Source organism: Mus caroli, unplaced genomic scaffold, assembly GCF_978045245.1.
Source record: "Mus caroli unplaced genomic scaffold, Mus_caroli_1 scaffold_9, whole genome shotgun sequence".
NCBI classification, from domain to species: Eukaryota; Metazoa; Chordata; class Mammalia; order Rodentia; family Muridae; genus Mus; species Mus caroli.
In genome coordinates this window covers 89,079,411-89,367,768 of record NW_028227264.1, presented here as the reverse complement: position 1 = coordinate 89,367,768, position 288,358 = coordinate 89,079,411, and the positions used below count along the sequence as shown (strand labels likewise).

At 41.7% G+C, this 288,358-nt stretch overlaps 5 protein-coding genes and 1 non-coding gene across 21 annotated transcripts in view; 4 read left to right on the top strand and 2 right to left on the bottom strand.

The window, feature by feature from the left end:
- Positions 1-23,354, bottom strand: part of Anks1b (ankyrin repeat and sterile alpha motif domain containing 1B) — a 1,085,844-nt gene extending 1,062,490 nt beyond the window's left edge. For all 6 annotated transcript variants that reach the window (XM_085843084.1, XM_085843086.1, XM_085843085.1 and 3 more), the window contains exon 1: positions 22,923-23,354. In XM_085843084.1, coding sequence (XP_085699210.1) covers positions 22,923-23,056 — 134 coding nt within the window. In that variant the 5' untranslated portion in view covers positions 23,057-23,354. The remainder of the gene's footprint in view (positions 1-22,922) is intronic.
- On the top strand, positions 23,354-38,221 carry LOC147002712 (uncharacterized). 2 transcript variants are annotated; one of them, XR_015048452.1, is made up of 3 exons: positions 23,354-23,800; positions 24,121-24,262; positions 34,877-38,221. XR_015048452.1 is itself a non-coding variant. In XM_085843094.1 (2 exons), the coding sequence occupies exons 1-2, from the start codon at positions 23,448-23,450 to the stop codon at positions 24,125-24,127; spliced, it is 360 nt and encodes a 119-aa protein (XP_085699220.1). In that variant the 5' UTR covers positions 23,354-23,447; the 3' UTR covers positions 24,128-24,872. The 2 variants fall into 2 exon arrangements, 1 of the variants encoding a protein (XP_085699220.1); XM_085843094.1 differs by lacking the exon at positions 34,877-38,221 and having other exon boundaries at positions 24,121-24,872.
- Positions 38,222-78,603: 40,382 nt separating this feature from the next.
- LOC115032288 (U6 spliceosomal RNA) lies at positions 78,604-78,710 on the top strand. Its single transcript, XR_003837928.1, has one exon. It is a non-coding gene; the product is annotated as a U6 spliceosomal RNA (small nuclear RNA).
- Positions 78,711-80,397: 1,687 nt separating this feature from the next.
- Positions 80,398-156,980, bottom strand: Bltp3b (bridge-like lipid transfer protein family member 3B). 4 transcript variants are annotated; one of them, XM_029482446.2, is made up of 23 exons: positions 156,691-156,980; positions 145,254-145,387; positions 135,841-135,895; positions 128,372-128,534; positions 127,245-127,283; positions 125,366-125,457; positions 118,970-119,159; positions 117,747-117,887; positions 116,283-116,453; positions 113,211-113,391; positions 110,876-110,959; positions 108,019-108,201; positions 107,247-107,365; positions 104,098-104,239; positions 96,705-96,898; positions 93,676-95,177; positions 93,103-93,275; positions 91,232-91,374; positions 90,117-90,267; positions 87,837-88,090; positions 87,425-87,533; positions 84,071-84,264; positions 80,398-82,346 (listed from the first exon to the last, which is right to left on the bottom strand). In XM_029482446.2, the coding sequence occupies exons 4-23, from the start codon at positions 128,432-128,434 to the stop codon at positions 82,230-82,232; spliced, it is 4,242 nt and encodes a 1,413-aa protein (XP_029338306.1). In that variant the 5' UTR covers positions 128,435-128,534; positions 135,841-135,895; positions 145,254-145,387; positions 156,691-156,980; the 3' UTR covers positions 80,398-82,229. The 4 variants fall into 4 exon arrangements, 3 of the variants coding, with proteins under 3 accessions (XP_029338306.1, XP_029338305.1, XP_021029611.1); XM_029482445.2 differs by lacking the exon at positions 135,841-135,895; XM_021173952.3 differs by lacking the exons at positions 135,841-135,895; positions 145,254-145,387 and having other exon boundaries at positions 80,399-82,346.
- Positions 156,981-169,408: 12,428 nt separating this feature from the next.
- On the top strand, positions 169,409-188,789 carry Actr6 (actin related protein 6). Of its 4 annotated transcripts, none has more exons than XM_021174210.3 (11): positions 169,409-169,540; positions 173,171-173,288; positions 173,763-173,831; positions 175,247-175,370; positions 176,244-176,379; positions 176,489-176,545; positions 176,874-176,972; positions 177,065-177,143; positions 183,535-183,706; positions 185,757-185,895; positions 188,209-188,788. In XM_021174210.3, exons 1-11 carry the CDS (start codon positions 169,473-169,475, stop codon positions 188,336-188,338), a joined length of 1,191 nt encoding a protein of 396 aa, XP_021029869.1. In that variant the 5' UTR covers positions 169,409-169,472; the 3' UTR covers positions 188,339-188,788. The 4 variants fall into 4 exon arrangements, with proteins under 4 accessions (XP_021029869.1, XP_085699208.1, XP_085699209.1 ...); XM_085843082.1 differs by having other exon boundaries at positions 169,436-169,573; positions 188,209-188,789; XM_085843083.1 differs by having other exon boundaries at positions 169,522-169,540; positions 173,763-173,844; positions 188,209-188,789.
- Positions 188,790-214,723: 25,934 nt separating this feature from the next.
- On the top strand, positions 214,724-268,269 carry Scyl2 (SCY1 like pseudokinase 2). 4 transcript variants are annotated; one of them, XM_029482581.2, is made up of 19 exons: positions 214,724-214,972; positions 222,572-222,776; positions 230,829-230,986; positions 233,792-233,936; positions 238,564-238,713; positions 240,680-240,901; positions 241,802-241,918; positions 243,070-243,195; positions 244,295-244,471; positions 246,858-246,869; positions 246,978-247,100; positions 248,162-248,275; positions 251,043-251,175; positions 251,847-251,965; positions 255,058-255,158; positions 256,177-256,243; positions 256,366-256,458; positions 266,287-266,406; positions 267,260-268,269. In XM_029482581.2, the coding sequence occupies exons 2-19, from the start codon at positions 222,600-222,602 to the stop codon at positions 267,905-267,907; spliced, it is 2,802 nt and encodes a 933-aa protein (XP_029338441.1). In that variant the 5' UTR covers positions 214,724-214,972; positions 222,572-222,599; the 3' UTR covers positions 267,908-268,269. The 4 variants fall into 4 exon arrangements, with proteins under 4 accessions (XP_029338441.1, XP_029338439.1, XP_021029937.1 ...); XM_029482579.2 differs by having other exon boundaries at positions 256,363-256,458; XM_021174278.2 differs by lacking the exon at positions 246,858-246,869.
- Positions 268,270-288,358: the final 20,089 nt, after the last annotated feature.

Genomic DNA, 288,358 nt, shown 5'->3' with positions numbered 1-288,358 from the left:
TTTTGTGTGTCAACTTGACAGAGGCTAGAGTTATCACAGACAAAGGAGCTTCAGTTGGGGAAGTGCCTCCCTGAGGTCTAGCTGCAAGGCATTTTCTCAATTAGTGATCAAGGGGGAAAAGCCCCTTGTGGATGGGACCATCTCTGGACTGGTAGTCTTGGGTTCTATTAAGAGAGCAGGCTGAGCAAGCCAGGGGAAGTAAGCAAGACAGTAAAAAGCATCCCTCCATGGCCTCTGAATCAGCTCCTGCTTCCTGACCTGCTTGAGTTCCAGTCCTGACTTCCTTGGTGATGAACAGCAGTATGAAAGTGTAAGCTGAATAAACCCTTTCCTCCCCAACTTGCTTCTTGGTCATGATGTTTTGTGCAGGAATAGAAACCCTGACTAAGACAAGGACCTATGACCTCTAAGAGATTTAAGCAGTCATTAAAAGTCTCCCAAACAAACAAACAAACAGCCCAGGGCCAGGTGGTTTTAGCACAGTTTAGCCACAGGGTTCTAGCAGACCTTCAAAGAAGAGCAAACACAAATACTCCTCAAATTACTTCACAAAATAGAAACAGAAGGAACATTGCCAAATTTATTTTATGAGGCTACAGTCACCCTGATACCCAAACCACAAAAAGATTCAACATAGAAAGAATTTCAGACCAATTTCATTTATGAACAATGATACAAAAATATCAATAAAATACTCAAAACCTGAATCCAAGAATACATCAAAAACATCATCTACCATGATCAAGTAGGCTTCATCCCAAAGATGTAGGGATGGTTCAACATAGGAAAAAAAATCAGTTAATGTAATCCACCATATAAACAAACTGAAAGGAAAAGAACACATGATCATCAAATTAGATCCTGAAAAAGCCTTTGACAAAATCCAACACCCCTTCATAATAAAAGTCCTGGAGAGATCAGGGCTACAAGGGACGTCCTAAACATAATAAAGGCAGTTTTTTGGTAGCTATAGCCAAAATCGAACTAAACAGAGAGAAACTAAAAGCAATTACACTAAATTCAGAAACAAGACAAGGTTGTCCACTCTCCTGGTATCTATTCAATACAGAACTTGATTTTCTACTAGGAGCAATAAAACAACTGGAAGAGATCAAGGGGATACAGATTGAAAAGGAAGACATCAAAGTATCACAGATGATACAACAGTATACATAAGCAGCCCCAAAAACTCTACCAGGAAACTCAGAGAGATCCGAGAATGAGGGAGTACTGAGAGGCATTTGGGGAGCAACATGGAACCCTAGTGCAGTAGAAACTCTCTAGAATCTTCAAGAGTGACTCTATTGAAGACTCCTCGTATTGGGGAATACAGAGTCTAAACTGGTCCTCTTCTATAACCAGACAAGACTCCCAGCAGTGGAACTAAAACACCAACCCAGCCACAAAACCTTCAACCTACAATCCTTCCTGCCTCTAAGATGTTCTGGGGTAATGGTAGACTACAACTTATGAGAGTGATCAACCAATGACTGGTCCAATTTGAGGCCCATGGCTCAAGAGGGAGCCCACACCTAATACCACCTGGATGGCCAAGAACCAGAGGCTGGACAGCCCCAGGACCCAGGATAGAACTAAACATACTGAGGGAAAAAATTCAATGAAATAATTACTTACTAAAGATATTCTGATATACTCATAGATCAGTGCCTAGCCTAATTGTCATCACAGAGGTGTTATCCAGTAACTAATGGGAGCTGATGCAAAAACCCAGTCAAACACTAGGTGGGACCACAGACATCAGTGGGATAATCATACACCCTGTATGGCTCTGAGCTAGGTCCTCTGGATATATGTTATGGTTCTATGGCAGTGTTCTTGTGGGGCTGTAACAGTGGGGCTGTCTCTGACTCATTTGCCTCCTCCTGAGTTGCCTCATACAGCCTTGATATGAGGATTGTAACTTTTTAATGCCATGTTTGGTTGATCTCCTGGGAGGCCTGCTCTTTTCTGAAGGGAAAGAGTGGAAGAGTGGATCTGGGGTCGGGTGAGGAGCCTGGGAAGAGTGAAGAAAGGGGAAACTGTGGTCAAGATGCAATGTATGAGGGAAGAATAAAAGAAAAAAAGAAAAAATCATGATTGTAAAGACTACATAATCACACTGGAAACACATCATACACTATTGAAGGAAAAATCCAGAATCCAAAGTTGAATGGTTTACCAGATAAGTACATAGAACATGCTAGAGGGAAGATTCTTAGCAAAAAGATTGTGAGTAACTTCTAAGTTTTACTCAAAGTTTTCAAGCAGTCGTGCTATTTATAAGTGGATAACTGGACACATTACATAAGAAAACCAAAAAGAGAATACATATCCATGGCCTTCAAGATAAGTTCAAACTCCTTATGGAAACACCAGAAATTCTTCAATTTCTAGACTGACTTCTTGTCCATTAAACCAGACTGTTTACATTTCTGAACCACATTCTACATTTCCACAGACTGTTACTAGATGATATACTGCTCCTTCTGCCTAAAATATCTGTCTCCTAATCGTGTCAGTCCAGTAAACTTCTATTCATCCTACAAGATTGAAGTAGCACCTCCCATCTCAGGTTCCCTGCACACTCCTCCCATGCAGAATTTGAAATGTTTTAATTTTTTAAATCTTTCTTTGTGCCAGTGTTCAGGAGGTGCTATGTGGTACTTGCGCAGTAGCTTATACCTCAGTGTATTCTGACTCTATAAAACTATTCCATCTACTAGCACCGGGACTTGGAAGAGATTACCCCCTTCAAGGTTAGAATCCACAAAACCCCTTATGAATACCTGTTGAGATTAATGGTCTGTTCTATAAATCCCTGACTGAGTTGGTCAGTCAGATAGTATGTGTTTGGTTGAATAGAATAATTTTGGTCTATGTACATCCTAATACATAGCAGTCAAAAACATGTTTTAAGTTCTAAGCAACAGTTTAGCTGTCATTTTTAAGTTTTTACATTTTTCCTCTGATAGCGTCTGTCATGGTTTGAATATGCTTGGCCCAAGGAGTAGCACTATTTGGAGGTGTGGTCTTTTTGGAGTATTGTGTGGCTTTGTTAAAGTAGGTGTGTCACTGTGGGTATGGGCTTAAAGACCCTACTCCTAGCTGCCTGGAAGTCAGTCTTCCACTAGCAGCCTTCAGATGAAGATGCAGAACTCTCAGCTCCTCCTGCATCATGCCTGCCTAGATGCTGCCATGTTCCCGCCTTGATGATAATGGACTGAACCTCTGAACCTATTAGCTAGCCCCAATTAAATGTTGTCTGTCTTAGTCAGGGTTTCTATTCCTGCACAAACATCATGACCAAGAAGCAAGTTGGGGAGGAAAGGGTTTATTCGGCTTACACTTCCATACTGCTGTTCATCACCAAAGGAAGTCAGGACTGGAACTCAAGCAGGTCAGAAAGTAGGAGCTGAGCAGAGGCCATGGAGGGATGTTCCTTACTGGCTTGCTTCCCCTGGCTTGCTCAGCCTACTCTCTTATAGAACCCAAGACTACCAGCCCAGGGATGGTCCCACCCACAAGGGGCCTTTCCCCCTTGATCACTAATTGAGAAAATGCCTTACAGTTGGATCTCATGGAGGCATTTCCTCAACTGAAGCTCCTTTCTCTGTGATAACTCCAGCTGTGTCAAGTTGACACAAAAATAGCCAGTACATTGTCCTTATTGGAGTTGCCTTGGTCATGGTATCTGTTCACAGCAGTAAAACCCTAACTAAGACAGCGTCTTCAATATCTTCCAATCTTCAGAATGCCAGACTACCCCCAACAAGTTAACAATGCAGAACTCTGCTGACATTTTACCAGAACAAAGACTATCCTTACATAATCTGCCCTGCTCCCCCAAAACACACAGGTCTCCACACTAGCATCCATATGAAACAGACAATCCTGTAAGTAAATACAGCCATTCTCTGTGTTTTGAAACACTAAATAGTATAGTTAATATTTAATATTGATATGTGACACAGGTATTTCAAATGTAGATTTAGTAAGAAGAAGGACAGAGCATGAACCCTAAGTGGTTAAGAGTAATTTAGTAAGAGAGCGGCAGAGTAAACAAGGAATAAAGAGAGAGAGGGAGAAAGTGGGGGCAAGTTAGCAACACCAAAAAAAAAAAAAAAAAATGCTAACTGGAATCCCAGGCAAAAACTTCAAATGTACAACACTGTTTATACAATCCTATACAATGATGCTTATGGAGTCACGTGGATATTGAAATCAACTTGCAACATGAAATATTTTCAAGTAAAAATAAGTCTAGGACTAGTACCAGGGTAGCTAGGGCGCAGAGTCAGCTGACACCCGCCAGCTATCCAGGACACCCGCCACAGGATCTTAAGACTTCTGGTGAGTGGAACACAGCCTCTGCTCCAATCCAATCCCGCGAGACCTGAGACTGCATTAGTTAGGGAAGCAGAAAACCGGCCTGAGTAGGGGCACAAGCCCCTTCCGGTCCGACTAGCACCAGGGTAGCTAGGGTGCAGAGTCAGCTGACACCCGCCAGCTACCCAGGACACCTGCCTCGGGATCTTAAGACTTCTGGTGAGTGGAACACAGTGTCTGCTCCAATCTCTAAATAGAGACAACTATAACAACTAACTCCAGAGATTACCAGATGGCGAAAGGTAAACGTAATAACGTTCCTAACAGAAACCAAGACCACTCACCATCATCAGAAACCAGCACTCCCACTTCGCCCATTCCAGGGCAACCCAACACACCGGAAATGCTAGACCTGGATCTAAAAGCATATCTCATGATGATGGTAGAGGACTTCAAGAAGGACTTTAATAAAACACTTAAAGAAATACAGGAGAACACAGCTAAACAGGTAGAAGAAATTAAAGAGGAAGCACAAAAATCCCTTAAAGAATTGCAGGAAAACCAGACCAAACAGGTGATGAAATTGAATAAAACCATCCAAGACCTAAAAAGGGAAGTAGACACAATAAAGAAAACCCAAATTGAGGCAACACTGGAGATAGAAACCCTAGGAAAGAAATCTGGAACCATAGATGCGAGCATCAGCAACAGAATACAAGAGATGGAAGAGAGAATCTCAGGTGCAGAAGACTCCATAGAGAATATCAGCACAACAATCAAAGAAAATACAAAATCCAAAAAGATCCTAACTCAAAATATCCAGGAAATACAGGACACAATGAGAAGACCAAACCTACGGATAATAGGAGTAGATGAGAATGAAGATTTCCAACTCAAAGGACCGGCAAATATTTTCCACAAAATCAGAGAAGAAAACTTCCCAAACCTAAAGAAAGAGATGACCATGAACATACAAGAAGCCTACAGAACTCCAAATAGACTGGACCAGAAAAGAAATTCCGTCCAACACATAATAATCAGAACAACAAATGCACTAAATAAAGATAGAATACTAAAAGCAGTAAGGGAAAAAGGTCAAGTAACATATAAAGGCAAGCCTATCAGAATTACACCAGATTTTTCACCAGAGACTATGAAAGCCAGAAGGGCCTGGACAGACGTTATACAGAAACTAAGAGAACACAAATGCCAGCCCAGGCTACTATACCCAGCCAAACTCTCAATTACCATACATGGAGAATCCAAAGTATTCCACGACAAAACCAAATTCACACATTATCTTTCCACGAATCCAGCCCTTCAAAGGATAATAACAGGAAAAAACCAATACAAGGACGGAAACCACGTCCTAGAAAAAGCAAGAAGGTAATCCCTCAACAAACCTAAAAGAAGACTGCCACAGGAACAGAATGCCAACTCTAACAACAAAAATAAAAGGAAGCAACAATTGCTTCTCCCTAATATCTCTTAATATCAATGGACTCAACTCCCCAATAAAAAGACATAGACTAACAGACTGGCTACACAAACAGGACCCAACATTTTGTTGCTTACAGGAAACTCATCTCAGAGAAAAAGATAGACACTACCTCAGAATGAAAGGCTGGAAAACAATTTTCAAAGCAAATGGTAGGAAGAAACAAGCTGGAGTAGCCATCCTAATATCTAATAAAATCGACTTCCAACCCAAAGTCATCAAAAAAGACAAGGAAGGGCACTTCATACTCATCAAAGGTAAAATCCTCCAAGAGGAGCTATCAATTCTGAATATCTATGCTCCAAATACAAGGGCAGCCACATTCATTAAAGATACTTTAGTAAAGCTCAAAGCACACATTGCACCTCACACAATAATAGTGGGAGACTTCAACACACCACTTTCACCAATGGACAGATCATGGAAGCAGAAACTAAACAGAGACACAATGAAACTAACAGAGGTTATGAAACAAATGGATCTGACAGATATCTAAAGAACATTTTATCCTAAAACAAAGGGATATACCTTCTTCTCAGCACCTCACAGTACCTTCTCCAAAATTGACCACATAATTGGTCACAAAACAAGCCTCAACAGATACAAAAAATATTGAAATTGTCCCATGCATCCTATCAGATCACCATGGACTAAGGCTGATCTTCAATAACAAAATAAATAATAGAAAGCCAACACACACGTGGAAACTAAACAGCACTCTTCTCAGTGATACCTTGGTCAAGGAAGGAATAAAGAAAGAAATTAAGGACTTTTTGGAGTTTAATGAAAATGAAGCCACAACATACCCAAACTTATGGGACACAATGAAAGCATTTCTAAGAGGAAAACTCATAGCTCTGAGTGCCTCCAAAAAGAAACTAGAGAGAGCACACATTAGCAGCTTGACAACACACCTAAAAGCTCTAGAACGAAAGGAAGCAAATTCACCCAAGAGGAGTAGACGGCAGGAAATAATCAAACTCAGGGGTGAAATCAACCAAATGGAAACAAGAACTATTCAAAGAATCAACCAATCGAGGAGCTGGTTCTTTGAGAAAATCAACAAGATAGATAAACCCATAGCCAGACTCACTAGAGGGCATAGGGAAAGTATTCTAATTAACAAAATCAGAAATGAAAAGGGAGACATAACAACAGATCCTGAAGAAATCCAAAACACCATCAGATCCTTCTACAAAAGGCTATACTCAACAAAACTGGAGAACCTGGATGAAATGGAGAAGTTTCTAGACATATACCAGGTACCAAAGTTAAATCAAGATCAGGTTAATGATCTAAACAGTCCCATATCCCCTAAAGAAATAGAAGCAGTCATTAATAGTCTCCCAACCAAAAAAAGCCCAGGACCAGATGGGTTTAGTGCAGAGTTTTATCAGACCTTCAAAGAAGATCTAATCCCAGTTCTTCACAAACTATTCCACAAAATAGAAACAGAAGGTACTCTACCCAACTCATTCTATGAAGCCACAATTACTCTGATACCTAAGCCACAAAAAGACTCAACAAAGATCGAGAACTTCAGACCAATTTCCCTTATGAATATCAATGCAAAAATCCTCAATAAATTTCTCGCTAACCTAATCCAAGAACACATCAAAACAATCATCCATCCTGACCAAGTAGGTTTCATCCCAGGGATGCAAGGATGGTTCAATATACGGAAATCCATCAATGTAATCCAATATATAAACAAACTCAAAGACAAAAACCACATGATCATCTCGTTAGATGCGGAAAAATCATTTGACAAAATCCAACACCCTTTCATGATAAAAGTCTTGGAAAGATCAGGAATTCAAGGCCCATACCTAAACATGATAAAAGCAATCTACAGCAAACCAGTAGCCAACATCAAAGTAAATGGTGAGAAGCTGGAAGAAATCCCACTAAAATCAGGGACTAGACAAGGCTGTCCACTCTCTCCCTACCTATTCAACATTGTACTTGAAGTCCTAGCCAGAGCAATTAGACAACAAAAGACGATCAAGGGGATTCAAATTGGAAAAGAAGAAGTCAAAATATTACTCTTTGCAGATGATATGATAGTATACATAAGTGACCCTAAAAATTCCACCAGAGAATTCCTAAGCCTGATAAACAGCTTCAATGAAGTAGCTGGATATAAAATTAACTCAAGCAAGTCAATGGCCTTTCTGTACACAAAGGATAAACAGGCTGAGAAGGATATTAGAGAAACAACACCCTTCTCAATAGTCACAAATAATATAAAATACCTTGGCGTGACTCTAACTAAGGAAGTGAAAGATCTGTATGACAAGAACTTCAAGTCCTGAAGAAAGAAATTAAAAATCTCAGAAGATGGAAAGACCTCCCATGCTCATGGATTGGCAGGATCAACATTGTAAAAATGGCTATCTTACCAAAAGCAATCTACAGATTCAATGCAATCCCCATCAAAATTCCAACTCAATTCTTCAAGAAATTAGAAAGGGCAATCTGCAAATTCATCTGGAACAACAAAAAAACCTAGGATAGCAAAAACTCTTCTCAAGGATAAAAGATCCTCTGGTGGAATCACCAAGCCTGACCTAAAGCTGTACTACAGAGCAACTGTGATAAAAACTGCATGGTACTGGTATAATGACAGACAAGTAGACCAATGGAACAGAATTGAAGACCCTGAGATGAACCCACACACCTATGGTCACTTGATCTTTGACAAGGGAGCAAAAACCATCCAGTGGAAAAAAAGAGCATTTTCAACAAATGGTGCTGGCACAACTGGCGGTTATCATGTAGAAGAATGCAAATTGATCCATTCCTATCTCCTTGTACTAAGGTCAAATCTAAGTGGATTAAGGAACTCCACATAAAACCAGAGACACTGAAACTTATAGAGGAGAAAGTAGGGAAAAGCCTCGAAGATATGGGTACAGGGGAAAACTTCCTGAATAGAACAGCAAAGGCTTGTGCTGTAAGATCGAGAATCGATAAATGGGACCTCAAAAAGTTGCAAAGCTTCTGCAAGGCAACAGACACCGTCAATAAGACAAAAAGACCACCAACAGATTGGGAAAGGATCTTTACCTATCCTAAATCAGATAGGAGACTAATATCCAATATATATAAAGAACTCAAGAAGTGGACTCCAGAAAATCAAATAACCCCATTAAAAAATGGGGCTCAGAACTGAACAAAGAATTCTCACCTGAGGAATATTGAATGGCAGAGAAGCACCTGAAAAAATGTTCAACATCCTTAATCATCAGGGAAATGCAAATCAAAACAACCCTGAGATTCCACATCACACCAGTCAGAATGGCTAAGATCAAAAATTCAGGTGACAGCAGATGCTGGCGAGGATGTGGAGAAAGAGGAACACTCCTTCATTGTTGGTGGGATTGCAAGCTTGTACAACCACTCTGGAAATCAGTTTGGCGGTTCCTCAGAAAACTGGACATAATACTACCAGAGGATCCAGCAATACCTCTCCTGGGCATATATCCAGAAGATGTTCCAACCGGTAAGAAGGACACATGCTCCACTATGTTCATAGCAGCCTTATTTATAATAGCCAGAAGCTGGAAAGAACCCAGATGTCCCTCAACAGAGGAATGGATACAGAAAATGTGGTACATTTACACAATGGAGTACTACTCAGCTATTAAAAGGAATGAATTTATGAAATTCCTAGGCAAATGGATGGACCTGGAGGGCATCATCCTGAGTGAGGTAACACAATCACAAAGGATCTCACACAATATGTACTCACTGATAAGTGGATCTTAGCCCAAAAACTTAGGATACCCAAGATATAAGATACAATTTGTTAAACACATGAAACTCAAGAAGAACGAAGACCAAAGTGTGGACACTGTGCCCCTTCTTAGAATTGGGAACAAAACACCCATGGAAAGAGTTACAGAGATAAAGTTTGGAGCTGTGACGAAAGGATGGAACATCTAGAGACTGCCATATCCAGGGATCCATCCCATAATCAGCTTCCAAACGCTGACACCATTGCATACACTAGCAAGATTTTGCTGAAAGGACCCAGATATAGCTGTCTCTTGTGAGACAATGCCGGGGCCTAGCAAACACAGAAGTGGATGCTCACAGTCAGCTATTGAATGGATCACAGGGCCCCCAATGGAAGAGCTAGAGAAAGTACCCAAGGAGCTAAAGGGATATTCAACCCTATAGGTGGAACAACATTATGAACTAACCAGTACCCCAGAGTTCTTGACTCTAGCTGCATATGTATCAAAAGATGGCCTAGTAGGTCATCACTGGAAAGAGAGGCCCATAGGACTTGCAAACTTTATATGCCCCAGTACAGGGGAATGCCAGGGCCAAAATGTGGGAGTGGGTGGATAGGGGAGTGGGGGGGGAGTGTATTGGGGACTTTTTGGATAGCATTGGAAATGTAAATGAGTAAAATACCTAATAAAAAATTTATTCAAAAAAAATAAGTCTACTTAAAACATTTTGATTGGAATCTCAAACCACACTAGATATTAACACTGTTCCCTGATTCTACTGCATAGTCTTGCTACCTGTAACTATATAACAAATACATATAGCTATGGAATAACTTCTGGAAGCAAACAACAATACACTAGATGTTTATATCTGAATATTCATGCAATCAAAGTTTTAAGAGTGTATGTAGCTCAGTGATAAAGTGCACGTCTAGCATGCTCTATAGTTGAGCCCCAATACCACACACACACACACACACACACACACACACACACATAAAGTTCTAGGGAATTAACTAAAGTTTTTAAGAGCCTCTTCACCACCAGCCATGTCTCCAATAAATCTCTTCTGTCTTGTAAGAATAATGACTTCTTTATTTAACTCCTCTTATAAACCAAGCAAAGCCTATTCCATTCACTCTGCCACAAAGCTGCACAGCACAGCTATGCTATTTCTGCCTAAGGTTTTGTTGTCTCTTCCAATGGAAATAATAAAAGGGGTTTTCTTCCTAAAAGCTTCACCAATCAATCTCGATTCGGTATCACTTAACTGTCAGCTCCCCGGGGCAGTTTAGGGTGAAGGTAAAGATGAAGAAAGCACGGGGCACTGGCTCACTCATAGGTTAAAGGGGATGTTAACACCAAGATGGACAGGACAGCAAAGCTGCCCAAAGAACACTCCAGACTCCTCTAACTTTGGTGGCCAGGAGGCCAGGTAAGGTTTCAAGACAGGGTTCCTGGCAGTCCTGGAAATTACTCTATAGACCAGGTTGGCTTTGAACTCACAGAGAACTGCCTGCCTCTGCCTCCCCATGATTAAAGGCATGCACCACCACTGCCTGGCTAGACAGCTAATTTAAAGGTCCAATACTTGTTCTTAATCTATTTTCCACAACACAGCCCAGCATTACTGCTCACAAGATCAGCTTCCCGGATTCCCTTTCTCTTGTAACTAAACAGTTACAAGATTCCCTCTCCAATTTGTACTAGACAGTTCTTCATAAAGGGATGCCAGGCCGAGAACTCTAGGCCGACACAGATTACTGGCTTGCTCTCCATGGCTTTGTTCAGCTTGCTTTCTTATACAACCCAGAACCACCTGCGCAGGGGTGGCACCACTCACAGTGTGTTTGTGCTGGTCCCTTCCACACACTGATGAACCAAGGAAATGCACCGCAGACGTGCTCACAGGTGGTTCTAATTTACCCCAACTTGACAAAAGTCCAACCAGTTGCCCTCTGCCTCCCTTTAGGGAAGGGACAGTTGGAACAAAAGCTACAGCTGAAGTGAATCCACAGTAATTAGCAAAGTGTAGAAACCATTTCATCTTCTGGAAGATATGGGAATAAGGAAACATACAGGAAATGTGGAGTGAGAAAGACAAATACCGAGCAGGGTCTGAGGCTGCCTGTTTAGGCCCAAAGCCATCAACCACAACTTGATCTGTCCATTCTGATCAAATAGCGACCAGTGTGAGCAGACTGCCTCTGGTCCGGTAAGCAGCAGGAATTAGCCGTTTTAAAGATAAAGCTACTCTCTCACAGACTCCACACACCTACAGCATGAGTAAGTCAGTGTTCCATTTTATAGCTGGATTCATGCAGGCACTACCACTTAATAAGAAAGCAGTGCTCATAAGAAACAGGTTCGGAGACTAACACTCTTCCAGCACTGTAGTAGGGCAAACTGGAAAACACAAAATGTATCCTTCATCCAAACTTTTTTTTTCATTCTCCCTCAGAGAATCTATTTCAAAGTTTCACTTAACTTCACACACACACACACACACAAAAAAAAATTGACTTGTTATCCTACTGAAGTAAAAAAAGGAAGAAAACTTGGCTCTAGGAAGAGCTCCTAGAGATGAATTACGCAGGAGAGTCATTGGGTCTCGGTGGCATGGTGCCTCTGCCTGCCTATGGTATCGGAGTGGCCTGATCATCACAAACAGAAGGAAGAACACCATGCAGGTAAGCCTGCCTTTTCAAACGTAAGCTATTCTTTCACACCAACATATGAGAAATCAAAGTATCATATTTTAGCTGACTAAACAATTGTGCAATATGTTTAAACTGGAAACCAAATTCACTAAAATGTAATAAATATTTTCTAGGTAGATACATTGAAATTATATATTTTTTTCTACCCCTTCATTTACATTATGGTCTGCTTTAATACCTAAAATTTGTAGGCTCTTAGAAAGACTTTTCCCAAATTATCTCATCTGCAAAATAAACCGTTTGAGAATACCACTGAACTAATCAAATTGTGTCCTGTCACCTAAGAAGTAAGACTGCTAAAGTCAGGCGACACCGTGTTGAGCGTTGCTCGGTTCTTCTTGATGTCAGGGCAGAGTTGCTCCCAACCTCCCATGCTGGGTAAAAAAAAAAAACCACTGAGGTGCACATGCACTAGGAGCTGTACAATGCAAAACTAGCCAGAGCAGAGGGATATAGGTAAATGGCAGAACACTGTCTAGCATGTAGGACACCGTGGTTTTAATCCCTGTCATCACAAGAAAACAAAACAGAAAGACAAGACGACTAGCAGGCACTAGGTTAGCCGTGCTAGCTTCCCACCACCATAGCATCCCATCATTTTAAAGAGGAAGTGAAAAGCCCTGCTTCGTAGAGTTGAAGGTCATTGCCAAAGCTCCCCCCACCCCAGGCTTACTCCCATGATGCAGCTGGCACTGTTCACTCGGGCAGATGCCGCTCACTGAGCACAATGGTGCAATCACTGCTTCCAACATCATTACTATCTAAAATAGATAGCCCACTTGCAACGTGATTATTTTTATGGATATAACATCTTTAGGAGGTTTAACTGCTCTATTTATGATGTACCCCACTTTATAAATGCAGCGGCTCTGAATGAAAGTGTCTTCTATCAGATCCCCAATAGTCTAGCTGCCCAGATAGTTGTGGAAATTACAGGGATTTCTTTTTCTATTTCTAGTTGCCTCTCATTTCCTTCTACCTACCACCAAAAACTTCATGAGTTGAATCCTAAACTTGAGAAACTTATAAGGTAACTGGTTGATTTGTCTTTGGTGACCAGAAAACTGTTTCTCCCTCTTGCTTGCTATTAATTTACTTTTTCCCATGGGGACCTTAAGAAGTGGCTCATTAAAGTACCCAAGGAGCTAAAGGGAACTGCAACCCTATAGGTGGAACAACATTATGAACTAACCAGTACCCCAGAGCTCTTGACTCTAGCTGCATATGTATCAAAAGATGGCCTAGTCGGCCATCACTGGGAAGAGAGGCCCATTGGACTTGCAAACTTTATATGCCCCAGTACAGGGGAATGCCAGGGCCAAGGTATGGGAGTGGGTGGGTAGGGGAGTGGGGGGGAGTGTATTGGGGACTTTTTGGATAGCATTGGAAATGTAAATGAGGAAAATACCTAATAAAAATAAATAAATAAAAAAGAAGTGGCTCATTTATGTTCAACAGTAATTTATGAAAAGTACTACACATAACACTCAACTCTTTGGAGAATTGGGGCAGGAGGGAAGTAAGAAGAACATCTAGAGTATAGTTGAGGATTCTGCTGGTTATAGGTTCTTCTTCAAGAGGGATGATGTCACTCGCCCTGGGTTGCTCTCTAGCTTTCCAGTACCAGTACCAGGAATGATCTCCTTCTTATTAAATGGATCTTAAGTCCAATTAGAGAGCTGTTGGTTACTGCCCCGGTATGTGTGCTACTACTGCACCCTTAGGGTCAGTATTGTGGTTCACAGGTGTCACAGCTCAGTAGAATTGTTGGTTGCTCCCCTCCCTTGGAAGGTTGCATGGTATCTTCTGGTATTATGAAAGCTAGTTTGCAGGAAGGAGTCATTCATTTGGGTCAGTTCAAGCTCAGGGGCCTCTGGCTCCTGTACTTCAAGTGCATGGTGTCTCCAGCAGTAGGGACTTACTTTCCACCTCGGGGTGGGGGGAGGGGGTGGCGGGGGGGGGGTTGGCAGCAGACCAAAGGTAACAGCCATAGCCTATATATTTTGAGAGTCTCTTGAACACTGACCAACTCAAAAGATGGCTTCTCTGTTGTTGAAGGTTTTATAAGGTGATCTCTACTCTTAGAAAGAGCATTGTCAGCCCAAATGAGAAAAAAAAAATTAAACTATGTTATGTATATTTATATATAGAGACTTACATGTATTATACAGACTCACCAACTTGTCTGCCCAAACATGAGCTCAATAATAGACACGTCAAAGTACAAGGAAAAAGGCCTTAGCCCTACACATAAAACTATAGTCAACTAAAAAGTGCTGAAAGTGGGAGAAACTGTCTTCTCTAGGGAAGGGCACACCACTGCACAGGTTATATTTAGGATTGTATATATGCATGCATACGTCAACAATTAATGAAAAAGAGGCTATGAAGTTAGAAAACATCAAGGAACGCCAGGGCCAAGAAGTGGGAGTGGGTGGGTAGAGGAAGGGTATGGGGGACTTTTGGGATAGCATTTGAAATGTAAATGAAGAAAATACCTAATTAAAAAAAAAAAAAGAAAGAAAACATCAAGGAGGGTTTGGGGCAAGGGTGAGGTAGGGAGAAAATCAAGATGTACTTATATTCTCAAAAGAAATAGAAAACCAAATAAATCTAAAGTATTAGCAACTCTGTATTGCTTTATTAAAATACAAATAATTCTTAATTAATGTCAGTGGAAAATTAAAATGCATTATAAATGTGAATTACTTTTGCTTAGAATAAAAGAGTGTACCAGAAATACATTTTAAAGGTTTTGCAGCTGTTTAACGAACCGTGAAAGTTTTAGAATATGAAATTTTATGTATATCAGCTGAATTTAAAAAGGGGCTCAACCTGAGAACTCTGGTGAGTGCAGATTTCTCTAAAATGAAAGGGGATGATGAGAGAGGGAAAGAGAAGCGTTTCCAGAGAAAAGGCTAAATTTGAAGAGGAGAGTGTAAAAGTTCGCTAGCATCATCTTATGATCTGGCAGTGCAAACCTATAGATGGATTTAGACCATCAGAGTTCTTTGTTGTTTTTAACAATACCAAGTGTGGGAACTAAAAGGGGGCATGGGGGAGAGAGGGGGAGGGAAGATAGCCAGGGTCTGGCCAGAGTTCCACCTATGCTCTGGGCAGGTGGACACAGGAGGGCTGCCAGACACTTTCCACTCAGCCCTGGGTGGGCATCTAAGCCACTGACCACACTTGACAGAGGGGGGTGGAAAAGGGGCAGCCCCCAACCAGGGGCCCCAGGGTGACACTCTGTAGCCCCGGGGTTATGGGAGAGAGGGCAGAGGGAGAGAGGTTCCCACACAGGCAGGGCCTTGGTGAACAGAGTCAGTCTATGGTTTTAGAGCTTTATTGTAGAAAGGCAGGGGGAAAGAGAAAAGGTAGAAAGAGAGAGAGACCAGCCATGGCCAAGAGGAGAGAAGGGGTAAAGGGAGAGAGAGAAGAAAGGCTAAAGAGTAAGAGGGAGAGAGAGTAAGAGAGTGAGAAGACAGAGGAGAGGAGAGGGGAGGGGAGGAGGAGAGGAGAGGAGAGGGGAGTAAGAGGAGTAAGAGCAAGAGAGTGAGGAGTGAGAGAGTGAGGAGGGGCCAAACAGCCCCTCTTATGGTGTGCTGTTATCTTTACTGTTGCTAGGTAACTGGGGAGGAGTTTAGCCTGAAGGTCAGAAGCTTGGGACATTGTCTACATGATTACTAGCCATGCTTCTCCTGTGGGGGCTGTGGTGGCGGTAACTTTGACAGGAGCCAGAGTTCCAGGAAACATGAGAGAACTCTTTCCATCCCATGTAGATGAATTATCACCACCTGGGTCCCGGGGTTTAGACCTCAGCTCGACTGGAGACCAGACTGTCTGTATATAGCCCATTGCCCCACAGCCAAGCATTTGATTCTTCCTAATTTCTATTCTCTCCTACCTTCCCTGTTGAGGATCATTTTCAAGCTAAAGGAAATAACAGATAAAGAGATATAATAAAGTTGCGAACAGAGACCAATCGTAAGAGACACTAGGCTGTTTTTAAAAGGAGCAAGTGTGGGCTATTGATACAGCTAAGTGGAGGCTTGCCACCAAGCCTCAAGATCTGAGTTCAATTCCCCCACACCAGTGGTTCTCAACCTTCCTAATGTTGCAACCCTTTAATACACTTCAACGTGTCTTGGTGATTCCCAACCAAAAATTATTTTTGTTGCTACTTTCCTAACTGTAACTTTGCTACTGTTATGAATCACAGTGTAAATATCTAATGGGCAGGATATCTGATGTGTGGCCCCTGTGAAGGGTTGTTTGACACAACTAAAGGGGTTGAGACCGATAGGTTGAGACCATTAGACTCACAGGGTAGAAGGAAAGATGGAACTTCCTCAAGTTGTCCTTTGAGCCCATATGCACATCCCCATATACATATATGCACACTAGATAAATATAATTTAAACTTTTTAAAAGAAATAAGTGAGTGTTAGATATCCAGACCCAGAAGATTTAGATTCAGGTAGAAGGAATTGTCATCACATTAGGAATTGGGAAAGGCTCACTCCCAGAAACTAGCAAAATATACTGACTCTGTTGGAATTTATAGTCATACATCTAAAGGGATAACTCAAAGAAATGCCACAAGTAGACTACGGCATGAATTTAGAAAGGCAATAAATAAAATACTTCACAATACTATTACTAGTATAATGGACATAAACAGCTGACCAATCTAATGCAAGTAGCTCCAATGCAAGAAGAAATACCAAGCGTAAACTACCACCATAAACTACATACACTGAAAAGAAGTTCTTTGGGAATATCTTACAGTGTGTTGGTTTCCAGTTATAAAGTTTATCCACAGACGACAAAGAATGGGAAGTTAACATGCTGATAAGCAGACTCGGGAATCAAAAAAAGACATGCACAGGTTACAAATAGAGGGCAGAACAAGATGAAATGTAAAGGCATGCACAGGTTACAAATAGAGGGCAGAACTAGATGAAATGTAGTAAGAATAACTTGAGTTTAAGCAACACTTTCACAAGTACCAGATGTGGGAATTACGGCATCACAGATTGTTAAAAGAAAAGGTACTTGGAAGTTTTCATTGATAATATGAACCAATGCCAATTTCTTGGCTCAGAAAAGCTTGGCCTATAGCAAGGTCTTAGAGCAATAATATACTGGCCATCATTGAATTGGCTCATATTTTAATAGATGCAACACTGTCTCATTACATAATCCATGAAAGCACAATTAAAAAATAAATAAAAAATAGCCCACATTCCCGTCACTCAAAGATAAATACTATCTCCATTTTTGTGTCCCACAGCCAGACATATTGTTGTACATTGTCTTTGCAGTTACTTTTCTTATGAAAGTACAATCAAGCTATGAATGCTCTTTTATAATCAGTTGGTTTTTTATGCATCAGTATATCAACTCCCATGCCATTCTACACTGAGTGACACCTAATACAGACTATTCATTTCTTATGGTTTTTGCCATATTTCAATGGGGCATTTTGAAATTTGAGAACATTCAAAGGACTGAAAAGGGTGGTTTTAAGAAAAACACGAGATTTTGAGCTTTAACACATAAGCCTTATAGTCAGAGTGAAAGGCAACAGTAGTTCTCCCATGAACAAGAGTGGATTTATAAGAAAACACCACAGTTAAATGCATGCCCCTGCAGAACTGTCCTGGCAGATGAATTCAGCAACTTTCGGGTTGACCCATACAGCCAAGTCATTACCGGTTGTGAGAGTTACAGCAAAGTGGATTTCAGGTCAATAAATATAGAATGTTTTACGATCACAGATATGAAAAAGTAAATAGAATAGATGTCAGGTGCAGAGCAGCATGCCTGTAACCTAGCACTCAGGAGGCTGAGGCAGGAGGATGCTGAGTTCAAGATTGGCCTCAGGGAGATAACAAGATCCGGCCACAAAAACAGGGGTGTGTGTGCGCTGGGTTTAGTTATTGAGAGTGTGGATGGTGCTTGAGATAACTCACAATGTTAATAATGCTTGAGATAATTTGCAGAAGAAATTCCTCCACCATGTAAGAACTTGGACTAAAGGCCCCTTTCTATTTGAGGACTCCAATTCCAGTGAAAAACATGGTGTGGCAATTTCCTCTCAGTTTAAATAAGTCCTTAAGAAATCAAGTCTCCTATAGCAACCTATAGAAAGACCAGCAGTCTCAACTAACTTTGTTCGTTGTTCAGAGACTGAACCACCAACAAGGCAGCATAGACCAGCTGATATGAGGCCCCCAATACATACACAGCAGAAGACTGCCAGGTCTTGACTCAGTGAGATAAGATGCACCTAACCAATAAAGAGACTTGAGGCTCCAGGGAGTAGGGAGGTCTGGTGGAGTGGAGTGGAGTAGAGGGCTAGGGGGGCTGGGACATCCTCTTGAAAAGGGGGGTGGGGGGAAGTATGGGATGTGGAACAGTCAGAGGATGGACCAGGAGGGGGATAAAGACTGGACTGTAAAAAAAAAAAAAAAAAAAAGGATTGAAGAATTAAAAAAAAAAATCAAATCAAATAAATAAATAAATAAATCAAGTCTCACCATGTCTCCTGTGCTTCAGAGCCATGTGAGGACCCTAACTGTAACAATGAACACCTATGTAATCAATATTCTTCATTTATTACTTTTTATGTCATTTAATCCTCACAAAAACCATAGGAATAGAATTCTACTTCTACCTCACAATAGTTCACAGTGAGTATGGCTTTTGGAAGTAATTGAAGGGCATTCTTATGCCCACTAGAAACTGCAATGACACACAGGCAAACCTCCTCGTGACATAGCCACAGCTGGTGTCATACATCACAAGTGAACAGAAAGTATCCTCTGCAAAACTTTTATCAAATCAGGTCTCAAGCAAGCAGGCAAGGAATATTTTTTTTTCTTGGCAAAATGACTTTAAGTGTAATTATCATTTACAACTAAGAAAACATTCAGACTGTACTGCCTGAATTGACCATACACCTTAAACTTTGAAGACAAAATAGATTCTTGACTATGACTAAAGATTCAGTAAAGCAAATTTTAATCTCTGGATTTCAAATCCTCGGCATTACTAATTAAGTGACCTTGGACGCTCTAGTCTTTCATCTGTGAAATGAGTGTTGGCCTCCGGATGAGACATGCAAGCATCTACCCCAGAGTCTGACACCATTAGTATACTACACACACAATAAACCAAGTAGAAGAGACTGACTAACCTACTCCACAGTTCACTCCAAAATATTAAAATTATTTCCAAGTGCCACTATGTTTGCTGGAGATGAGCACACCTCCCGTCCATTACCCTGTAAGTTTCTGATGGCAAGCATTAACGAAATAAGGTGATAACCACATAAAATGTGTCTACTTAGAAATATTTTATTCAAAAAATCACCTGAATAGCATTCCAGTCGCAATTTTCTTCCAAGACATGTTATAGTGGTTAAGTCAGTGTGAGATAAGTAAATGCAAGCCTGAAAGGTACTGGTGATATCTGTGATTTTTGCAGCAGTTGACTCAAACTGCCCTCGTGAATACATCGTTTTCCATGTAGGCTCCTGTACAACTACCAGGGCCACCCAACACAGCCAGTAATAAAGAAACTCATTGCAGAAGAACACTGTGGCCCATGCTTTCATGGCTTAAATATTTACTAACATTAAATACTTGGTGTCTTTTCTTCTTCTTCTTCTTCTTCTTCTTCTTCTTCTTCTTCTTCTTCTTCTTCTTCTTCTTCTTCTTCTTCTTCTTCTTTTGGTTTTTTGAGACAGGGTTTCTCTGTATAGCCCCTGCTGGCCTCGAACTCAGAAATCCGCCTGCCTCTGTCTCCCAAGTGCTGGGATTAAAGGCGTGTGCCACCTTAACCCTAAATTCATTGATAAGTGGATATTAGCCCAAAACTTAGGATACCCAAGATATAAGATACAATTTGATAAACGCATGAAACTCAAGAAGAATGAAGACCAAAGTGTGGACACTGTGCACCTTCTTAGAATTGGGAACAAAACACCCAGGGAAGGAGTTACAGAGACAAAGTTCGTAGCTGTGATGAAAGGATGGACCATTTAGAGACTGCTGTATCCAGGGATCCGTCCCATAATCAGCTTCTAAACGCTGACACCATTGTATACACTAGCAAGATTTTGCTGAAAGGACCCAAATATAGCTGTCTCTTGTGAGACGATGCCGGGGCCTAGCAAACACAGGAGTGGATGTTCACAGTCAGCTATTGGATGTATCACAGGGCTCCCAATGGAGAAGCTAGAGAAAGTACCCAAGGAGCTAAAGGGATCTGCAACCCTATTGTTGGAACAACATGATGTACTAACCAGAACCCTGGAGCTCTTGTCTCTAGCTGCATATGTATCGAAAGATGGCCTAGTCGGCCATCAATGGAAAGAGAGGCCCATTGGACTTGCAAACTTTATATGCCCCAATATAGGGGAATGCCAGGGCCAAAAGAATGGGAATGGGTGGGTAGGGAAGTGGGGGGCGCTATGGGGGACTTTTGGGATAGTATTGGAAATGTAATTGAGGAAAATATGTAATAAAAATATAAAAAAAAAAAGAAAGAAAAAAAAAAACTTGTCAACTACTTCTGTTTCAAAGATAACACAACTGAGAAAGGCCTATCCAAAAAAAAGAAATCATTTGTCTCAATTTGTGTCAGTGATATTAACTAAACCTCTCATTGCTAATGAATTCTCTATTTTCCAAAATGATTAATCTTTAATCTTTGAGGAACTTGTTTTAGCATACATCCATCATCATTTTTATAATCATTGATACTGTTGCAAATACAACTAGTTCACTTCTAACTAAAAATTGCAACTAAACTTTTCTATAATCTACAGGTAAAAGCCAAAACTGCAGTCTAAAATACATGTATTATCTACTTGTGTTTGAAAATGGAAGACAGCACGCGGAAGAGTTGTATTTTCTAAGACCCACTGGGGGCAGAGCTTCTATACATAACCACTGTTCTGCAATGAAATATCATTCCAATAGTGTCACTGTCACCAAGTATATGTAATAGTACATGGCTCTTTAAATCTTGCCGGTTTTCAGGTATGTTCATTTCACTGTAATATAACCTTTTTCTTCCCCCCTAGAGCCAGTGTTGTAATTAACTGCACCATCTGATCACAACCTATGAGAACCTATGTCCATGCCACAATATTTTCATGCATAAGTTTGTATCAAACACATAAGGACATCAGCACAAGAGGTCCGAGCAGCAGTTCTCAACCCCAGGGCTTGCAATCTCTTTGAGGGTCAAAGGACCCTTTCATGGGGGTCACCTAAGACTACCAGGAAACACAGATATTTACCTTGCAATTCATAACAGTAGCAACATGACAGTTATAAAGTAGCAACAAAAATAATTTTGTGGTTGGGAGTCACCACAACATGAGGAACTGTATTAAAGGGTCGCAGCCTTGCACTAGTTGAGTGGATAAAGATGCTTGCTTGCTCTCAAACCTGAGAAATTGAGTACCACTTCCTGAATCTGCATGATAGGAGAAAACAGACTCTCACAAGTTGCCCTCTGCTTTCTGAATGGGGTAGATGGCATGCACACGCGCGTGCACACACACACACACCAAGTAAATGTAATTATTTTTATTTTTTATAAAAAGTAGTACAAAATATTTTTAAGCAAGAAAACTACTCCAGCTTTTAATTTTTTTACAAGTATCATTAAGTTGCCTAAGAGATGTTTTAAGATAGAGTTATGTATGATATGTCCTCCAAAAATACACAGGACACACTGAACAATCACGACTTGAGAACTAAAGAGCTTTCCTTGAATTTCATTGAGTGCTCTTCAGGCTTCCTGCCTCCTAAGAGATTTCAATACAACTTTTAATAGTTTCTCAAACATGCAGACAAACCCGCTCTCTCTAGCTTATGTATGGTGAATAAAGACCTTGACTTTTTTTTTAATGTCACCTTAGAAAGAACCTTTGAGAACTAATATTCGTCTCACCTGCAACATGTTAACATTAAAAGGCCTCTGCTGTATTTATTCCACACACGCTTTCCCAAGCCGGATGTTTCCCTCAGCTGTGTCTGGGAAACTGAAAGTAAACTAAAGCTGCCCAACCTGCCTCATCAAGTTTTACACACTCCTGATTGACATCTCAGAAGGTTCCCTGGCTTTGTTTTTGTGGGATCGCTACCCACTGCTGATGCTTTCTGCACGAGAAGGAAGCAGCAATCCAGGGAGTCGGTGGCTTTCGCAGGATAACTGCAAGCATCCAACAAGCTTCTCATTTGGCCCAGCCAAATAGTAGGGGTGGGCTTTCACAGCTGCAAACACAAACAGTACGGGGCATGCCGATTTCCTTCTAGCAACACCAGTACATGTACAAGTTCTGCACCACGGCTTAGAGAAAAGTAGCTGATTGACGCATTGATGGGAAAGCTATTTTAAAATTACTCCAAGAGTCTAAAGCATCGGTCTGACTGGGAGGCTCTTGCCTCCTCTTCACACACACGGTCTGTTTTCCTGTCTAATTTAAGAATGAATCGCTGACACCTCCAGGTGCAATATACCCTGAGGAGAGAACGTACCCATCACAATGCGAACGAGGGGTGTACATACCACCACCACCACCACCCCGAGCCCGCAGTGGGTGCCAGTTCTTACCTTAGCAGATTAGACAGGGGCAGAGGTCCGGATCCACCACCCAGGATCCCTCCTTTCCTGCCAGATAGGAGTTTCTCCACCAGAGCCACATTGCCAGTACGAGCAGCTTCCAGCAGCTCCTGGTCCTTCCCCATAGTCTCTCACCGAGTCCGCTACAGAGTCCTTTCCCTGCTCCAGGTCCACTCCCCAAAAGCCAGGGCCCTCCCCGCCCCACCCTAAAAGGATGCCCGGGCTTATTCCCTGCAGCCCCGCGCAGGGAGCAGCACGCCGTCCTCCTTCTCTCCGCGCAGCTTCTACAATGGGGAGCAGCCCGTGTTTGGGCAGAGGGGCTGGCCAAGCGGCGACGCGCCCCCACAGCCACTCCCCTGCATTCCCGAGGCCTCCTTCCCGCGGGTGGGGTGCGAGCGGGTGGGGACCGGGCCCGGGCGCTGCTGAGGAACGGAAGGAGGATGCTGAGCTCTGAGGAGGATGCTGAGCTCAGAGAACGCCGAGCCCTGAGCAGGATGCTCCGGCGCTGACAGGAGGATGCTGAGCACCGGGGAGGATGCTCCGGCACTGAGGAGCTCAAGGAGCGCTCTGAGGCTGATGAGGAGGGAGCGAGTCGAGCGCGTCCTCCCCAGAGCTAGAGGGTATCGAACCACGGCGGCGGCGGCTGCCCGTGCGTACGAACGCCCAGCCTGGATCCGCCTGGGTTCCGCGCCCGGCGGGCTCGGCGCATACACGGCGACGACGGCCGCGGCCCGCGCCTGGGGTGGCTGCGGCCCGCGCCGAGGCTGGGCTGTACGGGCGAGCCGCGGCGGGTGTGTGCGGAGGGCGGCGGCGGCGGCGGCGGCGGCGGCTCGGAGGCTCGGCGCGCGGGGGGCGTGTGCGCGCGGCAGGTGCGGCCCGGGGCCGACCGTGGAGCGGGCGGGGAGGGGGGGTTCGGGGGGGGGAGTGCGGTTCTGTGCCAGTGGGCGGGGTCCTCCTTGCTCCCTCCTCCGTGCTCCCTCTGCTCTCCTCCCTCCTTCCCCGCTCTTTGCTCCCTCTCCCTCCTCTCTCTTCTCCCCCCACCCCCCACCCCGCTTCTGCTCCCTTCTCCCGTCTCCTCTGAAGAGGTTTAACTGTGTGAGTACTGGAGATCACCCCGCTAGCTGCTGAGGCGCCTTCTCTGCCTGAAGCCCAGAGTCAGTAACCAGACTTGGGGAAAATCTTCCACTAGGAGGTGATGGAGAACGAGGTGCTGAGAAGAGGCGCTTTTGCTGCAGTTTCTGTCCCAGGCCGGGGGACTTGAAGGATATTTCATCCTTTTGCTTTACCTCTCTGGTGAGAGTCTGAGATGTCTGTCCTTGGAAGCTGAAGAGGTTTGTTTCTGAACCACTGAATGCCTTGTGACTTTGGCAGGTTTTTTAGGGTCTTTAATCAGCCTGAATTTTACTCGGGCTTTGGAGAGCTGCTGACTTGTGCAAATACCAGAAAAAGGGTTCTCATTGGAAATTCTTCCACATCCACCCTAGGAAAAAATATAAATGGGCATGGATGAGAGAGCTGCTTTGATTTGCATATATCATCAGCAGTTCATTGTGTATGGCTGCCTTGATTTTGTTGGATGTTTTCTTTGCTCGTGGCAGAGAACGCATGCTTATTTTCTTTTGAAACTTCCTGTGACAGCTTGTGGTCAGTTGATAGGAAAAGATGTGATTGTCGTTTTGCTTACAACAACCCAACGAACTGGATATTATTACTGTATATTACTTTAGAACTAAAGGAGAGGTTCAGAAAGGGACAAGATGCCACACAGTCGTTGGCTGACACACTGGACCTGGGAGCTAGTAAGATGGCTCAGCAGGTAAATGTGCTTATGCCCAAGCCCAAAGACCTGAGTTCAGTCTCCCCAGCCCTCATAGTAAAAAGGAGAAAAATAGCTCCCGCCAGTTGTCCTCTGGTCTCCATACACACACACACACACACACACACACACACACACACACACACCTGTGTGCTTCCATTAAATAAATAAATAAATAAATAAATAAATAAATAAATAGTCTGAGAGATAGTCCTACAGGTAAGAGTACTTCCTGCTCTTGCAGAGAATCAGTTCTGTTCCTAGCACCCATATCGAGTGGCTGACAACTTTGTGTAACTCCACCTGTAGAGAACCCAGATCGTCTGGCCTCCACAGGCCTGACAATTATGTGTACATACCCACATACACACACACACACACACACACACACACACACAGAATTAGAAATATATCTTTAAAATAAATCAATAATAAATGGAAAAAATTAACAGCTGGATCCTAGAACTGGCTTAATTCAGATCCCAACCTGAGACCCCATTGAATAGCAAATTACACAGAAATTAATTCTTACAAACATTTGATGAGCAGTTACCACATGCCAGAAGCCATACGTACTAAATGCTTTCTACATTTTTGTTTCAATACTCAACAAATTTTCTGTAGACTATGAGACTATCGTGTGTGCATTTCATTTTTCTGTGGAGTCAGAGGGACCTCTTTTATCCTTAGTGCGCATATGAGGAAACTGATGAGCTCAGTTACACCATTGGAAACTATGGCAAGACAAACCCAGGACTCCCTGCCACTTAGGCCAAAACTTTAGGTAAACAACAGGGAAACTCAAAAGACATTCAGATAGATAGATAGATGGATGGATGGATGGATGGATGGATGGATAGATGGATAGATAGATAGATAGATAGATAGATAGATAGATAGATAGATAGAGTAAATTAGAGTGTATTTCTGTAGCTCAGTTTTCTAAGATTTTATTTCAGTGGCTCAGAGCATCAGGTAAATTTGTAGCTTCTCCTTGCAGGATCCCCAGAGGGCATAGAGTTTGACTGTCTGACATTTTCTTTTTCCTTTTCATTTTAAAATCTATTTTAATGAGAAGATGATATATGCCCCCTGACATAACAGGCCTAGCCAAACAGTTCGTGAAACAAGAAATGAGTAGTCATGAATTCATTATGCACAAGAAAATCCCTTTCTTCCTTACTACTGTTTGTCTCCTGAACAAAACAAACTTTTCCCAGAATACCCTGTAAGTACTCAGATGAGCAAAGCTGAAATATCAACCAATATCGAATCATGGATCAGTTCATGATTGGGTACACCCGAGTCATCCTTATTAAAGTCATGCAACTTCCAGAGAGAAAACCATTAAAAATGATTTGCACTGAGGATCAGTTTCAAGTTCCAGGCACTCTGCTGACATATGATATTCAAATGCAACTTTTCTACTCTACACTTTTTATTTTAGATAGTTTCTAACTTCCTATTGAAGAGGAAAAAGGCTTCCACTGAATGAGAATAAGCTGGCAAATTAAAAGAGAAAACATTATTCGAAAAATCCAAAGAGGCTAGATAACTAGAATGTTTGTAAGTGTCCAGATTCATCAAACATTTTTGCATCTGTGAGTGGTAGAAAGAAACATTAAATCTTGGAAGCCAACTGGTCAATCTGGATCTCACTTTGTTACATAAAAGTTTGGAATTCATCTCTACTGGGCTTCCCCATCCTAACAATGTATTCTTGTGATGAAATACAGCGATTCTTATTTTATTCTGATTTTAGGGCTAGGAAGTAGATATAATTGTTTTAAAAAAAAATAATGCAGACCTTACTTCTTTTAAATTCCTTATTTTAAATTATGGTGTACACAAATGTAATTATAAATAATTTTAAGCAAGTTAAGAAGTGTGTGTGTGTGTGTGTGTGTGTGTGTGTGTTTAATGACACTCTTGTTGGGTCACTAAATGGAGCTGAAAATAAAAATGGGAAGAAAAACAAAGACAAAGTAGGTAGACATGTATTTATAAAATATAAATAAGTAAACCCTTTGAAAACATAAAGACAATGAAGGATCTCAAACCTAGATAACTCAGAGTGGTATCCCTTAGTCTGTTGGTCTGTTTGCAGTGAGGGAGAGAGAATGTCTTAAAATGTGGAGTTACCAAGTAAGGCTCAGGTTCTCGACTTTCCTGATGTTAGAATCCAAAGTTCAAAGTCTCTTATGAGATTCATCCAATAACTTAACTATAATCCCAAAAGCAAGACAGGAAACCAGCTGGGCAAACTCCAAACTCTGCATCTCCACGTCTGATGTAAAAGCAGTCTTCAGATCTCAAACTCCTTTGTCATCTTTGTTGACTGCAACAGACTTCTTTCTCCTGGGCTGGTTCCAATCCTTGTTAGCAGCTTTCCTCAGCAGATAGCCCATGGCTCTGGCATCTCAAACATCTTGGGGTCTCCAAGGCAACTTCAACATTACAGCTTCTTTTTTCACTGTCTGGGATTCACACATGATCTTCTGGGCTCCTCCAAAGAGCTGGTGTCACTTCTCCAGCTCTGCCCTCTGTAGCACTCTCAGCTCAGGTTCATCTACTCTACTGCTGCTACTGTTCTTGGTGATCCTCCCATGGTACTGGCATCTCCAATACACTGGGGTCTTCTGCTGAAACTAGGTTTCACCAGTAGCCTCTCATACGTATTATTAATGGTGACAAGCCTCCAATCCTTTGCATGACCCCTTCAGTGCCAAACCTCAGCTGCTCTTCATGACCCCTTCATGCCTTCAAAACCAATACCACCTGGGTGACTCTTACACATTACCAAGTCCAGCTGCAGCACGAGGTACAACCCTGGCTATCTCTAGAACACAACTTCTTTGTGCTCTCAGGAAACACTTCCCAGATTTCACCTCAGTGATGCTGGTCTCTTCTTAATCACCACTAACTTCTTAGCTCCAGCTAACCAGCATCAGTTGTCCCAGCAGTCCCTTCTATTCTGAACTCTAAAACCAGAGCCATGTGGCCAAAGCTGCCAAGTTCTGCTACTTGCTGGGACTAGAACATGACCCCTTGTTCTATTACATTATCACTAGTTTTCTGTTTTCAAACACCTTCACTGCCTAAGCATGGCTGTCCTGGAACTTGCTCTGTTCTAGACTGGCCTTGAACTCAGAGATCTGCTTCTTTGTCTCTAGGACATAGAAGGCTTGTACAACCATGCCTAAATCTAAACTAAGCTGGGTGGGATCTTGCCCCAAGGTTACTACTCCCTTAATTCAAGTTAATATCCTTGAATACAGGATTCAGCTCCATTTCACTTCCTGGTGCCCCTTGAATACTCTAACCGTGTATTTTATATTTTTCCTTTCTCATCTTGCTGTGTTTGCTTAAATTGCTCTTCATGAGACTTAACCAGAAACCAAAGTATATGGTGGATGTTTCTGACACTTACTCTGTCAATGCAATTAATTTGAGTCTCTTCACCTTACCTTAGGCAGACTCTTCAGACAAGGGCAAAAATCAAAATACCACAAAGTTCTTCTTCACTAAAAGCTCTCGAGCTAGGTTCTCACAATTCAAATCACTCTCGGTGACAAAGTCTTCCATATTCTTACTACGATGGCCCATTAAGTTCCATTTAAAGCATGCCATTGCTTTCCAAATCCAAAGTCCCAAAATCCACATACTTCCAAGCAAAAGCATGGCCAGACCTATCACAGCAATACCCCAGTCCCTGCTACCAACTTCTGTCTTAATTAGGGTTTTAATTCTGTAAACAGACACCATGACCAAGGCAATTCTTATAAAGACAACATTTAATTGGGGCTGGCTTACAGGTTCAGAGGTTCAGTCCATTATCATCAAGGCAAGAGTGTGGCAACATCCAGGCAGACATGATACAGGAGGAGATGAGAATTCTACATCTGAAGGCTGCTAGTGGAAGACTGACTTCCAGGCAGCTAGGAAGTGGGTCTTATAGTCCACCCCTACAGTGACACACCTTCTCCAACAGAGCCACACTTTCTAATAGTGCCACTCCCTGGGCCAAGCACATACAAACCATCACACCTACCTAAAACAATACTTCATTTGGCTCGAATGTTTAAATGTGGGGTTATAGGGAAGAGACAGAATAAATGGCTCCTTTAAGCCATCTCTCCCCACTGCTCAGCCTAGGCAGGTAGAAAGTCTCCCCATCAGTAAATACTAATTCCCAGCATCTTTTGTTGCAATTTTACTGTGCCTTTTTTAGACCTTCCTTGTGCCCACATTTGCCACATCTTGAAGCAAGCATCTTGAAGAAAGGGCCCAACCAAGCCATAACTAAACTTATGAAGAGACAGAGGGTCCCTGCTAATATCATTGACCAAAGAGAAGGGGCCCCACATGACTGAGATCCCAATCTCTTGAAAGTGGCTACCAGCTGGTTGATGCTGATGTCTTTGAGGAAAAGCAGTAATCATGAGTTACCTGTAGTTTCTGCAATAACCTCCTAATGCCAGGTTGAGGAAGCACAGTCCCCTCGAGCATCCTCTAGTGATGGATGAGAACCCGGGGTCAAAGCAGAGATGGGGTTTTGCAAAACTTTATAGTACACTCACACATCACATAACAATCCCCTTCGTGTACATAGGAAACAATGACTCCTGGCCACAGCAGGGGTCTCCTGAGCTCGTATTGCCAACTAACATAACTGCTGCACATTGTGTAGGCTTGTTACGTCACAGCAAAACTGCCTAACCATGCATCTCCCAGAATGCATCTCTGTCATTAAGCAGCACAGGACTATTTCTGAGAACGAGTATAAAGTTAAGGGATAGAGCATTACAATGGACGTCATCATGGATAGAAGTTTCAACTCTTCAGACCTTGACCTCTAATTTCACAGCCCCTGTTCTATCTTCAGCTTCCCAGTGTTGCTAACTCTCTATTTCCATTCCTAAGAGTCTTGGCCATCTGCTTTCACACCTGAAATTTCCAGCACTTTGGGATTCTACTTCCTTCTCTAGGGCAGAACCCTACCTATACTTTACTAGTGCCTATAAAAAAAAAAAAAAAAAAAAGTCTGATCACTTTCAATAACTTGGAGGGTTTCATTTTTTCTTACAGAATTTCACCAAATACCTGAAAAAAATTTATATTTCTCTTTATTTAGCACACTCTGATACTGCTCAGAGGGGCTCCTGGGCCCAGATGTTCAGCACTACCTAAAAGAGACCCTTGAAAATTGTGATCCAGTGATTTCATTGTAAGCCACCACATCCCACATGTTTTCCATGGGGGCATCCTTCTCCTTCTTACGAACTTTCTTCCTTCCTTCCTTCCTTTTTTTTTTTTAATCTTGGTTGATTTGTTTGTGACAAGATCTCAATGCACAGCTACCTCACACTCCCAGTGCTCCTGCCTCAGGCTCCCAAGTGCTAGAATTATAAGCTTACACCATTGTGCCTCAGTTTCTTCCTCCTGTAGTTGGATGGGTATGACTTTGGTTATTAACAGGCTGCAAATCCCAGCACTCCAGGTGGCAAAGGTAGGAAGACTGCCACAGGTTCAAGAACAGTATGGACTGAGCACTGTGAGACATCCCCACTGAGCCCATGGGGTAGACAGATGCACGCCAGGATGGGGAAGCTGGATGGCTCGTGGAAAATGACTCTGAATTCTCAAGAGCTAAAGTTAACACTTCCCATCATGCTGTGGCACTCAACATTGCTTTGTTTGATGGAACAATACAAATTCTCTTCATGCTATATTGGACTTACCTAACACACACACACACACACACACACACACAGAGAGAGAGAGAGAGAAAGAGAGAGACAGAGAGACAGAGAGAGGCAGAGAGAGAGACAGAGAGACAGAGAGAAAATTAGACAGATTTGAAACTAGAAAAAAAGTTAGCTTTTTTGTCTCACAATTCATGTGTCCTTTGTCCTTTGTCTGTATTTTATTCTTGTCATCTGATATTAGCTTTTCTTGATCTTTCCAGGTACATCATTGTACCTGAACTTACAGCTGTTTGTCTATAAACATGTCTATAACATGTTTAGAATCTGCATTTGAGGGAGAGATTGTGGGTTTTTTTTTCTTTCTGAGTTTGTGTGACCTCGCTTAATATTATACATCCTATGTCCACCCAGCTTCCTACGTCTTTACATAACCTTGCTTCCTCTTTTCTCTGCTTTTCTCCTTCCCAAACTATCACATGGGTGTGCTCGCTTGGCCGATGTGCTCTATAAATCCCTCAGGTTGTGTACACATCACTTCATTATTTCATTTACTCTCTCTCTCTTTCTCTTTTTTAGAATTATTTATTTATTTTAATGTATATGAATACACTGTAGCTTTCTTCAGACATATGAGAAGAGGTCATCAGATCCCATTACAGATGGCTGTGAGCCACCATGTGGTTGCTGGGAATTGAACTCGGGACCTTGGAAGAGCAGACAGTGTTGTTAACCACTGAGCCACCTCTCCAGCCCTCACTTGCTCTTTAAAGTTGGTACTTTCTAAAAATCTGTCTTCAAGTGCTCTTACTCATTTTCCTCCTGCCTGTAGCTGCTGAACATTTATGGTTTTTTTTAATCAATTTAGCTATTATATATTTTCTGTATCAGTACTTCTGTTTGTTTTTTAAAATAAGGTCTGCTTCTTTCTTGTTACTTATCATTTTCCTGGTTCCCTTTGTGAATATTTTCCTGTAGGTATTTGAGTATATTTAAGATGGTGTTTTAAACCTTTGTTTGATACTTATGTTTCTGCAGGGACATAGACTAAGAGATTTCCTTTCTTTAAATGCATTATATTTTCCTGTTTCTTTTTATGCCTTGTGTTTTGAGCATCAGACCTTTCTCTTCTCTCTCTCTCTCTTCTCTGTAGGTGTGTGTGTAGAATGTGTGTTACATTGTATGTTGTGTCTATATGTTTTGTGTGTGTATGTTTGTGTGTGGGGTGTGTGTGTGTGTGTGTGTGTGCACATGCATTCATACATGCATGCATGTGCATGTGTGCTCTTTCTGATTCCCCCAATGTAGACAACTGCTTTTAAATGTTTTGATTTTCTGGGTTTCTCCTTTGCTTATTATTGAAGCCCTAGCTGTTGTATTATATCCCTCAGTCGGTTATCCGTGGCCCCAGGAGTGCGTGAGCTGCAGCTTCTTACATTTCCATGAGCCCTTTGCACCGCTTCCTGTGTCTCTCAGCCTGCAAACCAAACTGTTCCACTTTTGACCATCTGAGCTCTGAATTAGGGGTAACAAAGAGACTAAGCAGGAATACTCTAGACAGGTTTGAACATTGCTTAATTGGTCCACTCTGCTATCTCCAGTTTGTAGAATGAGGTCCACAGTCATGTTTTCCTGAAATTTTTCTGAGCTATGCCATGCCAGGGGATAATTTAGAGCAAGTGAGTAGAATAAAAAGGAAGAAATGAAGGAAGGAAGGAAGGAGGGAGGGAAGGAAGGAAGGAAGGAAGGAAGGAAGGAAGGAAGGAAGGAAGGAAGGAAGGAAGGAAAGAGAGAGAGAGAGAAAGAAAGAAAGAAACAAAGAAAGAAAGAAAGAAAGAAAGAGAGAGAGAGAGAGAGAAAGGGAGAAAGAAAGAGAGAGAGAAAGGGAGAAAGAAAGGGAAAGGAAAAAGAAGAGAAAGGACTGTTTCTGCTGTCTGAATGTGCACTCACTCCAGGGTTCACACACTTCTTTGCTATACATCACTATTAATTTTTAGAGAACTCTGCGATGATTATTCTTGGCTGCCAACTTGGCTACATCTGGAATTAACTAAAACCCACATGGTTAGGTACACCTGTGAGAAATTTTCTTTCTTTATCAAATCATTTGAAGTGGGAAGACTCACTTTTAATCCAGATCTTTTGAAATGGAAAGATCCACTTTTAATCTGGATCATTTTCCTTTCTTTCTTTCTTTCTTTCTTTCTTTTTTTTTTTTTTTTTTTTTTTTTTTTTTTTTTTTTTTTGAGACAGGGTTTCTCTGTATAGCCCTGGCTGTCCTGGAACTCACTTTGTAGACCAGGGTAGCCTCAAACTCAGAAATCCACCTGCCTCTGCCTCCCGAGGGCTGTGCCACCTCGCCCGGCTTAATCTGGATCTTTTGAGGTGGGATGATTCACCTTTAATCTGGGCCACACTGGCTGATGACAGCCTATATAAAGGTCACAGGAGAAGGAAGCTTGCTCTCACTCTCCCTGGCATGTCCACTCCTTCCCACTTCTTTGGAGTGCCACAATATACTGAGGACCAACTGAGATATCCAGCTTTGTGGACTGAATAACTACTGGATTCTTGAACCTTCTGTTAGTAGACATTGTTGGTCTAGTTGGACCACAGCCTATAAGTCATTCTAATAAATCCCCTTTACACATATAATATACATATATAACATATAGAATGCATATATATGTATAAAATGCATATATACATATATGTATGTATATGTGTATACATATCATGCACACATACACACAAATATACATATATACATATATATATGTATGTATGTATGTATGTATGTATGTATATATATCATCCTTCAGAAATAGCTCTGTGTTTGAAAGTACAGGATACCGAAGACCTAAGGTCAATTTCTGGCACCCACATAAAGACTCATAACTGCCTATAACACCAGTTGCAGGGGATCTGTTGCCCTCTTCTGCCTTCTGAGGGAACCAGGGTGGGGGTGTGTGTGGTGCTCAGATAGACAGACAAAACAACCATATACAGAAAATAAAAATAATTTTTTTAAAAAGCACTTATCTGTGACATATATCTTCTTGTACTTACCTCAGATGGCAGAGTGTGGCTGTGGTTTCTTCTCATTCTTATGTCTACCTTTTTGTGAGATGTAGCCACATCCCCCATTTCCCCAAACTTCAAATCCAGGCCTGATTTCCCTTAGCAAATAGGTTAGATTGTGTGTGTGTGTGTGTGTGTGTTCGCTTCTTTTGTTTTTTGAGACAGGTATCCTCTGTGTAGCCCTGGCTGTCCTGGAACTCACCCCACAGACCTGGCAGGCCTTGAACTCACAAAGATCAGCCTGCCTCTGCCTCCCGAGTGCTGGGATTAGAGGTGTATGCTGCCACCACCCAGCAGCAAATAGGTTTTTAACAAAGATCATAGCAGCGGAGACCTTGGAATCGCTGGCCTGGGAGTTTGGCCTCTCTTATTTTGGGAATCCTGAGAGTTGAGGTAACTAATGCAGCCACTTTCAGTATCTGGTTCCATTTAACATGCCTTGGATTTTCTTCATGTCTTATTGGCAAAAGTGTCTGTTAAAACCGAGAAAGGTGAAGTTCAGATGGAGAGCTTCTAGAAAGTAATGAAGCTTTACTAAATATAGAAAGAAGTGGATTGCAAACTTAATTCTGATTTAAAGTATGTATGTATATGACTGTGGGTGCGTCTGTATGTGGCTGTGTGTCTGTGTGTATGTGTCTGTGTGTGTGCATGTATGTGTGTATGTGTGTATGTATGTGGCTGTGTGTGTGGCTATGTGAGTGTGACTGTGTGTCTCTGTCTATGTGTCTGTGTATGTCTGTGTGTGTGAGGCTGTGTGCGTGTGTATGTGTTTGTCTGTGTCTTTGTGTATGTCTGTGTGTGTGTCTGTGTGTGTATATGTGTATGTGTCTGTGTGTATGTGGCTGTGTGTGTGTATAGTATATGGGAAGGTGTGGTGTATGTGTATGTGTCTGTGTTCTGTGTGTGTATGTACATTTGATGTGTGCGTGTGTGGCTGTGTATGGTTGTGTGGCTGTATGTGGCTGTGTGTTCTCTGTGTGTATGCACATATGATGTATGTGTGTGTGTGTGTGCATATTCCTATAAGCATTGATATGCATCTGCCACAGCTCATGTGAAGGTCAGAGAACTCCTTAGTTTTCTCTCACCTTCCACCTTGTTTTGAGGCACTCTTTGTTGTTCACCACTGGATGTGCTGGGCTACCCAGCCTGTACCCCTGGCTATTTTTCTTTGCCCACCTCCTATCCCATTATAGGAACACGAGGGTTACAAACACGCCACCACGCCTGGCTTTTCCTTGGGTTCTGGGGCTTCAGACTCAGACCCTTGTGCTTGTGTATCAAGGGCTTTACCCACTGAGCCACCTCCCCAACCCTTTGGCTGAATTTTTGTTGATTAGACCCAACAGGCGGACTAAGATGTAACGATGCTGAACATTTTGGCAAGAGGAACTCTCTTTAGATGACCAGCCCATGAAGATCGCAGCCAGAGCCTGTTTAAAAACTTTGCCTGTAACTTAATGTGGACTGGTTCATTACAAGTTTTGGAGGTATGTACATGTACAGTGGCATCTAGAAACTTCTGTCCCCTTCCCCACTGCCACATGTCCACCAGCAAACAACCACCGGGAAGGGATACTGCGCTAGGCTTTCTAATGTGAGACTGCACATGTTATGCCTCTTGAAGATCAGCTTGTGATAGTGACATGCCATGCTTTTGCCTGTGGTGGTTTGGATGTGCTTGGCCCAGGAAGTGGTACTATTAGGAGGTGTGACCTTGTTGGAGGAAGTGTGTCACTGTGAGGGTGGGCTTTGAGACCCTCTTCCTAGCTGCCTGGAAGCCAATCTTCTCCTGTGTGCCTTCAGATGAAGATGTAGAACTCTCAGCTCTTTCATCACCATGCCTGCCTGGATGTTGCCATGCTTCCTGCCTTGATGATAATGGACTGAACCTCTGAATCTGTATGCCAGCCTCAATGAAATGGTGTCCTTATAAGAGTTGCCTTGGTCATGGTGTCTCTTCGCAGCAGTTGAAACCCTAAGACACTGTCGCATGCGTGAAGGCACAGAGGATCATGGAAGTCGGCTCCCCTTTCAGCAAGCATGTGAAGAAACACTTACATTGCCTTTAATGATGTAACAAGAGCATGGATTTCCCTGGGTATTCATTCAGCTCTTCCTGATACTTGCAGTGTACTAGGAAGTCTGCCAAGTGCTGGCATTTCAGCAGTGAACAAGCCAAATGTGATCACAAGCACACAGAAGCCACAGTCTATTGAGGCAAAGGGCTGTGGAACAGGGACCAATGAACTTGGTGAGTGTTAGGAAGAACATTCAAAGCCCCGGGACACAGAGCAGCAGATCCATCACCTAAGTCTGGGGTATGGGGAGTAAGCGGAAGATCTGTCTCTAAGAGAGGTATTGAATCTGGGACCTGGGAGATGAAGCAGAAGGACGAAGGTGGGGAGGAGCATCCCATGAACTGATATCTGACCCTTATGTCTCCCTCTCTCTTCACGTCTGCTTCTAGATTGCTGTATACCCTCACATCTTCCCACTGTGCCTATACGAGTCATTGAATTTTATTCTCATCATTGAATGCTCTTAATCTCAAAAACACATAAGGTATTATAAAAAAAAATGCTTTTTCTATAAGAGAAATAAAATTCCTTTTCCATTTGCGTATACCCCCGACATCATTTTAAAAGGTACTAGTGTGAAGAAGTCTCCCTGTGAAGGAAAACAAAATAAACCATGGCTCACACTTCACAGAGTGCCTGCGTATATGTTACAGACCAGCGAGTAGGGATGGGAACAGCTTCAACAGTCTGAAAAGAATGCTAAGCTAAATATAAAACCTGAATAGTTAATTCTAGCTATAATTGTCCGCCATACATATGCTTTTTAGTTCCCACGAGCTAACAAAGAAACATGTGCAACTGATTCTCTATTTATTTGCTGCAATACAAAGTCCTCCCACCTACCATGTTCATGGGCTGGCTCCTTCCTGTTACCCAGCTGAAGCCGAAACGTGCCAATATGGGGACCAAGCTGGACTCAATTGGCAGCCAAGAACAGAAGGGGAACCATTGTGAGATTTTTCTGGGCACAGTAGTTCTCATCAGACTAAATGTGTGTGCTTTATTTTATATTGTTACCAAATGCTACCCAAGGCATTTTCCATTCTCCTTCAAGTCACAGGGTATGGCATAATAAAGGGCTAGAACTGTGGGCAGAAAACCTGGGTTTGAGTCAGAACATCTGGAGTTCAACCCTGGTTGATCTTTCCTTAGTTTAGAGACCTTAGGGAGATATGGTGTCCACATGGGAATGTAATACACACATTACCCTCAGAGGTATATTATTGGCTTGCTGGGATTGCAGTAACAAAATACCACAGAGTAAATGAGTTAAAGAAGAGAAGTAGGTTTCCACATAACTCCAGAAGTTAGATGTTACAGGGTTAATATCTTCTGGCCTCTCTGGTTGGCTCAGCTTCCCTGTTGTCACAAGTCTTACTTCCCTGTGTCCTTATCCTGACTCTCTCCTTCTTACAGGGACAACACTCAAATTGGATTAGGCTTGTCTTAACTCATTTGTTTCCTTATAAAGACCTAGCCACCAAATAAGTCTCATGCAGATGTAACTGGGATTGGAATTTTGACATATGAACATGAACTTGGAAAGACACAGTTCAGCCCACAAGAACAGAATAACAGATTTACTGTTTTTCTCTCTGTCTGTCTGGTTGTGACATAGCCACATATATCCCAAGCTGGGTGATTTCCTATGTAACTGAGGCTAGCCTTGAACTCCTAATCCTCCTACCTTTACCTTCCTAATACAGGAATTATAGGCATGCAGAGCCCATCTGGCTAGTTAGCTGTCTTGAAAATCAGATTAATTAAGACTACTCAGTTCTTGGTAAGAAGGACACATGCTCCACTATATTCATAGCAGCCTTATTTATAATAGCCAGAAGCTGGAAAGAACCCAGATGCCTCTCAACAGAGGAATGAATAAAAAAATATGTGGTACATTTACACAATGGAGTACTACTCAGTTATTAAAAGGAATGAATTTATGAAATTCCTAGGCAAATGGTTGGACCTGGAGGGCATCATCCTGAGTGAGGTAACACAATCACAAAAGAACTCAAATGATATGTACTCACTGATAAGTGGATATTAGCCCAGAAACTTAATATACCCGAGATATAAGATACAATTTGCAAAACACATGAAACTGAAGAAGAATGAAGACCAAAGTGTGGACACTTTGCCCCTTCTTAGAATTGGGAACAATCACCCATAGAAGGAGTTACAGAGACAAAGTTTGGAGCTGAGACAAGAGAATGGACCATCTAGAGACTGCCATATTCAGGGATCCATCCCATAATCAGCCTCCAAACGATGACACCATTGCATACACTAGCAAGAGTTTGCTGAAAGGACCCAGATATAGCTGTCTCTTGTGAGACTAGGCCGGGGCCTAGCAAACACATAAGTGGATGCTCACAGTCAGCTATTGGATGGATCACAGGGCCCCCAATGGAGGAGCTAGAGAAAGTATCCAAGGAGCTAAAGAGATCTGCAACCCTGTAGGTGCAACAACATTATGAACTAACCAGTACCCCAGAGCTCTTGACTCTAGCTGCATATGTATCAAAAGATGGCCTGGTTGGCCATTACTGGAAAGAGAGGCCCATTGGACATGCAAACTTTATATGCCCCAGTACAGGGGAAGGCCAGGTCCAAAAAGTGGGAATGGGTGGGTAGGGTAGTGGGTGGGGGGAGGGTATGGGGGACTTTTGGGATAGCATTGGAAATGTAATTGAGGAAAATACGTAATAAAAAAATATTTTTTAAAAAAAGACTACTCAGTTCTAAGTCGATGTTCAATAAATGCTCATTAAATGTAAACAAGTAAAATTTAAAAGTTATTATTATTTCTAATGTTATCTATATCTCCATTTGGTGGCCAAATTGGTGGTGAAGGTAAATTTTAAATAACAAAACTATATTTTTACAGGGATACAGAGCTCCTATCTGTTGTTTAGAAATAATTTCAAGCTTGAATTAATTCCCTTTCTTCTTTTGAGATTTAGCATAGTCAGGGAGACATTTCAGTTTGAAATTCATAAGCTCATAATACTCATTGGAGTTGTAAGAATTTTCGTATTGTGAAAGTTCTGAGTATTTTCAAAATTTTAATAATTGGAGCTGACTTTTTCTCCAATTAAATTTTTTCAGTTTTTTTATTTAGTATTTGTGTGTGTGTGTGTGCATGCATGCATGCATGCATGTGTGTGTATGTGAGAGAGAGAGAGAGAGAGAAAGCTGGCTTATAGGTTTATAGGCGGAGGCCAGAGGACAGCTTCCCGAAATCACTTCTCTCCTGGAGACTCAATACAAGACCATCAGGCTTTTGTGACAAGCACTTTTAGACCATCTTACTGACCCCAAACTATAAATGTTTAAATTGATTGAGTAATTTGTTTGTTTGTTTGTTTGTTTGTTTTTTGTTTTTCGCGACAGGGTTTCTCTGTGTAGCCCTGGCTGTCCTGGCACTCACTTTGTAGACCAGGCTGGCCTCGAACTCAGAAATCCAACTGCCTCTGCCTCCCGAGTGCTGGGATTAAAGGCATGTGCCACCACGCCCAGCTGAGTAATTTTATCAACTCTATTATGTTAAAAATATACAAATATGAAAGATCTCACACCCAAATTAGCCACACCCAAAGTCTACACAACTCAATGAGCTTCTATATGATTTTCCTTACCTTTGGGATCGTAAGGAAAGAAAGTAATAAAAATATTCAAATTGCTAGGGTAAGTAGGGACTTGTTGAACTACTTATCTTTAATACTAGGAAGTATATATTAAAAATACACTCTACATAGAGTATTTAAGACTCATTCTAAATTAAGCATGTTAGCTCACGAGACCATAATCCTATAATCCCAGCACTCCGGAGGCCTTGGCTACATAATGAGTGTTCAGGCCAGTCTGAGTTACAAAGTGAGACCCTATTTTAAAAAGTCTCTCTGTCTTCTCTAGATATACATCACATATGTTTGTAAGATTGTAGAGAGGGAAACTTTAAAATCCTCCTTTTCCAGTCCCTGGGCATGAGATGGCTTAGCCTGTAACAGTGCTTACCACTATGCCTGATGACCTGAGTTAAATCTCTAAAATATACATTGTGGAAGGAGAGAACTGGTGTGATGGTTTGTATTTGCTTGGCCCAGGGAGTGGCACTATTTGGAGGTGTGGCCCTGTTGGAGTAGGTGTGTCACTGAGTGCGTGGGCTTTAAGACCCTACTCCTAGCTGCCTGGAAGCCAGTCTTCCACTAGCAGCTTTCAGATGAAGATGTAGAATTCTCAGCTCCTGAACCATGCCTGCCTGGATGCTGCCATGTTCCCATCTTGATGATGCTGGACTGAACTTCTGAACCTGTAAGCCAGCTCTAATTAAATGTTGTCCTTTATAAGAGTTGCCTTGGTCATGGTGTCTGTTCACAGCAGTAAAACCCTAACTAAGACAATCAGCTCCAACAAGTTCTCCTCTGATTACCATATGTGTGTTGTGGAATAGCATGTGTGGTAGGTTTGAGTATCACTGAGATGGGCTTTGAGGTTTCAGAAGCTCAAGCCATGCCCAGTGTCACTCTCTTTTCCTTCTGCCTGCTGATCCTGGGGTAGAACTCTCAGCTACCTCTCCAGCACCATGTCTGCCCGTGTGCCACCATACTTCCAGACATGACAATAATGAACCAAGCCTCTGAAGCTATAAGCCAGGCCCAATTAAAAGCTTTTCTTATTAAGAGTTGCTGTGGTGGGCTGGCAAGATGGCTCAGTAGGTAAGAGCACTGACTGCTCTTCCAAAGGTCCTGACTTCAACCCCCAGCAACCACATGGTGACTCATAACCACCCATAATGAGATCTGATGCCCTGTTCTGGTGTGTCTGAAGACAGCTACAGTGTACTTATGTATAACAATAAATAAATCTTAAAAAAAAAAAAAAAAAAAAAAAGAGTTGCTGTGGTCATGGTGTCTCTTCACAGCAAGCGAAACCCTAACGAAGCATGATCACCCAAACACACATAAATAAATGAAGTAAAAATTAAATACAATAAAAATATAGATAGGTGACACATAATACACGCAACATGAAGTTATAATGGTGACTATTTGGGTAGAGAAAGGAGGCCATGGGAGATGTGATGACAGGTTAATGACAAGAAGGTAAATCTGACCAAAGCACATAATATACTAAGCCAGGTGAAGTGGCACATGCCTATAATCCCAGCTCCTAAGATATGGTTCCAGATGAGTAAGGAGTTCAAGATCACCTTCAACTACATCCTGACTAAAGGCCAGCCTGGGGCACATGAGACCCTGTCTTTTCAAACTCTCCTAAAGTCTAGCACATACTAATATCTGGTACAATGAATAAATGCTCATAAAAAGAATCATAACGATGAGTATTAAGTTGGCAAGGTGAAATCTATCTGTGTTATAAAACACTTATACAGCATTGAGTACCATGACTGTGTTCTGAAAGCCACATCAAGCTAAAGGGAAAAAACAGCAAACCTGCAAATAGGTTTACATACCACAGGCGCGGGGCAGACCATGGCCTTGGCTTAGGAAGACAGAGAACATTAAGAGAGAGAGAGAGAGAATGATTGTATTGTTTATCTAGTCTTAAGTGTCTTCGTTTGGGTTTCTATTGCTGTGAAGAGACACCATGACTACAGCAGCTCTTATAAAAAGAAGAGGATTTAACTGGGGATTGCTTGCATGTTCAGAGGTTTAGTCTATTGTCATGGCAGGAAGCATGTTGTGGTGCTGGAAAGGGGCTGTGAATTCTGTGTCTGGATCCTCAGGCAGTAGGAAGGAAAAGTAAGCAACTGGGCCTCAGTTCTAAAACCTCAAAGCCAGTGACAGACTTTCTCCAACAAAGCTACACCTACTCCCACCTCCTAATAGTGTCACTCCCGGTTGACCAAGCATTCAAATCTTTGAGTTTATGGGGGCCATTCTTATTCAAACCACCATGTAGGCAAATGGGTTTTTAGACACCTCAAAATATTTGCTCTTCTTCACCTCGCACAGCAAAATCTGCACCTACAATTTAGTATTGTGTCAGTAATTCAGATAGGAGCTTTCCCATAAGTAAGCAAGGACCAAAGGACGACGAACATTTCAGAGGTAACATCAGGGATCAGATGCCCCGTTTTGTTAAGTCTCCAAAAGGTTAACCACTAGCTGAGGGTAGGTGGTGCTTGTCAAACTCAGAGAGGAAACTGAGTGGGAAGTATTTCTGAAATTGAAATTAGGGTGAATACTAGAAAACAAGGGAAAACTTCATTTCCACACCCAAGCTTGTGTCCTGAAATCTCTACTCACCTTCAAATAGTTTAGAAATAAAGATTTATATCACACAAATTGTATTCTTTAGAGACAGCCTCTAGGATGCTGTTGTGCTATTGACCAAGGTGTACTTAAAAGAAATACTGTGATGTAACAACCACTTGCTTTCACAGCATACCCTCTGTGGGACCAGGAGTTTTCAGCTAAGTCGGGCTGTAAGGGTTTATAATGTAAGTTTATTAAGATCCCAGCACTTGCTCGACAGAGTCAGGTGAATCTCTGTGAGTTCAAGGCTAGCTTCATCTACATAGGAAGCTCCAGGCCAGCCAAGGCTACTTAGTGAGACCCTGTATCAACATAAATATAAATAAAAAGTGTATTAAACCAAAAGTTAAAAACATGATCAGGAAAATATTTCTCTCTTTCCATTTTTTTAAAATGAAATCTTGCTACGTTGCCCAAAGTGACCTTGACCTCATGATTCTACTGCCTCCACCTCATGAGAGATGGAAATATAGGCATGCACAATACGCAGTTTGGCACATAGTCTTAAGGATTAAGCTTAGAGTTTGCCTTAATACAATAAGCTGTATTTACTAATTACATCAATCACTGTGTGTTAGCTACAATAACAAATTAATACAAGAAGACAACCTACCCAGTGTCTTTTCTTATAAGGACATGAATCCTATTGGTTTGGAGCCCCTTTTTTCACCTTACTTACCACTTAGACCTTATATGTTTAGATACAGTCACATAGGCATTTATATCCTTTGAAATCTAACTTTAAAGTCTTACTATATAGCCCAAGCTTATAGAGGAATTTTAATCTAGCAACATGGCTGCTCTGGCAAAAGATCACATCCAAAGATCTAGGTCTGTGTAATCCAACTGGAATGCAGACATGCTCTGGATTACAGTGTGCTCTGGCTACAATACAGACATGCCCTTAGTACACACCTTTAATCCCAAACAATGAAGGTAAAGTTAGTTTGTAGACAGAAACAGCCATGTTTGAAAATGATGTTTAATTGAGGGGCAGACAAAGTGACAAATCAAAGAAAGGTTTGACAGAAAGAGTCAGAGATAGGATATGCCCAACTTTCACAGGATCAAACAGGAAAGAGAGATAAGAGAGCAATGCAGAGAGACAGAGAGATAGGGGGAGGGAAGGAACGAGTTCAGTCAGTGTAGCTCATGCAGTCAATGCACATCAGCAGAGACAGAACAAGCAGAGAATGAGAAAGAGCCAGATTAGAGCAGACTGCCAGAGTTAGTTTGAGGCCAAGCAGAGCAATTCAATGAGAAGCCCAGAGAAGCCAGATTGAATCAGTCAGCTTGGAGAAGAATTGGCACCAGAACAGCTGAGTTGAACCAGCCAGCCAGAGTTCAGAAAGAGCTAGAAAGGGTGAGTTTATTCAACAATAAACCTCCCAGACAATGATTACATCTGGAGAAAAAAGCCAACATTTACACAAACTGGCCTTGAACTCAAAATCCTGCTAGTCTAAGTCTCATGAGTGTTGGGATTAACTATGGTTGTGTACCCATCTCCAAGTTAGGTCTTCAAGATGAATTTTTAAAAGAGCATAATTCCATTCTAGCATTTACACTTTAAAGGCCTTCAAGGAGTACCAATTGTATAGAACCAAATATACTTATGGCGTTTTCCATAACATATTTAGCTTGCTTTGCATTTTAATCCAATAGGCTTTCACAACAATATTCATAGTATTAATAAAAGATAAACTTAACTAAAAAAAGAAAGAAAAAGCCGGGCATGTTGGCACATGCCTTTGATCCCAGCACTCGGGAGGCAGAGGCAGGTGAATTTCTGAGTCTGAGGCCAGCCTGGTCTACACAGTGAGTTCCAGGACAGCCGGGGCTACACAGAGAAACCCTGTCTCGAAAAAAAAACAAAAAAAGAAAAAGAAAAAGAAAGGAAGGAAGGAATGAAGGAAGAAAACACCCTGTTCTACTTAGTTTAAGAAAGATGTATTTTTACATCTATCCTTGAAATTTATTTAAAATTGTAAGTGACTGCTACATTTCTTGCTAAATCATTACAATGAGAATACGCTACCGTTCTACAAAACACTTTGTGCAGTGCATTATTGATTGCTGGCATTTCACTCATTTCTTTGTTAACTGAAATACCACTGTTTTGGACTTCTGCTGCAGCCATATGATTACCATTGATCCGGAATCAAAAATGAATTTTTTTATTCTTTAAGAGTAGATGACAATGCAATAGTGGTGGCAAGGATGAAGAAAACATAACAGTCCAATATAGATTATTGACTTAGACATCATTACTCCTTTTGTACCTTTTATTCTGGGTACTAATATCTTACGTTGTTGACGGTGACTTAACATGATTAAAACATTAATGTACAGATAGTATAGTCTCACCATCAGTTCTCAATTATACTTTTTGGTTACTTCAACATTCCTAAATCTGTTACAGCCATATGAGCTTACAAAAGGATTGAACACCAAATAATGAAATTTTGCTAGAAACTATTATATTAATAACCCTATAATTCAATCTACACTGGTTATATAATAGCTATTATTAAAAATATGATTGTGTGTTTTTAATATTATAGCTGTTCTGGGGAAAGGCAGTTATGTTTCACAGAAAATGGATTTTTAGGTATTTAAATTGATATTCATCAAGTATATTTTATTGTGGGACTAGCAATATTTTAAAGAAAACTCGTGTTAGAATTCAAAATATGCCCCCTTAAAAGCATTCTTGAAATACCATTTATATATCATAGAGTTTATCTGTTTTAAGTGTAAAGTTGTATAACATGTAGAGTTGTACAAATACCACCAGATTCAAGATTCGAGTTTTAGGGAATTTAGGTCAACCAATCAATACTCTTGTGTTCCTGCAGTGAAGCCATCCTTGATTGTGACCTACAGCTTCTGGGCCAGCTACTTCTACCTCTTCCATAAATTTGTATTCATATTTCATCTCTACAACTGATTTCTTTTATGTTAAGGAATGAAGTATGCTCTTGCTATGGCACACTTAACTCCTAATGCTTATTTCTTTCTTTTTGAATTTTTTAACTTTTTATTGATTCTTTATGAATTTCACATCATGATCCCTGATCCCACTCTTCTCCACATCCCTTTATTTATTTATTTTTAATTTTATTCTAATTTACCTTCCCTTGGTTGTCCCCCCACCATGGTCCCCACCCCACAGTTCCTCATCCCATTCCTCCTCCCCCTTGCCTCTGAGAGGGTGCTCCCCTCCACCAAGCCTCCCCCTTCTCTGGGGCCTCAAGGCTCTCAAGTGCTACATCCACTCCAGTAGTGACAAGTGCGACAGGCCCCAAAAACCTGGGCACTGTTCAGAGGCGAAAAGTTCACGGAAACTTGGTCTCCTGGAATCGTGGCATCCTGTATTACAAATGCTCCAATGTCCCTGCTTTAGTTGGTAAACAGATCTGTGTGCTTTCCCTTAATATTGCTTTATTATTTTTTAATATTTTTTATTATGTATTTTCCTCAATTACATTTCCAATGCTATCCCAAAAGTCCCCCATACCCTCCCCCCCCCAACTTCCCTACCTACCCATTGCCACTTCTTGGCCCTGGCGTTCCCCTGTACTGGGGCATATAAAGTTTGCATGACCAATGGGCCTCTCTTTCCAGTGATGGCCGACTAGGCCATCTTTTGATACATATGCAGCTAGAGTCAAGAGCTCCAGGGTACTGGTTAGTTCATAATGTTGTTGCACCTACAGGGTTGCAGATCTCTTTAGCTCCTTGGGTACTTTCTCTAGCTCCTCCATTGGGGGCCCTGTGATCCATCCAATAGCTGACTGTGAGCATCCCCTTATGTGTTTGCTAGGGCCCGGCCTAGTCTCACAAGAGACAGCTATATCTGAGTCCTTTCAGCAAAATCTTGCTAGTATATGCAATGGTGTCAGCGTTTGGAGACTGATTATGGGATGGAACCCTGGATATGGCAGGCTCTAGATGGTCCATCCTTTTGACACAGCTCCAAACTTGTCTCTGTAACTCCTTCCATGGGTGATTGTTTCCAATTCTAAGAAGGGGCAAAGTGTCCACACTTTGGTCTTCGTTCTTCTTCAGTTTCATGTGTTTTGCAAATTGTATCTTATATCTCAGGTATACTAAGTTTCTGGGCTGATATCCACTTATCAGTGAGTACATACCATTTGCTTTATTATAAGTGCCTCTATTTGACATATAGCTAAGTTAGATTCCTCACCAGTCCTAGTCAGTCCTTGAGCCAACCCTGGGCATGGATAGCTAAAGTCACTGCCCTACACAGGAATTTACCATTATCTAGGAAGAAGGAAGTTTGTGATCTAAGGAGGAACCAGAGTAGATTCTTAGAACTATAGATAGCTGAGTTACACCCAAACATAAGAATTTACAATGGCCTAGGGGGAAGGTGGACTACACAATAGACTAGAATAGGAACTATGGCAAGGGCACAGAAGCCCTTGCCCCTGGCTTCTAAGATTAAGCTGACCTTAGGTGGGGCTGTTTTTTGATCCCAGCTGTTAACATTGAATTTTATCCCAGTTGGTTCCTGTCAGTCCTTCCTGTTTGCATTCCTCTGTTTTGTGTAAGAATCTGGTAATCTCTCATCGTACCTTGCCGGTGTCGGTGTGTCACCTAACTTCCCTATTTTGTTCTGTATAAAAAGTTTGATGCTCGAGTTGACAAATTACATTCAGATCCACACTCCCTTGTGTTGCGTCTGTTTGTCACCCCTCCATCTCGCCAACTCCTTTGCCCACCTACAACCAGAAACCAGTTCCTCACAAAGAGGAGACCCAGAAGGGGTAAATCTGTGGCACTCAGGGATTAGGTGCATCTTCTCCCACTGATCCAGACCAGGCAGTCCTCTACTGCGAATGCGCTGGGGCCTCCAACCAGCCTGTGTGTGCTACCTGGTTGGTAGCTCAGTCTCTGGGAGCTCCCTGGGGTCTGGGGTTAGTTGAAACTGCTGGTCTTCCTATGGGGTCACCCTCCCCTTCAGCTTCTTCAAACCTTCCCCTAATTCAACCATAGGGGTCCATGACTTCAGTCCAATGGTTGGGTGTAAGTATCTACATCTGACTCAGTCGGTTTCTGATAGGGCTCCTGGGGCTCTCAGAGGACAGCCATGCTAGGTCCCTGTCTGTAAGCACACCATAGCATCAGTAAGAGTGTCAGGCCTTGGTGCCTGCCCCCCATGAGATAGTGAAAGACCCCCGAAGGGAGACCCTCACTCAAGTCTCAGGACAGCCGCGAACCCAAGAAGACACTGAGACCGAACTCAAGATGTAGAGAGTAAGATTTAATAAAGCAACAACAAGAAAGCACATGAACCAGAGCTCTGGGGTCGAAACTCATACACCAAGCATGGTATAGAGGAGAATCGACGACGGCCCAAAATTTTCTCAGGCTTATATAGGAAAAAGCCAAGGGGGGAGCAGGGTAGGAAAAGTACAAGTTTACATAACTAAGGGGTTTTGCCAAGGGTTTTTCCAAGGGGCTTTCCGTAACCAAGGGGTCGTGTCCTATATTTGGCAATGTACCCGATCTATTGGAACATTCTGGGGTTGTTCCAGGAGGCCCTTATCTCAAAAATGTTCTTGGGGTTGTTCCAGGAAGCCTTTATCTAAAAAATGTTCCTGGAACAGTCCTCAGTTGGGAGGGGGTCGGACTCTGAGTTGAAGAGTTCAGGAATGTACTCTGGGGTGAAGAGTTCAGGAGTGTTCCGGGAACAATCTCCAGATGGGAGGGGTAGGACTCAGAGTTGAAAAGTTCAGGTGGCTAGTAATTTTCCACCTTCAATAGATCCCAAGTTGGGCCAGTCATTGAACAGCCTTTCCTTCAGACTCGTCTCCATTTTGGTCCCTGCAGTTCTTTTAGACAGGAACAAGTCTAGGTCAGAAATTTTGACTGTGGGTTGGTGACCCCCTGACTCCACTTGAGGCCCTGTTCATCTACTGAAGGTGGACTCTTCAAGTTCCCTCTCCTCATATTTGGGCATTTTGGCTAAGGTCACTCTCATTGAGTCCTGAGAGTCTCTTACCTCTCTGGTCTCTGGTGCTTTCTAGAGGTTCCCCACCTCCCACTCCCCAAAGGCTGCATATTTCTATTTGTTCTCCTGGCTCTCTGGGCTTCTCTCCTCTCCCCCTACCCCAATCCTATTCCCCCTTTCTACTCCCCCCAGGCTCCCCTCCCTCTGTCTCCTGTGATTATTTTCTTCCCCCTTTTAAGTGGATTGAGGCATCCTCACTTGGGCCTTTCTGTTTGTTGAACTTCTTATGGTATGTGAGTTGTATCCTAGGTATTCTGTACTTTTTGGCTAATATGTACTTATCATTGAGTACATACCATGCATGTCCTTTTGGATTTGGGTTACCACACTCAGGATATTTTCTAGTTCTATCCATTTGCCTGCAAAATTCATGATGTCCTCCCTCTTAATAGCTGAATAATATTCCACTGTGTAAATGAACCACATTTTCTACATCCATCCTGCAACTGAGGAACATCTGGGTTGTTTCCAGCTTCTGGTTTACAAATATGACTGCTCTGAACATAGTGTAGCATGTGTCCTTGTGGTATGGTGGGGCATCTTTTGGGTATATGCCCAAGAGTGAGATATCTGGGTCTTCAGATAGAACTATTTCCACTTTTCTGAGGAACCACCAGATTGATTTTCAGAGTGGTTGTACAAGCTTGCAATCCCACCAGCTATGGAGGAGTGTTCCTCTTTCTCCACATCTTCACCAGCATCTGCTGTCACCTGAGGTTTTTGGGGTTTTTTTTTTGTTTGTTTGTTTTTGTTTTCCCTGAGATAGGATTTCTCTGTATAGCCCTGGCTGAGTTTTTTATCTTGGCTATTCTGACTGGTGTGAGGTGGAATCTCAGGGTTGTTTTGATTCGCATTTCCCTGATGACTAAGGATGTTGAACATTTCTTTAAGTGCTTCTCTGCCATTTGAGATCTTCTTTTGTGAATTCTCTATTTAGCTCTATACCACCCTTTTTAATTGGGTTATTTGGTTTTTTTGAGTCTAACTTAAGTTCTTTATATAGTTTAGATATTGGCCTTCTCTCAGATGTGGGGTTAATGAAGATATTTTGCCAGTGTGTAGGATGACAATTTGTTCTGTTGACAGTGTCTTTGCCTTATAAAAGCTTACATGCTTTTACACCCTCTATACTCATATCCTTGGGGCTGTCTCACCTGTGCCCACAACACCAGAACCAACTTTACTGTGCTGCCCAGGTGATGTTTGGGCCACAATCCCATGTGCTGAAAGGGATGTGGTAGGGCCAGTTCTACCCAGCTGTTGGACATCAACATGGCCCAGACCAGAGATGTCCACATGGCCTTTAATGGAAACATGAGCCAAGAACATCAACCATGAACCTAGACATGACCCTCAGAGACAGGGAGTCAATGGCAGCACAGCCTGGGTCAGTACATCACCATGGCCTCAGGTGACAGCATAGGCTATTCCCATCAGGCTGTTCCTCACCAGCCTCGTGTCCCCAGTTACACCTCTTGTCATGGTGCACAAAGGGTTCCACTTCTCCTTTTCTCCCATCTCTTCACTACATACTCACTCATCGGAGAGACACCCACAGGTGTCCTCCACCTCTGGGTGGTGGTGGACGGGCCTCTCTTCCTTCTAAATTTTTAGATTTATTCATTTTCACTTTCTGTGTATGATTGTTCTACCTACAGGGTCTGTAGGTCTGCAAACCACCTGCATGCTTAGTGCCAATGGAGACCAGAGGAGTGCATCAGATCCCCTGGGGTGGGAGTTGGGGATGGTTGTGAGTCATGATAAAGATGCAGGAAACCAAAACTACAAGTGCTCTTAACTGCTAAGCCATCTATCGAGCTCCTTACTTGTCTTTCTAAAGTATGGAAATGCCTGAACACATCCATACAAGTAACATTAAACACACTGAGTAGAGGTATTTGGAGGGATTATATATGTATATAGCTATATTTATGTGTATGCAATAACAAACAGTAAAGCTGCAGTTGTATTCCTTCAAGCAGAATATTTCTCTCTACTATAATGCTTTTGAGAGTCATCATGTTATTCTGAATATCACTAGCTTCTACGTTATTTTCTGAATTATATTCTGCTGAACGTATTTGCCAAATTTTCTCCAGTCATTGACTGATAACTGGGGTGGTTTGAATACTTTGTTCCTAGCTTGTTGAACTGTTTGGGAAAGATCAAGGTGTGTGGCCTTGTTGGAGGAGGTTTGTCACTAGAGGTGGGCTTTGAGGTTTCAAAAGTTCACGTCATTTCCATCACTATCTCCCCCTTCCCTCTCCCCCTCCCTGTCTGTGTCTCTGTGTCTCTGTCTCTGTCTCTCTCTGTCTCTGTCTGTCTCTGTCTGTCTGTCTGTCTGTCTGTCTGTCTGTCTCTCTCTCTCTCTCTCTCTCTCTCTGTGTGTGTGTGTGTGTGTGTGTGTGTGTGTGTGTGTGTGTGTGTGTGTGTGTTTGTGTGTGTGCCTGGTTCTTGTGGATCAAGATGTAAGATCTCAGCTACTGCTCCAGTAACATGCCTGCCTGCCTGCCTGCCTGCCTGCCTGCCTGCTGCTAATGCTTCCTATCATGATGGTCACAGACTCACCCTCTGAAACTGTAAGCTCCCAATAAACTATTTATTCCATAAGTTGCTTTGGTCATGGTACTTCATACAGCAAGTAAAGTAGAGCAATAAAAACTTTAGTTACTTCTGTTGGCTGGTTATTAAAAAGTAATGGTGGTTTGGGAACATTTATGCAAAAAATGTTTTATGTGTAGATGTATTTTTTACTTCCCTGAGGTCAGCATCCAGGAGGAGACTTGATGGATCATGTGGAAGGCACAGTTTCCATTTTAAAGACTCACTCACACTACCTTACAGTAAATGCACCGCTTGACACTGCCACTAGCAATGTATGACATTCCAATGGTACCACATCTTCACCAACACTTGGAAGTTCGCTTGCTCAAAGATATTCAAATGGGAATGTGGTAGTATGGTGTAGATTTAACCTAAAGTCTCTAATAGCCAAAGAGCTTATGTTTCTTTCTGTTAACCATCTGTACAAATGTCCCGATTGGGCTTACTGTTGTTTGATTTGATTTATTTTTATCTTGGTATCAAGTTTTATATGTTCTCAATTAGATATGAAAACAAATGTTTAGTCAGGAAAAATGCTTAGCAAATATTTTCTCCCTCGTTGTGGCTTGTCTTTTCATTTTTTCTATTGATTTTACAAGCAAAGTATTTTTGAAATTTGTTTAACATTCTTTGGACATATTTCATATTTTCTGTGTCTTAACCCAAGGTTGCAAGGTTTTTCTTGTGTGTCTTGATATGTTGTGAATTAATTTTGATTTGATACAAATCAAAATTCGCTTTTCTTTCTTAATTTGCTTAAGTGTATCTGATGTCTGTGGGTGTCTTACCTGCATGCATGCCTGGACCCCACCTGCGTGTAATGCCTGCAGAGGCCAGAGGAAGGTGTCATATTCTCTGGAACTGGAATTCTAAATTGCTGTGAGCTGCCATGTAGATACTGGGAATCGAACCCAATGCCTCTGGAAGAGCATCAGCCAGTGCCCTTAACTGCTGAGCCATTGTGCCAACCCCCTCAATTTTCATTCAAATGAATATCTAGCTATTTCAAAATCACTTTCTGAAAACACTCTTCTTTACCCTTTGAAATTAATTGACCATTTAAGTATGGGTCACTTCTGGATTCTCAATTCTCTTCCACGGATCTATATGCTTCTCTTCATGAATTCTTCAAGTGTAATCACCCAGAACAGGATAATATTTAGAGAAAATGAGCATATTGATACTTTCCACTGAAGCATATAATGTATCAGAATTTAAATATAATAATGGTCAAAGAAAATTAATCTCTCTAAAAAACATAGCCTTACCCACACATTTTAAAACAAAAATAACAAGTCAATTTCAATAATTCTTACTGGGACCTAGAAAAAAAAAACTAGAAGAGAATACTGCTAGAAAGCATAAACTACTGTTAACAACTACTACATTGCTTATATTCATCTAGAAAAACAACACATTTAGAGAGGATAAATAAATGCTGTTATGAGACAATTGAGGCATAGCAAGAACATACCTTCAAAATTTGGGCCAAGTCTTTAGGTAGCAGCAATTAGTGGGTGTACAGGATAGCTGAGTGTTTACCTAGCATTCTGGAAACCCTGAGTCCCCATCCCCAGCAGTGCCTGTAATCCTAACACTGGGAAGGTAGAGGCAGATGGGTCAAAAGTTCATGGTCAGTCTCGGCTACATGGTGAGTTCAAGGACATCATGGGATATATGAGATGGTCTCTCAAAAAGAATAAGACTCACAGATAGAAGTAAACCATTGTCAGAAAATTTGAGCTTAGAGAAAGAGAAAGATCCAAGAGTTGCCACAGGCCTGGAGATGCTCAGATGTTTCTCAAAATATATGAACATGAATGCTAAGAAGCCATGTTATTAAAAGCTGCAGTCATGGGACAGATGAAGCATACAGTTTATCAATATATTTTTGGTAGAAGATAAAAAGCTTTTCTTCACTACACTAAATGATTGGACTTAATATGTGAAGATAGCAAACATAAGTCCTGAATTATTTAAAGGAGCCAGTATGTATGTCTTTATAAAACAAACTAACAAAACAAACAAAAAACAACCTCAGACCTATCTCTGGAAAAGTCATATAACAAAATGAAAACAGAGGTATAAAACCAAAAATGCAGAAAGATTTGAAAATTGATTTTTGCTATGCTTAGTTCTGCATTTGAAAGAATTGTAAGTCTTAATGGCATAGATCCATCTCAAGTCATTCAAAATGACCCTCTTCTTGTGACAGAGCTAATGATACAAAGTATCAACTGGGTAATACCCAAGTCCAGGTTAAATATATGAGTTTAGAGGTCACGGAGGAAGCCAGGGCTAGAAATATTAATTCCGGGATAGTCAATACACTCTTGCTATGTAACAGTAATTGCTAACTGTCAGCTCGACAGAGTCTAGAATCACCTATAAGCTGGGTCTCTGGGCATACCTCTGGGAGATTATCTTGACTGCAATAAATGAGCAGAGAAGATTGACCATGTGTGGAAATCAGTCTCTGGCTAATCCTGGATCAGATCCATGGAGAAAAGGCTGAGAAGGGCATCGTTCACCCTTCTCTTCCTTGCTTGTGGGTCTGATGTGACAAGCTACTTCAGGTTCCTGATGCCTTGGCTTGCCTTCCATGATGTACCTTGAACTGGGAGCTGTAATAACCCCCTTCTCACTTAGGTTGCCTTTGTCATACTATTTCATCATAGCATCAAGAAAGTAGCTAAGGCTATACTTAGTCAAGAGACCAGAATAGAGTTCCATTTTGAATAGGAATGAATAGTAGACTCTTTGGCATCCAGACTCTGGATGGCAGAGGTCAGATAGAAAAAGGGGAGGGTAGTCACTGGAGAAGCCTGTGATCCTACCTTGAACCCTGAAGGCCTTAATATCAGGCCTAAGGTGTTATTAGCCATGCAAGTAAGGAGGCAGTGAGTCAAGGCAGCTTCATGTCTGCAAGATAGGAGGACGCAGATTTTGTCTTGATTATTTTTTTCCACAGTAAAATATTGGTCGAGTGTTGGTTTTTGAATGAGATAAGCAAAAGAATATGGAAAGTCTGTACACACACACACACACACACACATTCACGGTATTAAATAGCTGATTGAGGAGTATTAAGGTCAAACTAGGCATCTCTGGTGGTTTATTAAACAGCACTTCACATTCATAAATTTCATTCAAGATTAGTAAACAAAGGAGTAAGAGAAGAGACAACAATTACTATGCGGAGGTTTGCCCCCTCCCTGACCAGCATAGCCATAGCCATTTTGTTCCATGCCTACCAACTATTTCATATTGTTGCTGTAGTATGTCTCCCAGTCATTGACACAGAGAAATAACTTGACTCAAAGCAAAGTCATGCTGATCTCACATTCTGTATGTACTGTATGAAGTTTGTTAATCTTAAGAAACTCCACAAAGCTTTGCATAAGATCCATCAAGTCAATAAAGAACTGTTATGTCTCAAGTGGCTTGGGTCAGAGCTGACCACTGGGCAGCACTTCCTGCATCTGCATGTGAGTTCATTATGGTTTCTGTATTTCTTGCCTTCATAAGCTGACAGAGGAAAATGTTTGTGGCCACAGCTCAGCTTCTGAATTCTGAGTTGTGGTCCTGATTGCTCGGTATTAGGGTGTGCATTCAATAAACCATCCTTTCTGACTGAGATTGGTGTTTGTGTTGTTTGTGGGGAGACTCCTGGGCCATTTAAAGAAAATGTTTAGTGCAAATGACAATAAAAACAGACAAATGGCTTAAAATGCTGTTGAAAACACTTGTGAATATTTTTAAAATACTGCTAGCAATAAGCCCATGAATACATGACATAGGGGTAGGAACATTAAAAGCATTGAAAATCAGTATCAGGAAACTTTTAGCCCTGAGAAACAGAAAATCCAATATAAGTAAATGCAAACCATAAGACAGACTTTTTACCGTGTGTTTGGATTTCTAACTTATTTCTTGAGTCTGGATGATCTATTGGCTTAAGAGCTCACAATATCAGGTCTGCCCTGGGTTATTCCTGCAACAGACCATGAGATGGTCCTTCTGTTCCTGGCATTGCATGTGGCCATGACAATATCAGCAACAGAAAAAAGAAGTTATCACAGGCTAGAGTTGAATTACAGGCCTAGTCTTGTCTTGTCTTGTCTTGTCTTGTCTTGTCTTGTCTTGTCTTGTCTTCTCTTTCCTCTCCTCTCCTCTCCTCTCCTCTCCTCTCCTCTCCTCTCCTCTCCTCTCCTCTCCTCTCCTCTCCTCTCCTCTCCTCTCCTCTCCTCTCTTTTCTCTGCTCCCCTCCCCTTTCTCCTTCCTTCCTTCCTTCCCTCCTTCCTTCACTTCCTTCACTTCCACTTCCTTACTTCCTTCACTTCCTTCTCTCTCTCTCTCCCTCTCTCTCTCTCTCTCTCTCTCTCTCTCTCTCTCTCTCTCTCTCTCTCTCTCTCTCTCTCTCTTTCTTTCCTTCTTTCCCTTTGAGATTATAATTTAATTACTGCTGTCCAGTGGTGGCACACACCTTTAATCTCAGCACTGGGAAGGCAGAGTCAGGTGGATCTCTGAGTTCAAAGCCAGCTTGGTCTACAGAATGAGTTCCAGGACACACAGAGATACACAGAAAAACTGTGTCTCAAATAACCCAAATAACTTCCTGGCTGGGACAAGCATAAAAGAGGTAAGATGAAGTGCAGATACTAGGGTCCCTGGTAGCTAGCTGGGGGTATAACCAATGCATGAGAGGAAAGAGGCTAATTGTGTAGCAGTGTAATACATAATACAGGTGTGCTCTTCCGTGGAGAAGGCAACCTCTCCTACTCCCAGCTTTCCTCTGTGACATACAGTTCTTTGTGTAAGGTTGAGACCTCATGGGCTCTTCTCCATCAAGTTTGGCTTGTTCACTGGTGTCATCCTTATTCGGCTCCTATTTGGGAAATCTTAAGCCAGCTATATTAGAAATAGAAATGGATTAGTAAGGGACACTCTGGGTAAATATGCAAGAGTTGCTTAAGCAAACCCAAAATTTTTCTTCTAAGAAAGAATTAACTATATAGCCAACCAGGTATCACCTCATTTATGAGGGGAAGTAAATATTCCATTCATATACCCTTTCTGAGAATTTTCTTTGTACCAACATAGTAGATTATGTGTGTGTGTGCGCGTGTGCGTGTGAAATAAACAGGGATTATTACATTAGCTTACACGGTAGTGGCTAAGGAGTCCAATCCAATAATGGCTGTCTTCCCTTGGTATCTACTCAAAGCTGGATGCCATAGCAATCCCTGGCCAGTGCTGGAGGCCTGGAGTATTTTGGAAAGCCACAAGTCTTTGGTTCATGTTGAAAGGCCAAGAAGCTAGAGGCTGGCAGCAGCAAAAGATGTTAGCTGCAGGCTGTACTCAGGGAGGAACCAGACAGCCACCTCTGCCTCGCCCCTAGGTCCCAAATTAATCCACCATATATTATTTCATCTTCACAGACACACTCTGAAGTATTCCCCGTATGTTGATTCTGAGTCCTTTCAGGTTGACAGTAAGCATTTTGAAGGGAAGGAATTGCATTGCTTTGACTAGAAAGGAATGTGAAAATGGAGAGGTGCTGATAAATGGCTCATTGGGACGTTTGGATTTCATGGGTCTAAGGATAAGAGCCAGGAGATCTCATATAACATAGAGGATCCAGAGTTCTGGCCGTGTAGCAGTGATAGTCAGACAAGATCACATAGGGAATGATTTCCTAACCTCGGACTGTGCTTGGTCTGGGTTATGAACACACTCCCTGTTCTTTTTTTTTTTTTTTTTTTTTTTTGGTTTTTCGAGACAGGGTTTCTCTGTATAGCCCTGGCTGTCCTGGAACTCACTTTGTAGACCAGGCTGGCCTCGAACTCAGAAATCCGCCTGCCTCTGCCTCCCGAGTGCTGGGATTAAAGGCGTGTGCCACCACGCCCGGCTCACACTCCCTGTTCTAACAGCACACTTGGCAGCCGAGTCTCCTCACCTGCTCATCCTGTGCACACATTCTTCTCCGATCAATGCACCTAGCAACCTCAGAATTCCCTGGGTCCCTGCTTGTGTCAAGAAACTCACACACCCCTCTGGGCAATAATGGAAGTTTCTCCCCTCCTAACAATCAAACCTAGACGGTTTTTTATCCAAATATATTCCCAATGTACGCAGTACAAAGAATGATAAGGCTGATCGGCAATGAACATGTTGGGGTTACATGTAAGCAGTAAGGCAAACTGTATCACTTAATTATTGCTTTTATTATTTGAGATTATTATACAATTACCCATTTCTCCCTTCCCTTTCCTCCTTCGCAACCCTCCCTTGTAACCCTCCTTATTCTCCTTCAAATTCATGGCCTATTTTTCATTGTTTTTACACACATATATATGTATGTGTGTGTATATATACACACATATATATACGAATACATATACATACATACATACACACTCACAAGTACAACCTACTCAGTCTATATAATGTTACTTGTATGTTTATATCCAAGGTGGGCCATTTGATATTATATTGGCGTGCTCTTCCCTGGGAAGGACTACTTCTCTTACTCTCAGCATTCCTTAGTTGTCTGTAGTTCTTCATAAAGGAGTCAAAGCCTTGTGGTCTTTCCTCTCTCCACTTCTGCATATCTACTGTTGTCCTTGTCCAGCTTTTGGTTGGGCAGTCACACTGGTAAACCTCTATTTCTAGGAAACACAACCTCACAGCAAATCCCTTGGTCCTCTGGCTCTAACAATCTTTCCACCCCCTCTTCCTCAATGATCTCTGAGTTACGTTGTAGATGTATACTCTGGGACTGGGCTCCACAACGGCATCTTGCTGGTTTTCTGTAATGCTCTCTGAGTCTGTTGCAAAGCACAGTTTCTCTGATTTAGGGCGGGGTGGAGGGTAGGGGAGTGAGTGGTGGTGGTAAGGATTACATTTATCTGTGGGTATAAGGACAAGCATTTAAAAATGTAGTTATGGATTATGCTGGTTTGCCAAAATGGTGGTTGTAGGTTCTCTTCCAAGGTCTATGAATTTGCCAGCCCTGGGCAGTTGGCTTGCCAGTACTAGAATTAAGCTCCACCAGCCAAGAGAAGTCTGGGATTACCAGGAGCTAGAAGAGGCAAGGAGAAACCACATTCAGAGAGCATGACCCTGCTGACCACTCTATGTTAATGTTCTGTTGCTGTGATAAAGCAAAGTAACCTGGGGAGGAAAGGATTTATTTTAATTTACAGTTGTGGTTCATCGGGAAGAGAAGTCAGGGCAGGAACCCAAGGCAGAGGGGTCTGGAGGCAGAAACTGAAGCAGAGGACATGGAAGAATGCTGCTGGCTGATAGACTTGCTCCCGTGGCTTGCTCCATTACCTTTGTTCTGCAACCCAGGACCATCTGCCCAGGGATGGCACTGCTCGGAGGGGGCTGGGCCATCCTACATCAATCATTAATCGAAGAAAATGACCCCAATGACCTGCACACAGGCCAGTGTGATAGAGGCACTTTCTCAACTGAGGTTCCCTTGTTCTAGATGACACAATGTGTGCCAAGTCTATAAAACACAATACAAAACAAAATCACACACGCCAACACACACTCCCATTTGACTTCTAGCTTCTAAAACTTTGAAATAATAAATTTCTATCACTGTAAGCCACCCAGTTTGTGGGGTTTTGTCATGGCCACCCTTGGAGATTAATATATGAAGAATATTAAGAGGATATTAGTCTCTATATGATCAAATCATGATGGAAATTATTAAATGGTCAAGTAAAACCCTTGCATAGACTCTGAATTCTCATGTTTTTTTTTTTTCTCTTGGACTTGCATACCAATAAAGCATCATTGAATCTGGCTTTAAACCCTTCCCATAATGACTCCCACCTGTGCAGTAAAACCAGCCTAGAGAAGTACACATGATTACACTGACCGGTTTTACTTAAAACACATGAGAAATTACAGATGGATTCTAATGCAAATTCTTCAATACCTACTCCTTCAATACCTACTCCTTAATTCCTGTAACAACCTGCCCCGAGAATACAAAATGTCATTTAGATATTTAGGCAAGCTCTCATAACAACAACAGCCCACCTACCTTTGTGTGTTTTCATATTCCATCGTCTACTTGTGCTCCTTGCAAAAACTGACCCTCTCAATTGTGCCCCATATACAGTGTGACCCTCTTGTGACAACATAAAGAAATTGCTCTGAAATTCCCCTTTGCTCGAAATCTCCCTTTGCTCCTCTAGTACAAAATGTCTCCTGGTTGAATCATTCTCATTATCCAATATTTGACATAAAAATACAAACTAATAATAATAATAATAATAATAGTAATAATTATATTATAATTACATACATATTATGTATAATAAAAATATATAATTATATAGAGTATATACAATAAAGATTATGTAATAAATATATAATACAATAAAATATATACAATTTATTATTATACTATTATTATATATTATTATAATTACATATATATATATATTAATATATTATTACTTCTTTTATCCTACTTCTCTTCCAATTACAGACATACCTCTTCCTTCCACAGGGTGACATTTACTCTAGTTTATACTTAATTAATTAACTCGTGGCTTAATTATTAATGGTGCCCTTTTCAAATGTTGCAGTTAGGACTGCAAACTTCTAAATGTAAAACATCTTCAAAGAGGTCTCTGATCACTCTCTCCCAGTTCCTCTCCTCTGATCCTCGAGGGATCCACTGCACATGGGACACACACACACACACACACACTACTGCCCCTTTGTGGCTGCTCTTTTCATGTCATCCACCTTGCCCACATTGTGAAAAGGAACTCTTGGTTTGGGCCTTTGGGCAGCTGATCATTCCCTTCCTCTCAATTCCTGCAGTTCAGTTGGCTGTCATGGCTATCCCTCATTCTCAGCTGTGACAAAGAAACAAGTGCTCCAGCTGGGAGCCAGGAGAAAGGAATAGGAAAGCACAGGCCCCTCCCTTTAAGGAATTGTCCCCACATCAACATAAAAGTTTTCTTTGTAAACATGGCCTTCACAGCTGCACCAAGAGGCCTGGAATTATATATACTTACATATATCATACACACACACACACATATATATGCAAATACATTTTCATGTGTGCACATGCTCCAGAAAAACCACCTAAGAACTTGGAATTCCAGTTCCAAAAGAACATACATGGTATGTACTCCCTTATAAAGCTATTAACCATAAAATACAGGTACTCCACAGACCCAAAGAAGCTAAACAAGAAGAAAGGCTCAAGCAAGGAAACTTGTATCTCACTTAGAAAGGGGAATAAAATGATCATAAGAGGCAGATGGAGGGAGGGAACTAGAAAGGAGGGGGTGGGAGAGGAATGGGGGTTCAGGATCAGGGATGGAGAAGAACAGGAGAGATGGCCGTGCAAATGAATGAGAATCTGCAGCTGATGGAGTGAGGAGGTGGGGGCATCTCCAGGAGGAGACAGAGACCTGGGATAAGGGAGTCGCCTAAGAACCAGTGGGAGTCACCTTAGCTGTGACTTACAACATTGGGAATATGGAACCTGAAGAGGCCACCTCTTGTAACCAGGCAGGAACCCAGTGGCAAGATAGAGACACCAACCTACCCACAAAACTTTCAACCCCAAATTTATCCTGTCTATAAGAAATGCAGGCCCAGTGGAGGGAGTAGACTGAGGGAACAGCCAACCAATAACTGGCCCAACTTGAGACCCATCCCATAGTCAAGCACCAGTCCCTGACACTATTAATGATATTGCTATGCTTGCAGACAGGAGCAAGGAGTGAGGCTCCATCCAGCAGCTGACCTCAGATGGATACAGACACAGCCAAACAGTGGATAGAGCTTGGGGACTCTATTGGAAGAATAGGAGAAAAGACTGCAGGTCCCTAAGGGGATGGGAACTCCACAGGAAGACCAACAGATTAACCTGGATCCTTGGGAGTCTGAACCACCAACCAAAGAACACACTCAGACTGGACCTGGGCCTTCCTGCTCATATGTAGCAGATGTGCACCTCGGTCTTCATGTGGGTCCAAACAACTGGAATGGGGGCTTTCCCAAAAGCTATTGCCTGTCTGCGGATATGTTCTTCTAGCTGGGCTGACTTGTCTGGCCTTAGTGGGAGAGCAAGTGCCTATCCTCACAGAGACTTGAAGTGCCAGGATGGGGGAATACCCAGGGGGCCCCACCTGCTCAGAAGAGATGGGGAGGAAAGGATGGGGGAAGGATTGGTGAGGAGGTGACCGAGATGGGGGCAGTGAGCGGGATGTAAAGAGAATAAATAAAAAATAAATTTTTTTCCGTTCCTTTTTTTTTAATTTTTAATATTTTTATTACATATTTTCCTCAATTACATTTCCAATGCTATCCCAAAAGTCCCCCATAGCGCCCCACACTTCCCTACCCACCCACTCCCATTCTTTTGGCCCTGGCATTCCCCTATATTGGGGCATATAAAGTTTGTAAGTCCAATGGGCCTCTCTTTCCATTGATGGCCAACTAGGCCATCTTTCGATACATATGCAGCTAGAGACAAGAGCTCCGGGGTTCTGGTTAGTACATCATGTTGTTCCAACAATAGGGTTGCAGATCCCTTCAGCTCCTTGGGTACTTTCTCTAGCTTCTCCATTGGGAGCCCTGTGATACATCCAATAGCTGACTGTGAACATCCACTCCTGTGTTTGCTAGGCCCCAGCATCGTCTCACAAGAGACAGCTATATTTGGGTCCTTTCAGCAAAATCTTGCTAGTGTATGCAATGGTGTCAGCGTTTAGAAGCTGCTTATGGGATGGATCCCTGGATACGGCAGTCTCTAAATGGTCCATCCTTTCATCACAGCTACGGACTTTGTCTCTGTAACTCCTTCCCTGGGTGTTTTGTTCCCAATTCTAAGAAGGGGCACAGTGTCCACACTTTGGTCTTCATTCTTCTTGAGTTTCATGCGTTTAGCAAATTGTATCTTATATCTCGGGTATCCTAAGTTTTGGGCTAATATCCACTTATCAGTGAATACATATTGTGTGAGTTCTTTTGTGATTGTGTTACTTCACTCAAGATGATGCCCTCCAGGTCCATCCATTTGCCTAGGAATTTCATAAATTCATTCTTTTTAATAGCTGAGTAGTACTCCATTGTGTAAATGTACCATATTTTCTGTATCCATTACTCTGTTGAGGGACATCTGGGTTCTTTCCAGCTTCTGGCTATTATAAATAGGGCTGCTATGAACATAGTGGAGCAAGTGTCTTTTTTACCGGTTGGGACATCTTCTGGATATATGCCCAGGAGAGGTATTGCTGGATCCTCCGGTAGTTCTACGTCCAATTTTCTGAGGAACCGCCAGACTGATTTCCAGAGTGGTTGTACAAGCTTGCAATCCCACCAACAATGAAGGAGTGTTCCTCTTTCTCCACATCCTAGCCAGCATCTGCTGTCACCTGAATTTTTGATCTTAGCCATTCTGACGGGTGTGAGGTGGAATCTCAGGGTTGTTTTGATTTGCATTTCCCTGATGATTAAGGATGTTGAACATTTTTTCAGGTGCTTCTCTGCCATTCGGTATTCCTCAGGTGAGAATTCTTTGTTCAGTTCTGAGCCCCATTTTTTAATGGGGTTATTTGACTTTCTGGAGTCCACCTTCTTGAGTTCTTTATATATATTGGATATTAGTCCCTTATCTGATTTAGGATAGGTGAAGATCCTTTCCCAATCTGTTGGTGGTTTTTTTTGTCTTATTGATGGTGTCTTTAGCCTTGCAGAAGCTTTGTAGTTTCATGAGGTCCCACTTGTCAATTCTCGATCTTACAGCACAAGCCATTACTGTTCTATTCAGGAATTTTTCCCCTGTGCCCATATCTTCAAGGCTTTTCCCCACTTTCTCCTCTATAAGTTTCAGTGTCTCTGGTTTTATGTGAAGTTCCTTGATCCACTTAGACTTGACCTTAGTACAAGGAGATAGGAATGGATCGATTCGCATTCTTCTACATGTTAACAACCAGTTGTGCCAGCACCATTTGTTGAAAATGCTGTCTTTCTTCCACTGGATGTTTTTAGCTCCCTTGTCGAAGATCAAGTGACCGTAGGTGTGTGGGTTCATTTCTGGGTCTTCAATTCTATTCCATTGGTCTATTTGTCTGTCACTATACCAGTACCATGCAGTTTTTATCACAATTGCTCTGTAGTAAAGCTTTAGGTCCGGCATGGTGATTCCACCAGAGGTTCTTTTATCCTTGAGAAGAGTTTTTGCTATCCTAGGTTTTTTGTTATTCCAGATGAATTTGCAGATTGCACTTTCTAATTCGTTGAAGAATTGATTTGGAATTTTGATGGGGATTGCATTGAATCTGTAGATTGCTTTTGGCAAGGTAGCCATTTTTACAATCCATGAGCATGGGAGATCTTTCCATCTTCTGAGATCTTCTATAATTTCTTTCTTCAGAGACTTGAAGTTTTTATTATACAGATCTTTCACTTCCTTAGTTAGAGTCACGCCAAGATATTTTATATTATTTGTGACTATTGAGAAGGGTGTTGTTTCCCTAATTTCTTTCTCAGCCTGTTTATTCTTTGTGTAGAGAAAGGCCATTGATTTGTTTGAGTTAATTTTATATCCAGCTACTTCACTGAAGCTGTTTATCAGGCTTAGGAGTTCTCTGGTGGAATTTTTAGGGTCACTTATATATACTATCATATCATCTGCAAAAAGTGATATTTTGACTTCATCTTTTCCAATTTGTATCCCTTTGATCTCCTTTTGTTGTCGAATTGCTCTGGCTAGGACTTCAAGTACAATGTTGAATAGGTATGGAGAAAGTGGACAGCCTTGTCTAGTCCCTGATTTTAGAGGGATTGCTTCAAGCTTCTCACCATTTACTTTGATGTTGGCTACTGGTTTGCTGTAGATTGCTTTTATCATGTTTAGGTATGGGCCTTGAATTCCTGATCTTTCCAAGACTTTTATCATGAATGGGTGTTGGATCTTGTCAAATGCTTTTTCCGCATCTAACGAGATGACCATGTGGTTTTTGTCTTTGAGTTTGTTTATATACTGGATTACGTTGATGGATTTCCGTATATTGAACCATCCCTGCATCCCTGGGATGAAACCTACTTGGTCAGGATGGATGATTGTTTTGATGTGTTCTTGGATTCGGTTAGCAAGAACTTTATTGAGGATTTTTGCATCAATATTCATAAGGGATATTGGTCTGAAGTTTTCTATCTTTGTTGGGTCTTTTTGTGGTTTAGGTATCAGAGTAATTGTGGCTTCATAGAATGAGTTGGGTAGAGTACCTTCTGTTTCTATTTTGTGGAATAGTTTGTGAAGAACTGGGATTAGATCTTCTTTGAAGGTCTGATAGAACTCTGCACTAAACCCATCTGGTCCTGGGCTTTTTTTAGTTGGGAGACTATTAATGACTGCTTCTATTTCTTTGGGGGATATAGGGCTGTTTATATCATTAACCTGATCTTGATTCAACTTTGGTACCTGGTATCTGTCTAGGAACTTCTCCATTTCATCCAGGTTCTCCAGTTTTGTTGAGTATAGCCTTTGGTAGAAGGATCTGATGGTGTTTTGGATGTCTTCAGGATCTGTTGTTATGTCTCCTTTTTCATTTCTGATTTTGTTAATTAGGATGCTTTCCCTGTGCCCTCTAGTGAGTCTGGCTAAGGGTTTATCTATCTTGTTGATTTTCTCAAAGAACCAGCTCCTTGATTGGTTGATTCTTTGAATAGTTCTTCTTGTTTCCACTTGGTTGATTTCACCCCTGAGTTTGATTATTTCCTGCCGTCTACTCCTCTTGGGTGAATTTGCTTCCTTTTGTTCTAGTGCTTTTAGGTATGTTGTCAAGCTGCTAATGTGTGCTCTCTCTAGTTTCCTTTTGGAGGCACTCAGAGCTATGAATTTTCCTCTTAGAAATGCTTTCATTGTGTCCCATAAGTTTGGGTATGTTGTGGCTTCATTTTCATTGAACTCTAAAAAGTCCTTAATTTCTTTCTTTATTCCTTCCTTGACCAAGGTATCATTGAGAAGAGTGTTGTTCAGTTTCCACGTGAAGGTTGGCTTTCTATTATCTATTTTGTTATTGAAGATCAGCCTTAGTCCATGGTGATCTGATAGGATGCATGGGACAATTTCAATATTTTTGTATCTGTTGAGGCCTGTTTTGTGACCAATTATGTGGTCAATTTTGGAGAAGGTACCATGAGGTGCTGAGAAGAAGGTATATCCTTTTGTTTTAGGATAGAATGTTCTGTAGATATCTGCCAGATCCATTTGATTCATAACTTCTGTTAGTTTCACTGTGTCCCTGTTTAGTTTCTGTTTCCATGATAAAAAATAAAATTTAAAGTTAAAAAAAAAAAAAACCTGGGGATTCAGTTATTATGGAAGAAGGGAAGAGAATATTGGAGACCAATTAGCACAGTAATTTTCAGGCTTACTATAGGATTTTTTTAAGGCTATGAAAAAGCAGCCATACTCTAAAGATATGATGATGAAAGGAGGTGATAAGGTTAATAGCAAAAATAATTCTGTTTCCCAAGCATCAAGGAGACAGATGTGAGGACCCAGATATAAGCTCATGTAAAGACAGTTACCTGCTGTTTTTACAAAGACATCTAAAGTATACACTGTAGAAAAGACAAGCCTCTTCAACAAATGGTGCTGGGGAAATGGAATTTCAATGTGCAGAGGAATGAAACTAGATCCTTAATATCTGATGTGTTATTAGTATGAATATATATATATATATATATATATATATATATATCTGCTAAATATATATATATATGAATATATATATATATATATCATATATATCATATATATATATTCATATATATATATATATTCATATATATATATATATGAATATATATATATATATATATATTTAGCAGATAAACCAAACAGTGAACCTGGCCAAGGCAATTCCATGTGAGAGTTTATTGTGCAGAGACAAAGGGGGGCAGTGAGGTGAGTAGAGGGGCAAAGAAGAAAGAGAGAGAGTGAGGAGGGGGTGATCTCCTAATTTATACAGAAAATGACATCACACCGTGAGGGTGGGAAGTGAGCCAAGTGGGTTGTGGGATTGAGGGTCGTTGGCTTGCCAACACAGGTCAAGGGTCACATTGTTAGGCCTGGGTTTGGAGTGTCCTGGTACTAACAATATCACCGTGCACAAAACTCAATTCTACATGGATCAAAGACCTTAGCACAAGACCCGGGACTTTTGGAGGAAAAAGCAAGAAGTATGCATCAGCTTCAGGCACCGGCAGCAACATTCCAAACCAGACTCCCATGGCTCTCAAAGGAAGACCAACAATCAACAAATGTGACGTCATGAGGCTGAGAACCATCTGTCCAGAAAGGAAGGTGTGATGAGAATAAACACGGCCCACATAATAGGAGAGAAACTCCCCAGCCACTCGCCTGACATTCTTGAGCTTTCTTAAAGAACTGGGAGACAAAACGTTAAGAAATTAAGCAGCCCAATTAAAAATTGAGCTATGGACTGAACAGAAAGTTCTCAAAAGAAAATGCATATTTCTACGAAACACTTTAAAAAGCGCTCAGCATACACAGGCTGGACCTAGCCTCCCACCCCCACCCCCAACATAGGGGTACATAGGTAGCAGATGTGCAGCTTTGTCTTCATGTGGGTCCCCAACACTTGCAGTGGGGGCTGTTCCTAAATCTGTTGCCTGCCTATGGATTCCATTCCCCTAACTGGGCCACCTTGTCTAGCCTCAGGGGGAGAGGATGAGCCTCATCCTACTGATGTATCTGTAGGGGTGTTCCCAGGGGAGGCTCCCTGTTCTCAAAGGAGAAGGAAAGGGGAAAGGGGGAGGGGCTGTGTGAGGGGGATAACCAGGAGGCGGGAGAGCTGTGATTGGGATGTAAAGTGAATAAAAAATAAATTAATGGAAAGAAAGTGTTCAGCATTCATAGGCACCAACTAAAACTACTTTAAGATTTATCTCACCTGGGTAAGACTGAGCATCTTCAGAAACACATGGATATGTGGTAAAAGTGTGATCACTTTGCCCCTTCTTAGAATTGGGAACAAAACACCCATGGAAGGAGTCACAGAGACAAAGTTTGGAGCTGAGATGAAAGGATGGACCATCTAGAGACTGCCATATCCGGGGATCCATCCCATAACCAGCCTCCAAACGCTGACACCATTGCATACACCAGCAAGATTTTGCTGAAAGGATCCTGATATAGCTGTCTCTTGTGAGGCTATGCTGGGGCCTAGCAAACACAGAAGTGGAAGCTCACAGTCAGCTATTGGATGGATCACAGGGCCCCCAATGGAGGAGCTAGAGAAAGTACCCAAGGAGCTAAAGGGGTCTGCAACCCTATAGGTGGAACAACAATATGAACTAACCAGTACCCCCAGAGCTCGTGTCTCTAGCTGCATATGTAGCAGAAGATGGCCTAGTCGGCCATCATTGGGAAGAGAGGCCCCTTGGTCTTGCAAACTTTATATGCCTCAGTACAGGGGAACGCCAGGGCCAAGAAGTGGGAGTGGGTGGGTAGGGGAGTGGGGGGAATATGGGGGGCTTTTGGGATAGCATTTGAAATGTAAAATAAGAAAATACCTAATTAAAAAAAACACATATACACACACACAGAGACAGATACACTGATGGTGGGAGTGAAAACAAGGGCAACCACTTCAGAAATCTAAAAAATAGAACTGTCACATGACACAGCTATACCACCCCAAGGACTTTAGTTACAACTACAGAGATATTTGGACACCTATGCTCACAGTTGCTCTATTCAAATAGTGAGGCTGTGGAATCCGTGTTATGTCCATCAAGAGGTCAGTGGTTATCTGGGTAGAGTGGCACACACCTTTAATCCTAGTACTTGGGAGGCAGAGGCATAAGGATCTCTGAGTTCAAGACCAGCTTCATTTACAGAGTGAGTTCCAGGACAGCCCGGGGCCACACAGAGAATTCTGTCTTGAAGAAACCAAAGAGGGGATGGGCAAGAAAAAAATGTGACATGTGTACATTATGTCATTTACTGAGCTATGAAGAAAAATGAAGTCGTGAAATTCACAGATGAAGAGATGGAACTGGAAAAACTGACAAATCCCAGAAAGACAGATGCGTGTTTGTTCTCCTATGCAGATCCTAGCTTCAGAACTTGGTTGGTATTTAACTTGGACTCAAGTAGAAACCGGGACACTGGAAAGGAGCTTTTTGGTGGCATGCTAAGGGACGGAATACAGTAGATTACAAAGAAAATGGAAGTAGAGATGTGGACTGTTGGGGTGGAAAGACTTGAGGAGGAATGGGGATATGTGAGAAAGTGGAGGGGGGAAGGGGGCTTACTCAGAGGAATATGGAAACCAACTATCTCACAATCGGAATTGAACACTAACCAGACAGGCCATAGGATACATGGAAGATGAACAAAGGGGAGTTCAGGGAGTCGGAATGGGGCAGTGGTGAGAAAGAGAGGGGCACTGGGTAGGGTAGCCAAAACTAAGGGTGTATGAAAAAACTTTATGGGAACCCACTAGTTAGTTACTATGATCATTTCAAAATTCAACTTAAAAGAGTAAAGGTTGAATTGGAATTACCCTGCACAAGTGGGTAATATAACTTTTAAAAGATAGTTTGTTACATGAAAATCGCAATTGAAGGCATAGTTACTGGTCAGGGGGATCCCAGAGTTCTCCCAAATAGCATACACGATTGTCATTGCCTTGCTACTCCCTGTAAGAATATGGTAAGATCCTGGTGCTGAATAAACCACACTTGGGCTGCAGGATACACACACACACAATCACACACAATCAAACCAGCCGGGCACTTCCTCCCTGCTTGCATTCACAGATGAGATAGATGGTCTCCAAGCTCCAGCCTTCACTGAGGAGCTACTAGTAGTTGCTAATTGCTGGGGGAGGGGCGATCACTCTTTAGATGTGCCATGGGAGGTTTCCCAGGTTCCAGTGGTTGGTCCCAAAGCCATGCACGTATGGGAAGCACTAACTGGGCTTATTAAAAACAAACAAACCACCCTTCAGTGTTGTCTTCTTTCTCCCCTCCTCCTCCTCCTCCTTTTATCTTTATCGCCATTGTTGCCATCATCACCATCATCATCATTCATCATCTTGGTTTGGGCTTTTTTTTTTTAGGTATTTTCCTCATTTACATTTCCAATGCTATCCCAAAAGTCCCCCACACCCACCCACCCCCACTCCCCTACCCACCCACTCCCCCTTTTTGGCCCTGGCGTTCCCTTGTACTGGGGCATAAAAAGTTTGCAAGTCGGCCTCTCTTTCCAGTGATGGCCGACTATGCATATACAGCATATGCAGTCAAGAGCTCCAGGGTCCTGGTTAGTTCATATTGTTGTTCCACCTATAGAGTTGCAGTTCCCTTTAGTTCCTTGGGTGCTTTCTCTTTCCCATTGGGGGCCCTGTGATCCATTCAATAGCTGACTGTGAGCATCCATGGTTTGGGCTTTTCAAGACAGGACTTTTCTGTGTAGCCCTGGCTGTCCTGGAGCTCACTCTATAGAGCAGGCTGACCCAAGCTCATAGAAATCATCCTGCCTCTGCCTCCTGAGTGCTGGGATCAAAGGTGTGCACCAACACTGCTTGGCTCTTCGGTTTCATTATTTGACAGACTTCCCTTTTGCTTTTCCTTCAGTGAAATTTAAATGCATCAAATATGTATGGTAGCAAATGTGCAGGTGGCACGCCTAGTAAAAGTGATGGTATGTCTACTGCATAGATGCAGAGTTAAGACAACTGAGAGGCAAAATACATAGATCCACAAACTCTGTCTCAATCTGATGCTCAGTAGAAATAAACATAAGGAACAAGTTGAAGAGTTGGCTACGATTTTACTCCTTGCTTTTTATGTGGCTTCCAGCTGTTCTTCCCATTTCTGAAGACAAGCTTTGTGAACCTTCTGGAGAGAGACCCCTATCTTAGGACAATATGGCTGGATGCAGTTATGATACAGTTGAGGATAGATCCGAAGAAGTAAATGCAACGTACACTCTTTTGGTACAAATATTCTCACTCAATTACAGAGTTGTGCACACTAGTGTGTACAAAATCACCAGGTAACACCTACACAATTAATAATAATAAAGGGACTGATAAGTTTTATTCTACTCCATGAAGTATCATAAAATAGTTACAAAGAGCTCAGTCATTGGAAAATGTTCGTAAGAAAAAAGATATTTCATGGTTGAATAAATGCAAGTGCTAAGTAATCAATGTAATTAGGGAATAAGAAAATTAAAAATCCTTAATATGCTGAAAAATATATATTAAAGTGCAATTTCCAGTACAAGTGGAGAACCAAGCACTTGGGACATGCTCCAAGGAGATGAGGCCAGAAGACTCAAAGAGAAAAGAATGTGTCCTGCTACTGCCTTGAACAGAGAGGGCTGAGAGCTGAGGCATGCCCGTGCTCTCTACAAGCTGGGGACACTTTCCACAGCTCTGTCCTGAAGCTAAAAGAGAAGAACTGAGTTTAATCAACCATCTGAACGGGCTTGGAAGTGCATTCACCTTGGGACCCTGGAAAGCAATGCAGCCTTGCCTGTCACCTTGATTTCAGCCTTCGTAATGAGGAGATGGATCCAGCTGAGCCACACTGCGCAGGAAGATGGTATTGTAAAGTACATTTCTGGTATAATTTAATATAGCAACAATAGAAATGAATAAAGAGGGAAATACTGAGGCTGTTTAATAGATAGATGCCTGTGGTCCATGCAAGGAATGCCTTTCAACTTAAAAGAGTATGGACGTGTGGTAGATATAACCTGCAAGAAAATTTAGTATTGGGGCTTATACACAGGCTGGACTGGAAAGGGCGAAACACCATCAAGAGCCTGGAATCACTCTGTTATATAATGTAAAGTCGCCCCACAAAAGCCTTACCTGTGCTTACGTGTTTTACGAGGCTAATAAACTGATTAGAACATACGTGATTGTGGCTATTTGAAATGTTGCAGGTTCAGAGCCAAATTATCCTACACTATCTTTTTAAAACTATATCATATCGTGTGTGTGTGTGTGTGTGTGTGTGTGTATGTACGCACATGAACATGAACGCAGGTGCCCGTGGAGGAGAGAAAAGAGTGTCAGATCCCCAGGAGCTGGAGTTAGAGGCAGTTGTGAGCCACCACATGGATGCTGAAAATCAAGCGGGCATCCTTTACAAGAGCAGGGAGCACTTTTAATCTCTGCATCATTTCTCCAAGCCTTGAGCTATTTTAGTCCCTTTAATCGGCATGCGCTGCCCATCTCTGTTTGACCTAACATAATTGTGACCATTACGTAAGCTCTTTCCAAATGGACTAACAAACCAACAGTTTCCATCGACCCAAAGGCAACCTAGTAGTGTCACCAGATAGCATCCAAGACCCAGAGCTGAAATCTCTCCACTTTTCTAGAACCTGTGTATATGAGGTCTCCAGCCACGTATTTGGAAAGTGCCCCAAGTGAGGACTTTTTGTCCTTTTGCTATAAAAACTTCAGTCCCCATGTTGGAACACAGCATTTGGGGCAACTTGAATCTGTGTTCCCAGGCCATAGTTGCTCTAATTTGGCTCCAGAACAAACTCTTATTTCCTTGGAGGTGAGAGCTGTGTTTTCATTGGGCTACTGTAATATGATCATCAAGGGGACAAGTGTATGCAGATCCATGGTGAATTTGCGTAGATCTCAGGCACGTAGAAATACAGCTCTGACTAGGCAGGTCAGTGCTTCTCAACCTGTGGGTCTTGACCCCTTTGAGAGCCAAAGGACTTTCATAGGGGCTGCATATCAATTATTTACATTATGATTCATAACAGTAGCAAACTTAGTTATAAAGTAGAAATTAAAAGTCTTATGGTTGGGGTCATCACAACATGAAGAACTATACACATTAGAACTCACAGTGTTAGGAATGATAAGAACCACTAGGCTAGGTCAATAAGCTAACAAAATCATGTATTTATAGATCATTGCCTCAGTCCATCTCTGGCCACGGCCTTCATATAAAGGATCGGTAGGGATGATGGGAAAACTGACTTTCCTAGTTCTGGGTGTAGTCCCCCTAGGACTGGAAAAGCATGTTTCCAGCGTGGTAGATGATGCCTTCTGCCTATCTGTAGTTAGTTTTATGCAACACAGTATAGCCACTCATTTACGTGTTGCTGATAGCTGACTTCAATATTATGGCAGAGATGGGTGCCTGCAACAGAGACCACAAAATACATACCCTTACCCTTTGCAGAAAAAAAAATGTGCTGACTTCTGTCCTAATTACCATAATTACTGAACACCCCCCAAGTGAAATAAATTATAGTAAACTTTAAAAAAAAAAAACCTACAAATGTACATTTATACACCATACATATGTATATTTAGGAAACTTGACTCAGTAGAAATGACGTTGAGTGGTTATAAATCACACAAATTATACATGGAGAACATTTGAAACCCAAGTAAAAATACTCGTTGAAGACCCTAAAAGAATTATCTGGACATCACTGCAGCTCCTGGATCCAGCCACATAGCCTGTCTCTTAGTTCTGCCTCACAGCTCCCGGCCTGCAGGTGGCGCTTTCCAGACTTCAGGTCCAGTGTCATCTTCTAAGAGGTCTTTAGTCTCCAAGACTGGATTACACAGATTTACTTTCTCGGAACATACTGAAGTTATCCATTTGTCCCTCCTCTACATTGAATCCACACAGGGAGAGAGAGCTGGCGCTCCTCAGACCCTGCCTGCCACACAGATGTTAGAAACGTGTGTAGAGTACTGAGAGCGTCACATCCCACGACAGTCCTCATCCTCATCAATAGGACCATTTTAAATGGTCTGGATGTTTAGCAGACTGTGCTTCCTCCCCTGACTTTCTGGTTGGCAGCCTAAGGCTTTCGTTCTGGTTTACATTCATTTGGAGTGGGTAAGGGGAAAGCAGCCATGCTGCACAGGCTTCTCAAGGCAGAATTGTGTCAACTCCTGGGACTTGTTCCCCTCTGTTATATAGACACTTCTTCCTAGATTGAAACACTCCATCCACCAAGGAAGATCTTTAAGACAGGTAACCAGGTTAAAATAGTTTCAGGAAGTCCCTGAAGCTGACAAGATTCACGCAGAGCCACCTCAGTGGCCGCATAGGTGCTAATTTCAATGTTTCAACATTTATACGGATTGCCCTATACATCATGGTAATTCATTAGACTGCATCTAATAGTTTCTAAAAAACCATCGTGCTTCCATTTTATATCATGTTAACTTTGGACTGCTCAAGAACCAAACAAAATATATCAAATATAATTCAATATGATGGTTTAAAAACATTACTTAGTATTTGAAAAGAAACATTAAAATGTTAAAACAGAATCTAGAAAAGTGGCTCAGTAGTTAAGAGCACATACTGGTCTTCTAGAACCAGAGCTTAACTCCCAGCACTCACGTTAGGTGGCTCCCAATCAGCTCTCACTCCAGCTTCAGGAGGACCGGATGCTTGCGGCTTCTGTAGGCACCTACACTCACATGCACATATCCACACACAGACACACATAACTGCAAATACGAATTTGTTAAACTTACCTGTTGGGCTAGGGAGATGGCTCAGTTGATAAAGTATTTGCCATAATGGCATGGGAAGCTGAGTTTGGGGCTCTAGCACCCAGGTCAAAAAAGCCAGGCATGGCTCACAGACTAGATTGGCAAGTGCGAAGTTTGCATGGGTCTACATACTAGGTCCTCTGCATGTATGTTCCGGTTGTTGGCTTGGTGTTTGGGAGACTCCTGACTATGGGAATTGGGTGTCTCTGACTCTTTTGCCTGATTTGGGGGCCCTTTTCCTCCTGCTACTGGGTTGCCTTGCCCAGCCTTGATGTGAGGGTTTGTGCCTGGTGCTATGGCATCTCATGCTGTGCTCAGATGATGTCTCTGGGAGGCTTGCTCTTTTCTGGGGGGGGGGGGGGGGGGGATGGGAAAAGGGAAGGGAGAACTGGGAGGAGTGGAAGCTGTGCTTGGGATGTGTTGTAAAGAAGAATAAATAAAAACAATATTTTAAAGGCCAGGAATGATGTCACAAGTATGTAATCACATGTATGAAACCATAGTGCTAGGAAAACAGGTGGGTCTCTGGAGCTCAGTGGCCAGCCTAGACAAACCAATTCAGTTGGAGTCTCTATCTCAAAAACTAAGGTGGGGGGGGTAATCCGAGAGGGCAGCCAACATCAATCTCCAGCTTTGATACATGCATAAACATAAGTACATGTACACACACACACAGAGAGAGAGAGAGAGAGAGAGAGAGAGAGAGAGAGAGAGAGAGAGAGAGAGAGAACATAGCGCCTCTAAGGATAAGCTAAAAGAAAAGATTGATTGTGCTTTAAGGAATTAGGCACAACTGAAATTTGGAGTGTCAGCCACTTTTCCCAGAGAGAAAGCATTTCAGACGCTGCTCCCTGGACTATTTGCACTCTGTTTAGCAAATGGGATTGGCAGCTCTCAACAGCTGTACCACCATATGTCACCACAGACGTCAGATGACACTCTGAGTAGCAGAGGAATGTTCTGGTTTTCCACCTTGTGACAAGTCAGCCAGAAACTCAAATACTCTACAAACTGAGGGCAATGTGGCCCACATTCCCACAATGCAGTGCCACACTTTTGCCACTGTGGACAAAAAGCCCTCACATCCACCTCTAATAACTAACCACCCTTCTGTCCATGTCCCATGTCCCCGACATCCAGCCAAGCCCCTCCTCACATCTCACTTAATGTGCGATGGCCAGCACTGTACAAGGCCCAAGAAATGCAAAGTTTAATAACAATGACAAAACCCTCCTGTCCTCATGCAGTTTACCATCTAGTAGGTCAGACGCTAACCAGACAGGCATGTCTAAAATCACAGAGGCTACAGCAGCAGAGATTTGCGATCAAGTGAGAAGGTAGAACAGCTGGTCTTAAGGAATCATGGAATGTTTCCCTTAAGAAAGGATGGAGGGGCTAAGATCTGAGAGACAAACAGGAACTAGCCAGGCAACGAGAAAGGACATATATTTCAAACCCCTGAAACATGTGTCAACCAAGTTTTCATTTCATGCTTAGAACAGGGTAATGAGGACAGAGGAAAAAGTAAAACATGCTTTAAAAAAAAAAGGCTCACTAGTAACAATAAGTGCTAATCTCTACTTTAGGTGTGTTTTTAAGAGGTGTGTGTGCTCAAAAAAACAACAAAAAAGAGAGGTGTGTGTGTGTGTGTGTGTGTGTGTGTGTGTGTGTGTGTGTGTACCAGATTTAACCCTTTGCGTGCTGAGAATCAACTTACTGGACAACTTACTTACACATGAGCTAGACTTCTCACAACAGCAATGAAGTTACTAAAGGATTTGTATTCTAGGGACTAGAACAGCTTGGATTAAAGTTGCTTACAAGGCCGCACATGGCATCTAGTTGGCTATTATTAGATTTATACATGCTCTAGCCAGACAGAACTCCAGCATGGAAGAGTGAAGTGGCACCATTGTCCCACCCCAAGCTGACAAGCTATGACGACAAGGCATTTGATTGGCTATAGGAAAGTCAGGTCTGTTTAACGATGTGGCCCTGGGATACTGACCACATCCAGGAGCAGCTGGCCAACACAAACTGGATTTGATGGGTGGAGATCATAAAGTTGGTTGGGTAGAGTGGTGGGGAAAGAACTGGGAGTTGGGGAGGGGATGTGTATTATCAAAGTACATAGTATTAAGTTACCAAAGAATTAATAAAAACATCAGCTGGTGGAGAAAGCTCTGTTTAAAGACCAGGAGTCCAGGGAGAATCAGAATCACTATAACCAGGCCAGTTAGGAGACAACTGTAGCAATGCAGAATAAAGTTGGTGATGGCCGCTCAGGTGAGAAACGAAGCAGTCAAAGTTGTTTACAAAGTGAAACCTAAGGACTCGGTGAGGGAAACAGTACATGTGTGTCCTGGTAGAATCTAGGTGAGTGTCTCTGGACCAGGATTAGACATACACTACACAGATGGAACCAGGATTGAACAGACACTACACAGATGGGAATAGGACTAGACACACATGGACACAGATGGGACCAGGGCTGGACACACACTGCACATATGGGACCATGACTGGACACAGATGGGACCAGAGATGGACACACATGGACACAGATGGGACCAGGACTGGACACACATGGACACAGATGGGACCACGGATGAACACATACTACACAGATAGAACCAGGATCAGACACACACTACACAGATAGGACCAGAATTGGACACACACTACACAGATAGGACCAGGCCTGAACACAGACTGACTGATGCCTTGGATATCACAGTGTGTTGATGAGAATACTCAAAGGCTCAGATGTTTGGACATTTGGTCTCCAGTTGGTGGTGCTGTTTGGCTAGGTTTAGGAAGCATGGCCTTGCTGAAGGAAATGTCACTAAAGATAAGCTTTGAAGTTTCAGAGCCAAGCACCATTCATAGTTTGCTCTCTCTCAGATTCCTGCTGAGTTCAGATTGTGAGCTTTGAGCTGTCAGAGGCACCATGACTGCTGCCTGCCTCTGCTCTGCCACCATGGATTTTTAACTTTCTGGAACGCTAAGCCCAAGCAAACCCTTCTTTCTATAAGGTGCCTTGGCCACGATGTTTTATCACAGGAATAAAAAGGGAACGAGTACAGGGGTAGATGTAGGGGGATTAGGTGGAGTGGGCAATAAATATCATTAAAATCCACTGCATGCATGTATGAAATTCTCAAAGAATAAAAAATATTATATTAAAAAAGAAGTTAATCCCTTGATTAGACAAAATATAACTTTCATACTAACAATACTACTCTCCTACAAGTAATATCAAATGATAGTATTTAAAATTTCTAAGATATGAGAAAAGAATAAATGTAATATACCAAAAAACATTTTGACATATGTTAACTTAAAAAGCAAAGCATAGCCCGCCCACACACAGAGAGAGTGAGGTAGTGGCAAAAGGAAAAAGATACAAATTCAAATATGAATGAAAAAATAGGAAGCCTGCAAATAAACCTATGAATTTATAACCAACAATTTTTGACCAAAATGCTAAGAATATAATGGAAAAAAGACAGCCTCTTTAATAAACTGTGCTGGAAAAAAACAGAGGCAGAAGAGTGAAATCGGACCATCACATACACTAAATGCAAACATCAACTCAAAATAGATACAATACTTAAACCAAAAACTCAGTTGTCAGGGGCTTGGAGAAATGGCCGAGTGGCTAAGAGCACTGGCTGCTCTCCCAGAGGTCACAAGTTCAATCCCCTGTAACCAAATGGTGGCTCACAACTATCTATAATGGGATCCAATACTCTTTTTGTTGTGCAGTTGTGCATGAAGACAGAGCATATAAATAAACAAATCTTTTTTAAAAAAATCAACATCAATGTACTGGAGGGGGTGGTAAACACAGAGGAAAAGTTCTAGGGCATTAGCCTTCAAAAGAAAAGTTTAGAATACAATCCCTGAAATACATGTAAGAAGAGCAAAAGCAGGCAGACGGGATAAACACAGACTGAGAAGCCTCTGCCCAGAGGGCTGTGAAGAGATGAGCTACAGAATGAAGGCACCCACGTTGCAGCTATGTATCGAGTGGGGATACACAGCCAGGACACATGTAAAGAATCCAAACAGCTCAGGAACAAGAAGGAGCCTTTTTCAAAATACTCATGTGGCCTAGAGAGAGAGTTCTGACAAACAGCAAATGTCAAAGAGGACATGGGAAATGCTCAGGATCCCTAGTCATGGGAGAGTCCACAAATTCTAATAAAGAAGATGTGGTGGTTTGAGTATGCATAGCCCAGGGAGTGGCACTATTTAGAGGTGTGACCTTGTTGGAGTAGATGTGTCACTGTGGCCATGAGCTTTACGACCCTCATCCAGGCTGCCTGGTAGTCAGTCTCCTAGCAGCCTTCAGATGAAGATGGAGAACTCTCAGCTCCTTCTGCACCATGTCTTCCTGGATGCTGCCATGCTCCTGCCTTGATGACAATGGACTGAACCTCTGAACCTGTAAGCCAGCTCCAATTAAATGTTATCTTTATAAGACTTGCCTTGGTCATGGTGTCTCTTCACAGCAGTAAAATCCCAACTAAGACAGAAGCCAAACAATAACAAGCTTTGGTGAGGACGTGGAGAGACGTAAACCCATGTGTACTGTTGGTAAAAATACAGATTAGTACGGCTACTGTGAAAAACAGTACAAAGTAAAACACAACAACCAGTGACCTCACACCCGGACAGATAGCCAAAGAACAGCAAATCAGTGTCCTCAGAGAAAGGCAATGCTATGCCCACCACAGCAACCTTCCTAAGGGGCCACTAATAAATGGAGAATGTGATTTACAGAAACACATTCGGTGCTTGGAAGAGTCCCGTCACTGATGACACCCTGGCTGAGTCTGGAGGACACAATGCCAAGGGAGGTAAAGCAGAGACACAGACACACTGCACGAGCTGTACTCACCGTACAAGAGTCACACTCATGAGGCCAGGCACCAGGCGTTAGGGTGCCTGAGGAAGTGGGGAGATGTCCATTGATAGGTATAAATTTCCAGTAGGAGAAATAAATTCAAGAAATCTATATCATGATAACTACAACTTATGCTATATACTGTTAGCTAGTGAGAGAATAGATTTCATGTATTTCAGGGATTGTATTTTAAACCACACAATGTACATGATATAATGTATATGTTAAATAACTTAACTATTCCATAATGTGTGTGTATGTATGTATATATGTATACATATATATACATACATATATATGTATACATATATACATACATATACACACACATATATATATATACATACACACACATATATATAAACACACATGACTTTTAACTTATCAATTTAAATTTCTAAAAGTTCCCCAAACAAAAACAAAAAATAACTACCACTTTCCACTTCTGACCATTCATATATATCTACTAGAGATTTACCCAAAATAAAATTCAATATATGACAACTTTATTTCCAATTAATAGTAATGTTAAAAATCGTGCTATGGTGCTCGCTTCGGCAGCACATATACTAAAATTGGAACAATACAGAGAAGATTAGCATGGCCCCTATGCAAGGATGACACCCAAATTTGTGAAGCGTTCCATATTCTTTTATGAATTTCCCAGGCAAATGGTTGGACCTGGAGGGCATCATCCTGAGTGAGGTAACCCAATCACAAAAGAACTCAAATGAGCGCCGGGCGTGGTGGCGCACGCCTTTAATCCCAGCACTCGGGAGGCAGAGGCAGGCGGATTTCTGAGTTCGAGGCCAGCCTGGTCTACAAAGTGAGTTCCAGGACAGCCAGGGCTATACAGAGAAACCCTGTCTCGAAAAACCGAAAAACCAAAAAAAAAAAAAAAAAAAAAAAAAAAGAACTCAAATGATATGTTCTCACTGATAAGTGGATATTAGCCCAGAAACTTAGAATACCCAAGATATAAGATACAATTTGCAAAACACATGAAACTCAAGAAGCATGAAGACCAAAGTGTGGACACTTTGCCCCTTCTTAGAATTGGGAACAAAACACCCATGGAAGGAGTTACAGAGACAAAGTTTGGAGCTGAGACAAAAGGATGGACAATCTAGAGACTGCCATATCCAGGGATCCATCCCATAATCAGCCTCCAAACGCTGACACCATTGCATACACTAGCAAGAGTTTGCTGAAAGGACCCTGATATAGCTGTCTCTTGTGAGACAATGCTGGGGCCTAGCAAACACAGAAGTGGATGCTCACAGTCAGCTATTGGATGGATCACAGGGCCCCCAATGGAGGAGCTAGAGAAAGTATCCAAGGAGCTAAAGAGATCTGCAACCCTGTAGGTGCAACAACATTATGAACTAACCAGTACCCCGGAGCTCTTGACTCTAACTAACCAGTACCCCGGAGCTCTTGACTCTAGCTGCATATGTATCAAAAGATGGCCTAGTCGGCCATCACTGGGAAGAGAGGTCTATTGGTCATGCAAACTTTATATGCCCAGTACAGGGGAACATCAGGGACAAAAAGTGGAAGTGGGTGGGTAGGGGAGTGGGGGGGAGGGTATGGGGGACTTTTGGGATAGCATAGGAAATGTAAATGAGGAAAATACCTAATAAAAATATTTAAAAAGAAAAAAAAGGTTAAAAAAATTGTGCTATGTTTACTGTAGGTGTATTTCTTTTTTTTTTCTTATTCTACTAAATAGTATGAGATTAATTTAATGAAACAAAAACTGTCCCAGTATCTTTCAATTAGTGTGTATAATACACAATGACACCTACATCAACACACACACGTGTACACACACGCGTACACACACATGAGCTGAGTCAGTCGGGAAGAGCGTGTACTGCTTTTCCAGAAGATTCAGTCCCCAGTGCCATCAGGAAGCTGACAATTTCCTGCTAACTCCAGCCCCTTCTGGCTTCCACAGGCACAAACGCACACTCACATATACACAATCAAAAGTAAAAATGAAATCTTTCAAAATAAAAAGTCCTCTTTAAAGAAAAACAGGGAAGACAGTGACTCGTCCCTTTACCACTACCTTGACAAAGTCTGCAAACGGATGACTGTGCTGAGATAAAAACCTATAATCGTGCACTTTAAATCAAAGCCACATCACTAATTGTGGCTCTAGCCAACTTATTTTGAGCATCAAAGGTCTCTTTCCTCTCAAATTCCTAGCACCCCCATCACACCCACCTTCTGTGTTTGTGGGGGAATACGCGGGAATATTTTGGGAGATGTTTCCTTAATCGTAAACCACTATCAAAACAGTACTTTTATGAAGAAAAAAGAAAAAAAAAAACAATCGGACAAAGTATATGGAATGCTCAGCATATTATCATCTCTGTTGTTTATACGATTTCATGGGAAGGCCAAATACATCTTAAAGGAATAAGGAAAACATTCAGTGTCTAGTAACATTAAACAGTTTAACATTGTTCCATAGAAAGCTTGTATGTTTATGTAGAACAGGTCAGTCCTGAGAAACAGCGTCAGCTCAGAAGTTCATGTCCCATCGTCCTCCTCTGTGAGACTGCTCTTGCTGAATCCATACCAGACACCAACGGTTAGCAAGGTGTACATCCTGAAACTCTAATTAGACCTCCATACTTCATCTAAGGCTACATACAGCTTAGAGTAACAAAGTTTTCACATGGTGTTGAAAATACTCTGAGGTAATATAGTAACGATTTAATTTGTTCTTGGCTGTATGTTGGCTCCCAAACAGTTCCTGTTTTTTTCAAATGATGTCACCCGAAAAGAATGATGTGAAGAGGAGGGAGGCAAATACTGTTCACAATAAAATTTAAATCACTCCAACATGTGATGTAATGAAGGATGTGATTTCTGCCAAGTCCTCAGATACAGGGATGGCTGTAATTCCGGCCAACATGCAAAGCACCATGAGTGTCATAGCAAGGGCCAGGGTTCCCAAGTACCTTAAAGAAAGAACAGTCCAGCTGTCTCATGGCCTATCTGGATATAGTTCTATTGAGGAATGTGAAGTTTAAAATAGACACCACTTACTTTAATTCTATCAGAAATATACTGTCTTCAAAAACCTGTTTCTTAAAATACTCATGTACTTTATTTCATAATTAAGATTCTCTCATGGTGTTTTCAACCTTACCCCATAGAAAATAGATTTCAAAATTTACCAATGACTCATATATAAGACTGTGTGTATATGTGTGTGCACACACACATATATACACACATAGACACACATCACAGAAATCTAATCAAAACTGGCTTTATATATTCATATGAGCAAACACGTGTGTAATACGATGCTACAGGAATGGTATGAAATTGTTCTGCATGTGTGAAAAACAAATTCTCTGAAAACATTCTCCTTAAAGAGGAAAGATAAAGAATTATTAAAATAGTATTAATTAAAATTTTTATAGTTACAAATACTGCCAAATATCGCAAGATAACTTGCCTTTTTACTTCTAATGACACACATTTAATGGAATGTACAAGGAATGCTTTAAGTCACTTGCCCAGTGCCCTATATTTGTGCTTTGATTTTACACGAGTGCCTTACTGAAGCCTCCCCATCACTTAAGGTGACTTTCCTTTCACATTTTCAAGTTGCTTCATAAGTTCGATAGGGTCAAGAGTTTTCCATTTGTAAACTCAGTAATTATATAATTTATTAATCTGATTGGACTTTTTACAACAATTAAATAATTATAGATTAAGTACATAATTTTAATAACATCTAAAATGTAAGCCTACTTTTCTTTTACATTAGCCCTAAAAGTATCTTTTTTTTTTTGTAAATAATAGTAAATTATTAACAGAGAGAAATAAATTCAGCAATCTGCATGAGCACAACAGGTCTTCGTTTTTCTTGTAAAAAATGCTTTTGATGAGACACTGAAGTTAGGAACTGACATTTCTCATTAGGCATGTAACTGTGTTACAGTGTGCGCAGCCTTCACGGGGCCACCCAGCTGACTGTACCGCTTGCGCCCAAGGTTTCCTCGACAGGGTTTGGAACAGCTGCCACTTCACCACTCGCTTTATTTCATGTAAAGGAAAACTTCCCACTAACTGGTTACATCCTTCTGTTAAACCTAGCCGTCCTTCTCCAGCGCTCTAGCCCCCATTCTCACGGCTGCGGCAGCTACAGGCCCATCCTCTTCATTTGATGGAGAAGCTCATCTCTGGCCGAGTGAGCCTCCGCAAGCTCCATTTTAGCTTGAGCCAGTCTCTGCCTGAGACATTCGTTTTCCTCCATGAGCTGAAATGACATTTGTAAAACAAGAGGTTTTAATCACTTCCCGAAAATGCAACTATTTTATGTAGCATCACTTGGGATGGTAAACCACCCAGTGCTGGTGAGGGTCCACTTGAGCTGAAAACTGGGAAGCAATTACTATGAAAGTAACCGTGTTCCTACATTTTGACCCAGTAATTGAAAATACTAATTAACTTCTCAGTTCCAAATTTAACGTGATACTGTGTCACCGTACTACACTGGGGCCTCTGTGTCTTCAGATGCGCTGACCTTCCTTCTCTGTCATAAGCCTCCATCTTTCTGCCTATACCAGCCAGTTCTTTCAACTTGCCACCTCCCCACCCACTCCTCTTTCACCCCTCCTGGGACCCCTTCAGTTTTCAAATTTTATTAGATCTCACAGTCTCCCACTTTCTCTTTTACCTAAGTCACTCTCGTAGGTGACCTTTACTAGTCCCATGATACAACTAGCTCATAGACAAGAGACAGCCTGGCCCAGAACAACCCTCTCTTCGTCTTCAGACTCACGCTGTGAATACTCCAATGGGCATTTTCTTTCAGACAGTCAAAACTAGCTGGGCGTGGTGTCGCACGCCTTTAATCCTAGCACTCGGGAGTCAGAGGCAAGCAGATTTCTGATTTCGAGGCCAGCCTGGTCTACAAAGTGAGTTCCAGGATAGCCAGGGCTATACAGAGAAACCCTGTCTCAGAAAACAAAAAACAAAACAAAACAAAAAACCAAAAAACAAACAAATAAGCAAAAAAAAAAAAAACCCAGATGGTCAAAACTTTCTAAGACTTAATGCAGGTATTTTGCCATCTCAGAGCTACTGCATATGAGGATACAATAAAAACTAAGGGCAGTCTATATTTACAGAGATCAATTAGAGTGTTCAGTTTCTGTACCCAGTCAGAGTTGTCATCCAGCAAACCCTTCAACAGATCAATGAGTTCCTTCTACCACCCTACCACAGAGAATTAAAACTTGGCAGAACATTTTTTATCTATAATTTCAAATAATCAGAAGCAATTTGAATGTTAAAAAATGTCAAACAGGGCCAGTGCAGTCCCAGCACTTGGGAGGCAGAGGCAGGCAGATTTCTGAGTTCGAGGGCAGCCTGGTCTACAAAGTGAGTTCCAGGACAGCCAGGGATATACAGAGAAACCCTGTCTCGAAAAACAAACAAACAAAAACAAAAAACAACAACAAAAAAAGGAATGTCAAACAGAATGGTCAGAAATGCTAATACATCCACATCACATCATTCAGCCATTAAAATAAGCTTAAAGTAAATGTAATGATATGAAAAACACACAAGATAATGTTAAGCTAAACATAGTAAACTTTTTTTTTTTTTTTTTTTGGTCGTTCAGAGACAGGGTTTCTCTGTATAGCCCTGGCTGTCCTGGAACTCACTCTGTAGACCAGGTTGGCCTTGAACTCAGAAATCCGCCTGCCTCTGCCTCCCAAGTGCTGGGAGTAAAGGCATGCGCCACCACGGCCTGGCTGTAGTGAACATGATAAGGAATTGTTTAAGAATGAGTAAGGTTCTGGAAGGACAAAAACACTGAGAGAACTTCAAGAAAACAGAAGGAAATTGTTTTCTTATCTTGCTCCACATTAATAACTCTAGCATCTACGGCTTACACACGGCAAGGCTTTACTGACATACATTAGAGGTATTTAACTGTTAGTGTTTTAGAATTCAACCTACGTTTCCCCTTACCTGTTCCCTTGTAATGTCAACCGAGCACTCTAGAAAGGTGGCTGACTGTGAAGGCAAAGAAACCTCTGGGCTCGTCTGGGTGGCTTGGGTGACAGTGCTGTGCGTCCTCACGTCACACATCCCTCGGGTCCGCACTACTGAATCGCTGCTGGCACTGTCTTTGAAATCAGTCCCAGTGTTAAACAGGTGAGAATCTGAACAAACAAATAAAATGCTCAGATAACAACAATTCCAAGTCATCTGACCAATCTTTAGAGTTCTATTATGAAAAAGTAATTTTAAAATGAGAATGTAACTGTTAGTGTGAGGACAGGGGTTTGTGATAGAGAAATAGGGGAGACAAACACAGTAAAACCAAAAGCTTACTCTTTCAAAAGATCCCACAACAAGAACAACAACATGCCAAGAAATTGAAAAATAACATCAAGATGCTTGCAAACAGAGACATAACTAACCGTCCTGTCCAAAATATCAGTAAAGTGAATATACAGACCAACAGATAAAATATAAACTGCTCCCAGGCAAGTAGTATGAAATGCAGGATGTCTTACATTAAAAAATAAAAAGGAGAAATAATTGTCTATATCTACAGAGTAATAAGAGCCTTAGGCTAACTGCAAAGCTGTAGAAAAGGCACTTGAGGACTGGGCATGGTGGCACATGTCCTTATCCAGCACTTGGGAGGCAGAGGTGGATTGCCTCCACCTTGGGAAGGTGGGTGTCTGAGAGTTCTAGGACAGCCTGGTCTACATGTGAGTTCAAGGACAGTCAGGGATATATAGACTGCCTGGAAAAAAACAAAAAAGTACAAAGAAAAGAAGGCACTTGAAAAATCCTACACCTTACCATAATGAAAGTATAGAGACATTAGGAACAGGATGGGAACTCTCTCGGGTGGTAAAGGGTATAGGGAGACACCCCACACTTGTGTACTTAATGGTATCTTTTCCTCTTTGCCAAAATAACGAACAGGACAAGGATGTCTGTTCTCACAACCTCAATACTGCCCTAGAAGGTCTAAGCCATTGCAACTGGGCAGGGAAAGGAAATCAAGAGACCTCAGCTGAAGGGAAGGAGTGAGGCACTTACAGGTGATAGGATCACAAGAAAAGAGAAGGAATTAGAAAAAAGCAATTGAACGGCTGGAGAGGAGGCTCAGCAGTTCAGAGCACTATTACTCCTCCATAGGTCCTTGGTTCAATCCCCAGAATCCACACAGTACCTCACAACTGTCTATGGGATCTGATGCCCTCTTCTGGTGTGCAGATGCCCACGCAAACAAAACCTTGGTTTACATAAAATAAATACATCTAAGTAAATAAAGAAAGAAAGAATTGGAACTAGTAACTGTTCAGCAAAGGTGTAGAATTAAAAACAAATAGTAAGCCCGGCATGGTGGCGCACGCCTTTAATCCCAGCACTTGGGAGGCAGAGGTAGGCGGATCTCTGACCAGCCTGGTCTACAGAGTGAGTTCCAGAACAGCCAGGGCTATACAGAGAAATCCTGTCTTGTAAAACCAAAACCAAACCAAACCAAACCAAAAAAAAAAAAAAAAAAAAAAAACAACAAACCAAAACAGTAGCATGAAAAATAAACAATATTAATGTATCACTATATGGAAAGCCTTAAAATGAAATTTAGAAAACAAACCCATTTAAATGTTTTCAAAATTAGCACAAGCCCTGTGTTCATCTCCCCAGAACCACCAAACATATTTTTAGAGAAAAGAATACTTCAATTTAGAAAGATTGTAGCACATATTTTGAGCCAGGTGCAACCATAGCATGTCTGTAACCCAACCTTAGAGAGGCAGATGGGAGATTCCAAGTCCCAGGCTAGCCTGGGTTACAGAAGAATACAGGTAAAGCAGACTTCATAAAAATCAGATATGGCTGTGTTTAAACCTATGTAAGTTTTTAAGATTTGTTGTATTCTTATTTTATACATGAGTGTTTTGCCTGTGGAAGTCAGAAGAGGACATTAAGCCCTGTAGAGCTAGAGTGGGCTTACCCCTAGGGCCATGTTCTCTCTAGTCTCAGGTTCTTCGCCTCATTAACAGTACCAGGTATAGGCTCCAACTCATGCAATAGGCTTTAAATCCAATTAAATATTTGCTGGTTACTGCCATATCATTAATGCTACTACTATAACAAGGGGCATATCTTCTGAGAACGTCATTATTGTAATTCACAGGGTTTGCAGCTGGGTGAGACAGATATGTGTCCAGCACTCAGGTCATGTGTCCAGCACTCCAGCACTATGGATGCCACTAGGAGGGCTGAAGCTTTCAGTTGAGGACCAGTTCAAATTCTCCACTGTCTATGCCACAAATATGCAGTGTCTTCAGCAACAGATCTAACCTTCAAATTGTGGAAAGTAACCAAGCTGGTTATACTGTATGGGCAATATGCTGTATTATTTAGGTGGACAGTGGAACCCCATTGGCAAGAACTCAAGATGTAACCCATTTTGGGGATTTTATTTGGTAACACATTATGCCTAGCTGGGATACTGTCTTTCTCATCCTATGGTGACTATATGTAAACTCTTCACCTGTCTTTCAAGAAGCCTTTAGTATATGCTATCTCCACCCCAGACCCCTCCTCTAGCTTGACCTCCCATCCCCATTAACCCTCCCATCTAAGTTCTCCTTTATCCCTTCATAGCCTGGGAAGAACCACTCCTTCCCTTAGTCCCTGACCAGCTACCTAACTTCTGTGTGATTCTCAAACAAACCTTTGTATCCAGGGCATAAAAACTAGCATCCACATTCAGAAGATGCACGCAGGCTTCGTCTCCCTGGGCCTCCGTTACCTCACACAGGGTGTTTGTTTCTATCTCCATCCAATTCCCTGTGTATTTCATACTTTTATTTTTCTTAACAGCTAAACAGTTGTGTACTCCAAGTGTTCCTATGGGGGGGTGGAAGGCAAAGACAGAGAATTCTTGCCTTGCAGGCCAGGCAGCCTGAAGTACAATGTGATAAGGGACAGAGGCTCTGCCACAAACAAGATGGAAAGTGAGAATGATCCACTATCTGAGGTTTCCCTCTGACATTCACATGCTCACTACGGCATGAAGTATAGACACACACACACAGAGACAGAGACACAGAAACAGAGACAGAGGGAGAGACACATTTCATTCCAGACACATCTGCAGCACAGGTATGAAGCTAATTACTGCTGAATCACTGCAGAGTTTACACACAGATTCTGTAGACTAACATGGCAAAAGCATTCCTCAATCGTCCCTACTGAAAAGCCCCATACAGTACAATGAGACAAAAACAGCAGCACGTGACTGTGCCGCGCCGGCATGCCGGGTGCTCACTGGCGTCATTTTCAGGGTACCTCTGATGTGGAAAGACCCATCATCACTCCTCTCCACCACGAGATGATCAATATGCACAGTCACAGGGCTCGGCTGCAGGGACACTGTGCTGCCCCGGGGACTGTCATCCTACAGGGAAAGAGAAAATACTGTCATGTTCTTATAGAATTAAGTGAAAATACTGAAACAGTCAACTTGAAAGAACATGATGTTATAGATTTATATAAATACCTTTAGTTATTATGTCAGAAAAATTGTCTGTACTATTTTCCCTTTCTAAAAAGGATCTCTGTAGCATTCACTGTCAGTATTAGTCACTCCATTTCATAAAATCTGACAGACGACACAGTTTAGGAATACCATGATTTAGACACAAATCGAAGTGCAGAGAAGGTAATGTGAACATTTATGAAAAGTTAATTGCTAACGTACTTTCAAGTTTATCTTTGTGTTAGAAACTTGTATTTTCATTGGCATTACTGTTGCAACAGTTTCATCCTCCAGAAAGTGTTGAATATTCAAAAGGGAAGAGGTGAGGAACTCAGTAGTAAAGTTCTCAATGTGGCATTGGAGAAATCCATTTTTTTCTGCAAGCAGAGAGTGCACGACAGCACCTGGCCCACTTTCAAATCTCAAAGAAATCTCAGGCGAGGATTTAGGATGAATTATAGCTTTCTGGTCAGAACCTGAGAAACAAACATAAAAAATTGTAATTTTGTAACTAACACTACCAAAAAAGGATATTGCCACATATTATAGCAAAAAATTATTTCCATTATATATGGCATTATATGCCATTATATTATGTAAAAAATATCAAAGATACTGCATATTAAAGAAATCTATGAAACAGCTTTAATATTTACTAATTTAAATGACTACATTATAAACAAAATAAATCAAAAACACTATAATTTCACTTTTTCTCTGCAATTTTTAAATACACTACTGGCAACTTTTCTATATTTTCTACTTTTTCATAATAGGAGTATATTCATGATGAACTCTGATAGGATACACACTTCAGATTCAAATCCACGTGAGTACCTGGCCATGTCTATAAGAAGACAGCTAAGTGTGATGAAGTGAGCCTTACAAAGACTTTGCATCTCCCTCAGTAAATTAGGGTGTTAAACAATGTGAAAGTCTAAAGAAGACACATCATTGAAACATTCCCGAAGAATACTTAAAACTGAAATTACAGTAAAGAATATGTAATTCATATATAATTACATCTAATTATGGGTTGACCTTGTTCCAAGAAAGAATTTGAGTTGGTTGAGAATGGAGATAAACACCAACATAAAAAATAAATTTTTAAACTTCAACAGTCTTATACTATATCCAATGTAAAAGGATACTAGTAAAAGAAAACTGATAGCAATTATGTAGGAATAGAAACTAGTGGAATATTTTACTTCTTTATTTTATGCCAACTAATGTCACAATAAACAGAAGAAAACAAGTACACAGCACAGCAAGGAGACCCCACATCAGAAGGGCGAGACCGTAAAGACAAACTCTAGCGCCTTCTGTTTTCAGTCAGTCAAGACAAAGTATTTTGGTTACAAAGGCTAAAAAAGGCCTGGAGTCTTTTTTCAAATTTTCACTTACTCTTCTCTCACGAATACATCCTGACTGCAGTGCCCCCATTCTTCTCCTCCTCCCAGTTCCCCTCTCCACCTCCCCTTCCCCCAGATCCACTGCTCCTCCATTCTCCTTCAGAAAAGAGTCAGCCATCCTGAGGCTATCAACTGAACATGGCATGACAAGATACAGTAAGACTAGGCAAGGGGCTGGAGAGATGGCTCAGCTGTTAAGAGCACCAAGTGCTCTTCCAGACGTCCTGAGTTCAAATCTCAGCAACCACATGGTGGCTCACAACCATCCATAACGAGATCTGATGCCCTCTTCTGTAGTGTCTGAAGAGAGCTACAGGGTACTCACCACATACATAAAATAATTTAATAAAATCTTTAAAAAAGAACAACAATGGTTTGACTTTGATTCTAGTCTCTAGATGAGAGTTACAAAGTAGAGTGAAAAAAGAAGAAAAAGGGAAAGGAAAGACGACTACCCAGGTATTAAAAAAAAAAAAAGACTAGGCGCAACCCCTCATATCAAGGCTGGGTGAGGTACCCAGTAGGAAGAGTCAAAGACACCCCCACTCCCACTGTTAGGGTTCCCACAAAACCCCCAACTAAACAACCACTGCAAGTATGCAGCGGGCCTAGGACAGGCCCATGCAGGCTGTGATGGCCACACCCGTCTGTGTGAGCCCCTGTGAGCCCTGCTTGTTATGTTTCCTTCCACCTCCCAGGATAAGAAGTGACAGCGTAGCTGGGTGGTGGTGGCACGTGCCTTTAATCCCAGCACTTGGGAGGCAGAGGCAGGTGGATTTCTGAGTTCAAGGCCAGTCTGGTCTACAGAGTGAGTTCCAGGACAGCCAGAGCTATACAGAAAAACCCTGTCTCGAAAAAAACAAAAAAGAAAAAAAAAAAAAAAGAAGTGACAGCGTGCTTTCTGGTACTATGCCAAACTGTATTAATTTCTATATATTATCTATCATATAGAATTCTATACACACAGCAACAAAAAAAAATCACTGACATCTTATTCAATATGGTCTCCCTCCAGCTGAGTCATAATGACAAGGACAAGACTATTAGTGAGCCACGTATAGAACACAATCTGTGTGAAACATAACCTTACCAACTGGACGGTTACCAAGGTAATGCCGCAGACTGACGTTGCCTAACTGACTTGGCGTCACCTGGTTCACCTGCAGACAGACTTCTGTGTCTTCCCCTCGGATGTCAATTTCTCCATTAACACCAGTGATTCTAAACACCACGACTGACATCTGTCAATGGTGTATAAATACAGTTAATACTCCATGGAATTCCGAAAACAATTAAGGAAATAATTAGCAAATATTAACCTCAGCAAATACAGTTCTCACTTATCAGTCAAGCCACCCTTGGGGCCCGCAGAGCCTGGCTATTGCATTCTATAGCTTGAGCGTCTCTAGTTCAAAATTAGAAATGGACTACTTTCCACGGGTCAGGGCAATGCCATGAGTAAGAACCTCCATAGCCCCGAGTGGTTTCCCGAGACTCTCGGAACCTGTACAACGTTACCTAGAGGCTGTGTGCAAGCAAGCTAGGAAACATAATCCACTTTACGTTTAGAATCAAGTTCCATGTCCAAGATAACACACATGGACAATTCCCAAATCCACCAAATTCTTAAGTCCAAAACTACGTCTAGACTCAAGGATTTTGGACAAAGGATGTTCCGCCTTTGTAGCCGAGCTCCAGAGGCTTCTGTCCTCTGTCAATAAAGAGAAAGTATCTGCTTACAAAGACTAATACTGTGACATGTCCTTATGAAGGGATGGTCACTAAAAGGAGGATGTGTCTACATTTTTTTCATAAAGCTTCACTGTGTCGGCAAGGGTTAAAAGAAACCAGCATCCTGTCTATCTTGTCTGTAGGAGGACTCTTACTGTGAGGACTGGATGCCTTCTGAGCTGACAAACTTTAAAAAGTTTACATGAAAATAACTAAAATATCGGTCAAGATATAAATGGGAGAGGAGACAGAAAAAATGCACAGAACACTCCCCTCCTTTCTTCAATACAAACAGAACAGACTTCAACTGAAAAGCACAGGAATAGCTAAGCGGAAGGAACTGTCCACAGCAGAAGCCGCGCGCAGACCGTACAGCACATGAGTGGCCATCGTATAGATGGAGCTCCTCAGACATGCTTGCACGAAGCATAAGGGACAGGCGGCCTTTCTTCCCACAGAACCCTGGGCCGGTACCAGATCGTCGTGGTTCTCCTGCGTGCCCTCTGAGTTGGTGCTGACAGCGTCTGGAGAGGCTTCCCCACAAGTCTGCGTATTTGCACTTGTGTTCACACTCTCTGCTGGGCTCTGGCAACTTGTATTTGAGTTCCTTTTCATTGCTGAAATAACACACAGGTAAATTAATAAACGAAGATCTGTTTATACATGTTCCAGCAATGTTTATATTTATTGAAAAATGGACTAATGCTTTCAAGCAAAGCCTTGTTTAAATACCTCTAAGCAAACAGAGTCAAATTACGGTCTCTCAGCAAATGAGAAATGATTTCCTATAGTTAAATGCCAAAAATACTGTGCTGACTAGATTTATGTCAACTTGACACAAATTATAGTCATGTGAGAGGAGAAAAACCTCCCTCAGATCTGGCTGGGGACCAACCTATAGCTAATAGGAGGGGGCCCACGGCATTGTGGGTCATGCCACCCCTGGGCTGGTGGTCCTGGGTCCTGTATGAAAGCAGGTTGAGCAAGTCCTAAGAAACAAGCCAGTAAGCAGCACCATTCCATGGCCTCTGCATCAGCTCCTGCCTCCAGGTTCCTGCCTTGTGTGAGTTCCTGCCCTGACTTCCTCCAGGGGTGGTCTACAATCTGGACATGTGAGCCAGACCAACCCTTAGTCACCAACCTGCTCTTGGTCATGATGTTTCTTTACAGCAACAGAAACCCTAACTAAGTCAGATATTAAAGCCCTAATTGTAGTGAACTAACAGTGACAGTGATAATCAGAATGAATTGACAGGTAAACCTCCTCCTGCTGGGGGACACTGCTGTAATGCGGAAGTCCTGTCAGCCTCACATCTCCCCTCTCCACACACTGCACAGATCCAGTCTGAGTCCCTCTCTCTTCTCCCCACCCTACAGCAGCCCCAGTCACCTCTCACATGAACTGAATACCATGTGACTACTCTCCTCCCTCAAGCTATCTATGAGAAAAAGAATAAGGTCATTAAGTTTTGTATCTATCACAGATTAATATTGTAAAATGCCATAAAAGAACTAAAACTCGAATGAAGTCCAAGACACAAAAACTATACCCCCAACTCAGCTCCTCCTTTACTGCCATGTAACCAGCTGGCTTCTACCCCACGCCCCGCAGTGTGGGACGTTCTGTAAGTGGTTATCCCACCAGATATGGAGACAGAGAAGTGTATGTGGCGCCTGTTAACAGAACATTTCAGTCTTTCTCACAGTCCAGGGATAAGATGTCTATGATTTTTGCTAAACTGTACAGAAATAAAACAGCTCTCCAGGCCCAGAAGAAGCACTGTGAAACAGAGAAGCATTCACCACAGTGAAGAAAGTGAGACCTGGGAACAGCAAGGTGGCTCCGTGGGTAAAGGCCACCATGCCTGACAACTTGAGTTTGACACTCGGTGGAGGAAGAGGAACAACTCCTACAGGTTGCCCTCTGACCTCTACTCATGCCGTGGAACATGTGTGCTACCCTGCCCCCCACACACTCCCCTATAGACAGATGAATGTAATTTCTTGAAGAAGAACTAAAGGAGGGAAAAACGACATGTAGAAAAAGTAAACTGAGGTCAAATCATAAAGAGCATCTTCAAAACGGATCAAGTTTCTAAATTTTGCAGCCTTGACGCAATGAAGATTCCTGAGATTAAACTGGAAAATGACACGGTCAAATTCCAAGGGGTGACTCGCGGAGCCCTGCTAGCAAAAGGACAGCCACTAGCAAGTCACAGCTAGGAGGACGGGGCCGGACGTTGAGAACTGAGTCATTCTGTCTGTCCATTCGATGTCATTAATAAGCGTGGGGTACAACTTTAAGTACTTACATAGTACTTCTTGTAAGCAGTCCGTTCACTTACCCTTCCCCAGCAACACGTGGCTGTCGCTTCCATCGCTCTCTGCCTGCTCTTCCAATACCATGCTGTCCAGGGAAAGGGTATCCAGGGAGACCTGGGAGGCACTCCTTTTCATGTTCTTGTAGGAAACAGAGAGTGGAGCTGGGGAGGGTGGGCAACGTTCCTTAGATTTAGCACTGTCAGCAAACAAAATTAATGGAAAATTACCCCCGGTATAGAAAGGACTTCACCTTCCACTCTTAATAGCGCTGGGGAGAGGGAGGGCCCCTGGAATCCCAGAACTGCAGAGGCGGAGGCAAAAGGAGCACTGGAGTCCTAGCCCAGCCGGACCACAGCAAGACACGGGCTCGGCAAGGAAGCCAGCGTGTAGTAAAGGTAGCATCACATAGCATCCCCAAGCTAAGAAGTATACCAAGACATACAGGTAAGGGCTATCTCAGATTCTGAACACAGACTCTTAGTCCTGACAATGCCACACTTTGTCGTGAGGTTTTCTACTCCCAAACAAAACTAACAAATAAACAAGCCAAAGAAACAACAGAACTAAAACCACTTCCATTGCAACTGCACCATTACCTTAAAGACGTCTGGGATTTAGGTGCTCTGGCTGGGGGCGCCTCCTCTTTACTGCTCTCCGGGTTCTCAGAGAGGGAAGCTGCTTCAGGGAGGAAGTCTTCAGCTCTGAAGATGGAGTGTATGGTGTCAATTCCCTTACCAGTTACAGGGTTTGAAGGTGGGTTATGGTTGCCGTCATCATCCAGGGAAAGCCTAGTTGAGCCATGTCTGTAGTTTAAGACACTATCTGAGTCTGTGGAAGCCACATCCTTTGTGTGACTCCCTTCTGAGGTCATTTCTCCTGAGCCACTCTTGTGAGCAAGTCCACTACTTTCATCTTCACTTATTTTCCCTAAATGTTTATCTGATAAGTAGTCTAGAAAAGAAGTGCCTTTTTGCAGGTTTGTGTCACTGGCTGATTTGAAAAGCAACGGATCCTTTAAAGGGGCGTGGCTGAGGTCAACACTCATTGACCTGTTGTCTGACATGTGATTGAGAGTAGCATTTCTAATTCGATGTATACCAGTACTACCTTGTTTTCTCTTTGAAGACAAAAAACCCCCATTTTCTGCCGGCAGGAAGTCAGGAAGCAATGGGCTCCCACTTTCCGAAGCAGGAGAGCGCAGAGCACTCGTGGGATTCACTGGATGAAGCAGCAGGGCGAGCTCCGCACTGCGAAGTAAAACCCCAACGCAAACAGAAGTCTGGGAAGCAGGGCTTCCAGTCACAGCTTCCACATCCTTCCGCAAGGTATCCGAAAGCAGAACAAGAGACTCGTGCATGAAAAGCAGCAGCAGATATTGGTAGTGATTGATCTGCATACTGACATGTTTATGAACACGGACCAAGACATGAACATCCGCATCTGAAGAGGAAGAGGAAAACCTTAAAAATGTGTCTGACGAAGGTCTCTGGCCGCCATTTGTCAGAGGCTCAGACTCTGTACTGTAATACTCCTTCAGGAGTTTCTTCCTCTTCATTCGGCCAGCCAGATCACTGGACTCACTTTGTGAGGTATTAAGCGTCACTTGATCACAAGTCTGGAACTCCTTCTGTAGCTCTGCGTATCTTGTTGGCTGGCAAATCCAGATAGACAGAGGGAAAGCATCTACAAAGCTTACTGGCCGCCCCTTCCCGCTTTTCATCCCTTCATAGTCTATCCAAAACTGGGAGAAGTACACCGCCCACACATCGGTGGCAGCAGACGTTTTAAGAGTGTTTTTATTCAATTTGGGGAAAATATTCCCTTTATAAACCTCATGCATTTTGGTATCTTGTTCGTGGGCATGTCTCTGGAAGATGGGATGTAGAAGATTAAAACTGTCACAGGATTTGGGGAATCTAGTATAAGTTTTGCTAAAAAAGTCACACTCTTTAAAGTCTTGACACAAAGCTTCGAGATCAGAATGGCGGCAGTTCGGACAGTGCCTCGTGTTGGTGGCTATCATTTCAGAGCTCTGAATAGACATCGTGTGAGGCTGATCTTGATGGCAGCCTGCCTTCACTTCAGAAGGAATGACAAACTGGAAAGGGGAAAAATTGAGTTCAGTTTACAAATCCCTACATCATGAAAAATACAAAAGACTTGGTATTATTTTTATTGTTTTAAAGATTTATTTATTATATGTGAGTACACTGTCACTGTCTTCAGAACACACCAGAAGAGGGCATCAGATCCCACTACAGATGGTTGTGAGCCACCGTGTAGTTGCTGGGATTTGAACTCAGGACCCCTGGAAGAGCAGTCAGTGCTCTTAACCACTGAGCCATCTCTTACTTACTAAATGTTTGAGTACACAAAAGAAAAGCACTAAGTGTGAAGAAGCGATATCTGATAGTTTTGTTAAGCTATTTTTAAGCCCAAGTGTTCTAGGAGACTGAAAGAATGACAGCAACTGCACAGACAGATGTCACCCTACTTGGTGTTCCAGGCTGCATGAGAGCACACAGCTGTATCGTAGCACTCTGGAGAACAGGCAGGGTATGCTGAGACAGTGAGACTAAGGCAGACTTACTGACATAGTTCTCAAGAGGGAACTGAATATACTCTGTCAGTGTTCCTAGCAAAGAGTCCAAAGTGGTTTCTGGGTACTGCTCATGCCCAGAAAATATAATGATCATTGTTTAGTTCTGTCTCAAGCACTATTAAACAACATGTTCCTTTATGCTAAGTTGAGAAGATTTTTTCCTTATATGCTAGGAAATGTGGAATATTAGCTGCACAATGTTTTATAAAAGAGGCTACAACACATAATCTATCAACAACGGACCCTTCAGTAAATTGTCTGTTATGTCCACATCTTATTCTTTTTAGTGTGTTGTCCTTTAATCTTTCCCCTTTAAAAACCTAAGATTGTATACAGATTAGATTAGTGACTACTTACTTACAAAGCAAGTTTTGTTAACTTTAGACACTAATAATTGAATAATATGAACAAATGCAACTCATACACTTTAAAAACTTTGCTGTACACTTAACCTTTTCTAGAAGAAAAAAAAATGTATAAACCCTATAACAGGAACAAAAAGGACTAAAGAGTTTTAAAACCTGCTTATGTGACAGTGACTTGTTTATTATTTGCTGTCACAGGAAGTTTGTGGAAGTCAGAGGACAACTTGCAGGAGTCAGTTTTCCTCCCATAATGTGGGACCTGGGGACTAAGGTCAGGTAATCAGGCTGACAAGCCCCTTTTTACCCGCTGCACCATCTCACTAAAGATTTACATTTTACTGCTATCTCTTACTTTCAAAGGAATAGAAGTCAGAAAAAAATTAAAATCATAAATACACAAAAGTAGAGGAAACACTCTCTTAGATTTCCTATAGCTGAGAATCAAAATTCAATCTTAAATTTCACCATGAAATTAAGATTATAATTAAGCTTACTCACGTCTGAACAGCATGTTATATCCCGGGATTATAACAATTAGTCAGTTTTATATCTATAAAAAATGGCTTTGCTCTCAGCTGGGTGTGGTGGACATGTCTTTAAACCCAGGAGGCAGAGGCACAATACCTTTAGCATGAAGCCCCACTTGTTTCCACAATACCTTTAGCATTAAGCCGTCAACTCGGATGTCAACATGCTCATCGGATTTTGAGCTGTCATTCAACTTGTACACAGCCATGAACTGATTAAGACTTTGTTTTAAATCCAGCAGAAACTGGTTTAACCACAGAATGCTCCTTTCATCTACAGTAAACTGTAGAGCATTCAGCTGGCTATATAGGTTGGGAGATGGAACTGTGGAGAAAAAAAAGAAAAGTGTTAAGCTCCCTCAGTGAACAGACAGCTATGTTTCCATAGAAAAGATAGCCTTAACAAGTAATATTTCTCCTTAATCAATATCACACATGAAGCTACATATGTGACTAACAGCAAATATAGACATAAGACATTTTTCTATGCTTCACTAACTGAAAAAAACATAATGTAAATAAAATGCATAAACAGGGAGTCCTGTTAGATTCACAGTGAAGCAGAGTAATAAAACATCACCCTCTTAAAGCACGGTGTCGAAATCATGGCCTGCCTGTAAAGCCTATCTGCCTGTCTATCTATCTATCTATCTATCTACCTACCTACCTATCTACCTACCTACCTATCTACCTACCTACCTATCTACCTACCTACCTATCTACCTATCTGCATCACACTCTGTGTCCTATAAAGAGGTATGCTGGGCAGAAAGCCCAAGAGGAGAGAGCATACACAGCCCACTCTCCTCTTTAACAAAGGCCTAGAACAGAGCTTTCAAGTACAGCAGTAACTGAAATGTCTCAGATAATCCATTATTATACACTCGGTTTCCTCCCACTAAACTAATGCTGATAATTACAAGTTGTGTCTCTTCTGAAACCGCAAGTATATTAATCATAAAAACTACAGGGTTCAGAACAGCTTGATGAGGTCTTTATTCTACAAGACTAAGAATCCTGAGAAAGGACCCCAATTTTCCAGTAATACTTGATACACCAAGTGAAGCGTCCTACAGTTTCTGATAACTATGGATATTTTTTCAGTGTATTGGTACTGCCTCCTACAGAACCAACTCATGTTTTTAATTGAATACATATAGGCTTGGTTTTTTTTCTCCTTAAGCCCCTTTTTTTCTAGAAATGAGGTCTTCTCTACCATGCCTCTCCACCATGATGTTCTGCACTCCCAAAGCCTAAGGCCAACGCAGTAGGCAGAGGACGGATGGGCTGAAACCTCTGCTACTGCCCCTAAGTCATCCCCGTCCGGAGCTGAAGGCCCTGTGGCTAGAAGAACTTGAAAGACAGAAGGAGTAGACAGTGAGATGATTCACTGGGGCCTTGAGGATGATAAAGACAGGACACAGGTGGACAGGCATGGTTACTGGTCCAAGGATAAACCATAAGAACAGAACGTACTGCATGAAAGTAAAATGTGGGCTGAGCGAGCAAGTTTCTTCTTCAGTCCAACTGAAATTTAGTAGGAATGGAATAAGCCGTTCTGGGGGGGTGGGGGTGGATGGCCAGTGCACATCATTGTTAACAAAATAGCAAAAGTGACAGAGCATTAAGTTTAGATGCAGTAACTAAGACATCCCAAAGAAAACCCAAAGCTTCTACAGCCACCAGCACAGGCATACTTCATTTTAATGATCTAAACTTGTCTAAGATCAACAACCTTCTATGCATATAAAAATGTCTTGATTATTAGGTAAACATGCCTAGGACATTTGTAAGGACACAGTAACTATACGCATATGTTTTCAGGTGCTAAGAGGGAACACTGTACAGTGCTTCCCTGTTATGAAGGCCTTGAACACTAACCTGAAGTACATGAAACTACATTCAGGTTCACAGAATGAAAACAAGGCAAGCAGTGTAAAGAGATAAAAACTCTGAATGTTTCTGAAAAGTATAGTCTTAAGAAGTTGAGACAAAGATGCTGTGCTTTCTCCATCCTGGAGCTTCAGTGAAACTTTCTAAAGCAGCGGGCACAGTGAACACTGCCATGGGCTATGTTAGGTCTTCAAGTGTTATGGATGCTGACCACTAGAAGCAGTAAAAATAGGCTGAAGATCATTTTGGAGTCTGTATTAAAAGTAAAACATCTGGACCATTGTTTTACTTTTTACACGCTTTTAATCCCAGCACTGGGGGCAGAAGCAGGAGGATCTCTGTGAGTTCAAAGGCCAGCCTGGTCTATAGAGTGAGTTCCAGAACACCAGGAATACACAGATGCTATATCCAAAAAATAAAAATAAAAATAAGTAAGTAAAGCAAGAAAATAGGTGTATGAGGTGCATGGATATATAATTTTGAGATTAGAGTCAATATTGACAATGTTATTAAAAAAGAATATATACATAGAATTTCAGATCAAATTAGGAAAAAGAAATCCCAAAATATAGAAAACCAGAATATTGCACAGGATGATCTACGTTTGACTTTGGGTACCTGCACCCATCTCTTCATTCCATTCATAAAAGCAAAAAAGCTTACTATGTCAAATGGGCTACGGAGATGAGTGAGCTGCTCTTTCAGAGGACCTGGACTTGACTCCAAGTCCCCATGTGACAGCTCACAACCATCTGTAACTCCAGTTCCAGGGCATCTGATACCCTCTTCTGGCTTCACTGCATACTATATGCAGGTGGGGCACAGACATACATGCAGACAAAACATTCATATATATAAAATTATTATTTTTAAATAAGTAAATCAGCATTAAAGAAAACAGGCAAAGTCTTGCAAACATGAAGACTTGAGTTCTTAGAATTCTGTAACAAAAGCTAGGTATGCCACCTATAATCCCAGAATAGGGAGGTAGACAGAGGCAGGATTCCCTGCGATAGACCAGTCAGCCAGCCTGCGTAACATACTTAGTAAGCTGGAAACATCTTGTCTCAAAAAACAAACTGTCAAGCATGGTGGCACATGCCCTTAGTCACAGCATTTAGGCAACAGAGATAGGTAGATCTCAGAGTTCAAGGCCAGCTTGGTCTACACAGAAAGTGTCAGGCTAGACTGGTCTACAAAGTAAGAGTACCAGGATAGGCCAGACTAAATAGTAAGACCCTATCTAAAAAAGGCCAAAGCAAAAACAAAGCAGACAGACAAACAAAACACTCAAAGTGGACAGTTCATAAAGAATGACATTGGAGCTGGGCATGGTGGTGGACGCCTTTAATCCCAGGGCTTGGGAGGCAGAGACAGGTGGATTTCTGAGTTCGAGGCCAGCCTGGTCTACAGAGTGAGTTCCAGGACAGTCAGGGCAATACAGACAAACCCTGTCTCAAAAAACCAAAAAAAAAAAAAAAGAAAAAAAAGAAAAAGAAAAAAAAGAATGACTTCAGAGGGGACACAAACTCTACAGATAGCCCCATTAATACCCAGAGGCAGCTCTACTCCCAGGCGCTCCAACATGCCCAGGATAAGAGGTGAGGAGGACACAATATCTGTCCCCAACACCAGGAGTAAGTGGGACAGGTGGGCCCCAGGCATGAATGAACTCTGCCAGACCAGTGGCACAAGTTCCTTCTGGTCTGTCTGGGTCGGCGCCCTGAGCAGACCTAGGGCACAAACTCTGCAGCCAGCCCCACAACACCCAGAGGCAGCTCCACTCCCAGGCTCTCTAACATGCCCAGGATCAGAGGATCCCAGGATCCCAGGATCTTGATCTCACCAGGATCTCAAGGTCCCAAAGGCAGCTTGACTCCCAGGAGCTGGAACACACCCAGGATCTCAGGATCACAGGATCCCAGAATCATAGGATCAGAGAAAAAGCTTGACTCTGAGGAGTTCTGACACAACCAAGATCACAGGAAGGACAGGCTCCAGTCAGACATAGCCAGGGCAGGTAGCACTAGAGATAACCAGATGGTGGGAGGCAAGCATAAGAACATAAGCAACAGAAACCAACATTACTTGGCATCAGAACCCAATTATCCCACCATAGCAAGTTCTGGATACCCCAACACACAAAAAGCAAGATTCAGACCTAAAATCACTTCTCATGATGATGATAGCGAACATTAAGAAGGACATAAATAATTTCCTTAAAGAAATACAGGAGAACATAGGTAAAGAGCTAGAAGTCCTTAAAGAGGAAACACAAAAATCCCTTAAAGAGTTATAGGAAAAGAATCAAACAGGCGAAGGAAAGGAACAAAACCATCCAGGATCTAAAACTGGAACTAGAAACAATAAAGAAATCACAAAGGGAGACAACCCTGGAGATAGAAAACCTAGGAAAGAGATCAGGAGTCATAGATGCAAGCATCACCAACAGAATACAAGAGATAGAAGAGAAAATCTCAGGTGCAGAAGATACCATAAATACACTGACACAGCAGTGAAAGAAAATGTGAAAAGCAAAAAACTCCTAACCTAAAACATCCAGGAAATCCAGGACACAATGAGAAGACCAAACCTAAGGATAATAGTTATAGAAGAGAGTGAAGATTTCCAACTTAGAGGGCCAGTAAATATCTTCAACAAAATTATAGAAGAAAACTTCCCTAACCTAAAGAAAGAGATGCCCATGAACATATAAGAAGCCTACAGAACTCCAAATAGACTCAACCAGAAAAGAAATTACTCCTGTCACATAATAATCAAAACACCAAATGCACTAGACAAAGGAAGAATTTTAAAAGCAGTAACGGAAAAAGGTCAAGTAACATATAAAGGCGGGCCTATCAGAATTACAGCAGACTTCTCACCAGAAACTGTGAAAGCCAGAAGATCCTGGGCAGATGTCATACAGACCCTAAGAGAACACAAATGACAACCCGGGCTACTATACCCAGCCAAACTCTCAATCACCATAGACAGAGAAAACAAGATATTCCATGACAAAACCAAATTTACACAATATCTTTCCACCAATCTAGCCCTACGGAGGATAATAGATGGGAAACACCAACACAAGGAGTGAAACTACACCCTAGAAGAAGCAAGAAAATCATCTTTCCACAAACCCACACAAACATAATTCCACCTCTAACAAGAAAATTAACAGGAAGTAACAATTACTTTTCCTTAATATCTATTAATATGAAAATTAATATTACCAACATACCCTTATCTATTGAAATTCAAAAATATGAGGAATTAGAAATTTGTCAGCTGTCATCCCATGGTCTCTCTAATTTGGTAATGGGAGAAATACTGTACAATCCATATACACTTTCTGCTTGTTTGTACATGACAGTGTCTTGCTGTGTACCACATAATGGTCTTGAAATCATGCTTCTCCTATCTCAGCCTCTATTAGTAGGATTGTTTATTTGATGTTTTTACACTATACTATGGTTTTCAGAGCAGCTTACATACTTCAAAATTATTTATACAACCAAAAGAAATGTAGACAATTAATTTGAGTGGTGGCTTGTAAGAGAACAGCAAAGAGTGAGACTGAAGACTTTGCTTGACACTTATAATTATTGTATCAATTTTGAAGAAGAGGACTTTATACGTTACTCTTATTCTGAGATGAATGCTTTTCAATATCATCACAGTCAATGAACCAGAATCTTACCCTCACCTAACTTCTGTGCCACCCTCCAAGCAGAACCATTCTTCATTGAAACAGTTGATGAATGACTTCAGGGGTAGACCATCTTAATACACACATCATTTCTTAAATGAATGTACCCTGTTCCCTGTGGGCTGAGAATGATGACAATCACTCAAGTCAAATAGCTTTGACCATAGCAGGAAATCTGTATCCAAAAACCGTGCTTACAATTCATTCCTTAGCATAGCAGAACTGTTAACTCTTAGCTTATCTACTATGGAGGTAAAATCCTTTGGTGGGGGCTGGTGTGATGGCTCAGTGGTTAAGAGAACTGACTGCTCTTCCGAAGGTCCTGAGTTCAAATCCCACAACCACATGGTGGCTCACAACCACGTGTAATGAGATCTGATGTCCTCTTTTGGTGTGTCTGAAAACAGCTACAGTGTACTTACATATAAATAGTAAATAAATCTTTTAAAAAAAAAAGATTAAAAGAAAATCCATTAGTGATGTGAGGGACATTCAAGTACAGCCTTATTACAGTGAACAGCAATGTCCAAAAACTGTTCTTATTTTGTGTCTGTACCACAGTAAGAGCCAAAATTTTAAGCACTACTAAAAACAAAGCAAACAAACAGAAGACTTTATCTTATTTATGATCATTTAAAAAAAACCTAATAGTGATATATTATTTTAAAATATCATAAGCTAATATATTTAGAGTTGTTTAAAATTTATATTGAGAAAATGTATTTTCAGTATTGCTGTAGACAAGTATCTACATAAGACCATTCAATTGATTGTTGTTTTATATCAAACAACTTTTATAATACTCATTTTTATTATTACAATATTTTACAAATTTTAAAGAATATGATAAAAAATGAAAGGTATTACAGGTTTTTGGGGGGGCTCACAGGGAGGAGTTGGGGTATAAAAGGGAAGGAAGAATGTAAGAATGTGATATAAGTCTATTTAATCAAAATATGTTTTTAAATGTTAACAAATTCAGATAAATTGCAATTATGTTTTTTTTCTCACCATAATGCAATAAAACTTAAATCAAAGGAAAAAAAATAAAAACAAAAAAAAGAATGACGTCAACTTGAAGTTGGTCTCTGACCTCCATTCACACTAACATCTGTGACCTGCATGTGTGCACACGCGCACACACACAAAAACACACATATGCATGCATGAGCACATATGAAGATTACAATATAAAGGAAGACTTCATTTCAAATAAAATAAAACAAAGGGGCATAATTTTAATATTCAAAGAAACAAATGTACAATCATTTTAACTTTAAGAAGCCAAAATAGCCTATAATAGTCAAGAAAAATTCTTTATAGCTAAAAGAAGCTTCAATTATTCCATTTTTAATAAAATGGATTTTTATATATCTGACTTTGCCAATGGAATTTTATAAAAGAAAATGACCACTCTCTACATAACATTCATTCATACTTCATTTAACAAATAGCTAGTAAGCACAAAAAAAGCAGGATAAAAGCATAAACTGCAAATATAAAATCAATCACAAATGCCACAAGATTCCTGCCATCAAAGATGCCACAGTGGAAGGAAGAAGGAGGTACAAACAACTATTAACAATGTGCACAAGTGTAAGGAACAAAGGTGTGCATAGGAAATGGGTGTCATAAACACAGCGATAAGAGTACACTTTCTGGCCGGGCAGTGGTGGCACCTGCCTTTAATCCCAGCATTTGGGAAACAGAGGCAGGCGGATTTCTGAGTTCGAGGCCAGCCTGGTCTACAGAGTGAGTTCCAGGACAGCCAGGGCTACACAGAGAAATCCTGTCTTGGGAAAAAAAAAAAAAAAAAGAAAGAAAAGAAAAGAACATTTTCCTACATAAATTAATAATACCTAAAATATTCATCAAAAAATCCAATACTGAACAAACAATGACAAAGTGAACTCTCTTACTTGGAAAATCCTTCCCATCTGGATAGTAATATTCTGTGAATTCTATATAGATAGCTGACATTTCTTGTGGAAGATACAGAGATTTTTTGTTGCAGGAAATCATACTTTTAGGGGAAGATCGACATTGTTCTGCTGTAGAGACCTGAGAAAACAAGTTTGCTTAAATACCGAAAAAAAAACTTGCCAAAGAATTTCTGCAACCTACATAGCCATCACTTCCAAGCTCTTACAATCACCTCTGGGCCAGCAAGAGGGCCGTGTGGGTAAACGTACTTGCTGCCAGGCCTGCTGGCCTGAGTTCAGCGCTGAAAGTCACATGGGGAATGAAGAAGACTGTCTCCTACAAGCTGTCCTCCGACTTCTACATAAATGCTGTGTTGTGGGCAGGGGTGTGGGTGTCAGTGACACACTAAATATATAAATAAATGTATAAAAAGAATACCCAAAATGAAATATCCATGAGCCATTCAGAAAACTCTATAGCCAACTGGATCTTTATCAACTAAAAACTCAACTTTTACACTACTTCAGTAAACTTGCTATCTTGAGTCTTTAAAATGGCAGGGAAACAGTAATAAGTGTCTACTTTTAGTTAGTGTAGATAAGTAAGTGGTAGAGTCAGGACACAGATTGGAATCAAAGTCAGACTGTTTCTCAGTCTCTACTTTATAATTCTCTATTAATATGAAAGAGATGTAGAGTGTGTGATACAGAAAAGAACTGCCAGAGAGATGGTGGTGGCAGTCACACACTGTGAATGTATCTAATGTCAACAAATAGTAATTTTAAAGTAATTATAATGGAAAATTGTGTCAATTTTATAGAAACAATTGATGTAAAACATAGTATAATATAAATAGTTCACTCAAAGTCATTTGATCTCTTAATTGTTTTCCATGAAGACTATTATTTTTAAGGTCCTGGTTTTATTTAGATGTATACATAAAATATAAATATATTTTAAGCTATTTTTGTCAAATGGCTCATTTGTAATTAAGTTAGAGTAATGTATGCATACTGGGCTGGGGATGTAACTCAGTTGGCAGAGCGCTCACTTAGCATATACAGACCTCTGAGTTCAATCTCCAGCTGGTTACTGCACAACCCAGGCATGGTGGCACAGGCCTGCCATCCAGGATTTTAAAGATTGAGGCAGGAGAAAAGGAAGTTCAAGGTCAAGCAGAGCTACAAGGCTTACACACCTGAGAGCCACTATAGCAAAAAGAGTGCACTACTTCTCAACTAGGGAAGCTTTATCAATGTAAGTTAGTAGGGTTAGAAATTGCTTTAACTGTCTCTTTGTTCAACAAATGTCTATATTCCCTTTCTACTATTATTATTCCTCTGTGTGTGTGTGTGTGTGTGTGTGTGTGTGTGTGTGTGTGTGTAGCTGTGCAAGCCATGGTACACATACATGTGGCAGTTAGAGGACACTTTCTAGAGTCAGTTCTCTCATTCTGTCATGTGGGTCCCATGGATCAAACTGAGGCTTAGAAACAGACACCTTAACCCGCTCAGCCATCGTGCAGACTCCACATGTATCTATTTCTTGTATGAAGCATTAGTAGAATATTTTTTCTTTTGATAACGTTTCTTCTTGAAATAATCGTTTTCTGGTTACTTGTACAAAAAGATTTAAGGGAATTTACATTGGATAATTTAAAACCCCTCTGCACATTAAAGGAACAAATCCTTCTTAATATTGTCAGCTTAATAAACAAAAGCATATTCATATTTTTAATTGTTAAAGTTATTAAAATTATGATGAGAATATCACTACTTTCTGTCATTTTTTACTTTTGTGGCTTTTCAAGTGTTTCTAATAAAGAGTTTCTTCAGCACTCTATGAAGAATAATTTGAAAGAATGAGTAACTGCCCTCCACCACTTCCCTATGGATTTCCTTAAATGTTACAATTTAAAGTCTACTTTAAAGCTAAGTATGTGGTGCATGCCTATAACCCCAGCTCACCGGAGGTAGAGGCAGGAGTAAACACAGCTCAGGCTAGCCTCAGCTACATAGGAGATTCAAGGCTAGCCTATGCTACGTGACAGTCTGTCACAAAGAAAAATAAAGCAAACAGCAAGTAAATGAGCTGCATTATATAAACAATTTGTTAAAAAAAAAAAAGCTATTGTACAATAAGAAAATAATCAGGGCTTTACATGTACGTAAATGAAAGTTTTCAGTAAGACCACAATAAATGCTAACACTGTATAAATGATTATAGGAATCTAAATGTTTTTAGTTTTAAAGACAGGTCAAATATAAGAAATTGTTCCTGAAGATGGAACTATCAGGCTATGTTGTGTATTACCGTGATGACTGAATAAAGCATGACCACAGTATGACTGAGTGAAACAGGACATGTGAGGCAGAGCCCATCACAGGGACGTCCGTTCACAGCAGTTAATCTACAAGGGTTGAGCACAGCAAGAAAGGTGCTTCAGCTTCTTCCACACACACCACTGTGCTCTAAGAAATTTGGTCTCCAAGTGCTCTGGGCTTTGCTCCTGCTCCCTAGAGATAACCAGAAACCATAATTTCCTATTCACAATGTCGACTGATAGAGTTACGAAAACCAGAAGACTGTGGTTTGAGCTGGTGACACCGGATAATCCTCTTAGTGGTTAGAGGTTGGGAAAAACGATGGGTCATCTGCCATCAGACAACTCCAGGATGGTTCAGCCACAAAGGCAGCAGCACTCCAAGTACACAGCACACAGCTGCACTGAGGTGCCAGGGAACCCAGGGCCTTGTGAATGCTAAGGAAGCTCTACCACTGAGCTACACTGACAGCCTAAAGGGCTCTCTAGGTTCCCAGACTGCATCCTGTGCATTGTCTCTACGACACATTCTACTTTGTATTCTTTTTCTTTACAATCAAAATGAACATAACAGATTTCAGAGAGACCTGTGAGGCTCTAAGCGCAGCACTAAGCTGAGTGTAGTTTTAGGTAACCCCAAGACTGTATGGTGAAGAAGCCCCAGCACCACTCAGCTTGTGTCAGTCAAGGTAAGAAAAATCAGCAAACTGATAGTTTCTACCCCATATAATTAGGTTTCATAAAATCAGTCTAGATCTTTAAAGATAAATGGTGGTATTAGTTAACTGGGTTGCTTATACAATGAAAAGATTTAATACATACCTGATATATATTGAAATCTGCAAGTCTAACAACAACAGAGCTAGACATGAGCTTAGCTTTTGACGGTTGAGGTAATGCTGAAGGTGTTTTAGAAGTCCCTTTCAGAGTTGAGTCTTTCTCTGTGAGAAACAAAAACTCCTTTTAGTTTATTAAGAAATTACTTTTCATAGGTAATCTGCTTAGAGAAAGCTACTAGAAACAGATGAAAGCTAAATTTCTCAAACAAGGTAATATACATGGATACAAGAATGCAGGCTTTTATAATGATTTTTTTAAAACAAGAATCATATTTTTAATTACATTTTAAGCCACTCTCTCAGAATGTTAAAGTGAAAGATTAACAAGCCACTTAAGAATATAAATATTCTAAGTGGTTATCACTATTATTAGTTATATTAATCTTAAAAGTAGAGAGCTGACTCAGCATAGTTGAGCTGACTCAGCATATGACTCAGCATAAAAGCCCATAGTTCTCTTACAGTTTGGTTCCCAGTACCCATGTTAGGCAGCTCAGAGCTGCCTACAACTTCAATTCCAGGGGATCTCATGCCCTCCCTAACTCCACAGGCATTGCACTCATGTGCACAAACCCATACATAAACATACACACATGCACATTATTAAAAATAATGTGCCTATACAACTATTAAAATTTTAAAATAATGCTTAGAAATAATATTTATAAAAATATATCCTCACCCTCCCTTCCTCTCCCCCATCCCACCCCACGCACCCCGTTTGAATATCGGGGGCATGTCATTAGGTGAGATACCTGTTTGCGTGTGCTGGGGAGAGGCATGTGTCGGGGATTTAGGAGGTGAACCTAAATTATGGTCCTTCATGGCCTGCTTAAGCATTTCCACGTTGCATTCGAATTCATGTAACAACTCGTTAGCCCATCCGTTTTTTGTTTTAGTTGCATCACTGAAATACATCCAGTGACTGCAACTATCTCCTGCAAAGTGAATACGAGGACCTTTACTGCACGCATGACTTCTATCCTGTTACAGCAATGCTTTTTATAAAACAGTCACTTTTCTCAAGAGTCAGCTTTCTTTTCTTTTGAGACATGGCCTTGATTACAGGAGAGCTCACCATCCCAGGCTTAAGTCATATAAACATATGTGGTATAAATATATATATATGATATGTACACATATATTTATATAAACATATGTGGTATAAATATATATATGATATGTACATATATATTTATATAAACATATGTGGTATAAATATATATATATGATCTGTACATATATATTTATATAAACATATGTGGTATAAATATATATATGATATGTACATATATATTTATATAAACATATGTGGTATAAATATATATATGATATGTACATATATATTTATATAAACATATGTGGTATAAATATATATATGATCTGTACATATATATTTATATAAACATATGTGGTATAAACATATATATGATCTGTACATATATATTTATATAAACATATATGGTATAAATATATATATGATATGTACATATATATTTATACCATGTATATGTATACTTTAAAAAAAAAAAAAACAAGAGCAAGACAAGAAAAGAGCATCAAAAGCACAGAGTCTAGAGCCCACACTTGGGGAGAGGATGCTCAACTCAAAGCCAAAGGATAGGGCAAGTTTCATTAGATGCTCAAGTAACTGTCAATCATCTACTATTAACCATCTTAGAAAAATACCAAGGGAAAAAACCTCCCAAAGACTCCGTAAGTGACTAGCCATAATCTAGTACATGAAGCTGATAAGCTGATGGTTATCAAAACATTTAAGGAAAAAAACAAAACTTCACAATACAATTATCAATCATAAATAGTTACACATTTTGAGGGGACAAAACAAAAATCAAGATTAGGTTTCTTTGTAACAACTTAGAAAAGTTTTAGGTACACACAAAAGTTAAGAAAATCTGCTCTATGACTAGTCTTGTCCTCTGAAATAAAAACAATCTCTGGGCTGGAGAGATGGCTCAGCGGTTAAAAGCACGGTCTGCTCTTCCAGAGGTCCTGAGTTCAAATCCCAGCAAACACATGGTGGTTCACAACCATCCGTGATGAGATCTGATGCCCTCTTCTGGGGTGTCTGAAGACAGCTACAGTGTACTTATTGCATATAATAAATGAATAAATCTTTTTAAAAAAAGCAAAAAACAATCTCCACAGTTAGAAGACCTTTGAGATAATGCTTCCTGGTATGACTGATGCTTCTCAGCTGTTATCCTTCTGCCTCGCCACTGTGCTGGAACTATAGGCCTGTGACAGCGCAGCATCCAGCTGACAGCTTCTGTAAACCCTACCCATGAGGACAGGACCAGAAACACAGCCCTTCATTAGAAACCAAGACAAGCAGTGGAAGGAGTTCCTAAATCTGTCTGTGTTGCTACAGAGATGGCAGGCACTGACAGGGAAAGCCTGAACACAACACTGGGGCTGCTTTTTAAAGTCCTGTAATAGTTTGAGGTTTTTTTCTTTTCTGTTTTTTTTTTTTCTTTTTTCTTTAAGATTATTTATTATATACAGTACACTGTAGCTGTCTTCAGACACACCAGAATAAGGCATCAGAACCCATTACAGATGGTTGTGAGCCACCATGTGGTTGCTGGGATTTGCACGCAGAACCTCTGGAGGAGCAGTCAGTGCTCTTAACCCCTGAGCCATCTCTCCAGCCCCTGGGCTTTTTTTTTTTTCTTTTTCTTATTTGTGTAAATTACAAAACAAAAAATAATATACTACCAAAATTTAAAAGATTGGTATGATGGTCAAATTAATTTGGAAATAAATCATCCTATTTTAATAGTTTTGGATATTTGGGAGAAAAGAATATATACATATTTGGTGATTAAAGAGCCTATAAAATCTTACTGATGAATTTAGAAAATACAGAAAAGTGGAAAAAAGTTCCAATATCATTTAAAAATTCAAACTATTGACTAATGATTTGATTTGTCACAAATAACAAAATAATACAAATGAATGTTACTATATTCTAAATTGTTATAATCTGTAAAAAATGTACTTATGCTGGGTGTTACAGCAGATGCCTTTAATCCCAGCACTCGGCAGGCATATGCTCTGTGAGTTCGAGGATAGCCTGGTCTACAAAACTAGTTCCATGACAGCCAGGACTGCAGAGAAACCTCCTCACAAAACAAAACAAACAAAAATGTGTTAATTATTTATTTAAATAATTTTATTTATTTCTCCCCCTCAACTCATGTGTGTGGGGGGGGGGAAGAGGGAGAGAGGGGGAGAGAGGGAGAGGGGGGAGAGGGGGGAGAGAGGTGGGGAGAGAGAGAGAGAGATGCTGTGGATCAAACCCATAACCCAAACACACTATTCAAATTCAAATTCTCAACCATTTAGTGATACCTTAACCCAAACCAGTCAGTTCCTAACAGCTGCAGTTTCTAATAATCTACACTTCAATATATTTCTAAGGCAATTCTATACTCTTGATAAAAGCTGCCAGAAGAAAAATAATAACATCTTGATCTCTTTTCTTTTTAATAAGTTAAAACATACAAACAATTAAATTTGAAAAAAAATAATTGGCTATGTCATTTGAAAAGCGAGATTTGCATATTTTAAATAAATTATTATACACACCTGCTTTATGATAAGGATAATAGTCTATGGTCAGCTGTGTGAAAGAGAGTTGCATAGCACCTCCACTAACGCGTCTATTTGACTCTGGGAAGAGAAAAGAAGGAGAAGCACAAAGCCAGTATTAGAAACACTGAATTTACCATTAAAAACGCATCAGGAAAACCAGAGTCCAAGTAGCACTAGCAAGTATACAAAGCCAACGTCATCTGTTAGCCCAGTTTCCACCCATCACTACAACGGGGCAAAGCTCCCTGTTCTCATCTGCACCTCTGAAGCAGTCAGTGAAGTAGGTGGCTGGGCAGGTAAGAACACTTGCCATGCAGCCTGATGGCCAGAGCTCAACCCCCGACTCAGGGTAGAAAGACTCCCAGACGCTGACCGCTGACCGCTGACCTCTGACCTCGATGTGTTCAGAGTTGTTTCAGAACTCAAAATGTTTTCTGTTTTGGTTATATGAACGTGATATGATATGTACATAGCATATTCAGTAGTTTCTGAAGTAGTGCTCAGTAATAAAAAGTATTCTACAGCAAAACCTGCCAAACAGGTAAAATAAGTGAGGTAATAGATACGTCTTGGTTAGATTTTACCACAGACAAGTTTTCTGCAAACTGATAAATGTTTCAGAGTATTTAGACTTTCACAACAGCAGAAGTAGTAACGTGGCAGGGGTAGAGAGCAAGGAGAAGATCTGGGGTCTGTAAAGGAATCTGTGGTCATTTTCTGTCTACTTTGTGACATTTGGTTTATAGTTGTCATTTTCTGCTGCAGACTTTAAAGCACAGTAACAAAGTGTGATGTTAAAGCCAAGTGGTTTTTGCTCAGTACTTTCTGGGCTCTGTCATTGCTGCTATTAATTACTCCCTCCAAACTCTACCGGATGATGTCTTCTACACTTCTGCTTTGTCTGATAACTAGAATAATTCTAAGTACGCAGGCCTTAATAGTTTCTTAGCTTTAAAACCAGTAAAATCCAAAGGATATTCTGGTATAGGCCTGAAGAACCCAGGTCAAATACCTCAATTTTAAGGAGATCTCCAGCTTGGTTCTAAACCCTGGCCCTGAGTTAAGCTTGCCTGAACTCTCCCAGTCAGTGGGCCACTGACACTGTAACAGACAAACAGAAACATCAAGCACTGTGTAGGACCTGGGTTTTCTGCCTGCCCTGTTACCCAAGTCTCCTTAGTAAGGATAAAAACAAGGGACGTGGACTCACAGGAATCTGCTTCCGTATGAACTGCTGGGAAGAAGGGGCAGGGGACACAATGTTAAAGACAAAGACACAGTTGTCTTTATGTGGATAAAGAACATGGACTCAGGGCTGGATTGATGGCTCAGAGGTTAGGAGCACTTACTATTCTCTTCCAGGTGGGTTCAATTCCCAGTTCCCACACAGCAGCTCACAACCATCTATAACTCTAGTTCCATGGGATCTGACATCCTCCTCTGGCTTTCAGAGGGACCACACACACACACCAGTGCACAGACACATTTGTAGGCAAAATACCAATAGAATTTAGGTTTATGATAGTAGTTATCACAATGCTCAAGGCATGTAAATACTCATGAAGGAGAGGATGACATTTATAGATAATTTCAGAAGATAATTGTAAGTTATTCAAGGATGTCATGTATTAAATCTTTGTTGTTTTCAGACAGGGTTTCATTATGTAGTTGTAGCAGGCTGACCTGGAATTTAGACCTCTGCTTGCCTCTGCCTCTCCAGGGCTGGGAATAAAGATGTGTGCCACCACATTGGCCAATCTTAGTTTTTTAAACCTAATTTTACTGTTAGCATTGATAGCCAACAGTTAGTTAACATTAAGTATTAGGGCTGGGAGATGTCTCAGCAGTTAAGAGCACTGACTGCTCTTCAAAAAGTCCTGAGTTCAACTCCCAGCAACCACATGGTGGCTCACAGCCATCTGTAATGAGATCTGCTGCCCTCTTCTAGTGTTCTGAAGACAGCTACAGTGTATTCACATACATTAAATAAATAATTAAATCTTTAAAAAAAAAAACGATTAAGTATTAACTTTTTTTTTTTTTTTTTTTTTGGTTTTTCGAGACAGGGTTTTTCTGTATAGCCCTGGCTGTCCTGGAACTCACTTTGTAGACCAGGCTGGTCTCGAACTCAGAAATCCGCCTGCCTCTGCCTCCCGAGTGCTGGGATTAAAGGCATGCGCCACCATGCCCGGCTAAGTGCCAAATAAAACTTCATATCAATAAAATATTTCAAGTAATGTTTCATATTCTACAATATATACTCCATGTAATAAACAATAGTTTCATACTTGATCTGTACAAAAGCCAAAATAGTCTGGTGTGAGATTACCTTTTTCTTTTGCATGGATATCATCACAGATGTGTAGATCTAGGTGGGAAATCACTAGATGATGGGAGGTTTCCTTCACATCAAAGTCATTGAACAGTTTCACAATTGCATCGCTCAGGTCGGGAGCATTGGCAGCCTGTGGGGTCTTGACGTGCTGTGCAGATGAAGTGACTGTAGAGCTCTAAAGAGTTCAAACCATACTATCACTGCCCACTCGCTCCTCAGAATGTCACAGACAAGCAAACCTGGATGTTTCCAGCAATAAACTCATGGACAATGAGCATGTACCAGTTCAGCTGCTGGTACAAAAAGCCCAATAAATTTCAGTACACATCTGTACATACTTACATTCCTAGTTTTCTTTATCCTTGCCTCTTCAGTCAAAGCTGCTTTCTCCTCTGTATTTCTTTTGATGGCTAACAAAACAATACACTATCATTCTAAAACCCTCAGGTCCTTATCTGTAACTTTTGGAAGACATAGGTATTGCTTTCCAATCTGGCTTGATATTTCTTTCAAGCTATTTTCAAAAATCCATGTACACACTTCTGGACTAGCCCTGCCCTCTTGCTCTAACCCATCCTAAAACAAAAGAATATACCTTCTTCTCAGCACCTCATGGTATCTGCTCCAAAATTGACCACGTAATCAAATACAAAACAAGCCTCAACAGATACAAGAAAATTGAAATAGTCCCACACATCATCACCATGGACTAAAGCTGATCTTCAACAACAAAATCAACAGAAAGCACACATACACGTGGAAGCTGAACAACTCTACTCAATGATAACTTGGTCAGGAAAGAAATAGTGAAAAAAAAAATTAAAGACTTTTTAGAATTTAATGAAAATGAAGGTACAACATACCCAAACTTATGGAACACAATGAAAGCAGTGCTAAGAGGAAAACTCATAGCTCTGAGTGCCTCCAGAAAGAAACTGGAGGGACTGGGGAGATGGCTCAGCAGTTAAGAGCACTGACTGCTCTTCTGAAGGTCCTCAGTTCAAATCTCAGCAACCAGATGGTGGCTCACAACCATCTGTAATGAAACCTGACGCCCTCTTCTGGTGTGTCTAAAGACAGCTACAGTGTACTTATTTATAATAATAAATAAAATCTTAAAAAAAAAATTTATTTCACAAACAGGAAAGAAAGAAAGAAAGAAAGAAAGAAAGAAAGAAAGAAAGAAAGAAAGAAAGAAAGAAAGAAGAAAGGAAGGAAGAAAGACTTGCCTTACTTACATTCTCGCAAACTGAATCCAAGAGTATATCAAAATGATCATTCACCATGATCAAGTAGGCTTCATCCCAGGGATGCAGAGATGTTTCAATATATGAGGAATTCATTTTTAAAATGGAGTTTGGCACTTTAAACTCCAAGTTACATGCTAGGATTCATAATGTGCTCACCATATTATATTACTTGCAATAACCCAATCCTTCTAGTTCCTCCTGAGACATATTAGCTCCTCCTCCAAATGGATTCAAAACAAAGTAATGGAAGTCATTTGTCACTTAGTCAAGGGAATCATTCATTTCTGACAGCAAGTAGCTCAAATTTCCCGTCTTGTTCCCAGAAGTACTTGTTCTTTCTGGACAAGTCCATCACAGACTGAAGATTGGTAAGAGTGCCTTTCATTTCTTACGTAGGATCATTGTGATCATGGCACTGGCACCAGAGAACTCGTGTAACATCTAAAACAAGCACATTCTCAGGCCATCGGAAGAAATAGAGAGAACATATGGTGTGGAACTCAGTTTCCGTAAAATTCAAGTCTCAGAAACGGAGTTGGGGGGTGTGCTGTGTAGGCCTCTGCACACTGGCCCAGGAGCCCCACTCCTTGTCTCCCACAGAAACGTGGGACTAGAGGCGATTACATTACATCTGGCCTTCCGTGGGTGCTGCGGGTCCAAACTTGGATCCCAACAATGGCTCAGCAAGTCCTTTTTCCATGGAGCCATCTCCCTAGCTTGGCGCCTCACTTTTTAAGACATGGTCTTATGACAGTCCTTATAAAACATCTCCAATCCTACAACTCAGGCAGGACTCTATGCTCCTTTCACGTCTCCAGCCTGCCCTCGTGTGCTTCTTCCCTCTGAAGCAGGGTTGATTTTATAATATCTTACAAAAATTTTACAAGTTATGAAATTTTTCTACTTTAAATAAAATAATCAAAGATACTACACACTGGAATTTTCTTCATCCCTTCTACAAAGATGTTTATGTATTAGTAATTAGAATTTAACACTGGGAAAAACTGAAAAATTAGTTTTCTTCACATAAATTGACATTTCTTATACCCAGTCCACCCACCACTGGCCATCAGAAAATCCTAACAGATGCTCTGCTTTCAACATCAGTGTCTCCGGACAGCTATCTGTGCTGTCAGCCTTCAGTGCCTTCTCTTAAAATATCCAGGCCTGATTTCTATTTCCCTTGATTTTTTGTTGTTGTTGTTGTTGTTGTTTTGTTTTGTTTTGTTTTTTGAGACAGGGTTTCTCTGTGTAGCCCTGGGTGTCCTGGAGCTCACTTTGTAGACCAGGCTGGCCTTGAACTCAGAAATCTGCCTGCCTCTACCTCCTGAGTGCTGGGATTAAAGGCATGCGCCACCATGCCCGGCTCCCTTGATGGTTTTTAACTTCCTAAAAGGCATTATTGGGCTAGAAGATGGCTCAGTGCATAAAAACAGTGACTGTACAACCACAAAGACTTGAGTTCAAGTCCCCAGCCCTCATGTAAACAGTGGGGTGCTGCCAACTCTCACCCTAGCACTGTGAGACATAGAGCCAGGATGACTGGGGCTGCTTGCCATTCCATTTGCAAGCTCAGGGAGAGAGACTCTGCCCCAAGGATACAGGTACAGCTGATGAAGCAGTGACTCAACAGACTCCTATGTCCTCTATGCACAGTGCCATCAAACACTCTACACTGCAGATAACATTGTCCTGCATCAGATTTAGATAAAGGAGATAATTTCAATGTCACAATATCACAAAAAGAAAACAGCAGCTCACCCATTGAATTGGTTAAGGAGTCACACAGGCGTTATGCTGTGAATCTGTAGCGTACCTGAGTAGGTTCAGGAGCCATGCTTTTCCTTTGCTCCGTTGATTTCTCTATTGCTTCACTAAGAGATTTTGCATATTGCACCATAGCCTTCAACTGGGAATCCGTTAAAACCCATAACAAATCATCCAGGATTAGAACTAACTTTGTTGCAATGACATTGCAGTCTTTTAACTGTAAGAAAAATGATTTAGACAATTAATCCAAGAACAGAACTTATAACACATTTACATTTTTTTAAAAGCATAAAGTTTTGGTTGGATTAAATGTGAATTTGGATATTGCCTTTATTTAATAAGTATTTAAGCCATCAAGCTGGCTCAGCAGGCAAAATCACTTGCCACCAAGTCTGATGACCTGAGATCAATCCTCAGGACCCACATAGTGGAAGGACTATCCCCAAACACCCCCAAAACATCCTCTGACCTTCACACACAGAATGGCATGGGTATCACTTCCACAAGATAAATGATAAACAAGGATAAAAATGTAACAAATATTTATTGAGTTCCTACATAATAGAATATTTCTCAAAGCTAGAAATCATGTTACAAGAAAGACTGACAAGTTTCTGAAGTACAGATTATATAACATGTATATCATTTCTATGTCCAGTGTCACAGATCATAATCACTTCTATTAACTGAACTCATCCTACCTGAGAAAGAGGAATTAACAATTCATCAAATACCTGACGGCTATTTCACCCACACGTCCCATTTCAGGGAATCTCTCTCTGTTCAACTCACAGAAAGCCTCCTTCAGCGGAGCTTACCACAGATCCGCACGTTGCTGTGCAGCAAGCGACACCGAGCACAGAGCATGCTAAAAGAATCCTCTCCTCCTCTTCGTCTCATCCCCAGCCCCAGGGGACTCTCACGCCCTCATCCTCTTATCGCTGATTTCTTCATTTGTCTAAGTTGCCAGCAAAGTCTTTTTTGGTTTGAGACAGGGCCTTTCTATGTAACTGGAACTGGAACTCTGCCTTGCAAGTGGTGGCTAAAGGTGTGTACCATGACGTCTGCCCCCAACCCCAGAAAAATCTTAAAAACTTACTGACCTTTTGGCTACTGATAGTAAAGACCACTGTTGAGAAGTTTCTTCTTTCTCTGCCTCAACTTCTTCATCTTTTTTTTTTTCCTAGCTGCATCTGAGGACTGAACTCAGAGCCTGACTGATGCTAAGCTAACATCCTACCACAAGCTATACTCCCAGCCTGTGACATGAGACTCTAACACAGGAAACATCCAGCAAACATGTGAATCTAAAAGAATCTATTCACTCACCTATTCCCAGAGCAAGAGTGCTGTATCTGCGCTAGCTTTCTACAAGCACAGGCGACGGGTGCCACCGCATCCCCCTTCACCTGCCAACACTGTCTGAACAGGGCACACAGTGTCAGAGCACCCCTGACTCTCCTGCTTACTCTATCAGCTATCACAGCAGCCAAAAGACCATCTTACTTACTCTTCTTTTAAGGGTGACTCGGATTTTTGACTGATTAGTTATTAATCGAACAGGAGCACACATAATTTCAAGATGTGAACTTTGGGTAGCATCTGCCTCAATTCGAATCATCTGCCAATTTATTTCTTTAAATGTCAAAACCTAAGGAGAAAACAGAGATTAGCTGTTTCTCATGCAAAATAAGACAAGTGTACATTTATGAAAACAAATAAAACATGCACATTCCCAACTAATTTGTGTGATATTCTAAAAATATTTGGGCTATTTTTATATGCTTCATCAAACTCAATAACACACATTCAGAATCGTCCTCATCTGTAAGAGTCCTGGTAATTTCATTTAGAAAACAGCATCACCAACAAGTAGCACCAAAATCATCCTAAAACAGTGGTGGAGTAAAACGCAAAGGAGCTAACGGCACTCTCTGGGATTGGCCGACCTCAGCTTGACCCCTGGAACCCACACAAATATGGAAGAAGAACTGACTCCACAAAGTCATTCTCTGACCTCCACATGCCATGGTGAGCACACATGTCTGCACGTGCACCAACACACGAGCACACATATATACAGAAACAGACACACACATGCAGATACAAATAAGTACACAGTCACACAGAGACACATGCAGATACACACATGCACACACACACAAAGTAGGAATCATTATTTTCATAAGGTCAAAGATTTATATAGTAAAACATTAAAATTCAATAATTTAGGTTAATATCAAAGGATACTTGTAAGTCCAGAAGAAAAACAATCCACTAGAATATGATTCCTGGCAACCATAGATGCACATGATTAAGCGTATGTAAGGGTACCATGTGTGCATGAGCCTGTAGACGCCAGAAAAGAGTCAGATCACCCTGGCGCTGGAGTTCCAGGTGTCTGTGAGCCTCAGAGTGTAGGTCCTGGGAACCACATGCAGGGCTTCTGCAATAGAACCATGTATTCCAACTTCAAGGCACCCCTCCAGGTGCTCTACTAATTGTGTGCATGCATGGATATGTGTACATATGTGTGGGCATCCACGTGCCTTCGGGGGTCGTTAGTTCTCTCCTCCCACCACATGGGTTCCAGGGATGTATCAGGTCATCATTTGACAGCAAGTGCCCTCACCACTGAGCCATCTTCACAGGTCCCAGATGTAATTTGAAACTGTCTCTGTTTATTTATCACTGACTAAAATGGGTTTTATAGTAAGACAAGAAGCCTCTTACCTCTCCTCTCTGCGGATCCTGAATCCGAGTAAATCTCAGGTCTCCGTGCTCCCACTGTGCATTGACACTGTAGATACGGAGCTGAGAAAGCTCAAAGGAGGCATTGAAAGCTTTCGCTCCAATTCTGATGACGATAGAGTTGACAGAAACAGTAATTCCCTCAACAACCTTTTCAGCAAAGCCGTACTCACTGGAAAACAAGGCAAACAAAACACAATGCACGAGAGGAAGAATAAAGCCAGTAAAAGGTACTGGCTAGTGATGGCATGCAAGTCCACATATAAAATGCTTAATATCCAACTCACACTTCCCAACATGAGAACGGCAAGGCAATCAGTCTTACTACACAGTTCCCCTTCAACAATCTTACACGGGTCTCTACCTTTTCTCCAATTCTTTCAGACAAGCCAGTCTAAAAACAAACCACTCTACCCAACACGAAATTTTAGTCCATACTATAAAGTAAGTTTCGATATAATGGAGAAATTATAGAATTGACATGAAAGCCATTTTCCCTGTCACTGTTGCATGTGGTCCAAAGCTAAGCTCCACAGCCAATAAGCACAGCTCTTTTAGGCATCGCGGCACACTTTATACATTATACCAACACACGGCAAGTTAGGATTAGTCTGAGCTGCTCCTCTCCTTCCACAGAGTGCAACCCTGTGGCCCTCACCTGATCAGCCATCTTACCAATCTTACCAGTCTTTTTTTTTTTTTAAGATTTATTTTTATCTTATACGTATGAGTATTTTGCCTTCGAGTATGTAAGTACACAGAGACCAGAAGAAGATGCTGGATAAGGCTACAACAGAAGTTTGAGAAGGTTGTGACCAGCCATGTGGGTGCTGACACCCAAACCTGGATCCTCTGCGAGAGCATCAAATGCCCCTAACTCCGGAGTCATCTCTCCGACCTCTTAAATAAGTAACTCTTCTGTTTTTAATCTCTTTTTTATTAGATATTTTCTTTTTTACATTTCAAATGCTATCCCCTTTCCTAGTTTCCCCTCCGAAAATCCCCTATCCTCTCCCCCCTCCCCCTGCTCACCAATCCACCCACTCCTGCTTCCTGGCCCTGGCATTCCCCTATTCTGGGGCATAGAACCTTCACTGATAACCGACTAGGCCATCCTCTGCTACATATGCAGCTAGAGCCATGAGTTCCACCATGCTCCGCCATGTTTTCTTTGATTGGTGGTTTAGTCCCAGGGAACTCTGGATATTGGCCCTGAAGCTCAGAATACCCAAGATACAATTTGCAAAACACATGAAACTCAAGAAGAAGGAAGACCAAAGTGTAGATACTTCGATCCTTCTTAGAAGGGAGAACAAAATACCTATGGAAGGAGTTACAGAGACAAAGTCCGGAGCAGAGACTGAAGGAAGGACCATCCAGAGACTGCCCCACCTGGGGATCCATCCCATGAACAAGTAATTCTTAAAAATCTATTTCAACTTTTCAGTACTGCTGGGGGCTTCCCAGGATCAAATTCCCTAGGAAGGCAGCAGAGGGACAAGCCAAAGGCTTCAGCAATTTACCTCCTGCTGAGAGCAGCAGGGGATTAAGGAAAAAAAAAAAAAGACTTAGTTACCTGGGCTCTTTTCTCTGTAGCCCCTCACTGGCCAGCTGGCCAGGTGAGAGGCTCAGAGCTAACTCTTCCTGAGCCAAAAAGAAAAAAAAGGAAGAACAAAGTCAGGCGCACATACACAAACACACACAAACACACATATACACACACATATATACACACACAGACATAGTAAATATATGCATTTGGTGGGTGGGGCAGAACCCCAAAAGCCACACTGTATTTCTTTTCTCTAGCAATTTATACCTTCTAGACAAAAGTTCTTTATAAAATTAACTCATAAATAAAACATTACACAAAAGGAGAGTTACAGAAGGATGTGAATAGTAAATCAAATCCGTGTTTAATTCTGTAAGCTCATTATAAGTTCAAAGCAACAGTTTCACATGGCCTGACCTTATCACAGCACACACCAGTGGCTTCATCCTTGGACCCGACCTAGTAAGAATCTCTTTCCTTGATCACAAATGTGTCCCAAGTGTATTCTCTTCTTAGTATAATTTATGAAAGCTCATTGCATTCTTTTGCTTACTACTCTATGAGAAGGGGCACATTCCAGTCTTGATTCTATTACATCTTTCTGGCAGAGCAACTAAAACCAGCTCCTTCAACTTTCCTCTTAAAATTATTTGAATCAAATCAGGAATGTAATACAGTAATTGATTCATCTAGCATTAATTCATGATAGTTCATCTTCATGTTGATCAGCAGGAAATCTGCCTAATAGGGTGGGCCGATGCCCAGGCATAATTAGGCTATGTAATACTGGCAGGAAAGGCATATCAGCACAGAGAAGCAATCTGGGACGAAGTCTCTCGGACTGTGCCTCTCCAGAGTGCACCCATCTCAGCCATGCAAAACAGTGGGCCATCCCCAGGAAACTCACTTACTTGCCGTAGCCTTTCCTAGATGGCTTCTGTCACCAGAAAGCTTTATAAAATAGTCCACAGGACACTATCTTACTAGCATCTGATTTTATCAATCCAAATTTAACTTGTGGAATGTGACGGTTTTTGAAACTGATTATTTTATACTTCTATAATTTACAAAGACATCAGTTAACTTTTAAGAATGACAGAAGTGGGGGCTGGAGAGATGGCTCAGCAGTTAAAGAGAACTGACTGCTCTTCTGAAGGTCCTGAATTCAAATCCCAACAACCACATGGTGGCTCACAACCATCCCTAAAGAGATCTCACGCCTTCTTCTGGTGTGTCTGAAGACAGCTACAGTGTACTTACATATAATAAATAAATAAATCTTAAAAAAATAAAATATTAAAAATAGAAAAGAATGACCGAAGTTCATTAATGCCTAGGAAATGAGATGCAGAGAAATATTAATGCTCCAAGACTCGAGGGTCGCCTGAAATCATAGATTCTACCGAACTGTATAATACTATTTTTCCTTCATACATATACCTATAATGGAGTTTAATTGATAAGTTAGACACAAGAGGCAGCAGTAAGTAATAATAAAAGAGCAAGTATAACTACACATTGTGGGGAAAAAAGGTTATGAGATATGGACGTTCTTAAGATATTTTTGGTTTTGAAACAGGATCTCAAATAGGTAGCCAAAGGTGACCCTGAACTCTTTATCCTTCTGCCTCTACTTCCTGAGGGCTGGGATTCCAGTCATATCTCACACATTTGTTTCTGAGTAGTACTGCATAAATCCAGGGCTTCGAACATGCAAAGTTAAATAATCCATCAACTGAGTTACATCCCCAGATCAAAATAGCTTAGGCAAAACATACCCTTCTTGTAATAATATAAGAAGATATAGGCCCAGATGATAGATTAAATAAACAGCATATACAGCTATGTAAAAGTTACTTGAACACAAAACACTGTGATCCTGACAAATGATCAAAGACCCAGGCAGCGGCTGCCTGAGCATCCAGCAGCAGCCTACACAGAGTGAATACAGTGGACAAATGAATGAGTTGCATATCCAGTTAAGTTTCAGTCTTTTGATATGATAATATACATAAGTGACCCTAAAAATTCCACCAGAGAACTCCTAAGCCTGATAAATAGCTTCGGTGAAGTAGCTGGATATAAAATTAACTCAAGCAAGTCAATGGCCTTTCTCTACACAAAGGATAAACAAGGCAGAGAAGGAAATTAGGGAAACAACACCCTTCTCAATAGTCACAAACAATATAAAATACCTTGGCGTGACTCTAACTAAGGAAGTGAAAGATCTGTATGACAAGAACTTCAAGTCCCTGAAGAAAGAAATTAAAGAATATCTCAGAAGATGGAAAAACCTCCCATGCTCATGGATTGGCAGGATCAACATTGTAAAAATGGCTATCTTGCCAAAAGCAATCTACAGATTCAATGCAATCTCCATCAAAATTCCAACTCAATTCTTCAACGAATTGGAAAGGGCAATCTGCAAATTCATCTGGAACAACAAAAAAACCTAGGATAGCAAAAACTCTTCTCAAGGATAAAAGAACCTCTGGAGGAATCACCATGCCTGACCTAAAGCTGTACTACAGAGCAATTGTGATAAAAACTGCATGGTACTGGTATAGTGACAGACAAGTAGACCAATGGAACAGAATTGAAGACCCTGAGATCAACCCACATACCTATGGTCACTTGATCTTTGACAAGGGAGCAAAAACCATCCAGTGGAAAAAAGACAGCATTTTCAACAAATGGTGCTGGCACAACTGGCGGTTATCATGTAGAAGAATGCGAATTGATCCATTCCTATCTCCTTGTACCAAGGTCAAATCTAAGTGGATTAAGGAACTCCACATAAAACCAGAGACACTGAAACTTATAGAGGAGAAAGTAGGGAAAAGCCTTGAAGATATGGGTACAGGGGAAAAATTCCTGAATAGAACAGCAAAGGCTTGCGCTGTAAGATCGAGAATCGATAAATGGGACCTCATAAAGTTGCAAAGCTTCTGCAAGGCAAAAGACACCGTCAATAAGACAAAAAGACCACCAACAGATTGGGAAAGGATCTTTACCTATCCTAAATCAGATAGGGGACTAATATCCAATATATATAAGGAACTCAAGAAGGTGGACTCCAGAAAATCAAATAACCCCATTAAAAACTGGGGCTCAGAACTGAACAAAGAATTCTCACCTGAGGAATACCGAATGGCAGAGAAGCACCTGAAAAAATGTTCAACATCCTTAATCATCAGGGAAATGCAAATCAAAACAACCCTGAGATTCCACCTCACACCAGTCAGAATGGCTAAGATCAAAAATTCAGGTGACAGCAGATGCTGGCGAGGATGTGGAGGAAGAGGAACACTCCTTCATTGTTGGTGGGATTGCAAGCTGGTACAACCACTCTGGAAATCAGTTTGGCGGTTCCTCAGAAAATTGGACATAATACTACCAGAGGATCCAGCAATACCTCTCCTGGGCATATACCCAGAAGATGTTCCAACCGGTAAGAAGAACACATGCTCCACTATGTTTATAGCAGCCTTATTTATAATAGCCAGAAGCTGGAAAGAACCCAGATGCCCCTCAACAGAGGAATGGATACAGAAAATGTGGTACATTTACACAATGGAGTACTACTCAGCTATTAAAAGGAATGAATTTATGAAATTCCTAGGCAAATGGATGGATCTGGAGGGCATCATTCTGAGTGAGATAACATATTCACAAAGGAACTCACACAATATGTACTCACTGATAAGTGGATATTAGCCCAAAAACTTTGGATACCCAAGATATAAGATACAATTTGTTAAACGCATGAAACTCAAGAAGAACGAAGACCAAAGTGTGGACACTGTGCCCCTTCTTGGAATTGGGAACAAAACACCCAGGGAAGGAGTTACAGAGATAAAGTTTGGAGCTGTGAAGAAAGGATGGACCATCTAAAGACTGCCATATCCAGGGATCCATCCCATAATCAGCTTCCAAACGCTGACACCATTGCATACACTAGCAAGATTTTGCTGAAAGGACCCAGATATAGCTGTCTCTTGTGAGACAATGCCGGGGCCTAGCAAACACAGAAGTGGATACTCACAGTCAGCTATTGGATGGATCACAGGGCCCCCAATGGAGGAGCTAGAGAAAGTACCCAAGGAGCTAAAGGGAACTGCAACCCCATAGTTGGATCATTATTATGAACTAACCAGTACCCCAGAGCTCTTGTCTCTAGCTGCATTTGTATCAAAAGATGGCCTAGTAGGCCATCACTGGAAAGAGAGGCCCATTGGACTTGCTAACTTTATATGCCCCAGTACAGGGGAATGCCAGGGCCAAGGGGTGGGGGTGGGTGGGTGGGGGACTGGGGGGGGGGAGTGTATTGGGGACTTTTTGGATAGTATTGGAAATGTAATTGAGGAAATTACCTAATTAAAAAAAATAAATAAATTTCAGTCTTTCATGACATTCATAATAGCATAGATTTTCAAATTTTATTAATTATTTCCAGAACTTTCCATCTAGTATGTTTAGACTGCCTCTAGTCACAGTTAACTGAAGACATAGAAAATGAAAGCACAGACAGCTGCTGTAATGAAAAATTAAGAGAGGGTCTGATTTACAGAATGCCTACGCTCTTCTGCACTGCTCTTGCCTACTCATTACTATTTAACAATTCGATAATCAAGAGGAAAGGAACTTAGAATTAATCAGCCACTCACAGAATGTGAAGACTGTCTATTGCAGGGGTGGCCTCAGTAGAGGGTATGTGAGGGTAAAGGGTTTTATATCTTCCTATCCTGTTGCTGCAGATGAGAGAGCCTACTACAGAGCAGAGCAGTCTATAACAGCCACATAGAGCCACACACGCCGCGGCTTACCTCTGTCCTGAGGCAGTTGCAATCGGTGACGGACCGTTAGGGGCTCGTGGCTCTTCACATGTACTCATCTCCATTATCACCTTATCTAGAGACTAATAATAAAGTCAATAATTAGAGATGTATGTGAACTGTCAAAGGATGAAGGGTACTTTGTCTTTTGCTTATGTAGGACGGAAGCTAACAATGATAAAAACCCTGAAAGAGAAAACAAAGCATTCAGTCCTGCACAGAGACACTGATCTACTAGTGGGAAAAATTACATACACAATCTATGAGTGGGGGAGAGAATACAGAAGCAGCCATTAACTGATTAGGCCACTGGATTTAATGAAGCACTATCTCTAATCCCATATTATTGCATTACTGATAAGTTATATATTAATTAATGGAACGGAACTACATCTAAAAGTCTTATCTTGGATATGAGACATAGCAGTGAGCACACTATGGAATAAGAGAGGGAAGCACTCCATAGGAGGAAAAGTTCTTCTCTAGATAGCTTTTTCTTGAAGATAGATCTAATGTCTGTGACAGTGACTGTATCCACAAATTCACGACTTTAAGTACAGCATTTATCATTATCTAAAGTCATCTTATTTGATTGTGTGTTCAATCAACCTCTGTTAAAATATAAATTTCTTAAGATCAAAAAACAGGTAATTTTAGTCAAGTTGACAGTTAATATAACCCATTACAGGAAACTAACCAGATTTCTGATTTATAAAAATATTTACTAATAATTATGCTTTCATTTCAGAGGAGAAAAGAGAACGGAGGCAGGAAGGACACTGAGAAGGTAGTGGCACTGTTTCAGGCGAGAGATGAGGAAGCCAGATCAATCATAGATTCAAGAGATTAATTGAAGTTTCTAGCTTGGAGCACGGGGTGGAGCTTGGTGGCACAGCACTGACTGCAATGAGTACAGCGGGTGGGACAAGGGGTTATGGAAAAGTAATATGCAGTGTTACATATCCTGTGTATAAGGCTTTCTCAGGATGTGGGGTGGAAATAATTAATATAGGAATTTCTGATTTAGAAATTATCTTAGTCAACAATAACTAAAGTCAAAAACAAGAATAATCTTGGCTGGGCAGTGGTGACACCACTAGAGGCAGGCAGATCTCTTATGGTTTGAGGCCAGCCTGGTCTAAGGAATTCCAGAACAGAGGCTACACACAGAGAAAGCTTGTCTTGAAAACCCAAAAAGAAAACACGTGATTTTATAAGGAATACTTATGGAATGAGGCTAAACCCGGTAGAAACTAACACGCTCAGGGACGCGGACTCAGTTTAGAACAGCACGCCCAGGACTACGGAATGCGTGAACAACAAGGCATTAGGAATCCAGGGCTGGGAAAAGAGCTCAGGAAAAGTGCGTGCTGCAAAGCCTAAACCTAAACCTAAGACCCAGCTGGAACACAGGGTAACGCGGTAGGCAGGCAGAACCAACTCCTGCAAGGTGCTTTTAACTTCCACATGCCTGCCATCTCTCTCTCTCTCTCTCTCTCTCTCTCTCTCTCTCTCTCACACACACACACACACACAACCACATCACACACACAATATAAAGCAAAGGGTTCACTGATTCATTTTATCCCATTGTCTTTAAAAAGTGAAGTTCATTACAGAAATATGTACTAAACCTGATAAACCAATAAAAGCAAAAACACAGGAAGTGGTTTATTAAATTTAAATTAAAAGATAAATTTCTTATATTTTAAAGTTCAAGTTTCGCACATAATGGCTTTAAAGAAACTAAATCCAATAAAAATAAAGTGGAAACAAACAGATGGAAAATCTAAGAAACAAAATAGTAATGGTTACAGAACAGTTCATTTACACATCTAAATGCCTATTTTTAAAGAGGTTCAGTACTCACCAAACAGATAGGCTGTGTTTTCAGTTTTGTCCATGGAATCTACAAATAAATTTATTTCTTTAAAATGAATTATTAAAACTTTATATGAAATAGTAATCAACAGATATCTTTGCATTTAAAAGATAGCAACTTATACTTTATACTATACATCTCTCTCAGATTGTGAAATAATAAATTGAGGAAATTATTAACACTATTGAAATCAAAGTATCTATGTTATATCATAAAATAGAATTTCAAGTTCTATTAGTTACATGTTTTTAACCTGTCCTTAAAAATACATTTTATTTTCATAATTTAAGAATTATCAGCAAAGCATAATCACTTTTCTGTTGATTAGTTTTTTAACTTTAGAATTCCAACCATCATATTTTTAGCTCCATAAAAGCAAATTCAAAATAAACCCACTGATGGCAAATTTCAGATACATCGCAGAGACAATGTTCGTATACAAGTCTTTGGTGATATTTGAGTCACAGACACAAATTAAAGTATGATGAACACCAAAGGATACAGTAGCCTTTTCCAAAGGAAGCCCAAAGCCTATCTCTATATAGAACATTAACATGCACTGTCTCTCCCATGCAACCGCTCACCTAAACCTGGTCTTTAGCAGTAAGAAGTTATAAGATGTAAAAACTGACATAAGATTGAAACAAAAATCAGTAAAATAATAATAATAAATACAGTAGTGAAGTAAATAGATATCCCTAACCGTCTCAAAACAGCAAAGGGGTAAATGAAAGGCATAAAACTCTAAAATAGCCTAATGTCTACAATAACAAATGACAATTCTAATATACGTCTTTAAAATAAAGTATTAAAAATTTAAAACATTTCATTTGACAATAAAACTTGGGGCGGGCTATCACTGAATATATGCCAAAATAAAGCAATTAATTTATAATAAATTAATTTTATTAAACTATCAATAAAGGTGTTTTAAACAAAATGTAAATGTAAGTTGTTAGTATGTTACTTCAGTTATACACATAAGGGATGAAAACCATTCATGCAGCTATTTTCTGGGTAAATACTAGGAACACAGTGTTTCTTTATAACCAGATCTGAAGCCGAGTATCTCTTCTGAGAGCAGGCAGCCTCCGCAGGCAGCCACCAAAGCTTACCCTGATAGAGGCTTTATTGCAGAACACCTTGCTGATGGCCAGCCAGGTGGGCAGGTCCAGCATGTTCTGCAGCACCTCCTCGTCCAGCTCCAGGCTCTTCAGTTCCCCCTCTCCTTTAAGGGTGCTGAGGTTTATTTTGTCAGGAGATAAGTTTTTGGTGAATCTGAAAGAGACCACACTTACATGACTTTAGTGTCAGCTAATGACCCTACAGACAACCTAGCAAATACAGAGTACTAGAAACACATCAGCAGACTAAACTCCACCACAGAGATGAGTTTATTTTAACCCGTGTCCGGTGTTTGTCACTGCTGTTCTCGGCTCTCCTGGCCACAACTCTCTAATAGTGAGTCTAGAGTTTGGGGGCCCCGATGTGACATCATTCCTGTAAACAGCTGAAGTCTGGTCCTTACTCCCTCAAATGGATGAAAACTGTGTATCTACCACTGCTTTCCAGGCACAATGCAAGCCCAGTCCCTACCACCTTTTGTTCACTGTAGACCCTATCAGAGAGAAGAGACAATGCTATGCTATTAACCAAGCACACAAAGGTAGGGGAATTGAGAGGACCCTCTAACAGCAGCTCACATGGCACAGATGTCAGTCACCATGCAAAGAACAAGGGTCAGAGGTCATACTACTCCTCTGAGGATCACCTGCTACTCCCAGCATTAGAAACCAACCCAAAACACTTCAGAAATAAATTCTGACGTATAGAGTGTTTTTAAATTTTCTGAGGAAGGAAATTACACAATCCCATTTAGAAGCTGATTTTGATATTCTCTGGGTAACTTTTTAAAACTCTGACTTAACTCTAGAAGCACCACATGTTCCTCCTACAGGTTTGCCTACAGGAAGTCAGAAAAATACTTACTGAAAGTGCAAGAAATCATGACAGAATAAACGCTGAACTATAATGAAGACTATGATCTCTTTTTCTAAAAAGCATTTTTCCTAAGGTTTGGAAGTATTAAGGACAGGACACAGCACAGCTCAGAGGTCAAGCTTGCCTACCACCTGTCTGATTTGTTCCCATGGCTTGCAATCCAGTTTCTGTAATGAAGCATCTCTTAGGGGATATTTGTGGAAGACCTTTCCTATTCTCATTTTAAATTTCATCTCTGCTTTTCAACATGTTGCTTCAGACATTTAATTGGTATTTTTAAAGTTAAAACAAGTTGATATAACACTGAATTCCTTATAAGAGTACACACAAGAGCTGAGTGGAGGGAGAGATGGCTCAGTGACTGAGAGCACTTGCTGCTCTGTCAGAAAGCCTGAAGTTCAGATCCCAGTACCTACAATGCAGCCCACCAACAGCTGCAGCTCTAACTCCAAGAAATCCAGCATGCATTCACATAACACACTTCACATTTACACAAGTACGAACATAAATAAAGCATAAATAAATAATAGAGTGTGTGGGGGGGTGTGTGTGCGCGCGCCTGCAGAGCCCACAAGAGGGAGGTATCAGATCCCTCTAGCTGGAGTTACAGACAGTTGGGAGCTGCCTGATGTGGGTGCTAGAAACTGAACTAGTATCCTCAGAAAGAGCAACAGTGCTCTTAGCAGTGAAGCCATTTCTCTAGACCCCTAAAATAAAATCCTTTAAAAAAATATTTTACCCTGTGTGCCAGACAGAACATGAAACCTGAACTTCTATGCTTGGTATTACAAGCAATAATGATAATAATAAACTGCAAACCTATTTTTCAATACTTTTAGAGATATTTCTGAAACCTGAAAACAATCCCTTCTCCCAAACAAAAATTTCTAATTTTACCCACCTACTCTTCAAAAAGTAATTGCTGAGCTGGGTGGCAGTGCCACAGGCCTTTAATCCCAGCACCTGGGAAGCAGAGGCAGGAGGATCTCCAGGATAGAGGCCAGCCTGGTCTCCAGAGTGAGTTCCAGAACAGCCAAAACTATGCAGAGAAACCATGTCTCAGGGAAAAAAAGGGGGTGTGGTGGAGGGGTCTACAAGAGGTTTCAGCAGGTAAGACACTTACCACAGCCTTGTGACCTGAGCTCAATGCCTGGATCCTCCAAAAGTGGTGAGAGAAGTCACAGCACTGTCCTCTGATGTTCACACACGCACAGTGGCATGAGTGTGCCTCATAACCATGCATACACAATAATTATAATAAAGAAATGCTTTTAAAGCCCCGTGATTGTGGAGAACTGGAATGTTACAATTGGGAGCCAAACCAGCTTGGGCTCTCTAAGTCCCCTAAATATTCCCTCACTGCCCACCTGTTTCACTTAACACCCCTAACTATTAAGTAAGTCCACCGGAATGTACAGAGACCATCCGATTTTACCAACCCGGAGACTAAGATATCAGACAACATCTGGAGCCTACAGAAGAGACTTTGTCCACTTTGCTGTAATCCCCCTATCGAGTTCCCACCAATGTATCTGATGTGTCTTGATTTATGATGTTCTTTGCTGTTTTACCATAAAGGCTTCATGAACTGTTACCACACTGGAACATGGTATTTGATGTACACTAAATCTATGTTCCTGGGCCATGGTCCTGACAGCTGTGTTTTCTGTGCCAGCACTAGGAAAGTCAAAGTTCAGGGAGACCAAAATCACCAATCACTGTCATAAAGATGCTATACTTCATGTTAAGAATTTAACACAACCTCAGGAATCGCCACAAACCAATGAATAATCACTAAGGAAGAAAACCTGCTTGCTGTACACATAAGCACATCTCATCCTGTAGAGCAGCTTTGCCAGACTGACCAACACAGCTACTGCTGAGAACAATCTTCTTTTTTTTCTTTTTTTTTGATTTATTTATTATTATATGTAAGTACACTGTAGCTGTCTTCAGACACTCCAGAAGAGGGCGCCAGATCTCATTACGGATGGTTGTGAGCCACCATGTGGTTGCTGGGATTTGAACTCTGGACCTCTGGAAGAGCAGTCGGGTGCTCTTACCCACTGAGCCATCTCACCAGCCCGAGAACAATCTTCTTCCCATCTCCTCCAGCCCAAAGCCCCAGAATGCCTAGCTCTTCCTCCACCAACCAAATTCCTACTTCCCTTTTATGGTCTAGTATTGTAGTCTAGACGATGGATGTTCCCCCAAAGAACCCTGTGCATAAAGGATTGCTTGGTCCCCAAGATAGTATGATACTGAGACAGTAAAGAGGTGAGACCTAAGCCAGGTGGTGGTGGCGGCGCACGCCTTTAATCCCGGCACGCAGGAGGCAGAGGCAGCTGGATCTCTGAGTTTGAGGACAGCCTGGTCTACGGAGAGAGGTTCAAGGCAGACAGGGTTACACACACACACAGAGAGAGAGAGAGAGAGAGAGAGAGAGAGAGAGAGAGAGAGAGAGAATAGGTATATCTCTCCCCCCACCTCCGCTCAACCTTCCCTCACACCTCCCTCCCCCTTCTTCCCTTTCCACTCCCCTAACTCCCCAACCCCAGCAAATGTCACAATGGATAGCTAAAAACAGGAAAAACCCTGGGCTTTCATTTTGCATCTGTTCTCTTCCAAATTTCAGCTGAGATTCCTGCTCAAATCTGCACACAGGCAAGTTAATCATTTAAGAAGCGTCTGCATAGAAACTGGTAATTCAAGGTTGGTTAGCCCTAAATATACCTATTCTATCTCAGCTCCCTTCCGGACTAAAGGCACCAAGATAAAGGTGAAGTATTTTCAAGATTTGCAAGGACATTCAAAGGTCAGTTTTTACATCAGGTTCTGCGTTCCCTGCAGCAGCAGCATCTAGAAAGTTCTGGTCTTTGTCACGAACTTGCAGTCACCTTAGATAGAATTCAGGAAGAGATTCTCTGTGGCGAGGATGCCTCTCTCCCCCTATTCCTATCCCCACCACCCAACCCTCACAAAATGGAGGTGAGGGATAACTCTTCTAGAACCTGGAAAATCCAGAACTGAAACTGAGATAAGGACAATCAGATCACAGCATGACAGATTCCTTACTTAATGCTTCTTCCCCCTCATCCCTGAGCTAATGCTACCTGCTGTAGATCTCCCGTCTTTATCCAATGGCCGAGCTGATCCCATTCCTTCCCCACCTTCCCACTACTCCCAAGAGGGTGATGATGGTTGAGTCAGGCCTCTGTCCTATGACTCCTGTGACAGGTTCTTAGGTCCTTTAGGATGTCAGGACTCCGGCCTCTTTAGCTTGTTCTCACTCCCACTCACTCCTGCTCCTGATTCAAGATATCACCACTTGTTTGCTCCCAATACATTCTCCTGCCATTGCTCTCTCCCATTTGCCACCTGGTGATGCAGCCAAGGATAAATCCGGAGCCACTTGGACCTTGAGCCTTCAACTGTGAGCTAAACACTTGCTACGTAGCCTGTGTCAGATACTCTGATACAGACTGGCAACTAACCTATGCAGGTCAAATGGAACTAAGAAATACTCTCTGATGTCTGCAAGTAGACAGACATTCTTTTCTGTGTGTTTCCAGACTTGTTACACAATGGCTGCTGTTTATCAGCTACATTTCTGAAGTGCTTTATAGACTTTATTTTGGCTTATAACTTTCTAAAGTATGTATAATTATACCCTTCATCCTAAAAGTGGAGAAACTGGGCTGGCGAGATAGCTTAGAATTTGTGAGAACCTGAGTTCCATTTCTGGAACCCACATGGTGGAAGATGAGAATCAAATTCTGTACATTGTGCCCTCACCTCCATGCTCACTCTATAGCACACAGACATGCATGCACACAATAAACAAACGTAATCTTAAAAATTTAAGTGATGAAACTGAGTCATTAAGATATTAAATAATTTAGCCAGTCATGGTGGTGCACACCTTTAATCCCAGCACTCAGGAGGCCAAGGCAGGCAAATCTCTGAGAGTTTGAGGCCAGCCTTGTCTACAAAGCTGTTTCCAGGTGAGCTAGCGTTGTTACACAGAGAAACCCTGCCTCAAAAGAACAAAAAATAAACAAACAAACAAACAAAAAGCAAAACAAACACACACACACACCAAAGATACTAAATAATGGGCTGGAGAGATGGCTTGATGCTGCTCTTCTCGAGTACCCTTGTTCAATTCCCAGCATCCACATGGCAATTCACAATCACCTGCACCTCCAGTTCCAGGAGATCTAACGGTCTCTTCTGACCTCCCTGGGCACCAGGTGTGCACAAGGTGTACACCCCCCCCCACACACACACACAGGCAAAAACCTCATACATATAAAATTAATTTTTAAAAATTTACAAATATTAAATAACATGCTCACTGACATACAAAGGACTAGGGCCAGGAACTGAACACAGGTGGTCTGGTTTCTCAAGCTTTAACAATGATAATAAAGAAATGTAAATGAAGAAAATATCTAATAAAAAAAGAAATACTATGCTGTTAAAAAAATAAAATTTGAGTCAAAAACCTAAAAAAAAAAAAAAAAAAAAAAAAGATGATAGATAATAAAGAAGCCAGAAATACACACTGGAAATCAAACAAAAAGTGCTGGTCAAACTGGATGCCTGATGTAGAAGAATATAAATAGACCCATACTTATCACAAACAACTCCAAAGGGATCAAAGACCTCATCCTAAAACCAATACACTGAGCCTGTTACTAGCTCTCTGAGTTGAGTTTATGAAGTTGGGTGAGGAAATGTCAGTGGACCAGAAAGTCCATCCAATGCTCGGCATCCTAGTCACAATCAGAAACAACACTTCCCTACGTGAATAGGTGGGATTTTTTTCCACTTTGGAACACAAAAATGTTCCCCCTTATACATTAAGAGCAAATGTACCAAGTATATGCAGATGCCTGGAAAAGTTATAGCTGGTTGTGAGCCTCTGATGCGGGTGCTGGAACTGAACCTGAGTCCTTTATAAGAACAGTATACCACCACTCCCCACACACAACTTCTTCTTTTATGAAGACAGTCTCTCCATATGGCTCTGGCTGGCCTGGAACTCACTATGTAGATCAGACTGGTCTCAGACTCACAGAGATCCACCTGCCTCTGCCTCCTGTGCTGGGATTAAATGTGTGCGTCAGCATGCCCAGCTTATGTGCCCCTCAGGAAATAATGTCAACCCTTCAAGCCTGCCTTGTATTAGAAACTGCTAACTTCAACTACACTTCTACCTATAAGACCAAGTGAAGAATGTACATCAAAAATATGCTTCAGTAACTAATTCCTTGAAGATGACCCTGTACCATGTAGAAAGGGAATGATTTCTGGCCAGATGTCTATCTTCTTCAGGGCACATGGACCATATCTTTTTGAAGAACTAGAAGAAAATGTAATAAACTCAGAGCTCTTCCTGATTCCCTTTTAATTGCTTACAAGGCACTCGGGGGTATCAGTGTTCCTTTTTTCTCTTGCTTTGATTTAATTTTTGCAGTCGGCCTATCCTCAAACTTACTATGTAGCCAAATATGGCCTTGGACTTCTGATCCCTGTTTCCTCCTCCCATGCACTGGGATGGCAGGTGTGTACTACCACACCAGGCTTATGCAACACAACAAGCACTTTATTGTCTAAACCTGAAGTCCCAGCACTCTCAGACTGGGCCATGAGTTTGAGGCCAGCCTGAGCTACTTAGTGATATCCTGCTTCAACATTTTATTTTTTAAATAAAGTAAGAAGAGGGAAAAACCTAAGTTGAAATAAATTGAAATAAATTAATTTATTTTAAAATGCTGTAACCACACTGAAAGCAAAGTGAGAAAAGAAGACTGGGAGGAGGGAGGAGGAGGAGGGACGAGGAGCAAAGAGGGGGAGGGCACAGACCCAGACTAACCAGAACAACTCATAGCACACACATGAAAGCTGACAACTCGGACTTGCAGGGAGAGGGAGGCTTAGGACTTAGTTCTTCGCTTTCCGTAAGGAGTGTTTATAACTTCCGTGCAGATGAAACAACCAAGTACAAAAAGAAAAGTCTAGCAAAAAGTGAAGATGGCAAGGCTCAAATCATATGTAATTCACAGCATACTGGTTTCAGTTTATAACAAAGGGTGAAATTCTGCAAGGAGCCTGGCCTGATAATGAGACACAAACAGGTCTGAACCAGTTCAGCCACACACATCTCTCTGATGCTCAACTGGCTCATCCGTAGAACAGAAAATAAACACATTAACTGATCTTCAGTGTGGCTTGAAGCTAGGTGCTAGGTAAATCATCCAGAGCCTCTCACGCCCACCTCTCTACTGTCTATTCAACTACAAATGCTACCACTAGTCTGCTGATCAGAGGACTATCAGAAGTTTCTACTTTCCCAAGAGGACTTGAAAACTGCTGAGCGATGAAGCTAAGCCTGTAAATACTAATACTGCTCTTCATTCAGCTATTCTGGGTAGTTTATAGTAGATGGACACACACAGGTGACTATCACATTCACAGTTACACAGCAGCTGGTTTCTTACTAAGTATCGTATAGTCTAAGCTATACATTTTCTATTGGTTTATTTTACATATATTTCACTTACATACAAATGCTTACCAATCACGTAATATCATGCTTCAGGAAGTGATTTTTCAGCCATATTTCTGTGAGACTAAAAGAGGAATGCAGACTTTGGTTAAGTGTATATTGTGTGTTTCCCAGTCTGCATGAGCAGAAGACTACAATGAAGTCTTACAGCATGGAAGAACGAGTGCTGCTGTGGGAGTCTCCTTCCTAAGGTTCCATTTGCAGTTCCCAGATAGGACAGTAATTCTCATGAACAGTAACAAGGAAAGGGTCATAGTACTGAACTTGACTCAAAATAGAACACATCATAATCTGAAATCAAGTAAATTATTTTAGCTTACTGAATAATCACTAAATATTTAAAACTAAAGTGTAAAGGGGGGGAGCATGATAACTACCATGATAACTTAAACTTGTGAATATTTATTTGGAAGGCAGATAAAAGAGAAGAAGGGAACCATAAAAACCTAAGAAAGAAAGTGTGTTAACAGGAACGCAGATGATCATAAAGAAGAAAACTGGCCCAAATATGTCGAAGTTGAAACAGCTGCGCAGACGGGAGTCACAGGATGTGCTAAAGATAAAGGCAGCACAACTCTTACTCATTTCCTTTTCTTTTCTCTTTTTTTCAATGTTGAGACTATAACCCAGTCCCTCGCCTATGCTCGACGAGTGTTTGAACCACTAGCTTCAGCCCCAATAATTACTTAGAGAACTCAAATTACAGACTAAAATTTCAATATTATGTCAACATTATGGCAAGCACAGTGGCTTATTATAAAACTATATGGGCGGGCTGAAGAGATGGCTGAGTGGTTAAGAGCACTGGCTGCTCTTACTGACAGCCTAGGTTCAGTCTCCACATGACAGTTCAAACTAACTATCTCTAACTGCAGCTCTGGGAGATCAAAAACCCTCTCCTGGCTTCCACGAGTGCCAGGTACATTTGTGGATATGCCGTACCCAGATATACATACCTGCAAAACAGCCATGCACAAAAAATAAAGTTAGAAAAAATAGAAGTATATGGCCGGTGAAATAGCTCGGCAGGTAAAAGTACTTGCCACCAAGCCTGACAGCCTGAGTTTATCACCTGAAACCCACTTGTGGACGGAGAGAACCAACTCCCACAAGTTGTCCTCTAACCTCAACACACACACACATCCACTCTCCACAATAAGTGTTTTTAAAAGTATACATGAATCATGTTTCTACCACTATAACAAACAAATGTTAAGATGAATGTACATTATTAGCTATCATATTTCTTAAAGGTTTGTTTATTTTCTATGTGCATGAGTGTTTTGCCAACATGAATGTCTGTGTACCACATGAGTGCCTGTGCCTGTTAAGTCAGAATGGGGTACTGCGTCCCCTGGAACTTTGCAGATGCAGACAGCATGAGCTAATACACGCATGGGTACAGGGAACTGAATCTGGGTCCCCTGTAAGAGTAAAAATAGCTTCTATTTTAACAAGCATCTCCTTTTTTGTTTGTTTGTTTGTTTGTTTGTTTGTTTGTTTTTTCGAGACAGGGTTTCTCTGTATATCCCTAAGCTGTCCTGGAACTCACTCTGAAGACCAGGCTGGCCTCAAACTCAGAAATCTGCCTGCCTCTGCCTCTGCCTCCCAAGTACTGAGATAAAAAGGGTGTGCCACAACTGCCCGGCAACAAGCATTTCCTTTAATCACACATAATATATGAAAACAAATTTACTAGCTTCTTAGTATAGCAAAAATGTCCAAACTTCAGCACTAAAATTTACAAGCAAATGTGTCTTATTTAAATCACACATTTTACAATCAACGCATAATTACTAGAGTCTAAATTATGTCTACAACACTGCATTAAGTAATGGTTTAGGGAAAACAAAGGAAAGTGCTGCATAGTGGAAGATGACCTTAATCTCATTTGCCCAGAGAGCGCATCATAACCACAGGCCAAGTAAACGCGTGCACGCCTCCGTTTCCTTACGTGCAAAGGGAGGTAACAGAAGCTCCTTGGTAGAGTAAGTCTGAGGATGTCCAAGTTAGCACATGTGACATGCTAGAATGAGCCCCAACACACAGTAACTGGGTGAGTGTCAGCACGATCAATACTGCCATAAGGTTTGAAGAACATGAACACTGCACAAATTACATCGCAATTTACCCTAATTTTCTTTACAAATGTTTTGGGCTTCATGAAACTACATGGAATACACCTTAACTTAGAAGACATACATTTTTACATCTGATATTACATACTATAAATCTTAATTATATTTATATCCATTTTCATCAAATTGGTTTTGCAGTCTCATCACAAAAACAAAGGTCTCCAGGGCGGTGCATGCCTGTAACCCAGCACTAGAGAGGCTAAGGTGAAGGATGAAGAATTCAACAATGGCCTAGACAGGGGGACTTAATCAGAAAACATGAAACATGGGCTGGTGAGGGCTCGGTAGGTAAAGCCCCTGACCCTACACTTGAAGACTGGAATTCCATCCCTGGAACCTCAAAGTGAAAGAAGAAAACTGACTCCCACAAGCTGTGCTCTGACCTCCATGTGCACACACACGCCCCAATACAAAAACAAGTAAACTGAATAAAATATAATAAAAATTTAAAATGAGAACATAAACCCTCCAAATATCACATAGTTATTTATTTGCCAAAGCAACAGAAGGTAGCTATTTGTTAAGTGAACCACATAAGTTAAATAGAGTGTGTGAAGGACAATGTAAAATTCTATGGCTAAAGAGAATACTGGAAAGTTTGCCCTAGTGGGTTATGCCTGTAACTCTTAGGAGATGGAGGCAGAAGGGTCAGAAGTGCAAGGCTAGCCTGGGCTACATGGTTAGTTTGAGGTCAGTCTCTAAAAGGAAAACCAAGCACAAAGCAGAGCAGGAACCTCAGAACGTACATAAGCTTATCCTACCCTCAGAACATCCACACACTTATCCTACGCCTCTGCAGGAACCTCAGGACATACACTTATCCTAACCCCTCTGACGGCTTGCCTCCCTTCCTCCGAGCCACCCCCTCCCATCCACATACCTCCCTCCATGACACCAGTCTAAGATCACCAATAAATGTGCATTTCTCAATATCCTAACTACTCAGAAGGCATCTTTCTGACTGCTGTGCTCACGTGTTCATGCCCTGCACTATTCTTACAAAGAGCTCATCCTGGATCTTGAAAATATGTTGTCAAATAGCAAATGTTATAGAATATCTAGTAGTAACTAGAAACAAGAATTTCTGTGTGATTGTATTCACGATATAGCATGAAAGTCTAGATTTTACAGAGAATTTAACAATACATGTTAAACAGTTTAATTTTTTTCTAGTAGTTATTCAAACTGTAGTTCTTAAGTAGGGTCCATATTTTAGCAAACTGTTAGGTGTTTTAAACACAGAAAAGGCAAAATATCACTGCATTGAAAACTGATTAAGTTTAGCCATACAGGAAATAAATTGGGACTGGTGTGGTGGTGCATGCCTTTAATCCCAGCACTTGGTAGGCAGAGATAGGCAGATCTTTGAGTCACAGCCAGCCTGATCTACAAAATAAGTTATAGATCGCAAGGACTACATAGTGAGACCCTCTCTCTAAAAATTTAAATAAAATCACTTCAATTTCGTTATTTTATTTTTGTTAAATTTTTTAAAATTAATATTTATAAGCAAATACTTTTTTAAGATTTGTTTGTTTTATGTACATGAGTAGAGTTTAGCTGTCTTCAGACACACCAGGAGAGGGCCTCGGCTCCCATTACAGATGGTTGTGAGCCACCATGTGGTCTGGGAATTGAACTCAGGACCTCTGAAAGAGCAGCTCGTGCTCTTAACCACTGAGTCATCTCTCCAGCCCAAGCAAATACTTCTTGAGTGACTGCCCAGCACACGTTACTAGGAAACACCACAACATGGAAAGTAACACGTAAAACACTTTGAAATGCGTCTTTAATTACACTTAGTTCGTGTAGAGGTTGACTACACAGCCTCGGGGAGGCAACATTAAATTCTTAGTCTACAGCTAATTACTGATAACAGCTGTGACTGAGAAAGAACCAAATCAACATTTTAGAGCAGGAGCCTCCCAAAGGACTCTTCTCAGTACTGTTCTCAGTTCACCCAAGCTGGACACACACCGACCACAACAGGAGCTCACACTGAGTAGGGAAGTGGAATCCCTACACGGACTCTCAAGACTGTCTGTCTGTCTTTATAAGGATCAAAGCCAACATGGAGCTGAGCGTGTACCTCAGTGGCAGAGCTCTTGTGTGACAAGTTAAGTCCTGAGTCTGGTTCTCCAGCACTGAAAAAGAAAGCCATTACATATGCAGACATATTGAAGTCATTATAAGTCGTTATATAAGTCTGTGCCCCACTGTATTCCTAACACTATTTCTAGAAAAATAAAATGCCTTCAAACCAATGGTCTTTTTGTTTTGTCTTAAGAAAGGGTCTTACTACTGAGAGACCCTGGCAGGCCTAGAGTTCTAGAACTGCCTTCGTAGACCAGGCTGGCCTGGAACTCACAGAAATCTGCCTTCCTCTGCCTCTGAGTGCCACCACACCTGGCTGACAATAGCACATTTTAAAATCAACAAAAAGGGATATTTTTGGAAACTTCTTCCCTAATCTGATAAATTATTTAAATTAAATATTCAATTTAATTATTTTTAAATTATTTTTAATAATTTATATATTTTTATTTTATGTATATTGGTGTTCTAGCTGCATGTATGTATGTATGTATGAGGGTGTCAGAACACCTGGAACTGAAATTATAGACAGTTGTGTGCTACCATGTGTGTGCTAGAAATTGAACCTGGGTCCTCTGGAAGAGTAGCCAGTACTCTTAACCGCTGAGCCATCTCTCCAGCCCCTAAGAACATTAAATCCTTAATCTACAAATTAATCGTATCTTTCACAATCCATGAAATGCATTATACATCCATTAGCATACCTCCAGTGAAGAGTAAGAAACAAATGAGGCTCTTCTGCAGAGACATCCACGTTCTTCTCCTTGAGCAAAGCTATGCCTTTCAGCCTAACCATGCTTTCCTCTACCCCATCCCTCTCTTCTGAAAGGTAACTGCTTCCTTCTCTTTAAAGGGTTCATCTTTACTCTCCTTAGGGAGTGCATCCATGTGTGTGTACACATGCATGTGTGCATGTATGTAGCTGTGTGAAAATGCACATGTGTGCAAAGGTCAAATGATAAATTTCAGCAGTTGGCCCTCTCAAGTTGCCAGGCAAGGTAGCTGGGATTATAGGTGTGTCAACACATGGCCACAGAAAATGATATTTTGAGCTATGTACATTTAAGAGGGTATGTAACATATATAAATTAGAGATTTAAATAAATTTATGTGGCTTCATGACTCAATATTGCTAAGAAACCAATTTTCCCCAAATAGACTTAGATTTAAGATAACTAAAAGTAAAATTTCATTAGGATGGTAGAAATAACATGCTGATTTAAAAATTCCTATAGAGATACAGAAGACCTAAAATAGCTTTCAAAAAGATGAACAAAGTTGGTAGCATTATACAAACTCAATATGTATAAAAAAGATACAGAAACCAAATTAGCCTGATACCAGTGTAAATAAATAATGGATCAATAAAACACAATATAGCTTTCAAAACATAGATCCAAATTTATACTGAATTGATTTCCAACAAATGGACAAAACCAATTCACTGTGCAAAATGATTTTTTTAAGTTAAGAGCCAGGGGCCAGCATATATTAACTATACATAATGGGTTTCACTGGGACATTCTCATACATGTATCTAATTTATTTTGATTCTAGTCACCCCACACCTCCCTTGTTTCCTTCCCGCTCCCACCATTTCCTGCCTTTTCCCAACCAGTTTCTCGTCTACGTTCCTGTCTTGTTTTGGTTTTTGGTTTTGGCAGCCCAGTGAGTTAAATAAAGGTTGCTTACAGGAGCACGGCTGACAGACTATCTACAGAAGTGTGGGCATCTTGCCTGTGGCTACACCACTGAGGAAAATCTCCCTCTGTCCACTCTGCTTTGCAATCTCAATTTACATTGTTTGCTCAGCATGGTTATTTTTGTAAATGCTAGAAAATAAAACAACTTTGAATGGCCAGTTTTCAACATAAGCACTTAAAGCACAGAAGAGGGTAGGGACCCATTGACTACATGCTGTCTTCTATGCACAGATATATTTTTTTCAGCTTGCAGGACTATTTTCAAAAAATATGAAAATGGTTCTAACACTAAAAATAGGGACCAGTTATTAAAATCGGGATGGGGTATCTAGACTGTTGACTGGCAAAATTCTACACTTAACCTTCATAGGAAAGCCCAGCAGACTCTGCAGCAACTTGAACAGTGAGACACAGTCACTGATCATTCTTAGAGAAGAGCCTGACACACATCACCACAGTGTGTGACAGTGCCACTATGTGCCATAGACAATGCCATACAAATGAAAATAGGAGGAAAAGGGGGCTGGGAAAGAGTGCTCGATTGCTGGTAATAAAGAATACAACTTTAGCTGTCCAGTGGTGGCACACGCCCCCCAATCCCAGCACTCGGGAGGCAGAGGCAGGTGGATTTCTGAGTTCGAGGCCAGCCCGGTCTACAGAGTGAGTTCCAGGATAGCCAGGGCTACACAGAGAAACCCTGTCTCAAAAAAACAAGGGAAAAAAAAAAGACAACTTTGGGAAAGCATTCCCTGAGACATGCTTATTTAAGAGAAAGTTTCTACTCGGAAAATGAGACAGAGGACAGAGGCAGTAAGTAATAAGGTCAAGGTTTATAAAGGGTCACATACAATGGCCATATGCAGATGTATTGTAATATAGAACAGTATACCATAGTATAAGACATTTTCATTAGAAAAAAAATGGTGTATTGGGGACTTTTTGGATAGCATTGGAAATGTAATTGAGGAAAATACCTAATTAAAAAAAAAATGGTATACCTTGAGAAACATAAACAAGCAGGAAGGACTTTTATTTTACAAGACTATCCTTTCTTCCCAGGAATCAGTTTCTCATGGTCTCAGTAGATTGACTGTGGCTCAATGTAGGTGGGAGGAGAATCAAATAAAGACATGCAAGCTGATGGACTCTCGGCCCCATTGCCACCCCAAGAAGTTGACTTTCATCAACCTGTGAGCTGAAGCTCAATCTTAAGAATTCTTTGAGGCCAGAAGAAATGGTGCACGCCATTAATCCCAGCACTCAGGAGGCAGAGACAAGAGGACTTCTGTGAGTTTGAGGCCAGCTTGGTCTGCACAATGAGTCCAGGATACACAGGTCTATGTAGAGAAACCCTGTTTCAAAACAAACAAAATTCTTTGAGGGAAAAAAAATCTGTTATAAACAACTTTTTCTTGAAAACTTCAACATGAACCATTAAAAGATTTAGCAAAATCTTAAGTAAGATTAGCTCCAAAACAGCTCTCTGGTAACAGAGCTAAGGATAAAATAAAAAACTGTTAAGGCCAGAAGGAAAAGAGAACATTTAGTTGCAGAAAACTGATACAAAACTGATAAATCTGGGTAGTGAGAGCAGAGATGCTCCGACATGTGCCAGGCAGTCTGCCTGCCCTAACTTCAGAACAAGATGACCTCAGCAGTCAGGCTGCTGGGATGCAGCCCGTGCTGCTTTTGCCAAAGTCCCAGGTTCAGATCCTCAAACTGTCTTCACTCGGCTGCAGGAATCGCTGCTGCTCCTCTGGGTCCACAGTTACTAGGGACACAGTGTAAACACACATACACACAGGAAAAACACTCACATCAAATACAACAAGTAAATCTTTATAAATGTAACAGGCATCTACTAAACAGGACTCATGACTGAGTCAGGTGAGGAGCTAATCTGGGTCATGAGGCACAAGCTGTAATCCGGCTACCCAGGAGGCTAAGCAAGCTCAAGACCTGGCCTAGGATGCAAAGAAAGTTCAAAGGTCTGCCTGTCTAGAAAACCTAGTGAGATATTGTCTCAAAAACAGAAATAAAGCTCAAAGGGCTAGAGCTTACTGGTAAAGCACTTACTTAGCATACATGGGGTGCTAGGGTCTACCCCCAGAAATGGGAAGAAAAGCAAAGCATAGGGAGGTAATGAAAAAGAATTAACCCTGGAAATAATGAGTACTGACACACAGTGCTCTCACGGTGCTGAACAGAGGTCAGTAGGTAACAGTGCTGGCTACTCTTTTGGAAGGTGCTGGTTCAACTCTCAGCACTCCACGTGACTATTCAGAACCATGTATACCCTCAGTTCCAGGAGACCAGCTACTCTCTTCTGGCTTCCATGGGCACCAGGCACAAACATCGTTCTAAGACAGACATGCAAGCAAAACACTTATACATATAAAATAAATACATCTTAACAACCGAAAACCAGAATACAATCATAACAGCTCATCTTCAGTAAGATGAGCACTGACCAGCAGACGCTATGTTAAAGAGGGGCAATGGAGAAAATGCACCAGATTGTGGTTGGACTATACTTCCTGAATGCCTGACCCAGACGACTTAATGAATGTATACACAAGATCAGAGTCTTCCCTGAATGCCTTTATAAGCAAACAAACAAATAAACAAACACCTTAATTGCCACTACAGCAAAATGAATTTCAAACATTTTTAAAAGTTTGTCAATTTTGCAGTGAGATCCAGATTTCTAAGTGCCTACAGAGGATCAAGAGGAGCAAGAATGGCAAACAAGACCATCGTGACAATAAAACACTTACTGACTGTTCCATTAGTCTGAACTATGTAATGAGCTGTATATGTCACTGGTTTGGTTTTTTTTTTTTCTTTTTGGGGGGGGGGTTGTCTTTTGTTTGGACCTGGCCCTCGAGCACGTGTGTGTGTCTGTGTGTGTGTTATCTGATATCCCAATTAGCTGGAGCTATGTGCAGGTGGCATAACTCACCACTGATGATAAATCTTCAAATGAGACGCAGAAGGTAAGACAGAACCATGAAAAGGCTGCCCCACTGCAAACAGAACCATTCCCATGATTATGACTATTTAAATGATACAGATCAAAATGGATATTAAACACAAAATGATCTCTTAAGGCCTTCAATGGAGAATGAGAAGTGACCAAAACATTTTTATGATCAAAAAAAGTCTTTAGACCTTAGTAATCACATTAGACTAAGAAGCCATACACATTAAAACATCAGATCCTAGTTACTATTGCCCAATACCTGGCTGTAAATTATCAAATTCCCCTTGCGACATCAGAAAAGGATGGTGACAACTTTCTGAGTTGCCAAACCTTGTCAAAAAAAAAAAAAAAACAAAAACAAAAACCGGACATTCTTCTAAAGGAGGACTTACATGAACTTGTGAACTTGTAGCTATCTACTTCTTTAAAAATGAGGTCATCTTTATGTGGGGCACAATCCGTGCTTACAGAAAGGAAATGAAAAGTGGGGAAGAGAAGTATTACCTGAGGGACAAAAGGTCCCTATTCCTGGAGAAAGCAAGCAGTCAGCTGCCAGGGTTCTTAGACTCTTCTGGTACTCACTTAGCTGATTGTGCAATTCACAGCACACCAATCTCCACCACAGCCAGCAGGGAACGCTGTAGGGAATGGGGACACAGGGGACACAGAAGGGGGCAAGTTTAAGGGAAGGAAGGAAGAGGAGTGAAATATTCAGCTGTGATGTGCTTACAAGAACAGTTGTATCTCACACCAGATCATCTGCAGGCAGACACTGCGTACATCTGCAAACACACTAACCACGTAGGGGTTCCTCACCCTCTCCACCACTGTCATGACTCTCCTCTGGTACCGCTACTTTTAAATGCATATAAAAGCACCAAGAAAAATGAGATTGCTATGTGGAATAAACCTTATGTAAAGGCTGCACTGAATAACTTAAAATTAAATAAATAATTCATTATATAAAACTAGCAACCTACAAATACAAATTACCACATCAGTTGAACTGCCCAAATCAGTGAAAACTGTAGTTCTTATCTCTGAATTCTGAAGTATACATAACATACCAGCACTTGGGAGGCAGAGACAGGCGGATTTCTGAGTACGAGGCCAGCCTGGTCTACAAAGTGAGTTCCAGGACATCCAGGGCTATACAGAGAAACCATGTCTCGAAAAACCAAAAAAAAAAAAAAAACAAAACAAAACCCAAAAACATTACCTATAAAAAATAGTCCAGCATCAGTACTGCCAGTACTCAGGAGGCAGAGGCAGGGGAATTGCTGTGTGTTCAAGACCAATTTGGGATACAAAGTGTGTTCCAGGTCAGCCTAAAATATGGTACCGAGCCCTCTGCATCTTAAAGAAGGAAAGGAGAGAGAGAAGAAGAGAGGAGCAAAGAAGAAAAATAACTCATAAACCAAAGAATATTCCAGTAATGAACTATATTTGTATATCCAAGTGTCTTAAAGGGTCTGGAGAGATAATAAGATGTTAACACTGACTGCTCTTTCAGAGGACCCAGGTTCGATTCCGGGCACCTATGTAGTGGCTCACAAGTGTCTGTAAGTCCAGTCCCAGGGAATCTGAAACCCTCTTCTGGCCTCCAGGAATACCTCAAGTATGTGGTACACAGGCAAAACATTTCATAAACATAAAATAAAAATAAATAAAATCCTAAGAAAATCTTTAAAAAGTAAAGTATATTAGAGAGCTAATTTAGTGCCAAAAAGTTTTAATCTAAATTCTCTGAATGTCAGGCAATTTTTTAAATCTACCAAAAAGGTATTGAGAACAAGCAATTTATATTCTATGCACACATACACACAGAAAGAAACAGACAGACAGACAGACAGACACACACACACACACACACACACACACACACACAGAGGCATTACTTGCTTCTCTGGTGCGTACAGAGGCCAGAAGAGGGCACCAGATTCCCTCAAGCTGGAATTAAAGATGGCTGAGGACCAGTGGGTGGGTGCTGGGAACTGAAAAGAGCTCTGTATGAAGAACAGCTGGTGCTCTTAACTCCTGAGCCATCTCCCCACTCAGATAAACTTATTTCTCTAGACTAATAAATGTGTTTCTGAACAACTTTTACATTCAGTTTCTACTGCAGAGGCTAAAGGAGCAACGACAGACAACACCACAGTCAGTCACTGGACTTGACCATCGAGACATTCTGTCCATAAAGAGAATGTAACCACAGAACTAAGGACAATTGTTTTAATATACATGCATGCATGCATGCATACATACACATAAAATAAAAACCACTCAAGTCTTAAAAATGAAGATCAGTAAAGACTAGCTTCATTAAAACTGCTCACAGGAAATGTTCTTGTAAGATGAGGCCTGAGAGACAATCTGTCCTAAAGGGAGGTAAACAGCCTTATTTATAATAGCCAGAAGCTGGAAACAACCCAGATGTCCCTCAACGGAAGAATGGATACAGAAAATATCGTACATTTACACAATGTACTACTACTCAGCTATTAAAAAGAACTTCAGCAGGAGAGATGGCTCAGTAGTTAAGAGTACTGAGTTCAATTCCCAGCATCACATGGGGGCTCACAACCATCTGTAATGGGATCTGATTGCACACTGCTGGTGTGTGTGCAATCTGTGTGCACTGAAGACAGCTACAGTGTACTCATATAAAATAAAATAAATAGATCTTTAAAAAAAAAAAAAAAACTTCACAAACTTTGTAGGCAAATGGATGGAACTAGAAAATATCATCCTAAGTGAGGTAACACAGACCCAAAAGGACATGCATGGTATGTACTCACTGATAAGAGGATATTAGCCCAAAAGCTCAGAATACTATGATAAAACTCAGACCATAGGAAGCTTAATGAGAAGAAAGGCCAAACTGTGGGTGTTTCAAATCCACTTAGAAGCGGGTAGAAAATAAACCCCGGGGGGGGGAGGGTGGAGGAGAAGAGGGAATGGGGGTGGGAGAAGACCAAGTATGGAAAGAGACAGAAGTCCAGAGGGCCAGAAGGAATACAAATAAGTAGCAGTGGAGGTTGGGAACTTGGGGAACCACTAGAAAGTCCCAGACACCAAGGATGTGAGTGGCTCCCAGGACCCAATGGGGATGGTGTAAGCTGAAATACACAACAGCTGGGAGATAGAACCTGAAGAGATTGCCTCCAATAGACAGACATGGTCCCCAGTAGAGGGATGTGGCCACCCACTGATCTCAAAATTTTTAACCCAGAATTTTCTCTGTCTAAAGGAAATGAAGGAACAAAAATGGAGCAGAGACAGAAGGAAAGGCCATCCAGAGACCACCCCACCGTGGGATCCATTCCATCCACAGACACTAAATCCTGACACTACTCCTGATGCCAAGACGTGCTTGCAGACAGGAGCCTACTATGGCTGTCCTCTCAGAGGTTCTGCCAACACCTGCCTAAGACAAATCCAGATACTCACAGCAACCATTGGACTGAGCCTGGGGACCTCAATGGAAGAGTCAGGGGAAGAGCTGAAGGAGCTGAGGGAGATTGCAACCCCTTGGGAAGAACAGTATCATCTAACCAAACCCCTCAGAGCTCCCAGGGACTAAACCACAAACCAGAGAGTACACATGGAGGGACCCATGGCTCCTGCTACATTAGTAGCAGAGGACTCTCTTATCTGGCATCGCTGGGAGGGGAGGCCCTTGGACCTTTGGAGGCTTGGTACCCTAGAGAAGGAGGATGCTAGAGTGGTGAGGCAGGAGTGGGTAGGTAGGTGGGGGAGCACCCTCTTAGAGGCAATGGGGAGGGGGAGCAAGTGGGAGGTTCATGGAGGGGAGAGATTAGGAAGAGGGATAACATTTGAAACGTAAACTAATAATGAATAAATTTTAGAAAAACAAAGCAAAACAAACAAAAAGAAGTAGGAGAAAAGTGAAGTATTGAGAGAAGGAGGATCATGAACCAATTGGATGGCCTCAACAACAAAAAGCCACTTTCATTGTTACTGCCAGACTAAATGGTTGCATGCTCTAAATCAGGTCACAAATTTAAGAAGGGAGGGCATTTCTACTTCATAATGAACAGATACAAATTACCATTCAAAACCAAACTTCCGGTCTCTGACAGCCTGCTCCCCCAGCAGCCACCTCCAATGCAGTTCATGGCAATCCCATCTTGTCAGTGGCCTCCATTACCACTCTTTTTTTTTTTAATTAATCTTTTTTATTAGGTATTTTCCTCATTTACATTTCCAATGCTATCCAAAAAGTTCCCAATACACTCCCCCCCACTCCCCTACCCACCCACTCCCATACCTTGGCCCTGGCTTTCCCCTGTACTGGGGCATATAAAGTTTGCCTGTCCAATGGGCCTCTCTTTCCAGTGATGACATACTAGGCCATCTTTTGATACATATGCAGCTAGAGTCAAGAGCTCTCGGGTACTGGTTAGTTCATAATGTTGTTCCAACTATAGGGTTGCAGTTCCCTTTAGTTCCTTGGATACTTTATCTAGCTCCTCCATTGGGGGCCCTGTGATCCATTCAATAGCTGACTGTGAGCATCCACTTCTGTGTTTGCTAGGCCCTGGCATAGTCTCACAAGAGACATCTATATCTGGGTCCTTTCAGCAAAATCTTGCTAGTGTATGCAATGGTGTCAGCGTTTGGAAGCTGATTATGGGATGGATCCCTGGATATGGCAGTCTCTAGATGGTCCATCCTTTCATCACAGCTCGAAACTTTATCTCTGTAACTCTTTCCATGAGTGTTTTGTTCCCAATTCTAAGAAGGGGCACAGTGTCCACACTTTGGTCTTCGTTCTTCTTGAGTTTCATGCGTTTAACAAATTGTATCTTATATCTTGGGTATCCAAAGTTTTTGGGCTAATATCCACTTATCAGTGAGTACATATTGTGTGAGTTCCTTTGTGATTAAGGCAACTCTTAATCCATATCTTGTCTGACAGTCAGTGGGGCTCTGCCTTCCAGGTACACCTAGAGACTGACCCTCCGCAACTCCACGGCATCTGTCTACCCTGGTAACATTTTCATTCACCTGCATAGTTAGCTGTCTCCACTGCCTTTCACCTCTTCTCTGTCCTGTTGCTCACACAGCTGACAGTGATCCTTTGCTTAAAAAAAAACAAAAAACAAAACTCTAGTGATTTTTTCCAACCTCGCTTCAGTGTAAAAGCCAGTCACTACCAGTTTCCACATTGATACTGGATATGAGGAAAGTTGGTCCCAGTAAATACAGAAATAAAGCCTGAAACTAGGGGCTGAAGAGATGGCTCAGTGGTTAAGAGCATCTGCTGCTCTTCCAGAGGACCTAGGTTTGGTCCCCAGGACCCACAGGAAGGACAGAAATTCCTGGTGGGTAACAGGTTGTAGAGGAAGGCTACAAGAGACCCTATCTTCTACAATGCCTGTGCTGGCCTCTAACTTACAAAGTAGCAAGGAATGACCTTGAACTCCCTGAGTTCCCTTCTCTATATGACACACACTAGGACTGTAGACATGTCCTGCCAGGTCTCCCCATCTCAAATGTGGCACCCTAGGTAGCCCTCAGGGCCCTAGTCAAGCACTCAAGATCTGAAGTTGGAGAACCCACATCCTTTGTCCCCAAAGATCTTTAAAAAAAAAAAAGATTTATTTATTTTAGGTATATATGAATACACTGTAGCTGTACAGATGGTTGTGAGCCATCATGTGGTTGCTGGGACTTGATCTCAGGACCTCTGCTCACTGCGGCCCCGCTCGCTCACTCCAGCCCTGCTCACTCTGGCCCAAAGATTTATTTGTTATTATATGTAAGTACACTGTAGCTGTCTTCAGACACACAGAAGAGGGCATCAGATCCCATTACAGATGGTAGTGATCCACCATGTGGTTGCTGAGAACTGAACTCAGGGCCTCTGGAAGAGCAGTCAGTGCTCTTAACCACTGAGCCATCTCTCCAGCCCCCGAAGGACTTTTCTTTGTACTTTAACACGATCTGGATGTTTTTGTTGTCAGGTGGGGATCAAACCCAGGGTTTCAAGCAGGCCAAACAAGCCCCTCACCACTGAGGTGCACTCTCCCCAGCGTGGCCTGTGTTTTCTTTCCTGCTCCACTCTATTTCACCTCACTGGAGGCCTCAACATATTTCAAAATAACAAGCAAGCTACCACCATCAGAACTGTTTGCGTTGGCTCCCACCACCCCTTTCAGGTCTTGTGAAATACATTCCAGTTGAACATTCCTGACCGCCAACAATGGGGACTAACTACGAACCCCATTCCTATCTTCCTACCCCCTTTCTGTTACTTTTTAAAGTGCATTTAACACCCTGTTACATGTTTGACTGTTTACTATTTATTAATTACCTTTATCCTCTGATTAAAATGTAACACCATGAGTGTGGGGGCTTCTATCACTTTTTCTCATTGCTATGTTCTCAGTAGTACAAAGCAGGCATCCAGTAACTTATTTGTTAAAAAAAAAAAACAAAAAAACCTAGTACAGCTAATGTCAACATACATGTATTACTAGGGATTATATTAAAATGAAAAAGCAAAATTACTTTTAAATAATCTCAAATCTTATAAAAGTAAATTCATTTGTAATCTAAAAAGTAACCAAGTTTTCTCTCAGTTGCCTAGTCTAAGTAAACCAACTCACAAATTTCATACAGCAATGTAGTTTAGAAATAAGCTAAAACCCCTATTTATGCTTCCTAGAACAGAACAGGATCAACTAAAATCATCCTTGCATCTGTAATGATCAATATGTAGTGTGTGTGTGTGTGTGTCTGTGTGTGTGTGTGTGTCTGTGTGCACACGCTCATAATCTGAAATGTACACATCCCTACAAAATGTCAAGCTTTATTACAAAATGTGGGCCTGAGGTCCAGGCTCAAGCCTGAATTTATAGCACTTGGAAGCTGGAGGCAGGAAGATCAAGAGTCCCAGACAAGGGCTGATGAGATGGCCCAGTGAGTAAGAATGCCTGCCACCATACCCATGATCTGAGTTCCGTTCCCAGGACCTACATGGAAGGAAGCAATCCAACTCCCGCAAGTTATCCTCTGCCTTTCCCAATGCACACCACAGCATGCTTGTATCCCACACACAGTGAATACTTAAGAAATATTAGTTCCAAGCAAAGCTTTGCTAAACAGCAAGACCTTGACTCAAAACAAAACAAAAACAACAAAAAAGCATGTGAAAACTTGGTCTTTGAATAGAGATCTAGTTACTTAAGAAAGTGACGGATACACATTTATGCACACAGATGTGGAGGCCAGACATTAACAGCTGATATCCTCTTCGCTCTCCTTTTTTCCTTTGGGATAGACTGTCTCACTGAACACAGAACTCACCGATTCAGCTAGACTGGCAGGCCAGCTCCAGGAAACCTCCTAGCCTTCGCAGCCCTGGAATTAAAGACATAAGCTGCTGCACCGGGTTCTATGTGGGTGGTAGGGATCTGAAAGAGGGTCCTCATGGTGGTGCAGCAGGCACCTCACCCACAAGCCAACTCCTCAGCCTGCACTCACCCTTTCAAACTGTCCTTTCCCCTTAGTTTAAAAAACAACTCACACTCAGACATTCAGGTTGTCTCTCCTACCTCCATCCTTGGAGCTGCCCTGGACCCAGAACCTTTTCAAATCTGGTTCTCCAAACACAGAGCAACAAACAGATACTAGCTTCTGAAGGATACAGCATCCTTCCAGTACGTAAGTTACTCCAAGTCCATTTGCGGATGCTATATTTAGCCTTTAGATATTGTTCCTGGATCCAGACTCCACAAACAAGACTTCTATACTAACTATAGCCTCTGTTAGCTGGAATTACTCATTAGTAGTCAGCCACGACCCAGGTATGAAGGTCAGTTTCCTTTACACAGCAAACGAAGCCCATGAAAATCTAATTTAGCTAAGCCTATTATTGACACCAACATGAGCAGCAATCTCAATTCAAAATAATTCTCTCCATAACCAGATCTTTGCCGTCTATGATGGTTGGAATGTGAACACTCCCAATGCTTGATCGTCACTTGGTGGAACTATTTGGGAAGGATTAGGAAGTGTGGCCTTACTGAAGAGGTGAGTCACTGGGGATGGGTGGGGCGGGCTTCGGGGTTTCAAAAGTCCATGTTATTCCCAGTTGGCTTTCTTTCCTTGCCTCGTACTTAAGCTCCAGTGTTCTGTCTGACTGCCTACTGTCATGCTCCCTGACTTGACAGCCACAGACTCATCCTATAGAAATGTAAGCCCCCGGCTAAATGATTTCTTTTATAAACTGCTTCGGCTGTCATGTCTCTTCACAGCAATAGAAAGGTAACTAAGACATCCTTCCACTCTTTGCCACGACAAACTAATCTATGAATAGCTAGAACTGGGCCATAAAATTTTTCTCTCCCAAGAATTTAAAACTTGGCAGGAAAGATCAGAGAGTAAGAGTCCTAACTCCAAAGTTGCAATCAGCTGCAGTTTTATCCCCTAGGGAATTTTTGGAAATTCCTAGAAATACTAAACACCCCACACTACACAGAGGAATCCTCTACAGCAAAGAACTGTCTGGTCTACTATCTGAAATTGACAGGCCTTGCTCTAAGATGAAGGCCCAGGGAAATTCAAAGAGTCTGCCTGTCTTCCGCCTGTCTCAGGGTGTGTGGTCAGATCTTCCTCTGAATCTGTGACCCACCCAACAGCTTCAACTATATTTCCCTTTTTTACTTACGTTGACACATTTCTGTTGCCTGCAGACAAAATAACCATAGCCAGCAAAGCTATCGAGCTCCATCATTTGATACACATCTACATGTTTGAAACCAGTTCCTCAGCCTTTCGGCTGCTGACATCTGGGCCAGATGGGATTTCATATTAGAGGTCTGTGCTGGGTGTGCATGATAGTGTTGGGCAGAATCCCCAGCCTTTACCAGGTGACAACCTTCCAAGTCACAATAATCAAAACCATTGCCACGTGTCCCCAAAAGAACAAAGTTCCAGTGGTTGACAACCATTGCTTCAAACAGGACAGAGACTCCACCCCGTAAGGTACAGTCTACCAAGTGAACTCCTAATCTGCAGAAAAACCTGTGTATCATATACTATGTCCTGAGGCTAAGTGATGGGAGGCAAGCATTTGTGCTTGGATCTTTCATATCGCTTTGCAGGTCCCAGCTTAATTAAATGTGTACCTTTTGTCCCTGCCTATCTTCCGCCTATCTCAGGTGTGTGGTCAGATCTTCAACAACTTCAACTACATTTCCCCTGCACATACACCTACACACATGTGTACAGAAAAACACAGAGCAACAGATAAAAAGGTGTAATGGTGAAATGACAGGTAGTTCCTGCTCCATCTTCCTTTCTTATATATGAATGTTTTAAAGGCAGGAAGGGAGGGGGGGTTCCCCTGTAACCACCTTCAACACATACCCTGTGCTGACCTAAAAAAAAATCTGGGTAATTTCTTTCAAAGGCTTTTCAGGTTTCATTTCCCCTAAAATATAACACTTCTAACCTCTTCCTGTCTCTCTTCACACACCCCATAGTTGGTTCAGATCAGTCAAGTCTACAAACTTCTCATTAAAGCAAAAGGCACTAAGGAAACAAACATTAGGCAAGAAACAGAGATGTTTCTTATAAGATGACCAAGCAGCACTTACTTAAAGCATAAAGCATGTGTCAGTCTCTTATAAAACAGTGCCTCCTCCTCACTGGTCCAATATGCCAACGTCCAAAGCCCTGCCCAGCCTCCAGAACTGCCAGTTTCAATCTTAAAATCTCAACTTTCACTCAGTGTGACCATTCTATTTTTCTAGACAGACTTCTTCCTGGAAGAGTCCCTGCAGGAGAGCCTGGAAGAACTTGGGCATTTTCCTAATGTTTCCTCTCTCTGATGGTACAGGTTCCAACGTCCTCCCCCAGAGGATTCCACCATTCCAGGCTGGCCTCAGGCTCTACTGCCAAGGACAATCTAGATCTGACAGCTTCCACCTCCCAAGCGCTGAGACTACAGGAATCTGTCACCACACCCGCTTTATAAGGTATATAGGGTGTTAGGCACTGAACTCAGGGCAGCTTTCATGCTAGGCCAGCACTCTAACCCAGCCTGGGAAACTGAGTTCCAACTCCAGAACACACATGGTGTGGTAGGTAAGCACCAGTTATCCTCAGACATTCCATACATAGGCTGGACCAGGCACATATGTGCACACTTGGATGCATACAGTAAATAAATAAAAAATATAATAATCTTTTTTAAAAAAATAAACTACAAATGGTTTCTCCATTTAAGAAGAAAGAAAATGCTAATGTTTTAGAAACTTTCTGATGTAAAAAGAGATGCTCATTACTATTTACCACACAGGTGTAAGAAATCAGGAAGATTATAATGTAATCCTAAGGGCTTAACTCTAAGTATGTGGGAGTTATCTATGTGGCAGAGTAAGCCATTACACGCCTGCTCTTAGGAGGTCTTCCCAAATGGACTTATACAAGAGAATTAAAGGATAATGCCCTAAGGCACTTATCGACTGAATTAGATTTTCTTTTGGGCATACAGAGTGGTACAGTATCATTATCCCTGGGAGAGGAATGGGCAATAAAATCACTGTCTATGGATCTGAATTTTCTTATGGCTCTAGAAATAGGCAAGGGCGAAGTGTATCTCATGAGTCAGACTCACCCTAAGTAATAAACATTATTCAAAATAAGATGACTCAGTATTGCACTATCTATATAATTAAAAAAAAAATCCCAACAAAGCATGGTAGCACAGACCTGTAATCTCAGCACTCAGGAAGGTGAAGCAGGATGACACTGAACTTGAGGGTAGCCTGGGATTTATTTTCAGGACAGCCTGAGCTACTTAACCTGTTTAAATACACACACACACACACACACTCACTCTCTCTCTCTCTAATTAGTGATATTAAGAACCAAACACATGGTCACAAACTTTTCTGTAGCTTGACACTTTATGTATACATACTGTGTGTATTAAATTTTATTCAATATAAAGATATAATGTCAGGAAAATATCTGCTGAATCATAGTATTGATTTTGTTCAATATGTTCTCAACTGTAATATATATATGTATGTATTACACACACACACACACACACATCCAGAAAATGAAGACATGTTTACTATACAAGTCTATCATTAAACCTGAGGACGTTCCTTTAATCAGTTAAAAGCATTCATTAACTTACAAATAACAGAGGAGAGAGAGAGATCCTAACCAAGAGCTTTTAATTCCCTGTCACCAACTTGGAACAGGGTCCTACATTTAGCCTGTGTCTTGAGACAAATATGGAGAAGCCAAGAGCAGTAACAAACTGCCAGTTTACTGAGTCATGTTTCTGACTAAAACTGTGTTATGAAATGGAAAGAGTGACACGTCTGGGGTTTAAACACCAGAGACGTTAACTCCCTGAACTCAAGGGTCGCGGAAGCAAAATCGGAAAACTCTCCAGCAAGAACGAACGATGCGGGACTGAAAACGACTTCCACGGAGAACTGGCCGAAGCGGGGAACTCCTGCTTCATTTCCCCTAAAACAAATCCGAACTGTGCAAACAAGCACACCCTCCCGTGCAGCGGAGCGGGGACGCCAGGTAGGGGGCACCGAGAACAATCCCAAGGTTAACGTTTCACTGGCACACACATACACACCCCAGTCCTCGGCTAACGGAGCCGCTCGGCTCCGAGCCCCGGGAGCTTCCGAGCCCGACCGGGTCCCAGCCCAACCCCATCCACCCAGCACCTGAGTGACGCCGGGGACGTCACCAGGCTCGGCGCAGGAGCGGCCCCCGGCGGAGGAGGAGACCCCGGCCCGCCGAGCCCCGCCGCCCTCCGCGTGACTCCAGAGGCCGGTCGGGGGCGCCAGCCGCACCGGCAGAGCCCGAACCTGCGACCTGGACCCGAGAACCGGCGGCCAGCGGACGGGACCAGCCCCGCGCGCTCGCTGACCTGGAGAGGTGCTTCAGGATCTGTTTCTTGATGATCCCAGCCATGGTGCCCGCCGGGCTGGAGCGCCGCTCTCTCGCCGCTCCTCACAGCCTCCTCACTTCGCGGCAGTGTCCTTTCGCTTCCGCCTCACCGGGCCGGAGGAGAAGCGCCGGAGAGATCACTCTCAGAAGAGACTCGAGGGCCTGGCCGAGGCCACAGCCGCCGCAGCCGCCGCCGAGAGCCCGAAGCATGACGCTCAGGCCGCCGCGGCCGCCGCCAGCGCCATCTTGGCTGCAGCATCACCTAAGAGACCGGGGGCGGGGAGAGGAGTCGGGGGGCGGAGCGAACTCGAGATGGGCGGGACCTGTGGGAGTTCCGGGAATCTTCAGCCCTGCCTACTTCGGACTCCCACTAGGTCCTCCGCTGCCCTTTCCTAGTTGGTACTTGGGCTTTCATCCTTTCTTCATCTCCCCTTCATCTTGTCTGTGCCTCTCTCGCTGACATCCTAGTCTTGCTTCTTCATTTCCTCCGAACTCAACTTTCTGCTCTACAAATAGCTCTGTTTATGTTATTCTTTTGGCCATTTCAGCTTTTTATCTCAGTTTCTTTTGCCGAGATCCTTCCCTTAGACTAACGGCTGTAATTTAATATTTCCATTCGTTGGTCTAACCTTAAAGGAAGTAAAATTGACAGCATGTCATATTTAACCGAATATACCTAAAGACTTAGAAGTTAGAAAGTCCAGAGCCAGTGAGATGGCTCTCAGCCAGCAAGAGTACTTGTCAAACAAGCTTGGTGATCTGATCTTGATGACCAAACCACCATGAAGGAAAGAACTGTCCTTGAAAGTTATCCTCTGGACACACAGACACACTTAGTAGAAATTTTGAAATGGAATGTCCAAAATGAAGTCCTGGTTCTAATATTTTCTAGCTTGAAAGTTATCCTCTGGACACACAGACACACTTAGTAGAAATTTTGAAATGGAATGTCCAAAATGAAGTCCTGGTTCTAATATTTTCTAGCTATGTTAACTTGGAAAGATTGTTTTCACCTTTAGTTTCACTCTATGTATGAATGTGACTTTGTTCACACAAGGGGACGTCAGAGAACAGCCCTGGGTGTAGTGCCTCACTTTCTTCTATCTCTTCCTCAACAGCTACTTGTGTACTCCAGGTTACCCGGTTCCTAGGATCCTCTTGTTGGTCTCTTGTTGCCTCTTCCATATTGCCTAAAGAGTGCTGGGATTACAGACTTCTGGCTTCATGTGAATTCTGGAGACTCAAGTTCAAGTCCTGATGATTGAATAATGGCAAGTGTATTGTCTGTTAAGCCAGCTCTCTCAGCCAGTTAACCTCACTTTTAATCATCTTTAAAATATAGTGTCTGCCCTTAGAGATGGTTTGGTAGGGGCTCTATTAGGTACTGTTGGTGTGTCTGGGCCATATTGTCTGGCCACCTGTTGTAGAAGCAAGTTTTGGAAAAGATATAAATCACTAAAATGTTTCATAAACAGTTGGGAGAGAGAGACAGTTTAGCCATTTGAGGTGGGAAGAACCAGCATTAGAGTTAACAATGCTAACATGCCAGGATAACAAGAATTTGCTAACACAAATACTGTGTAAGGATGAAAGCAATCTGAGCTGTTTGAAGGGAATCAAGCTGGGTGTAGTGACACATGGGTCTGTAATGTCAGTCCTTCGGGAACAGAGGCAGGAGGAGTGCTACAAGTTTGAGGTCATCATGATCTACTTAGCAACACCTTCTCTTGAAAAAATAAAAAATAAAAATAACTACAAAGCCAAGATTTTATTACTTGGACATAGGATCCATAACAACTCATAAAAATGCCTGTCTTGGGACTGACTCCTACTTGGAAGCTAGCATGACAGAGATGGGTTGTATTTCAGAGCCTTACTAGACTAGCGAAGGCCGCCTGCAGCCAGCCAGGTCTTGTCCCTGGCCCGGTGACTCATTCCCAGTCTCTGCCCAGAACCCTGCTCCTCTCCATCTCTGAGCTTCAGTAAGATAACATCCCTTATCCCAAGTCTCTGATTCAGTAAGATAACATCCCTTATCCCCGGGCCCAACCCCTTTCTTCAGTTGACCTGAAGTTTCTTCTCTTAGAAATAACTAGGTGGAAATCAGCTGTATTTGCAGAGGAATAAATGTTAAAAGTAACATTTGATTGACAAACCAAAGATAGGGTGTGGGGAGGGGCAAAGAAAGGCTAGCCAAACCTCCCGCTTTGCCCTGATTATGAACTATTAGGACAAACAAACATAGAGCAACAGCACACAAGGAAGTTCTTGAGGCTCGGGCAGCCTCTGAGCACAGTACAGACTGGATAGTCTAGTGTACTTCAAACTGCCAACGCCCACAGACACCTTTCTTCTGCCCTGGACTTCCTACAGGGTCATAATAACTCTGACATAGCAGCTCCCTGCCTTCATCATTTTAGCGTAGGGGCTGGAGAGATGGCTCAGTGGTTAAGAGCACTGGCTGTTCTTCTAGAGGAAGTGGGTTCAAATCCCAGCATCCACATGGTGACTCATACCTGTTTGTAACTCCAAGATCTGACACCCTCACACAGACATACATGCAGGCCAAACACCAATACACATTGTCCTAGTTAGGGTTTTACTGCTGTGAACAGACACCATGACCAAGGCAAGTCTTATAAAACACAACATTTAATTGGGGCTGGCTTACAGGTTCAGAGGTTCAGTCCATTATCATCAAGGTGGGAGCATGGCAGCATCCAGGCTGTCATGGCGCAGGCAGAGCTGAGAGTTCTACCTCTTCATCCAAAGTCGGCTAGTGGAAGACTGACTTCCTAGGCAACTAGGGTGAGGGTTTTAAGCCCACACCCACAGTGACACACCTATTCCAACAAGGCCATACCTCCAAATGGTGCTACTCCCTAATATACAAACCATGACACACATAAAAGTAAATTTTTAAAAATTTTTAGTTTATATGTACTCAGTACACACGAGTGTATGCAAAAGTTAGGGAAAAATTGGTGCAATTAATCTTTAGCATTTTTAACTTTTTTGAGCCCTTTGATTATAAAACCATATATCCAAATGGACACTTATATACCATTTATTTACTGGTTAATTGAGATATACTAATTTGTATGGACATATAACCCACATGTCAAATCTTGGCTATGGTATGCAAACTTAATTTTAAAGTTTAAAATGAGCCAAGCAGTGGTTGTGTGTGTCTTTAATCCCAGTACTATGGAGGCAGAGGAAAGCAGAGCTCTGAGTTTGAGGCAAGTCTGGACTCCAGAGCGAATTCCAAGGTAGCCAGGGCCATACAGATAAACCATGTCTCAAAGAGAGAGAGGACGAAAGAAAGAAAGAAAGAAAGAAAGAAAGAAAGAAAGAAAGAAAGAAAGAAAGAAAGAAAGAGGAGGAAAGGAAGAAAGAAAGAAAGAAAGAAAGAAAGAAAGAAAGAAAGAAAGAAAGAAAGAAAGAAAGAAAGAAAAAAAGAAAGAAAGAAAGAGAAAGGAAAGAAAGAAAATATGTTATAAGCAAATATAGGTAGTTCCTGCACCTTGGGCTAATCCAAATATGGGTATATATCAGAAAGGATTGTTTTCAAAATAGGCTAGGAAAAAATTAAAATAAACTAGGAAGTTATAAAAATACACCTATGATATCAAAAACAATAGAAGAATTATATGGTAATCCTGTCAGCTTATCTACTTGGCTTGGTTGTTGTGTCTAAATAAATGCATATGTAAATGTCACTTGAAATTTTCTGTATTTAAAAAAAAAAAAAAGGAAATTGCTGAAATAGGAAAAACTTACATTCTGTTCCTCCTTTTTCACCCAGCCACAACGGGTGTTTTTAAGAGAGGAAAGTGACCACAGAGTTATGTCTACAAAAGGAAAAGAAGTTGCACTCCCTCCTGGGGGATGCATCAGAAAGGTACATGGGTTTAGAGGGTAGTTTATGCATAATCGAACAATCTAGCCTGTTTTGATGAACTCGTATGTAATTAAGACAGCGCCACATGCCTGGAGTCATAGCTCATCAAGTGGAAGTAGAAGGACCATCTGAGAGGCCTTTGAGGTCAATGAGAGGGAGAGTGAAGAATAAGAGGAAAAGGCAGAGATGAAAAGATCGAGAACCAGAGTGGTGAGGGGAGGAAGGAAGGGAGAGAGAAAGAAAGGCCCGCCCTTGAGAATGGAAAAAAAAAAAATAACGTGTGGGTTGACTATTCATGTTAACATTTAATCATATACTATAAAACAAGGTCTTTAAAAATATCTGTAGCTTTCTGATAGTGACAACCTCCCTACAAGAATACACCTTTTTAAAGGAATGCCTCTATCCCTCTTCAGAAAGGAGAGGGGGAAATGCTAAGCAGGTGGTGCCTGCTGCAGAGGCCCAGCTCAGGTTGCTGTAAAGTCACTTAGCCCCCATTAATAAGGGCCCCTTTTCTGTTTTGGCTGCTCTATCCTCTGCTAGCCTCTAGGAAGAGAAACAAGGTCGACTGAAGGACACGTTCTTTCCAGAACAAGCAGGATAAAAAGCATCTCATGGTCAGGCAGTGGTGGCGCACACCTTTAATCCCAGCACTTGGGAGGCAGAGGCAGAGGATTTCTGAGTTCGAGGCCAGCCTGGTCTACAAAGTGAGTTCCAGGACAGCCAGGGCTATACAGAGAAACCCTGGGGCGGGGATCCTAAGATAAGTGGAAAACCACCCAAATAAACACGTTTTGGATATTAAGATAAATAAATAAATAAATAAATAAATAAATAAATAAATAAATAAATAAAATCTAGGTTTTCCTAAACAACAACAAAGTTGTTCCCTGCCCCCTAAGAGTAAGCAACCTAACGTGAATGTAGTGACCAAGACTCTGGGTTCTGTCTCTTAACTCAAGCTCAAATGTTGCCTTAGGAACTTTTTGTAGTGTAAACTTGGGCAAGATTTGTTTTTTTAAAAGGCTTACCCATAGAAGATAATCGTATCTAACTTCTGTAATTTGTGAGGGCTAAATGAGATTCTGCACATCTTTTAACAAAGTGCCAAGTGTGTAGAAAACTTTCTAGACGATGGTGTTACTATTCGTTATCGGTTCTTTTGGAAGGAAGCAAAGAGTTGGGAGAACACAGAGAACAGATTCATTCAGAGGAGGATGTACCAGGGGTCCAGCACTTCTCAGCCCCGCCCCCTACTCTCCTGCCCAGGGGCTGGGCTTGCCTTCCCTTCCCCCAGCCTGATCCCTATATAACCTTAGCCATTTTCGCTCTTGGTTCTTTTGGCTGGCTCCTCACTCTTTCTTGGTCTGTTTGACTCTCCTGTCTCCTTCTCCCCAACCCGCCCCCCCCCCCAAGCCTGGTTCAGTCTACTGGCTAGATTTGCCCGGTTCACTCTGGAACCTTCCAGATGCCTCTGGCTGTTTCCTTCCTCCTAGCTACAATAAAACCTTCTCCTCGATCATACCTAGGAACAATCATTGTTTTTTTTGTTTGTTTGTTTTTATTTTTTTTCGACTTGCCATTCAGAGGTATTATTTCAAGAACAAACAAGCCACTTCAAGTTGCTTAAACAAATAACTGACTTTGAAATCCAAGACATGGGTTAGAAAGACAGCTTGGCAGAATTTTATACAACGACGGGAAAGGAAAAGAACTGAGCCTTTCAGAGCCCATAAACCTTCACAATGATGTAAGAACCACTCAAGCTAATAAAGCTAAAGTATCCAGAAAAGTGCCGGACACAACAGGATGGAAGCTCTTGGTAATTCAGAAGGCAGAAAAGAAAGTTTAGGGCTCTAGGTGGTTGGTGATCTTATGTTGCCAATAGAACAACATCATAAAAAGTTCCTTTGCAAAATAGCAACTGTTAAAGAGGCCACCGCACTAATTATAGTTACAGTCTCGATGTGGAAAATTAGTGATAATAGTTTCACACTTGCTCTTCTCTGACAGAGAAAATGCACAATACCTCAAAGTAGTAAAAATGTAGTCGTGCTTTCAAATGAATTTGCCTGCTTAGGGATTGACATTTAATTTGCAAACTGTAAATTTTAATTTCAGTAGTAGGGCACTTGCCTAGAAACGCCATAAGCTTCTGAGGTTTGATCCATAGGACCAGAAAAGGGGGGGGGCTTATAATTTTTAAAAGGTTGAAAACATGATTGACATAACAAATTCATAATGACCATTGTCCTAATTTGCCTTTGTTATTATGATAAAATATTAATCACAACAACTAGAAGGAGGGAAGGGTTTATTTGGTGAGAGTCCATCACTGAGGGAAGCCCAGGCAGGAGCTCCACACAGGAACCTGGAGGCAAGATCTGAAGCAGAGACCACCATAGAAGAGGAAGACTGCCTACCCGCTTGCTTCCTCCCTTCCTCTCTTGCTCCCTTGCTCAACAACTTTTCTTACCCTACCCAGGCCCACCGGCCCAGGACTGAACAGCTCACAGTGGGCTGGGCTGCCCCACATAATCAGCAACTGTGAATGCCGCATAGACATGTGAGCACGGTCTTGCCAACCAATCAGATGGAAGAATTCCTCAGATGAGATGCCCTCTTCCCAGGTGACTCTACTTTTGGGCAAAATGGACAAAAAAACTTAACCAGCACATGGATCAAAGATTTGTTAAATAATATTAATACAGGAACTTGAGTCTATGATGTATTCATCATAGACTCATATGACACGCTTAAATGCTCTTAAAATTACGCATCATTTAAATACATTTGTCTTTGAAATGATTTGTGAGAAAGCATGGGAATCGAGTGTGGAAGGTGTGAGGGCAAAGAGAGTCGGAGCTTTTATTGAACAATTCCTGCTGAAGCTTGATTTGTCTTGCTCCCAACGATCAATTGTCTCCTTTTCCCAAAAGTTTGGTAACTCCCCTATGGTTTGAAATCTGCCATAATAATAGTTTTCTAGTGATACAATAACAATTATTAAACACTACAAAACAAGGCTTATTTCCTCTTTAGAGAGCTGGTTGTTAGGCATTTACTATCATGCTTCTGTTACATGGGCTAGACGGTAAATTATGACTGAGGACTTGGCTTAGCAGATAAGAGCACTTTATAGCCACAAGTGCATGGACATTACACAAATGGAATGAAAACTATTCTGAGACAGGTTCTCTCTATACAGTCCTGACTGTCTTGGAATTCACAGTGTAGACTAGGCTGGCCTCAAACTCACAGAGATCCACCTGCCTTTTCATCCAAGTGCTGAGATTAAAGGCATGTACTACGACACCCGGCTAATAATATTTTTAAGACTATGATATTATAAGAAGACATAAGATATTATTTCACAGATATTCACAAGCCATGGCTATTTCTATGATGAGTAATCTGAGGAAATTTATCAGCTACTTATTTCATTACTGTGGTAAATGTTGGATACAAGCAAGAGAAACTTATTCTAAATACTGTCATTTCTTTTTGAGACTCCATTTAATCATAGGGAGAAACTAAATTCAAGGTCCCAGTCCCTAGGGATTGAGGACTTCTCTATAGCTGAACAGCTTCTGTTGTAAACAATTGTCTTAGTCCAAACATTTCAAGGACGATTTATAAGGAGACAGTTGTCCGAGCCCAGCCATCTCAAGGAAAACTTCTCCATCGTGCTGGTAGTGTCAAACAAGTCCATGTTCCTAGGCCTAGGAACGAACACCTATCCCACTTCTCCAAAATATTTTTAAAAAAATCTTTATTAATTGATTGTTAACTGGTAAAGAATATAGAAATTATTGTTATCTAAACCAAGGTGCATAAATTATAAAAATATGTCAACAGTTGTCCGTTATGCCCTAATTGACTATGTGCAGTTTTCCACTCCTTTGTTCCCTTATCATTCTAAAATTCCAGGCCATAGTCCAGGAGGAGACCTGACTGCAAAAGCTGAATTAAGGACCTTGAAGCCATGAGCCCTGGATACAGTCCAGTCTCCAAGCAAGGGTGTTCCCTTTTTTAACCTGTAATGTCAAAATACAGTTGGATAGCACTGCAGCTCCTGCGCACCCCTTTTGTGTTCCTGTCCTTTAAAAATGCTATACAATCTCCCTTCAGGAGCTTGGTTTAGGTCTCGAACTAACCACCTCCCTGAGTGCTCAGAAAATACAGCTTTCATTTGTAAGCTTCTGTCTCTGAAGTGAGCTTCCTCAGCGTCCACCCTGAAACCAACAATAAAATAAAATAAAGTGGACAAAAGCAACCTGGGAAAGGGTTCGTTCCAACTCACAGCCTAAAAATCCATCAAGCCAGGCGAGGTCACTCAGGCCATTAATGCCAGCACTCAGGAGGCAGAGGTAAATCTCTGAGTTCGAGGCCAGCCTGGTCTACAGAGTGAGTTCCAGGACAGCCTGAGCTGTAAAGAGAAACCCTGTCTGGAAAGGGGGGGAAAAAGTACATTCTATCATGCTGAGTAAGTCCCAGCATCTTCAGGCAGGGGTCACACAGTATCTCTAGTCAGGAAGCAGAGTGCAAGGAAAGCTTATGATCAGCTTGCTTTCTCTGTTTATTTTTTATTCAGTCTGGCAGTTAGAGTGGATCTTCAGATCTCTGTCAATCTAATGCAGAAAATTCTTTACATACATGCCAAGAGATTTGTCTCTAGGGGGAGTCTAGATCCCATTATGTTAGTAATCAATATAAACAAACTATCTTTTGTGAACATGGCAGTCACTTTTAAATCTTAACCTTCTGGTCCTTGTCCCCATAAGCTCATGGCCATCTCATAGAGCACAATGTATCCAGTCCATTATTCGTTTTAACCATCCACATTGAAGGGGCTAGATCAGACAGGTTTTGCTCTTATAACCCCCCCCCCTTTTTCTCTCCTTGACCAAATCCTGTTACATTCCTAAGGCTACCCCCGTCCCCCAAGCTCTATTCCATTATTTGGCCACTGACTCACTCCTGAGGCAAAACACCAAGTTCCAACAATCAAACTTCATTATTCTGCTAATATGTCCAATTGGGCTTTAGGAACACACACAGACTCCCTTCTTTTGTCCTTAAAAAACCACTCCTCCAGAAATACCTTCTCTTCTCTTGCTTTTCTTTTCTTTTTTAAAGATTTATTATTTACTTATTTATTATATGTAAGTACACTATAGCTGTCTTCAGACACTCCAGAAGAGGGAGTCAGATCTCATTACGGATGGTTGTGAGCCACCATGTGGTTGCTGGGATTTGAACTCCGGACCTTTGGAAGAGCAGTTGGGTGCTCTTACCCACTGAGCTATCTCACCAGCCCCTTCTCTTGCTTTTCTTGCTTGCCGCTGCGGCCTTTCCTCCCTGTTGGAAAGCAGTTCCAAAGCCCTAGGATTACATGGCTACGATTATCACAGGAACAGTCCTGCTTCTTGGTACCAATATTTTGCATTACTTACCTTTATCATTGCTGTATGCAATATCTGACAAAATTCTCTTAAGGGGGAAAGTGTCCATATTTGGCTCACAGTTGGAAGGTGTAGTTAGGATGGGGAAGTCACGGTGGCAGGTGATGAAGGCAAGTGGTCACAAGGTCTCCATAGTCAGGAATCAGGAAGCACTTAATCATTTCCGTCTGGAAGTCAGTACAGGTCTTCATGACACAATGAACCAAACTAGAATAATCCCGCACATACATACATGGAAATCTGTCTCCTGGCTGATTCTATATCTTGCCAAGTTGGCAGTCAATATAACCAGATAACAGGAGGCCAACCAGATTTCTGATTTATAAGAATATTTACTAATAATTATGCTTTCATTTCAGAGGAGAAAAGAGAACGGAGGCAGGAAGGGCACTGAGAAGGTGGTGGCACTGTTTCAGGCAAGAGATGAGGAAGCCGGATCAATCATAGATTCCAGAGATTGAAGAGTTGGCAGTAATTGAAGTTTCTAGCTTGGAGCATGGGGTGGAGCTTGGTGGAACAGCAATGACTGAGATGAGTACAGCGGGTGGGACAAGCGATTATGGAAAAGTAATATGCAGTGTTACGTTCCCTGTGTTTAAGGCTTTCTCAGGATTTGGGTGTGGAAACAATTAAGATAGGAATTTCTGGTTTAGGATGTATCTTATTCAATAATAACTAAAGTCAAGACCAAGAATAATCTTGATCACAAAGCATGTAAAATTTGGTGAGGAAAGCCAAAACAATGTTTAAATAAGAAAGGGTTGTCGCACAGGAGGAGAAACAGGATTGAAAGACCATAGTTTAAGGATGAGAGATGGGCTGGTGAGATGGCTCAGTGGGTAAGAGCACCCGACTGTTCTTCCGAAGGTCCGGAGTTCAAATCCCAGCAACCACATGGTGGCTCACAACCATCCGTGACAAGATCTGACTCCCTCTTCTGGAGTGTCTGAAGACAGCTACAGTGTACTTATATATAATTAAAAAAAAAAAAAAGGATGAGAGAAAAATAGAAATGATGGTTGCTGTGTGAGAGAAGATTTAAAAGAGCTGTGCCACTTGACTGCAGAAAAAGAGCTGATCACTTTTTTGTTCTGTCGAGTTTTCAGTTTGCTGGTTTTGAGGGTACCATCCCTGGCCTTGATATGTATCCCAGGTTGGGCTGGAGCAGGTGATCACCCTGCCTCAGCCTGAGTTCTTGCCACCTTACTAACTGAATTGGATAAAACAGAGTGTTGATGTTGGTCAGAATTAAATTTAGACATTCAGAAAGGTTTTCATTTTATTTATAGTGCTAGAGATCAGAACCCAGACCCCTTGAAAATGTTAAGAGAGCACTCCACCCTGAGCTTCATCCCCACACCCTAATTTACTTTTTTTATTTGTTTGTTTGTTTGGTTTCAAGACAGGATTTCTCTGTGTAGCCCTGGCTGTCCTGGAACTAGCTCTTTAGACCAGGCTGGTCTCAAACTCAGAGATCCAGCTGCCCCATCCTCTTCCCCACCAGTGCTGGGATTAAAGGTGTGCACCAGTACTGCCTGACCCTAATTAACTTTTTAATATATATCAGTATAGATTATCAATAGAATAATCTGCCTGATTTGAAAGAGTTTGATGGTTAGGCAGGTTGACAGAAGGTGCATGAAGCCCTGGGGTTTTGTCCTCAGTACCAGACAATCCAGGCAAGGTTGCACAGGCCTGTAATTCCAGAACTCCTGCAGGTGGAGACAGGAGGTTCCCAAGTTCAAGAGCACCCTTCTATATAGTAAATTTGAAGCCAGCCTGGGCTATGTTAAACCCTATCTCAAAATAAATATTAAGCAAACCAAAAAAACGATAACAGTATCTATTGACAGGGAGGTGCTTGACTTCTAACACTAATATTAAACCATTCTATAACATAGTGTGAGTCATATGTTTATTTTATAATTGAGATAACCCAAGGATCATTAAGTTGCTGAAACATTTTTTTTATTTTTTTCTTTTTTTTCGAGACAGGGTTTCTCTGTATAGCCCTGGCTGTCCTGGAACTCACTTGTAGACCAGGCTGGCCTCGAACTCAGAAATCTGCCTGCCTCTTCTCCCAAGTGCTGGGATTAAAGTTGTGCGCCACCACCGCCTGGCTTAGCTTAAACATTTTCTTAAAGATTTATTTATTATTATACATAAGTACACTGTAGCTGACTTCAGATGCACCAGAAGAGGGCATCAGATCTCATTACGGGTGATTGTGAGCCACTATGTGGTTGCTGGTATTTGAACTCAGGACCTTGGACAAGCAGTCAGTGCTCTTATCCTCTGAGCCATCTCTCCAGCCCACTTATACGTTTTTAATGTCATAGTCGCAGTTTAAAATTAGAAGGCTACACTCTTAGCTCTTTATCTCCTGGAGTTTTAAACACTAGTTAATACGTGTAAAGAAAGTGAAACAGCTTACTTTTTTTTTGGGGGGGGGGGGGGGACAGGGTTTCTCTGTGTAGCTAACTTACTCTTAAGCATGGCTGTGCATTCATTTATATCAGATTCATTACCCGAGATTATTTTGTAGCAGAGTCTACATTCCAATCAAAACATTTTGAGAGAGACTCTGTATCCTGTATGTCTGGCTGTCCTACGTAAACCAGGCTGGTTTGAACACCCAGAGAGCCACCTCCCTCTGTCTCCCGAGTGCTGGGATTAAAGGCGTGTACCACTACGCTCGGCTCCAAAACTTTTTCTTAACATTATGAAACACAAGCCCTCCGTTGTACAGAAACACCCAGGAATGATATCTAATTCCAGGAGTCAGAGCAGACAAGGAACATGTCAGATGTCAAGAAGTCCTTTGTAGATAGGATACATAAATAAGTAGCGGAGAACAAGCAGACGGGGGATTCGTTGGGGAATGTGCGAATAAGCACAACGCAGATAACAACACGGCCCATACATAATTTATTGTGACCAAATTCTATAAACTGATGACGAGTGCCAAGAAATGAAGGTGAGGCTGAAGAGACTTCGTATCCAGTTCCACGATGCGTATGGTTTCATAATTCTTCAAGACTAGGAGTGTCTTAACAACTCTAATCAGATACAGGCACACGCAGCCTACCAAAGGGCTCACAAAAAGCTTTCACTCGCCAATGTGCGCAGTAAAGAAAATCAAAAGAAATAAAGTACTTAGCAGTTTCTACTACGGAATGTCGCTGCCACCGAAAATCCATGCATCTGAAAACTGGATACAAGCACAGGAAGGGCTGCTCCGCTGCTCGACTTCTGGCGTACTCCGTTGTCAGGGTTACCGGAAGTTTACTCTACGGCCACGCCCCCACCAACCATAGAGTACCGGAAGAAGCCTGAGCAGAGGAGATTCAAACAGTGGGAAAGCGACTCGGCTGCTGCGTGGTGCGTGCCGAAATGACGACCCTAGTTCTGGATAATGGAGCTTACAACGCCAAAATCGGTTACAGCCATGACAGTGTCTCGTAAGTGGTCGTCGTTCCTGAGGGACAGGACACGTATGTCTTTTAACGTGACAGACTATGCTTTCCGATTTGCGTGATCCACAGACGCCATCGCGCGCCTCCAGCCTCAGTCGAGGGATGCTCAGTTTCGAGCTGGGTTCGTTGGTTGGTTTGATGCTTTAAACTGAAATTGACCTTGATTTTTGTTTGTTTGTTTGTTTGTTTGAGGCCGCGGGGCTGCGGAAGTGAATATATGTTTCGTTTGGTAACGGGAAATAGGCTTCTCGAGATTGACTGAGGAGACCAAAGTTTATGAAATTTCAGAAATAGTGGGCAACGTTTCGCCTTTAGGGGAACACGATTATAGGTTTTCATCGGATCCTCAAAAGGTTCAATGCCCCCCAACCTCCCAAATAGTAAAACCCACTTCATTAGAGTCCAGGGAGTTTGAAGGCATTGGGGAACCAAGTTGAATAACCTGGTTGGTAAAGTCAGGAACGCTACGGTGGCATCTTAAGATGTGTTTTATAAAATGTATGTTTGAATAAATAGTAGACTTTCACAGTGCTAGAACTGAAACCTAAGACTTTGCGTAGGTAATTAGTACCTTCCCACAGAGCTACACCCCTGCTGCCTTGCAGCACAGCATGTAATCCAGGATGACCTTGAATTTAAGATCCTCCTGCCTCCACCTCCTGATTGCTAGGATTACAGCTGAGGGCCACTACTTCAGAACTCAGTGGGCATTTGACTGAATTTTTTTTTTTAATGCTATGTGTTGAACTCTTGCACGGTGGACAAGTACTACATTACTTCTTAGCCCAGCCCATATGACCAGATTCTCACAGCTTTAGTGGTGATGGAAGCCATTTATTGAAATAAGGCTTCCACATAAGATTTTTTTTTTCTCATTAAGAACCAGGTACATGGGGCTGGAGAAATGGCTAACCAGCTCATTCTGCAATTCTAGAGAGCCTACGTTCAATTCCCAGCACCTACATGGCCACTAACAACTGTCTGTAACTCCATTTTCTCTCTCTCTCTCTTTCTCTCTCTCTCTCTCTCTCTCTCTCACACACACACACACACACACATACACGGTGCACAGACATACATGCAGGAAAAATACCTGTGCACATAAATAAATACATACATAAACAGATGCATGTAAATACATATAGAACACGATTTTTTGTTTTGTTTTTAATGTGCTGGAGAATGAATTATGGGCCTAGGACGTGTTAGGAAAGTGCTGTGCTACTGAACTATAGCCTCCTCCCCCTGTGGTTCTTTATTGAGATAAGGTCTTGCGCTGTGCCCCAGCTGGGCATTGTGTATCCTAAGCTGGCCTCAAACTCATGAGAGTCCTCCTGTCTCAGCCTCCTGAGTGCTGGAATTGTAAGCATAACCCACCATTCCTGGCTACTTGATTTCATTAAAGACAGAAATCAAGGCCCACAGCCAGACTTTACACAGAGAGTGAGAGACCTCGGAACATTCAGTACTAAATGGGATGTCTCCAGCAAATCCGTCCCCTCAGAGCTCAGGGGACGCTTCAGAAAGAGGAGGCAGAAAGAGTGTAAGAGCCAGAGAGGATGGAGGATAGCAAGATAGCAAGGCCTTCTAAATCAACATGAGCAAAGGTCATGAGTCCTCAGAGACTGAATCCCTGTGCACACTGCCTGCACAGGTCTGCATCAGGTCCTGTGTGCTTATACTCTGGCTTCCAGTTTAGTGTTTTTCTGGGACTCCTGAGTGTGTGAATGAGTGGGTCTCTGATTCTTGTGCCTTCTCGTGGGCTCCTTTCCTTCTCTTTTGTCTTGTCTAGCTTCAATGTGATAGTTTTCACTTTGTCTTTTATTTTGCTATATTCTTTTAAGAAATGAATGAATGAATGAATGAATGAAAACTTAGCCACTAAGAGTAAGAGTTAACAACTGAATTATCATTTGTACCTGCTGGGAGACGGAAAGTAAGTTTCCTCCAATTGAGTGGAGCTGGGTATATCACTCCCTCCAGAACAGGCCTCATGATCAAGTGTAGTTGATCAAAATATAATGGACTTGACAGAGTGGTTGTTGTTGTTGTTGTTGTTGTTGTTTTTTGTGTGCTTTTATTTGATTATAGTTGGGTGGGTATTTTGGGGGGGGAGTTATTTTGCTTTCTTGTTTTGGGGGGAATTTTGTTGTATTGGGTTTTTTTTTTGTTTTTTGATAACTTAAAATTGGGTGGGGAGGGAGCGGCTGAAGATATAGAAGGACTTGGAGAAGGGGAAAATATGATCAAAATATATTTAAAATTAAAAAATGTTTTAATAATAAAAATACAGTAAAAAGGAAGTGGAGAAGAGCATGACTACAAACTGTTACTTTCTTCCTGAGAACATTTCATCAGTGTGTATCATGTTCACGTACTTTGACAATAATTTGTTAGCACCCAAGGAATTATGTCGAGATATACTTCTGAAGACTAAGTCTGGGAACGTTAAGCTTTATTTGTAGACACCATGTACAGTTAGCAAATAAAACGTGTGAAGGGAAGCAAGGTATAGTCAAGGGTAGCAAACCAGATAAGTATATGAGAACGCATTCGTGCGATCGACAGCGGGGCGGCTTCTTTTAACTGAGACGTTAGGATCAATCCTGGTGCCTTAAGCCTGTGCTTTACAACTGAGCCACACCAGTTTCTTCTAAGAGGCAGCATCTCATAGTATCGCACAGGCCAGTTTCCAGCTCCTGGCTCCAGTGATGGTCTTTTTTCCTCAGGTGCCCAAATATCTGGGATTACAGGCAATATAACACTGAGCCCAGCCCATGCTGATTTTAAAATCATACCTTCCAAGAACATTTAAAAAGGCAGGGAAAAAAAAAAAAAAACCCGTTGCTAGTGAATAGTAAGTGAAAGTAGGTGCAACCTTTTTATGGTATTATCTCAGTATCCCCGTGTATGTATATGAGTTTGTGTATCCATGTGTGGGTATGGAATGGTCTTTCTATCTAGACTGTGAGCTCGTGGAGGTCAGCATTCATCCTTAAAGGTAGTGTAAGTAGTTCTTAACTTGGTCCTCTGTGGCAGAGTGCGCCAACATTTTGAACTTGGTGTTAAGAATGTGTACCTTAAAGTTTGAGGGAAGAAATAGCTAGAAATAAGGACTGCCAGAGACCAAGATCTTCAGTCTTGCTAAGAGAACATTTCTTTTTACATTTTCATTGTAGTTTTTTATAGTAGTTAGCCTCTGTGCTAACTTGTTGTAGTTATAAAATAATTAGTAAAATAGCTGATATTTATGTTTATTTTCTATTCTATACCTTTGAACTACCTCCCTGTTGCAGGGATCAGATTCTTAATTTCCCAATAAGCTTTTGTTTGCTTACTCCAAATAAGCTAAATTAAAAGGAAAAAGAAAACAAACCTCTTGCTTATGTAGCAGCAGGACCACACCCACCCTAAGGGTTCTTCGGGACCCTCTGAGAAAGACGAGGGTCCAGGGCAGAGCCTGTTGAACACTAACCAGCACCAGCCCAGAAGTGTTGTCATAGTTACTCGGAGACAATGAGAAATGCTAGTTTGTGAATACAGCAGTCTTTGAATTAAAAGTACTTCTTAGGATCTAAATATTTGGAAGATAATTCTTTATTTCTTTGCATCTAGGGTTATTCCCAATTGTCAGTTCAGATCCAAAACAGCACGTCTTAAAACATTTACTGCTAACCAGATTGATGAAATAAAAGACCCTTCAGGACTCTTTTACATCCTTCCTTTTCAAAAGGTAATTTAATTGTTTCATTTCTAAAATTATAAACCTATAATAGTGTGTGTGTGAGTGTGTGTGTGTGTGTGTGTGTGTGTGTGAGTGATATGAGCATGCCATCCCAGGGCTTGCGTGTGGCCACCAGGGGACAGCCTTGTAGAGTTGGTTCTTCTCTTTTGTTAGTGCTGGGGATGGGACTCGGGTTGCCAGGCTTGTGAGACAGGAGCTTCTTTGCTTCCTGAACCATCTTGCCCTTAATCTCATGTTTAAAAATTACTAAACTAGCTGGGCATAGTGGCGCACACCTTTAATCCCAGTACTCGGGAGGCAGAGGTAGGTGGATTTCTGAGTTCGAGGCCAGACTGGTCTACAAAGTGAGTTCCAGGACAGCCAGGGCTACACAGAGAAACCCTGTCTCGAAAAAACAAAAACAAATGACTAAACTATTCTTGATAATTAAATTTTTATTTTGTTTTATTTATTTTATTTTAGGGATACTTGGTGAATTGGGATGTCCAACGACAAGTTTGGGATTATCTTTTTGGAAAAGAAATGTATCAGGTAACAAGTTAGAGTATGTATTAAAATATATTTCTGTGTTTTAATTCAAATGAAAAATGGGGACTTACATTTATAAACTGTGTGTTACTATTTGTATAAACTTACAGTTATATGTATGTAAGGCACTTGGATATCGATCTCCCTAGATTTTATTTATTTACTTTTGGAGGCAGAGTCTTGCTGCATCCAGTTTTGGCTAGGCTGGAACTCGCTGTGTAGAACTGAGCAGCCTGGAACCCCGCCTCTGAGTGCTGGTATTAAAGGGCTACACCACCACACTTAGTATGGTCTTCTGAATATTTAGAAAACATAAGTGAATAAAACTTCCGGGTTGGAAACTAAGTGCAGTACAGATCATCTTTGTGAAGCTCAATATTAAGTTTTTACTTCCTGCTTCTACTGTTCCTCTGCGTATGCCAGGGCGAGAAACCAGGACATGTTGTGTGCTGGGTGCCTCCTCTGTCACTCAACCACATCCTCAGCCCAATATTTCCACCATTACCAGACATATAACATCCCCTTTCTGTTTCCCAAAAAGATATGTTTGCCTACATATCTGAGTATGTGGCTGGTACAAGAATTTTTTTTTTCAGATTTTTAAAAATTTTTTTAAAGTTTTTTAACTCTTAACCTCTAGACCCACTAGCCCCAAATTTTATGTCTTATATTACTATAGTGTAACAAGCTGAGAGGATGGTCAAATTTTAATCTACCCCAAGCATATAGAAAAACTTTCCCTCTGTCACCCATGATATTGAAAGGAAAGAAGCCCAGGGGAAAAATGAAACTGAGACCATCTAGTTGCCAGGAAGACCTGCACCACGGGCACCTTCACTCAGGCTAACCCTGAAGACAAGGAGCTCTGGTAAAGCTTGTAGACACTAGCATAACTCATTCGTAAGAATAGCCCTCACTGGCAGGGATGGGAGCGCAGTGTCCAGAACCTGAACTTTGAACTGCCAGTACAGAAAGGGCAAAGGCTAAGAGACCCAACAAGGCTCCATGAAATACTGTTGAGTTTTCTGCAGGTAACAGTCCTCCAGAAAGACCTCTGAGAGCTGCTTGCCTTTTTCCTGTTTATAACAGAGCAATATGGCTCCACTCCTCGGGTGCTTCAGCCCTGACTTTTGTTTTTAACAGTTGACAGTTGGGCAGTCCCATGTTAATTTTCATTTTATTGAGGTAAGATTGCAGCTAGATTCAAATCCTAGGTGTGGCCCTAAGTGACTCTGTGAACCTGGATAGCACATTCAGTTTTCCTATGACTCCATTCATGTATTAAATGAGGATTACAGTCAGAATTGTTGTTATTGTGAGGATTAGATAATTTTACTATAAAACACACACACACACAAAGCATTTTTAATGATAATCACTATAGATTATAAAACTTCTGGGATCTTTTTCTCCCATAGGTTGATTTTTTAGATACTAATATTATTATAACAGAACCATATTTTAACTTCACTTCAATCCAAGAATCAATGAATGAGATCCTATTTGAAGAATATCAGTTCCAAGCAGTATTAAGAGTAAATGGTAAGTTAAAAGCTTTTATTGAAATTAAATTATAAATAAGGTTATAAGTGGAGTAAAGAAATTCAAGGTCCTGAGAACTAGGCAGCAGCTCTTAGGTCTGAAAGAAATAAAGTACAGAATTGTTATTTTTAAGCATAGAACTTTAGTTTGGCCTTGTGGCACAGGCCTGTAATTCTGGCAGCTTGGGAGGCCAGGGCAGGAGGATTGAGAATTCACAGTTTGCAAGTCGTGAGTTCCAGGTCTACCAAACTGTAGAGTTAGCTTCTGTCTCCGGTCCCTTCTTCCATATTAAAGCCAGCAGTGACAATAGAAAAAGATTGTATATTCTTTTCTTTCTCTACCTACCACATAAGTGTGACTTTTAAACATTGAAACATTGATATCTTAAGACAGTTACTAAGGGACTGGAGAGATGGCTAAGTGGTTTAGACCACCTTCTGCTCTTAAAGAAGACCCAGCTTGCTTCCCAGCACCTATGTTAGGCAACTTCAACCACTTGTAACTCCAGTGCTCTGGCCTCTGTAGGCACCTGCACTCACATGCACAGACATAGAATTAAAAATAAAGTCTAAAAGAAAAAAAACCAAACAATTATACATACAATTTAGAGTTAATTTTTTTTTTAATTAAAGGCTTTTTTGTTTTAATTTGAGTAGTTTTGTTGTTGGTTGTTTTGTGTGTTTTGAGACAGGGTTTCTCTGTAGCCCTTGCTGCCCTGGAACTCACAAGAGATCCACCTGTCTCTCCTCCTGAGTGCTTAAAGGCAGCTTTTCATTGTTGTTTCTGTTTGCCCAGTTGGCTCCTTTTCTTTATTATTTTAAAGTACTAGCATATTGTGGTATGTTCATCTTCCCCACGGCATCCTGTGAACAGCCGGCGCGCTCAGCGCACACAGGTATTTCCGAGATAACCCTTCTGAGCTGTGCTGCATCATTGTTGACAGTGGCTATTCCTTCACGCACATTGTTCCTTACTGTAGAAGCAAAAAGAAAAAAGAAGCAATTATTCGGTGAGCTACATTTAATTGTTATTTTCTTCCTCCTTTTATGTCACTTTCCTGTTCTTTCTTAGGATGAAATATGTCATAACTGAACCAAAGTTGATTTCTCTGTTTTTAGGATAAATGTGGGTGGAAAGCTCTTAACGAACCATCTAAAAGAGATCATATCCTACAGGTAATACTGGGCTTTGAACTTGGGAATGATGAGGCACCAGTATACCCTGCTAAAGGGTGGCTAAATAAAAAAAGAAATGGGGCTGGAAAGATGGCTCAGAGGTTGAAAGCACTGTCTTCTCTTTATGATATTTATATATAAAATATAAAATAAAAATAAATGTTTAAAAATAATTTAAATGATACTTTAAAGTTATGTTCAGTTGTTGCTCATTTAAATTTTTTTCCATTTATAAGCTGCATTTAGAGTGTGTGTGTGTGTGTGTGTGTGTGTGTGTGTGTGTGTATTTGGTATGTGTGCACCACGATACTTATTTCTGTTCTGTTAGGCAGCTGCATGTGATGGATGAAACTCACGTGATTAATCAAGTGAAAGAAGACGTATGCTACGTGTCTCAGGATTTTTACAAAGACATGGACATTGCCAAGTATGTATAATGGAAATCCATTATTTGCGAAATTGATTTTCAGGTGATGTTAACAATTATGAACTTTCATGAATCTCTGCTTTGTCTTTAAGGCTAAAAGGAGAAGACAATACAGTGATGATTGACTATGTTCTGCCTGACTTCAGTACAATTAAAAAGGGCTTTTGTAAGGTAACTTTTATATTTCTTTTCTGTTTTATATTTTTATTTAATGGGTATGGCTATTTTGTTTGCATGTATGTCTATGCATGTATGCATGTGTCTTTTTTTTGTTGTTTTGGTTTTTTTTTTGAGACAGGGTTTTTCTGTGTAGCCCTGGCTGTCCTGGAACTCACTCTGTAGACCAGGCTGGCCTCGAACTCAGAAATCCACCTGCCTCTGCTTCCCAAGTGCTGGGATTAAGTGCGCTACCACTGCCCGGCTGCACTTACGCATGTGCAGTGCCCACAAAGGCCAGAGGAGAGTTTCTAATTCCCTGGAACTGGAGTGACCGACAGTTGTGAGCCACTGTGTAAATGCTAGGAATCAAACTGAGTCCTCCAGAAAAACAGCCCCTAGCCCCTGTAAGGTGATTAAAAACAAAATCCTTCATACTATTTTCTTAAGTGACAACCCCTACCAGATTTGCAAAGCATCTTACATCTAGCTGGATTGGCAGGGTATTACAATGCCTGCCTTCCTTGCAGCCATTCTTTAGGCACTAGTAGATAAATAAGTACGTTTCTCATTAAGATTGTTGTGGAAGACAAACTCCACTGCATGTTCCCAGTGTTAAGAAGCAGTTTATCTTGAATATCAAGATAATTTTCCTTTGTCTTTGATCAGCTCAGGAAAAGACAGTTCTATGTTGGTGACTGTGAAGTCTGACCCTCTAGTTACTGGCTTGATAAAGACTCTTGGGAAATTAAAAAAAAAATTGTCTGAATAGTGGTGGCACATACCTTTAATCCCAGCACTGGGGAAGGAGAGGCAGGCAGACCTTATGAGCTTGAGGCTAGCCTAGTCTACAGAGTGAGTTCCAGGACAGCCAGAATTACACAGAGAAACCACCACCACCACCACCAACAACGACATATAAAATAGAAAATTCCTATTCAGAAATGTAAGGAGATGAGCTGGAAAGATGGCTGGCTCAGTGGATAAGAACACTGACTACTCTTCCAGAGGTCCTGAGTTCAAATCCCAGCAACCACATGGTGGCTCACAACCATCCGTAACGAAATCTGATGCCCTCTTCTGGAGTGTCTGAAGACAGCTACAATGTACTCACATATAATAAATAAATAAATCTTTAAAAAAAAAGTTTATATTAAAAAAACAAAAGAAACAATCTATGGAAAGGTGTGCATACTTTCAGTGTATACAGATTATTTAGAATACAGCAACAAGAGCTTCATTTTCTATAGTTTCAAAAGATTACGTAATGATGAACATTGGATTTTAAAGGACATGATAAGTTGTCACACTGCATCAAGCTGTTTGATGGGTATTTGTATTTTATGGAAGTATTTGTACTTAGCATTCCTGAGATCTTTTCTTTTTTCCCATATTATAGAGGTGAAATACAGATCAAAAATCAAAATTGCCCCGAACATTTTGACTGCAGAGCTATCTCAATAGACAATAGACTTGACCATCTGCATGTTTTGTATTCAATTATAATAAAACTTGAGTGATGATAAGAGAGGCAGTGGAGAACATGACTCAGTGATAAAGTTGTCGACCTCTATCACGTCACAGTGATTTCTAATCCCTCCCAACCTGGCAGACACTGGAGTCTTGGGGGCATTAAAATCTGTGTGGTTTCTGTTCTTCTTTCCAGGAATTTTTAGTTCCTAAGTCAGAAAACTTAAATGCCTGGGGTTTATTTCCTGCATAATGGACAACCAGCTAGGAATCTTTCTCTCTTTAAGAACATTTCTCCCTCTGTGTAAGTGGCATGCCATTAGATTATCAGACATGATCTTCTATGTGTGTTCTCAGATCGGCACCTGCTCAGTGAGCCAGCATTGGTGAGGTCGTTGACAATTGACCAGTGTTTGTTCTCTGTGATGGGGAGGGGTGAGGTGGGAGGTGACACACTGGGACAGACAGTCAAAACACAGCAGACGAAGCAGGTGGCATTACGGTTGTTGGAAGGTGTTCACTGACCTGCGACCTGGCGAACAGAGTTGGGTAGGAGCTTATACTTCTTCAGCTTCACACAGACGTCTCGGCTCTGACCTGGATGGCTTGGTGCCTTGACCTGAGTGGGCATGGCAAGGAGTGACGCAATCTGGAACCTCAGCATAGCAGGCAAGAGTTCAGGAGTTTCAGTAGGAGGATGTGTTACAGCAGTCTCAGGCTGGAAACATCTGAGAGGAAGAGGCCATAGTTGCTGGGTTTTGCACACACTGACCAATCATTAGGCAACACTCATACTTGGATCAGAGGGAGGCTTTGTCATTGCAAGACTGACCCTTAAGGGGCAAGCTATGCCAGTTCCCCATGCCGTGTGGCATCAGTCCTTTACCTGGCAGTGTCTGTATCCTAGCATTCACTCAGGGCTCCATCTCTCTACTCCTTACAGTCATTCAGGCTTCTAGGTGCCTCACACTAACTGTTAATGGCTTTCATGTGTAATGCATCCTTTATCAAATGAGAACATAAAGTTAGCTGAATTGGACTCTTGCTAAATGAACTATTACAGTAAGTATACTTTTAAAAAGAATATTTTACTCTATTGATAAATGTTAAAATTTATGCCTTATATACAATCATGTTTTAGTCATTTATATGAAAGTTATATTGTATATGTAGTAGCTTAATTTTTTGGGTTTTGTTTTGCTTTTTGTTTTTTCCAGACAGGGTTTCTCTGTATAGCCCTGGCAGTCCTGGAACTCACTCTGTAGACCAGGCTGGCCTCGAACTCAGAAATCCTCCTGCCTCTGCCTCCCAAGTGCTGGGATTAAAGGCATGTGCCACCACCACCCAGCTGCTTAATTTTAAAATTTCTTTGAGTGGGGCTGGAGAGATGGCTTTGTGGTTAAGAGCACTGACTGCTCTTCCAGAGGTCCTGAGTTCAATTTCTAGCAACAACATGGTGGCTCACAGCCATCTGTAATGGGATCCGATGCCCTCTTATGGTCTGAAGACAGCGAAATATATAAAAGTAAATAAATCTTTTGTAAAAAAATTTCTTTGAGTTGCTTTAATACTTGATTCCCTGCTAGGGAAACAAATATTTATGACACTAGAAAAGCACTCCTGAATAAAATGACAAACTATGTGAGCCTTTATACTTTGTATCTTAGTTAGGATTTCTGTTGCTGTGAGAGACCACATATAAGGAAAACCTATAAAGGAAAACCTTTTTTTTTTTTTTTGAGACAGGGTTTCTCTGTGTAGCCTTGGCTATCCTGGAACTCACTTTGTAGACCAGGCTGGCCTTGAACTCAGAAATCTGTCTGCCTCTGCCTCCCGAGTGCTGGGATTAAAGGCGTGCGCCACCAAGTCCAGCTTAAAGGAAAACTTTTAACTGGGGCTAGCTTAGTCTGTTATTGTCATGGCAGGAAGCATGGTGGCACACAGCAGCCATGATGCTGGAGAGGGAGCTGAGAGTTCTCCATCCAGATCAGCAGGCAGCACGGAGAGAGAGTGACACTGGACCTGGCTCAAGCATCTGAGATCCCCAAAACCACCCCCAGTGGCAGACTTCTACTGATTTTACTTCTTCTCAGAAAGAGGATGCCTGTTAAAATGTAAATTGTCAGACCTAAACTGAGAACATTCCTTTATCTTTAGTAAATCACAGACTTCTCTGACCAGCTTCTCCTTCTAAATCCCTTCAGTTGCCTCTGTCTAAAAAAAGGTTTTGGAATTGTACCCTTGAAAACAGAAACTCCTTGTGCTTCCAGATTACATATTAATGACTAATGGCATTTGTGCTGACATTCAGCAAGGACACTGAGTGCTGGCTCTTTTCCCTGGTTAGATATTTGGTCAGTCAGCCTGATCATCATCTGTAAATCAGGGCTTTAAAACAGCTATAAACCTTTAATGTCCTTCAGTCCGTATTGGCCTCAGGTAGTTTTCCAGTATTGAAAAAAATGAATTAGCCTTTACACTAAATTTAGTGTGTGTGGTTTTTTTCTTTTTCTTTTTTTTCCCTTTAAACAGGGTCTCATATTATAGCCTAGGCTAGCCTTAGACTTGCACAATTCTCCTTCTTCAACCTCCCAAGTGTTGGGATTACAGGTGTATAGCCCATACCAGGCTGTGGTGGTTTGAATATGCTTGGCCCATGGGATGTGACACCATTAGGAGGTGTGCCCTTATTGGAGGAGGTGTAGCCTTCCTTGCTCAAGGAAGTGTGTTATTGTGGACATAGTGCTTTGAGGTCTCTTCTATATGTTCAAGTCTGGCCAGTGTGATCCAGACTCTTCTCCAGGCTGCCTGTGGAAGACAGTGCCCTTCTGGCTACCCTTGGATCAAGATGTAGAACCCTTGGCTCCTTCAGCACCATGTCTGCCTGCACACTGCCATGCTTCCTGCCATGATGATAATGGACTGAACCTCTGAAATTGTAAGCCAGCTCCAATTAAATGTTAACCATATAAAAGTTGCCTTGGTCATGGTGTCTCTTCACAGCAATGAAACCCTAACTAAACACAGGTTTAATATCAGTTGTAAGTTAATTAGTAAATTGATAGAGAATCTTTTCCATTCTACCTAAGACAGGATGCTACTTCTTCTATGGGGAATAATGCTATTTTTCTTACTACAATTATTTAATTGGGTTAGATGTGACTTATATTTATAGTTTCTTTGTCTTTCTGGTAATATTGTATAATTATCTGAAAATTTATGTTTAAAATGTATGCTATGAGCAGAGTGTTCGCAAATGATAGCAAGCTGAATCATTTGTCTCCAGGCTATGATGTCTGGGAATATTCCCAGTGTGTTTTGGGCAGGTGTGATAGACCTGAGTAAGGCACATGACCTTCCGGAGCCTAATTATACCACAAATGAAAGACAAAATGCCTGTACTTTTTTTTTTAAGATTTATTTATTATTATATGTAATTGCACTGTAGCTGTTTTCAGACACACCAGAAGAGGGCATCAGATCTCATTATAGATGTTTGTGAGCCACCATGTGGTTGCTGGGATTTGAACTCAGGACTTTTGGAAGAGCAGTCAGTGCTCTTAACTCCTGAGCCGTTTCTCCGGCTCCCTAAAATGCCTGTTCTTAGTGTTGTGTGAGACTTGTGGAATACTGTACATAAAATGTCTAATGCAGTTAACGGCACTGTGTTATTTTGCATGCTACTGCCCAGGAATGTATTGCATACCTATCATATACAAGGGTCCATGTGGTGTACTAGGCAATGCCAATGTGATGAACACTGTAGGTTGGGGAGGACTTGATGTGTATTAAGGAAACAACGTATATATACATAAATATGTGTACTTGCATGTATATGTGAATACACACATTCATTACTCATTAGTATTTTGAGTATGTTGAGGTGGAGAACTGCATCTCTATCAGCTGGATGAAGTGAGTGACCGTAGCTGAATTTATAGGAAAACCGTTTTATACAGTTTATAGAAAAACTGAACAGGAGAACCGTTTTAATGCTGTGGATGTTACAGAAGGACAAACTTTTTTCTAACTCCTTCAGGATCATAGCTCAGTGTCTAGGGAGGTTGGCAGACCCTAAAGAGGAGAATGGACCTGATCATGTAAAGTTTGTGTCTGCTATATAGACCCAATGCAGGTTGGCATTAAAGGGAACACGTCAGTAATGTAAAGCATGCCTTTGCTTAATTATTTGGAAATGGATAGTTTATTGTTTGAGAATTTCATCCATGCATTCAGTGCCTTTTCAGACCCTCTGTCCTTCCTCTCCTATTCCTCTCTATCCTTACCACCAGTTTTCCTTCCAAACAAAATGTGCTGTATTTTTTTTTTTTTTAACTGAGTCTATTTAGTGCTGCCCACGTATGCCTGGGTGTAGCTCTTCGACTGGAGTGTGACAGCCACAGGTACAAGTATGGCTTCACCACTTGTCTAACTCTGAAGTAGGGAATGTTCCACCCTAGATGGGGGGGGGGGGGAACACGAGAGCAGATCCTATTACCGCACCATCTTTAGTTAGCAATGGAATCACTGGACAATTACAGGGCAACCATGAACTTTCCTCCTCTGTTTCTCCTTTTCTTTCTTTTAAAAATGAACAGAGTATAGCTGGTAGATTGTCTGCAGGGTGAGAGTGCCATAGGAACATTGAATTTTTCATTTCTTTTTGAGACAGCTCCCTCAACCTACCCCACACCTATCCTGGAACGCATTATGTAGCCCAGGCTGGCCTCAAATTCACAGAGATCCTCCTGCCTCTACCTCAAGCTAGGTTTTATTTGTATGCTATGGCAACAGGAGAGAAGATACATTTTCTAACTTTTGAGAATCATAAGACTTCTAATAAGAAGGTGGTTACTAGTATTACACATTTCTAATTATTATTTGTCATATGAACAAGGTAGTGCAGCTCAAACCCTTGGTCTTACTTTGCTTCAAGCCCAGAGAAGAGATGGTGCTGAGTGGGAAGTATAAATCTGGGGAACAGATTCTTCGCCTTGCCAACGAGAGATTTGCTGTGCCAGAGATACTGTTTAACCCCTCTGATATCGGCATTCAGGAGATGGGGATCCCAGAAGCCATTGTCTACTCAATCCAAAACCTACCTGAAGGTACGTTGATGGTCAGAGTAGAGTGTTAAAGAGAGATGGTTTTGAAAACTCATAATCACAGTACTGTTTCATAGGTAATTTTTAAAAATGACATCTATATTATTGGCAGAATTTCCAGATCCTATAATGCATTTAATTCTTGGTTTGTTCTGGGTCATAAATTGTATTTGAAAAAAATCATTATAGTTTATTTAAACATGGATATATATTTCCTTAAGTATTAAATTGCTCTGTTCATTTTAGAAAAGTCTATTTATTTATTTATTTATTTATTGAGGCACATTCTTGCTGTGGAGTTCAGACTCGTCTAGAACTCAGGATCTCCCTGCTTCAGGCTCCTGAATGTTAGATTTATAGGTGTGTGCTAGAAGGCTTGCTTGACTGAAAGTCTTAACCTAAATTTACATAGAATTGAAATGTAGAGGTTTTAATGGACTGCTTTTTCAGCAGTTCATAAGACTGATTTATTCTGAATCCTGAATGATTACAGGATTACTCTCTCTCTTCCCTTCCCTCCTCTCCCCCTCCCCTCCCCTCCCCTTCTCTTCCTTTTTCTTTCTTTTCCTTTTTTGGTTTTTCAAGACAGGGTTTCTCTTTCTCTGTGTAGCACTAACTGTCGGAACTCTGTAGAACAGGGTAGCCTCAAATTCACTGGGCTGCCCGCCTCTGCCTCCAAGGCATGCATCACCAGCACCCAGCCATCTGGATAACTTTTAAGAAGATAGACAGGAAGATGGCCAGGCCTTAGTATATGAGCCTGGGCCTGAGTTAGTTCCCCAGAACTTACATAAAGGTGGGAGGAGAGAAACAATGTTATAGAATTGTCCTCTGACTTCTACACTTGGTCTGTGGCAAGAATATCCCTCCCCTATCCTCTGTGTGTGTGTGTGTGTCTGTCTGTCTGTCTGAGTTTATATGTGCCTTATGCATGCAGGTGTCCTTAGAAGCCAGAAGATGCCCTGGAGCAGGACTCCAGGCAGTTTCAAACTGCTAGATGCAGGAACTGAACTTGAGATTTTTGGAAGAGCAGTAAATTGTCTTGACCACAGAGCCATCTCTTCAGCCCTTTCTATCAGGAACAGTAGTGACACCAAAAGAAATGTAGTGCACACAGTGTGCTCTCCCCTCACTGAGAACAAAGTCAGTTCAGCTGTTGCATTGCATGCTGTTCTCCTGGTTCACAGTTTATATGCAGTTTCATTCATGATGTAATAGCCACACAGGGCTAATGTAAGGCAACTTTACCTTGATGAGTAGACGCAGTAGGCGTGGGATGGCCAGTGCCCATTAGTTCCTAGGTTGTGCTCTAGGTTTTTAATCCTTGTGATGCCTAGTGTCTGCCATCATGTGCCTAAGTGTGTTTGTTCACTCCTGCCTTCTTGGTTTAAGGGCTAGATAGATTGTGAGTGTTTCCCCATCAAAGGTGTGTAGTGTGCAATAGCTGTATCTGTTTTAGTGTGAGGACATAGAAATTTAGACTAGTAAGTTAAAAATACCGAGGAAGGACTTTATATTACAAAAGTTTCTAGTAAAGGCCCCTTCATTTTAAGAAAGAAGAATGGTAATTATGATTCAGAGTCTGCTGCAGAAAGTTCTTTATGTGTGGCCTCCATGCAGATATGATTGGCAGTCAGTCGTTCACCCTTCTAGTGTTTTGTTTTAAAGACCCGTGAGGTCACATTTCACTGTCTTAGTGTCTCCACTGTGTACACTATCGTCTTGTGGTAAATCTTAAAATGCATCCTCATGTCACAGTAGGGCAGGTCTGTAATCCTGGTATTCTAAGGAATGAGGCAGGAGGATTATAGTTCAAGGCTGTCCTGTCCCATATAGCGGGGCCTTGTCTTAACCTGCAGCAACAAAAGCTTCATAGTGAACACAAGGAAAAAAAATGTAAAAAAATCTTAACAACGGACCCCAGGTGGTTTGGTTTCCTGGCCACACCCACATGCTCTCTACGCTCACACCCTCAGCTGAGTCTTTCCAGAGACAAGTAGATTTTCTAACGCTCTTTTTCTTCTCCTCTTTCCTTTTTTTTCTTCTTTTAAAGAAATGCAGCCACATTTTTTTAAGAACATCGTTTTGACGGGAGGAAATTCCCTTTTCCCCGGATTCAGAGAGCGTGTTTACTCAGAAGTTCGGTGTTTGACGCCAACAGACTATGACGTTTCTGTCGTGCTGCCTGAGAAGTAAGTGTTGGTTTATAGGGAAGCAAACGCCAGCTTGCAGGAGGGGAGCTCGTGGACGACGTGACTTTAAAGCTGGACTCAGTATAGATCCTGGCAGATTTCTCCCCCAGCAGGATTCTTGTTCTCTTTCTTTCAAACATGAAACCTGAGTTCTTGAGTGAGGTAGAAGAGCTGGCATGATAGGTGCCAAGCCCAGCATGGACACAGGACAGGAGCTCCTAACAGGAACTTTCCATGTTTGTTTCAGTCCTGCTTCCAAGGCCTGTTACACTCGAAGAAGCCAAGCTGTTCCTAGATTTGTCTTAGGTGTACCACCTCCCACTAGGTTCTCTCAAGAATAGAAGTCTAAGAATTGATTTATTAAGGGAAGCACTGTCAGTTCATAGCCTTGGGAATTTTTTTAAGTTCTAAATGTTCTCGGTGAACCATTAGAATTAACTAGACGTGCTTTTTATTAAAACGGTGCTGTGGTGGTGCTTGTCTCTAATCCCAACTTTGGGAATTTAGAAATGGGAAAAGCAGAAGTTCAATGCCAAGCTCGGCTGCAGAGCAGCCTGGTCTATGTGAGACTGTTTCAGAAAAACAGAGAGAGAAAAAATTTAATGTCTCCTACTCTTGAGAAGGATAGTATCATTCCAACCTAAGCTGTAAAAGTTAAAGCAGGTCTTTAGAGCCTTAGGAGTGGCCTTAAATGGCATCCTACTCCGAGTTTGCATTGGACAATGGAGAGAGAATGTCTTATGAGCCCCTGACTCTATGCTCAGTTCATAGCGGGACCAGAATTAAGCCCTGCTACATCACCCGAATCAAAGGGCTTTCATTTTATTGTTATCATTTGTATGTGATATGTGTGCTCCAGGCACGTGTGTGGAGGTCATGGGACAACTCTATGCAGTTGGTTTCCCCTTCTACCTTTACCCAGGTCCCAGGGATTAAACTCACATTGTCAGTCTTAGGTAGCAGGAATTGCCATGGTAAGCTAACTACCTCACCTCTCCGAAAGAAGAATTCTCTTTTTTATTGGTTTGTTTGAGATAGTCTCACTGGCTGGTCTGAGACTATGTAAACCACAGTGGCCTCAAATGCATAGAGATTGTTCTGCCTTTGCCTTGTGAGTGCTAGAATTAGTTGCCTAGACGTGTACACCATGGCCAGATCGGGAATTCTTAACCAAAAGATTGCCTAGTGTTGGTGGCAGAGTTATAAATGAGATCTTATTCAAATTAAATTTAAATTTACACTAAAGTAGTATTTTTCAAAGTCAGGAGTAGCTAATTCAAGGTCCTCATCTATATCATTTTACATTTTCCTTTTTGTTTTTTTTTTTTTTTTTTTTGGGACCCAGTGCTGCTTGCTATGTAGTTCCAACAGACCCAAACTGGCAATGGCTGTGCCCATACTCCCAGTGCTGGCTGGGATCACAGATACAAGCCAACTACTATCTGCTACCTACAACTTCCGTTTGTAGATAGTAAATCTTAATATTTTTTTAAATTAATCTTTAAATCAAATTTTTTATTGAAGTCTTTCAAAGGATCAAGGAATTGTTAAATGCTGGAATAATTCTTGTTAGCAGCAATATTCATTATTCCCTGACCTTGGGTTTTCACCTTGTGCATACATGCCTGAGGCCACGGGACTGAAACAGTTCACTGTTGTTCTTTAATTTGAGCAATTGTGACAGACAGGTACAAATATAGAGATATAAGTAATGTTAGTAAAAGGTTGCAGATGCTGTGCGTAAGGACAATTGTTCTCTTCACCTGTTCTGATCTCAGCTGGGGAAGCAGTCGAGCTGAGTCAGCACAAGTAGGTGTGGCCGTGGGCAGCAAAGCCAAACTAACTGCATGTTTCACTTGGTTGGTTTTTCCTATTCTCTGGCCTTGGTGGGATTATCAGCATTGTTTTATAGCAGCCACAGGACAGGCTGAAAATGGCGCTGAGACAGCTGTTAGGTAACTTAGAACCTCCTGGTTCTGTCTCTAAAGTGGGACTTGGGCAGTTGGTCCGTAGCTTCTGTGAGAAGCACTAGGTTAATACATCTTCACTTCGGTTTAGTTCCAGAACATTTTCCCCTTTACTCAGCTACAACTTCTATTTATCTTCTGGGATTTTCATTAAAAGAAGAGGGGCCATACATAAGGCCCCTGTGTAGGGAAAGAACCAACCACTGTTTGCATGGTGAGGAAGCGCTTATCTCAGCCCCGTAAGTGAGCTTCCATTAGGTTGAGAAGAACTTTCCACTGTTTAGTTTTTAATTGACACTTGCTCTATAGTCAGTGGCTGGGTTCATTTGTGTGATCTCTGTTTCAGCCCCATCACGTACTCCTGGGAAGGTGGGAAGTTGATATCCGAAAACGATGACTTTGAAGATATGGTGGTTACAAGAGAAGATTATGAAGAAAATGGACATAGTGTCTGTGAAGAGAAATTTGATATTTAAGAGACATTTCTGAATAATAGTCTTGGAAAGTTTATTTCAAAGTTCCTGTTATAGGAGGCTAGGACCTAACTATGTTACTTTTCATTGTAAGATAAAGTTTACTTATGTAAATATTCCGAGTCATGGCTGGTGTGCACAGGCTTCTTATGTGGGTTATTACAGTAAACTAATTCAGCCATGTTTCATTCCGTAGTTAGACTACTAAATAATACTTACACTGTTCCTGAGAATAGATTCTTTTTCATGAGAAAGTGAAAGAGCAAATGTTTAATTCTTCATACTTGAACACACAAACTGAAATATCTCACCCACCAGTTTTCCTTAAAGATACTTTGTGTAGTTTTGACTGTGCTTAACTAAAGTATTTGCAGACTGTTAAGATTCTGTTTAGAACTAAGTATTTTATTTAAAGTTTGTTATTCTTATTTGTACATAATAAAATTTGAAATATCAATATTAAATATATCTGTTTAATGTTTATTTTTTATTTAATGTAAGTCTGAAAAAGTACAGATATCTGTATTTATGGTCACCACTGTTTTGCAAAAATGTCCTTGTTTGTTTTAGAAGTTCTTTTCTGTGACCGATAGCAGCATACTAAGACAAGATGCTTAGTGACTGGCTGGCCGTGGTGGCACATGCCTTTAGTCCCAGCACTCGGGAGGCAGAGGCAGGTGGATTTCTGAGTTCGAGGCCAGCCTGGTCTACAAAGTGAGTTCCAGGACAGCCAGGGCTACACAGAGAAACCCTGTCTCGAAACACCCCCCCCCCCCAAAAAAAAAAAGATACTTAGAAACTGTACTCTCGTCAAGCATGCTCAAGGCCTTGTGTCTGAGTTCTGCATTTCCAAAGCAATAGCTTTTTAATTTAAGGAATGAGTTGGTAATTTCCTTGAGTTAAAACATGGCATCTTTGAGGGAACTCAAGGAGAACTAAAAAGGGGCTCATTTAGACTCAAAAACCAAACAACTCAGAAGTCTCAAAAAGTCCCTAAAGCTTAGCAGAAGAGGAACAAGGCCTCTCTTCCTTCCCAGCATCTGTTAACAGTCGGCCTTTTGAGAGCATACTTTCTGACCTGCAAGTCATGTAGAGCACTCTAAGGTTTCAGCTTTTTCTGAGTTGTTACCCATGTTGGAATGGTGACACAGCTGCCTTTGAGACAGCTGTGCTGCTATATGTAACTCCTCACCCATATTCCTGTAAGTAACCCCAGTAAACTCCTTGGTTCACCAAGTTGGAGTTGATCTGTTGTTGGTTCCCTATCTGGGATGAGTAGATATTTATGCCTCGCCCTGAATAGTGACACACAACACAGTGAATGGGTCAGAGAAGGTGCTGGGACTGCATGAGGGACAGATGTGATCATATGGGGGTCCTGTATCTGTAGAGGTCAGAACTGTCAAAAACAGAAAAAGCATGTGCCCTACCACAAGGCTGGATAGCTACATGAGGAATGAAACCACATCCTTCTTTCTTTTTTTTTTTTAAAGGTTTATTTATTATTATATCTAAGTACACTGTAGCTGTCTTCAGATGCACCAGAAGAGGGCATCAGATCTCATTACAGATGGTTGTGAGCCACCATGTGGTTCCTGGGATCTGAACTCGGGACCTTCGGAAGAGCAGTCGGTGCTCTTAACCACTGAGCCATCTCTCCAGCCCCACATCCTTACCTGCAACTCTAAATGAATCAAGGACCTCCACGTAAGACCTGATCCTGGAATCTGTTAACAGGAGAAAGTAGGAAATGTTTCTACTTAGAGGCACAGGAAAGAACTTTCTGAACAGGACCCAGAAGTATAGGCATTAGGACCAACCACTGACAAATGGGACCTTGTGAAGTTAAACTTTTGTATAGCATAGGTCACCATCATTTGGTGAAGAGGCAGCCTACAAGAATGGGGATAAAAAGAAACCTTTGTCAGCTGTATGTCTGATGGAGAGTTAGTGTTTAACATACATAAAGCCATGCCCCTTTAATTCCAGCACTCGGGAGGCAGAGGCAGATGGATCTCTGTGAGTTCAAGGCCAGCCCAGTCTACAGAGCTAGTTCCAGGATAACCAAGGCTACACAAAGAAACCCAGTCTCAAAAAAACAAAAACAAAAAAACAAAACTAAAAGAATTAGAAAAATGTCCTATATGTCTATTACTACTTTGGAAGTGCTATGTTTTTCTGAAAACAAAACAAAACAAAACCCTATTGTTTCAAATCAATGCAAGAGAAAATGCAGAGACTCGAGCCAGTGCATGCCGATGTAATTAAAAGAAGTCTTGTGTACAGATTTTGTAACCTAATCTATGTGCTTTCCAACTTGAGAGACAATGTTTGGGTTCAGATTTTCCAGCTTCATCCCAGTAAATAGATCCCTTATGTCTCGAAGAGCTTCACTGGCTAAGTAGCATGCTAGATAATTCTGGTGCAGATAGACTCTTGCCATACTGTCAGCAACACTTGCCTACAAAGAGGCACTTATGAAAATACTCTACCTCATGGAAGACAGTGTGTGCCTGTGCTTAGTTTTTTGAAACAGGTGCTTGGCATACTGTCTAGGGAGACCTGCCAAGATGGGAAGAGTCCTAGCTGTATCTCGCTGCTGCCTTGAACCCTACCATGCCAGTATAAACCATCACAGTGGACTGCATTCTTTAAAACCATGAGCCAGCATAAATCCTTCCTCATTTCAAAAAAATGTCTCTCACCGACGTAACTATTTCTAAAAAACGTTCTGTTTCTTCTCGAGGAGCTCTCATAAATGCTTTTCAATTTCCAGTTCAGACCTTAAGCCCAGGGTTAAATATTGTTACCCCTCTGGGACCTTTCATATATTTTAAGAAATCAGTTGTTTCCAGAGTTGCAACCACAGCTTCATGTTCACAGTTCTGCTGCTGGATTTACTTTTCAAAGAATAGGACCATGACTTGTCCATTTTATATCTTCAGTGTCATTCCTGGTGTAGAGAAATGCTTATTACACCCATGATCGATTAATTTGGTAGCATTATCAGTCATCAGGTTTGATAAGTTATTTCTCTGCCAGTGGAATGAGCAGATTCAAGCTAGATTCGATTACATTAAATGCGGGTTTATTGGGAAGCTGCTCTCGGGTGGACAAGTCCACTGGTCCCAAGGAAGGAGGTAAGGGAAGTTGCCATGGGAAGGGAGAGACGGGAGTGGGGGGGGGTACATGGAGAGAGAAAGAAGAATCAAAATATCTGGATTGTATAGGCTAGAGTCTTTTGGGGAAAAGGACATCTCTGCCCCTGGGCTGAAAAGTTCAGGGTTGGGGTCAGGGTATGCCAGGCAGGGACTGAGGGATGCTGGGAGAACCTGGGAGTCAGGTCTACTTTGATATGTAAAATATGCACCTCATGGTGTGTTTTATAAAAAGAAAGAGAAACTAGTGATATTTTTGGTGGAGGCACGTATGGTGTGGGGTAAAAGGGTGCCTCTGCAGGCCCTTGCTGAAGCATCCCTTCCCCCTGAGGTACCCAGCCACAGGAAGGTATAGTATAGAATAGTTTATTGAGGGTATGGGGAGGGGAGTTGAGGGGGTAGTAGAGAGAAAGGCAGAGGCCAGCCAAGAGCATGTGGAGAGAGAGCGGGGAGGGGAATGGGGAGAGAGGGGAAAGGGGAATGGGGCAGGAGCAAGAGGAGAAAAGAAGGGAGCAAGAGCAAGAGAGTGAGGAAGGGGGCAGACAGCTCCTTTTATAGTGAGTCAGGCATACCTGGCTGTTGCCAGGTAACTGTGGGGCGGAGCCTAGACGGAATGCTGACAGTCCTGGGGTCTGAAACCAATCAAGGTTAAGTTGACAAAGCTGGTTTTGCACGCCCAACGTCTTGGGTTTTAATGCTCAAAACTCTTTCTGGCACATGACAAGCAGAATCAAAACTCTTCCAATCCACTTAGAAACGGGAAGTTTCCAGAAGAAAAAAGTCGGAGAATGGTGGTGGTTTTTTTGTGTGATTTAAAGTGTATGAAAGGATAAAAGCTTCACCTCTGTATTAATGTCTTTGAATTAGAAAATCATTTATTTATTCGGTTTTGCCTGGCAAAGAGAAAACTATTCAGTGGTACTCGTTAAAGGTTTTTTTTTTGTTTTTTGTTTTTTGTTTTTTGTTTTTTTTAAAGGTTTATTTATTTATTTATTTATTATATGTAAGTACACTGTAGCTGTCTTCAGACACTCCAGAAGAGGGCGCCAGATCTCGTTACGGATGGTTGTGAGCCACCATGTGGTTGCTGGGATTTGAACTCTGGACCTTCGGAAGAGCAGTCGGGTGCTCTTACCCACTGAGCCATCTTGCCAGCCCAAGGGTTTTTTTAATTTTTTAATTTTTAATTTTTGGCCAGGACCATCATAGTAGCTGTAGGCACTACCTCTATGGAAGTTTGCAATGGGAGAAAGGTGCTGGGTTTAATCATGAATATGTACAGGCAGGTCAGAGTTTACTGCAGAGAAGAAAGGTGGGCGTTGAGTGTGTTCTTGAAGCGTATGTGCTGGAATGGAATCCAAGTGAAACTGCTTCGGAGAGGTGGGATCTTCAACAGATCTTTAGGTCATGGGGCGGGGCTGAGGTGGGCTCTGCCCTCGTGATATTAGTGATGTCTTTGCTGAGGAGGCTGAGTGTGCCTCTGATAAAAGAATATGGCCCCTCTCTCTTGTGTACCACAGATGATTCAACAAGAAGACCCTTGCTAGATACGGGTCCTTGAACCTTGAATCCCACAGCCTTCAGAACGCCATGTAATGCACTTCTGATCTTTACAGATATTCAGGCATTCTGTTGCTGCAGCATAAGACAGTAAGTCTGGGTCGGTAGGTAGACTTGCTCAGGAGTAAAGAGGACTCTAAATTCTCTAAATTGTAGAGGACAGACCAGGGTGGTCCGATAACACCTGAGGTGTGATGGGAGATGAGAATCCTGACCAAATCGTAGAGTGAGGAGCTTCTTGCTAAACCTACTTAGCAGAATTATCTGCTAAAATGGGATTTGGTATGGAAGGAGACAGATGGCCTGGGAGAGTCTGGAAGTCTTAATATCTGATCAAGCAAAGAATCTTTGTCATACCTCAATCTGTGAATCATAGGTTAAATATTGCTCAAACATTACAATTCAGAATAAATTCTTGTGGAAATTTACTGAGTATTTTTACTAGAAGAGAAATATGTTTATTTATTTATTTACCCCCCCCCAAAAAAGGTTTACATATAAGCATCCTGCTCCAAAGGTTTTTGTCCAAAATTGAATGGCATTATCCTTAGGATTTAAATTCTCTTTAAGCCTAATAACAGTAATATATATATACAGCTGTCACTAGGTGGCAGGGAGTTGCTAGTACAGGAATTTCTGCTGAGAAGTCAGGCCTAAGACTCAAAAGAACCACCTAGGAGAAGTAAAATTTTCTCTATAAAAAAGTTTGAATTAATATATGTGTAAGTGTTGTATGTGTGTATATATATATATATATATATGCATATATATACTGAATATTCACATCATTCAGTTTAAATAATATTGCATTTATATAAAACACGACCTACTCCCCCACCCCACCCCCCCCAAGGCTCTACTTCTTCAGGTTCCACAGCTTCTAAAGCTACTACACTCTCAGGAAAACCATGTTCAGAGCATAAGAGCTCAGCGCCGACTCAGGCTTGTACCTTTGCTATCATCTGGTCCAATCTTAAATGTAAATACAAATCTATGTGCACACACACATTTTTTTCTTTCTTTTCTTGAGATAGGTCTCACTCTGCAACCTTAAATGACAAGGACTAACCCTGTGGTGCAGGCTGGCCTCGAACTCATGGCAATCCTCCTACCTTAGCCTCCTGAGTACTGGATTTACAGGCATCAGTGCTGGCATATGGTTTTATTATTTTATTGGGTTCTTATAACTACCTCCCTTCTAACCTGATCCCTTCCAACCGCCAACACTAGGTAGGAGAGAAATGTTAGAAAGGGGTTATAGACCTCTTTAGGCTCCTTCTTGTTAATTAGGGTTCTTGGGTTTCTCGAGGCACGTCTAATTTCATTGTCCGGGTCCTCAGAATTAAACTATTTGCAGCTGTCAAAAATCACCGACACCACTCACCCAACATGAGAAAAATCACAGATAAAGGCTGTGGACAAACTGAAGCAGCCCCATATCCCACACCTGAGATTAAAACACAAACATATTTGTATAACATCACTACACGTTTGTCACTAGGTCTGATAAACTCGTGTCTGTGTATATGTGGGTGCATGTACCTGTATTCATGGAGATGCCAGAAGATGCTGTTGGGATTCTTTTCTCTCTCTTTACTTCTCCTTCGAAGCAGCATCTCTCCTTGAGTTGGGACCCGTGTTTTCTCAGCTGGTCTGAAAGTCCCAGTGACCCATTTACCTCCATTGCCTTTGAACCTGGGGTGATGGTGTGTGAAGGACACTTGGCTCTTTATGTGGGTGCTGGGATTCAAACTCCAGTCTTCTCCTCTTGATTTATGTGCAGCAAACACTTCCAACCACCTCTCCAGTCCCATTATGCCTATTTTTAATTCATTAGTTAATTACTTAATTAATCAACTTTTGCAATAAGGTTTCTCTGTAGCCCTGGCCATCCTGGAACTCATTATGTAGATCAGGCTGTCCTTGAACTCAGAGATTCATCTACCTCTGACTCTTGAGTGCTGGAATTAAAAGCATACACCACCATGTTGGGCCTATTTTTATCCTTTGTTACATTTATTCTTTACAGATTATTTTCAGGGATAATAGGCCAAATTGAGATAGTTTTATTTTAGAAATTGAAAATACACAAGTTGGTCAGCCTACCAGCTCTCCAGCACTCATGCCTTTGGGGCAAGCTCTCTTGCACTGTCTGCTTGATTGCTGAACCGGTGAGGGGCAGGGCTAGCTCTCCCATGCTGACCAGGCTTGGGGGTGGGCAGCTCTCCCAGAGAAAGTTAATCTTTTAATAGCAAAGTATCTATACTTTTCACTATACTTTGTTTTCTGCTTCTTCTTTTTTTCAACTTGGAAGTAAAGAAATTCTATAGCTTAGTGTTCTTACTGTAACAGAACATCTGAATATTTGATAACATTTGTTTGCAGTTTTGAGTGCTTTTTCTGGGTCAGTAGGAGTCAATTCCTTGTAAAAAATTGTTAAATTTTTTTGCAAAAAAAATGCCCCATTCTTTTCTTTTCTCATAATGTGTGTTCTATACTGTTCAGTAAATATAAAGCAAACTTCTTTGTTAGGGACAGACAGCAAGGCAGGCAGACATTACCCACACCCATTCCCTCCCAAACAACTACACACACACACACACACACACACACACACACACACACACGCACCACAGATAGACACCAGGCATATACAGCACACAGATGGGATAAACACAGATCACAGGCACCAGAGAGAGGTGTATGATGCAGGGAAATAGAGAGTTCAAATCTGTGTCCATTGTTGGTCTAAACTATTCCAAGACAAAAGAGGCCTTGGATATGACATCAGTATGGTACAGCACACTTTGGATATTTGAAATCTTTTCATGTGCATTCCTTTGAGGCGGCGTCTCTCAATGAACCTAGGGCTAGGCTGCCAGCTAGCAAGCTCCAATGATCCTCCTGTCTCTGCCCCTAATTGTTAAAGAAATTTTAAATCCCAATCCTGGGTTTCTACTCTGCCTTGATCATTCCGGTCTTACAATAAGCCCCAATTGGCACAATAGCTAGGCAGATATCTACCCTCTATGCTATTAAAATCTATTTCCTATTGATAACCCCAAGCTATTACTTACAATGGTTTGTCTGGGCTGCTCTTAACTCCAACTGGCCAGCCCTTGGGAACGTGTTCTCTTGACTCCTAACCCATGGCAACTTTCTCTTCTTCCTTACTTTCTTCTCTCACTTGTGCTTCTCCTGTGACCTCCCCCAGGCCCAGGGATCCTAAAACCCATCTATGTCTCTTCTGCCCAGCTATTAGCTGTCAGCATCTTTATTTACCAACAGAAATAACTTGGGGGTGGGGGCAAGGTCACATAGCTTCACTTGGGTCTACGTGAGGACTCTCTTGTCTCTGGGGCAACCAGGTCTTGGGGGCCTGCATTTAGCATTGCAATACACAGAAGAGACCAGACCTCAATACCCAATAGTCTTGGGATTTCAGGTATGTGCAGCCATAGTCGACTTTTTTTTTTTAAATATATTTATTTTATTTGTGTGAGTACACTGTAGCTGTCTTCAGACACACCAAAAGAAGGCATCAGATCCCATTACAGATGGTTATGAGCCACCATGTGGTTGCTGGGAATGGAACTCAGAACCTCTGGAAGAGCAGTCAGCGCTCTTAACCACTCAGCCATCTCTCCAGCCCAAAATATTTTTAATGTATTTTATGTGTATGTCTATATCTCTGTGTAGCATATGTGCACCTAGTGCCTTCAGAGGCCAGAAGAGAGCATTGGATCCCCTGTAGCTAGAGTTAAACACAGTTGTGAGCCAACCTGTGGGTGCTGGGGATTGAACTCAAAACCTCTGGACGAACTGCCAATGCACTAAACCACTGAGCCAACTCTCCAAGCCCATACTTGGCTTTTTAAGTAGAAGCTGAGGATTCACATCTGTGCAGCAAGCACCCTTACCTGCCTCTCATTCCCTTGTTGACCTTAAAGTTAGCATACAAAGTAATGGATTTCATTGTGGTATTTTCATACATGTCTGTATACTTTTAATCAGGAGCGTGAATCTAAGCCCTCAAACCCAAGACAAATGAAACAGCTTTCATATAAAAAGTTGAAACTGATACCAATTCAGTGAGTTTTTTAAGCACTTACATTTTAAACTCCATTTTCCTCTTGACTAGGGACAAAAAAAAAAAAAATGCGATGACAAAAATGCTTTCTTTTTCTGTGTAACTTTCAGGGGAAATTGAATCTGTAACCTATGCCACTTTAAGAGAATGGTGCCAGAGAGTGAACCAACCAGTGTGACAGTGGGTAAGGAAACAGCAAGAGTAAACAAGAGCGAAAGGGGTGGGGGAGGGGCTGAGACGATGTGAAGGAAAGAAGGAAACCCACAAAAATCTCCACTCCCAGCGCCAGAAGAGGGCGTAAGCAAAATCGTGGTTTTTAGATACTTATGATCTTAAAATATTTATTTCTTTTTTTTTAAATCTTCTACTCAAATAATTTTTAAAAGACTTATTTGTTTTACATGCACGTGTGTGATGCTTACATGTATGCATGTGTACCATATACATGCATGAATATGTGTCTGGTGTCATCCAAAGAAGCCACAAGAGGGCATCAGATCCCCTGCAACTGGTGTTACAGATGGAGTTAGAGATGGCTGTAAACTGTCATGTGGGTGCTGGGAATTGAACCTAGGTCCTCAGAAAGAGCAACTGTTGAGCTCCAAACTGTTGAGCCATCTCTCCAGGCCTCTGATCCTCTATGTTTACTACAGTGATTCACAGCCATTAAGTCCTACCTCAAGAGAATAGCTTGAAATAATATTACCCTAAGGGAAATTTCCATTTTGTCCAGAGAGCTCAGGCAAGAAATGGGAAAAGGGACTTAAGGAAATGTACTATACCCTCCATAAGTATTTAGTGTGCAGTGCTAACAACATAAATGACTCAGCAGGGGCAAAGACTAACTTGCACTTATTTTAAATGTTTAAAGAATTATTGATTTATGTATATGTGTATATATGTATGTGTATATACACATATATGTATATTTGAAAGGATCATCTGGATCCATATATGTATATTTGAAAGGATCATGTGGATCCTTATATGTATATATGATATATACATATGTATATATGTAGCTGTCTCCATACACACCAGAAGAGGGCATCGGATCCCCATTACAGATGGTCGCAGGCCATGTGGTTGGGGAAACTTGAACTCAGGATCTCTGGAAGAGCAGTCAGTGCTCTTAACTGCTGATCCATCCCTCCAGACCTTGTACTCTTTCTTAGAGACAACAACATATTTTAAAACAAGATTCTACAAACATGTTTGAAGACTATCCTCCCTCTCAGAATCACCACCCCTACCAGGCAACAGTTTGTGTTTACAAATTTATACTGTTTTGCCTCAGGAGTGTTAGTTTAAAGCTTATGGGTGGTATCTTTTGAAATTCTTAATGAGTTTCCTTTTTTTTTTTTGTATCAGAGAGATACTGGGGTTAATATTAATTTAATTTTAATTTTAAAACGCCAACTGGTGAAGATGAAGAGTCATCTCTCCCTTCTGTTTCTCAAAACTCCTTGTCTGTCAAGGGTTGGCAAGTGTGAAACCTTACAAAAGAAAGCAAAACCAAACAAAACCAAAACAAAACTCCCTCCTCTCATACCCAAAGTAGAACTGGGGAAGAGAATTGACAAAAGTCAACAACTAAAAAGCCTCTGCGTTATCTCTGAGCAGCACCTATTTTTCTTTTCTTTTCTTTCTTTCTTTTTTTATTTTAAGGCTTTTTTTTTTTTTTTTTTTTTGGTTTTTCGAGACAGGGTTTCTCTGTATAGTCCTGGCTGGCCTCGAACTCAGAAATCTGCCTGCCTCTGCTGGGATTAAAGGCATGTGCCACCACTCCCAGCTCTAAGGCATTTTTTAATTAGATATTTTCTTCATTTACATTTCAAATGCTATCCCCCTGCCCTGCTCCCCAACCCACCCACTCCCGCTTCCTGGCCCTGGCATTCCTCTGTACTGGGCATCTGGCCTTCACAATACCAAGGGCCTCTTCTCCCATTGAACAATTGAAGGGGCAGATGAGTCCTAGCCATTGTTAATCCCACTGAAGAGAGTAAAGACCATTGTCCAAATTCTTTGGTCAATTTATGAAAGTCTTAGTTTCTGTCAGACAGGGCTATCTCCCTGATGTGGGTCTGAGATACTAGCATCAGACATAGGAGAAGGTGGGGTTTATCTTAGCCCCTGCCCCCAAACTGTAAGGCTGGGGGGGGGTGGTTTCCAAAGCTTTTTGATTATATAGGAACTTGGCAAAAACATTTCAAAATTATTTGGCAGAACATCTTATCAGAGTGGAGGCTGGAGTATAAAGTGTGGAACATGTCAAATTCTTGAAAATGGATCAGGACCTGGTAAAATTTAATTTTTACAGAAAATAGGAGTGAATTTATTTCGACATTGTAATAAGATGGCTTCTACTCATAAGATGGTGTCAGGCTGGTCCACCACCATCAGGAGCATTTTCAATCCATGCTCATGTATGTTAAATAACCAAATGTATGGAAAAGAGATACCACATAAAGCATAGAGATAATTTATAAAAATCAATTGTGGAATTGAAACAAGTTCACAATATTACTGAATAAGAGATGAAATTGAAATAATTAAACTACCTAGGGAAAAATATTGCCAGATAACTCTCTGTTATATTTTTTAAAGTATCCATTAGGAATGGGTTCTCAGTGCTGGCCTTAAACCTTCTCTGTAGACCAGGAGACATAATCTGCTCAAGTAAGGAAACTACATTTGGTCCAGCAGCTGCAATTGGAGTTACTACCTTAGTCAACTTAACATTCTCCATGATCTATCTGTCTTTTTCACTGGCCAGATAGGAGATTTAATGGGAGATGTGGTGGGAACCACCATCTCCAAATCCTTCAAGTCCTTGATGGTGGCACTAATAATTCCTGCAGTTCCTCCAAGAATACAGAACTGCTTTTGGTTCACTATTTTCTTTGGCAGAGGTAGCTCTAAAGGCTTCCATTTAGCCTTTCCAACCCTAATAGCCCTCATTCCACAGGTCAGGGAACCAATGTGAGAATCTTGCCAACTTCTAAGTATATCTATCTTAATTATACATTCTGGAACTGGGGAAATGACCACGAGATGAGTTTGAGGACCAACTGGATGTACTGTGAGTTGGACATCAGCCAAAACTTCATTAATCACCTGGCCTCCATAAGCCCCTACTTTAACTGGAGGGCCACCATGTTTCTTGGGATCTCCTGGGATCAGTGTCAGTTCAGAGCCAGTCTCCAGCAGACCCCGGGAAGTCTGGTTATCTCCTTTCCCCCAGTGTACAGTTACCCTTGTAAAAGGCCATAGGTCCCTCTGAGGAAACACTGGAGACAGGCTAAGAGCAAAACTTTTAGTTGTCTTATCAAGATCCTTCCTCAGGGCAACCTGGCCACCCTTTCCTTCAAGGGGTTCTGGGTTTGCAAATTGGCTCAAGTCTGGAAATTGATTCACTGGCCAAGATTGTCTTTTACCACGATCTAATGTAGCCTTTCTTTCATTTGTTTGGGAGTTTTTCTGTTTATACAGACCAAACAGATATGTAGTAGATTTCCTATCTATTTGGTGCCTGGAAACACCATGACTGATTAATCAGTACCAAAGGTCCATACAAGTCATGCCAGTATAAAATTCACCTCACCTGTGCTGACCATTATGAGTTAGGTGATTACGAACATAGTTTTGTCTATACTGCCCATTATAATAACTTCGATTACCCTGCTACCTTGGGTCCAATTAAACCCATTGCATTTAATTCATCCAGTTGAGCAACAGCATCTCTAACCTTAAGGTCTGGCACAAGGAAAAGAGCAAGAACAAAACTCTTCATATGTGCTGGTGCCCCTCTCACCAGTTTGCTTCTTATAGGATTGGTGAAGGGCATATCTTCTGGGCCTTCCCATTGTGGAGATTAGGTTTTACACAGTGTATCCAATCTAGCACTGCAATTTCCCTGAGTCTTAAAATCCCTTCATCAACACTAAGCCAGGGAATATCAGGCATCTCCAACTCCTTTTCAGTAGGCCATCTTTTGATAAATGCTTCAGCCAACCATTCAAACAAACTTCTGACACATTTTTGAACTGTGCAAGCTTCCATATTAAACCTAGAATCTCCACTCAGAGGGCCCAGGTCAATAAACTCAGCCTGATCTAGTTTTATGTTCTTTCCACCATTATCCCACATCCTTAAAATCCATTCCCACACATATTCCCCAGACTTCTGCTTGAACAAATTAGCAAACTCATTAAGCTCCTTAGTAGCCTAGAGTATTTCCTCATGGTCTACACTTTCTACCTCCCCTCTAGGGGCCTGCTTTGCTTTGAGTCTGGTGATAGGTCTAGAGGCAACCATTGGTGAGCCTTGAGGAACATCAGTATTGTCTTGCCTGGTATTTTCTTCAGAGAAAAATCACTGTTTGACACTTCATTGTCACTTCAGACAATGAAGGATTAATTTCCTTAGGTGAAAGGGCAATATTTCAAGGGGTGGGGCTGAGGGTACTACTTCCTCAGGTGAGGTGAAGCCTTGAGAACTTGAGGATTCTAAGTTCTCAGCATCAATAGGCTCCTCTCACACATCCCCATCCCAAGTTACAGGATCCCTTTCTTTGCCAATTAACATCCTTACTTTAACTACTGCCACCCTCTGAGGCTGAGACTTGAATGTTTGCTGTAGTTCAGGCAACCTTATAATGAGGGCTTTGGTTTGATTTTCTGTAACTTGAGCTCTATGGCTGCTGGAGGGAGGATTCTCTTCAAGTACACACTTAGAAACCTTTACATTGTTGATTTGCATCTGGAGCCATTCAATTTTGTCATGAAGTTCGTTCCTTTCCTTTATCAATTTACCCAGAGATGCTAAGAGCAATGAGCCAGCAATATCATTTTCCTTACTTCCCACCAAGCGGTAGCAAGTTTCCTATACCAGGTCAACTAATCCATTGCCAGTCACAATTGATGGGTCAAGATAACCAAAGGCGTTTACTTCTTCGAGTTTGGAATATAGTGTCCACCACGGGCCTTCATTATTCTCCGAGCTCCCAGGAGAGTGTGTCTGGAGAGGTCTCAGTAGTTGAAGGTACTGGTGAATTGGAAGGTGATGACAAATTATGAAGCCCATTCCAGATATGTAAAAGATTCATCCTCACACTTCTGTTTCTCCAGAGATACTCCTGGTACCAACTTCTGCCTTCCATTAGGGTTTCCATGGTTGTAAAAAGACAGCATAACCAAGGCCACTCTTATCAGGGCAACATTTCATTGGGGCTGGTTTACACTTTCAGAGGTTCAGTCCATTATAATCATGGCGGGAAGTATGGCAGCACCTAGGCAGGCATAGTACTGGAGGAGCTGAGCATTCTACATCTTCATAAGAAGGCAAACAGGAGAAGGTGTCTTCTTCCTAGGAGGAAGCTCTGAAAGCCTATCCCCACAGTGACACACTTCCACCAACAAGGCAACCTAGCCAAACTGCCACAGTTGCATAGCACACTCAGCATTTTGAGCCACATGAAATTTCCCCACTCCCACTACTAGTAATAATACTAAGGGAGAAAGCAGGAGCCAATGCCTGACATCTGGGTCTTCTGCACACTGAAGCTTCTTCATTTTCATACCAACCAGGTCTGATAAGGTAACTGTGTCAACATCAAATCAGGGATTCTCAAAACTCAATATGATTTTTTTTTCTTGTCATGAATTCAACATAGGAAAAATACATTTAGTTTTGGTCAAATGGTAGAGGAAGATTACCGATGGGAGGGGTGGGTGGTGGAAGACCTGGGAATATAAAGAGTAGGAAATATGTTTTTGTTTTTTGTTTTTTTCGAGACAGGGTTTCTCTGTGTAGCCCTGGCTGTCCTGGAACTCACTCTGTAGATCAGGCTGGCCTTGAATTCAGAAATCTGCCTGCCTCTGCCTCCTGAGTGCTGGGATTAAAGGCGTGTGCCACCACGTCCGGCTATTTTTATTATTCTTAAACTTGACTTTCTGTCTTTGTCCATGTATTCTATTTGAACTTAGGTGAATGAAGTAGTAAAGAAACACTTGTTTGGAAAAACAGAGTTTATTCATATTTTGAGGAAGCTATGTGCCTGGAGAAGTTGACATTATCATCACATGGTCTATTGTAAATGGTGGCTCTAAAATACATTGAAACATGTTTATTAAACTGGGTCAATACTCTTTCCAATTTCAGCTGTACCAAAAGAAATTCTGGATAGCAACATTAGCCTGGGGCTATAGCTCCTCTGCTCACTAGGTTACAGAGGCAACTCCTTAGTCACCGGGGCCAAAGCCTGTATATAGGCAGTGCCTTCACCCTGGATCCCAGGCTACCTTTCATTTTATACTTCCTTTCCCTCTTTCTTTTAAAAGTTTTGTTGCTGGGGTTAAGATCTAGAGCTTCATGTGTGCTAAGCAACTGTGGCTGTACCACTGAGTGGTACATCCCTCCCCCTGCCTCTTCCCCACCCCTCTCCCCTTCCCCTCCTCCCAAATACCTACTTACCTACCTTTCTTTTTCTCTTTCTTTTTCTTTCTTTTTCTTTCTTTTTCTTTCTTTTTCTTTCTTTCTCTTTCTCTTTCTCTTTCTCTTTCTCTTTCTCTTTCTCTTTCTCTTTCTCTTTCTCTTTCTTTCTCTTTCTCTTTTGTGAGGAGCAGCCCTCACATTCGCCATTACAAGATGGCGCCGACATCCTGTGTTCTAAGTAGTAAACAAATAATCTGCGAATGTGCCGGGGTAGTTTTCCACTCCATGTGCTCTGCCTTCCCTGTGACGACAACTCGGTCGATGGGCTGCAGCCAATCAGGGAGCGACACGTCCGAGGCAGAGGACAATCCTCCATAAAAGGGACAGGGTTTTGCCATTCGCCCCTCTTCTCCTCTCGCTCATGAAGAAGTAAGCAATAAAGCTTTTGCCGCAGAAGATTCCGGTTGTCCTGAGCGTGTTCTTGCGGGTGGGGACAAAAGCTCAGGATACTCTTTCTCTTTCCCTTCCTTCCTTCCTTCCTTCCTTCCTTCCTTCCTTCCTTCCTTCCTTCCTTCCTTCCTTCCTTTTTTCTTCTTTCTTTCTTTCTTTCTTTCTTTCTTTCTTTCTTTCTTTCTTTCTTTCTTTCTTAAATGATTAATTTATTTATTTCATGTATATGAGTACACTGTTGCTGTGTTCAGACACACCAGAAGAGGGCATCAGATCTCCATTACAGATGGTAGTGAGGCACCATGTGGTTGCTGGGAATTGAACACCGCAATCTGGAAGAGCAGTCAGTGCTCTTCACTGCTGTGCCATCTCTCCAGCCCCAAATACCTTTCTTATAGTCCCTTCCTAGCCTTTCAGATATCCACTTTAATTCAGTTATAAAAATCGAGTGATTGTTTTGTGCTAGGTGCTGCTCTGGGCTATGAATAAGCAGGTTAGTGAAATTACAGCCACAGAGGACAGAAAGACAATGAAAAACACACCCACAACACACGTAATTTTAGGTGCTGATTTATGTGCCAAAGGAAAACATAAAGCAGGTCAGAGGTGGGGAGGTTTGAATAGGAATGGTCCCCACAGACTCATGTGTTTGAATGCTTGGCCCATAGGGAGTGGCATTAGAAGGAGGTGTGGCTTTGTTGGAGAAAGTGGTCACTGTGGGGGTGGGCTTTAAGGTTTCCTAGGCTTAAGCTCCTTCCATTGTGGAATTATAGTCTTGCCGCCTGCAGATCAAGGTGTAGGACTCTCAGCTCCTCCAGCACCATGTCTGCCTGCACGCTTCCCACCTTGATGATAATGAATCTCTGGAACTGTAAGCCAGCTGCAGTGAAACGCTTTCCTTTATAAGAGTTGCCTTGGTCACGTTGTCTCTTCACAGCAATGAAACCCTAACTAAGACAAGTGGTTAGAGTAAAGATAGCAGCTATTTTGGCCACTAAAGGAAGCTTCCATCTTTCTGAAAGGTAACATTGGAGCAGAGGTGCAAACAATTGTAAAGAAGTGGGTCTTGGGTGTGCTTGGAAGAAAATGGTTCTGGCGAGAAGACAATATGAGTAAAATATCCTGTAACAGAAGTGTGCTTGCGCTCTGTGTGTATAAAGACTCCCAATTCAGACTCCCGAAACACCCCCTTGTCTAATCTCTAGGAACCCTGCTTCCTGGATCCAACGCCCCGACTTCCTCCAGCTCACCTCAAATTCCCTTTCTCTCATTGTGGCGTACTATGAAATGTGAACCGACATGCCTCTTTACAATGTTGCCACTCACAATACGGAGGGACAGTAGAAGAAAAGAACAAAACCAGAAGTATCTGTGTGGTGTATATGAAGAGGAAAGCTCACTTACACCTTCTGCCTTTATCACTTAAATGCTACCTAAAATGTGTGATTGTCATTATCCCGGCTCCTTTATTGGCTACCCTCTACGTAAAGGCAGAGCTGTCTTTATAAACGACAGCCAGATCAGGCACCATGTCTCTCGGATTCTCCCATGGTCCGAATGTAGGGGCCTCACTGGGGCTTGGGTGCCCACTGGCCCCCTTTTGATCTCACTTATACCACTCCTTCAGTTCCTTGCTACTTACTGGTTTCGATACCCATTCACACGGGGGAATCTCTGCTCTGGAAACAATCTTTCCACTCTAACCCATTCTCCTTGCCCCCAGCAGCTTGGTGGACCATTCACACGGGGGAATCTCTGCTCTGGAAACAATCTTTCCACTCTAACCCATTCTCCTTGCCCCCAGCAGCTTGGTGGACGCTCTTCCCTTCCAGCAGTTGCTCAGACTTTGTTTCTTCTTGAGCTCAACTTTGGCCACGCCAGTCAACTATAAGCTCCTAGCTATCCCTTCCCCATGACCCCGAAATCATTGCAAAAGCTGTTTTCTTCCCCTTATCTATGGCATTTATTACTTTTCATCCTGCCGTTGGTCTCCTTGTATCTTTTTATCATCTGCCTTCCTCCTTTAGGTATAAATTCCCCGAGGGCTTGGATGTTTACATTTTATTCACGGATACATTATATTCTAAGCCCATAGAACAATGCCTAGTCATGCATAAGAAATTGATCAACTACATTAATCAATATAAATACCAAGGTTGTTTTAAGTGTGTTTCCATCTCTTGACTGGGCATGAGGAGACAATGTTCCTTAAAGCTTCGCACATTATAAGTACTTAGTAAATTAAGTAAGATATTTGTCTTTTTTGCTTAACATAAAAAGTTTAGAAGTCACTGTGCTCAGATAAAACACTGAGATACACTGAAAAGCTCACAGTGGCACTCTAGCAGAAGCTGGAGCAGTTGTGCAGCCTGTGTTTTTAATAGTGATTTGGTTTGCAAGACTGCATTGGCAAGAGTTTTCAGGACCACTGTTCCGGTACCTCACTATAAAAGGAAAGATTAATATTAGCAACAGTAGTTTTTAAAGGAAAAATCTGGTGAAAGATTATAAAACTGCTATTTCAAAGCTTTTGGCCTACCTTTGCAACTTATAAGTGTCAGGTTTTGATGTAATAGTCATAAAATTCAGGAGCTGCCATGCTCCTTCTCCAGGGATGCAATAGCAATTTAGGTATAGCTGTAGTCAGTGGGTTTCAACCTGTGGGTCACTACCTGGAGTTGTCCAATGGCCCTTTCTCAGGGGTTATGGAAAACACATATATTTACATTACAATTTACAACAATAGAAAAATTATACTTATGAAGTAGCAATGAAAATAATTTTGTGGCTGGGGGGGGTCCCCACAAGATGAGGAACTGTATGAAAGTGTCGCAGCAGCATTAGGAAGGGTGAGGACCACTACTCTGGGACATTTTACTAACGACGGAGTGAATGAAAGAAAATGGCTTTTTCCCCCCTGACCAAATAACCATCATACATCTGGATGCCCACTGTGTTTTAGTATTTATTTCTTGTGTTTAATGTTTTCTCTTCCATCCCATGGGTGATTCTCCATTTCTTTCCGGGACATGGATGTAATTCTGTTATTATCTGAAAAGAAGAGACATGTTCACCCCCCCCCCCCCTTTGTTTGTCATGCTTGGAACTGGAGGTGTTTTAGGTTTTTGAAGTTTTTCAAATTTGGGAATATTGACCCAGATTTCGTGCATCATGACAATCTCTAACTTTTAGGTTTTAGAACGTTTCAGATCTTTAGGTCACAGATGCTCAACCCGTGTCAAACTTTCCCTCAGCCCAGACTTATCACTTAGCCTAATACATATTGTTTTCTCTTTGCCTACCTACTGCAGTAACATGAGGTCTCAGGATCCAGCCATGCCCTGGCCTTCTGTAACTCAAAGACTCTGTCAGAAGTCTTTCATTCCCTTGTCTACATTTGTTGCCCTTCCAACCTGGAGATACCCTCCTCTGGTTGAGATAGGTTGGTATTTATCACTTTCCTTAAGAGTAGTGTCTTAGGGTTTTACTGTCATGAATAGACACTATGACCAAGGCAACTCTTATAAGGACCACATTTAGTTGGGGCTAGCTTACAGGTTCAGAGATTCAGTCCATTATCAAGGTGGGAGCGTGGCAGTGTCCAGGCAGGCATGGTGCAGGAGGAGCTGAGAGTTCTACATCTTCATCTGAAAGCTGCTAGCAGAATACTGGCTTCCAGGCAGGTAGGATGAGGGCTTAAAGCCCATGTCCATAGTAACACACCTACTCTAACAAAGCCACACCCACTCTAACAGGGCCTCACCTTCTTAAAGATTTATTTACTTATTATTTTATGTATGTGAATACACTGTAGCTGTTCAGATGGTTGTGAGTCTTCATGTGGTTGTTGGGAATTGAATTTTTAGGACCTCTGCTTGCTCCGGTCAGCCCCGCTTGCTCAGTTCCTGATGGCTCTGGCCCAAAGATTTATTATTATACATAAGTAGACTGTAGCTGACTTCAGATGCACCAGAAGAGGGCGTCAGATCTTATTATGGGTGGTTGTGAGCCACCATGTGGTTGCTGGGATTTGAACTCAGGACCTTCGGAAGAGCAGTCAGTGTTCTTACTCGCTGAGCCATCTCTCCAGCCCAGGGTCTTACCTTCTAATAGTGCCACTCCCTGGGCCGAGAATATACAAACCATCACGGGTAGGTTCCATTTAAAACTTGGTAGCATATAGTTCTTTGGGATGTATGTGCGTGTGCATAGTGGACAAGAAGGGAGAAACAACAGTAGAGCAAAGAACAAAGCATATTGCCTACTGTTTTCTCTGCCTTTTCTTATCCTTTCCAGTCTCAGTCTTCTAGATATTTATTTGTACTCTGACTCGAGTATTTCCTCAAACATTTTCTCTAAAATAGATATTAACTATATCATATATTAGATATGATATGATATATTAATATATAATATAAATATATCACATTTAATATATTTTATATGTAATTAAATATAGAAATATATTAAATTATACTACATATAAATATATAATATAAATATATTTAATGTATAATATTTTGTATTATATTTAATTATATATTAAAATATAATTAAATATATATTATATTATATACATATATGTATATATATATATTAATATATATTTATGTACTCTCTACTTGAGACCATACCTGGGGCCTCATTCATGTTCTGCATGCACTCTTACCTCTAAACTATATCCCCAACTTTAGATGTTTCTTTGAGTATCTGTCCCTTCTCTTTCCCTCCTCTCCTTACAGATGAAAATGGTGTATCTTGTATGATCTTTGGGACTTATCATCTCTAGATCTTAGTATCAATAGATGAGGCTAGGATGGTGTGGTAGTTTAAATTAGCCCCCATAGACCCATAGTGAGTGGCACTATTAGGAGCAGTGACCTTAATGGAGGAGGTATGTCATTGTGGAGGTGGGCTTTGAGGTTTTTTGAGACAGGGTTTCTCTTTATAGCCCTGGATCTCCTGGAACTCACTTTGTAGACCAGGCTGGCCTCGAACTCAGAAATCCACCTGCCTCTGCTGGGATTAAAGGCGTGTGCCACCACGCCCGTTGAGGGCTTTGAGGTCTTATAGCTGCTCCAGCCACACCCAGTAGGATAGTCTTCTGATGCTTTTGGACTAAGATGTAGAACTCTCAGCTCAGTCTCCAGTACTGTGCTGGTCTGTATGTTTCCAAGCTTCCTGCCATGGTGACAATGGACTAAGCCTCTGAACTGTAAGTCAGCCCCAATTAAATGTTGTCCTTTATAAGGGTTGCCATGATCATGGTGTCTCTTCCCAGCAATAGAAACCCTAACTAAGAAAGATGGTAAGGGCAGTTTGCCTTCTCTTTCAGACAACCTTCCCTTTCCAACCAGATGGTAATGAAACCAGACTTCAGAGGCACCTGAAACCCTTTGTTTTTAGTACCCCTATGCTATCCCTGACTCAGAGGCAGGGAAGACTCAGCCCTTTGTTTGGGGTGTTCTTGTCCTGTTCTGTAATAGAGAAATCTGCCGTGTGTGAGCAGAATGGTAGATAACTACATGGCCCCACAAGTCCTCAGTCACCACACCCTTCCTGGGTATGAAGCTTATGGCCTCCCAGCTTTGGGGGCTTATTCCTCATTTGGTTCACATGGGGAGAGCATTGTATTTACACTCTGCTGGAATACCAACCAAAGCCAAGGTTCCCATATCCCCCGTTTACTAGAGAAATGGAAAATGTTCAGTTACAGGGCTCCCTGGGACTCTTGTCCATGGGCTGATTTTAATGGCAGCTTCATTAGACTACACTGCTTTTTTTTTTTTTTTTTTTTTCATGTCTATCTCCTTTACTAGACTGTGGACTGCAACCATTTGGTCTTTTCTATGTTTGCCCCAGTTCCTGAATAATGACATGATGGCTAGGTATTTATGGTTAATACCTAGGCCTTAAGCTAGGGTTGTTCCTCAACTAGCTCGTGTCTCAATTAATCCGTTTATACTATTCCATGTCTGCCATGTGGCTGGTTACCTCTCCTCAGTTTCATACCTCTGACTTCCTCCATTTCCTGGTGGTGGAATCTCCTCTCTCTCTCTCTCTCTCTCTCTCTCTCTCTCTCTCTCTAGGATGTCTCACGTTCTCTCCTCTCCTGTCTTGCTATAGGCCATTCAGCACTTTATTGAAAGGTGATGTTCTTACACTATGCACAAGACATTTTGTAGAAAGGGAATAAATAACCTGGTTAAAAAAACTGTGATGTTCAAATCTGTGGGACTGTGATAGGCAGCCTATTTTGGTTGAATGGTGCTTGTTCCGGTGACCCAGTAGAAAACTCTACAAGGGACAGAAAGGCGAGCCATGTTCCCAGAATCAAGTGCCTGAAACCACAGAGCTCCCAACTCCATAATTCGGTGACTATAAGTCATGCAGACAATGTCCCAAGCTTCTGGCATTCTGGCTAGACTTAACTCCCACAGTTACCTGACTATAGCCAGGTATCCTCCTCCCCATAGTTACCTGATATCCCAGTCCACTATAAGAGGGGCTGCTTGGCCCCTCCTTGCTCTCTTTAAGGCTTTACCTTTCTTACTCTCTAGCCCTCTCTTTCCCTTCCCCCTCTCTCCACGTAGCCATGGCTGGTCTCTCTCTTTCTACCTTCTCTCTTTCTCCCTGCCTTTCTACAATAAAGCTCTAAAACCATAGACTGTTTCTGCTTATCAAGGCCTGTCATGCTTGAACGATGGGATAGGCTTTCTCCTAATGAGCTGCGTCTAACCTCCTGCCAGAAGGCCTTCCTGCGGATGCAGCCAAGACCAGACCAAGGACTCTCACCTGTGTGGGAACCACTCAGCGCCCTATCCCCCTGCCCTCTCCTCCCTTCGCCCGGGGTTCAGTGCCGCCCTGCCCCCCCCCGCCCCCCCCTGTTCTCAGCTCCTCCACTGTATCCAGCATGGGATGCTGGAGGCTGGAAACCTGGTACCTAAGGCTGCCCCTTGTCCACACCCCCACCCCACCCCCCATGCTGATCTGGGATTCCCTGGCTTTCCACAGCCAGATACTCATCCAGGGCCTCGTGGAGAGCCTGCAGCAGTCTTTCTGCGTCCTCCCAGAGCACTGGCACTCTTGCTGAACACGGGTTCTCTCCCACTCTCCTCTTTCCCCCACACCCACAGCCCCGCACAAATCATTTTAGCATCATAAAGTGAAACGATGAATTCAGATAGCATGGGAGAGAATGGGGGCACATAATGGAACACCGATTTCTAATGGTCTCATCCTTTGTTACCAGTATTGGCTCTGTTAGAGAAAAATAAAAATTCCGATTGCCCCCTTTGCTTTCTTTCCATCTATCCTCCCTCTTCCTCCTCTTCCTCTTCCTTCTTGTTCTTCTTGTTGCTGTTCTCCCCCCCGCGGCGCCCCCCCCCCCCTTTCCTCTTTCCTTTGTTGAAAAAGTCTTGCTGTATAGATCAGGCTGGCCTCAAACTCATAGAAACCTGCCTGCCTTTCCGTTCTGAGAATTCAAGGAGGATTAAAGGCTAGGATTAAAGGCATGCACCTATCTGAAAATTCAGTCAATTCATACACTAGAGATGGGGCCATCAGCTTATACAATAGATGTGTTCTCATATCTTAAGGTACCAAGAACAAATAAATAGGAGATCTTTTAGTTATAAATTATTTGACAGTGTATAATTTTGACTACTCACTTGAGGTTGAATAACCTCTCTTTTTACACAAGTGTTAGAAATGACAAGATCTTCTTCTTCACTTAGCTGGGAAGTTTACACTTCAACTGGAGGCTCTAAAGTATTTTCAAAGATCGGAAGGTAGATCCATTTGAGGAGATGTGACTGTTTGTTGTTTCCTTCACAGCTAAGAAAGAAAGCAATTCAACTGTCAAGAGGAACAAATGAAAACACATGTTCAATATAACAAAATTACTCCATTTCTAGACAATTATTAAGAGTGAGAATAATTAATTTAAATTGATCGATAGGTGCAAATAAAGAAAATGCCCCAAGTCATGTTTTTACATTGTAGAAAATATATTATAGAAAATATATTTCTGTTTGGGTCCAAACTAAAAACACATAAAGCAGCAATGTAAACCTGTTATTCACACAGATATTTACATTTTAATTCCTAACAGTAGCAAAATTATAGTTATGAAGTAACAACAAAATAATTTTATAGTTGAGGGCCACCACAACAAGAGGAAACTGTATTAAGGGTCCCAGCATTAGGAAGGCTGAGAACCAGTGCTCTAAAGCTACCATGGAGGATATATCACACATACACTTTTAATGTATTTACTCTAACACTATCATGGAGAGCACTTTTGAATATTTATACCGAGAAGCTTTATGTTTTCTGAGGAACTGATATACTTTCTCATTTTAAAAGCCAACATAGCCAGGGTTATCTAGAGACTCAGAGCAGAAATTTACTCTATTATGCCGACTGCATTACCCTTAGTATGTGTTAACCTGAGAATTATCACATACACTGACCCTTTATTTGGAAGCGTAATCTGTCTTCTTTTGATGACAATTTAAGAAAGCTTATTAGCTATATATATTGTTATAGACTGCCTTAAAGCCCCCCTCCCCCAGTGACACACTTCCTCCAACAAGGCCACACCTACTCCACCACAGACATGTCTCCTAATAGTGCCCCTGCCTATGAACCTATGGGGGCTACTTTCATTCTAACCACCAAAGGCAGTCAGGTGGGATGTAGCCATATTTCATTAATGGTTACAACCTTTACTGCATTTCTTTCATCAAATCGTCACAGAATTAAGAACATACAGGGTGCCTAAAGAAGGTATGTAGAGAAGGAAGAAGAGCTGGAAGAGACTCCAAGGAAGACTAATATTTAGAGCAGAGATACTTAAATGCTTTGCATTCACAGCCCTTCTTCACCAGAGGAAGCAAAAGTGTCTGTGTTGTATATACAAGAGGAAAGTTCACTTACACCTCCTGCCTATCTCACTTAAATGCTTGCTCTGCCTATGACCTATGGTTGACAATGTAATCCTGTTTACAATAAACAGAAAGCTCTTGGATTAAAGTTATGTGCCAGGGCTGAGCCATACCACAACTAGAAACAGGTTTTTCTTCTTTTTCTTTTTCTTTTCCCTTTTTCTTTTTCTTTTTCTTTTTCAGCAAGTAACACAATCTCAGAGGTTCACAGTGTGTTCAAATATCCTGTGATAGCTATTCTCACATGGTCTGCAAAGGATTAGGTTTGCTCACTAGAATTCTGTCAAAATGTTTAATTCAGTGTTTCTTGGTGCGTTGGCAACATTGTACAATCACTGCTATCATCCAATCCCAGGCCATTTTATCACTCCAAAAAATAGACTCATGTTTAGTAGAGATAAACTAGTTCCCCCTACCCCAGTAAAATATGAAATTAAAGCATGTCAGAAAGAAAAAGTTGAAATATAGAGAACATGATTTCTAGATGTTTTGTGTGCAGAATCCAAGAATCTAAGCCTTTCCTTTCTTGACTAGGAAGAACTAGAAGTAGCATTCATTACCAACACATAAGTTATAAGATGCTCTTGGCAAAAGGACAGAAATAAAAGTCCACCCTTCTGGGGCTGGAAAGAGAAGGCTCAGCTAGTGAGATGATAACTTTCTAAGCATGCAAATCTAAGGTGGATCTCCTGAACACACATTAAAAAGCCAGGCTTGGTGGTGGGTGCTCCTAATTTCACAGCTGAAGAGATAAGAGAAACACAAAGCACCAGGGTCTATTTAGAGACCTTGTCTCAAAAACAAGGACAGCTCCGCAGGAACAACTCCTAAGGCTAACCTCTAGCTTTGAGCTTTTCTGACGTGTGTACATACAGCTGTACCTACACAAACATGGAAACACACCACACAAACTTGTACACACACATACACCCCCCCCAATCCTCTTCCCTTTTCTCTTCCTCCCCCTCCTCCAATTCTTCTTGTAATAGAATCTACCCTATTACCCATCTTAAGACATTTTAACCTGAACTAGGGACAGAGCGGAGACAGGGGAGGCAGGGTTAGGGTTAGTTAGGGTGGTAGTAGTCCTACTGCTATGTACGGGTTACTTGAATGGATAGCAGGGAGACAGAGGCTGTGCCCAATTTCATCTAGGTATATTTTTCAGAACAATTTACCTCTTTCATTAAGCACGTAAGATAAATAATCTTTGTTGCTCTAATTGTGGAACGGTGGCACCGGGGTTATCTGAGAATGTCTTAGAAACGCAGAACATCCGGTCCTACTTCTGCAGCAGAATCTGCACTTTAACACGGCCCTGTGTGAGAAGCAGGGCTGTTCTAGGTTCTAAGGTCACTTAGCAGAAAGAGAAAGCTGAGTCCTATGTCACTAGCCCTGCAAGGGTAGGTGGCCTGGGAAACAGAAAAGGGGCGGGGCCTCACAACCAGAGCTGCAGTGTCCAACCATCAAGTCACTCTGTCAGTCATCTCCATTATACATTTGGTTACCTGTCTTCGTTATCATGGAGAATCTCCTTCTATGGTTCCAGAAACTCGGTCTTCCTAGCCTGGGGCCCGGAAAGCTGGTTTTGCCCGCGAAGACTGCTGATGAGAGTTACAGGTACGTCTGAGAGTCACAGCGGACGCCCGGGCTGGCTCCTCTCCCGCCCCGGGAGCCCCGCCCCACTCCGCCTCCGGGAGGGCGGAGGGAAGCCAAGCCCCACCCTTCCGAACCGCCCGGAAGTGACGTCATGCAGGAGCGGGCAGGTCTTTCGGTGCTCTTCCCCCTACCGTGCTCTTCTTCCCTAGTCCCTTCCCTCCCTTCCCCCTTTACTCCTCGATCTCGGGGTTCTGCGGACTCGGGGGTGACGGAGGAGATGGAGTAAGCGTTCGGTGGCGGCCAGGACCGCGGCCCGAGCAGTAACAGCCGGGAGGCATTGAGGGAGCCGGCGGGGGGACCGGCCCTAGCACCGCCCCTCCAGGTAGCCGGCTGCGAGGTGAGTGACCTGTCTCGGGCACCGGGCGACCTGGGTCTGCGGCCAGCTTGCGGGCTACGGGTCTCCCCGGGCCTCGCGGCTGCGACTGTTGCCTAGTGACGGGCCAGGTCGGGCGGGCCGGCGGTGGGTGGCTCGGGAAGCGGGATCCAGGTAGCGAGAAGCGGGAGGGAGCGGATCTCAGAGGCCGGTGACTCCTGGCGAGGCCTTCGGGCGACGGGAGCCTCGCTGCCTGGGTCGTTCTGCTGCTGGGAGAGTCCCCAGAGCCGGCGCAGGAGCTTGGGTTTCCGCCGTGGAGATCTTGGTATCCTTTTGGGAAATTGGACAGTGCTCCGGGACTGCTGAGACAGCCCCCCTCGTTTCTGACACTCGGTTCCGATAGCTGGGGTCACCGGCTAAGGCCTTGCACTTCGGACGCCCTTCTCTGACGGTAGTTGTCTTTCTGGACTGGACGGTTATTGTGTGTGAGGTGGGTGGGGCAGATAAGGTTTGAGAGAAAGAAATCCCCATGGGGGCTCCAGTGCGCCTGTTTGTTTAAGCTACAGAAAAAGGTTTAGACAGATAAAGCTTGCAGAAACTTCTTGGGATTCGCATGGACGCGTTACCTGTGATCAGTAATTAAGGACACACCAGTGTTTCCCTTTCTTAACAGGATTGAAGAGACTCCAGACCAGCTCCTTAAAGTGATTTTGATTGTAAATTATCAGCTAGAGGTTTTTCTTTGCACATCAAAACCAGGGATTGTGTGGTGACACTTTAAAACGCCGTATTTAAGTTTTCTGAGTCGTGCGCCTCTGTTCAGAGAAAGCAATTTAACAAAGATGCTGTAACTCAGTCAGCCATTATAAAACCCAAGCATGTCTGGTGTTTGCTTGAAAGATTCCTTTTCGACTTTGAAGGCTTTTCCCCTCAATAAAGGTTGGAGGAGAAGGGGATTGTGGTTATGCAAAGGAAAGGAGCCTAACTGAACACATAGAGCTTTATTCTGTTCAGATATACCTACGCACATGTGAAGATCATTCATTTTGTCTGTCAGAGATGATTACATATGTAATACAGATGTGTTGTAATTCCACACAGTAGGACATTGCTATACAAATACATTCTATATTTGGGAATTAAATCATGTTGACATAGTTGAAATTTGTGATTTATCCTCTCAAAAAAAAACCCCAAAAACCAAAAAAACCCCAAAAAACCAGAGGTCCTCGTACATGTTTTGATCCTATTTTATAGGAATGAAATTTGTTAAGTTCTTATTATTCCTCATTCGACATCTCTTATGAGGTCCTATTGATGTTTGCCTTTTAAATATTGAATCTTCATCTTCAGCATTACCTCCTTGTTGCAGTCACATTGGTCTCTTGCATCTGGAGGGCTTGATGCCTGTAGTTTCTGTGCTAGAATGGACATTCTCATAATATAGATTTGATCACAATTGCTTCTCCTTTTGGAGTAACTGAAATTCTCTTTTGTTGTTGTTGTTTTTGTTTTTGCTTTTTTGAGACAAAATTTCATTGTATGGCCTTGGCTGTCCTGGAACTCTCTTTGTAGACCAGGCTGGCCTTGAACTCACAAAGGCCTCTGCCTCACAGAGCCTAACTGAAATTCTTAATGTCTCTGTAAGGCCCTCTGTCTGTTGGTCTAGCTTCATCTCTACAGTGCCTTTGGCATTCTTTTCTTTCCCTGTCGCCACATCCATTGTCTATCTTTCTGTTCCTCCTCCAGGCACATGGCTCTTGGTCATACTTCCTGGACGTGTCCACAAGAGCCCAGAAATGTTGCTCTTTCATATGCTCCGGGTTAATGCCTGCTTATCATTCAGTTCACTTCAGTAGTCTTTGATCAGCATAGATTCTCCTTATTAAGGGTTCTCCACTGCAGCTCTCATAGTTAAGTTTGTCACTTCCTGATACCATCCGTGTGCCTGTTTGTTAACTGAGTGAACTCACTGAGCGCTGGCTAAATGCGCCAGAAATGTACTGAGTATTCTAGATGGATCATCATCTTTAACCCCTACCACAATCACTAGGAAGTACTGGTGACTCTCCCTCCCTTCTCATAGATGAGAAGTTGTTAGGTAGACGAGTGTGCTAGTAAGGTTCTCTAAAACAGAATCAGTATATATTATATTAGAAGAGGATTATTAGGTTGGCTTCTGCAGTAGGGGCGAGGCGGTCCAGTATTGACCATCTGCATGCTGGAGTGGCTAATCTGGCTACTGCTCCGTTCCAGAGGCTGCATGCCTCTGTAGGCCCAGTCTGCTGTGGAAGGCTTGGAGTATTCGTGGAAGACTGCTTGTCTTCATCCCATCTGCGTTGGAAGGCTGAAGAAACTGGGTTCTGCTGTCAGCAAGGATGGTGTGGTGGTTTGAATAGGTTTGACCCCATGGACTCATGTGTTTGAATGCTTGGCCCACAGAGAGTGGCACTGTTGGGAGGTGTGTCCTTGTTAGAGTAGCTGTGGCCTTACTGGAGAAAGTGTGTCACTGTGTAGGCAGGCTTTGAGGGCTCCTAGTGCTCACAAGCTTTGCCCAGTCCAGAAGAGCCATTCTCCTGATCAGGATGTAGGACACTCAGCTCCTTCTAGATTACCATGTCTGCCTGGACACTGCCATGCTTCCTGCCATGATGACACCGGACTCGGAAACTGTAAGCCAGCCCCAATTAAATGTCTGCCTTTATACGAGTTACCTTGGTCATGGTGTCTCCTCACAGCAATAAAACCCAAGCTAAGACAGATGGCAACTACAGGGGCAGCGCCGAGGTAGATTCAGTCTCCTGCAAGGAATGAAAGCAGGCAGGTGAAAAGCCTCACTGCTTTACCCTCGGATCTCTGTATATCAGGACTGCCTCTAGGAGGTGCTGCCAACTGTACAGGACCGTCTTCGTCCCCTCAGTTAACTCTCCCAAGGAATAATCTCGCAGAGCCACCCAGAGGCGTATCCCTCAGTTGATCCCAGAGCCAGTCACGTTGGCAAGCAGTAGGGACCGTTATACAGTATTAGAATGGCATTGGGCTGCAGTGTCGTTGGTATTGGATTTTATATACCAAGACACTCAATTCTTGTAGGCTGCTGTACATCAGTTTGATCAAGATCCAGATTCTGGTTCCTTAGAGGTGAGACAGTCCTTAGGTCTGCGGATTACCCGGGTAGTTAGGTGTTTGCCAGCTTGAAACCTTTGTCTCGTACGATTCTTCAGCACTTGATGAATTCAGTTTCACATTGTGCTATGCTACACTCACATTTTCCTTTCCTTCCTTCCTTCCACTCTCTTCCCTTCCCTTCTTCTTTCCTCCCTCCTCCCTCCCTCCTTCCCTTCCTTTCTCTTACCTTTACATTTTCCCCTTCCTTTCACCCCTTTTCCTTTCCTTTCCTTTCCTTTCCTTTCCTTTCCTTTCCTTTCCTTTCCTTTCCTTTCCTCTTTCTTTCTAGTTTTTACATAACTTTTTCTAAAAGCACATTTATTTGGTGTGTGCCCTTGTGTGCGTTTCTGTACTGTGGTGTACATGTTAAGGTCAGAGGAGAATTGCAACAGTAGGTTGTCTCCTTGCACTATGTGGGCCCTGGGAATGGAACTCAGGCATCAAGTTTGGCAGTAGCCCTAGGGTTTTAGATAAACTCCATGGAGACCAGGCTGACCCTGAACTCCTGATCTTTCTGTCACTGGGCATGATGGGTTTCTTTATCTCTTTCTCTTTACTCCTTCCTTCCCTTCTTCAGCCTGCTCTTCCCCCTCTCCCTTCCCTTTCTTTTATCTTCTGATACTGTGTAAATATAAGTATTTTAGCTAGCAAATGTATTTTAGGTAGCAGTTTCATTGTAATACATTTAACAAAAATGTGATTTTAATTTTCTTGGATGATAAAGAGCTCTAGTTATTTGAAAATTAAGAGCAATTCTATCATAAATGTAATTTTACATATTACATTTTTTTGTTGTACCTAGTGTTCATGATCAAATAATTATCTGCTCTTTCAGTTCCTGTCATTAGTATCAGATGTTGTAACACACTACCCACTTCTGCCAGGTGTATATACAATCTAGTGTTACAACAGATTCACCTGTTGGTTCCATTGAGAGCCAGGTGAATGCTGAGCCCGAAGGTAGAGTGAAGCAGTCTGAGACTGAACTACTGTCCTTCATACTCACTGAGCTTTCATGGGGAAAGATGGTTGAGTTTCAGATGTCTTCTGAGTGTATGAGGAGAAATGACTTATATATGAGCAGACATTTCTGATATTGATAATTTTGTCTTTTAGAAAAAATTGGCTCACTTTTCTCTTCATTAATCAAATAAAAATTGAAAAACTATTGTTTTTTTAAAAAAAGATGCAACCTACCTGGGTTTTGTACATGTCAAATTTCTACCAGGCTAGTGCTGGTCACCTTTAATCCCAGCACTGTGGAAACAGAGCTAGGTGAGTCTCTGAGTTTGAGGCCAGCCTGGACTACATGGGGAGACCCGTTTCAAGCGCACAACCCAAAAGCAACCAACCAAATGTATTTAAGGCTTTAGGTTGCAGCCTACTGTCCTAGCTTTGTGCTTAGTGTCGTGTTTGTTGCAGGCGTTCTGTCCTTGGCCATTGTTACACTTAGAGGTACTTTTCCTTGAGTTTCCTTGGGTGACCCTTCCCAAGTCCACAGTCTGCAGTACTGACTCATGGTGCTCTAAGTATTACCTTCAGTGGAGAACCTTCTCTGAATTTTGGCCCTCTATATCAAAAACTCTATATTTCCTTACATTGTCATTTAGACAACTCAGATTATACATATCCAAAATTGAGTTCTTCCTCCCCTAAAAAAGAGTTGTTACCCACATGTCCCAGCTTGGCAAATGGCTTCTTCTGCACTTTGATTTTGAACTTGGAGATGAAGGGGATGAGTGGGATTCCTAGTTTTGTGTCAATCCTTTATGAAGTCTCCAAGTTCTCGTCCCTCTGAGAACTTTTCTTGAACGTTCTCCTTACTGCTGTTTCCTTAATTCAACAATTTGTGAAGTGTAACGAAATTATATAACAGTTATTTCATAATTATAAAACACATTTCTATGTAGCTGGCCATCTTTGCCTCCTTTCCTTGTTTTGTTTGCTTTCTACACTATACATGCTGAAGTTCTGCTTGGTCTTTTCATGCTGCCAGCTCCACCCCAGAGGATCTTGCACTATGCTCAGTGGTTGGTTAGTCATCTGCTTAATGCCAGGAAGCCTTCTGTAACTTCTAGCCTGGTTTGTTCATGCTCAGTGCTCTGGGTAGTCTGGATTTTCTGGTGTCTTTTGCCATACTTTGTCTTCTCCCGCTTTTGTCTGAATGTTTTTACTCCTGTATCCTTTCTGTTCTCTAGCCCTTTGCCACTGGCCTTAAAGACAGACATCTTTAACATTACTCTCTGGGGCTTGTAACACTGTAATCGAGTATATAACAGTTTATCACTTGTCTGAAGAATAAATCCTTTATAGTTTATTTTCCTTTATTCCCCTCCCCTCATTTTCTTTTTTTTTTTTTTTTTTTTTTTTTTTTTGGTTTTTCGAGACAGGGTTTCTCTGTGTAGCCCTGGCTGTCCTGGAACTCACTTTGTAGACCAGGCTGGCCTCAAACTCAGAAATCCACCTGCCTCTGCCTCCCAAGTGCTGGGATTAAAGGCGTGCGCCACCACGCCCGGCTTCATTTTCTTATAAAGGTATCAGGTACATAGGGATTTTCAGTAATAATGCTACCTGCCTGTAGTGTTGATTCCGTGTGGATGCTAGCTAGCTGCCTCAGATTTGAACGTCAGTTCTGAAACTGGCTTTGTGTTCACCATGAATGTTTTTACCATTTTCAGTGCACATCATCGTCATCTTTCTGTATCATGGCACACAGTGGTCCTTTCTGTAACACTCTATGCCTGTTATAGTTCCACCTGAAAGCATTTTTGAGTTCTTTTTTTTTTTTTTTTTGGTTTTTCGAGACAGGGTTTCTCTGTGTAGCCCTGGCTGTCCTGGAACTCACTTTGTAGACCAGGCTGGCCTCGAACTCAGAAATCCGCCTGCCTCTGCCTCCCAAGTGCTGGGATTAAAGGTGTGTGCCACCATGCCTGGTTGAGTTCATCTTTTTTAATGTTTTGTTTTTAGATTTATCTTGCCTATATACATGTGTATGTATCATGTGTGTACATGGCATCCATGGAGGAGGGAAGAGGGTGTTAGATCTCTGAAATTATAGATGGTTATGAGTGCTAGGAACCAAAATTGGGTTCTTTGCAAAAGCAACACGTGTTCTTTTGTTTTGCTTTTATTTTTTTGAATCAGGGTTTCTCTGTGTAGCCTGCCTTTCCTGAAATTCACTTTGGAGACCAGGCTGACCCATAGCCTGCCTCTTCCAAGTGCTTGGATTAAAGTCTGAGTCATCACTGCCCTGCTCTAGCTAGTGCTCTTATCCCCAAAGACATCTCTCCAGTCCTTTTGAGCTTCTGCTACTGTTTCTGTAACATGGCACATTCAAGTCTCTGATTTGCTACTGGAATTTGGGCTGTCTGGGTGTGCCATCGGACTGATCACTTAAGAACAGAAACATCCCATTGACATCATCCTCATCCTACTGTATAATGGGGTGCAGAGCATAGGGTGGAGCTCGTCTGGCAGAGTTAGAAGAGTCGATAAGTTATTTTGAACAGGATTTTGTATCCTTTACCTTGTCAAAATCAGCAGATGCTCACAGAGAGCAACTTGGCACAGCAAATAAGTGTTTTTATAATGCCAATAGCAACATTCCTGACTGCTTACAAAATGCAGTATTACATTAAAAAGGGAAAGTGGATTCATTTCCACTTTATAGTTCAAATCTTTAGTAGCAGAAAGTAGCTTACATTTGCATAATTATAACCAACAGAGCAAGTAGAACGCACGCAAGTCCAGTGGTCTTCAGATATTTTGCGTCTGTGCCAGTTAAATGCATTTTGTGTGTTTTTAGGTTGATGGCATCTGAACATTTTAAGAGCTGAAGTAATTGCAGAGGGCTAGTTCCTCCTTCTCCTTACAGTTCTCTTCTTCCCTTCTTCTTCCTTCTCTTCTGAGTCAGGCCTCAGTCTGTAGGCCACATTGGCGTCTACTTGTAGCAGCTTTCCTCCCTCAGGGGTCTCAGAGCTTGTATTAGAGGTATGAGCCACAGACTGTTGTTGTCTAAGTTGGTTTGAACTCGAGGACTAAAGGGATCCTCCTGACTCAGTCAGGAGTAACTGAGACTATGGACACACACCACTGTACCAACCAATACTTTTAGAAAACGTTTGCAATCATTTTAGGGTTGGTATGTTTTATATTTATACACACACACATATACATAACACACTATATATACATATATATATGTATAGTATAGGTTTATTGCTGAATAAGACATTGGGTCCTTTAAACATTTTATTTTGTTTTTATTGTGAAGAGTGTGTTCTAGACTAAAATTTATACTCATGGTTACATTCTCTGATGACAAAAAAATCAACTTAGAACTTTACATGGTGTTGTTGCTCTTTTGGAGGGGACATATTTTTGGAACTTACTATGGACATGTGCTGAGGACAAGTAAAAACGGTTGAGCTTTTTCATACCCTTTTGTGTTTCTAGGTGACTTGAACTACCAAGTACTGCAGCCATGGAGTCCATGCTTAATAAACTGAAGAGTACTGTTACAAAAGTAACAGCTGATGTCACCAGTGCTGTGATGGGAAATCCTGTCACTAGAGAGTTTGATGTTGGTCGACACATTGCCAGTGGTGGCAATGGGTTGGCATGGAAGATTTTTAATGGCACAAAGAAGTCAACAAAACAGGTTAGTTATGAATGCAATTTGAACGAGTACACATGTGAAATATCACAGGGTGAGTCATTTTCGTATTAAGAAATGTCAAAAGGTCTTGACTGGATTTCCCCTGAAGCAGTTAGTTCAGGCTGTCCTCCTACTCCAGCTCACTGTGTAGGTGGCATTGCCCTTGAACTTGAACATGTGGAGATTATAAGAGTGAGTGCCAGTGTTTGAAGACATTTGTTGTGTGTGTGGTTTTGGCATGCCTAGGTTTGGGTGAGTGTGTGTGTGTGTGTGTGTGTGTGTGTGTGTGTGTGTGAAGGCTGGAGGTCAACACTGGGATGTCTTTCTCAACCGTTCTCCATGTTGTCATCTTTTGAGGCAGGGTTCTCACTGAACCTGGTACTTGATTGCCTAGGCTTGCTAGCCAGTGAGCTCTGGGCATCTGTCTGCTTGTTTCCTCCTGGTGGGCACGCTGCTTGGCCTGCTTTTATGTAGGTGCTGGGGATCTAAACTCAGATCCTTGCTTGCACAGAAATCACTTTACCCATTGAGCCATCGTCATTCCTACCCTTCACTGGAATCTTACATGGCCTCTTTCAGTCTCATTTTGTTTTATGAAATCAAAGCAAATGCTTTTAAATCTGTTGTTATGTCCTTGCTGCAGTCTCATCATTTGATGTGCCTTAACATCTTTCAGGTTTCTTCTCCTTGATTAATAAAATAAAAATCTCATGTTAGCATATTAGATGGTAGTATTCAGTAAGGTATATGTTTTAGGATAAAAATTCCCAGTCTCAATTTTAATATTTATCAAAATGTTACCGGCCAAATATCCTATTAAATGTTGCCAGCACTATGTATGTTGTATTGGTATTTTTGTTGTTGTACTAGAGAACTGAACATGGGTTTCACATGTGCTAGGTAAGGACTTGACCACTGAGTTGTACCTCAGTCCAGTTTTGCTCTGTTATTTTCCCTTATATTCTATAGAATTATAGAAAATAGATTTCTCTAATTTTCATTTGTTTATTCACATTATTTATTTTGGCTTATTGTTATACCTGATAGCTCTTATTACCACCAGAGAGGTACGATTGTAAAATATAGCAAGTAGTCAATTTGGACATATTGCTTTTGTTTTAAGTTGTTTTCACATTTGCCTTTTTTTAGTGGAGTAGTTTGAATAAGTTATATTAAACAAAATTAGCCTAAGAGATGAGGAGGTAGTTTTTAGAAATGTAAAGGATGATTACTTAATTAATAGATTAATTTGTGTAATTAATAGATGTATTTGTGGGGTGGGTTGTGCACATGAATGAATGCATGGACCTTTAAAGGCCAGAGGCAGCAGATCCCCTGGAGTCACCTTGCATGGGTGCTGGAACTGAATGCAGGTCTTCTGGAAGAGCCATCTCTCCAGCTCCTGTTACATTTTTAACAACGTGGATACTTTTTTGTTTCTCCCATTGCTCCATTGCATTTGCCTGTGTACACAGCTGTGCCCTGTGGTGAAGACAACATGTACTCTTTTCAGCTTGTGGGTCCTGGGCTGAGAAGTCAGCTTGTCAGGCTTGCTGGCAAGTGCCTTCCCCATGTCTCACTAGCCCAATTATTGTTAAATTTCATTAGCAGGTTCTGTTGAAATTGTTAAGGTTAGAAATAGCCAGGTTTATATTTACTGTAAAAATAGGATTTCCTTGTTTTTATTGCCATTTGTTTGGAAACCTATTGAGATCCAAAGTTGACACTTATTTTAAATGATAGTTAATTTAAATTGTCAGATTTGAAGCTTGTTTTCTCTTTCAACTCAGCAAGTCTGTCTAGCAGGTTAGTGGTTACAAAGTATCGACTAATTGAGACTCATTAATGATGTTTTAAATGGCTATTCCTCCACAGACTTAGTACAGATTGCTTCTGTGCTCATTTTCAACAACATAGTGCTGGATGACTAAGATAAATTGTAAGAAATATTGTTGATTTTTATCATTGTAGGACTATCATAGTGTGCCCTTAATAAATGAAAACAACTTTGCTATTGTTAGGCGCTATAAATTTTGGGGGTCCACTGTCATGTACTTGATGACTAACACATTGGTTCATAGTGATTATGAATAAGATGAAAATCCACACCAAACTTACAGAATTAAGCACTTTTATTCAGGACATGGAAGTAAACTATTGTCTTTATGCCTAACCAGAGGGCTTTGGGTACAGGTGTTAATATACACCAGTGGTGAATATATTAAATACCACCATAAGGTTGGCGCTTACATTGATGTTCACAGAACAGGAGAGTGAGGCACAAATGGTGGATCCGCAGCCCTGGTCTCAACTGTAAACTAAGTGAGCTGACTTCTCCCAAGAGGCTTTATTCTGTTCCTTTCTTTCCTTAAATGTATTATTTGGGGTTAGGACATACCTGGATAAACCAGTGTTCTTGGTGGACATAGTTTTTGTTCGCTTTTGTTCTTAGCTTTTTTCATAAACTGTATTTTGATTGTATGTTCCTCCTCCCCCAGCTCCTTCCAGATCCTGTCTACCCACCCAACTTATGTTCTCTGTCTTAAGAAAAAACCCAAACAAGCCACAAAACACAAAAATCACAAAAGCAAAAGTCAAAACAAAACGAGCAAAAGACCAATAAAGTAACAAATGCCAGAACAGAAATACAGTTTCGAATTATTTTCCTTTGGTGCCTGCAACCCCACAGTCTTCAGCTCAAATAGAACTTCTCCCTCAGCCTTCCTAGTGCTGGGATTATTGGTGTGTGCTGTGATCTGGGCTTGGCAGTTTTTCTTTACCTAAGAGCCACTAGGAATGCTCGGGGAAGTGTGTGACACATTACTGTAGGATCCTCTGCTGGTCTGTTGGTTCTGCACCGGCTTTTTCAGTGGCTGGATCTGTGCAGACTCCATCAGCTGTTGGTCTCTCTAGCTCCCTGCCCACCTTGCCCCAGGCACCCTTGTTAGGGTCGTATATTTGGGTAGAGGAGCTGTCTAAAGTTTTGAAGTTGCAGTGACACAGTTCCTTTTCACCTCTTAAGCTTTTAAGTACTGTGTAATTACTGGTCTAGACTTTATCTCATCAAGTCTCTGTATAGTTCTGTAACTGAATCTTTCTCAAGAGTTTCAGATTCAGGTTTAAAAGATTAGCTGAACATAGGTGTTCTTTTCAAAAATATTATGTACTCTAAAAATATTTGAGAGGGGCTGGAGAGATGGCTCAGTGGTTAAGAGCACTGACTGCTCTTCCGAAAGTCCTGAGTTCAAATCCCAGCAACCACATGGTGGCTCACAACCATCCGTAATGAGATCTGACAGCCTCTTCTAGTGCATCTGAAGACAGCTACAATGTACTTAGATATAATAATAAATAAATCTTTAAAAAAATATTTGAGACCTTTTCTGAAACAATTCCTTTTTTAAAATTTACTTTTATTTTTTTTTATTTCATTGACTTTTCTGATCTTTGAATTGCACTTTAAAAAGCCAGGTAATTAGAATTAGAATTTTTGGAGCCAAATGTTATATAGATTGTATAAATAAGAAATTTTAACACTATACACACACTTTAAAAATTGGTATACTGTTGCTTTATATGTTAGGGTTATTTTAACTTTTAAGACTGCTAATTTAAGTAATTAAAATATGATACTTTTTGTTTTATATATATATACTTCTATTAACATTTTAAAAATTTTATTAATTTGTGTCCGTGTGTGTGCATGCACACACATGTGTGGAAGTCAGAGGACAGTTTGTAAGAATTGATTCTCCCCACCCCGTGGCACTTAGGCCATTGGACTTGGCAGCAGATGCCTTGCTGGGACATCTTTCTCTCCCCACCTCTGCACACTTTTAAGTAGAAGAATGATTATAAGTTTTGAAAAATTTTCATTTAGCTTTTTAATTTTTTTTTTTCAAATTGGGCATTGATTGACTTTGAAGTTCTGTTGCTCCTTACCCCATAGTGCTTCAGGATATTCTTAGAACTTTGAGTTAAATAGCTTTTTAGCTCTTGTCTTTTTTTTTTTTAGGGATCACAGAGATAGATCTATCTGTCTAAACATTCTGTCTGTCTATCTATCCTTCCATCCATCCATCCATCCATTATCTGTCTATCCATCCACTTATTGTCTGTCTGTCTTCTGTCTGTCTGTCTGTCTCTCTGGGATAGGGTCTCATGTAGTATGGCTAGCTTGTAACTTCCTGTGTGACTGAAGATTACTCTGAGCTTGCTTATCGTCTGTCTGTCTCTCCTGTCTGTCTGTTCATCCATCCATCCATCCATCTGAGGTAGGGTCTCATGTAGTGATGCTGTCCTGGAACTTGGCACATGGCTGAGGATTGCCCTGACTGCTTTCCTTCTCACCTAGATTGGAATGGCTGGCTTTGAAAAATCACTGCATAGTCAAGAGTTCCTTGTCCATAGTTTATTTACTTTGCTGAGACTAGGGTTAGACATGTACTTTCTACTTTCTACTGCAGAGTATTCATGTTTTATGTATGTGTGTTTTGTGTGTATGCACATGTATGTATATGTGTACACACACACACATATAATATATAGTGCCAATATTTGTGGGTAAGGCTTGTTTATATTATGTAGACAAAAGCATAATTCAATTATAATGACTAAATATAATTAAAAGTTTTAAAATGAAACTGTTCTATAAAATGTAATGCTAATAATTAAGTCACTTAGAGAAAAAATGATCACAAAAGAAAATGATTCTAGGTTAGTAATTTTATGAGTATATTCTATTACCTTTTTGTTTTAAAAAGCAAAGCAATCTCGTTACCTTTTTTTCTTTTTAAATAGGGATTGAACCCAAGGGTGTTTTGCAGCTATATGCCAGGCAAGTGCTGTACCAATGAGCCCTAGCTGTTTTGTTTGTTGAGAGAGAGAGAGAGAGAGAGAGAGAGAGTGTGTGTGTGTGTGTGTGTGTGTGTATGTATGTCTCTCTGTGTGTGTGTGTGTGTATACTGTGGTAGTGTGGAGGTCAGAGGTCACCTTCTGGGGGTTGGTCTCTCTGTCCCATGGGATCCAGGAATCAAGCTCATTTCTCAGACTTGCGTGCCGACTGCCTTTAGCTGTCTCCCCAGTCCTTTTTGACTTGTGAGACTTACACAGTCTGCACTGGTCTACAGCTTCCTGAGTGTCCAGGCTGCTCTCAGACTCACAGATCATTATCTCAGCCTCCTGTGCCCACCCTTCAGGCCATCAGTTGGTGTAAATGACATTTGCAGTTTAGTTTGTCACTCTGAAGAACTGCTAGCTAAGAATCAGGACAAGTGAGGAGGACAGTTGACACTCAGCAGTCTCCCGACAAGTCACAGGGACCCACAGAGCAGAGCACGTGGAGAACAGCTGAGTTTGACAACTGTCTCTGCGGCTCTGAGACGACTACACACTGCATTACATAATTTACATTGTATCTCTTGAACTATATTGTTTTCATTAGAGTTCAGCTTTACTGTAAGCAAGTAGCTTTTACAGATTATAAACAGGTCCTTCTGCCTCAGCCTCTCGGGTGCTAGTATTATAGTTGTGTTACTGTACACACCTGGGCATCTATCTCAATACTTTTATAAAGTTAGGCTAGTAAGAAAACAGTACTTTTTAAAAAAGATTTTTTTTTATTAGTTCTTTGAGAATTTTATAGAACGTTTGAACACATTTACCCCTCCACTCCCCTGCCTGCCCACCCTTCCCTTCCTTCCTCCTTCTCGCCCTCCCTGTGATAGATGGAAATTTTAGTTCAAAATGATAATAAAATTTTATTAATTGCTTGTCTTTATTGATAATCAGTAGACAGTAAACGTTTGAGAATCGTTTAGGTCTAAGCCATTGCTAGAGTCTATGACATTGTGTATGTTACAAAAAGTCTGAAATAACTGCAAGGTGACGGGTGAAGGGATGTTTATGCACGCGATCAGTGTGGACAGTACTAACTAACCCCCATCTGATGTTCTTGCCACCAGCAGTATTTCAGATTTTAGAGGTTTTGGGGGTCTGGAGTATTTGTAGACTTCACTGCTTGAGAACCTTAATATCTGAACTCTGAAAACCTTCCAACATTACAGGTTTTAATTTAATAAAAGTTTAGGTGTCAGCTCTTCAGATTACGGCTGCTTAATCTGATAGAAAAATAATAAAAATACAAACTGGAAATCATGTTGATCTAACCTTATGGAAAGTTTCAAAGTGCTGGGTTTAACTCAGGAGGCTTGAAATGGTTAACCCAGCTTTGTTGAAATTGATTAATTGTAAGTAACTGACTGAGTAGAAAAGTTCTAAAGAGAGTTGATAACCTGTGGTGGTCTACGGAGGTGGAATCTTGTTTTTGAAACTAGGGCAGTCCATTTAGGATCCCCTGATAGAATTGTGTTTCTTTTCTTCATTCCTCTTTAAGAGCAGGGAAATGGCAAGAGCGCCAGAGCCATTTCATGTGATCCGTTCTAAAACTGTGACACTGTGAGAAACACATTTAAATTAGATGCATTTATAAAAGGTGTTAGAGAAGAGCACTTACTAAAATAAAATTTTCCACGTGAATACAAGTGAAGAGTGAGGTAGGAATGGATGCTGAGGTCATCTATGTCCAGAGGTAGTTAGTGTCATATGAGACTCTGCCTTCTGGTTATGCTGTATTTCCTAAAGCCCTGTAGACACAGTCTGAGCATCCCTACACTAACATCCCAAATTCCAGCCATTTGAGTGACAGCATGATGTGTTAAGTAGAAAACCCTACACCTGATTTCATACAAGTGCCTAAGTACTGTTTAAAAAACTATCTTCAGGTGTGTGTGAAGTATATGTTGCATCCCGTCCCCAAGAGAGCTTATGCATTGTAAAATCCTGTTTGTATCAGGAGCAGCCTGGTCCCAAATAGCTTTTTTTGTACAAGGGTTATGCAAACTGTATATGAAATTTAACGCTGCCACTCAGCTTCCTTGACCTCTGCCCCAAAGGCATTATCACATGAATTCTCCCTGTTTGTCCTGGGTTATTTCTTAGCTGACAGATTGGTATATTTGCTCTAGAATTAAAGGTTAGGTGCCCGAGTCTTGACTCTTCAGCATACTTGGTTTGGAGTCTTTTATAACATTCATTCTCCAGTGGCCCTGTTTAATGAGATGACCTTAAATTAATGTCTGATGTCCTGTGAAGAACTAGTAATCCCTAAAAAGGACTTATCCTGGTGCTTGGCACATAACTGCAAGTGTTCTGTAAGTAATAAGCTGGCTTGAGAAACACTTCATTGGTTCAGTCTTTGGTAGACCAACGCCCTGCAACTTTAGCTATGGGGTTTGATGCGTAAGAGTTCCCCTGATTACCTTTTATAATGCTGTGGTTTGAAAATAACAAAAGCCAGGATATGAGTTTACAGTCAATGGAAGAACCAAGCGACAAGAGCGGTAATACAGGGACAGGGAAGGCGGAGTGCAGTGACCATGCAGTGACTGCCCACAGAGGACAGGGACAGGGAAGGTGGAGCACAGTGACCATGCAGTGACCATGCAGTGACTACCCACAGAGCACAGGGACAGGGAAGGCGGTGTACTCACATTTTAAAGCTCCTTACATAATAGGTTTTGTGTAAACAGTCATCTCCGACAGAGAGCCTGTCTTTGTAAAGTTCTTTTTTTCCTTAAATTTTGTTGCTGGGCTGGGTTTGGTCTAGCCCTTCACATACTGGGCTATGGGAGTCCCGTTACAAATAACATTTTGAAGGTTTAAGCATTTATTCAAATGTTTTGTTTGAGTTAAGAGCACTACTACATAGAGGAACGAGTGGCACATAGCTTGTGTATGTTTCTGATAATTACAAGATGGGGATTCCCCGTGGTCTCCTTATGAGAAGTGAGGACGGGGGTCTGACGCTGCTAAACATATTTGGATTTACTTATCTTTATTTACTCAGCTTTTTCATTGGTATACTATTGCAATATTGCTAACATTTCTAAAACCTTAGTTTTAGTTATTTGTTCATAGACCGTTATGGCACTCAGATATAATTTTACTGCTTTTATATATTTCCTGATAAAATTAGCTATATTTTTTTAAAATTAGGAAGTGGCTGTTTTTGTCTTTGATAAAAAGCTGATTGACAAATATCAAAAATTTGAAAAGGATCAAATCATTGATTCTTTAAAACGAGGAGTCCAACAGCTAACCCGACTACGACACCCTCGGCTTCTTACTGTCCAGCATCCTTTAGAAGAGTCAAGGTAAGTGTTTGATAGTTCATACAGGAAATGTCCTGAATAAGTAGTTAAAAGTAACTATTTGGTCTGTTTCAAATATTATCAACAAAATAGCTTGAAAACTAAGTGTTGAGATCAGATGGATCATTTGTTACCCTAAAATTTATATTATCATGCATGCATGTGTCTATTTATTTTTATGTGCTTGTGTGTCTGCTTGTGAGTGTATGTGCACCGTGTGTGTAGCCTTCAGGCCAGAAGATGGTGTCGCTCCTGGAAGTGGAGTTGGCAGCAGCTGTGTGCCACTGAGTGGTGCTTGGAACAGAACCTAGGTTCTCTGCAGGAACAGTCAGTGAGCCTCGACTAGCAAGCCTCTGCTAGAGAGCCTCTGCGTGTGTCGAATGAAATATTGGTACTTTTCACATTTGTCACGAGTCCATACTTGTTTCTAGTAGTCATAGCAGATCTGAGGGAACTGGAGCAGTCACTGCTTGAAAGAGGCTGTTGTTGCTGTTTGGCTAGTATTTCTGATCTGCTTTTCACTAAAGCTCCTGGGATCGCTGATGTATGTGTCCCAAGTGCTGGTCTAGACGTTAACCCTTTAATGTCCTGTCTGTCAGTCCATAGTCTCCGTTATCTCACCATCGATTTTACTGGATGGTAAGCTTAGGAAATCAGAAAATAGGACTTATGTATCGTCATGACTGCACCAATCCTTTAGATACCCTACCTTTGCAAATTTTTTCCATATTATTCATAGTCAGCTTTTCAGCGTTATTTCTTCCATACTCCTTAGCCCACTGTCCCCTTGTATTCACTTAGAAGGTTTTTAAGTTGTCAGCAGTTGTGTTCTGTGGCTTTAGGGTGTTAAGGATAAGGCAGGAGCAGGCAAGCAGCGGGTTCTAAGCTTCCCATCTCCCTTCAGCTGGGACAGGTTGACTTTTGTTTGTTTTACATATTAGGTTTCTGAAAGCGCCTTGTTTGAAAGCCTCAGTAAGTCTCTCCATCTCATGATTCCCAAACAAAGGCACAGACATTACCACGCGCAAAGTTGTGCAGATGCCTCCCCAGGACGAGGATGGGGCACCATTGAAACTCTGGCTTGAATGGCAAACCTGGGGGTTGGCAGCTTGGTTCCTGAGCCTATGTGCTAGCTCACGCATGCCCACTCTCTCTCAACCATACCATACTGTGCTACCAAGAAGTATGCTCAGATCTCTTATTATAAAAATGTCTCTGTTGTGTTTGTCATCTATTTGTCTTATGTCTCATAATATGTTTGAAGTTTCCTGAGATGAGAAGGGCTAGTGGACTTTCCTTTATCATATAGCTTTTTATACAGTGATTTAGATAATAGAGTTAGGAAATTAAACATTTTTCTTTCCATTTATTAAGTTGGGTGTGTGTGATGATATGTATGGGCATACATGTCCTGGTGTGTGTAAAGGTCAGAGGACAGTTTTGTGGAGTCAGTTCTCTCCTTACACCATTATATGGGTTCTGGGGATAGAACCCAGGGCAATAGACTTGCATGACAATCTCTACCTGATGAGCCTTGAAAATAGGAGTTTATTTGTCCTCAGGAAGAGGCACAATTCAGAGGTTACTTTATGACATGTAGTTGTGAGGTTTATGAAAATTGTAGTAAGCATTCATCATAGGAGGAGGGACACTTTAAAGACTAGAAGCAATAATTTCCAGTTTTTAATGTATTGTTAGGATTGAGATGATAGATTTAGATTCCACATTTCTTTTCATTTGAAAAAATCAGTTCAAGGCAGAAGGAAAGCTAAGCAGTGTATCACAGACACATGGAGTCTGAGTGCAGAGCCGCTGTTGAATAACCAGCATCTTGAAGCTGGAGCCTGGAGCTGGAGCCTGGCTTGTCCTTTGCACCTGAGCCCAAAGCTAAAGCCTGGCTGGGCCTGGAATGCTTGGTAATTATGACAGCAGCGCTAAGTTCATTGAGCGTGCTCAGCAGAAGCTGGTGCCCTGCCTTCTACTTTACATGATTAAGGCCCTTGGTTCTTACGGAACCCTCCAGAGTGTGTCTGTTAGCACCATCTTACAAACGACAAAGAGAGGCTCCTAGAGATGGTGTGCAGCATCACCAAGACAGTAAATAGAAAAGCCAGGGCTTGGGGCAGACCTTACCTGTCTCAAAGCTTGAGGTGATCATTATGTCATGGGTACAGGCTGTCAGTCTCCATGGTAACATTCAATGAACATTAAAATCTTTTAAATCAACAAAACAAAACAAAAAAGAAAAAACAAAAAACCAAAACCAAACAAACCAAAAAACAAACCAGTAATTGAAACTTAAACTGTTGAATCCTTCCTTTCAAAATGATGTACAAAGTAGATAAAGCTGTTTTCATTGAGAATGGGTAGGGCCTGTGTCCCCGACTTGCTCCTGCGGACTGTGAGAAAGCTGTAGGTTTCTTGGAGCGTATTCTGAAAATTACAGCCTTACAGATAAGTGTAGGAGGGCTTCATGAAACAGTTTCGAGTCAGTTCTTTGGTTTTCAAGCAATCACTTAAAAAGCAAAATTGAAATATTTTCTGACTTTTAAAATGTAAAATATCACAGTCGTCACAGTACTTAGCTTAAAAGATTGAATGACTTATCCCGTGCGGTTTGTGTGTAAATATGCCTTTGCTGGTTTCGGGGTGCTGTAGTCATGCTGGGGTTATCACCCCAGACTCTCTTACTGCTATGAAGTAGTTTCTTAACTAACTTAGCTCTTTGATAGGTTATCTGTTATTTTATATGTATTTACCTTTTATAACGTGTAAAAGTGATAGTAACTCTTTTCTCTTTTGAAACAGGGATTGCTTGGCATTTTGTACAGAACCGGTTTTTGCCAGTTTAGCCAATGTTCTTGGTAACTGGGAAAATCTGCCCTCCTCAATATCTCCAGACATCAAGGATTATAAACTTTATGATGTAGAAACTAAGTATGGTTTGCTTCAGGTATGTAGTTTTATTTAATATGGGACAAGTTTCTTTTTCTTTAAAACAATTTGCATCTATTTCAGATTGATCTACCACGAAGACTACATGATGTAAACCTTTGGCCCTTGACAATAATTTGGAAATTATTTTCATGTCTTAGAATTTTTGTTGTCTTTATCATTAGTCTTAAGTTATATTTTATGTGTGCCCCCCCTTCCCTCCTCCTCTCCCCCTAAAAAACAAACAAACAAAAAACCCAGCCAAACATACAAATTAGGTCTTACCATATTGTTCTGGCTGGTCTGGTACTTGCTATATAAGCCAGGCTAGCCTCGAACCACAATGCCTTGCTAAATTATTTTAAATATATGAAACTGATAACATTGGTAACCTTTGAGGGGATCACTTGTTGGCTGTTGGGTAAGTTCCTTTTAATTCTTTTAAATTATGTAAGTTTGTTTCATAAACTTTTTTGTTGTTATAGCTCATAAACAAAACTTTAATAATGAAAATAAAGGTATTTAATAACTATAAAATATTTTTAAGGAAATTTAGATTACATTGAGAGGTATTGTTGGTCTTTTCATATATGCCTGTTTTAAGATTTTTCTTTTTCTGCTTACTAGCACCATGGATTAGGTTCGCTAGTAAATTCTGAGTTCCTTTGAAATAAAGATTATATTACTTACTAAAAATTTTAAAACAATTTAAAATTGTATCATTGTGCCTTAAGTGGGGGAGTGTGTATGTGAAGGTCAGAGGACAACTTGTGGGAGTGGGTTCTCCTACGTGTGTGAGGCCTGGGCTTGGCAGCAGATGCTTCTCCCTGCTGAGCATCATCTGCTGAGCATCGTCTGCTGAGCGTCATGTCAGCCTTGAGCATTGTCCTTCTTACCTGTGCTGCTGGTTAATACCCGAGCTGTGAGAGCCAGCGTCAGGAAGTGCCCTGTCATTGTCATTAGGTCTCTCATCCATTTCCAGGTGGTTGATTGGTTTTACTGTTCTTGTGTAGGGCCTTTTCCATGTTCAGTACATGCTGTGCCATCGAGCTACAGCTCTAGCTTGAGTTAACTTTTGTGAATGTCATAAAGGTCCAACTTCATTCTTTGATAGTTTGTTTTCCTAGCATCATTTATTAAGAAGCTGGGCACCCCCGCCCCCTATTGAATGCTTTTAGTGCCACCGTAAAAAAAATCATTTGACCATATGTAGAGACTATTTCTAGGTTTTTCTTCCTGACTCATTGGTCTGTCTTTGTGCCAGCACCACCTTCATTTTGATTGCTGTTGTTTTGTAGCAGGCAACTGGACTGTTTTCCCAAACTACAAAATAATTTGAAAGGTTAACAGACAGATAGTTAAAATAAAAACAAGAAAAAAATAGAAGCCGGAGAAAAGGCTTAGCAGATCAGAGCACTTGCTGTGTATGCACAAGGACCTGAGTCTGAATTCTCTGCACTTGCTTAAGGAATTGCATGTGTGCACGCCTGTAATCCAGTCTGTTGGGCAGAGTCTGCGGATGGGTCCAGTCTGCCAGCCTAGCTCTGGGCTCAGTGAGAGGCCCCGAGTGAGTGACAGAGCAGTACACTGATGTCCTCCTCCGCCCCTCCCCCCATGCATGCACATAACCACCCCACATATGAACTCTCATGCATACTAAAAGTAACCCCCATATGTATCTGTGTACATAGTCCTGATCTGTGCCTTAGAGTTAATATGCTACAGCACTGGCGTTTTAACTAAAGTATATGGGACATGATCCCTGTATAGAAATATAACTAAGTCACTCTTCTAAAAATATACAGTAAGTATGTAGCTTGTTTTCTTGTGAAGTTAAGGAAACTTCTAGATTTGAAAAACTTTGGTTTTTTCTTTTTTTTTTAAAGACTGTTTATTTTATTTTTTTTTATTTTTTAAAGATTTATTTATTTATTTATTATATGTAAGTATACTAGCTATCTTAAGACACTCCAGAAGAGGGCATCAGATTTCGTTACAGATGGTTGTGAGCCACCGTGTGGTTGCTGAGATTTGAACTCAGGACCTTCAGAAGCGCAGTCAGTGCTCTTAACCACTGAGCCATCTCGCCAGCCCCTTTGTTCTTTTTTAAGCTATGTTTGGGAATAATATTTTTGAAAATGTACAACTTTACAAAGTTTATCGTCATCTGTTACCTTTGTAACAGTGGTTTCGTTGTGACATTTCACACCTATGTGTAATGTGTTTTGATCCTGTTCTTCATTACTCTCTTATCACTGCTCCCCACCCCTTCCTCTCCTCTCTTTTTAAAAACATGTGTGTTTTTGCCTGCATAAATATGTGCACCATACCTAGGCCGAAGGAGGGCATCAGATCCCTTGTACCTTGAGTTATAGATGGTTGTAAGGCACCGTGTGGGAGCTGAGGATTGAATGGGGGCACCTCTGCTCTTCCCTGCTGAGTCATCATCTTTCCACCCCCCTTCATCTTTTTAACTAGTCTGTCTTCTGCCTTAATGTCTTTGTTTCTTTAGTGACCCAGTTAGTTTAATTAGGCTTGCTTGCAGGAGCCTGGGAACCTTACCAGTGACTATCAGTGAAGAAAATGCCTCTCCTGCTCTGAGAATGGTTAAACTGCCTGTAGATCCCCAGGGAGGACCCTGAGTTCCCACTCCCACTGTCATGAGTGGTGATGGGTCCAGTGTTGTGTAGGTAGTCACACTGCTGTGCGTCTCTGCAGGCAGCTCTACCAACTCTAAGAACCTTCAGCTAGCTCTATTGATCAGTGGTTTGGAAGGCAGTTCTGTCACGTCTGTTTAACAAAACAATAGCATTGTTTTTCCCTATTAGAACCTACAGCCTCCTCAGCTATAGGCTTTTAACCAGACTTAAAGTATTAGGTATACATTTCCTCCTATGGCCCGGACCTTAATTCCAGTCAGAAAGAGGTTGCTTACCTGGGTCACAGACTGTTACTGTTGCACCAATATAATTTAATATATAATATAAATTTTCCCAATATAATTTAATATATAATATAATATAATATAATATAAATTTTCCCTGGCAGGGAGTCCACAGCTAAGACCCTTGACAACCATTTCTCTAGCATCTTGTCAACTAGCCAGCAAGTAGAAAGCTTCCACTCTCTGTTCTGTGACCAACTGGGTTATCTTCTGTAGTAAAGTCTTACATTACAGTGTAGTTCTGGTGGGCATTCAGCAGTGACAATTACTTATATTTTGGAGGCCTCTTTGATCTGTAGCTCATAGGAAGGTAGTCTACTCCAGGGAGTGGGGTCTTATTTAATTACCTTTGGGAACATTTATAAATCTTAACCTTACATGACCTTTATGGGTTCCTGGAAGCCAAAGAAATGCTCCAGATTTTACTCTGAGAGATAGGAGGTTTGAATAGGAGAGTAAGTAGTCTGGGTTATGTTTTAACAGAGTGCTGAAGCAGCTGCCTTGATAGACTGTAGAAGAAGGGTAAGGGCAGAAGCCAAGAGATGTGATAGGTGTGGCTCCTAGGGCAGCCCTGGCCAGAGACAGTGGTGGTGCAGAGGTGGGAAGGGGGTAAACCTGGATCATGTCTTATGTCTATTTTGAAGTGAAAGTTAGATGCTTTGCAAATGTGTGTGTGTGTGTGTGTGTATTTATGTATAGTGACAGGGACTTACTGTGTAACCCTGGTTCATCTGTAATTTGCTATATAGTCCAAGCTGTCCTTTAACTCAGCAGAGATCCACCTGCCTCCACTTTCAGGGTACTAGGGTTATGAGGTTAAAGGCAGGTACTCCCATGGCGGGCTTATTGGCTAAATTAAAACAAACAACTCAGGATAATTCAGAGATTTTTGTTCTTAGTAAATAGAAAAACTAAGTAATTATTAACTAGAATGGAAAACATTATAGGACCGGTGAACTAAATTTGGAGTAGAAACTCAATTTCGGATTTCTCTGGGATTCTGATGCTTATAGGAGAGGGGGTGGGGGGAAGAGAAGGTGGTCTGGTGAGGAGGTCTGGGCATAGAGCAGAGGCCCTGCTCCACGGTCGAGGAGTAATGATGGTGAGAACTGGGGAAGTGAGCAGAGCCCAGAAAGCCAGGACAGCAGACTAGAAAGAAGGGACCAGGAGAGTTTGAGGAAAGCCAGGGACAGAGGTTTCTTGGAAGTCAGAGAGGGGCCACTTGCCAGAACCTACCTCTTCCTGCTATAGATATCAGTCTGCTCTGTTTACCTGACTCCACAGTCGTCTCTGGCACCGATATAAAAGTTACATTGTGTTAGTTCAGTGTGACTGTAAGTAAACATTAAATACTTAAAACTAAGCACAGTAATTACCTCTTAGAGAAGCTGAATTTTAAATATAAAGTGTAACTACATAAAAATCTTATCCAACTCAATGAGAAGTCTCACGTTTCAAACTGGAAATGAATTAATTTATCTCGTGTTTCAAACTGGAAATGAATTAATTTATACAGCAGAAGTTTATCTTCTTTCTGTTATTATAAAAAGAAACCTCTTTATAGCTGTACTTGAGTTTTGCTATACAATTTCCCCACGAGTTTGATTGCTAGCTGACTTGTGAAAACTAGGAGACCCAGCAGGTGCTGTCTTCCATTCAAAAGTCAATTTTTACAAGTCATTTTTTTATGTTTTATTTCCAGGTTTCTGAAGGATTGTCATTTTTGCATAGCAGTGTAAAAATGGTTCATGGAAATGTTACTCCTGAAAATGTCATTTTGAATAAAAGCGGAGCCTGGAAAATAATGGGGTTTGACTTCTGTGTGTCATCAAGTAACCCTTCTGAACAGGAGGTAATGGCAGCAGCTTTAGATTGGTTTAATGTTCTCACGTCTAGATTTTTAAAATCATGGAAATCTATGATTTTATCCGCAGTGGAGCAGAAAATGTTATGTAGCATGGTAAGGCATGGACTCAGTGATGGTGCATTGTGTGTCTGGCTGTAGGGAGAACTCTGACTGTCCCTGTGCCCTGCCAGAGAATAGTTGTCGGGTGACTGGTTCTCTAGATGTCTTGAGAAAAAGGCCCCAGAGAAAACTGAGCAACCTAGTTAAACAGAAATTTCTTTTTTAGAGATCCAGATACACAAACTGCTATGGTGATTGCTTAACACCGTTGCTCCTGCCTGTGAGACCGCGTGTCATCCTCAGGGATCACAGAGTACTAGCAGTGATAGCATGCTGACATTTATTAAGTATGTTCTTCATTTTAAAAAGCGGTTCAGTGTATTCTTTGGCAATCTCACACATGCGTATAACTCACTCTCCTCCCCACCCCCTCCTTTGATCTCCCAAGCTCTTGGGAGCATTTATGTAGGTACTCCTTACCACAACTCAGTGTGGTGTACGCGTAGGAGCAGTGAGTTTAGGTGCTTGCTGAGCACTCAGATAGGGTCTCAGCTCCGCCTTTCTACTCCCAAGCACTTGTCCCAGTGACTCAGGATACCTGTCCATTCATACTTAGAGCACTGCCTTAGGCCATCCAGGCTTTGCATTGATTGGTTCCCGATGACTTAGAAAACCTTTGTGATAGCACTTATTACAGCGCAGGCGTTTGTTGCACATGTTTTCCAGATTTGCTGACTTGGGAATTTTAGAGTTAAAGGTGATGGTAACATTTTCTCTTGCTTGACTCCATAAAATGATGTTGCTGTCGTTGTCTCTTTTAGTTTCAGAAAGAGGTTCTCTGTATGTAACCCTGTCTATCCTGGAAATCACTATGTAGAACAGGCTGGCCTTGAACTCACAGAGATCCACCTGCCTCTCTGACCCACATGCTGGAATTAAAGGCCTACTAAAGGTGCCACCACGCATAGCTGAGTCAGTACAAATTTAAAGATAGCTGTGGCCTGTGGTGGCTTGCTGTTACTTGAAGTCTAACCTTGTCATCCCCTTTCTGTCTTCTTTTTTTTTTTTTTTCATTTTTTTATTAGATATTTTCTTCATTTACATTTCAAATGCTATCCCAAAAATTCCCTATACCCTCCCCCCTCCCCCCTACCTGCTCCCCTACCCACCCACTCCCACTTCTTGGCCCTGGCATTCCCCTGTACTGAGGCATATAAAGTTTGCAAGACCAAGGGGCCTCTCTTCCCAATGATGGCCGACTAGGCCATCTTCTGCTACATATGCAGCTAGAGACATGAGCTCTGGGGGTACTGGTTAGTTTATACTGTTGTTCCACCTATAGGGTTGCAGATTCCCCCAGCTCCTTGGGTACTTTCTCTAGCTCCTCCACTGGGGGTCCTGTGTTCCATCTTTTAGATGACTGTGAGCATCCATTTCTGTATTTGCCAGGCACTGGGATAGCCTCACAAGAGAGAGCTATATCAAGGTCCTATCAGCAAAGTCTTTCTGGCATATGCAATAGTGTCTGGGTTTGATGGTTGTATATGGGATGGAGTGCATGTCTCTGGATGGTCTTCCGTCGTAGCTCTGAACTTTGTCTCTGTAGCATACCCTTCCATGGGTATTTTGTTCCCCATTCTAAGGAGGAATGAAGTATCCACGCGTTGGTCTTTCTTCTTCTTGAGTTTCATGTGTTTTGCAAATTGTATCTTGGATATTCTGAGTTTCTGGGCTAATAACCGCTTATCAGTGAGTGCATACTATGTGTGTTCTTTTGTGATTGGGTTACCTCACTTAGGATGATATCCTCCAGATGCATCCATTTGCCTAAGAATTTCATGAATTCATTGTTTTTAATTGCTGAGTAGTATTCCATTGTGTAAATGTACCACCCCCTTCTGACTTTTTACAGCCCAAGTTTCCTTGTAAAGAGTGGGACCCAAACTTGCCATCATTGTGTCTTCCAAATCCTGAATACTTGGCTCCTGAATATATCCTGTCCGTGAGCTGTGAGACTGCCAGTGACATGTACTCGTTAGGAGCTGTTATGTACGCCGTGTTTAATCAAGGGAGACCTATATTTGAAGTCAACAAGCAGGACATTTACAAGAGCTTCAGTAGACAACTGGATCAGGTATTCGACTATTAACATGGGTTTAGATCTCTCCTGGTTTTTTTTTTTTTCTAAAATGTAGACAAAAAATTCTTAAAAATATAGTATCTTTATTAATTTTTAAAAGATTTTTATGTACACATCCGATGCCTTTCAATCACATTCACCCCCTTTCCCACCTAACTCCTCCCAGACTCACCTCCCACCCCCATATTCCCAAGTGCCCTTCCAACTCAGGTCAGTTGTTTGTGACCATTAGGTTTGCTTTGCACTGTCCATGTCCTCACGAGTGTGTGCGTATCCCCTGGAGGGTACCCTCTCCCTGCAGCCAGCAGCTGCCACAGCTCCTTAGCGACGGCTGGGGTCCTTCTCCCATGCTGGAGAGCTGGCTAGCTTGGTCCTGTGCAGTCTTTGCAGGCAATCATAGCAGCAGAAATTCCTTCATTCAACATATTCCTTCATAGAAATGAGCACTTCATTTCAAGTTTGTGTAAAGACAGTTTAGTAACAGTCATTTCTTTTTTTTTTTGGAGACAGGGTTTCTCTGTGTAGCCCTGGCCGTCCTGGAACTCACTTTGTAGACCAGGCTGGCCTCGAACTCAGAAATCCGCCTGCCTCTGCCTCCCGAGTGCTGGGATTAAAGGCGTGCGCCACCACGCCCGGCAGTAACAGTCATTTCTATAAGTAATGGTTATATTAGTTCCTACAGCTTTATCATGACCTTTACTAGATAGAGTATTGTAAATACCCCTGCCTTACTTTAGACATGGAGGGACTTGGAATATTAAAGACATTTTTAGTTAATATTGAAAAAGTAGAGTTAGTGTTTGTGCTGTCAACTGTCAACAGCTATGCTGAGTAGAAAGGGTTCTTAGCCTTTTGAATGTTATATCTCATGTCTGGATTTGCTCTTTTGAATAGTTGAGTCGTTTAGGATCTAGTTCACTGACCAGTATACCCGAGGAAGTTCGTGAACACGTGAAACTGTTGTTAAATGTAACTCCAACCGTGAGACCCGATGCAGATCAAATGACAAAAGTGAGTACATCTGGAGTTTTGTATTAGATGATGGAACAAAAAAATAAAATTGCAGCTCTTTAAATGCATAACTTTGTCCTTAGATGCTATGTTCCTGAATGTATTAAATACTTAGCTTTAACATTAACTAGCTAAATAATTTATGTACACAGTTGTGAAGAAAATTAAGATTTCAAATAAACAGAGATCCTGATAGCATAACCAGGGATGCAGACATTCTGGATTCCCTGAAAAGTCAAAGCTTCATCTTTAACTTAGTAAATATATTATTCATCATGAACTCAAGGTATTTTATTCTTTTTTTTTTTATTTTATTTAATCTTTTTTTTTTAACCCTCCAGATTTTATTCCCCTCCCAGTCTACCCTTTGACTGTTCCCCATCCTATACCTCCTTCCCACCCCCCACCTCTCACCCTACCAGACCTCTAAACTCCCTGGGGCCTCCAGTCTTTTGAGGGTTAGGTACATCTTCTCTGACTGAACCCACACCTGGCAGTTCCCTGCTGTATATGTGTTGGGAGGTCTCATATCAGCTGGTGTATGCTGCCTGGTTCGTGGTCCGGTGTTTGAGAGATTTCAGGGGTCCAGGTTGAAACTGCTGGTCCTCCTACAGGGTTGCCCTTCTCCTCAGCTTCTTCCAACTTTTCCCTAATTCAACCACAGGGGTCAGCAGTTTCTGTCCATTGGTTGGGTGCAAATATATGTATCTGACTCTTTCAGCTGCTTTTTGGGTCTTTCAGAGGTATTCTATTCTTAAACACTTTATTTACTGGTTTTTAATGGTGTATCTGTTTGTGTCTGTGTAAAGGTGTGTGTTTGTGAGCACAAAAGTTGTCTGATGTTATGCTGGGAATTTTACTCAAGTCCTCTAGAATAGCAACACATGTTCTTCCCTGCTGAGCTATCTTTACAGCCCCAACTTTCAAACTATTTTAATTTTTCTGTATTTTATAAATAATGTTACTGCTTAGCTGATTTGAACTTGAAAAATGAATTTTTTATTTGGATTTTTCTAATTATAATTTTTATTTAATGTAATGTTTATAATATTGCTGAATATCTTGAATGCATTTTCCCTTTGTTGTGGTAATTTTAGATAAGAGTAACTTTAACTGAATATCAGAATAATTGGCTTCTTTCTGTATTGTAGATTCCCTTCTTTGATGATGTTGGTGCAGTAACACTTCAATATTTTGATACCTTATTCCAAAGAGATAATCTTCAGAAATCACAGTTCTTCAAAGGATTGCCAAAGGTTCTACCAAAGCTGCCCAAGGTTCGTTAATCAGTTTTTTACATAGTCAGGAGTTTTTAATTTAATATTTAGGTGGGCTTACTATAAATCACTCTTTCAATGAAGTAAGACAGCTTTACCTGAGGTACATAAGTGACAGTAACATGCTGCCAACTGAAGCCAAAGCCAAAGCTTAGGTATGATGCAAAACAGGTGGGATGTAAACCTTAGGATGCTTCCTGTGTTAAGGCTAACTGTGCTGGTTACCAAGTGTGTCCCCAGTGCTGTCTGTAAACAGCCCTGGTGGAGCTCACTGCTCACTAGCAGTTAAAGGATGCATCAATACTGATGCGATCCTACTGTATTCCTTACTCTCTTTCTCTAACTTACTAAACAATGAATGTCAAATAATATTCAAAATGTTGGTGAGGCTGGGTCTGGTGGCATATGCCTTTGCCTTTAATCCCAGCACTTGGTAGGGTAGGGCAGGTGGACATCTGAGTTCTAGGCTAGCCAGACTACACAGTGACACAGTCTTTTTTTGGTTTTTCGAGACAGGGTTTCTCTGTGTAGCCCTGGCTGTCCTGGAACTCACTTTGTAGACCAGGCTGGCCTCGAACTCAGAAATCCGCCTGCCTCTGCCTCCCGAGTGCTGGGATTAAAGGCGTGCGCCACCACGCCAGGCGGCACAGTCTTAAAAACAAAAATAATGGATGCTAGAGAAGACACTATTTGTAAGACTGTTATTTTCTGACTCTGAAATTGTTTGTAAAGCTTCAGCAGTCAGAGCCCTTGTCTGCTACCTTTTACTGTCATGGCTGTCACAGCTGCCGCAGCACACACAGCCATGGGTGCTGTCTGCGTTATCAGTTAGAGTGAGGTAGATGATCAGAGTCACGAGTGATAGGAAAAAGAGAAGAATCACTGTCAGTGAACGCAAGTTGAGCTTGCAAAGGCTAGAGCGAGCACGTAGCTTGGTTTATGGACATTGGGAGCCTGTGTTGATGTAACTAGCAACAGGGTCTAGAAAATATCTCCGTTTCAGCCATCAGCTTTATGGTCACTTCACACTTCAGTTGTAAATGCGGAAGTTCTGGAATACATTTTGTTTTTACACATTTTTCATTTTTTTCCCTCTCAGCGTGTCATTGTGCAGAGGATTTTACCCTGTCTGACCTCAGAATTTGTCAACCCTGATATGGTACCTTTTGTTTTACCTAATGTTCTGCTCATTGCTGAGGAATGCACCAAAGAAGAATATATCAAATTAATTCTACCTGAACTCGGTCCTGTATTTAAACAGCAGGAGCCAATCCAGGTATGTTGTGAGGACTTCTGAATATTTATGCGTTATTGTAATAGCTACTACCACTAAGAATAATACAGTGACTATTTTGAGCTTTTAAAAGAAATGGCTTAGTGCTGGCTGCTCTTGCAGAGGACCTGGCTCAATTCCCAGCACCCACATGGTGGCTCACAGCCATCTGTAACTCCTATCCTCGGGACCCAACTCGACTCCAGGAACCAGGCACAGACATACACATTCAGGCAAAACACCCATACATGTCAAATAAAAATAAATAAAAATGTTAAGTGTTTAAATACTTGAAGTACGTATATTAGATTTTTTCACTAGACAGAAAGCTAATATTATAATTAAACTTAGCAAATGAATGTTTGTGGCTTTTTATGTCATTGTCTTAGAAAATAAGTCGTAATCAGACTTTGCACGGGTTATATTGTCCCTAATTAAAAGCTGGCAGTTTGGAAAAATCAAGTTTTTGATACTTTTATTTGGCTTGATATTCCATTAGTTAATTTTTAGATGATGTGTGTCAGTTGTCTCTATTTTTTTTCTAATAATTTTATTAAAAGAGGAAAATGTGTAAAGCATCATAGAACTAATATGTGATCTGTGTATGCATGAGAAAAATGCAAATTATATATGTACATATATATATATATATATATACACACGCAAAATGCATATGTATATAATGTGTATGTGTAAGTGAAATAAATTATATAGATTTTGTTACAGTATATATTTATCTTGAGTTTAAGAACTGTGGGCTTACATACCTGGATTAGAATCTGGGTTTATCTCTGTTTTAGAACCATGTAGCAGTCATTATCATCTGAAAGCTTTTGTCCTCATTTTAACATGTAGAGTTGTTGGCTGAGATACCATTAGGTGTTTCTGCTATGGGGTGGCAGTAGCTTATTAGTCAGCATGAACTGTCTGATGGCTTGTGATTGATTGCAGTTGTCCCCGTGAAAGTGGAGAATTTATTTTTTATTTTTTACTTTTTGGAAATTAGCATATTAACTATCCTTCTGAGATTTTGAACAATGTGTGTGTGAGCGGTTGTCTCCCCTCTCTTTCAGCCTTCTGGTGTCCCTCACCCCTAACCTGCTGCAGCAGGGTCTCACCATGTAGCCCTGGCTCACTTGGCTCTCACTTTGCTGACTAGGCTAACCTCAAACTCACAAAGATGGATCTGCCTGCCTCTGCCTCTGCCTCCTGGGTGCTGGGATTAAAGGTGTACACTTCCAGGCCTGCTGCCAGTTCTTGTGGCTTCTTCTCCAGTTCCCTTTCCTTAAGGGTGAATGTAGAAGACAGTCTGTGGGGTGCTCCTACTAACCAGGCAAAGGTCACAGGATAGAGCTCTGAGTTTTAAACCTGGGCTCCCTGACGGTTGTCACAGTGTCAGGTTGGCATGTCACCCAAATTGTTCATCAGTCATGAGGAAAATCCTAAGACACATGATTGACCCTGTTCTTTTTATTTTGGTAACTTTTGATTATTGGCTATGTAGAACCACCTGAGAAGAATCTCAGTATGTGAGAGTCTGGATTAGGCTATTTTGTGACTATGCTTGGGAGGGCTTTTCTTAAGTAAATTAGCTGAGGTGGGAAGCTGTACCCTGCGTGTGGGCAACAGTAACACTTTACAAACTGTCCTGTCCTGAAGCAGAGGAGAGAGAGCAGAGCACTAGTGGGCATTCTGTCTGTGTGGCTGTAACTAGCTGCTCCAGGTTCCTGCTGCCTGCCTTCTCCACCACAGTGCAGCACCCTGAACTGTGATCCAAGCAAACTCTTTCATTCTTCACTTGCTTTTACCACAGCATCAGGAAATGAAACTAAGGTACCTTTGTCTTCCTTCTCCTCTTAGTTTTTCAGTTAATAAGCCCTCCTGAAAAATTTTAATTGAGCATTGGAAAAACTAAGTATTCTGGGACTTGGCGAGGTGGCTCAGCAGTTCAGAGCCCTGCTGACCTGGGTTTGATTCCCAGCACCCACACGGCAGCTCAAAACCATTTGTAGTTCCAGTGTCAGGAACTCCAGTGCTGCCTTCTGGCTTCCATGTTAGTGCACAGACATATTTGCAGGCAAAGCACTCATACATATAAAAATAAATAAAGATCTCACTTAAGTATTTTGGTTTGTTTCTTACAATTTAGGTATGTAGAGGCAGCTAGCAAAATAATGTTAGGAACAATTAAAAATTCCTCACAGATGTTTTCATTTCTGTTGGCTTTTATTTCCTTTGAAAATGCAGCACTCTTTTGGATAATTGAAACATGTAGGGGAGCCATGTGTTCCTGTAGCTCTTTGGAGGTTAGTCTTTGTTTGGATAATTAAGCATTGCTGTAGACATGTAAGAGACTTGATCTGTGTGTTTTTGTCTTCCATGCCTTCAGGCTAGCAACATGGTGAGTGTCCACATACAGAACTTAATCTTCTGAAAACTCTTTCAATTGGGAGGATACAGAATTTCTTAAAGATTGCAGATTTTCATAATCTTCCCTTTTCTCACACAGATTTTGCTAATTTTTCTACAAAAAATGGATTTGCTGCTAACCAAAACCCCTCCTGATGAGATAAAGAACAGTGTCCTGCCCATGGTCTACAGAGCTCTGGAGGCTCCTTCCATTCAGATCCAGGCACAGTATCTGCTTCCATTGCCCTCATGAAGGTTGAAAGGCGGGAGAAAGAAGCAGCAAGGCATATTTCAGGATTAAATCTTAACCTTTTATATACAACTCAATAGTTAGTAGTTATTGAATTATACTGCTGATCCACTGTTATTACTGCATATTTACTTCTAACTAAAGAGTAAATTGGAAAGGGCTGGAGAGATTGCTCAGAGGTTAAGAGCAGGTGCTGTTTGTATGGAGATAGTCTTACTGGTAGCCCAGGCTGGCCTTGAGTTCACAGAGCTCCATCTGCTTCTGCCTCCTAAGTGCTAGGATTCAAGATATGTGTCACTGCTCTGATATTCCTCTTACAAAGAACACACGTTAGGTTTCCAGTACCCATGTCAGGCTGCTCATGGCTGCCTGAAACTTCAGTTCCAGGGGAAAAGAAGAAGATGTTGGAGTCTATTGTGTTAGCACACACTTATAATCCTGGCACTTGAGGGATAGAGGCAGGAAGACCAGGAATTGTTGGCTAGCTTGGGCTATTGATAGCCTGTCTCAAAAACACTGTGGCTGGGACTATAGGTTTGTACTGCCTTGTATATATCTGCTTCTGCCATATATTTCAAGTCACATTTTTTGATGCATTTCTGTCTTTCTCTAAGTTTATTAAAGTGTGAAGTTGAGTTTTTCCTTGTAGTTAAATCATTCCATAAGTGTCGGAAGCCGTACTCAACCTCTGCTTTTCAGCTCTACAGTTATAGCCCTGTATAATTAGGGGTACTTAGGCTAAAGCAGAGGGCTTGTAAATTTGAGGCCAGCCTGGGCTACATAAAGATTGTGTCTCAAGGGAAAACAGAACTAGTTGTAATTACAGCCCTTTGAAACACTACCGCAGGCCCTGTGTAGCCATGACATTTTCAACTGATTATAACTATTCTTTTTTTAATCCCCCCAAATTGGTGTAAGGACCAAATAATGTGAAGCATACGGAAGCTTCTTTCATGCTGTGACAGATGAGCTGAGCGGGGAGAGGGAGGTCTGGCGCCTTTCCTTAAGACTGATCACATTTGTCTTTTCAATAGGAGCTCTGTCTAAACATCATTCCAACTTTTGCAAATCTTATAGACTACCCGTCCATGAAAAATGCTTTGATTCCAAGAATTAAAAATGCCTGTTTACAAACGTCTTCCCTTGCTGTAAGTGCTTACATGTGTGTTTGTCTTTGCTCAGCACCTGACACCATTTCCCAGCGAGCAGTAACTTGCTCATGCTGCACCTAGAGAATTGGTTTTAGTTGGAGGTAGCTTATATACACCATTATAAATGCTTGCATGTCACTTACTTTATATGTAGGTTGGTGTGGGTGTGTGTGGGCGTGTGTGTGTGTGTGTGTGTTGCAGGAGTTGTTTCTCTCCTTCCACCACGTGGTCAGGTTTCAGACCCACACAGCTTGCCAGCTCCTTTACCTGCTGAACCATCCATCTTCTCTGCCCGTCAGGAAATTTATATTTCCCTGAACTTAATAAATTTGCCTTTTATAAAGCTTGATTTTTGGAGCTTCTCGTCCATCTTTATCTAGTGCAGTGTGAATTAGAAAAATCCACAGACCTGTAGGCAAAAGCAGTGGAAGTGGCATGAGTTCACTCTGTAGACATCTCACCTGTTTCAGCTGACGCTCCTTCCTGGAAGAGCTCTGAGATGGAAGGCGGAATACTGACGTAGTAGAAAAAATCACTACTGAAATGCAAGCATGCAGGGAAATAGGGTTTGTCCTCATCTTGTTCCTAACTGCTCTGGCCTTGAGCATGTCCTAATACTTGTAGGATGTCCTGACTTTATAATTGACTTTTTAAAATACATGGTAACATTTTAGTTTTTAAAATGCTGCTTCAGAAGCCTTATGCCTCATTTATACCATTATGAATTTATCTTTACACACACTTCAGAGTATTCTAGTTCAGTTCTCTATAAATATTCAGGGGTACATGTAGGACACACAGACACGAAGTGACCTGTACGGGTGCCTTGCTGAGGTCTGTGTCTTCTGAAGATGCTGATGGGGCCGGGTCCTTGAAGACACGGTGCTTCCGAGCACAGGCGTGAATACCTTTTAGAGTACTCGTTCTGGAATGGGTGTGCATTTCCTATCTCACTGTTACAAGTGCGTTTTAGATGGAACTTTCAGCGCTCCTCGCTCACCTTCGAGTGGCACATAGGTATTTTTGTATTGTATTCATAGCCGTATTCTCTAGGGTCTGGCGTCTTACTTGGGAAATGCCTAAAATATAAATCATTGATTAGAATTGTCCAAAAATGAAGAAAACTAGTGCATAGCTAGGTAAAATGTTTCAAGAGGTGTATTCGTGACTTGTCTAATATTCTATACATCATGAAAGAAAAGAAAACGACACCAGCATTGTAGTTTATCCCCAGCAGGCGGCAGCTGCATTAGCTCCCATTACAGTAAACTGATTCTGAGAACAGGCTAAACCTGCAGATAGTGGCTTAGATTTATAGTATTCTGGGCTTAAATTTCAGAAAATAGTTGTTCATATTTTTCAGAAATGGAAATTTTCCATTTTTCTGTACAAATATTAATCAGTGAACTTTTTGCTTAGTTTTTTAGACTTGAGTTTCATTGATATGGTTTAATCAATACCATGGACACAGCTTTATGGTACTCTGAGTTTTGGGGTTTGGAGGAGGGCTTGGTACTCAAAATTGAATCTGTGTCTTAAACATGCAGAGAGTGCTCCTACTGAACTATATTCCTGGCCTCTCCTTTCTTTATGTAGGGGTTTCTGTTTTTTAAAGTAGCCCAGGCTGAAGCTAACTTGAACTTGCTCTATCAGCTGACCTTTACACACCTGACCTCCTTCTTCTCCTCCCAAATGCTGGGTTCTATGTGTATCACTGTGCAGATCCCAGCCCACTTCTTAGGACATGGTCTCACTGAATTGCCCAAGGCTGGCCTTGAGCTTGCTCTGTAGCACAGGTAGCCTTGAACTTGCGCTCTTCCTACTCCCATCTCTTGAGTAACTGAATTACAGTCCTGTGCCAACATACCCGGCCTGATGGACTCTGTCCTAATAAATCCCAGTTAAAGGGGCCGGTGAGATGGTTCACTAGGTAGCAGTACATGTTGCCAACCTGTTTTGATCCCTACAATCTACTTGTTGGAAGAAGAGAACCAACTGTGGCAAATTATCTTCTGACTTCCACATGCATGCTGTGGAACACCATGTGGAACACAGCCACTCACATTTAGTCAGTCAGTCAATGCCAAACCTAGGGTATGATGTGTATCAAAAGTTGAAGCTTACAAATGGTGGGTGTTAGTAAATATATTTAGGAACAATTTTATATGGATGGGGATAATTTTATATGAGATTGGGAGCATCCAGGGTGATATGGCCATAGATAAATATGGATAACTTCAGTTAAAATATTTAGTTTTAAGAATGACTTGAACCTCATGTAAAGTAGCTGAGTCACTGTGTAATTGGCTCTTTGGTGGAATATATTTCTTTTTATTGTTAAATCTTACTAGTAAACACATATAAGAGCCTTCAAAGACCTGATAGAAACTGTAGGACTGGGATTGTTGCTCACTGACAGCTTGGTTAATAGGCCCTGGCTTCATTCCCTAGCATCACAGAGATGAATGAGTGAATGAATGAATGAATGAATGAGTATTACAAGGTTAAACTTGTTCCTTATTTTTATCTACTAGTATCTCAGTGAACCAGTCTGTAGTTCTTTCTGTAACATGTCAGATAAATCAGTAAATGAATGAATGTTTATGTTAATAAAGGCATGCTTTATTAAATCTACGTCAGTAAACCAGTTTTTATTAAGATTTTAGCATATATCTATTTGATGACTAAATTTACACTAAGTACTTCATTTTACATTAACAGAACGGTACACACACATTTACATGCGGTTTCTTTGTCTCACTAGGTCCGTGTGAATTCACTGGTGTGCTTAGGGAAGATCCTGGAGTACTTGGATAAGTGGTTTGTACTTGATGATATCCTACCCTTCTTACAGCAGATCCCCTCCAAGGAACCTGCAGTCCTCATGGGGATTTTAGGTAGCTGAAAACTTAATGTAACATTTGCTGTCATCTTCCTTTTATATAATAGTTGTATAATAAAATGTTCAATCTATAAAACCATTGTACTCTGTGTATATGATATTAATCAGTTGCAGAATGGTTAGATAAATGCTACAATATAACTTTTCTCTATTTTCACAGCAAAGGAAGTAGACTCTTGTCATTTATAGAAGGCCTGGGCTATAGTGGGACGCTTGACTAGTATGGGTGGGTTCTGGATTTGATTTCCAGGACTGGGGGAGTGAGGAGAAGTACTGTAGTCTTGGTTGGTTGATATGATAGTGTATAGTTTTCTTCTATAAAGAAGTCTAAAGTGCGAGAGGCAACGCTACTGCAGTGAGTGTGACTTGCAGAAGAAACGAGTTGCAGAGTAGACTGTAGTCCTCTCAGCACTGTATGTAAACACGTGAACAGATGCTCCAAGTGTGAGGATGAGAGTCATTATATAACCTCATTTCGGGATTATAGTGACCATGGCTTTAGTTAGGGGTTGTCATTAAACCAAAAGAGCACAGGATGAATAGCCCGTGGTGTTTATAAGCCTGCACCACACCAGTTTCCAAAAGACTTGTTAGAGATAGAGTATTTTCATAGTTTCTGTGCTTGGTGTGCTAATTTCTAAAACTTATTACACTGTTTTCTCTCAGGTATTTATAAATGTACTTTTACTCATAAAAAGTTGGGAATCACCAAAGAGCAGCTGGCTGGGAAAGTCCTGCCTCATCTCATCCCCCTGAGCATTGAAAACAACCTCAACCTCAATCAGGTGGGACATTTGGTGTGTGCTCACGCTCTCTCCCTGCTTGCTGCTTGCCTTCTCTGCTTTATTATTTACACATGGAGGAGGCCAGCACAGGCTGGTGGCATGCCATGAAGTTAACTCAAGCTACGGACCACTTTACATTTGAGTCTGTCTGTTGATAGGAACAGTCACAGACTATATTTGGATATTATTGTTACATAATAAATGACCATAAATTGAGAGTTTTCATATTTTTAAGCAATGCATACTTAACTAATCTTACATTTTCAATGAGTCAGCCATGCCAGGTCTTGGCTTAGTCGAACTTGTTGCTGTGATCAGGAACTTGGTCCACCTGAGGACTCGTAGGGTTCTTAGTTTGCTTAGGTGGTTGTTGGCAGGATTTGGCTGCCTTTGGGCTGCGGGTCTTAGCTGCGTGTTAGCCAGATGCTGCTGTCAGTTCTGTACACAGGTCCCTTCCCAAACAGCCTTGTCTAGTCAGACTGAAGTCAGTGTCTTGTTATGTAGTAAAGAAAGTGTGCTGCCCTGTTAGCTTTGTCATATTCTGTTGTTCAGAGGCAAGTGTGGGTCTTACCCATACCCAGCACAGTGGCATAAATAGTAGAACGGAGTGGGAACTGTGAGCCATTTTAAGACCCCCTGCTCCAGAGGGGGAGTAACGAGATGAAATAAAGTAAGGTACCATTGGTGGGCTTAGATATCTATATGCTTTAGATTAAGTATTTAACTTGGAAGGTGTAAATTTTTGAGGAGAGATGTGTGTTCAAAAGTTGCTATGGAATTGTGTCTCAGCATGGCTCTGTGGTAGTTGTCTCACAGCTGGGTGGGCACCGATGACATGGCACGTAGAGTCCCGAGGCCAGTGCTCTGCTGCTGCTTCATTATAGCCCAGTCCTGACGCCGTACCCGAGAGAGACCGATCAAGAGAAAACAGTAGAACCCGCTGTCTGAGGAAACGTGTCAGGGGCCCAGAAACGTTACTGTTTAGTGAGATGGGCAGGGAAGATTTAGAGTTAGGATGGAAAGTGAATCACAGCACTGAAGAAAGAAGAGCCGGGGGAGAGGAAGGCTGGTGCAGTGTTCTGTGGGGGAGAGGAGAGGAGAGAGAGAGGGAGAGAGGGAGGGGGGGAAGGAGGGAGGGAGAGAGGGAGGGAGCGAGCACTGAGCAGGCAGAGTTCTGAAGGTGAAGAAACGTGTGGTTCCTTAGCCCTAAGCTTCCCCTTGAAGTAGTCAGGCAATCCTTCCTCCGAAGCTTTGTTCCTTGACGTAATGCTTGCTTTCTGCCTCAGGTGTCAGGTTCTGGTTGGCAGACGGGAGACAGTGACTATGAAGAGGGAAATTATAGTCTGCCTAACACAGTCTGATTTAGGATGTTTTCAAACATTTCCAGTAGGAAATGGCTGGAGAGAAGGCTCAGTGGTTCAGAGCACTGTTGCTCTTGTAGAGGCTGTGGGATTGCTTCCTTCCACCCCGTGGTGGATCACAACCATTGGATCGAGGGGCTCCGATGCTCTCTTCTGACCTCTTTGGACACCAGGCATGCACATGGTCTGTGTACACACTTGCAGGCAAAGCAGTCATATACATAAAATAGAATAGAATAAATTAAAAAATTCCCAGGTGCTTATTTTAGGATACATATAGTTCTGTCTAAAATGCTTTGTGATTTTGGAGGGCCTATTTTTATCTGCAGAATCATTTGAATCCTATCTTTCGTTACTTTTCCTTTGGTTTAGGATGGCTGTGGTCTGTTTTTCTGTTCATTTTATGATTAAATGTGCTAACTCAAAAGTGCCCTCTTCTGTTGGTTTTGGTTTTAAGTAGTTTAAATATATTAAGTAGAAAAGAGTATATTTATACACACAATTAAGTATTGAAAGCCACCATTACCAGTTCCAAGATAGCCAAAGTCTGCCTTGCAGGCAGATCCAAGACTGGCAGATAGGACCTGCTGCGTTCAGCCCATTCTGTACAAGCTCTGTGAGAAAGTGGGTGGGTCCGGGATGTTGAACAAATGAAGCTGGTTACAGAGGGCGCTTTACGGAGTGCTGTCACTCATGCATGTAGAAAACTGTCTGATACATGCTACTGCAGAGCAGAATAGTGTTGGCACGCGTGTAGGGGTGGGAGACAACCAGAAGATAGCACCAGAAAGCCTCGGAGGTGCTGACAGTGCTGTGTGTTAGTTGCCTTGGAAAGGTTCAGTCTCTGCCATATTTGAGCTGTGTACATAATGCTATGTCTAGTTTTAAATAAGTCCAATTAGCAGGAAGTCATGGTGTACTTCCACAGGTACACCATCACTCATAAGATGAAGTGGTACTGATGGTAGAGCATGCTGAGAGGCACTGGAATGCTTGGGAGGCACACATGGATTGTAACTGCCATGCCAGCTCTTCACTGTCTCCTGAGTGTCTTGCTTAGTCCAATGCCCTCATCTGTAGAAGCAAAAGCCCTAAACTTAGTTTGAAGAGTTGTGAAAACTGAAAATATTGTAATACATGTTCATACATGCGTGTAAGGTTCATGGAGTGGAGGAACAATGTTTCTGTTTTTTGTATGTATAGTATCATTCAAATAAATTGTTTTATGATAGCTAGAAAGTACCATAAAACTAAAGTTTAATGAAAATTTAACCTATATTAAATTATAGTGTTAGATTACTTTACAAACTTCCATTATCAAAGTAAATTATGAACATTTCATGTTCCTACTATCTTTGCAGAAAACAGGTTTATTCTAGCCAAACATTGTTTTTTATGAACAAGAGAGGATTTCTAAGTATTTTAAAATGAACTTTCTCCTTGTTGGCACAAATTATCAATGTGTGACTGCCTGTAGTAAACTTAACCTAAAACCTCTGAGAAGTAGCTGTTAGATGGGTTGTCCAGAATATAAAGCCTCATCGGTCATCGTGTCACGCCCACACGAGACTGGGCATTGCTCTGGCATTCTGAGTTTAAGTGGCCCGCCCTGCTGTGCTTGGGTGTGTGAGTGAGTCCTGTTCCCTGGGCTTGTCTCACTGAGTTGTTGGAAGTGATGCCATGAGCTGCAAAGGCGCTGTGCCCTCACCATGTCATCTCTTTCTATGGCAGTTCAGCTCCTTCATTGCCGTCATAAAGGAGATGCTGAGCAGACTGGAGTCTGAGCACAGGACGAAGCTAGAGCAGCTTCACGTGATGCAGGAGCAGCAGAGGTGAGCAGGCTGCATGTGTGCAGTGTATGGACTATGAGTTTGGAGCAGCTCAGGATGGATTTTTCTGGAAGATCGATGGTTTTTTTTCATTTGTATACGAACCACAGCATATGTGGACATCAGAGGGCAGCTTGTATAACTTAGTTTCTCCTTCCAGTATATGGGGCCCAGAGAGTCGAGCTCAGATTGTCAGTCTGCAACAAGTACCTTTTCCTGCTGAGACGTCTCGCTGGTCCAAATATTTCCCCCAAAATTTATTTATCTATTATATGTATATGTGTGTACCAGTGTGTGTGTGTGTTTGTGCATGTGCATGTGGGTGCCCTTGTCCAGAATAGGACTGGAGTTACAAGTGTGTGTGAGTCACCTGGTGTGGGTAGTGGGAACTGAACTTAGCCATCTGGGGGAGCAAGCAGCAAGTGCTCTGAACTGCTGAGCCAGCTCTCTAGCCTGCTGGCCCAAAGGATAGACATTGAATTGAAACAAAACAAAACAAAAATATATGTAGACAGTTAAAAAATTATTGATTGATTGTATATTTAAGGGCAAAAGAAAGAGAATGAGAGAGAGAGAGAGAGTGTGTGTGTGTGTGTGTGTGTGTGTGTGTGTGTGAGAGAGAGAGAGAGATGTCTACACATGTGCATGCCACAGAGCACTAAGGGTGGTTGAGAAGACAGCTTGTGGGAGGTGGCTTCCTCCTTCTCCTTGCTGAGGCAGGGTCTCTTGCTTCTGTGCTGTGCACTAAAGGCTTTCTGGCCCTGGAGCTTCCAGCAGAGTCTCTTGCCTTTGCCCCATGCTGTAGGATTGCTGGATTTATAGACATATGCCACCACCTCTGGCTCCTTTACATGGGTTCTGGAGTTGGATTCAGGTCATCAGACTTTCATGGCCCCAGATGATGACGTCATTGTTCCTCGTCGTCATCATCATTTGGGCAGACAGACACTAACAGTAGCGGGGAATGAAGTTAATGTTTGCTTCTTTTAACTACTGTTCCATCATTTTATGTGTCTTGTAGGTCTTTGGACATAGGGAATCAAATGAGCGCTTCCGAGGAGACAAAAGTTGCACATTCTGCAAGTCAGGTCAGAAGAGATTTGTTTTATAGGAAATGTCTGAGTGCCTCACTTAGGAGTTCTTAGTCTTTAAGGAACAGAATGACTTGCTTATTGAAATGTCTTCAAGTATTGGACTTGTATTTCAGCAGATTGATAAGGTCTTTAACAACATTGGAGCGGACCTTCTAAGTGGCGGTGAATCAGAAAATAGAGAAGATGGGATGCAGGGAAAACAGAAAAGGGTAAGTTCCTCTACATAGAAAAAGATTTCTAGTGTGAGACTCCCTGTAAACCACAGAGAGTTTCTGGGAAACGCTGTGCATCCCCTGACAAGGAGCAGCCTATGAGGCTGTTTGCAGTGTGTTGGGAAGGAGTGTAGAAGCTGGGTTTACTCTCCTTTACTTTTCTACTTGACTCCCCCTCCCACCCATGGGACCGCATCTCCTTTGGTTGGCTTTGTGTGCATGGTGCCATCAGCTGCAGTTAGGAGGCTGCCTGCCTCTCCTGCGATACTACTTTTCAGTAATTGAGTGTGTGTGTGTGTGTTTGTGTGTGTGTGTATTTGGTGGGGGAGGTTGTCCACATGAGTGCAGGCACCCACAGAGGCCAGGAGAGGGTGTTGAGTCCTCTGATGCCGGAGTTACAGGGAGTTGTGAGCTGCCTGAGACCTCAGGTCTGGAAGAGCAGGTGTACCCTTTCTAACCACTGAGCCATTCCTCCAACTCCAGCTTTTCAGTATTTGAACTCTCTTCTTACTGCATTCCTATCAGTTGAATACCAAGTCTGTCCATTCCTTGTTAGCCCAACAGCCTTGTCTGTCGCTGCTTTTTTTTTTTTTTTTTTTTTTTAAAATTAGGTATGTTCCTCAATTACATTTCCAGTGCTATCCAAAAAGTCCCCAATGCACTCCCCCCTCCCAGTCCCCCACCCCCCACCCCTTGGCCCTGGCATTCCCCTGTATTGGGGCATATAAAGTTGGCAAGTACAATGGGCCTCTCTTTCCAGTGATGGCCGACTAGGCCATCTTTTGATACAAATGCAGCTAGAGTCAAGAGCTCTGGGGTACTGGTTAGTTCATAATAATGTTCCACCTATGGGGTTGCAGTTCCCTTTAGCTCTTGGGTACTTTCTCTAGCTCCTCCATTGGGGGCCCTGTGATCCATCCAATAGCTGACTGTGAGCATCCACTTCTGTGTTTGCTAGGCCCCGGCATTGTCTCACAAGAGACAGCTATATCTGGGTCCTTTCAGCAAAATCTTGCTAGTGTATGCAATGGTGTCAGCGTTTGGAAGCTGATTATGGGATGGATCCCTGGATATGGCAGTCTTTAGATGGTCCATCCTTTCTTCACAGCTCCAAACTTTATCTCTGTAACTCTTTCAATGGGTGTTTTGTTCCCAATTCCAAGAAGGGGCACAGTGTCCACACTTTGGTCTTCGTTCTTCTTGAGTTTAATGCGTTTAACAAATTGTATCTTATATCTTGGGTATCCTAAGTTTTTAGGCTAATATCCACTTATCAGTGAGTACATATTGTGTGAGTTCCTTTGTGAATATGTTACCTCACTCAGGATGATGCCCTCCAGATCCATCCATTTGCCTAGGAATTTCATAAATTCATTCCTTTTAATAGCTGAGTAGTACTCCATTGTGTAAATGTACCACATTTTCTGTATCCATTCCTCTGTTGAGGGGCATCTGGGTTCTTTCCAGCTTCTGGCTATTATAAATAAGGCTGCTATAAACATAGTGGAGCATGTGTCCTTCTTACCGGTTGGAACATCTTCTGGATATATGCCCAGGAGAGGTATTGCTGGATCCTCTGGTAGTATTATGTCCAATTTTCTGAGGAACCGCCAAACTGATTTCCAGAGTGGTTGTACCAGCTTGCAATCCCACCAACAAATGAAGGAGTGTTCCTCTTTCTCCACATCCTCGCCAGCATCTGCTGTCACCTGAATTTTTTATCTTAGCCATTCTGACTGGTGTGAGGTGGAATCTCAGGGTTGTTTTGATTTGCATTTCCCTGATGATTAAGGATGTTGAACATTTTTTCAGGTGCTTCTCTGCCATTCGGTATTCCTCAGGTGAGAATTCTTTGTTCAGTTCTGAGCCCCATTTTTTAATGGGGTTATTTGATTTTCTGGAGTCCACCTTCTTGAGTTGTTTATATATATTGGATATTAGTCCCCTATCTGATTTAGGATAGGTAAAGATCCTTTCCCAATCTGTTGATGGTCTTTTTGTCTTATTGACGGTGTCTTTTGCCTTGCAGAAGCTTTGCAACTTTATGAGGTCCCATTTATCGATTCTCGATCTTACAGCACAAGCCTTTGCTGTTCTATTCAGGAATTTTTCCCCTGTACCCATATCTTCGAGGCTTTTCCCTACTTTCTCCTCTATAAGTTTCAGTGTCTCTGGTTTTATGTGGAGTTCCTTAATCCACTTAGATTTGACCTTGGTACAAGGAGATAGGAATGGATCAATTCGCATTCTTCTACATGATAACCGCCAGTTGTGCCAGCACCATTTGTTGAAAATGCTGTCTTTTTTCCACTGGATGGTTTTTGCTCCCTTGACAAAGATCAAGTGACCATAGGTATGTGGGTTGATCTCATTGGTCTACTTGTCTGTCTTTATACCAGTACCATGCAGTTTTTATCACAATTGCTCTGTAGTACAGCTTTAGGTCAGGCATGGTGATTCCACCAGAGGTTCTTTTATCCTTGAGAAGAGTTTTTGCTATACTAGGTTTTTTGTTGTTCCAGATGAATTTGCAGATTGCCCTTTCTAATTCGTTGAAGAATTGAGTTGGAATTTTGATGGGGATTGCATTGAATCTGTAGATTGCTTTTGGTAAGATAGCCATTTTTACAATGTTGATCCTGCCAATCCATGAGCATGGGAGGTCTTTCCATCTTCTGAGATCTTCTTTAATTTCTTTCTTCAGGGACTTGAAGTTCTTGTTATACAGATCTTTCACTTCCTTAGTTAGAGTCACGCCAAGGTATTTTATATTGTTTGTGACTATTGAGAAGGGTGTTGTTTCCCTAATTTCCTTCTCTGCCTGTTTATCCTTTGTGTACACAAAGGCCATTGACTTGCTTGAGTTAATTTTATATCCAGCTACTTCACTGAAGCTATTTATCAGGCTTAGGAGTTCTCTGGTGGAATTTTTAGGGTCACTTATGTATACTATCATATCATCTGCAAAAAGCGATATTTTGACTTCTTCTTTTCCAATTTGTATCCCCTTGATCTCCTTTTGTTGTCGAATTGCTCTGGCTAGGACTTCAAGTACAATGTTGAATAGGTAGGGAGAGAGTGGGCAGCCTTGTCTAGTCCCTGATTTTAGAGGGATTGCTTCCAGCTTCTCACCATTTACTTTGATGTTGGCTACTGGTTTGCTGTAGATTGCTTTTATCATGGTTAGGTATGGGCCTTGAATTCCTGATCTTTCCAAGACTTTTATCATGAATGGGTGTTGGATTTTGTCAAATGCTTTTTCAGCATCTAATGAGATGATCATTTGGTTTTTGTGTTTGAGTTTGTTTATATAATGGATTACATTGATGGATTTTCGTATATTGATCCATCCTTGCATCCCTGGGATGAAACCTACTTGGTCAGGATGGATGATTGTTTAATGTGTTCTTGAATTCGGTTAGCAAGAACTTTATTGAGGATTTTTGCATCAATACTCATAAGGGAAATTGGTCTGAAGTTCTCTATTTTTGTTGGGTCTTTATGTGGTTTAGGTATCAGAGTAATTGTGGCTTCATAGAATGAGTTGGGTAGAGTACATTCTGATTCTATTTTGTGGAATAGTTTGTGAAGAACTGGGATTAGATCTTCTTTGAAGGTTTGATAGAACTCTGCACTAAACCCATCTGGTCCTGGGCTTTTCTTGGTTGGGAGACTATTAATGACTGCTTCTATTTCTTTAGGGGATATGGGACTGTTTAGATCATTAACCTGATCTTGATTTAACTTTGGTACCTGGTATCTGTCTAGAAACTTGTCCATTTCATCCAGGTTCTCCAGTTTTGTTGAGTATAGCCTTTTGTAGAAGGATCTGATGGTGTTTTGGATTTCTTAAGGGTCTGTTGTTATGTCTCCCTTTTCATTTCTGATTTTGTTAATTAGAATACTTTCCCTATGCCCTCTAGTGAGTCTGGCTAAGGGTTTATCTATCTTGTTGATTTTTCTCAAAGAACCAGCTCCTCGATTGGTTGATTCTTTGAATTGTTCTTCTTGTTTCCACTTGGTTGATTTCACCCCTGAGTTTGATTATTTCTTCCCGTCTACTCCTCTTGGGTGAATTTGCTTCCTTTCGTTCTAGAGCTTTTAGGTGTGTTGTCAAGCTGCTAATGTGTGCTCTCTCTAGTTTCTTTTTGGAGGCACTCAGAGCTATGAGTTTTCCTCTTAGAAATGCTTTCATTGTGTCCCATAAGTTTGGGTATGTTGTGGCTTCATTTTCACTAAACTCCAGAAAGTCCTTAATTTCTTTCTTTATTCCTTCCTTGACCAAGGTATCATTGAGAAGAGTGTTGTTTAGTTTCCACGTGTGTGTTGGCTTTCTATTATTTATTTTGTTATTGAAGATCAGTCTTAGTCCATGGTGATCTGATAGGATGCATGGGACAATTTCAATATTTTTGTATATGTTGAGGCTTGTTTTGTGACCAATTATGTGGTCAATTTTGGAGAAGGTACCATGAGGTGCTGAGAAGAAGGTATATCCTTTTGTTTTAGGATAAAATGTTCTGTAGATATCTGTCAGATCCATTTGTTTCATAACCTCTGTTAGTTTCACTGTGTCCCTGTTTAGTTTCTGCTTCCATGATCTGTCCATTGGTGAAAGTGGTGTGTTGAAGTCTCGCACTATTATTGTGTGAGGTACAATGTGTGCTTTGAGCTTTACTAAAGTATCTTTAATGAATGAGGTTGCCCTTGTATTTGGAGCATAGATATTCAGAATTGATAGTTCCTCTCGGAGGATTTTACCTTTGATGAGAATGAAGTGCCCTTCCTTGTCTTTTTTGATGACTTTGGGTTGGAAGTCAATCTTATCAGATAATATAATGACTACTCCAGCTTGTTTCTTCCTACCATTTGCTTGGAAAATTGTTTTCCAGCCTTTCATTCTGAGGTAGTGTCTATCTTTTTCTCTGAGATGAGTTTCCTGTAAGCAGCAAAATGTTGGGTCCTGTTTCTGTAGCCAGCCTGTTAGTCTATGTCTTTTTATTGGGGAGTTGAGTCCATTGATATTAAGAGATATTAAGGAAAAGTAATTGTTGCTTCCTTTTATTTTTGTTGTTAGAGTTGGCATTCTGTTCCTGTGGCAGTCTTCTTTTAGGTTTGTTGAGGGATTACCTTCTTGCTTTTTCTAGGACGTGGTTTCCGTCCTTGTATTGGTTTTCTTCTGTTATTATCCTTTGAAGGGCTGGATTCGTGGAAAGATAATGTGTGAATTTGGTTTTGTCGTGGAATACTTTGGTTTCTCCATCTATGGTAATTGAGAGTTTGGCTGGGTATAGTAGCCTGGGCTGGAAATTGTATTCTGTTAGTTTCTGTATAACATCTGTCCAGGCCCTTCTGGCTTTCATAGTCTCTGGTGAAAAATCCGGTGTAATTCTGATGGCTTGCCTTTATATGTTACTTGACCTTTTTCCCTTACTGCTTTTAGTATTCTATCTTTATTTAGTGCATTTGTTGTTCTGATTATTATGTGTCGGAAGGAATTTCTTTTCTGGTCCAGTCTATTTGGAGTTCTGTAAGCTTCTTGTATGTTCATGGGCATCTCTTTCTTTAGGTTTGGGAAGTATTCTTCTATAATTTTGTTGAAGATATTTGCTGGTCCTTTGAGTTGAAAATCTTCATTCTCATCTACTCCTATTATCTGTAGGTTTGGTCTTCTCATTTTGTCCTGGATTTCCTGGATGTTTTGAGTTAGGATCTTTTTGGATTTTGTATTTTCTTTGATTGTCGTGCCGATGTTCTCTATGGAGTCTTCTGCACCTGAAATTCTCTCTTCCATCTCTTGTATTCTGTTGCTGATGCTCGCATCTATGGTTCCAGATTTCTTTCCCAGGGTTTCTATCTCCAGCGTTGCCTCAATTTGGGTTTTCTTCATTGTCTCTACTTCCCTTTTTAGGTCTTGGATGGTTTTATTCAATTCCATCACCTGTTTGGTCTGGTTTTCCTGCAATTCTTTAAGGGATTTTTGTGCTTCCTCTTTAATGTCTTCTACCTGTTTAGCAGTGTTCTCCTGCACTTCTTTAAGGTATTTTTGTGCTTCCTCTTTAATGTCTTCTACCTGTTTAGCAGTGTTCTCCTGCAATTCTTTAAGGGATTTTTATGCTTCCTCTTTAATGTCTTCTACCTGTTTAGCAGTGTTCTCCTGTATTTCTTTAAGTGTGTTATTAAAGTCCTTCTTGATGTCCTCTACCATCATCATGAGATATGCTTTTAGATCCGGGTCTAGCTTCTCCGGTGTGTTGGGGTGCCCTGGACTGGGCGAAGTGGGAGTGCTAGGTTCTGATGATGCTGAGTGGTCTTGGTTTCTGTTAGTAAGATTATTACGTTTACCTTTCGCCATCTGGTAATCTCTGGGGTTAGTTGTTGTCGTTGTCACTGTTTAAAGATTGGAGCAGAAGCTGTGTTCCACTCACCAGCAGTCTCAAAATCCTGTGGCGGGGGTCGTGGGTAGCTGGCGGTACGCTGGAAGAGGCCTGTGGTCCTACTCAGGCCGGTTTTCTGCTTCCCTAACTAATGCAGTCTCAGGTCCCGCAATTGGATTGGAGCAGAAGCTGTGTTCCACTCACCAGAAGTCTTAAGATCCTGTGGCGGGTGTTGTGGGTAGCTGGCGAGTGTCAGCCGACCCTGCGCTCTAGCTACCCCGGTGCTTTTCTGACCGGAAGAGGCTTGTGGCCCTATGTAGGCCGGATTTCTGCCTCCCCAACCAAAGCAGTCTCAGGTCCCGCGTGATTGGACTGGAGCAGAAGCTGTGTTCCACTCACCAGCAGTCTCAAAATCCTGTGGCGGGGGTCGTGGGTAGCTGGCGGGTGTCAGCCGACCCTGCGGTCTAGCTACCCCGGTGCTGGTCCGGCTGGATGAGGCCTGTGGCCCTACTCAGGCCGGTTTCTGCTTCCCTAACTAATGCAGTCTCAGGTCCCTCGCGCAATTGGATTGGATCAGAAGCTGTGTTCCACTCACCAGAAGTCTTAAGATCCTGTGGCGGGTGTTGTGGGTAGCTGGCGAGTGTCCTGTAGCTGCTTTTTTATTCTGTGGTGACACCTAATGTTTATTGCCATCAGATATTCATTCAGGTTCATTTTTCTTGTTGTTTCTGATATTGCTTAGGCTACTCCTGAGCTTGCTGTGTGACCAGAGGCTAGCCTTGACCATCCGGTCTCCTGCTGTCAACTTTTCGTGCAGTGGTTATAGGCTCGTGCCACCCCAGCTCGGTTACCTTGACATATTTGAGGCATAGCCGTCAGTTACTGGGCAGCACGATGCTCAGTTTGGAACTGCACGGTACTTTCTCATAAGCATACTAAGGGTATGCATTATTTACATGCTCTTTTACTTAGCGTGTGTGTGTGAATATCTGCATATTTGGCATGCACATGTCATGATGTGCACTGAAGGTCAGAGGTCAGCTTGTAGAAATCAGCTCTTTCCTTTTTTGTGAGTCCTGGGGATGAAACGTAGCTTATCACACTTAGTGGCAAGTGCCCTTTCCTGCTGAGCCATCTTACGGAGCCCAGGGTATACATTTTTGCCAAAAAAAATCCTATAAAAGTGATGGGGGCCCTTTCTTGTTTTATTTTACTAAGGATATATAATGTTGATATGACTTATTAGTGGTGAATGATAATTTAAATTAAACAAAATTTTACTTTACAAGTAACCTGAAATTTGAGTACAGGTTTTGTTCTGTTTCCATTTTAAAGATTTGCTGTCCTTATGATTTTGAATGGTGCACTATAAGGTAATATTTTCATTTTGGTTAGTATCCAATAAATCACAATAAATTTCCTACCACTGTTGAGTTCATTCTTGTATTTATTTACAAAATAAGATTATTATATTTCTGTGCACATATATCTATGTGTATAGAGCTGATAGACAATTGGATACAGAGGCTTACAGAACTGTAAAAGGAAACATGAGCTTACTCTTTAGTGAAATAGATGAATGCAAAGTCAGATACTAACCTGATGCAGACATGCACAGCAGAAGAACAGGTTTATCTAATTCTCCGGTAGCCGCTCACTACTTAGAAATATTTGTGGTGTTGAGATTAAACTGAGGGCCTTGGAAATTCTAGGCAAGTACTCTAACACTGAGCCCAATTCCCAGCCCACTTTTTATATAAATTTATTATATTTGTTTATTTTCTTATACGTAAGCATGCCAGAGCCTTCATGTGGTGATCAGAGAACAACTGTGAGAGTCATTTGTCTCCTTTCCACCCTGTAGGACCCTGGAATTGAACCCAGGTCATCAGACTTGTCTGCAAGTTCCTTTACCTGCTCAGCCATCTCACTTGCCTTTGTGTGGTGTTCATGTGCACGTGTGTGCATGTGTACGCATGTGTGTGTGCACATACATGTATGTGTGTATGTGTGTATGTGTGTAAGTGTGTGTGCTCATGAGCATGACTGTGTGCACATGTGTGTGTGCATGTGTGTAGCAGTATTCAATTCTCGTTACTCAAATGGCTCCCAGCAGCACAGGCACTCCTCACTACCTGCCTAATGCTCTGGGTTCCCGAATGAAATACATACAAGCTCAGCCGTTATATCTTGATATGCCCTAAACAGCTCAGTGGCTGGGCCACTTCCTAACCTCCTTGTGGCTGATCCTTCCTCTGATATTCCCAAGTTATTACTAAAATCATCTTTGCTGGCCTAGACTCAGACATGTAGCCCTCTTCGGGGCTCCTAGTGCAGCTCTGTTCTCTGTCTGGCACCTCTCAGGCATAGTGTCCTGGTTCTTCCTCCAGCATGGCAGATTTCTCCCTACCTCCTCCTTGGGTATCTTTCCCAGGAATCCCAAAAGCTCCTCCTCTGTCTCCCTGCCCAGCCATTGGCTGTCGACAACTTTATTTACCAATCAAAACCAACTGGGAGTAGGGTCCCTCAGCCTTACATGTAGGACATTGCAAACAGGTTTTTGTGAAACCTAATTGGCATGAGAATACAAGCAACTACACATGTGTATGTGTGTGAGCGTGTGTGCTCACAAGCATGTTTTTGTGCACATACCTGTTTTGGTGTGTGTGTGTATGTATGTGTGTGTGTATGAGTATGTGTGTCCATACCTGCTATGGTACATGCTTGTCAGTGTGCACATGTGTATATGTGTGTGAGCAAGTATATGTGTGTGTGTGTGTGTGTGTGCACATCTCTGTTGTGGTGTGCTTATGGAGGTCAGATGACAATTCAGGTGTCGGTGCTGGCTCTCCACTATGAGACAAAAATCATTTGTTTGCCGCCGTGTAGCCATGCTGGCTGGCCTGCAAACTTTCTGGCATTCTCCTGTCTCTACTGTGTATCTCCCTGTAGGATGCTAGGATCACAGATGCTGCTGTGTCTAGCTCTACTTGAGTTCTGGAGTACAAATTGAGGTCCTCCAACTGCTTTGTCCATTAGTCATCCCTCTAGCTTCTTTTTATAGTTTGTGACTTGAGACACCATCTCTGTAAGTTGGCTTGACTTGCTTTGTACTCTGCAACCCAAGTCACTGAACTTGTCTTGTCATGCTCCTGCCTCAGGCTTTCAAGTAGCTGGGATTACAGGTCTGTGCCACTGGATCTGATTCACTAACTCTTTAGACTAAGTTGAATAAGAAATCAGTAATTCTCGTTGTAAGTTGTTTTACACCGGTCACATTGCAGCAGGTCCTGAGACATGGTGGATTCAGGACCTCCATCACGGGAACACCTGCCTTCCACTAAGTAGTAAGCACTGCTAAGTGAGCTGTGGTACACATACCTTATCACAAACAAAGTCTTGTTTTCCAGATGGGGTTGATTTTTGTTTTGTTTTGCTTTGCTTTCAGGGGTCACTAACACTTGAAGAAAAACAGAAATTAGCGAAAGAACAGGAGCAGGCACAGAAGCTGAAAAGCCAGCAGCCTCTTAAGCCCCAGGTCCACACTCCCATCGCTCCCGTTAAACAGGTCTGTCTCTTCTTGTCGTTTCGAGCTTGCTTACAAGTGAGGAGTAGAGTGGTAAACAGTAGTGTCTGTACAGATCGCCTTAAGGGTAATGTGCTAATGCTAACATAGCTAAGAGTGAGTGTGGCTCTGTGCAGCCCGAGTCTCATGCCCCACATGCAAGGTTTAGTCTCAGTGCTGGCAACCAAAGAGGGAGTGCTGGGAGCTGGTGATTTTAAGAGAATTTATGGGCTAATAGTGCCATTATCAGGAGTGTCCTATTCAGGTCCTTAAGTATTTCTCAGCCGGAAGCAGCTGCCTACCTTCTGCTTCTCAGCTCTGACTGGCTTCATAGCTAGGTTAGGAAGAGGCACCTTCATGGCCTGCATTGAGTTCCCTCTGTTCAGGACACTGCTCTGCATGCTGGTGCTGCTGTCCTGCACTCACTGCTGGATCTCAGCCTTCTCACTTAACAGACAAGAAGATGTTTGCAGGCTAAGGGCAAAGTCAACAATAACTGTTGGATACTTATAGAAGAACAGAGAGAAGAAATTTCCAGAAATCTTGATGAAATTCAAAATAAAAAATATACAATATTCCGAGTCTAGTGAGGAGTGTATTGGGATCTGTCTTGGGAGCGTTTCACTTGGTTTAAACTCAACACGTGCTGGCATCAAATTGATTGCCAGAATTTGCTTACAAGCTGTATAAAAATAAGTGGGAGTCATTATCTGGTCTCCAGGCTGTGCTCTTGGACTTGATGTAGATTATCAGCTTGACTGTCATTTGTCCTTTATCATGTGACCTGTCAGGTAGTTACTAATTGGAAAGTAATTTGGATTTCTTGGAGATAAAGTACTTTGCTCTTGTTTTTCAGACTAAGGACTTGACAGACACATTGATGGAAAACATGTCGTCTCTGACCAGCCTTTCTGTGAGCACTCCTAAGATTTCTGCTTCAAGTACCTTCACCCCAGCCCCTTCCTCGGGCCTCGGCATGATGTTTTCAACACCCATTGACAATACAAAGAGAAATTTGACAAATGGCCTCAATGCCAACATGGGCTTTCAGACTTCAGGGTTCAGCATGCCAGTCAATCCAAACCAGAACTTCTTCAGTGGGACGGGCACAGCTGGCGTGACCACCATGAGTCTGGGAGCACCTCCCACTATGTCAAACTTTAGCCCTTTGACTATTCCTCCTGCTAGCGTGAAGCAGCCTCAACAGAGACCAACTGATATGTCTGCCCTCAATAATCTCTTTGGCCCTCAGAAACCCAAAGTTAGCATGAACCAGCTATCCCAACAGAAACCAAATCAGTGGCTGAATCAGTTTGCACCTCCTCAAGGCTCTCCAGTCATGGGCAGCACAGCCATGGGCACACAGGGGAATGTGATGGGGCAGGCTGCCTTTGGTATGCAGGGCAACCCTTTCTTCAACCCACAGAACTTTGCACAGCCACCACCCACCACTATGACCAGCAGCAGTTCAGCTAGCAACGATTTGAAAGATCTTTTTGGATGACGTGTCGTGTGCTTCTTTTTGGACGGTCACTGCAGTTTTAATCATGAGAAAGCTGATTTTCATCAGTGTATAGCTGGCTTGGAGAAACTGCTTCTGTGGGAGATGGATTGTTTCTGTGACAGAGAGCACCTGCTTCCCTGCCAGCCCACATAGGAGGTGTGTGGATCCTAATAGGTTGAAGTTTTTAAAGCATGGAGGATTTTCTCCCTATTATGACCTTCTCTTCAGGTTTTTAAAGATCCAGTCCTTACTAGTCTCAAAGTGCGAAAGGACAACTGAATTATCCTGAATAGCAGTTTTTAGATCAGATGTTTTATTTTGACTTGTAAATCTTCTTATTAAAAATCTTGAGTTGATGGTAACTGGAAGTCCACCTGGTACCTACCTTCATGTTCATTTGTCTTCATTGAAAGGGAAGAACCTTAATGCTGTGCTAGTTTGTGTGCTTTTGTAAGACAGTGGGCGGTGACATAGGAGGGATTGGGTCATTTGCTTTTCCAGTCTTATTTTTCAAAGAAATGTATGCTTAGTAAAAGCACAGCAAAAATGCTGCAAAATTAACTTATATTAATTTCATTGGTTTAAAACACATTAACCATTTTAAATGCAAACTAATCATTGTAAGTTATGTTTTAGCATGATCTGCCTCAAATAGCAATGTATTTTTCTGCCTTTACTTGAATATATTTAGGCTCACTTTCTTCCCTGTTGTATCGCAGAAGAGCTATGTACTGATCTGTACAGAAGACAGACAGCACTCTGACATGGTATTCTCAACTACTGCCTTCATACTTGACTTTCAGTTCAAACTTATGAGGTTGCAGCATATATGAATTACATTTTCAAATGGAGATTTGTAAACAGAATAATTACACTCTATTTAATGAATAAACTTTTGAGATTTCTGCCATATTGTTTCAAGTATAGTAAAGTCTAAAAGTGAGCAAGCCATTGGGTACCAACAGGTTCAATGTTAGCTTGCAGTGGTGTCTGACCTCGCTGGTTACTGCTACTACAGTTTCTTTTCTAGAAGTCCCAGAAACTTTGTGTTTGGACATTTTAGTGTTTGCAATCAGTCACTGTTAGGAAGGAAAGAAGGAAGGGAGGGTGGAAGGGAGGGAGGGAGGGAGGGAGGAAGAGAGGGAGGAAGGAAGGAAGGAAGGAAGGAAGGAAGGAAGGAAGGAAGGAAGGAAGGAAGGAAGGAAGGAAGGAGTCAGTTCTAAGAGGCCACACCTGATGTCTGTCGTTAACTTGCTGATCCTACCACAGAGCCTTATGCTATAGACGTCATTTGTATTTTTAAAAAGTATATTCCACTGTTATGTGATAATTATAAAACTCCTAAAAAAAAAACTCTGTATGTATTATAGTTGCTGCCATACAGTTTGTGGTTTTTAATTTTCTGGAACCAGCAATCCTTAAATAAATCACATGAAGTTTATTAAATGGCTGAATGTTCATTCAGAATTATATGTGTGTGCACATGATGGGTATAAATTGTAGGACTTGATTACAAAGTACAGTTCGTGCTGATACGAGTGCTATCTGATAGCATCCAGATAAAGCCCACTTGTAAAAACTGTGAGACAGCAATCACACCTCGCTCCTGAGTGTGCTGCACTCGGGTGGTGTGACTTCAAAAGGACTCAGGATGCAAAGAAGTCACTCAAGAAACGAAAAACCCATTTTTTTGTCAGAACTTTCAACTTCACAACTTTACCTGATTTATTTTTAACACGATACTAATATTTCTTTTGGGAAATGTTTTATATGGAATAAAATTCTTATTGAAGAACATTTCTTTGGAACAGTTCAGTAGTTATTTAAAATTTTTTTTGTGTGTGTATGTTTTGCCTGCACAGTTATAGGTAGGTGCATCTTGTGCATGCAATGCCTGAGAAGGCAGAAGAGGGGTTGGATCCTGTCTTGGCTATTTCTGTGACAAAGCACCATGACCAAGACAACGTATAAAAGAAAGCTTTTCTTTCATCATGGTAGGGAGCATAGTACTGGAGCAGTAGCTGAGAGTCTACAACCTGATCCACAAGCATGAGGCAGAGAAAGAGAGGTGGGGTACTGGGGATGGTGTGAGCTTTTAAAGCCTCAAAGGCCGTGCTCCCTAATTGTTCCCAAACAGTTCCATCAATTAGGGATGATGCATTCAAATATAGGAATATACTTTATTAATGTGTATATTAATTTATTAATATATTTATATGTGGGGACTTCTCATGCAAACCACCGCAGACACCCTGGGCTTGGAGTTAAGATGTTTATGAATCACCATGTTGTTGCTGGGATTCAAACTCAGGTTCTCTGAAAAACCAGCCCCATAACTACTCTTAAGTGCTGAGCCATCTCTCTAGCCCTCTTTTATTTTATAATGTAACTTGACTATAAGTGTTGGATTTCTGACTAGGAGATAATATAACCATCTATTTGACTTAAACTTTGCAAAATTACTTGGAAAACCCTTGCTAAAAGTTGCTTACTGGCCACCCCTCCCTGAGGACCAATATATGAGGACTTCATAGCCAATGAAGGAGGGAGAGACATTTGCATGAGTGTAGCCATTATAAAGTCCCATGCTTCCTTCCTTCCTTCCTTCCTTTTTCTTTCTTTCTTTCTTTCTTTCTTTCTTTCTTTCTTTCTTTCTTTCTTTCTTTCTTTCTTTCTTTCTTTCTTTCTTTCTTTCTTTCTTTCTTTCTTTTTCCTTCTTTCCTTCTTTCCTTCTTTTTCTTTCCTTCTTTCCTTCTTTCCTTCTTCTTTCCTTCCTTCCTTCCTTCCTTCCTTCCTTCCTTCCTTCCTTCCTTCCTTCCTTCCTTCCTTCCTTCTTTCTTTCTTTCTTTCTTTCTTTCTTTCTTTCTTTCTTTCTTTCTTATTTATTATAGAGTTTGAAATTTTGGCTAAAGCAACAAAACAAGAGAAGAAAATAAGCATCATATCTCTTTGGACAAAAAGAAAACATGAGAACAGAAGGAATAGTTTTAAATTCATACAAGTAGGTCCTGACATCGCTAGGGGCTCTACCCAGGATTCCCATGCAAGATTCTAGCATACTGCTGCTCCAAATTGGTAAAAACTTTACCTCAGAAAATGAAAGTGAATTAGCTTAATATATTTATGAAAAGCAGTTTGTATATATACATGTGTGAGTGAATAATAGAATCTTTAAAGCCAAAGTTTAGGTAATTTGAAAGAATATCCTAGAAAAACGGAAGTTTGTTGAGACTTGAATTTCAGTTCATGAGCTTTCAAAAATTAGATTCCTTGAAGCTGGAGAGGTGGATCGGTGGCCAAAAGTACTTGTCAGTTTTTCAGAGGAAACAAGTGTAGTTCCCAGCAGTCACATGGTGCTTACAACCATCTCTAACTCTAGGCTGAGGAAATTACACACACCTTTCTTATTTTTATACATGTGATAGATACATACAAGCAGACCAAACATTCATACACATAAATAAAATCAATTAAAAATTACATTTCTGACCTTAGGAGATGGTTCAGTCAGTAAAGTTCTTGGCTGACAAATTCATAGGCCTGTTTGATTCCCCCAATAATCACATGAAGCAAATCACATGAAGACATTTTCCTAGTCTGGGAGACAAAGGCAGGCTGATCCTTGAAGTTTGCTGGCCACCCATCCTAACCTACTTGATGAATTGCAGGCAAATGAGAGATCTCACCTTTTATTATTAATTAATTATTTATTTTATTTATTTACATTCCAGATGCTGCTGCTCCTCCTGGTCCCCCCCCCCAGAGTTCTTCCTCCATCCCTGATCCCCTTAGACTTTGAGAGGGTACTCTCCCCTCTTCATCCCCTTCCCTGGGGCATCAAGTCTCTACAGGATTAGGGCACAAGATCTCCCTCTGAGGCCAGACAACTCAGTCCTCTGCTATATATGTACTGGGAGCCTTAAGTCCCATGCTTCTTAAATCACCCTTATGAAATTCAGACATACATAGCGGGTAGGTTGGAGAGAAGGGGTAGTTGGACAGAGGGAGGACAGGAGTGGGAGATAGGGCAAGAGAAGGTAGCAAGGCGGGGTGAATATTAATGAAATACATTGTGTACAAGAATGGAAATGCCACGATGAAACCCACTATGTGTAATTGACATATGGTAGTTTAAATGTGATACTTGGGGTCAGGGTATAGTTCTGTCAGTAAAGTGCTTACCTTGCAAGTATGAGAATCAGCGTTAGACCCCAGAACACATGGGAAATTCCAGGTGTGAGGCAGTGGAAATGGGGATGCCTGGGACTTGCTGGCTCGGCAGCCCAGCCTAACTGGAACACTCTAGGTCAGTGAGACCTCCTATCAGGAGGTGGGTGTGGTTCTGAGGAGGAGTCTTGAAGCTGCTCAGCTTCCATTCACATAGATACAAATGTGAACATACAACCCCACACATTAAAAATTTACTTTTAAAAAATTGCTTTTGGGGCCAAGTCTCAGTTGATAGAGTTCTTGCTTAATGGCACAAAGCCATGGGTTTGCTCTTCAATATTATACAAACCTCTTGTGGTGCTCATCTGTATTCTCATGAGTGTAGAGCTGGAAGCAGGACTGCAAGATCCAAGGCTACCCTTGGCTTTAAGTTCAAGGCCAAACTGCTACAAGAGAGCCTGCCTTAAAAAAATAGAGAATTGTGCAATTATCTACTTTGTCAATGGGAGTTTATATTATTGATCGACTTGGTGCCATTGCTGCTGCAGTTGTGAAATTTCCCTGTATTTAGGCTAATGTGTTTCTTTGTGAACCCAGTTTTTAAGTTGATAGATATCCTTAAGTCCATGTCAGAAGCAAGCGTTTAAATAAATCTCTTGACTTAAAGTAGGAAGTTGGTGGGTTTCTGCAGGCATCAATCAAAATAAATTGATTTTGTTGGCTTAAGCTTGAAATGAGATGTGCACCAGATGTATAAACAGAAATAGATCACTTCTTTTGTTTTCTTGTTTTTACTTTGGAATGCTTGTAATATGTTCCTTTTCATATGTCCCCTATCACATCTTAAATGGCACAGGTATGAGAGACTACCCAGTGGCAAGCAGAGTATGCGTCAGGTTACTTTGAATGTCTTGTCATATAAAGGTCTGAGTTCATAGTTTTTCCCTACTTGAGAAGTGTCTGTTCAGTTAATTTGCCCACTCAGTGATTGAATTGTTTGCTTTAAAATTTTGAGGTCTCACTGGTTGGCCTCGAATTCAGAGATCCACTTGCCTCTGCTTCCCGAGTGCTAGGGTTAAATGCCAGACAATTGTTGGTTTTTAAAAATGGCTTCTAGTATTTCACTAATTTCATACGTATATGTGATGTATCTCTATCCCAACCATCCCGCATTCTTCCTTTGCACACCTCCCCATATTTTGTAATTTACTGCTTTTGGAATATTTTAAGACAAATGAGTCTGTAACAATCCAAGTTACCTAAGACTTGAGTGGCTTTCAAGCCTAAACAGGCAGTAAGACACATATTTGTTTGTTTTGATACAGGCTCTCACAGTATAGCTCAGGCTGGCTCCAGACTCCAGTCTTCCCCTCCTGAATGACGTAACTACAAGTATACGCTGGCTCAAACACATTTTATAACTCAGTTACCGTGTAGAATACACAGCTGGAAGAAAAGCCTGAGAGGATGCCTTTAGTAAAGGTATAGGATGCCTCATTTTATGGTTGGTAGCTAAAACCCTAGAACGCTTTCACAACGTGGTTTGGGTCAAATGGAGTCGAGCCCTGTTCCCCTCTCCCTGAGCGAATGCAGAATCACAGGGCCCAAGAGATGAGACTAGGAGTGGATGCTGCATTTTCCCACCTCCCAGAGTTTGGTGCTCTGTATCTCACTGTGTCCTTTTGTGAATTCTTCTGGAGGTTGCTTTAGTAGAGACTTACTGATGTAGCAAGCACTGTTGATTTGGCCTCACCATTATGTACGCTGGGAAATTACTGTTGAAGATGGAGCAGAGTGGGAGATGGCAGAAATCTACGCAGTCAAATTCAGTGTTAGGGCTGCTGATCTTGATGACAGATGAGGATGGGTGTGGGGGGCAGGGTGAGGGACAGGGGTTGGGGAAGACATGATACTCAGGTGCTGGCAGCACCCAGATGTGTAATGGAATTAAAGTTTGTAGCCTTGGGGAGGAGAGAGTACAGCTGGAGCAGCTGTTTCACTAAATGGTGCTTGTTGGATGTGAGAAATCTTTTCTATTCCAAGCACCAGGTTGTTGCTGTAGCCTGGGGTACCTACTTAGGCTGCAAGCCACATGTTCCCATTTAAAAAGGTTAAACTCACTTTACTAAGTCTTATTTAACTTGTACCATTTGGGTAAGCGCTGCTACGTTTTTCACTACTTTTCTGGCTTGTTAAGAATTTGTGTGTATTTTACATTTAGCACATTCCCATTTAGACAACTGGGTTTCCATGTGTAGCCGGTAGATATTCTATTGGATAGTTCTGTTTTATATGAAAGCTGTACTCAGCAGTGCAGAGGTGTAAGCTGTGGCACTATTCAGCTTAGCTCGGAGCTCCAGACTCTGCCAGAACTGGATGCTCTAAACAGATGTCAGGCTTCATCAGGAGAGGGCACTGGAGCTCCGTCACAGAAGCCTAGCTGTCTAAGCAGGGGAGCTGCCCTCCAGGCTACGGTGGATCAGATCCAACTCTGCCACTGTGGCCCGGTGCTCTTCCTTATGGTGCAAACAGATTGGGATTTCCCACAGAAGCGGGAGTAGGGTTGAGCCTCCCCATCTTAGGTACCCAACTTTAACACAAAGCCTTTTCCTTGGCACACGGCCTCTACGTTGCTGCCTTTTAAAGCGCCTGATATTTGGGTGTCTTTTTACGTCTTACTAACCAGCTTCTAGCTAATAATTACTTTATTAAAATTTTCCCATTTATGAGCCTCTCAGGGCCCTACCCCTCCCTGAGAAACAACTGATGGACGCTGTTGAAGGGCATTGTCTTCAGTTAATGTAGCCTTCGGATAGCTCCCACCCATGTTCATGTGAACGGACCTGGTTAAACTCAGTGGTGTCACAAAATGAAAAAAAAGGAAAAACTCAAGTATGGGAATGGGACTTGTGAGGGATTTGATGGGGTGAGAGTCATCAATACTTTATACATGAAATTGACAAAGAATAAATATAATTACATGTTTCCCCCTGTTCAAATGGCATGGTGTCTGTCTCCCGTGATACCCTGTTGCAAAACTTCTAAAAACCAGATCCATGGTATGCATATGTTCCTAGCAAAAGGCACGGGGTGTTATTTGCTAGTTCTGTACATTAAAGCTTCCATTTGAAAAGTTCTGAGCTGGGCACGGTAGCTAAGGTATATATAATCCCAGCATTTGGGCGGCTGGGGCAGGTAGATTACTATGCACTGGAAGCCAGCCGGGGCTACATAGTAAGTTTAGGGGCAGTCAGAGTGATAAGGTATCTCACAGGAAGAACAAGCAGGGTTACTCTGAATTGTGCTGGTGATAGTGGAAATATGGTTCAGTTGCTTCAGATCTATTACACACACACACACACACACACACACACACACACACACACACACACACACACAGAGCAGCCTAGGTTGCTGATGAACTCTGTGTTTGACTTTTTATGCAAAGGTACAGTATAGAGACACATCTGGAACTTGTACATAAGGATCAACATCAATGAAAGTTTAAATCTCACTCCTGACTCTAAGCCTGCTAGCCTCTCTAACTGCAGTGATGAAATGTCGCCAAAGTGAGGCATGCTGAAGGCATGCTAAAAGCATGCAGTGCGTGGACTTTGGAGCCAGATAAAGGTGTATTTGTCTTCTGTTTTGTTTTTTTTATTTGTTTGTTTTTTTAAGAATTAGGCCAGAGTTACTTATTTGTTCATGAGTTGGAACATAGCCAAAATTGTAAAAGGAAAAAAAATCAAACCAACAAACAAACTGAAGTCCTCTTTGTGTTTATTTGATTATGAGACAAAGTCTTGTTGCCTGACTGTCACCCCAGCTTCTTGGGTTCTGGGATTACAGGCATTCATCACCGAGCCAGGTTACAGAAGGGCGTTTTTGTAAATAGAGGAAAAGACTTTCCATGGAGGCAGCGGTTCTCTTGGCACTCCTCACATCTAAGGAGTTCCTTTTGGTTTCAGCTCCAGGCATGTGATTCTGTGACTGACATTCTACCAGCACCAACACTACATACATTCACCAGAGAGCAATTGTCAAGATCTCATTTTCAGAAATGTCGTTTCTCCAGACATTCTGAATTAAACCCACTGGAGCCTTCTGTTCCTGGGTGGCTGATTTTGAGCCATGTGCTCTCACCTTTGCCACATTTAGCTTTGAACTGTTATGAAACCAGCATAGGGTGCCAGGAACGTCTGGCACAGTCTAATCTGCAATAGCTTCTTTGAGTTGGTGAAGGACAAATGTTGGACTTCAGGCCAAGGGTAGGGAAGGTTGTTAGTTTCCAACTTATTATAACCTGGAACCCTCCCGGCGATGGTCTCAGTGAAGGTCTGCCTACATTTAGTTGGCCTATGGACACATTGTGGGTATCTTAAGTAAATGGCCTGGAAAGACTCAACCCACTGTGGGGAGCACCATCCACTACGCAGGAGGTTCTGAATGGTGTGAGACCAGAGAAATTCACTGAGCTTGGAAAGGAAGCATGCCTTTGATTCTTACTGCCTCTCATTGTAGATACAGTGTACCTGCTGTTGTTCCTCCCTTGGCTTCCCCACAACAAACTATAAACTGGAATTGTTAGCTGAACAGACCCTTCTCTCTACTGCTTTTTGTTGGGGTGTTTTATCGCAGCAACAGAAGAGGAACTAGAACATGTACTACTAAGCAACTGGTTGCTCTGTTCTTTTTAGAATCTCCAAATAGCAAAGCAGGTATCAACAGCTAAAGAGGACAGCTAAATTTTTAGGGTACTATACCAAACACACAGGGTGTCGTTAGGACACAGGGTTCAATGTTTAGATTTCTAGCATCAATGGTTTTTGTTTTGTTTTTAAATCCTTCTGTGCTATGATTTCCTTTTTTATATAAATATTGTTTTTTCAAGACAGGGTTTTTCTGGCTGTCCTGGAACTCACTCTGTAGACCAGGCTGGCCTCGAACTCAGAAATCCACCTGCCTCTGCCTTCTACCTGCTGGGATTAAAGGCATGAGCCACCACTGCCCGGCAGATTTATTTATTTACTTTAAGTACTTTAAGTGTCTAAGTACACTGTAGCTGTCTTCAGACACTCCAGACAAGGGAGTCAGATCTTGTTACGGATGGTTGTGAGCCACCATGTGGTTGCTGGGATTTGAACTCAGGACCTTCGGAAGACCAGTTGGTGCTCTTAACCGCTGAGCCATCTCACCAGCCCTATATAAATATTTTAAATGATGTATATATGTGTATGCCTGGATGCAAGTTTGTATACCTGAGCGTAGGTGCTCTCAGAAGCCAGAAGAGTGTGTCAGATCCTCTGGAACTGGAGATCCAGATCATTGCGAGCTAACAGTGTGGATGCTCGGAACCAACCCTAGGTCCTCCATAAGCATCCACACCACCACGGAGCCACATCTCCAGTCCAGGATTTGCTCTCTTAAAAATAGAAGCACACAACGTTCGTGGATGCTCCTGCTTTGGAATCAGAATAAATATTTACATGGAATGAGTGTCTTTCACAACACAGAGTAAGTTTTCTCAGGAAAATTATGGGTCACACGTCCTCAGCACAGGGAGTGTGGTAAAGTGTGTGAAGTCCCTGGAATGGCTGCTGTAGATTGGTAAGTACCCTAGACACCCACGCTTCGTCACAGTGCAGGGTGCCTTCAAAGGGCTTGAATGAAAAACAAACACCCAATTTGTCACCCAACACAATTCAAATGCGTTCATTCTTCAAAAATAAGCTTACAAAGTGTTGCAAACTTGGAATTGTGAATTTCTTTTTTTTTAATTTTTAATATTTTTATTACATATTTTCCTCAATTACATTTCCAATGTTATCCCCAAAGTCCCCCATAGCGCCCCCCACTTCCCTACCCACCCATTCCCATTCTTTTGGCCCTGGCATTCCCCTATATTGGGGCATATAAAGTTTGCAAGTCCAATGGGCCTCTCTTTCCATTGATGGCCGACTAGGCCATCTTTCGATACATATGCAGCTAGAGACAAGAGCTCCAGGGTTCTGGTTAGTACATCATGTTGTTCCAACAATAAGGTTGCAGATCCCTTTAGCTCCTTGGGTACTTTCTCTAGCTTCTCCATAGGGAGCCCTGTGATACATCCAATAGCTGACTGTGAACATCCACTCCTGTGTTTGCTAGGCCCCGGCATCGTCTCACAAGAGACAGCTATATTTGGGTCCTTTCAGCAAAATCTTGCTAGTGTATGCAATGGTGTCAGCGTTTAGAAGCTGATTATGGGATGGATCCCTGGATACGGCAGTCTCTAAATGGTCCATCCTTTCATCACAGCTACGAACTTTGTCTCTGTAACTCCTTCCCTGGGTGTTTTGTTCCCAATTCTAAGAAGGGGCACAGTGTCCACACTTTGGTCTTCATTCTTCTTGAGTTTCATGCGTTTAGCAAATTGTATCTCATATCTTGGGTATCCTAAGTTTTGGGCTAATATCCACTTATCAGTGAATACATATTGTGTGAGTTCTTTTGTGATTGTGTTACTTCACTCAAGATGATGCCCTCCAGGTCCATCCATTTGGCTAGGAATTTCATAAATTCATTCTTTTTAATAGCTGAGTAGTACTCCATTGTGTAAATGTACCATAATTTCTGTATCCATTCCTCTGTTGAGGGACATCTGGGTTCTTTCCAGCTTCTGGCTATTATAAATAGGGCTGCTATGAACATAGTGCAGCATGTGTCCTTTTTACCGGTTGGGACATCTTCTGGATATATGCCCAGGAGAGGTATTGCTGGATCCTGTGAATTTCTTGAGGCACAAATATTAACAGTTTGGGGCCTGGACCCCAGGTTTATACTAAGTTGGGGCAGGTAGCTTAGTAAGCAGGCAGAGAGAGAGAGAGAAAGAGAGATGGGGGGGTTAAGGGAGGGAGGGAGGGAGGGAGAGAGAGAGAGAGAGAGAGAGAGAGAGAGAGAGAGAGAGAGAGAGGCAGGCTGTGGCTGGGAGCCAGGACACTTGGGCTAGTCTAGGGAAGGTCTTCACAGAGGAGACAGGGCCTGCCTGAGCTTGGGCATTCAGAGCCCTTTTAGAAGGGTGCTTGTGGTAATAGGGTCATGGAGGAGCCATGTTTTCTCAGAATTGGAAATCCTGGGCATAGGATTGGTTGAGATAACTCCCCAAGTCCTTCTGAAACCAGGGGTCATATTTAATTGACCAAATTTGCTTACCCTCATCATTGTTATTTATTCTATTATTGTTTTGACTTTTGGAGACAGGGTTTTGCTGTGTAGCCCTGGCTGTCTTGGAACTCACTCTGTACACCAGAGTGGTCTTGAATTCCCAGAGATCCACCTGCCTCTGCTTTCTAAGTGATTTCTGAGTGAATTAAAAGCATGCTCTAGTACCATCTGGTAATATTACTTTTAAACACGGTCTCACTATGTATCCTAGGCTGGTCTGAAACTTGAAATCCTCCTGCCTCAGCTTCCTCAAGGGCTGAGATCACAGGAGTGCACCACTGTATGAGTTGGGCAATTAACTTTTGTTTCACATTATAGCCCAGGCTGGCCTTGAACTCCTGACAGTCCTCTTGCGTCCATCGGTCAAATGCTGGGATAACAAGCATGAACCATGGACACCTGGCTTTGGATAATTTTTCTATGATCTGTTGTGTGTGTGTGGTGTGCATGTGTATATGTGTGCGTTTACATGTGTGGGTGTGCATATGTCTGGGTATAGACGGTTGGCACTGGGCATCTTTTTCTATCACTCTCTGTCTTCTACTCTGAGGCAGCATCTATCTCACTTTAGCCAGCTTGCTCTGGAGTTAGCCCTGTCTCTAGGGTGCTGAGCTTACAGGCGGCCACCATGCCCTCTGGGTATTAGAACTCTGGTCCTTATGCTTGTGTGTCCAGAGCTTGTGCCTGTTGGACCATCACCCCAGCTCTCTTTCAAAAACTTTCGATGAGAAGGAAAAGTGGAATTAGTGTTGGATTAAAATATTTGGCATTAAGGCAACAGCAAAGCAAATACCGAAACAATCGACAGTGTCGTTTGTATATAACCATTGATATTTTGAAATATTTTAAATTAAAGTATTTTAGAAATTTAAGAATTCACAGGGGCTTGAAACATTTTAGAAGAAAACATACTATTTGAAGACAGTGGCTGGCTAATTTCTGGGGAAAACTGTATGCTGTGAATCTATTTAATCTACAAACTACCAGAAGGTGTCGCTGTTCCCCAAGCAATTCACATTAGCCTGCTTCCCAGGAGCGCTCATCCTTGTAACATAAAGAGCCCTGAGAAAACCTTGTCAGGGACATTTTGCTGTGGTTAGAGTCATTAGAAGAAGAGCCCCTCGTTGAGGGGGGGAGGGTGTGGGGGGGTTTGGGATAGCATTGGAAATGTAATTGAGGAAAATATGTAATTATATATATATATATATATATATATATATATATATATATATATAAAAGAAGAAGAGCCCCTCAAGAGAAAGGCTTGTGGAAGATGTGTGAGTTTCTTCCTCATTCTCAACATGAAATTATCTGGACACTCAGGATTTGTCATACCTCAATAGCAAAGGTAGCTAGCTTAGCAGGTGAAGGTGCTTTCCACCAGGCCTCTTGAAAACCTGAGTTTGATTCCCGGTATCCACATGGTAGAAGGAGAAAACCGACTCAGGCAAGTTGTCCCCTGAGACACACATACACACACAGACACACACACTCACTAAATTGGAAAGTGAAGGCAATAAAATATCTCAACCTGCTTTGTAATCCTGGTCTTTTGGTAACATTTCAGCATGCTCCACTCTGTTCCAACTGCACTTATTAAACTTACCAGGGTTTATAATTTATTTTGGTTCTGGATGCCACCTAAGTATCTACGAAAAACTTAAAAGTCACTCTGCATGGAGCATAAAGCAAAGCCCCCCCCCCCACTATGATTTAATGACACATGGCCAGAGGAACCGATGTCTTCCCATTTCCTCAAAAGGAGGGGACAGTGATACATGGTACCAGTATTTGCACATAGCCCACAGGTAGCTGGTGGTTCAGGAGAAAGAAGAACAATTCCACTGTTGTTACCACTGGAAACTAGAGTACCATATTAATGTGTTTTGTCCTGTAGAGCCATGTCTCTAAATGGAAATGAGAGACAACCAGGGACAGCAACCAAATGAATGAATGATTTAGGTTTACTTGTTTTTGCCTTTTGAGACAGGCTCTTACTGGAAAAAAGGCCCTGAAAGCCCCAAGCTTGTGGTGATCCCCCTGCCTCAGCTTTCCGGGTGCTAGAATTAAAGAAACATGCCATTACCCTTGGCTCATAAGTATGAGTTCTTTTATAATAAAACCTTTGGATTGTGAGTGTGTATGTGTGTGTGTGTGTATCTCTGTGTGTGTTTGGGTGTGCACTTGTATGTGTGCACATGTGTATTCAAGAGTGACTGTGTGTGTGTGCACATGTGTGTGTTCTTGTGAGTGTGTGCCCACATGTGTGCATGCAAGTGTGTGTGTGAGATGCAGGTGTGTGTGTGTGTGAGATGCCATGGTGATCATGTGGGCATCAGAGACCAGCGTTTGAGAGTCAGTTTTCTTCCACCTTGTTGAGTCAGAGTCTGTCTTGTTTCTGCCATCCTGCCATGGGCCTCTGGGTAACACCTCTGTCTCCATCTCCCATCTCCCCAGAAGAAGGCTGGGGTAACAGATGCATGCCATACCATCAGACTTCTTTCTAAAGCATGGGTTCTGGGGTCGACGTTGGGTGGTCCAGCTTGTACAGCAAGTGTTTCTGTTGAGCCACCTTGAGAGTTCACGAGTGTGATTCCCACCCGTCTCTGCCTGATACCCCAGTACATCGGAAGTCATCTCCATTCCTTCACTTTCAACAATGAGGAGCAGTAGTGGGCCTGACCCAGTTCTGTGGGAAGTTACAAGGCTTAAAGGGGGACGTTAACGGTTTCATAAATACAACAAACCACTTTGATTTGAAAAGAACATATTTTGTGTGTGATTGTGTGTATGTGTATGTACATATGTGAGTATGTATTTGTGTTCTATGTGTGTGTGTGTGTGTGTGTGTGAGAGAGAGAGAGAGAGAGAGAGAGAGAGAGAGAGAGAGAGATGTACATGCATGTGCTTGTGGAGACCAAAAGAGGCATTAGAGCTGCAGCCACAGCTGGCTGTGATTGTCCCACAGAAGTGCTGGGAACTGAACTTGGGTCCCTTGGAAGAGCAGTAAGTGCTGTTAATCACTAGGATATCTCTCCAACCCATTTTCTTTTCACTATAATATATCCCTCTCACAGAATCTTCTTCTAAGTAAGCTCTTGAGAGCCAAGTTCATTGAACTCCAGTACTGACTGGACTCAGATGAAGTTGGTGAGAGAAATTTGGCAGAATAAACTGAGAATCTGTCATCGGGTTTACACATTGCTCCCCCCCCCCAAAAAAAACAAAACAAAACAAAACAAAACACCTGACTTTGGATAAATTCTCCGTTAGGCTCCAGATTCCTTCTATGGAAAATGGACCTAATGTTTCCTCATCCATCTTTACCGTATCCTCTTCTCCATTCTAGTTCATTAGAGTGGGACCCTAAACCTAAAAAGATAAGGAAGCAGTCACAATGCGTTGGGATAAAGGTTCCTATTTGTCTCCCTGTCGGACCATCTCATCCAGTCTGCAGTCCACAGTAGACCTCCTACGCCAGGACCTGGAAAATCATTGCTTCTGGGTTAATATCTTTTCAATTTGCTGTCAGTTTAATTCCAGCCAAACAAACACTTTATTGAAAGCAAATGTGTTAATGTGGAATCCTGGAAACCAACACCCTGCTCTTTGTTTAAACAACGTCTATAAGCGTACCTACCAGTAGGTGCTGGCTAAGGTCCCCACATTAACAAGTCCACACAACAGCGCACACAACACACTCCACACAAGGCCACTGTTCCCACCTGCCTTGGCTTGCCTCACCGTCTCTTCCTGAAGCTCACACCACGCCCTCCATCATAAGGAAGCCCTCTTCCATTCCTATCTGCTGGCTGCAGCTGGCATCCTTGCTCACACTTGAGCATCACTTTCCTTCTTCATATTTATTTGTCTTCTTAAGAGAAATATTGTTTCCATGGTATCACCACTGGCTAAAAAGCCACCCAGAAGACCTGTAAGCAAAAGAACAACAACAACAACAACAACAACAACAACAACAACAACAAAAATCAGTGAATAAAATAAGTCTTAGTTCTGAAAACTCTGGTTGTATGAGTCCTAACTGCTCATTCTTATACTAAACTAACACACATAGAATATCTATTTTGGCTTCTGTTTTTGGAAGCACTGGTAAATGATTAGTGGGGCCTTTGGGTCTGTGGTGAAAGACACACTGGAACATCATGTGCCCTGTGGCTGAGAAACAAAGGGACAGAGGATAGGAAGGGGGTTCCAGTTTGCTTCAAGCATCGCAGTGACCTAAAGACCTCCTACTCGGCCCGGCCCCCTAAGGACCTGGCAATGCCAAGCTAAGGAGCTAATACCAAGCCTTTACCACATGGTCATTTTGGGTGGTGGGGGAGCAAGATGTTTATTTCATCTTACATTTCCAGGTCACAGTTCATCACTGAGGGAATTCAGGGCTGGAACTCAAGGCAGGAACTGATGCAGAGTTCATGCAGAAATGCTTGGTACTTGTTTGCTGTTTAGTTCTTCATTTAGATAGCTTCTCCTCCTCCCATCTTTCAACAGAAGTCTCTTTTAAAAAAGATTTTGTTTATTTCATTTATGTGAGAGCACACTGTAGCTGTCTTCAGACATACCAGAAGAAGGCATCAGATTCTATTACAGATGGTTGTAAGCCACCACCATGTGGTTGCGGGAATTGAACTCAGGACCTCTGGAAGAGCAGTCAGGGCTCTTAACCACTGAGCCATTTCTCCAACCTCCTCAACAGAAATCTTAATAACCCACAGCAAAAAAACCAAAAACCAAAAACCATAAAGTTGAATCAATACGTTAGTGTAAATACATGACTTAGAAAGCACACAAGCAATTTTGAAAGGCAATTGGTTAAAGATTAAGTTTCCTGTGTGTCACGGTGAATGGGGAAGTGTAGAACAAAGGGACAGCTCTTAAGTATTAAATTATAGCAGGAAGGACAGACCATGGCACACTAGGATTCAATGTAACTTCAAAAAATTCATATATGCTGGCATATGCCTTTAATCCCAGTACTTGGGAGAGAGAGGCAGTTTGATTTTTGTGTGTTTGAGGTCAGCCTGGTTTACATAGTGAGATGCTGTCTCAAAAAATAAAAAGAAAAACATTCAAATGAGTTTTATTTTCCTTCAAATTGTACTTTAACATATAGTTATAGCCATACATGGACTCTATTTTCCTACATTTTTTTTCCTAGTAGTAAGTGTTAATGATGCAGAAATTTGTAAGAAAAAACTTTCCTATAATACTTAGCATCTGATAAAGTTTTGCAAATTACGTCAGCATCATTCAGGGCTTTGTTTCAATCAGGTCTATTTTAATTATCTTTTGATTTTTCATATTCTAATTTATCCCAATATTTTTTTTGGGGGGTGGATGGAGGCCGTTACTCCTGGTCTGATCTAGAGCACTGGCCACATACTCTTGACAACAGCTCTAGTATAGCATTAGGAGACAAGTTTTAATGCCAGCCTTCTTATCCCATCAGTTCAGTCTCTTAGCTGTGTGAGCTGCAGCAAATTTATGTAACCCCTCCCTTTGTGCCTGAGCTTTCTCATTGTGTGTCAGATAATGATAGAACCTCCTTGTGATCATTTTGGGGAGGGGGAGGCTAAATAAACCAGTGAAGAGTGAAAGCTTGATGTCTGTGTGGTGGATTGAATAGGTCTGGCTCCCATAGACTCATGGGTTTGAATGCTTGACCCATAGGGAGTGGCACTTTTAGGAGGTGTGTGGTCTTGGTGGAGGAAGTGTGTCACTGTGGGAGGGCCTTGAAGTCTCCTATGCTCAAGCCATGCCCAGTGTGACACACTCCTGCCTGAGGATCAAGATGTAGAACTCTCAGCTCCTTCTCCATCACCTTGTCTGCCTGCATGCTGCCAGGCTTCCCACTATGATGACAATGAACTGAACCTCTGAAACTGTAAGCCAGCCCCAATGAAATACTTTCTTTTATAAGGGTTGCCTTGGTCATAGTGTCTCTTCACAGCCATAACACTCTATCTACGACACTCTGGCACCTGAGAAATGTCCCAGAATTATAGTGACCATTATCATCAATCAACCATCCACAGCACCAGCAGACTCAGCTTGTGCCTCATGCCCAGTGCTTTCTGCAGGGATGGTGCTCTCAGCAGCTGCCGACCCTTACAGACTGATGTGGTCTTTGCTGAGTTCTGCTCCCAGTATGTAATGTTATATATAAGTAGCTTAGAGCTATTTGGGAGTTGGAGAATAGGTCAGAAACTGCCAGGGATGTGTTCTGGAGGAGGGGCTGCTTACATTTTATTGGATTGCATGTGCTTTGAACAAATGAGTGACCTTTGATGGGGGGAAGATAATGCATTGTAGAGGGAGTAGATATGTGGTTTCATGGGGCCTTAGGGTTCTGTGTTGTGCAGGATTGTATTGGCAAGGTTGGTGATAAGAAAATGTCCTTTTAAGAGCACAGGGCTGGGCAGGATTGTGCGTGTGTGTGTGTGCGTGTGCCTGTGTGTGTGTGTTCCTGTGTGTGTATCTGTATGTGTGCATGGTGTGTGTGCATATACGTGTGTGTGTGTGTGTGTGTACAAACTGAAAAGTTGTTCCTAATGCTTGTATGCAAAATACTTAGAATGAGCCAAGGCAATTTTTTTTTTAAAGAGCAAAGTTGAAGGATTTATTTTCTCATCCAAAGCTACAGTCGAGACAACGTGACACTGGCATATTAACTAGGTATACAGATTGATGGAGCAAAATTCAGAGTCCAAAAGTGTTCATAGTTTTGTTTAATTGATTTTTTAAAAAAAATAAAAGTGCCAGTACAATCCTCTGGAGAAGAGATAACATTTCTTGGGCTGAGGAGGTGGCTCAGCCACTAAGGAATTTAATTTTAAGGAGGAGGACCTGAGTTCAGTCTCCAGAGACCATGTGTAAATACCCAGCAATGAGGAGGTAAGGCAGGAGGGTTTCCGAGGCCAGCTACTCTAGCCTATTAGGTAGCTCCGGGTCTGTGAGAAGCCCTGCCTCAAAGGATCCTGAGGAGAACACTTGAAGCTGTCATCTGGTCTTCACGTGCACATGTGCGTATGTTCACATGCATGCACACACAGATGCATTAAAAAGGAAACGTAGCACTTCTAACGCACGATGCATCTTCACGTGATGAATTTGAGTATTGGTCTCATGGGATGCATACACGGGGACTCAACATGGGCCACAGGCTCGAGGTTAAGTGCTCAGACAGTAAGGCTCTTAGAACAGAGCTCAAGAGGAAACCTTTGAGGCCTCAGGATGGCTGAGACCAAGTTTGTGAAAGGAAAAAAAATGTATCCATTTTTTTTTCTCAACAAAATATAAAAAGTCTGTACTTCAGCCCAGCGTGGTGGCACATGCTTTTAATTTCAGCACTCAGGAGGCAGAGGCAGGCGGATTTCTGAGTTCGAGGCCAGCCTGGTCTACAAAGTGAGTTCCAGTATAGCCAGGGCTATACAGAGAAACCCTGTACCCCAACCCCCAAAAGTCTGCACTTCAAAATACAGATGGAAAATTGGAAGCACAGGCAGACTTGGGAAACTCTTTGCAAAACCCATATCTGACAGAGAACCTGCGCCCACAACACGTACCCATGGGATCTTTAATAAGCAGACAAAACCCACTTAAAATATGTAAAGTATTTAAAAAGACATTTCACCCCCACCCACCCAAAAGATGGCAATGGGCCATAGGCACGAGAAAAGATGGTCACTGGGGAAATGCAGACTAAAGCCATAGGGATGCTGTTACACCCACCATAGTAGTTATACTTTAAAAAGATGGGAAATGTTGGCATGGATATGGAGAAATGGGAACCATCAAATGGGCTAGAGGAACTGTAAAATACAGCCACTTTGAAAGCAATTTGGCAGTTTCTTAAAAAGTGAAAAGCATATTTTCATATCACCTAGGAATTTTAATCATCTACCCCAGAGGGGAAAAAAAAGCAGCAAGACATATACAAATGTTCATAGTAATTTTATTCATAACAAAATAAGAACATAAAATGCCCGTCGATAAATCAATGGGTAGTGTGTGGTGCAGCCACCCTATGACAGGCTATTGGCACAGGCAGTGCATCCACGTAATGACATGTTAATAACAACAAAAAGGGGCTGATGCATGCTGGGTGCTGGACATCTCACGTAGAGAAAGAAGCCAGCCACAAGAGACCAAATCACACACGATTCTGTTCATAGGAAATGGCCAGAAAAGACAAGACAAGACAAGGGTGGGAATGGGGTGTGGATGGAGACTAACTGTGAGTATGAGGGATCAGATGAGATGGTAGAAATCTTCTAAAATGGCTTTGTGAAGGTGAATGTTTAAGTTGGTAAATTCCACAAAGACTCATGGAAGAGACCCTTTGGGAGAAACAGACGATGCTATTTGGATATGTTAATTGCTAGCTGTGCAATCTCAGACACAGCTAACTTCTTGCCTCCGTTTCCAGCCACTAAAATTGGTTAAAATAAGAAGTCAATACACCTAAAGCAACAGTAGGGCTCTGACTACCGTGTGGTCAGAATGCGTAACACAGCACTGACTTCAGGGAGATCTCGGCAGGTGGTAGTTTCACTGAGCCTGCTGCGGTCCAGTGCTAATGGAACTTAATTCAGATCTGAAGAAGGTTTTAGACTGCAGTGTGTAGAGAACATAGCGAGCCTTGTGGAAACAGAGCCCGGGATCCTGAGGGGCTACATCTGCACATGGTGTCTTATATTAGGCGTGAGCTTAGAGCATCAGTACCTCCCAGACAAGGCTGTTTCCTCATGGCTGCATTTGTAATGGAGGCACAGTCCTGAAGCCTGTAATGTGGAAGCAAGTGGCTGTTTCCACACAGGTCCGGCGGGTGTTTCGGCAACATCCACTATCATTCAAGTCTAGATAATTTGGTGGCTCAGAAGAGGGTCAGCTTTCCCAGTCTATGGGGCTTTGAAATGATGCCTTCGTAAGGCCGGGAAACTCCAGAGGCTATGTAGATGGAGGTTACCAAGGCAAGGGATATCACTTGAGGAAACCCTGAAGCAAGAGGGAGCTTGCTGAGTTCGGGCTAGCGTTGCTAGGGAGAGCAGAAAAGAA

What these genes read in the sequence shown, in the direction of transcription:
- LOC147002712 (XM_085843094.1), top strand. Translation starts at nt 23,448, where the DNA reads ATGCTGAGCACCGGGGAGGATGCTCCGGCACTGAGGAGCTCAAGGAGC.
- Bltp3b (XM_021173952.3), bottom strand. Translation starts at nt 156,734, where the DNA reads ATGGCTGGGATCATCAAGAAACAGATCCTGAAGCACCTCTCCAG. An exon ending in TCCCCAGCACACGCAAACAG is followed by an intron (nt 107,366 to 108,018) that starts GTATCTCACCTA and finishes TGTTTCTCACAG; the next exon opens with AGAAAGACTCAACTCTGAAA. An exon ending in AAATCCCAGACGTCTTTAAG is followed by an intron (nt 93,276 to 93,675) that starts GTAATGGTGCAG and finishes GTTTGCTGACAG; the next exon opens with TGCTAAATCTAAGGAACGTT.
- Actr6 (XM_021174210.3), top strand. Translation starts at nt 169,473, where the DNA reads ATGACGACCCTAGTTCTGGATAATGGAGCTTACAACGCCAAAATCGGT. An exon ending in TACAGCCATGACAGTGTCTC is followed by an intron (nt 169,541 to 173,170) that starts GTAAGTGGTCGT and finishes CTTTGCATCTAG; the next exon opens with GGTTATTCCCAATTGTCAGT. An exon ending in AATCCAAAACCTACCTGAAG is followed by an intron (nt 183,707 to 185,756) that starts GTACGTTGATGG and finishes CTTCTTTTAAAG; the next exon opens with AAATGCAGCCACATTTTTTT.
- Scyl2 (XM_029482579.2), top strand. Translation starts at nt 222,600, where the DNA reads ATGGAGTCCATGCTTAATAAACTGAAGAGTACTGTTACAAAAGTAACA. An exon ending in ACAACCTCAACCTCAATCAG is followed by an intron (nt 251,966 to 255,057) that starts GTGGGACATTTG and finishes TTTCTATGGCAG; the next exon opens with TTCAGCTCCTTCATTGCCGT. An exon ending in GTGATGCAGGAGCAGCAGAG is followed by an intron (nt 255,159 to 256,176) that starts GTGAGCAGGCTG and finishes TGTGTCTTGTAG; the next exon opens with GTCTTTGGACATAGGGAATC.